We start from the raw sequence: 277974 nt of genomic DNA, 5'->3' as shown, positions 1-277974 counted from the left end.
GGTTTTTCTAGTATAAATAAGTGCCCTAAGCTCTCTCTAAGATATCCATCTATCCATCCATCATCCATCCACCCCTGCATCCCTCATATTACCACACTATACTATACCATTCACCATCTCCGCAATAAGTGAAGAAGAGCTTAGGGACATGCTTTGCCATGGACTCCGGGTTCTATCTTTCTTTTATTTTTATTTCTATGTGTAACTAAGTTATTTTCTAAGGTTTATGATGAAGCCATGACATGAATATTTGCGAAGTACTTTGTTAATTATTATCTGATTATATGCCATGTTATATTCCTAATCTTTGTGGGTATTTTATTCTAGGTTCGAGTTTCTAATGACTAATCACCTTTAGGAATTTTGCATTTAGATAGTTAGATATATCTATGAGGATGACCAATATCAATTAGGTTTATTGGAACTAAGATTAAGAAGAGTAGATAAATTAGTGAGGATGACCAATATCAAGCTAGTCCTACTTGGTTGACATGATTCTTCTACACTTAATGGGTTTTTATTTGTTTAATTGTATGCCGAACCAATAGAATATAATTATCATGTAGAGATACAAGAGTTGATGCCTGACCACGGATTAATTCATACCTTAGAAAGAACAACCTTTAACATTGGCATGGTAATTGGATAGTAGTTGGCTCTAGAAAAAGTAAATAGGATTGTTGTTAGTGGATTCATAACCTTAAATTTCCATTATTTCTCAATTTCTTCTTGTGTCGCGTGTTTATTTTAATTCATTGTCTTTTATTTTTCTTGTTAATTTTAATCTTTATCAATTATTCAATTCAATCTATTCTTTGTTTGTTTAATTAAGTCTAGCGTGATTAATCGGTTAAATTGGAGTTAAAGCAATCCCTATGGGATCGACCTCATATTTGCATATATTACTACAATTGATTCGTGCGCTTGCGAGTTTAATTTGGTTTAAATTAATCTATTATTTAGGTTAGTTTAAATTTACCTCACTTAGTATGTTCAACACTTCACTAGAAGATAGGTCCTCATTTTACCAAAAGAAAAGAAAACATGGTTCCTTTTGTGCTATACCTAAATAGTTTGCACTAGTAAGAGATGTTGGCGTGATGTTGCGAGATTGAAAATTGTATGAAATTTTGTGTATAGCATTACGTACATACAAAAATACTTGATTTGTATGTACATACTATTTTACGTGCAAAAGATTTGGTAGATAATCCTATTTACATACAAAAGAGAATGCTTGATGCATATGTATATAATATTTACATACAAAAGATTTACGAAATTGTCCTACTTAAATACAAAAGATGGTCGAAAGATACTATGATAAAGAAATCTAGTGAACTATTTGAGTTTTAAGCGAATGGGATAAAGAGATCATGTTTAATAGGTCGTGAATAATTGAAAAAGTATAGAACAATGAAAGGGTATACGTACTCTGTTTTGCAGCCATAAATATGGTTTCAGAAATGATTGGGGAATCTTATACATTTCTGGTTGGAGCCTTTGGAGTAAGAGTCGTGTCGCTAATAAAAAAAGTAAATAGAGGAAAATAAAAGTGTTATTAAATATTGAGTACTGTGCAATTTCGAACAATGAAAAACTATGAACTTGATATCAACGTTTGTGAGATGAATAAATTTGAGATGAAGATATTACATACTGTATTTTGGGACACAAAAAAATGATTCCGGAATTGCTTGGGGTTGCTTTGATTTTCGGAGAGATGATAGGGGCGCGGTCAAAAATTGAGTCAAAAGCTGATACCTTTTCTATGGAGCTTTTGTGTCATCACTGAGATGTAAAACGAAGCATAATTAAAGGCATTAGTGAACATTGAAAATATAGAGGTTAAAATTAAAGGTATTATATAAATGTAAAATACACTCGCATTTATACGTAAGTAATAATGCTAACATGACACTACAAATGTAAAATTAAAAAATAAAAATAAAAATCTTGTCAAAACCCACTTCATGTCAGGTCATAATTTTACAACCACCAAAAAATAACGGAAGGGCATGCCATGATCTCTAGAAAATGATAATCGCATTTTTTTCTGAAATTGCTCACCTTCCTTAATCTTTTCTAAAGAAGCAATGATTCGCATCCTGTAACCAAATCAGAAAATAACATATGATCACCCAAAACCCATGTCAGGTAAACTAATCGCAATAAAATTTAAAAATTCATGCATTCAAATTTGAAAGAGCAAACAAAATTAATAATAATAATATTATTAAGAAGTGAAAGCAGACAGACCTTGAGATTGAAGAGTTCTGTACCATTGATGGAGCTATTAAAGTTCTTCACTTTAACATTTTGATTAAATAACAAAATGGCCGTTGATGAAATCATAAGATATTTATGTGAATGATGTGATGACTTAATGAGGGCTATCTTATGTGTTAATATATTGAGAAAGAAGAAAGTTGAAAGTATAGTCAAATAGATTAAAACGTTTAACTTTTCGTTGCTGTAATTCTGTTTTTCAGTCATGTTGAATAACAGCTTCTTCTATATTTGGCTTCTCTGAACGTTTTAAGGTTGCAAGTTTCCCATTTGATGATCATAATTGCCCCCCAATCGAACTCATAGAATCTTTTTGTCGCTCATTCATGGTTACAGGAGGGCGTCGAAAATGTCGTGGTGGTTCATTGTAAAGCTGGTATCGCAAGAACAGGAGTAATGATTTGTAGCCTTCTCTTATTTCTTAAGGTAAGATCAATAATCAGCACCTTAAGACCTGGGGTTGTATGGTGGAAATGTTGGTGCTTCTTTTGGCTTTATATTTCTTGCACTTAAGACTATAACTTTTTCTTGTTTGTTTTTCCATGTATCTGCAGTTCCTCCCTACGGCTGAGGAGGCCATGAATTACTATAACCATATAAGGTGTATAGATGGAAAAACTCTGGTTCTCCCAAGTCAGATTGTGAGTCAGTTAAACTTCTGGATTTCCCGTTTAAGCTTGATGTTCCTTATCTATCTACATCATTGTGATTAACAATTTTTTATATGATTTTTCCAGAGATACGTCAAATACTTTGAGCATATCTTAAAACACTTCAATGGAGAAACTCCTCCAGATCGGAGGTACACGTCTGATACACTTCTCCAAAATGTATCAGTCTGACCTTTCATTTATATATATATGCATCCCAGTGCTACATTGGTGTTGTAATGAGGACCTATTTACTCCTTAAGTTAAAAGCATAAATAAAACTAAACAAAATCAACCCCCCCAAAAAAAAAAAAAAAAAAAACTTAATTCTACAACAAAACCCAAAAGCGAGCAACCAAAGTTTCTCACCTTAAGCATAAATGTCTTCCAAAGCTGCAGACAAAAGTTCCAAAAAAATAAAAACCTGAATCCCCTGAAATTCAAAAGAAAATCTGATTATACACCCACATGCAAAACCCGTCGTGAATAAATGCCTACACATGCTGAGGGAAAAGCCAAAACTCTCAATACCATCTGCATCAATTTATGAAAACGTTTTTTGTTTGTCCTAGTAAGCAAACCTCGAAGTAAAAAACTAAAATTATTTACCTTAGCACAAAGGGCTTCGAAAACTGCACACAAAAGCCCAGAGAAACGTAGAGCAACGTCTCCTGAAACAAAAAACAGAAGCAAATCATACACACTCGGACGACGAATTTAACGATATAAACAGAACACCCAAAATTACATAAACAAAATTCATCCGCAAATTTTCCGAAACAAAGAAGAAATTGTCACTGAATTCATAATAAGAAACATTAAAATTAAGTTTAAAAAACCCTCGAACTCCTTTGCTCTGCTTTCTTCCGTCTGTCTCTGCTTCCTTCCTTCAGACCTGTTGGCCTATTATTTTCTTTCAAGTTTTGAGTTCAGTGGCAAAATCAAATTGAGCTAGCACAACCGGTCCAAGATTCAGTTCATAACTTCTAATTCGTAATTCGGTTGAATCAAACTGATCAAACTTCTAGTACAAAACATGCTTGCAAGCGGTTATCGATATCGTCACTGATCAACTACTAGCACCAACTATTGGGTATGGAATTTTATACTAATGGTCTTGATGCAATTAATAGTGAAATCATTCATCATAAACCGTTATTCATTTCGATTAGGGTCCTAATGTTGGACTGTAGATTCTTCAAGATGTCATCTTTTTTTATTCTTCAAGATGTCATCTCTTTTGAGATCACTCTGTAGTGTACCTCATGTGTAGCTAATTCCACATTGGCAATAATATTTGATTTGATTTCGATCTAGTGAATTTGATTCAAGTTTTCAATTTGTGGTCCAAACTTGTGACCCAAGGGTTTTCAATTCGTAATCCCAATATAGATTTAATAGGCTAAGAGTTAACCCACTTTAATACCATGTCAAAGTCTCAAAGTCAGTGACCCACAACAACATTGTTTTTTATCCCCAACCAAACTACATGCACATATTAATGGGTGTAAAGTTTTTGTACAAAATGTCTTGATGTAATTAGTAATGAAACTAAACGGATCATCCCGACCTATGGTACAAAAACATGGAAAGTCTTACATGCACATACCGTAACTATCTTATAATATTATGTCAAAAATTCTAGTATGTTCATTATTATCTTATGATAATAGTTTCAATTATCTTATAATAATAGTTTCAAAAATTCTAGTATGGTTAGGAGATTTTCTACTTCAGAATTTTTAACAGTTACATCTGTATATCTTTATAAAGAAGGATTATCAGCAAGTCCATATATATCCGGTCAGAGAGTACCGCAAGTCTGCAACCCTACCCTCTACAAAACTAGAAACTAGAAAAGAAGCCCCCGGGGACCAAATTTAGCAATTAAATATAAAAAGTTTTAACGAAAAGTTTGTGATACTATTTACTTTAACGAAAAATTATATTTTTATATTAAAAAGTCAAACTTGATACTATTTATTTTACCTTTTATTTTATACTTATTATTAAAACTCAAAATTTTTATGATCTTTTCATTAGGTTTCTTTAAATATAAACACAGGAATTAAAGCTGACGAGAAGAAAACATTGTCCGTGGGACCTACATGATTGAACCTTGTCAAAATACCATAACAAAGAAATGACTACCTAGGCCGGCATGGCTTCGCTGCCTCACCATTTGTGGACGAGTCAAGGTGAATTGGTGGACCATATCTTCGAGGTTTGAGTTCTTTACACATGGAAATCTTTGGATATTACATGCCAAATATTGGTAATGGTGCATTATTCATGTTGGTTTGGGCTCCACTTAGTGAGAAGTTTCGGTGGAGATTTTTTTGACACGTGACTTATTGAATGACATAAAAGTTTGTCCCACATGAGACATTCTATGTAGTTTCATTTAAATTTGTTATTAAAATCATATGGTTTGATTTATGTTACATTTCTAACCAAAATTATATTATATATATTTTTAAATCTTCTACTTTCACTACCAAACACATATTTCAACAAAAAAGTTCAAACAAATTTGAGTTTTTACTACTAGATCAACAAAATTCATGACCAGTGGTTCACGATGATTAGAGAGAGAAAGTAACAAATGTCCCACCCAAAAATTGCATTAGCACCTCAGTGGACTTGCAAGATCAAGGATGCTGAGTTACTTGCTCAAAATAAGGGAATTGGATCTCATTTGGATTCACTTTGCGGGGATCTTAAGATTTTCACATCTTAATTATTGATCGTGTATTTTACAGTCAGAAATCATTTGACTTTTTTTATTTAAAATTATACATAAATAGTATCTGACGAAAACTGACTGCACGATATATGATAAACGGTAAGGATGTGGAGATCCTAAGATCTCCACAAAGTGGATACTTTTCCCATAATAAGGATCACCCAAAAATTTTAAAGGTCTCCCTTTTGGATGTTAAGTGACTGCTATAGATTTATCACCTTGTTAAATCGGAAACACCCCTTTATAACCACGATGCTGGGGTTTTTAGCAGCACACCAGCGTTCGAACTTGGACCAACAGGTGTCATGCAAGTCCACCTCACCATCAGGCTAGGAAGAGGTTGGTGCGGTTGGCCTTTTTAGATGTTGAGAGTATATGCTTATGCATATGGTGAAAAAATGGCTTATTTATATAAAATATAATAATTTATATTAAAAATGGTTCGGTCTGGTTTCTTAAATTCTTAGTATTTCTAAATTGGAACTATAACTGATTTGAGATGGTTTGGTTCGATTTTTGTCCTGATTTTGATTTTCTTGATCAACGCGATTTTTTATGGTTTTTTATCATAGTTCGATTTGGTTTTCTGATTCAGCAGTTTTTTTGCCCACCCTGACGTATTTTAGAGCAAACTCTTATGAAGGCCTAACATGTGGTTTTGTTCTTTGGAAACAAAGGCTTGGCATGTTTAAGTTGTGAAAATCCCAGGCTTGACCCAGTACAAAAAAATTTGGGTCGGTTTCATGTTATATAACCTAACCAGTTCGTCTCTTAAATGGGTTGGCGACAAATCTACAACGGAAAGTGACTAAAACTCTATTTGGTATTACTTTGTCTCGCTAAAAACTACTTCCCTTTAAAGTTGATTAATAAAAATTGTTTAGTAAACTAAATATCTTGCTTATTTTAAAAGCAATGGCCTCTAGAGTCCAGACATCAGTTTTTAAAAGTATTATGTAGGTTGCTTTTCAAACCTGCTTTTAAAAAAAAAAAAAGAGTTGAGCCTATAATGAATATATTCAATTTATGTAAGAGAATTTTTATTTGAACCCATGTAATCTCTTTCTACACTCAACTTACTCTCTTCATCCATATTATTTTTTATTAAAGAATTAATCTCTGTTTGAACCTAAATTTATTATTTAAACTACCCTCTCAAACCCAATTCAAAATGTTATCTTTACATCCATTCCCTTTATAAAACAACATCTGTAATTGAGATTTTTTTTTTTAAAGGCGTCCTTGCCCCACCCCTTTCTTCCCACTAACATTTCCATGACTACTTTTTTTTTTTCTTGTTGCTTCCAAACCCAACCATTTACCTTTTTTCTTTCTACTGATGTGTATAAGTAACAAATCAAACAATTCATACCCTTAAATTTATCAACAAGTAAGGAAGTTTATAATCTAAGAACATTGGTAAGAAGTTTCTCCTTGGAATCTTCCAATTACGAGACATATATATTTGACAACATGGAAAACACTAAGATTTAAAAAACCAAAAAGACCTTGCAATTAAAAGAAACCAATTATCAACTTTTCCAACAGTAAGTAGTTAAACTTGCTTGTCTTGATTCGAGAATTACAGGAAAATTGTTGTAGCTAGTTCCCTTTTTCATATTACAAATTTTTTCACCGAGAGTTCTAAACTTAAAACATGAAAGAAAATAAACTAAAAAAAATAAAAGAAATTTCAACATATCTATCAAAACATAAGCTCTAAGCTTGAATTATCTAATCACAGTGAGGATGGAGTTTTCATATATTTACTTGAAAAATATAAAATTTCATCAATAGAAGTAACATGTTGAAAGTATACAAGCTCTCAGCTAGAATTATTGTAAATTTTTCCTTCTTTTACTAGAAGAATATAATTTGTAGTAGGGATCTGATCTCACCACATGTTAGGTTTAAATTGATTAAAAATATGGTGTGTTAATGTGACACATCCCACGTGGCCTAGGGGAGTGGATCATGTAAGCCTTATATGTATATTCCCATCTTTACCTAGCACGAGGCCTTTTAAGAGCTCATTGGCTTCGGGTTCCGTAGGAACTTCGAAGTTAAATGAGTTCGCGCGAGAGCAATTCCAAGATGGGTGACCCACTGGGAAGTTCTCGTGTGAGTTCCCAGAAACAAAACTGTGAGGGCGTGGTCGGGCCCCAAAGCGGACAATATCGTGCTACGGTGGAGTCGAGCCAGGGATGTGGTGGGGGCTTGGGCCGGGATGTGACAGTTTGGTATCAGAGCATAAGTTGGGGCAATATTGCGTTCATCACACGCATGATGTAGGCATTCTTGGTTTTTGAACCTAACTTCCGAATTTTGCCACCTCGTCGAATGTGAAAAATGTGTTAGTTTTTCCTAAGTTTTTGGTAGTTTTGTCGACTTGTCGACGTTTTAGAAAAGCACTTTGGCGAATGCCCTTAGACTTAAAGTGAAGAAATTTCCTGCTAAGGAAAGATGTAGATTTGAGGCAAGTTGGTGGCCTAAAGTAGGGCTAATGTATCGGTAACTGTGTATCATTGGAGACTTTACTAACCAATTCCATCCTTATCTTCCAGCCATCAGTATTAAACCCTTTCGAGATTGGAAATTTGAAATAGTTTTGATTCCTTGGCAGTATCCGTTAGAATACCACCTATTAGAATTTTTGCGAAGTCTACTTTTGTTAAGACTTTAGAAATGTCTCATATGACGATGGTGCTAAAGTGGTAGCACTCGACAGAATATCATCTTGGGGAAAATCACTTTTGGCCATGATAGCTCTAATACTTATGTGATGTTACTTTTCAATCATTAAGTGACCTTGTTAGCTCATTCTTAAACTTTACCTTTCTACTTTTGGCCTCAGACAACCACAAAATTGTTTAGTCTTTCGGCATAATTCATCATTTTTCAAATTGTCTGACTCTTTGATATCTTAGTCCACATCAACTCTGTTTGTACCCTCTGTTTTACCTCCTGGTATTAAAGGTATTTTAGTTGATTTTGAGTCACTCATCTATTCCCCATATCATTTCTGATGTTGATAGACTGCCCAGGAGGATCACTTAGACGTTGAAACTTCCAGTTTAGACCATCAGTCCTTGAATCACCCAATCAACATTCCATCGAGCAAATCATCATCATCGGTGATTTATTATTCCTGGAGTTATCGTTGTAATAAACTGTTGTAAATTTTGAGTCAAGGAAAAATCTAAGTTTTTGTCTGTCAACCCTTCTTAAACTATTGTTTAAGTTGAGTTATCTACCACCCCTTTCGTTGCTAACACGTGAGTAAGTTAAATATTCACACATGTTCAGACATCGAAATTGTATATTCAATCTAGAAATCTTGTACTTTAGATTTCCTGGAATTGTTTTGACCCTCAAATTCTTTGAGCATTCTTTTGGTCTCCCCGACATGGTTTCTCGCTCAATCATTAAGGAATTCACGATAGGTCGACTCGACAAATGTGTGCGCCAATTTCATATCGATGCTAGCAGGAACCATTGGGGTATAATCTTCTTACGAGTTTATCAGATCTACAAAAAGAATTCCAAGCAGCTTTGAGGATTGAGTAGTAATTCAGTATGATATTGGTGAAGGTATATACATAGGTTATGAGCTTAGTGGTTGTGACGTTAATTTTCAAGTGTGGCTCGAGACTGCAACTGTCATTCAAAGTTTCCACCGTTTCACTCCAGGGTTACATTGTTGTGGGAATGTGAACGTCGAAACACTTCTAGCAACTGGCTTGGTGTGCTCTAGGATAATACAGTATCGCGATCGGGGCATGAATCGGACAATCTGGGCATATTCGCACATAAGGAGTAAAACAATATTTTGGCGTCCTCGGGAACTTCTCCCTAGCTTATTGAGACAACAATAGGTGATCGGCATTATAGGTTGTAAATTGTAATATCGATGACTTAATTGTTGGGTTCACTAAGCAAGTAGGCAAGACGGCTCATCTACGACAACACTTATTAGTTACCTATGGTTCGGACTCATTCTTGAAGTTCGTGACACGACAAATGTTTGGTGAGGTCTATTTTCATTTTGGGTTTTGATTTTTCTAGTACAAATATTTTCTCAATAAGTTATTCTATTTAGGTGGGTATTTCTACCATTACAAATTTTGGGTGAGTTATTTGTACTCTTGGTTTTTAAACTCAATACAAATGTTTCCTTATGTTATCACATAATAATTGGTATTTTCAACCTTATGGGTTATATGAGTATTATACTACTATGTTATTGAGGGAGGAAAAATGTATGAGTGTGGAGGCATGATAGAGGAATAATTGCAATCCGATTTCTTTTGTGCAACCACTCTACTTGATTTCTTATATTTATATCAAGATGTTCCTTACTGTTTTCGAGTATCATCAAGTTATTTTAAATTTCGAGGATGAAATTTTCTTAAGGGGTATATTATAACGACCCGTCCCCAATTATTACGATTTTTATAATATTTGAATTTATGAAAATGCCCTTCGAGGCAAAGTGTTGACTTTTGTTGACTACCGTGTTGTGTCACGTAAGGTTCAATTTCTTGGCGTATCCTCATAGTACTCGTCGTTACGGATGCATGGGCGTAAACAGAACACAATTTAGAGTTATAACGAATGAGTTATTAACGTTTAAAGTTGGGGGCATTTTAGTAAATTGGTTTATTTTCTGAAATACTCCAGATTTTTGGAGTAAAATCAATGGAGCCACGTGTGTGGCCCAGATTAAAAGAAAGAAAAATGGGCGGTGGTGATGAATTATAAAGGAAAGAAAGAAGGAAGGAACGAGACCAATCACAAAATGAGAGATGAGAGGGTGACCAATCAAAAAAAGAAAGGAATGAGGGGAAATGAGAGAAAGGGAAAGCGGGGGATCCTCGACCCGACCCTGCTCCCATTTGTGTTCTCTAGTGAATTTCGTCGATTTCTCCGGCGAACCAAGTCACTTAACCACGGGGAAAACATTCCCCATCATTCATTCTTCCTATTACACCCCAGAAATCATGGATTTTAGCATGGAATTCGGGAAACACCGCATCGGTGGGTGCGATGGTTCCCATTTTTGAAACGTTTTCTTCCAATTACCACCACCCATAGACTTCCCTTGAGGCCTAGAACAAAGCCCAACTAACCTTGGGGGTGGTGGAGTATCGGAAAAGTCGAATCAAAGCTCACCCTTTATGGGATTTCCTATGGATCAAAGGGAATTTAAGCTGTTTTCCGGCCAAATTGGCCTTAGTCACATGTATGAAAGTTGCTCCACTCACTGAAATCTTCATTTTTGTGAAATTTGGAAATTTTTAGAAATAGTTGAATTTTCCGGCGAGACGGGGTGGCCGACAGCCACCGGCGGTGGCGCGTGTGGCGGCGCGTGGCCAATGGGCCGCCAATACTATTTTACACTAAATTGATATCCTGATCTTAGATTGATATCCATATGATGTGATTTGAGTATTTGATTAAGGTAAATTACTTGGTTATTATAACAATCGATGATCCGACCGTTGGATCGTCACCAAACTTTGATTCGTTATAATACGTAATATTTGAGGATATTAGAAACTTATTGATTGGGAATCCGTCGTACGGATCTTCCCAATTAGGACATGTAAGTTATATGTTCTATTGATAAGAATTCTAAGACATGACTTGATAATTGTTCTAGGCGCTGATCGTTCGTGACACCTTGATGTTGTTCTAGGGAGTTGTAATGCGGGCTCCAAGTGAGTGGGCTTTTTGGTTTTCTATATATACGTATATATGTTTCCCATTTTTCCCAGAAATGGTTTTAAGTGGAATTTCGTTTAAAATGCCATGTCATGGTTGCTTTACATTTTAGCCTATGCATTAGTATAGCTTTGCATAATGTTGCATGATGTTGTGGAGCCCAGGTAAGCTACATGTGAGTACATTATGATGTTAGTGGTTGTGATGTATATGGTAATGCCTGGATGCATTTGGTACTCATTATCCTGCACTCTGGTGTTAGTGCTCCGCCCGAGGTTAGGGCTAGCCTTCACGTGATTGTTCATCTCCTGCACCGTACGCTCACCTTGGATCCAAGGTAGGTGCCAACCTGTCGTACAGACCATATGAGGTGGTTCTGACTCGTAGGTGACCTACGATTCATCGCACAACCTTCACGTTAGCACTTGAGCATACTTATTTACACCCAGCATGTCGTACAGACCACATTAGGTGGTTCCGACTCGTGTGTAGGTTTAGAGCCGTACAGGTCACGTTAGGTGACTCCAGTTGGCATATCATTTTACATTGATTTATTTTACTTGGCTTACTTATTTCATTGTTGAAATACTTGACATGGCATATACTTGGTTTTAACTACTCTCGAGCATGATTTCTATATATGTATGTATTATTATTTTCTGGGAAATTATACGGGTTTTACGACGAGGGGTTATAATATTTTCAAAAGGTTTTTATTAAAAAATTTATTTTTAGGCCTACTCACCCTTGTTTTTGCGTCCCTCTAAGTTTTAGCTGTTGGATGTTCGTATTGACGAGGATTTATGGCGAATCTCAGTATAGGTGGCTATCTCTGAAGGTACGATTCTTACCCACACTACTATACTTTACTTATGCTTTGACATTGCGTGTGAAATGGGCTCGTTCCCGCTCGCAGTGCACTCTGATCCTTAGGCATTTTTAGGTTTAAATTTATTCACATTTTCCACATCACTATATTTTATGGTTTCGTCACCTTACAGGTGTCGGCCAGCATAACTCGATTCGGAGTCCTAATGGACATTTCGGGCCGGGATGTGACAATTTGGTATCAGAGCCAATCCTTGGCCGGAAGTGTGTCAACGAGGACGTCGGAACCCTAAGGGGGGTGGATTGTAACATCCCACATCGCCCAAGGGAGTAGATCCTGTAAGCTTTATATGTATATTCCCATCTCTACCTAGTACGAGGCCTTTTGGGAGCTCACTGGCTTCGGGTTCCGTAGGAACTTCAAAGTTAAGCGAGTTCGCGTAAGAGCAATCCTAAGATGAGTGACCCATTGGGAAGTTCTCGTGTGAGTTCCTAGAAACAAAACTGTGATGGCGTGGTCAGGGCCCAAAGCAGACAATATCGTGCTACAGTAGAGTCGAGCTCGGGATGTGGTGGGGACCCGGGCCGGGATGTGACATAATGTGTTAAGGTCCTTGCAATTCTGCAAGTCTGCACTAAAAGACCTATTACTTGTAAATAAAGTGTTAGGTGACAATATAGGAAATAGTTACATTGATGTCAAATGGTGTTTTTGGGGTGCAAACAGACACCGGTAGATAAAAACAATAAAAGGGATGGTAGGATAAACAAGAATTGATGGTAGGATTCAATGGGTTTATTGATAAATTTGATTTTTATTTTTAATTTTATTGTACTTAATAGTAATTATGCAATAGAGTAAAATATATAATTAACAATTTAAATTTAAATTAGGTATAGAAAGAAGTTACATGGGTTCAAATAAAATTTCCTTTTATGTAATACCCTCAAAAGTTTTTACAATGACAATATTTATCCTTCTATACACATTTTTTATTTTTCCATTTGAGAGCAAAGTAACCGCCACTACCTACCACTACAACTACTAACCTTACACACCATCGTTGGCATCATCACCGCCACACAATCGTCATCACCATAACCACGACTGCGATCACTGTAACCATAACAACGTCCACCACCACCATCGCTAAAATTATCACCGCCTTCACTGCCACAACCACAAACGTTACCACTACAACCATAACCACTACCACAACCACAACCACAACCACAACCACAACCACTACCACTACCACAACCACAACCACTACCACAACCAAAACCACAACTGTCATTGTCGCCACCTTCTACCACCATTGTCACTTATGCACCCCAACCACCACACCCCACTATTGGCACCCACCATACCCCTACCATTTCTTCTGCCATCACAACTATCACCCCCACCACCACCGTCACATTCCTCGTCTCTACCACCTATAACTGCAACCACCAACCTTACACCATTACCGACATCACTACCACCAACGTTGCCACCGTTACCACCAACGATGCCTCAATCACCACCACCACAAAGGTAACCACTACCGCAACCACCACTATTGTTACCATCAGCCCCACTACCATGTCTAGTTTTGCTAATGTATACAATTATATCACTTATTTTAGAATTTATTTATACTAGTTTTTATACTCACAGTACTTTTAAAAATATAGTTATATCAAATGCTCAACTAATTTAATTTACAACTAATTATTCTTAAAACACCACAGAAGCAATTTTTTTTTAAAGAAACACAACAATCCCAACTAGCCCTAAACTAGACCGTTGGTTCAGTTTGGTCTAACTATTTTCTATCAAGCTTTGAATTTCAATGGCAAAATATAATTGAGCTAGCAAAACAAGTCCAAGATTTAGTTCATAACTTCTAATTCATGGTTTGGTTCAACCAAACCGATCAAACTTTTAGTACAAAACATACTTGTCTGAGTGGTTATCGATATTGTCATTGATTAACAACCAGCACCAACTACCAGGTATGGAGTTCTATACTAATGGTCTGGATGTAATTAATAGTGAAACCATTCATTATAAGTTGTATTCATTTCAATTAGGTTTCTAACGTGGGATTTTACATTCTTCAACATCTCATCACTTTTGTGACCACTCTTTGGTGTACCACATTTGTAGCCAATTCCATATTAGTAACCCTATTTGATTTGATTTGGTTTCGTGAATTTGATTCAGGTTTTTCAATTTGTGGTCCTAACTTGTGACTCCAGGGCTTTTAATTCGTGATTCCAATTTAGGTTCAATTGGTCGAGGGTTCGCCCACTCTGATGCCGTGTCAAAGTTTCAGAGTCAGTTCAGTGGCCCACAACGAAAATTTTTTTTTATCCCCAACTTAATCGCATGCACATATTAATAGGTGTAGAGCTTTTATATAAAATATCTTGCTGCAATTAAAAATAAAACTATTTTAACTATATATAAGTCATTCAGGTTTTCGATATAGAACTTTGCATTCTTCAATGTTATGGTGCGTCACCCCGACCTATGGTACAAAACATACAAAAGTCTTACATACACATACCATAACTATCTTACAAAATTATTTCACAAATTCTTGTATGTTTAGAATTATCTTATAATAATACTATTTCAAAGGTTCTAGTATGTTTAAGGATATTCTCCACTTCGGAGTTTTTAACCAACACAGGGGGCCCAAATTTGATGGGGTCCCAAAATTTTTGTCACCTAATATTTATATGTAATAATATTCAAGAATTGATTTGTTAGTACGTTAAAATCTCATCTTACACTCCTTATAAGAGTAATTTTTTTTCTTTCTAAATACAAAATTTAGAGTACAATAAGATATTTTGAGTGCCAATAATACACCATAAAAGATGGTATTTTTTCAATATTATTATATAATAATGTTACATATTCAAGTGAATCTTTAAAGTTAAAGTTTTTGAAGTTCGTTTTCTTCTTTGGTTGTTTAAGATTGAACTGCTTTTGATTATTTAGTGAATGTTATGTTTGTAGCTCTCTTTACTTATTATTAATGATATTTTTAAACTTGCAATCAGTGAGTGCTAAACTTTGTTTTGATTTAAGTGATGGTTTTCTAGCGTCAATACATTGTCCTACATTTTTTAAGACTTATTTTAAGGAGGAATGCTTTTATAAATTTCACACAGGATCTCTAAAATCTCAAAGACGGCCCTGTTAACAGATCTACATATCATTATATCTTTAACTAAAATTCTAACATCCAAAATTTTTCCAAATATAAGATAATTTGAAACATAGTATAAAATGTCCTATCACACAGGTGCAATAATATCAAACAATTATGCTTTTGTAGCTAGCACCATATCTTTTCTAAAGTGAACAGGGTTTTGTGTTATCCTGTTCGCACGGTCAAATTGCTTAATTGGTCAAAATATCCACCACCTTGTCGGTTAGATATCAGAACGTACTGCAACCCTACTTTCCACAAAACTAGAAACTTGAAAAGAAGCCCCCATAACCAAATGTAGCGATTAAATATGGAAAGAGGAATCAAAGATAATAAACAGAAAACAATGTCAGTGGGATTCATATGATTGAACCTTATAAAAAAATACCATAACAAAGAAAAGCAAACAATTGACTACCTAGGCAGGCCTAGCTTCGCTGCCTCACCAGTTGTGGACGAGACGAGGTGAATTTGGTGGACCTTATCTTCGAGCCATGAGTTCTTTACACATGGAAATCTTTGGTTGTTACAGGCCAAATCTTTGTAATGGTGCATTATTCATGTTGGTTTGGCTCTAATTGGTGAGATTCAATGGATATATTTTTGACACGTGACATGTTGAGCGACATAAAAATTCGATACATATGATATGTTTTAACAGGGTAATATATGTCATTCAACGTGTTATATGACGTATGTTGTTTTTTTTTTCTTTTTTTAAGTTTTTCGCAGAATTAGTCGAGAGATTTATAGGCATCAAGTGGCAGATTCATGATTTAACATCGAATGGTCCCAATATAACATTGGTACGAGAAATTATTTTGTAACACAATCCAGTACACCAAGTGTAACAATACAATTGGTTAAGAACTTGAAAAACAATCAATTGTATCGTTACACTTTGTGTACAAGGCCGTGTTACTGGCATACTAAAAAACTCTCTCCATCCAGCGGGGTAAGGAGTGGGGATAGCCAATTAGGAATTAGAATTTGGTAAAGTGAAATGGGATTGGGTTGGATGAAGTGAAATTGGGGATTGGTGACTTTACTCAAAAGTTGTTTGGGTTTTATGTATTTTTATTAATGGTTTGAACTTTGAACTTTATAATTGAATTAAAAGTTGCTGCTGAATGCTCTCTCATGGTGGTTGTGCATTTAATTTTATTAATGGCTTGGCTCAAAACGACGTCGTTTTGGCCAAGTTTATTTAATAAAATAAAAAAAACAGTCTTCTTCTTTCTCTTTCTGGGCAAAACCTACAATCTGTAGCAATTGCTGCTCTTCTCCTCCACCACAACCCAAACTTAGATGGTCTTTGGAGGTCCTCACAGGCATTTATCCGAGCTTCCGGGTGGTCCCCAAACCACCCCGGTTCCTTAGTAAATCTATCTTTGCATGCACCCCTATGCATCCATTAGTGTGTCCAAACCAATAATACAACATCAAATAGAAAAGTTAAAACACATAACATTCGGTTAATAACTCATATTGGCATCCTGAGAGAAGTATGCATATCCTTCCCCAATTAGTCGGCAAACACAAAACTTAAGAGAAAACCACATAAGAATATCTCAATTTATGTGGAGAGAACAAAAGGCTAGACCTAACTAATTTCTACTTGCATACATTTTGGAACAAGAAGTAATCACATATTACAAGAACATACATGCCAAAATGATAATATAGTATCATATGAGAATGCTGAAACACAAGACATTTATGCTGTTGAACCGAGATGCAACTGCAACACCCTAGAAATCTAAGAAACAATTACAAAATAAAGGTCTCTCAATTAAGGTGGAAAAGAACAAAAGTCTATACCTATTTAGTTAGTTGCAACTTGCATTGATCATAGTACGATGGATGAAAAATAGCCAATTGCACACCTCGTATCTACAACGGTTTATGATGCGTGCTTACGTCAGCTAAGGGCAGACTTTTGTCCATAAAATAATATGGGGGAAAACAAAAAGAGTAGGGGACTGTATTCACCTTAAAGCAAAAAAGTAGGGTGTACTATTATCTGCAGAACCAATGGAAAAGTTCAATTTTCTGGGCATGGAAACACAAATATATGGCTTGATCCCTCCGGCCCCTACCCGCAGGAGGTGGAGGAGGATGCAGCAACAACATATAGCCTTTCCCTTTTAGTGTTTTGTCGAACAATTGCTTTCAACCCTTGTATCGATGGCATGGCCAATAAACGAGATAGGATTGTACTACAAGCCATTTGATGGACCAAATATTGTACCATGCATAGTAACGGAGTTAGAGATTATTCTTAATGGGGCATGCTAACATGTGAATGGGGGCATTCGCCCCTAGTGAACTTATGGTAGCTGCGTTCCTGCATTCACACCAATAGCATGCGTATCATGATCTTATTAGTTTTTTGGGTGGTGTTATCCACACATTTATTTTTACCTCTCACGCATTCATCTTAATTTCCGGTTGTCAAATCAAATAAATTGAAGAAGATCATGAACAAAAATTAACAAAAGTGTATGAGAAGTAAAAAAAATGTGTGTATCGCACTACCCTCATTTTTTTCGGATCAAACATTTATCTTGTTTTTAACTGTAACTAGTTTATAATTACGTGATCACGTTTCCACATATACATGTGTATATATTTAGATCAAATATTGGTACGTTTAAATTAAAAAAGAGTACATTTTACTATGGTACATTATAAATTAAAAAAGTGAATAGATTTTACATAAAGAAGATGGGTATATTTCACAAACAAAAATTGATACAGTATACATATATATGACAAAGTGGTACATGATAAATAAAATAGGTATAAATAAAAGATTAAAAAAAATTGTGGGTACAAATAAAAGTTTAAAAATATGGGCACAAAAAAATTAAATTATATAGGTGGAAAGTAAAACCAAAAAGAAAATTGGGACTCATTACAAAATGGATACAAATTAAACTCAATTAAATTGAAATCACAAATTTGAAGCAGATCTTCACATGCAATAAGTATAGGACTCGTTTGAAATCAACTTCGAGGTCGGCCGTTACCATAATTGTTTGGAAACACGTTGAAAAACTCGAATCTGGGTTGAGCTCGTAGGTTTTAGGGATATGATGTTGATGTGGACTTCAACATGCAAAAGGTGAGAGAAAGAAAATTGAATTGGAACGATCTCAAACAAAGTTGCTCCTGAAATTTGGTGAAGGGGAGGAAATTGAATTGGGGCATAAACTTTTTTATTCGAATCAAAGTCGACCAGGAAAGAAGAGATGAGGGAGGAAATTGGCGAGTACTATCCATGCCAAAAGAGGTATCGTCAGTGGCAAAAATGAAATAAAAGAAACTTAACGAGGCATTCATAATATAATGAAATAATGGTGAGCCTAGTAGAGTGACAAACACGGCTCAAGGGTTTCTATACAAAGTCATTCTCTTCAAAATAGGAAGCACACTAGCTTATGTACAATGATTTATTCAGTTTTAAGTTTATATGGATTGAATTTTGTGGCTTCACGATTAGAATTGTCTTTTATTTTTGTTGTTTTCTTTTTCTTTTTTTCAAAAATGAAAAGTTAGATATTGTTCTTTTTAATAATTTGTCTATTGTTTAGGTCTCATTAATCACCCCTTCAAGAATTAAGTCAAATTAAAATTATATTCGTTTAGGTCAAGAATGTCTTTGGACTGTTTAAAGACATCTTATTTTCAACAAGATGAAGGCATATTAGTTATAGAGTAAAAATGTAAGTTAATCCTGAAAAACACTCATTTAAGTGTTTTTGGAATTCAAAAACATATGTTATAAACGCTTTCATCATTGTTTTTTTTACAAATAAAATCATCTACACTAAGACCATCTCTAACCCTTTGAATAAAACCTAAAATTTTTAGCCCAGAAATTTTAGGTTTTAATTCAGAAACAGTTTTTCTGCTCCAAACCTTTTAGCCTAAATTTTTTAGCCCAAAGTTATTAAAGAATAAATTTAGGCTAATTTTTTTTATGTAATATTTAGGCTAATTTTTTTTATGTAATTTAAAAAAAAAATTATATACACTATCCTAATTAGTTTTATGAACATTTTAACCTAAAAATATTTAGATTCCGATAAATATTGAAAAATCATTAAATTTGGGTGAATTTTAAGTTAAATAATTTTTTTAATTATTTAGCCATTAGATTTAAATTTAGGCTGTTAGATCTTTTTTTATACTGTTGGATTTGATCATATTAGACATCAACAGTTAGATTCAATGAAATTATAAATTTAAAACAAAATCATTAAAAATGTGGACCGTTGGATAACCAACGACCCTTTTGAATTTCAATCGTTGATCATCCAAAAAAGCCATTGATTCACTTTTCTTGGCTGACAATTGCTGGACACACCCACGTGGGTGGGGCTGCCATTTGCAGCAATGATAAATGCTAGAGTGTGTCACATCCCGGCCCGGGCCCCCACCACAACTCGGGCCCGATCCACCACCGTAACACGATATTGTCCGCTTTGGGCCCCTACCACGCCCTCACGGTTTTGTTTCTGGGAACTCACACGAGAACTTCCTGATGGGTCACCCATCCTGGGAATGCTCTCGCGCACTACTCGCTTAACTTCGGAGTTCCTATGGAACCCGAAGCCAGTGAGCTCCCAAAAGGCCTCGTGCTAGGTAAGGATGGGAATATACATATAAGGATCACTCCCCTGGGCGATGTGGGATGTCACAGAGTGCGTCCTTCATGTGGCGCGAGTGGTTTTGGGGGCTTGTCGCCCAACTCCCTCTCTTCCACTCGCACAAGTGGGCTCCTCTACTAACCCAGTCCTATTTTCTGGTCGGTATTTGGCCCAATTTTAGCTTCTAATTCAAAATTCCAAATTGGCCCAAGGGTTGGAAGGAAATGGGAGGGGAATAGATGGTAAATTTTAGGACTTACTTCAAGGGTTGGAGTTGGTCTAAGGAAAATGAGAGTAGGCTAAGTCTTGCAATAGATTAGTAATAATGTGGTTCAAATCGCATTTGACTAAGACCTCTCAAATTCGCCCTTTAGTCATTTACATCACTTTCCAAACGAATGGTATATATCTGACAAATAATGGTAAAAGCAACACTAGGGGAGGCCTATGCAATAGTGCTTTAGTAGCTCTGGGTATGGTTGGGTGTTTCTAAAGGCCCAAGTAATATATATAAGTTTCATTAGTTTTCAATTTCCATGAACCATATTCTTTCTCAGAAAATGAAGCTATTCGGGTTTGCGGTGAAGGATGACAGTGACCTAGTCGCCATGATCATCGAGAGCAAGAAGTTTGAGTGTCACTACTGTGGCCGGAAGTTTGAAAGCTCTCAAGCATTGGGAGGTCATCAAAATGCACACAAAAGAGAAAGAGAGCTTGAAAGGATGGCCATGTTAGAACATGTTCAACATCTTCGTCATCCTCCTCCTAATCGTGATCATCGTGATCAAAATCAACTGGTAGCAGCAAGTGTACCTATATTCGTTTGTTCTAGTGGGTCCACAAGCAATATCGATGGTGATCATGCTGGTGCTGCTCGGGTTCCGTCTGTTGTAGCTCCCAGAAACCCTCACGGCCCGTACTTTAAACAGATCGAACAGGTTCTTCCCAACACAGATGAAGGAAATTATGTTGATCTGCGTTTGAGACTTTGAGTCTTAAAATTCACTAAACTGGTTAATTAGAAAGCTCTTTCTGTCATTTCGTGTATGGTTGAAAACTTGCGTGCATGTTCAATTATATGGTTCCGATGCTATCTGAAGAACCCTAAAAAGTTGCATGTTCGAGCTCATACATGGGCAAGCATTGTTTTACAATGCATCAAACGATGCATAAGCTATGAAATAGATGTTTATGTCTTCATTATTAGAATCTTAATATTGTGTACCTTACTTAAGAAATCATAAAGTCTAGCTAGCCATGTGAAGTTTTATTTTCCTAATCAATGGGAAAGAGAGAATTCCAATTCGGAACATTTTTCAATATTAAGAAAAGATACTATTAGACTGAGAGTTAGTTCATAGCCATGTGAAGTTATATAGATGTATGAATTTTCTTTAGTTTTCATCTTGTTAATAGAGTTAATCATTCAATTTATAGTTTGATCGCTCAAAATCAGAGACTTAAAACTTAAAGTCTATTTTCGAGAGTATAAAAGAGTATTTATCAAATATAGTAAAAAATTAACTCTTAAGTTCAAAAATGTCACTTTTTATAAAAACTTTCAAATATATCCAAAATTTCACTTAAATAGACATAAATACTCTGAAATTTAACAATTAAATAAATTAAAGGCTTTTTAGCTACTGTCGCCTCAAGCTCCGGTCCAACTTCACATTTGCTTCTACACTCCACCACCACAACCCTATTCCCTTCGACCCCCCTCATCACCGACATTGAGCGCTGCCGCGGTTACCGCAAGTGGGAGTAATAGAATTTCAATCATGCCTTCAACGCCTTTTTTCTTACTAATATCATTTTTAGTTTTAAATATAAAAATAGTTTTTAATGTTAATCCACATGTCATTATATGATTATATTTGTGAGACCCACGTGGCGCTACATCATCACACTAACAAAGCAATTGACAGATCTTTCACGAAAAAACTAAAATGATCACAATGGACAAATTCAAAGAAAGACTAAAATGATTCATGATAGACAAATTCAAGAACACTAGTATTGATTATCATTAATTGTTAAGGACCAAATTAAAGAGTTATGTCAATGTCACGAATCATTTTGGCTAAAAAGCATTTAATTTATTTGATTGTTAAATTTGAGAGTATTTGTGTCTATTTAGGTGGAATTTTGGATATATTTGAAATATGACATTTTTGAAATTAAGGGTTCATTTCTAGCTACATTTGATAAATACTCAATATAAAACCTAGAATTTAAACTTTAAATGGTTATACTACAGTCTAAATAATCAACGATCTAAATTAAATGAGATTAGTAGAGCCGAAGACAAATTAGCAAAAATGAGATTTCCCAACGTTAGTTTCATTGTTTATAATTCGTTAATAACCCAATAATGTTTTTTTTTCCTTTTTTTTTTGTTGGGGGGTGGGGGGGGGGCGCCCCGGGGTAGGGGGGGTTGGTGGGGGGTTGTCTATGGGATGCGTGGTGGTGTTCAAATTGTGGTAATGATAATCTTTAAAGTTCCTTGAGGAGAAGTGGAAATTTATATAATATAAGGGACATTCAACGCCGATTTATGTGTCTGTCCTATATCCATTCGAAGTTACGAACGGGGGTTCTTACTTCTTCCAAGGTCAGCAAACCGAGCAGACTATGCTAACAGCCTGCTGCAAGCTCAGCTTGTCAAGGATGTGCATCTACACACACACACACACACACACACACTGTATAAGTTCGCATTCGTGTCTCCTCTTTCGTTAGCGTTAGTTTTCTCTGGGGACGGGCTACCATGCGTGTCAAATGGTGAAGGAAAGGATGAAGTTGTTCCTTGTGTGATTAGGTGGTGTTGCATGTAGTTCTAGGAGCCATTCTTCTCCTTACTTGTCCTGGAACCTTTATATATTCTTACAATCTTTTAGAAATCTTGTTTTTTAGTTTGCTTTTAGTATTAGGGTTTTACTGAAACACACACATCGCCCAGAAAAGAAATTATTTTTTCTCCAAATAATTACACATATATTAAACATGTTTTTAATTACCTGGGCATGCAAAACTCATATATAATTGATTTAATAGCTCAAGAAAAAGCTGGCTCTTCCATTTACATACCACAGTGCTTTGATAAGTCAACGGAGTTCCTATAGTATGAGAGATTTTCAGTGTGATCGGAACATGAGATGGTACACCACATATACTATACAAATTGTGGAATACATGTGCTAAAAAGATAATAACTTAAAAAATAAAATTTCTCACCACTTATATAAAAACACGTAATGTATCACCAATATTCTGATCACAGTGAAGAGTTTCTCCTATAATACCAAGTCTCCCCTAACAAATTGGAAGGTAACGTGAGTAGAGTATGATTCTCTCCCCTCCAAACCTTGTTCTCTTCCTTTTCCTTCCCTTTCACTTACTCTTTGTCTCTACCTCTATAAAGAAATCAACACTTGACGTGATTTAATCATCATCGTTCAAATAGGAAGGGACTGAAAGGGAGAGACGTTTGAGGGGAGAAAACCATACTCCTAAAATACCATTCAACAATTTACTCCCATTTTTTTTTTCCAGTTGTTTTTTGCTTTTCTCTTTCTCTTGGTCAAATTCTGCCTTTCGTTTGTACAGTTTTAACGCATCCATAAAATTTCGCATTTTTTCTGGAGCCCCAAATATTTATAGCAAATGCAAATGATGAGAGTTCTGTGTTAGACTGAGTCACAAAGTACATAAATCTAGAAGAGTATCTATGAAGGTTCCAAGTTAGTGAACAAATTAAAACTAGCCTAAGGCCACACATTGTGTCTGAAGCAGTTTTTTATTTTTTTTGGAAAATAATGGGAGAAAGAAGTTTGAAAGAAATGTGAAAGAGAAAGGGAATTATTTTTTCGGGCGCTCACCAATATCTATTTCTAGGTGCTCATTTTTTTCTTGGAGTAGATTTCTGGATGCTCATTAATTTGGCAAAGAAACCCTCTTTAGGTTTGAGCGGTTTCATAGACCCTCTCGTTCTTTATTTTTGTTGTTGTTGTATACTCGTCACGTCCCCACAAATTAAGACAATGGTTTCCCAACCCTTCTTATTTAATCAACATCGTCTGAGAGACAAATGACAGCAACGCAAGTCCCCCTATAAGAATTCCTTGCTCTCGCATCAAAACCAAGTTTTCGTAGTCCACCTCTCTCTCTCTTTGCTCGTCAACCTTGATTGGAAAGTGAGAAAGATGAGAGAGATGGACGAGATGCAATCACCTTATCGATCAGCGTATATGCCTGATGGTGACCGTGACCATGAAGGTTATCCATGGGAAAATCAAAGGTATTCACGTAAAGCATCTTCGATCTACAACTCTAGCCAATCAGAGCTCAAGAGACAACGTCGGGTGGCCAAGTACAAGTCCTACGACGTTGAATCCAAATTCAAGACTGCTTTAAAGAATGGGGTACGTTGGTTCAAGAACAAATATCATGCGCTTGTGTATGCGTAGTTTGAGAGAATGTCAAGGAATATATCTCAAATTTGAGACTTGCACGTAAACTCTAGCTGGCTAGATTTGCATGCATTTGGCGTTAGCCTCTCGAATTAAGGTTGTGTTTCATTCTTTCAATTTTTGTGCAATCGATCAGTCCATTCATATTTTTCTGCCTTTCGATTTGTTCAATTTGTGGTTAATAACGTGAAAATCTTGAAAGACATTTGTGATCTATTTCTATGCGATGAATGCCTTGTTCTTCTTGAAATTTTCGCCGAGTCTTCTTCTCTTTGGTAATTTTTCCGGATCTGAAATGTTTACCCTAACATTAGGCTTATAAATTCCAGCATAACAGGATATATGGGATTTTACATATAAACTAGGACTCAAGAAAATTGAGTTTAATAATTTTCACACATGATCATGAATTCCATGACGTTACCAATACATGATTGATGTACAGCTAGAAATATTCAATCTAAAAAACAGTTATTATCATTCATGAGATTTGAATTCAAAACTTTCTCTGATAACCTAACAAATGATTATGAGAGGATCTACTCTCCCAATAAAAGAGTCACCTTTGTATGTTCAACACTTCACTAGAAGATGGGTCCTTATTTACCAAAAGAAAAGAAAACATGGGTCTTTTTGTGCTATACCTAAATAGTTTGCATGTCTTGAGTCATAAAGATATTTGTTACATTACGAAAAAGCAAAGAACTTTTATGTCTTAATTTCTATGAATGAGTTGGAGTTCTCTCGGTTGAAACACCAATTTTTTTTTTCTTTTTAAACAACTATCGTACATGAAACTTGAGTTGAAAATTTCTTCTAACAAATGAAGATCGACTATTTTTGTTTTTAATGAAATAAATAAAAAGAAATCTTACTACTACACCATGACATGTTAAATTGACCAATTGACTTTTAGCATTTCTCTTCTTAATTTTTCAAAGAAATTTTACAATCGAACTGTCCTCCATTATAAAAAAACAATTTCAAAATAAAATTAGCAATACTATCTTTAGTATTAATATAATCAAGATATTAAGATTATCGAAGGTAAATGAATATACCGAGACGATCATAAATTTTCCATTGAGGCTCAAGGCCCAACGAAGGAAAACTAAAATATGACCCCCCGGGTCGTAGCCCAACATGCACAGCCTCATTTCGTCTTCTACCATTTGACTTTTAAAAAACCAGTACCCTCACCCAACTACGTACAACAAATCACATATACTCACCCCAGTGAACTGCCACGTATCCGTCACCCCACTTCCCACGTCACAAGCACTCGTCCTCCACATGCACTGCTAGGTAACTTTATCGCGCTGCCTCTCCAACGCCCCCATTTGGAATTTGAAAAGAAATTCCCACTCCAAAGAGACGTTGGAAAATTACAACCTTCTGTGCATTTTATTCCATTTTTTATTTTCCAAAGATAAATTTAATTATTTTATTTTTGTCCACAAACAGAAAAGTCCCACTTCTATCCCCATTTATTGCTTTGAACGACACGGGGGCCTCGCTAATGCTGTGGAGGGGAGAGTGAGTTTCTGGACGCAGATTCTGACCTCTCATAGAAAAAATAATGAAAGATTTTCCCATTTAACTGTGTTCCCTCTCATCTCTGCTAAATCTTTCATTGCTTCCTTCACTTCACTTCACTTCACTTCACTTGTTAGAGAGAGAGAGAGAGAGAGAGAGAGAGAGAGAGAGAGAGAAGCTCAGCTGATTCCTGCCCATTAGTTCTTGTAAGTTTTGATTCCTGCCCATTAGTTCTTGTAAGTTTTGATTCCTGCCCAGTAATACTTTGAATTTCAGTGTAAAGTTAGAATCTTTGTTGTTGGTTTTTAGATTTGTGAATTGGGTTGGATTTGTTTTGATGTTTTTTGTTTTGTATCTTGTGTTGGGGGAGTGATTGGTTGCTGAGAAAATGTGGGAAAAGGGTGGATTTAAGTAGATTGATATCTGTTTGCTGCATATTCTACATTTATGTAATTTACTTGAATTATTTTGTTCTTGAGAACTTTTTGCACTAAATGTTGACTTCCACTTATTTATTTGCAGAATGTATTTATTTTTTCATAGTTAGGTGCATAAAGAATCAAAGATGCAAAATTTCCTTCTCATTTGCCTTTTGAAGTTTTGCTTTTGTTTGACTTTATGCTTAGATTAGGGACATTTGGGATTTGGGTGTTTGATAATCTTCTGAATTGGGTTATGTAATTTGTTGATCCTATTTGGTTTGGAAAGCTAGGTATTTGAAGAGCATATGATGCAAGGGTAAATTCTAGTTGCATGTCTTAAGTTGAAGCAGAAAGGTCAGAGTTTGATTCATCTTGTTGAATTTCATAGGCTAGTTTCTCAGCATTGAATTTGCTGGTTGACGTTCACATTGTCTTGATTTCGAAAGCTAGAACGCTGGTTGAGTAGTATCCATTACCATAGAAGTAATCTTCCCTGAATGACATAGAGAGCATTTTAGATCATCTGATATAAGATTATCATTGTTTTGTATGGTTTGACTTACTAAGAAAAAGATGGTTTTCCTTAATCATGAAACAACATCAAAATTAAGTGGAGATTTGTTGTGAACCATGTAGTCTTTTCTATTGCTTAGGACTTCCGTGCTAATTACCATTTTTATGGGATATGTCCTACTTGTTACGTTTCAAAAAATTATTTTGTTCTGATAAAGTGGAATAGAAATTGTCTTCCTCCTTGATTCTTTTACTTAACTGTTAAGGTATTCTTAATTTTTGCATTAGAAAAATGGGAGTTGAGAGAGAAGGTTCGAAAAGCGGAGCAGGTCATGTGGGCGGTTTCTTTCAGCTGTTTGACTGGACTGCAAAATCTCGAAAAACATTATTCTCTGGCAAGTCAGATTCACCAGGTACAGTTTTATTGTATCAGCATATGTATCAATGTTTGTCACTTATGGTCTTGTATCATTCTCCTATTTCATGGGTGGTTGTTTTGAATTTTGATTTCTTCCTCTTTTTTATTTAGAACGCTCAAAAGGAGGAAAGAAAAGCCAGGGGAACTCGCCAGTGACGCAACAGCATCTGGTGGTCAGTGTTCTAGGACTGCTTATTTCTTTAGACCATTTTGATATGGGATTTGAATCTAATACTATCTTCAATCCTTGTTATATTTCTAGGTCGATGAGGATGAAACTGGGGTAGTTTCAAGTGTCAGAGGTAGCAGCGATTATAGTTGTGCTTCATCAGTTACAGATGAAGAAGGATTTGGAGCGAAAGCCCCTAGTGTAGTAGCCAGGCTTATGGGATTAGACTTCTTACCCACATCCAGTTTTTCTGAGCCCTACTCTACCCCATATTTTGACAGTCAATCTCTCCAAGATGCTCATCACCACAGGAGAAACATTGAGTGCTCTCACGACCTTCAGTTACAGTATTCTGGAAATCTCATAAAAAGTATGGAGCGCCCTACCAGGAATTCTTTGAAGTCAAATCCCCCAAAGATGCAAAACAGGCCAATTGAGAGGTTTCAGACTGAAACATTGCCGCCTAGATCAGCTAAGTCTATACCGATCACACACCATAAACTTTTGTCTCCCATTAAGAACCCTGGCTTTATTTCCACTAAGAATGCTGCTCACATAATGGAAGCTGCTGCAAAAATTATTGAGCCTGGACCTCCAGCTACCGCCAAGGCCAAAATGCCTTTAGTAGGGGCCTCTTCAGAGCCCTTGAAGGTTCAGGCTCTCAAAGAAAAGATGGAGGCATCCCGAAAAGTTCCACTGGTTGGGTCTTCTTCAGAAACCTTGAAAGATCGAGATTTAAAAGATAAAGTTGAAGCTGCTTACAAGAAAACGAGGCCTTTTGAAGTGTCCCGTAAGCCTGTTGAGTCAAATGCTGCTAAGTCTCTTAAGGGACAGTCTTTGAATAAGAGCTGGAATGGATCTCTTGACTTGTCATTCAGGTCTTCTTCAGAGACAGAAGAAAGTAGGGGGAAGTCCATTTCTCTTGCAATCCAAGCAAAGGTCAATGTTCAGAAAAGAGGTCAGAATATAAGTAGAAATAGAAGCTCGGTAGGTCAGAGAGAACAGAATGAGGTCATCTCAAACCAGCCTTTCCGGAGCCAAGCAAATGTTCAAAAGAATTTGAATTTGCATAAGAAACCTTCTACACATAATGCTTCAGGTGCTCTTAAGCAGAATAATCAGAAACAAAATGGCGTAGTTGATAAAGAGAAATTACCTTCAAAGCCTTTGGTTTCCAACTCACAGGGTAGAAAAGTGCTGTCTGGGGATTCTTCTTCTGGTCGTCACAAAAGCTCAGTTCGAAGTAGTGGAAATTCCAAAATTGGATCCAGGAAGTTGGGCTCAGAGGCAATGGATAGTGAAAAGGAAGTGTCCTACTCGAACAAAAGGAATTATCCTAGGAAGAAACGATCAATAGATGGAAACTTTCAATTTAATAAAGATAGTGCTGTTGATGATATGTTGAGTGACAAAAATCAGCAGTCAGTCCAGTCGAATCCAGTTATTGACAGGCACTATAGTTGGGCTGAAGATAGCAGAAAGAAAGGCATGGATGTTGTTTCTTTTACATTCACAGCCCCACTTACACGATCACTGACTGGGACTGACATCTCAGCTCTGGTTGGGCAGAAGAGCAACAGTCTTTGCACAGATCACCGAGGTAAACGGTTGTTGCTTGACACAGACAGTATGAAGCCATCTTTGGTGGGTTACAATGTGATAGCCAGTGATGCTTTGAGTGCACTTTTGGAACAAAAATTAAGGGAATTATCTTATGGGAGTAAATCTTCTAGTCATGAATCCGCAAAAGTATGCTCAGCTTCAACTGCTTCAAATTTGGATGTGAAACCCAATTTTAATTCAGTTAGCTCCGTGCAAAGGTTAAATGAGCGGAGCGATCAACATCTATTGGTTACAGAGAAACTGGGTGACCGATATGAAGCTGACACTCCTGCATTCACATTGAAACAGAAGTTTCAGGTAGGTCCGACTGTCAGTGTCACTATCACAAGCTAATTCTATTGATAAATTATAATGCTGGTCACTTTATATGGAATTGCCCCCCTTCTTTTTACCCTTTTCTCACAAAGTTACAAAATTACTAGTAGTATAACTTAGCAATGTTGATCTGACTATAGCTGACACAAATTCAACATTTTCAGGGAGTTGATAAGGCAGACGAATATAGCAGCAGTCCTATTGAAGCTGGACAGATGCAGAGTTTGCGGCATCCTAGTCCAGTCTCTGTTCTGGAACCTTCTTTTTCAACTGAAAGTTATGATTCTTCAATTAGCACTGATAGTAACAGTACAGAAGGTATATGACGCTTATATATTTTTTATATTTTCTTTCCACTCTTTTAAATTTTGAAATGTGTCTTATTTAGGTTGCCTGAGCACAATTTTTTCGTTTCTTCAGTAAGCAGGTTGTGTTCATCCATTCAAGCTCAAGAAGTTAATGTTTTCAGTTCTTCCAAGAAGTTTCATTCCGTTGAAGTTGACACCGAGTTATCGGATTCTGCTTCCTCAACATCTATAGGAACTGTGGCAAGAAACCATACAGCTACGGTTCACATAAAAGAATCTTTGAGATCAAATGAGTGGGAGTTGCAATATTTAAAGGAGACACTATGTAATGTGGAATTGATGTTTAAAGACTTCTCATTGGGCCGGGCTAGGGAGATCATAAACCCTCATCTCTTCAATCTGCTGGAGTGTCGAAGAGGACAGTTTGAAATTGATGGCGGCGAGTCCAGGCTAAGGCGAAAGGAACTGTTTGATTGTACAAATGAATGCTTGGATTTGAGATGTAGGCGTTATGTGGGCGGGGGATACAGTTCATGGATGAAAGGAGTAGCAATGGTGAGGCGAAAGGCATCTTTAGCCGAAGAAGTGTACAAGGAACTCTCAGGTTGGAGAGGCATGTGGGATTGCATGGTGGACGAGCTCGTGGACAAGGACATGAGCAGCCCCTATGGCAGATGGCTGGACTTCGAAACCGATGTATTTGCACTAGGAGTAGAGGTTGAGGGTCAAATATTTGATTCTTTGGTAGATGAAGTTGTTGCTGATATCTTGCAATTGTAATACCTGTGTTATTAGGTTCCTGCATATGACTGATCTCTTGCGATCTTGTTGTATTTGGATACTCGTTAGTATTCAGGTTTATTGGTTTATTTATATATTTGGCTATGTTTCTCTTGTTCATCAGAACTTGAACTTTCGAATTAGGTTCTGTGCCGAAATAATATAAATTGAACTTAAGATGGAGAGGTGTGATTATAAGTTTGATCAATATATATATATTTCTCTTAATAGATTAGTTGAAAGAGTGTGATTTAATATATTGACTATGTCATTCTCATCCAACGAAAATTTATCTGATGGTGAACAGTGTCATGTCAGATTGGCCAGAGGTTAGCCCCTAGTAACATAGCATAGTGAATGTTGTTGACTTAGTGAAGTTTCTACCTTTACCCTAAGGTAAAAAGGAAGGCAAATAAGAAAGATGGAAAATGGATATGTGGCAGAGGGGGATTTGCACTTACCCTCTTCCAACTTTTGGAAGATAAAGTACCACCGGACCAAAAGCTGTGGTATGTATACTAGAATCTAATACACTATGGGCATAATAAGACGAGTGAGTCTCTCATATGTGTGTAATATCCATCACACAACGATGATTGGTGAGTAGTGATCTCATATTTTCTTGTTAAAAGACTTTGCGATTCATGTTACTCCACGCTAACTGTATACTTCTGGAAATATGGAGTATTCCAAAAAGGACTTTGTGTAGTTGGCAGTTGCAGAAAGATCTGCAGATGTTATTTCTTTTCCTTGAATGAAACATGAAGTTGGTCGAGCAAAAGATAGTGACTTGTAATAAAAGTGATTAAATTGGTTGCTATAACAAGGAGAATATAGTCATATGAATAGTGAGGGTGGAACGATCACAATAATAAAAGAGCCATTAATCTTCCTCTCTCATGCATGATGGAGATGGCAGAGTTGGTAAAGTATTTAAGATGGACAAATAGCATAACATTGATTTGAAATTTCTTGAAAAGTGGGGGCTGGATGGTCTCTCCAAAATCCAAATATACGAGGACAAAGTGCTATTATATCTACAGTATTTTTACGTAAGTATGTCTTTATTTTAGACTCTCGGGTCAGTTTTGCAAAAGATAATCTAAATCTTGTTATCTGAAATATGTTAAAAAAAAAAAAAAAAACCATGGGTCACCAAATAAAGTTTAAATGAGATGCCAGTAAACGAATCGATTTATTTAAATTTTTGATATGGATAATCCTTGAAAGAGAATCTAAAAATTAAACGATTTTAATTATTGAACAACACTTTACCCGTATATATTTTTGTATATGTGTATATATATGCTCAATTCCTATTAAGGTAGTTATTAATATCTTGGTAACCTCTAGTTACTCTACAATATTTCTCATGATCAATTTATCAAACTAATTATTTTTTATAGGTTGTCATTAAAAGATCATCCTTGCACACAAAACAAAACATGATTAGTTTTAACCACGTACAACATGAATGTTTTGAACCAGCCAAAAGTTCAGCAAAGAATAAACTTCACAATGAACTGGAAAACACAAGATCACAAGTCTAGTACTTCTGCCTTTCCAGTTCCAACTCACCTTGAACAATTTAACAATGATTTATTCTTGTACAATCTTTCATTTCTTAATTGCACAAAACCATACCCAGCTACTTAATCCCTGTCACAGAATCAACCATCCCAGTAATTCTCTACTAAAATATAAATTAGAAAGTTTGTGGAAGAATAAGCAAAACTTGTACATTAAATTTTGGCGTGTCCACTTTTTTTGCATCAGCATCAACATTACCGTCCTTCACCAGTACTGCCATTTCCCCACAACCAAGCTATTGTCTCCCCTTCATCCCGCTATTCCAATTCACCATTGTGACATTGAAGGCCACCACCTGCCCAACCCCAATTAAGCCATTCATCATCAAAGCCTGAATTCATTGATGAAGCGAAGGAGTACAACTCTCCACCACCACCACCGCCACCACTCTCAGCAGCATTTGATGAGCTCCAAATACCTGTACTTCTTCTCTCTTCAATTTCAAAAATATTATTATTCTGGTCCATAGTGTCTACACATTCACAAGATGTCCCCAAAACCTCCGTTTCACAGTCATTATCTCCATATATTGCAGTTGAACTACTAGTAATATTGTTTTCTTTTTTCCCAAGGCATAATTGTGCACTTTTTTTCTGCTCACCGCAAGGATCCAAATTAATCATTTCTGCACCGTCCAAACAAGAACTTTGCATCCCCAACATTCCTATTACCTCACCATCTCTATTGTTTATTGGGTCCCAGGACTCCAAACCCCTTAAATTGCTGGCCTCATTACCCACTTGCCCTAGATTAATAATGGTGCCAGTTGGTAGGCTAGGGTTTCCAAGTTGAGGGTTTGCTTCTGATTTTCTTGAGTTAAATGTGGCCAAGTTCTTGTTCTTGCTCTTGTTGTTCATGGTAGATCTGCTCGCTCGAGCGCCCTTACAACGTTTATTGCATGAAGTTATCTTCTTCACATCATTGAGAATGGAGGGTAGATGTTCGTTTCCCAGCTTGATAAAGCTGTAGATTTTTCGACTCAAATGAGAGTTCCAGTAGTTTTTGATCCCATTGTCTGTTCTTCCTGGTAAATGAGCGGCAATCAAGGACCACCTGCAACAGTGCATTCACAATTTATATATATAATCAAACTGATTTATAATAGTATGTACAACTGCCTAAATTAGCAGTGGTTTAGATCTCTGGAGGGTGTTTTGAAGAGTATTAGGGATATCCCAAAAGGTTAAGTTAGCAAACCCCATAAGGTTAAGTTAGCAAACCCCACATTATGACACTAGAAAAATTGAATGGCAGTCAATAGTGTTATATTTGTGGAAGAACTATTATCCATAGCTTCTGGAGAAGCTTGTACTTGTATTCTAATATAAGGTTATTATGCTTAATTATGTGATCAACTGCATCGGTTTTAAGGTTTAGGATTAAGCACTTAGGTTTTAATTAAAGGATAATGTTTGTGTTCTCCCATGGGGAATGGACTTATTCCTCTTCTTTCAAATTTTTAATTTTCATTTGAAGATATCTCTACAAAAAATCATTCAAATCGGAAACCATTTAGTCATCCAAATGTATGGAATAAATCAACGATATGAATACCAAGTAACATATTCAAGATGAACCGTACACCCATTTATTTGATATATTTGAATGTCCAAATGATCTCCAAATTAAAATATTTTTAATTTATAAGGATGATCTTTAAATGAAGTTTAAGAAGATGAACGATTATATGAAGTTTGTACATTAAGATATGTTATTTGTAAAAAGGTAAAATATGTGCATTTCCCGGGGCCCAAAAGTTAATAATTAAACATTATTCAATCTTCTATTAAACATTATTGAGTTCGTAAGTTGATTTTTTTTTTTTTAAGTTGATTTTATTTCACTTGAGACATTATTTTAATTCTAATGCTTGAGGTTCGTCCCCTATCTGGAGCGATAATAATAATTAAGCTGCCCAAAATTTAATTTATCTGAGAGGAACCCTTGAAGAAACATATATCAGCTTTGGTATATCAAATACTAATATTAAGTAGATCGAATAAACATTAAGTAGTTCGAATTAATTTATCTGAGAGGAACCCTTGAAGAAACATATCAATTTCCACCTATAATAATCCAGACATTAAGAAGATCGAATTAACATTGTTCCCATCAAAATCCAGACATTAAGTAGATCGAATTAACATTGTTAGCAGAATTTTAATAAATATGAGTTGTTTTTTAATCAGATTTCCAATCAACACAAATGCTAGAGCTTGAATTAATCTTGCTGCAAGCATGACCAAGTTGAAAATGGGTCCAATTATTTATAAAATATTGCCCTAGAACTCTCAAACTTAAGAATCAATCAATGAATTATACACGCACGCACGCGCGCGCGCACGCACGCACGCACACACGCGCACGCACACACATATACAAATATATGTGTATCTATATTTATCCATGACTTCTATACTTGTAGGTATTATGTATAGTGAAATTCATAGTGGAAGCACTTAATTATATAAATTATGAAACCGAGGAACATAGACATACCTATTACCCAAAGCCCTGTGTAGCTTAACAATGGTTTCTTCCTCCTCAGCAGTGAAGTTCCCTCTCTTTAATTCAGCCCTCAGATAATTTATCCACCTCAGTCTGCAACTCTTCCCACACCTCAGCAATCCTTCAAAAACAAAAAACAAAAAAACAAACGAAAAACCAAATGTATACACATAAATTAAGGGTCTTATTGTCTTACCATATTTGAAGGTTAGCTAGCTACTGTATATATGTGTGTGCGCGCGCACATGTTTAATATAAACACGAACCCGCATTCTTTGGCAAAGATCTCCAAGAACCTTCTCCATGAGCGTGAATGTATTTGGTCAAGATTTCATCTTCTTCAGCTGTCCATTTTCCTCTTTTGAGACCAAGTTTCTCACAGCACGGTGCTCTTCCCATATATATGGAATCTTAATTGGACTACTACTCTTTGAGAAAAAAATGTTCATCGAAAGGGAGGCAAGGTAAGGTAGTTATAGTTGAGCGTATGACACTTCTCGTGTAGTAGTATTAATCTAGCAATAGCTAGGGTTGTACAGCGGTGGGTGATGATGTAGACGTGGTGACTAGGGGTCCGGCGTGTGTCCTTGACTATAAATTCATTAGTCGAGCTACAAATTGACAATAGTTCATTGACATCTCTTTAGGGTCCAATTTTGTGTCAGTGACAAAATAATTTTCGAAAAACTGTTTTGTAAAACAAAAATGACGAATACAATTTTTTATTTTTTATGATTTGAAAATGTGTTTGGTAATTTAGTCCGAGAATGATTTTAGATAATAAAACATTGAAAACGGTAGGGATGTTGTGGCTGAGAATAGAGTGATGTTGGTAGAAATTGTGGTTGGAGTACTAGTAATAATGGGGAGATATATGTGGTGGCAATAACAGGGTAGAGGCAATGGTGGAGGGAGTGATGGTGGTGGCGAGGACTACAATGATGGTAGAAGATGGTTGTGTTAACAATGGTTATGAGAGATGGTTGTGAAAATGGTGGTTGAGAAGTGCGAATGATGGTGACCGAGCCATAAGGATATTAATGGCAAGCAACCTCCCCACTAAACATCTCATTATTAGAGTATGATGGTGACGAAATACCACCAATCCAACGATGAAGCCATAAGGATATTAATGTGAACCAATTTGAACTAAACATCTCATTATTAATTACTAAAACTATCCAACAAGTCACTAGGGCTGGGTTCGGTTTGAAACAGTTCGGTTTTTTGCCAAAACCGAAACTAAACCAAAATTTTGGTTTGGTTCGGTTCAAAAAAATTTTGGTTTTTTTCAGTTCGGTTTCGGTCCGGTTCGGTTTTCCATAATTTTTTTAATCTTTTTTTTTTAACATCTAGAGCTTGAATCTTACATACTTCCCTGCCTTGAGCATCCTCATTCCTCAGTGAGAGATCAACATGTAACATGCCCTAATCAACATATTTGAACTTTAACCGAGAAGTCAACTTAACTCATGCTTTTCAATTTTCATCTCTGCATTACACAATATTATACAAAAGCTTAATACTTACCAAATTAAAATCAACCAAAATGAAAAAACATCAACTAAAACGAATTCAGAAACCAACAGTAGTAAACACGGTTGGAGCATTTGAGCTGAAACAAGAAAGACCCAACCGTAGCAAAACTAATTTAGAAACCAAAACCTAAAACAGAAAACTTAACCTAATTTACCAAATTAAAATCAATCAAAACGAAAAAAAATCAATCTTTTTTTAAATTAATAGTTAAACTAAGGAAGAAATCAAACTCCCTCTGCGTTAGAGCCAGTTGAAGTAATCGAACTCCCTTTGCCATCCTCCTCTGCTTCCGATTTGAAAGGGGCGAGGGAAAATTATGGTTTGGAAGAAGGAATCCGTGAGGAGGACAGGAGAAGACTCAAGACTGGAGAAAGAGTGACTTAGAGGAAGAGATGAAGGGGAGAGAGTGATTGAGGAAGCAGAGAGAAAGGAAGAAAGCTGCGAAGGGGAGCGAGAGTAAGAAAACATGAAAACTGAAATGGGAGGAGTGAGTGACGGCTAGGGTTTATAGACTTAAGAAAACTTATAAAGTATTAAATATTAGAAACCTATAAATATTTTACTAGTACAACCGTAACAACACAAGGCCTATAGTTAAGTGGGCTTGATGCAATTATACCAACCGGAGGGAAGGGGTTTAAACCCTTACGCCAACATGTTTTTAAGTATTTATATATATATATATATATATATATATATATTTTTTTTTTTTTTGTTCGGTTCGGTTTTCGGACCTCAAAAATCGAAACCAAACCAGCCAGATTCGGTTCGGTTTAGTTTATATATATATATATATTTTTTTTTGTTCGGTTCGGTTTTCGGACCTCAAAAATCAAAACCAAACCAGCCAGATTCGGTTCGGTTTGGTTTTCGGTTTTTTTCGGTTTTCAGTTTTTTGAACCCACCCCTACAAGTCACCACACAACTTCCCCACTTGGGGACACATTAGGGCTCAACCCAATTATTATCACATCAGTTTAATTAGAGCATAACTGTAGTGCATACAATAATTATTACAAAAGTATGTGTTGTACAAGCATAGTCGAAAGTTTAATCATGCATTATTGTAAAACTAGATAAATAACATAGCAGAAGGAGAATCACCCCACTCAGTAGGAAGATTGCACTACTACCACGCCAACTCGTTCTTAAATGTCGCATTGTGCTCACTAGGTTATGAAAAAGAGAAAAACAAACTGTGAGTGGATCATATTCATTTGTCTAGTCAAAATCATTTCAAACATACTAACCTCCATTTTGAAAAACTCATGCAGTTTAAAAACTACATACTAGTATCTACTACAATATATAGTTAAAGAAAATCACATTTATATCATCAATTAGAATCCGAGCATATTACTAGCATGTACTAGAAGAGTAAAACATTCAAGTGTACATGGACTATCTATCTATGCATAGCTAGCATCTACAAGAAAACCTAGCCTATACAAGAAATATTATATCACATGCAAATATCATATGGGTATACTTGATATATAAAACATCATGCGGTGAAAATAAATCACCAATATAAGTAAATCAATCATATGGTTATCTAACAAATTTCTATTCAAGTCTCATCAAAGACTATGTTAAAATAGTTAATTTCATCAACACAGTTTAATCGAAAAAAGTGTGAGTTGCAGGGCTATATTCATAGAAATTCTAAGTGTCACTCTTCAATAGGCGCATTGCATTTATTTAGGTTGCTCAAGCTTGCACTTGAAAAACATTGCTTTAGTAATTAACTAAGTAAATTTTAAGATTCTTTAACTCAAACGTGATAAACGACTCCAAATTTGCACAAACGGAGAGCACCATGTGATTCAGGACATCGAATAACTTTAGATTAGGTCTCAGGTCGATGTACGCCACTTCACACACCACCACATATCATCGCATCATTGCAGTGACGTCACATGTCGCCACGCCTTGGTTGGTCGTAGATTGACGCAGCGCCGCCATCGCCAGAAGACTCGCCACTATACTCACCACAGCGAATTGGCAAGTACACGTCACAGTCGTAGTCACCAATGGCCACGTGAAATGACTTCATGAGCCAGGAGGTCACACCTATGCCACGCCTTTAATATGTAGACGCCTTGATTTCGCTACTAACTCGTGGTGAACATGTGCTCAACAAGCACATGTTCCTGACAACACTAGCTCTTGACTCACGAGTCTGGCAACTGATGGGAAGGCAACACAACACCAAGGTACCACCCTTAAGCCCTGACCGGCCCATGTAACTTCTTGCCTAAGAAAGAACCCTTAGACAGAGAGTTGGATGACTTGTTAACAAAGGGTCCTTTCCAACCCCAACAAACCTAAAAGAACATAGGTCCAAGGGAAAGTCAAGGAGTAATGAGTATGGAAAGGTGAAGTCGAGCACTTCAGATGGTGCATGGTCTCCGAGTATCTTGTCAGCAACTACGCCGAGTGTTTCCCCATAAAGCGTCTTTCGAGCACCAAAGGGCAAGTTGGCCACTAACAGCTTTAAGGCACGACGCGCCAGGAATAGTAGGGGAGGTCTAGTCAAACGTTAACTCCAAGCCACATGCGGGAAACAAGGGAACATGGCCCTATGAATGGACATAAAGATTGACATGTAGGATGCTCGGGTACAAGTTCTCACCACCTCCAGGGCCGAGTAAGGTGCTCGACTACATCATCCCAAAGAAGAACACAAGTGAACCTGCTCTAGTGTCTTTTTGTACCACACGTCAGCCAAAGAACGGAGGGACAACTAGCAGGTCTAGCCAATGGATTCAGCCCACTAAATGCAAAGAAAGTGATGGACTCGAACTTAGAGGCTGGAGATTCAGATGAAGGCCTATATATGGAGGATGAGTACTCCTTAGAATGAGTTAGATGAATTAGATATAATTGTACTATTCTAGCCGAGCACTACTTGTAACCTAGTTCTCAGTTTATACAAGAAACTCAGTGGATGTAGCCTAGTTTTGAGGGGTGAAGCACTTAAATCTTGTGTTTATCTTATTTGTTGGCAAAGCTCAAGTCCATCAAGGATACCTACTTGATCAATTCAACCTTTGTTAGCATCACCAATTTTAAGCATTACCAAATAGGTCAATTTGATGATTTACAGAACTTAGGCTAAATATTGTTTTTTGAGTATATTTTAACAAAACAGTATGCCAAACGCATTTTTCACCTACTTTTGTATCTGGAAAACAAAAAATTGTTTTGCAAAAGGTTAATGACCATACCTTATCTGTTTATAATAGTTTCGGGAAAATTGATCAAAATCAAAGTCAAGAAAACCTATGACAAGGTACAAATTAAGGGGTAAATTAGTTAAAAACTACTTGATAAAAGGACGAAAAGAAACGTCTAGTAAACCTTTTGGAAAGTGTATATATCATAAAATTTTCATCATTCATCGTATTTTTTATTAGAAAGAAGGAAAATAAAATCTCTTATTGGATTGAAATGAATTTATAAATCCATGGATTTTGATGACATTCAATTGATTTCTAAAGATTCTATAAAAATTTTGAGTGAATCTCCTCAAACTCTCAGGGGGAGGTGAGATTTAAGAATACTTAAAATAGACTGCAAAATATCTCTAATTCCCTCTAATTTTCCAACTTTTTAAAATTTTTAAAAATCAATTTGTAATTAAATACACCTAGAATGTTATAAACTCTTTTAAAATCATGATTGAATAGGACTAGACTTTTAAAGATTCAATTAAAATCTTGATTGAGTACCCCTGAATGTATATAAATGATTAAAATCTCTCAAAATTTCAATTAGCTACACCCCTAAATTGATATATACATGTGAAAATGAAATCATATTAAGGTACTAAAATAAAATAAAATAAATTGGCCTTTTTTTAACAATATTTTCGTCTTAAGCCTCACATTAAATTCCGATTGATCCTATTTTTTGAAGGAAAGTACGATATTCTTTGATAAGAGGGGAATACGTACAAAGTGTGGATAGTGTGCTAACATGGGTCTTGATAAAAACTTTGCCGGAGTTTTCAACCCGTTTGAAAGAAAAAAGAGCATCCAGCACAAATAAACAAATGTTTACTATCCTCACATCACCCAGCAAATACAAACTAATTTGATGCATCTTCAAATAAAGCATTAAAAATTAAGTCCGGAGGTTCCGTCAGCCATATTAACACCTGAAAACTACCAACTCCAGCACGAGCAAGCTAGTGAGACACCTCATTTAACAATTTTCAGCATTTTCTTGGATTTGATTAAATAGGCTCATCAAAACTTGGACTTTCAGACGTGAAAAGAAAAAACCAATGCTGTGATCATTTTCCTCGCACAATAAAGACGTGCACCTAAAAACTGATTGAACATCACACAATTCATTCAGTTCTAGTTCTACTACTTGTGTAGTTGCTAATATGGAGTACACACGAAGGCAATATAGAAAAAGTTGTTCTCCATAAGTGACTAATTTATTTCACTATCAATTTTCAAATGTGTGATCATTTTGTCGATATGTCAAATTTGACAGTAACTTTAAATCTATTTTTAGCTATTAATATTTTCTTTTTATTCATACCTTTTGTTTTAAAATACTTATCTCTACTAATTAATAAAAAAACTCATTGTCAACCAAAATCCTATGAAATTATCAGTTTAACCATCTAATTAAAACAGAATATGAATAAGAAATATAGGGCAGAAAATATAATTCTACACAACCGAATTTTGTTGTTTTTTTTAAGTCTCACCTGCAAGTAATCCTAACATATCTCTAATTTAGAGAGAATGAAAAAAATAAAAATAAAAATAAATAAAAAAAACTTCTCACTCCCACATTCTTTATCACTCTCTTCCTCTCTCATTCTATTTCAAAAACAAAAATAAAAAAATTTCTCACACTTTGTGTGTGCCCATATGCTAGTTACAATTATGAAAGGTAAACAATGTAATAAATAATATCAATTGGAGAACAAAATTAAAAAAAAAAAAAAATCAAAGAACCACATAAGCCTTCAAATTTAAATTTTATGTTTAAAATTTGACATCTTCCTTGGAGATGGTTGTAGAGTATCTCTAAATGAGATGTCAAAAATCCTACATAGACTATTTTGACAATAAAAAAGTGGTTTTTTGGTTCCAAAGGAGAGGCCAATATCCTACATGGATTGAGATTCTCCATTTTGCTGCTAAATTTAAGGGCAACATCAAATTTTGTTGTTGTTTCATTTTAATGTTGGGCTCACATATTTCTTTATTTTTCTTTACTTATTGATTATTTTATTATTAAATTCCAACTCACTTGATCTTATAAATAATCAAAAAGCATTTTAATATGACATCTCGGTTGGAATAAAAGACTTTTCAAAATGTTATTTTGCCACATCCACTATAATAACGAAATTTGACATTCTAATTTGACATCTCCATAGAGTTGGTTGGTTCTATATTTTTCTTCAACATATATTTAATTTCTTTCCCTCAAAAAATACAATACAGCATGCATGCACGGTTAAGTGTCGTACTCTAACCCTCAATAGGGCTCATTTTGATGTGGTTTTGAAAGATCCAAAAGAGCTTCCAAATGAGTAAAAGCACTTTAGTTTAAAAAAAGCCGTTTGGCAAATATTTTAAAAATGCTTTTAGTTGGAAGTAAAAGTGCATAAAAAACTAGGGTAGCAGTTTGCTTCCTTTTAGTTGGCAAATATTTCAAAATTATCCTTATTTTTTAATTTGCAAAGTCTAAAATATGATTACACTTAAAAAAAAAAAAAAACCTCAAAACTATAATTATCTCCTTTTTTTTTTTTTTTTTTTAGGTTCTACGTTGTCATCTATGAAAAGTCAAAGGGTTTTTTCTTTTCAGATTATTTTGGAGACTGGAGCCGTCCTTTTGGTCTCCATCTTTCCCCAAATTTCTTGCATCTTTATTGTCGATGCAAATTTCCGTTGTCTTCAGTCTTGACGAAAATGCACCTGAAAAACAATCAACACATTTGATTAAAGACCTAAACCTCACACGACCACGAGGTGGGGGGGAGGGGGGTTAGTTTACCCTCTTCTTATTAGAGAACACATGCCATGTCTACAGGGTAGAGGGTGTCTTCTACTTGTCACAGGGGTGGTTGATGAATTAGTTTACCCTCTCACGCTGAAGAGCTTACCCGGATAGGTGTCGGGGAATTAGTTTACCCTCTTGCGCTGGAGAGCTTACCCAAATGGGTGTCAGGGAATTAGTTTACCCTATCGTGCTGAAGAGCTAACCTAAATGAGTGTCGGGGAATTAGTTTACCCTCTTACACTAGAAAGCATGGGTCGGCGCGGCAGGGAGCCAGGAGAAAAGTTTGACACGGCTGGGAGCCGCTATGCATAATAACGCAGAGCTGAGGTTGGCTAGGGCCGTGTCACATGGGGTAAGAGGCGGTACTCAACTGCCGGTTTTGTGCGCAGATGGAGGTGGTGCTCGACTGCTGGCGCTGGGCTGCTCTATATATGGAACCGTCTAGGTAATGAGGATTAAGCGTGCTTTGATCCCTGGTAGCTGGAGGAACTCTCTTGCAAGTTAGGCTGATGCGTCATTCTAGTGCTCATCTACCCCTAATGTGGCTTTGGGCTAAGTTGTCACGTTCATCAGAATGTCCATTAATGTCTGCATTTTTAACATAATGAGTATGGATTATGCGAAATATCGCGTCATGATGATGATTGCATATGTCTGAAGGTACGACTTGAGCTTCCGGGTTGCAATAACTAGCGCCAAAATCAAAGTTTTGATTTTCAAGTATTTGGCTTCCGCATTGAGGAGAGCTTTTAAACTATGGAATACAGATGGTCGGACCCCCAGCTCTTCTCGTATGAGGGTAGAACTTATTGTTGCTTCAGATACCATCATATAAATGTATAGATCCTCCATTGTTTCTGACTTGGATAGTAGGGGAGGTGATGTCAGGTATTTTTTTAAGTCCTATAAAGCTTTCTCGCACTTCATCGTTCCATTTGTCTCGCTTTGGGTCCTGATTGCCTTGAAAAAAGCTTGCATCGTTCAGTAGGTCGCGAAAGGAATTGGTTGAGTGCAGTTGCTCATCAAATCTTTTTTAGATATGTGTTTTGTGAGGTCTGACCACTACTTAGGGTCAATGGAAATGTGCTCGGTGTTGTCTTCGGGTTTCCATCCTGATTCATTTACTAGGGTATTATCAACCTTGATGCCATCTTATTAACATGTCTGTTGTGGTTTCTATTTGGTGGAGGTATAATCGTCTTTCTGCATTTCAACTGTTACTGCTGGGGTGAAAAATTTCTTCTTCAACTCGTTGAGAACTTGGTGTATGTATTGGGTGTCGTGCCTCATTTCGTCAGGGATTGATCCCTGCGTCTGTTTCGTGGCTTGTTTTCGTCATTGAGTGGTTTATCTTTCACCTTTTTCTGAGTAGGCTCTACGTCTTTGCACGGTTGCTCAGAGGGCTTCTGGGAGCGCTTAGCCTCATCCTAGAGGGAGTGTTTTTTTTCCAAAGCATAAGAGTCTGCCAGGGTTAAGTTCTTGCCCATGATTAATTCTCCAAAAAGTGAGTGGTCTGCTAAGAGCCCCTTTTGAAAGGCTGAGCATGCAATGTTGTCATCGCATCCAATGATCTTCATCTTATTCATCTTGAACCTCTTGACGTATGTATGGAGTGACTCATTCAGGTCCTTCTTCATGTTAAAGAGGTGGTCAGACTTCTTCTTGATCGAGCGGTAGAACGAATATTCCTTAATGAAAACCAAGGAAAATTCACTTGCGAATTGATCGTGGCAGTAGGGTGTGGAACCAATCTTGCTTCTTGCCTTGTAGTGTCATGGCAAAGATATTGCACATAAGTGCATCATTGTTGGCGGGTCATGACACTTCGGTAGTGCATCAAATGTCTGTCCAGATCTTCATTTCCTTTGAACAAGGTGAAATGTGGCGGGTTGAACTTCCACGGTGGCTCCGTCTGCTCGATCTCGTTTGTAAAAAGTGATATGCTCAGGTTGGCCACGTCTATTCGAAGGGAATTATCGGTAGTGTCAATGCGCTGAAATCCGCGTAGCTTCTTTGCTATTAGCCTTTGTACTTCCTTCCAGATTTGCGCCTAGTAGGGTAGCGAAGCCTTCAGCTACCCCTGATGCTAACTTGCTGGTCCAAGTTGCTATTCGGCATGTCCGGCCTATCTGTGTCGCGGTCGCGGTGCATGCGGTTCACTTTGTGCTGCTAGCCGTCATTCTCGGCGGGGGTTGCCAATAGAACTTGAGCTGGACTGCTCTGGTGCTCTTATCTAGGCGTCATGCGGCTGCCTACTCTATTGCCTCATAAAAAGATCTCTTTGTGGGCTAAGCCTCGTGTGGATGCTTCTCCTAGAATGTCCTGAGTACTTGTCGGAGTGTGAACCTAACCTTGAATGCATACTGACTTGTGAGCCGAGTCGAGAATAAACACTTCTCTGCGCATCTAGGCAGGAGAAGACATTCTCTCGAGGACCCAAGCAAGAATGCACACTACTCGAATGCACGATTTATAGCAGGTTGAGTGATTCTTTACCAGGACATCGCTGGAATAATTAACGTTCTTCCGCCCTTGTCCTGCTTTGGGACACCTCATCTGGGGCGTGCTGCATCTCGATACGCTCAAGGAGCTGGTTCACCAAAATAGTCTGCTGCGCAAGGGCACTTGTCAAGTTGGCTACCTGCTGGGGCAGGTGGTGCTCGCCATTTGGATTGGAAGAGTCTGGATAATGGGCGTTTCCATGTATGGTTGAAGTATAGTGGACTGCAGGTATAAAACTTAAGCCCAAAGAGGGCATTCCTGCATAAAAGTGAGGTGAAAATAACCTTGAATTGATCGAAGGACAAGTGGTCGGAATCTAGATTGTCGAATGTGGCCTTGGATTAGATTGGGTCGCGGGCTGGATTGCCGAAACAGGTCGCATGGCATGTTGGAACTGCTCCTGCTTGCCTTGGGGTTGTATGGTCATAGGCCCTCCTAGTCTTTGGGTTGCCACATCATAGCCTGCTGATTGGGCTCTTTGGGCTTGGGCCTGTTGTGCTGCCTGGCAAGCAGCAGTTGCTATGTTCTAGGCTCAAGTTTGTGCATGTTGCTGTAGTGGGCTGGGTTTCCTGCCCTGGACCTGCTGTGGCAGCTACCAAGTTTTAAGCCTCTTGCCCATGGGTTTAGAAGTGGACCTGGGCCTCCTGCTTAGGGTTTGGTAAGGTGTGGCACTGCAAGGTGATAGGAGCATATTTATGCGCCTTAGTTAGCTAGTTCTTATGCATTTTTGTTATGTTTTATTCGTTAAAGTAGTCTTTTAAGCTACTTTCATGTGTTTTCAGGTTTAAAGGACATATTACATGAAATGATGCAATTGGGAGCTTTTGGAGCAAAACTGAGCTGGAATGTGGTGTATGCAAATGGAGCACGAGGAATGAACGAGGTTGAAGGTCAAAGGAGCTTAAGAAATGAAGAAATGAAAGTGAAGAGCAAGGAAGTCGGAATTGGTAACCAAAGTTTCTAAAGTTGGAAGTTTCTATTCTTGGAGGTTTCCATTGTCGTGAGTTTCTATTCTTGGCTTTGGGCTTTTAGATGACCTAAACCCTAACTCTTTGTGGACCCTAACCTTAGCCCATTTTAGAGCCATTGCCGTGGGCTTTAGCCCAAGTCCTTTCCCTTGCCATGCAAGGGGGGGCATTTTAGGCCCAAATCCATGCATTAAGCCCTTCACCCTAATTGGCCCAAATCCATGCATTAAGCCCTTCACCCTAATTCTTCCTCCTAATTAGTGCATCCCACCATTCCTTCCATAATTTCCATTAGTGCATCCCACCATTCCATTCCATAATTTCCATTAGTGCATCCTACCATTCCATTCACACTTAAATGCCCATTATCCCATTTTTTTTAGCTTTTAATTCCACACCATCCCATTATCCTTTACATCCACTAAATCATGCATCCACATTCACCTAAATAAACCCTAAATTACATCCACACCTTTTCCCATCCACCAAATACCTTAAACAAACATCCATTAACAACCATTCTCTTCCTATAAATACCCATTCATTCCATTCACCAAAGCATCTCATTTTTCCATTGTAATGCACAAACACTTCCCCTTCTCCATCTTCTCCATTTCCACTCCATTCCACACTTCCATCCCCCCAACCAACCTATCCTTAAACCTTGTGCTACAACAACGAGGAAGAGAAGAGTGCCTAAACGTTCATACAATTCAAGTTTGAGTTGTTGGAATGTTTAGGTGTTTCTTTGATTTCAAAGTTTCATTTTAATTCTCTTTGTTTTGTACGTATAAGGAATGGAAGAGAACAGTGTTTAAACGTTCATACAATTCAAGTTTTGAGTTGTTGGAATGTTTAGGTGTTTCTTTGATTTCAAAGGTATGAGGAACTAATCCCCCTTTAGCTAGGGGGTGATTCGAAACTATGTTTATATTTGCAATATGAATTGATTAACTTTCGTTGGAATTTCATAAGTTGTGGATTCAATTTGTTTAACCGTTTGATTGATAACTTATTTATGAATGTTTATTAAGAATGCGCACTTAATTTTCATGCATAAATATGACGCTAGAATATAAGTGATTTTCACCTAATCGTTATGAACTTATATTCACAAGTAGTGGAGGTTGCTTATAAACAATCGCGTTAAATGAATTCTTGGCACGAGTTTCATGCTCATCATAGTAACGAATGCCTCGTCAACACTTATAGTTTTCATAATACTTAATGATCTTTGATTGTATCTTTATTGTGCTGTTCACGTAAAGGACTTTTGGAGAATGTTGTGAATTGCGTTGCGCAAACCCATCCAATTCATTAACTTAAGGAAAACTTGACGGTTAATTTAAGCGGACCTAATTAATCCGGAGTGTTGAGTTTCATAATTTATTGAAAGACCAACTAAGAATCAATCTTGTATGCAAGTATAACATGTGTGGAGAAGAACCCCTTAGCTAGCCTTCATTCCATTCATTCCATCACAAATTCATATTTACATTCCGCTTAGTTTATTAACTTGTTTTGTTATTTCAATTTTTGTCAAATCAAAACTTTCCCCCCCCCTTTACTTTCTTGTTCTTTAGTGCTTAGAATCTGTTTAGTTTATGTTTTAAAGTATTTTGAATCAAGCCATAATCTTAAATTCGTCCAAAATTAGTTTTGAGTCTTTTGGTTTGTCTTAATGTTTTAAATTTTAGTTTCACATTCTTTGAGTCTAGTTTAGTATTTTATATTGTTTTTACGTTTTTGAGTCAAAAATCCAAGTGATTAACAATCCCTCCTAATCCCCGGTCCAGAACGATCCCTCACTTATCCATTCTACTACAATTGTCAAACGAGGGTTTTAATTTGAGTGTCAAGTAATTATCGCATCAAATTTTGGCGCCGTTGCCGGGGATTAGCAACTTTGCTAATCCTTTGTCTTTATGTTTATTTTTTTTATTTATTTTTGTTTTTCGTGCATTCTTAGTTTGTTTGTTTTCTTGTTTTTCAGGTACTGTGTATGACTCGTAGCTCTCGACCTATTATAGAGAACATCTCCGCCTTTGACGGTGATTTTGAACGCACTTTGAGAAGAACGAGGAGTCAACAAGAGCCACCACAACCTCTACCACAACCTGGGCTTGAAGAAGACGAAGTAGGTGTAAAAGAAGAGCCCACGGATCAGATTTTTGAAGAAGAACAAGCCATGGCAGCAGATAATAGAACCATCAAGGAGTTTTCGGCCTCGGGTTTGGATAATGCATTGCCTCTTTGTATCCAATACCCCACGGCTGCAGAGGGGACAACTGCGGTGTTTGAACTCAAATCCAGTTTGTTACACCATATTCCGAAGTTCCATGGCTTGTCTATGGAAGACCCCAACAAACACTTGAAGGAGTTCGAGGTGGTTTGTTCAAGCATGACCCCCGTCACTGTGGATGGGAGTATATTGAAGATGAAGGCCTTTCCATTTTCACTTATGGACAAGGCCAAAGATTGGCTCTACGAACTAGCCCCGGGAACTGTGACTTCGTGGGAGAGTATGAAGCGTGCTTTCTTGGAGAAATTCTTCCCTACTTCGAGAGTGATTCTCCTACGGAAGAAAATTAGTGGTATTCAACAGAATCATGGTGAGACATTCCCGGCTTATCATGAGCGCTTCAAGGGCCTTGTAGCTTCATGTCCTCAACATCAAATGAAGGAGGAACTTCTCCTTCAATATTTCTATGAGGGCCTCCTTCCTATTGAACGTCAAATGCTTGATGCCTCAGCGGGAGGAGCATTGGTGGACAAAACACCAAGGGATGCCAAGATTCTCATAGCCAACCGAGCGCTCAACGCTCAACAATATGAAGGAGTGGGCCAAAGGGAAACGCCACGGCAACAAAGTGTAAATGAGGTGAGTGTTATTTCTGAAATTCAATCACAACTTGCTAATCTTACTTCTCTTGTTTCTCAGGTTGTGATTAGTCCAAAAGCACAAGAACACCAAGTTTGTGGCGTGTGCTCAATTCAAGGGCATCCATCCGACAAGTGCCCTCAACTAATCGAGAATGATGGGTGGGAATCTGCCAATGCAATTGGTTTCCAAGGACAAAATCAACACAACCCATACTCGAACACTTACAATGCCGGATGGAGGGACCATCCAAACTTCAAATGGAGGGAGCCACAACAAGCTGCCCAACAAGGAGGATTTAGGCCAAACCCCCCTGGTTTTTATTCCAAGCCGTATGCACCCCAACAATCCCAACAACCTTCGACATCATCTCATTCAGGTACGTCATTGGAAAGTAATCAAGCTATGCAATTACTAACCTCTATTTCGCAGGGGTTGCAAAATCAAAACAACCGGATAGAAAATAACGAGAAGGAGATGATGGATATGAAGAAACAAATAGGGCAGATTTCTGAGTTCCTTGGACAGATTAGAGATAAAGGAAAGCTTCCTAGCTCAACCACAGTCAATCCAAAGGGAGGATTCGAATCCGCCAAGGCCATCACCCTAAGGGGTGGAAAAGAAGTTGGGACCAAGCCAAACAATCCCAAATCTGCCCAGGAAGTAGATGAAGAGACGACACAACCTAAGGAAGTGTCTAGCTCACCCACGGAAAGAGTGAAAAACTCAATGCCGCAGGCCCCCAATCACCCTAACTCAGCCAAATCAGGTAATTTAAGTTCAAATTCATGTACTTCACGTCCTAATCTGGCCAATGTACCTTTTCCTCGCAGGTTCATGCAAGAAAAAAAGGAAGAAAGCGAGAAGGACATTCTTGAAACGTTCCGGAAGGTGCAAGTGAACATACCGCTTCTCGATGCAATCAAACAGGTTCCAAAGTATGCTAAATTCCTCAAGGACCTATGCAATACAAAGAGAAGAAGGGCAAACAAAGAGGTAGTGAAGGTAAGCGAGAATGTGTCCGCTGTTTTGCAACGTAAACTACCTACCAAGTGCAAAGACCCCGGTAGTTTCACGATTCCTTGTGTGATTGGACATAATCGTTTTGAACATGCCATGCTTGATTTAGGTGCATCCATAAATGTCATGCCTTATTCCATTTATGCATCAATGAACCTTGGTGAGTTAAAACAAGATGGCATTATAATTCAATTGGCCGATCGTTCTAACGCTTATCCCAAGGGAGTCCTTGAGGATGTTTTAGTGCAGGTCAATCACCTTATTTTCCCCGCAGATTTCTATGTTTTAGACATGGAGGATTCAAGCCATGCTCCGTCATTGCCAATCTTGCTAGGCCGTCCCTTCATGAAAACAGCAAGAACAAAGATTGATGTGTATACGGGAACATTGACCATGGAGTTTGATGGGGACATTATTCATTTTAATCTTTCTGAAACCATTAAACATCCAATTGAGGACCATTCTTGTTTTGCTATTGATATTGTTGATTCTTTGGCACAGGTGCATTTGGATCAAATGAACGAAGATGCACTTGAGGTAGCCTTAGTCCACGGCATAGGAACAAGAAATAAGTGTGAGGGAGTCTTGGCAATCCACGGCATGCAATCTGACCATATTGTCGTGCCCCCTTGTGATAAAGTACTTGAAATGGTCGCTGCCCTTGAGTCATTGCCCTTCCACTCTGGTAAGTCTCCAATCTCACTTTTAGATTCGGTTTTGACTAACAAGTTACTTCCATCAACTGTGCAGCCACCTACACTTGAGTTAAAGCCATTACCTAGTCACTTGAAGTATGTGTTCTTAGGCCAAGATCAAACGTTACCCGTCATCATTTCAAACTTAATCACGGCTCAAGAAGAAGACAAGTTGATAAGGGTGTTAAAAGAGCACAAATCTGCCATTGGATGGACTTTGGCGGATATCAAAGGCATTAGTCCCACCACGTGCATGCATCGCATCCTTTTGGAGGAGAAAGCCAAGCCATCTCGTGAAGCTCAACGTCGCCTTAATCCACCTATGATGGAAGTAGTGAAAAAGGAGGTTATAAAATTACTTGATTGTGGTGTTATATATCCTATTTCTGATAGTCGTTGGGTGTCACCTGTGCAGGTTGTTCCAAAGAAGTCTGGCGTCACAGTGGTGAAGAATGAAGAACAAGAGCTTGTCCCCACTCGTGTTGTGACTGGTTGGCGTGTTTGCATTGATTATAGGAAGTTAAATGCCATGACAAGGAAGGATCACTTTCCATTACCATTCCTCGACCAAATGTTGGAAAGGTTAGCCGGTTATGAATTTTATTGCTTTCTTGATGGATATTCCGGATATAACCAGATTGTGATCGCTCCGGAGGACCAAGAGAAGACAACATTTACGTGCCCCTTTGGCACTTTTGCATATAGACGCATGCCATTTGGCTTGTGCAATGCTCCGGCGACGTTTCAACGATGCATGGTGAGTATATTCTCTGATTATGTGGAGAAGATTATTGAGATATTCATGGATGATTTTAGCGTGTTTGGCAATTCATTTGATCATTGCTTGAATAATCTGACTTTAATCTTGAAACGTTGTGTTGAAACGAATCTTGTACTTAATTGGGAAAAATGCCACTTCATGGTTAAGCAAGGTATTGTTCTAGGCCATATCATTTCCGAAAAAGGCATTGAAGTAGATAAATCTAAGATAGACCTTATTCGCCACTTACCCTCTCCAACTTCGGTTAGAGAGGTACGTTCGTTTCTTGGCCATGCAGGGTTCTATAGGCGTTTTATCAAGGACTTCTCCAAGATGTCCAACCCTCTTTGCCGATTGCTTCAAAAAGATGTGCCATTCAAGTTTGATGAAGAGTGTAATTCGGCATTTAACCAACTTAAGGAGAAGCTAGTCTCGGCCCCCATTATTGTACCTCCAGATTGGAGCCTTCCGTTCGAGCTCATGTGCGATGCATCCGACTATGCATTAGGAGCTGTTTTAGGACAAAGAAGAGACAAGCGACCGCATGTCATATGCTATGCATCTCGGACTCTCAATGATGCCCAATTGAACTACTCCACGACTGAAAAAGAACTTCTAGCTGTGGTTTTTGCTTTAGATAAATTCCGTTCATATTTAATTGGTACTAAAGTAATCGTTTATTCTGATCATGCAGCTTTGAGGTACTTGCTCACGAAAAAGGAAGCAAAGCCGAGGCTTATCCGTTGGATTCTTCTTCTTCAAGAATTTGATATTGAAATCAGGGATAAGAAAGGAAGCGAGAATGTAGTGGCTGACCATTTAAGCCGAATGATCCACGAGGAGAATGAACATGCCGTACCTATCCCTGAAACTTTTCCCGATGAGCAGCTGCTATCCATTGAGGTAAGTGAACCATGGTATGCAGATTTAGTGAATTACTTGGTGGCTAAACAATTTCCAAATGAGCTCAATAGGCACCAACGTGACAAACTTAGGCATGATGCACGGTTTTATGTATGGGATGATCCGTACTTATGGAAATTTTGTCCCGATCAGATTATACGTCGTTGTGTGCATGATTCTGAATGTCATTCAATTTTGAGTTTTTGTCATACATATGCATGTGGAGGGCACTTTGGCACACAACGCACGGCCCTTAAAGTGTTACAATGTGGATTTTATTGGCCTAGTATTTTTAAGGATGCTAGAACGTTTTGCCTAACATGTGATAAATGCCAAAGAATGGGTGGTATTAGTGCAAGAGATCAAATGCCGCAGGTTTCTATCCTAAATGTTGAAATTTTTGATGTTTGGGGTATTGACTTTATGGGTCCCTTTCCATCATCTTATGGTTTCACTTATATCTTGCTAGCCGTTGATTATGTTTCTAAATGGGTGGAAGCAAAAGCCACCCGTACTAACGATTCTAAGGTGGTTGCAGATTTCGTGAAAACTAACATTTTTGCTAGGTTTGGAATGCCGAGAGTAATCATAAGTGATGGAGGGTCTCATTTTTGCAACCGGACCATTGAGGCATTATTGAGGAAATACAGTGTCATTCATAGGGTTTCTACACCTTACCATCCTCAAACAAATGGCCAAGCCGAGGTTTCCAACCGAGAGATCAAGCAAATCCTAGAAAAGACCGTTGGGCCAACAAGAAATGATTGGAGTTTACAGTTAGATGATGCACTTTGGGCGTATCGTACGGCATACAAAACCCCCATTGGGATGTCCCCTTTTCGACTTGTCTATGGCAAGGCGTGCCATCTTCCCGTGGAGTTGGAGCATAAAGCTTTTTGGGCCGTCAAGAAGTTTAACATGCACTTAGATGAAGCAGGAAGCCATAGGAAATTCCAATTGAATGAGCTTGATGAAATACGGCACGATGCGTACGAGAATGCAAGCATTTACAAGCAAAAGACCAAAGCTTTCCATGACAACATGATCCGTGGGAAATCCTTCTCCATTGGGCAGAAAGGGCTATTGTTCAATTCCCGTTTACGTTTGTTTCCCGGTAAGTTACGTTCTAAGTGGATTGGACCGTTTGTTATTACTAATGTTTTTGTTCATGGTGCAGTCCAAATCCAGAGCTTGAAAACGGGACAGGAATTTAAGGTGAACGGGCATCGTTTGAAGGCCTATTATGAGAACTTTGTGGAGCACACCGTGGATGACACCCCCTTGGGTACCGTGGGCTCCAATTTGGAGTAAATGGATTCTTCGTCCGGCTGCAAGACGTAAAAGAAAGCGCTACTTGGGAGGCAACCCAATACAATGAATAAAGCTTGTTTATTGATTTCCGAGTGTTAAAAAAAAAATAAAAAAAAAAAAAAAAAAAAAAAAAAAAACATGGCAGAAAGATGAAGCCTCACTGCAATCACCAAGGAGAAGATGGAATTTACACTCCATAACCAGATTTGCATCTCTAAAACTCTTCTCTTTGTTAGATACATTCTGCCATGTTTAGTATGTTTAGTTGCTGTTTTTTATGTTTGGTGTGTTTTAAGCTTAAAACATTGAGGACAATGTTTGATTTAAGTGTGGGGGGGTAACTAAGTATGTTGATGCAAATTTGTTGGATTTTATCACCCATAACTTCAAGTGTTGTTCCTTGCTGTTTTAAAATATTTTTAAACTGTTTTAGTGTGTTTTGACTTAAAAATTCGAAAATCCCATAAAAATTTGAAACATTGTTTTGAAAAACCCAAAAAGAGTTGTTTTAAAGTTGTTTTTGTGTGTTTGTGTCGTAGGCTACCTTCCAACGCAATGATGAGGATTTGGTTTTTAATTGCATGATGGTTAAAGAAAGTTACAAACATGGAAGGACGTTTGATATACTCTTTGGTTTATGCTTGGTTGTCGTTATAGTTTACGAATTCACATGTAATCACAAATGATAAAAATTAGTTTTTGTAACATGCTTGAAGGAATGAACTTAAACAAACGATACATCCCTGTGAGACTTGAGCCTAAACGTTATTTGGAGAGTAATAATCTGTGCGTCATTGTTTTCTAAAGTCGTTGCATGATCTCATTATTCTTTGCTTGGTTACTACTTAGAAGGCGTTTCATCACTTAGTTCCAAATGCTAGAACTCATGCCCATTTCATTCAAAGCATGTCATTGATTTGCATACCACATATTCAAGATGAAGTTGTGTAGTGACCACCATCAAAGCCAAACAGCTATGTGCCCTTCACTCATTTTGTGTTTAAGTTTAACCCCGTTGAGCCGTGTTAGCCCATGTTCTTTGTTAACCCACATTATCCTCACCTAGCCTAGATTAGGACCATCCTTACCCTTGTTCTCGAAGCATAGTAAGCAATGAATTCCTTTTGATTAATATGTTGCAGAAAATAAGTGTGGGGGAAGGATTATTGATGTGAGTTTATGTGCCATAGGCACGGCTAAAAAAGAGTCAAAAAAAAAAAAAAAAAAGTTGAAAAGTATTGGTTGTTGAAGGGCCCAAAACAATGAATTAGGCCCTAAGAGTTGTTTGAGTTTCCCCTATTTGTCTAAAAGTTGATTTTTGCATTCTAAGGGAATTCTAGGTCTTAATTTCATTGCTTTACTTGCTATTGCTTAAAGAACTTTTGTTTATCCCTACCTTTCCTTGTTAGCCAACACCCCAAGCTCCGTTACAACCCTCTACTTCTATCTTGAGTGTTGTGCATTTCAATTGTGGAGTTTGAATTTGGTATGAGCATATGGTGTCACTGGTTCTCGCATCTAAGTAGTAGCATTCTATTCATGAGATCATATCTAAACATGCTTCTTAACTCTAGAAATTGCATTCGTTGTGAAACATATATGTGAGCATTCGTTTTCATATCTACATCAATCTTCTCACATATGACTAGTTTAGGGTGTGGAATTAGAAAATCTGAATGAAAATAGAGTGTATATTTTGTAAGGAATTGAGGGAATTCTCTAAGGCATGTTACTACATTCAAAGCATTGTTTTAATTGATTACTTGTGAACAAGTGAGTAGTGGCTTTAATTAAGTATGTGCTTGTGTAAAGAGGACTCAAATCTGTAGGGATAACGATCTTTAACATGTCATGTGCATTGGAAATCCCTGAGGCGAACATTGGAAGGTTTAGTTTTTGGTTTTGGTTAGTTTGTTTCGTTTTGTTTTTCTTTCTTTTGTTTGTTTTGCTCGAGGACTAGCAAAAGCTAAGTGTGGGGGAATTTGATAGGAGCATATTTATGCGCCTTAGTTAGCTAGTTCTTATGCATTTTTGTTATGTTTTATTCGTTAAAGTAGTCTTTTAAGCTACTTTCATGTGTTTTCAGGTTTAAAGGACATATTACATGAAATGATGCAATTGGGAGCTTTTGGAGCAAAACTGAGCTGGAATGTGGTGTATGCAAATGGAGCACGAGGAATGAACGAGGTTGAAGGTCAAAGGAGCTTAAGAAATGAAGAAATGAAAGTGAAGAGCAAGGAAGTCGGAATTGGTAACCAAAGTTTCTAAAGTTGGAAGTTTCTATTCTTGGAGGTTTCCATTGTCGTGAGTTTCTATTCTTGGCTTTGGGCTTTTAGATGACCTAAACCCTAACTCTTTGTGGACCCTAACCTTAGCCCATTTTAGAGCCATTGCCGTGGGCTTTAGCCCAAGTCCTTTCCCTTGCCATGCAAGGGGGGGCATTTTAGGTCCAAATCCATGCATTAAGCCCTTCACCCTAATTGGCCCAAATCCATGCATTAAGCCCTTCACCCTAATTCTTCCTCCTAATTAGTGCATCCCACCATTCCTTCCATAATTTCCATTAGTGCATCCCACCATTCCATTCCATAATTTCCATTAGTGCATCCTACCATTCCATTCACACTTAAATGCCCATTATCCCATTTTTTTTAGCTTTTAATTCCACACCATCCCATTATCCTTTACATCCACTAAATCATGCATCCACATTCACCTAAATAAACCCTAAATTACATCCACACCTTTTCCCATCCACCAAATACCTTAAACAAACATCCATTAACAACCATTCTCTTCCTATAAATACCCATTCATTCCATTCACCAAAGCATCTCATTTTTCCATTGTAATGCACAAACACTTCCCCTTCTCCATCTTCTCCATTTCCACTCCATTCCACACTTCCATCCCCCCAACCAACCTATCCTTAAACCTTGTGCTACAACAACGAGGAAGAGAAGAGTGCCTAAATGTTCATACAATTCAAGTTTGAGTTGTTGGAATGTTTAGGTGTTTCTTTGATTTCAAAGTTTCATTTTAATTCTCTTTGTTTTGTACGTATAAGGAATGGAAGAGAAGAGTGCTTAAACGTTCATACAATTCAAGTTTTGAGTTGTTGGAATGTTTAGGTGTTTCTTTGATTTCAAAGGTATGAGGAACTAATCCCCCTTTAGCTAGGGGGTGATTCGAAACTATGTTTATATTTGCAATATGAATTGATTAACTTTCGTTGGAATTTCATAAGTTGTGGATTCAATTTGTTTAACCGTTTGATTGATAACTTATTTATGAATGTTTATTAAGAATGCGCACTTAATTTTCATGCATAAATATGACGCTAGAATATAAGTGATTTTCACCTAATCGTTATGAACTTATATTCACAAGTAGTGGAGGTTGCTTATAAACAATCGCGTTAAATGAATTCTTGGCACGAGTTTCATGCTCATCATAGTAACGAATGCCTCGTCAACACTTATAGTTTTCATAATACTTAATGATCTTTGATTGTATCTTTATTGTGCTGTTCACGTAAAGGACTTTTGGAGAATGTTGTGAATTGCGTTGCGCAAACCCATCCAATTCATTAACTTAAGGAAAACTTGACGGTTAATTTAAGCGGACCTAATTAATCCGGAGTGTTGAGTTTCATAATTTATTGAAAGACCAACTAAGAATCAATCTTGTATGCAAGTATAACATGTGTGGAGAAGAACCCCTTAGCTAGCCTTCATTCCATTCATTCCATCACAAATTCATATTTACATTCCGCTTAGTTTATTAACTTGTTTTGTTATTTCAATTTTTGTCAAATCAAAACTTTCCCCCCCCCCTTTACTTTCTTGTTCTTTAGTGCTTAGAATCTGTTTAGTTTATGTTTTAAAGTATTTTGAATCAAGCCATAATCTTAAATTCGTCCAAAATTAGTTTTGAGTCTTTTGGTTTGTCTTAATGTTTTAAATTTTAGTTTCACATTCTTTGAGTCTAGTTTAGTATTTTATATTGTTTTTACGTTTTTGAGTCAAAAATCCAAGTGATTAACAATCCCTCCTAATCCCCGGTCCAGAACGATCCCTCACTTATCCATTCTACTACAATTGTCAAACGAGGGTTTTAATTTGAGTGTCAAGTAATTATCGCATCACAAGGGCAGCGACGGTGAAAGTGGTGTCGTGGCCTAGTGGCTTTGCCGCGGCTGCTAGGTCACAACAATGGTGGTGGTGTGGCTTCGCAGCAGTGGGGCTCCTCCTGCCGTCGCGTTGAGCCTTGAGGATCGCCGTCATGGGGCTACGTCCTCATCTCCACTCTCCGGTCCAAATCCTTGTACATATGGTGTTCTGTTCATCATAGTTTCTGAATTTCCTACTATTGTATCCTTTCTCCAATGATTGATCAAGAAACTTTTCTAAGAAAAATTAATTGATACGACGTGTAAGAAATTCAATGTAAAAGAAAATTCAAGAAACAAATGCAAGAGGCTTCTTCGAGTGTTTGAATTAGCTCTCAATGAAAGCACCAATTTGTCGATGCAAATTTCCGCCGTCTTCAATCTTGACAAAAATGCACCTGCAAAACAATCAATACCTTTTATCAAAGACCTACGCCTCACGCACCCACGAGGTGTGTAGGGGGGCGGTTAGGCCAATGGATCTCCGATGCCTAAGTCAGTTTCTTTGAGAGAGTAAAGTGTTTAGGGCTTTTTTAGGGGTAGCAAAAGCTCTGAAAATTTGGTAGGATATGGAGTATTTATAGGGATAGGGCCAACCACAATGTTAAGGTAAACTTTTATACAAATTGCTGTGAATATGTCAAATGCTAAAAAAAAATGATATTTAATGTGATTTAATATTTGTCAAAGAGAATAATGTAGAAGCAATGATTGTAATTTTGTAAAATATGTGGGGGTAATACTACAGTTTGAAAATTTTATGCTTTTCAATGCTTTTCTACTGTCATTGACCAATAGTTAAAATAAAATAAAAAACAAACTTTTTTTTTGTTTTACCAAACACATTTTATGTTCTTGATTTTTTAATAAGCTTTTTTATTATTTTTTTATTTTTTATTTTTTAAAGCATCACAATCCCAAACCAACCCTTAGTTGGTTGTCTGCCAAACAACAAACTGCATCCTCACAATAGTACTACGAACGAAAAGCATTGGTAAGTAAAGACGCTTTACAAAGTAGCATATCCAACCAAGCCATATATTGATGCTTTAGGCCATAGAGTTTTCAAGGATGGCTATGGAGATTTATTTAAGGTAACTTTAACGAAAAGCTCCCGATACTGTTCATTTTAACGAAAAACCACATTTTTACATTAAAAAGTCAATCATGGTACTATTCACTTTATCCTTTATTTTGTTCTTATCCTTAAAACTCAAAATTTTCAAGCATTTTTTATTAATTTTCCTTTTATTTAATTGACCCCAAGCCTAATCTCATACCTTTGGTAAGCCATGAGGAGATGATGAGTAAATAAAAACCCCACCTTCCTATAAAAATAAAATAAAAACACTACATTTCAAGTGACATTGTTTTTCCATGCATGCAAGTAGGAATTAAAAAAAAAAAAATTAGTCATGCACAGGAAGCATAAGCTTTTTACTTTTCACAGATTTGGATTTAACTTTGACACCAAATTATTTGTGATAATTAAAGTTAGAGTAAATTACACTTTTATATCTCAGGTTTGAGGTCTATTTTAATTCCTTACAACATCTTCAAAACATTTCACTTTCATACCTTAAGTACTATTTTATTTCAAAATAATACCTCCATTACATTTTCCATCCATTGATCCGTTAAGTGCTAATGTGGCTGCCACATATATGCCATATGGCAAAAAAAAATGATTTTTTAGTTTCTTTTTAAAAAACTTGAATTTTCTCAAAAAAAAAATAATAATAAAATATATTTGAAACCCATCCCTAAACCTGCAAGAGGGAGAAAAAAAAAATTGAAACCCATCCCATCCCATCTCCCCACAACCACCCCCACATCCCTAAACCTGCAAGAAGAAGAAGAAGAAGAAGGAGGAGGAGAGAAAAAAAACAAAAAAAAAAAAGGCCAAACTCAGTTCGTCCCCCCACCCCTAAAAACCTACAACCTAGAAGAAGAAGAAGAAGAAGAGGGAAAAATAAAAAATAAAAAAAATAAAAAAAAACCCAAAAATAGTCTTCCCTGATCCACCCTTCTCCCATCCATCATCACCCACCCCAAAATCCCACCCGAGCCACCCCTTTCTTCCATCCCCAATCACCCCTCCCAAAAATCCCCCATCACCCACCCCAAAAAATCCCACCCGAGATTAGGTGGATCTACCACAAAACCAGTTCAACAATCATCTCAAACTCAAACTCCCCATCTCAAAGTATTTTCGAAACTTACTGACACTGAAAATCTCAAAAATATGGAGGTCATGGTCTGGGTGGGTTCACGTTGGGGGGGGGGGGATGGAAGGCAGGTGCGTCGCGCAGGGGTGGGGGGAGGGGGGAAGGTAGGTTCAAGCACTTTTTTTTTCCCTCCTCCTTCTTCTTCTTCTTCTTCTTGCAGGTTTAGGGATGGGTTTCAATTTTTTTTTTTTTTTTTGACAAAATTCAGGTTTTTTAAAAAAGAAACTAAAACTTATTCTTTTTTTGCCATGTGGCAGACATTTGGCAGCCACGTAGCATATATGTGGCAGCCACGTCAACACTAAATGGATCAATGAATGGAAATGAAATGTTTTGAAGATATTGTGAGGAATTGAAATAGACCGCAAACCTGAGGTATGAAAGTGTAATTTACCCTTAAAGTTATAATACTTTAGATTTAATCGTGTCGCCTAATTATTTGACAATTAAGATTATAGAACTTTTGATTTAACTGTGGCACCTAATTATTTGATAATTAAGGTTATAATACTAGATTTAACCATAACGCCTAATTGTTTGATAATTATTTGAATCCAGTACACATATATTAATAGATTTTAGAAGCCATCACCTTAGAACGTCAATGTCAATATCCATACCAAAAATTAAATTGAATCACATGCACTGTTCAGCTACGAAGAAGGGGAAGCCTGAGGTTTGTATTCATAGCATTTATTTTTTTCACCCCTTTTTTCTCTCTTTTCTTCTTCGATGTGAATGAATAGTTGGGAAAACTGAATTCAGAGTCGCGATTTAAGTGAGGGTGGAGAGAGAGGCCCACCAGTACAACCCTATAAATAGGAATAAGTAATCTGTTCAGGTTTAAAGGATGATATGGGCAACAAGTTAATAATTCTCTAATATTGTCGTGTATATGATTCTCTTTAAGCATAACTGCTCGCATTCTGGAGAACCACCTCAAAGGCAAAATACGAGGTGATAAACTTTGTAAGTACATGGTCCACCACCCATATCACCAGGGCCAGTCTTGAGAATTTGAGGTCTTAGGCCAACCTTTGAAGTGGAATCTTAAAGTTCTTTGATCTTCGGTTCTTTTGTATATTGATTTGTATAAAAAAGAATTCGATGAATACATAAAAAATTATATTTTCACATCAAATATCATTAAAAATTACTATAAAAAGAAGATAAATATACAAATATTACTTAAACATTACACGGCTCACTTTTTTATATGCAAATATACTAAATGTTTGCAGTCAAGAGTCTATAATTGAAAGTGAAGAACAATAAAACTTGATGATCAAGAGAGTAAAAAACAATAAAACTTGATTGACAAGTATAATAAATACAACAACGCCAATTGTTTCTCTTGTGTTTTTTTTTTTTCTAAAATCAATATCACACTAACTAATTGAATATGAAAATAATCCATTGAATAAGAAGTTATTGAAAAGCAAAATATAAATTCAAAGTTTCGATTACCTTAAAGTACAATATTTAAGACCATGTGATAGTTGGTTTAAACATTCAATAGGAATGGAGAGAATGAGAAGTTGGTTTAAACATTCGAAAGAAATGGAAAGAATGGGAAGTTGAAAGAAAAAAAGATTGCAAAGAGACTTGAGTTTTATAACTTTATATGCATTTGGACAGATAGATTGGCAATGAATTTGAAAAACAAGAAAAATCCAGTGACTGAAAGGCAGCTCCGTGTTTCAAACTCTACACCCCAAAGAAAAATGAAGCCAAACATTTCCACTGCACCAACAAATGAATTATAATATTTCTTACTTTTTTTTTTTTTTGTATTTATATGTTAATCACAGGATATAAAATTCTTTTGGATGCCTCTCCGAAGTGGGGGTCCTAGGCAGGCGCCTATTTGGGCTACCCTTAGGGCCGACCCTGCATATCACCCATATTGTTCAAATTTAACCATTTATTATTAGGTGTTGAGTTTATCACAAAAGGTTTTGGTGATATTAAGAGTTAAAACTTTCATATATTAATTGTATATTACTTTGTCATATGACTAATGTAAGATCATATTCTCCAACACAAAGAAAAGATCGTGTCATCTAATGATCTTTCAATCGTCGACAAAGAAACCTTATTATGAGTCTCCTCCAATAAATATCGAACTTTCTCCTCATACTCCTTTAACAAACCCACGAACCACCACAAAACATTAAAAAAAAAAAAATATTCCCAAATCACAAATCACAAATCCTTAACATAGCGAGATAGCGACACAATCACGAAAGCTCTCTTCAATAGAGTTACAGAGAAACCACAACCAATGGATGATGGTTAGAAGATGGAAGAAGCAGAGTGAGGAAGAGACCAAGAGGGGTTGGCCACCAATCTCAAGGACAAAGACATGGGTCGGCGACGAACGATTTTTTCTCTTTAGTGGCTAAGATTGCAACTCTAATACATGTTTACTTAAAACTAAGAAAGTCATGAACCTCAGAAGGGAAAGAATGAATGTGTATCTGAATGACTAGCCCCTTCTAGTATCAAATTCTTGCTTTTTAAGTGTTAGGTCCTTAGCATTCTCTAGTTAATTTCAAGGATTAGGTTACGGAATTTAACGTGAATCCACATTTTTTGCGTCTTGGTATTCAGCCTAACGTTGTAAAAATTTTTATATTAACACCAAGGCAATCAGAAATTCATGCCATTAAAAGTCAACGAAGAGAAAATTATGAAAAGTAGTGTTGATCGACCTTATTTGAGGATGAGACTTTTTTCAATTGAACTATGCAAAACATGAAATTATTTATTGAAAAACTGAACTTTTTTTATTTGTTCATTATGTTTAAAGACCTATATGCTCTAGTTAGAAAATGTGATAATGGGACGGATGCTCAAGGTAAAAAGGGTAAAGAAAGACCTATGAAGACTTTGAAAGAGACTTTAAGAAAAAATATGGAGTATTTAGAGCTAACGGAAAACTTGGCGCAAAACCAAGCATAATGACGTTCTAGGATTCACACCACCAACCTCACTTTATAGGATAACGTTTGGTGGTGGTGATGGTTGTTATTGTTGTTGTAATATGTTATAAAACACAAAGCAATGAAGAATATATAATATTCAAATACATATGTTTTATAAACGAAAAAACAAAATCATGAATCAGAACAATTCCAATACTTATTCAATGTAGCATGTCAAAATACTGTTCCAATATCCCAGAAAAACTTGTGATATTGTACGAGACATAATTTCTAGGGATGTGTTATCTATACACTCATTTTTATTTCTCACATCCTATGTTAATTTTTTTTTTATCTTCTTTAATTCAGTCGATCCAATAACCGAAAATTAAAAGGATGTGTACAAAAAATTCACCCATCCCAATTTTTAGGGCTGTACGGTGGGTTGTGAATGGAGGTATACCAAATGTTGGGTACTTGCCTAATGGGTCGGGCCGGGCCGGGATCCATACCTATTAGACAAAGATTAGCACCTTGGTCTATAGGCTATAGGCGTGGCTCTCCTCAAATATGGCAGCTCTCCTTTTTCCTGCAAGTGTAGGCGGTTTTCCATCGGGTAAGAGCGAAGTTGAATCTGGTAGATCTGAGCGCACAAACAGGGAAAAAGGAAGCAGGGATGCTTTTTTTTATGCCCCGTTTACATAACTGTAATCAAAACATGAAGAATTGAATTGAAGATGACTTGAACCGAACAAAATTGAGAATCGATTTCTTGTTAAAGTTGTTTACTTAAATGTTCTGGAATCGGAATATGAATAAAACCTAAATTCATATAAATTGTCTACAAGTGAATCGGAAAAGAAATCAATATGATTGCTAAAATGCCTTTATTCTTTTTAGAAGTTAAGATCGAGAGACAATACTTTTAACAAATATTTTTACATTTTTTAGCCTGTAGATGTCCATCTCCATTTGTATTTGTTTGCACCGCCATCGCTGTCGGAGCTCACCATGAGGTGAGAAAGATGAATTTACAAAATGAGTTGTGCTATATTTCCACTAAAATGAGTTGTGCTATATTTCCACTAAAATGAGTTGTGCCATATTTCCATCAAATTTCGTATTTAGAAACCACTTGAATTTACAATATAATTACTAATGAAGAGATAATTACTGTTCCGTTTACATATTTACCAAAGTTTATCTCAATTTTCATGTTTAAGAGGTAAAATGTCAAAATCTCACCGCAGATCGACAACATCAATCCTCAAATTGGAGTTTATAAACACATGAGAACAATGCTCATAAATCGGGGTTCCATCTGAGGACTCTTCATGAGGATGAAACCCACGCTGATCACAATTACGAATTGCTGATACACCACCTGGGTCAGATAGATGAAATATGCCGTGTGGACTGCGATAACATGGGAAACAACTTAGCATGCTGATTATATTATATAATAAAATGATATATTATCAATTTCGTCGACAGTTAAACAAACCCACCTGGATGTATCTGTTGGAGCCATGACGATTGCAATTGCTTCTGGTAACATAATCTGAAACAAAAACAACCATAGCGACCCTGTTATATGAAGTGCAATGAAACCTTGGAGAACACGGACAAATAACCAAAGTATATCTAATAATGTAACAAATCCTTCACGGTAGAGACTGTTTCGACAAAAAGAACTAAAGCCACGAGGAAATTTAAAAAGTACAGATTGAAGTCCAGAAAATAAATATTACCAAAGAGTGAGGACCGGTTTAGGGAAAGGGGACGCCTAGACTGTCGTGAGCCTATTATTCATAAAAAAAAAAAAAAAAAAAAAATACAGTAAAGGAAAGGTGATTGCTTTTTACCTGGTATGAGTAATGAGTGTGCAGATCAACCGATGACATGAAACAGGTCTGTGATGGGTGTGTCTGGTGCATCACATGGATACGAAAGTCAAAATAATGAGTACATGTACAAGAGCAATAACTAATGCACATTGAAGCCACTGAAGCTATTGACACTTACATGAATCCACCCAAGTTGAAAAAGAGATAATCTGTCTTGAACCTCAAATATTTCTTCCTCATTCAATGTTTGGCACTGAACATGAAACAAAGATAATGAATGCCGTTGATAGAAATAGACAAACGCACTATTAAGAAGACACATAAAATTGGGAGATCAGTCAAGATACTCAACACACTGAGTTTACATACAAATGCTTATTTGATTCTAAATGATAAGTTATCCATAAATGGGATGAGTATCTCGAGCAAAAGGTCATCTAATTTATTTGGTACATGGTTTGCAGCTCCACATGTAGAAAAAAAAAAAAAAAAAACATGACAATTTAACCATCTAATGATCTCAAGAAGAAAATTTTGGTATGACAACCAGAATATGGAAAGGCAAACCACAAGTTAACATGTGATGTATCCTACCGAATCAGAGGTCGACTCTTGCTTTGGGACTATTAGCGTGGTGATATGGAAAACCTTGTTCTTCTGCAGCCACAGAAGAAAAAATGAAACACTGAGAACCCAAAGGAATCAAATTATGTTAGTTTTCTCACAACGAAAACACCATTATATTCTTACCAATGCACCAGCAAGAATACCACATGTCTCCAAGTTTTTATCTGTATTCGCCCTAGCCAATCTCAAGAAATCGTCCATCAATTTTACTGGCTGCAAAACAAATTAAATGCCACCAGCATCACATTAAAAAATAATACGGAGCCTTCACCATTAGAAGCAAGAAAAATAATTTCTCAAGGATTGTAATTCGGCAAGAGAAAGATCAGGTGTTTCCATTTATAAGAAGGATCGGGAATAGGAAGCTTACAACGTGTAAATGTTGATATGAACTAGAACTTGGCATCCCATCCAGAGACGGTTTTGCAGGTCCTGGCCTTGGATCTGCCACTTTTGATGGAGGAATTGGAGTATATTCCTGCTGCACTCGAGCAAGTACAGGAGGAGGAGAAGGCTGATGGATGACCAACTCAAAAGGATCTTCCCTTGCTTCATTAATCAATGAAGGACTTGATTCCTGAGAAGGACGTGGCCATGCTCCATCATCCAAGGAGAGCACCGACTCCATTGTAGATTTAATTCCTCCTGGATCACCATCTTGTACCTGATTCAGGCTATAACCATGAATGACATGAAATTCACTATGTTAGAAGCAACTAAAATTAGTAGGAAATTTCTTCAAAGTCAATCAAGCAAGCTTTGATAATATACATACTGAAAAGGAAGCAAAACATGGAAATAAATGTGGAAAAGAATCACAGTTACAAGGTTTAGACAAGAAGTATTGCATGAAAAACTCACTCTGAAATATTATTAGCGATTAAGTCAGTACTGCTTGGATATTGAACCTGCATAGCAAATAAGTTAATCAAGTTCTGCTAGCTCAGGAATAAAAATACTTTGAAACTGCACTTAACAATTTACCTTAACCTTTGCACTAGGTCCTAGCCACTGGCCCTGAAGACCATTTGGACCCAAAAATGAGTGTCTAGACAAAGTTTCTTTATTCGGAAGAGGTAGATTAAAAGATCTGCAAATTCAAGAAATTGTTGTCATAGTTCAGATTATTGCCTATGGATATCAGTATGCTATACACAGCTAGAAGAAATACACTCACAGCTTCTGGAACTGCTTGTCAATTTGTGTAGTATTTGTTGAAATCTGTGAATAATTGTTTTTATACTTCCACGACGACTGAGATGTCAAGTTACCAGGCTGCACATGAAAATAGGGAAGTAATTTAGTATATTATCCATAGTCTTCCAACAAACTTCAGATAAACTAAAAATACTCCATGCAGGCACAACAAGGTTATGACAAATCTTATAAGTGCTTTACAACCCAATGAAGTCAATGACTAGATAATGAGAACCAACAGAACTAATCCCATAATATCGATGAAGCATTCAGTACCTGCTTAGTGCTTAGGCTCAATGATTTATTGTTCACGGGAGGCCATTCTAAAGAAGACGTTGCCAAACCATTTGAAGCGCCTTCTAGGCTTTCATGTTGAGGTAGTTGAGCAACTGCATGAGCCTCGTTAAATTTGCTCACTAGGCGCTGGGCTTCCGCCTTTAAAGATTCAAGTTCATCTAGTACATCTAAAAGTTTCTGCAATGATGAAACAACAGCCAAATCAGAACAGGCTGAAGCACATTGAACATGCAAGAAGTAGTAAATTAAAGACTATCTAAAAGAACTTGCATACTTTACCTTCCTATATAGAGTTTTCTCTCTTGGAGGATACGTCGGGTAGTCTCGATGACATGGTATAGTTTCAGACACCAAACTGTAAAATTTAACAATAAGGTTACAAATCTCAATTATTCTATAACTATCAATCCCACAAAATGGGATCATAATAACACTTTCTACGTACCTTGAGAATCGTAGAAGTATGACGTACAAATCTAGGATGTTTTTCTCCTCCCGGTAAATATTAGCCTGAGTATTTGAAGAGTACATTTAGAAAACAAAAACAAAAAAGCTGACAATTTTAAACACACTTTGCAGGATACTCATCAAAATACTAGATTAATACATAGCATTGCCATATTATGTCATAAATTCCTAATTAGTTAGGATTAAACAATTATTTTCTAAACACAAAACTTACTGTTTCCAAATTTCATACAGAACTCAGCTTCAATGTGAAAATTAGAATTCAAACTCAATTTTTAGGGTGATTGGGGAGCCTTAGCGCTGATAAAATAAAAAATAAAAATAAAAATAAAAAACCCTTAAACAGCTAATTTCAATCAGAAGTATAAAATTTGGCACCCAAGTGAAGTTCTAAGTAGGTAATTAGCATTTATCTATCAAATTTAAACCCTAATTACTCTAGAACTGAATACAATGAAATCAAAATAGAATCAAAGAGAGAGGAAAATCAAAAGGGAACCTGTTTGAGGAGATTATCGGCGATTCGGAAGTAAAATCGGAGAGGATAGCGATTATCGACCTCGACTCGCCGAGCCATCGAATTGATGCTGATCTTCATCTTCTCCGGCGACGAATGCCAGTTGGTCTCGCGGTATAGGGCGCAGTGCTTCAGGGAGAGAAAGGGAGGATCAATGTTCTCAACTTCTGAGCGTGTGAGCCCAGCCAAAACTCGGTCGTTTTGCGTGGAGAATGGTCTTTTAATTTTTTTTATGTCGACATGGTGAGGTTACAGAGGTACGGAATGGCTTTGGTTAGGTGCAGTGCTGGACCGACCTGTCTTCGGGGAGATATTTGTAACCTACGTAGAATTATACCCTCGTTTATGATAATTGTTGTGTTCGACAATTATATCAGGTAGATTGTTTGATCCACTCATAAAATAATGAGCATTTAGGTAGCACTTGATCTCATATTTGTATTATTGTACTTTTATACGTAAGCGGAAATAATTCTAATAAAAGTATTAAATATTAATGTTGTAGTAAAAAATGAAGATTCAAACAAATGAAGGAGGGCAAGATATTTTATTAAACAAACAGAGTTTACAAAAGAATGTTTAACTCTCACAATTCAAATCTCATAAATTACAAATCCTAAACCAAATGAGATCCAAAACAAACAGAGGAGATCTCCCAAATTATTCTCTAACTCTCAAACTCACAAATTAACTCTCACCAATGTCAAACAAATGAGCCATGAATATTTGACACACTCATCACTCCAAACGGTGACCTCCGCTCCAAAACCAAAAGAGAGAAAAATCCTTAAACCAATGGTGATGATACACAAAATAAACCAAACCCTAAGATCCTGTATATAATGCATAAAACTTAAGTTACAATAAGAATCCTAATCCTAATTGAAAGGAAATCCAAATCCTAATAGGCAAGGAAATCAAATTCTTTTTCTCATCAAATGAGTAAATTATCGAAACTTCTCCACCAAGCAAAGAATCAAACCAAGAGAACTAAAACCCAGCCCATATAGGTGGGCAAATATAACAAGATAAAAATGGCCAATTAGCTAGAATGATCAATTTTTAAGATTTGGTTAAAAAAATGATCAGTTTTTAAATGTCATCATTATATCATAATTGTATGGTCATTATGTCATCATTGTATCATCAATGTATGATCAAATATGACATGGTTACTAAAACTGATCATTCAAGTTAAGCGAAACTACTTTATATGCGGAACTATTGTCATGCTTGTACATTCAAGGGTGTGCACTGTGTCGTCTTTGTACTTGGTCATCGTTTTTCAAACTGGAGCCTTCAAATCAAAGTTTAATCTTATAGTCGTTCGCCCTTCTTTTGTCTTTGGCCAAACGAAAAAAGAACTAGGGATAGAAACAACATAATCTCTAATACATGAATAAACGCTTTTAATCACTTGAGCTATAAGTGTCTTGAAATCTTATATTCATTCTGAAAACACACTTTTACAACAGTTATTATATATTGATTATCTCCTGATTTTGTTTTACTACTACAGTCTGAATGACGCTAACCCCACTTAGTGGAAAAAGGCTTTGTTGTTGTTATTACTACAGTCTGAATGACACCACTATATATTATACGTTTGCATATACATGGCTATGGGAATTAATTTTATGGCATCATACATATTAGAATTTAGAACAGTAATCCATTCCCCACAATCATCAGCACAATCCCAATCAGAATCTGGTTTGCAGCCTTGTATGCATTGCTTCCTTCAGCTCTGATGATGTGTTCAGCCACGTCGAATTTACCTGGGAAAAATGCAATTTAATGACAGATTATACAAGTAACAACTGACATTTACTTAACCAAAACAAAATATATAATCTCTTCACACTACCATGACTTGGTACAAATTAAATCAAAGGGTTACCTCTTTCTTCGCCGTGGCCACATCCGGCATGAATCGTGTCTCGAATGTCTTGAATTGTGGCCTTGTTGTAAAACAGGAAATTGCTCATGATGTTATCAATACAATCGAGCACAAGCTGTGTCTCCGTCATGCAAGGACCATTGCAGTATTCATCAGTTTTTTCTGCAGGCACCTTCAGATCTCCACTCTCATTCAATCTGTAAGACTCTTCACAGCTGCTGTATACCTGAAATTTTCTCCAAACCATTACATATATTTCCATTACAATTGTGTTTACGTCTTCAAATGAATATTTTATTCCTAATGAACTTATTTTCCTAAAGTCTCACATGTACGTAAACATTCAGAAATGAATATTCTATTAAGTAACGGCGTGCATGAGTATTGTCAAAAGTGGATCTATAACGTGACTGTATATTTTGTGAGCAACAATGGTACCTAGCTAACACATTATGGATAGAATATTGACAGAACGTTAGCTCCATAGACGGACTAATCAAATTTGAATATAGTATGTGCTATCAACTGAATGATGGTGTGACTTACATATTTATCATTGAAACACAGCAAGGCTTTGGCAACAATTTGAGCTGGATCCTGGTGTTCAGTGCCAGTGCCCTTTTCTGGTTCATCACCTCTTTCAGGTGTATATTCATCTGCCATCCCTGCAAAAATTTATGCACCAAAAATAGTTCTGCTTAATAGTTTATTAGAAAATTAAGAATAAGAAGTAGGATCCAATATTAGGTTTCTATGTCACATATAGACCTGTTCTGCAGCAGAAAAGAGAGATGCAGATGAAAGCTGCAGCTAAAACTGAGAGTTGGGTCATCGTTAAAGCCATGACAGAAGCTTGCAAACTACAGCAACTATCTCGGGAGAGAAATATAGCTACAGTTGGAGCTAAATCGAAATGTATACCGATGGAGCGTTACCGACCCCTAGCAATATAATGGGAGGTTCTAAATACCCAAATTTAACACATGAACAATCTGGCGTACCAATCTACTTTTCTTGACTGAATTAAACATAAACCACATTTCAGTCTGTGATTTGACTAAATTCTCTCATATACATGCATTGATAGTCACCTTGAACAAACATAAGAAAGTAACTTCTGTCTGTGGATGGGAAAATTTGGTAAAAGTAGAAGTTGGTGGATTTTAATTGGGAAAGAGGAAAACCGATTGATGGGGTTAAAGTGGTAAAGAATTTGGAGGAATGCCGAGGACTAGAAGAAAGAGAGCAGCTGGAGTGCAAGTCACCAACTTCCACTTGCTGAGAAATTTTTCTAGAGAGTGAAAAATCAAACCTAAAAATTTGCATGAGCATTGTACAATTGTATACCTTGCAAGTAAAGATGGTGTACAATTAGAAAGAAAATTGAGAGTTTGAGTTTGGTTCATGGCCTAGGCAATACCACAAGATAGTGTGACATATGGCATGTTATTGGTGGCTACGGCACAGTTTTTTCTCTTTCAAATGTGGAAAATTGAATGTGTCTTTGTTTTTACTACATTTTCACTTTTCTTTTATCCTGAAGATATGAATTTCTTGTAACCAAAGAAAATTGCACTTTAGAAAGGTAAATTATACTTTGCATCCATTTGATTTAGGACACAATTTGGTCCATATGCAATAAAAATTTATATAAATTAACATTAAGTTACAAATTGTAACACCATGTCTCCTATGCGTCTATCACATAATTATATAGTTTGAAATAAAAAGCTATGGTGTAACAATAACTTAACGGTTATTTTATATTCTCATGTTTATAAGAGCTCATTTCACCTATTTTTTGTTTACATGGAAGCCGGATTTTATGTCTAAAAGCCATTTTTCATCCCCTTTTTTTGGCTATGTCTAGAAGGTTAAAGTTTTCTTTGAAGAAAGATCTTGTTTGTTGTCCATGTGGCGTATATCCGTATATTAATCTGCGTTCATCAATCCAGCATCTCTGTAAACAAAAGCGAACCTGAGTGTTACATCAAAATTAAAAATGGTTAACTTGACAGTTGATTGACAGAGAAGGCTAAAGGTGTCTGGATGTTTTGCAACTTCTTTGCCAATTTTTCAAGGACATGGATCAAACCGTTGTGTGCCCTAGCGGTTGAGGCAACTGTTGTCTAATATAATTATATAAGTCTTTCATATAAAGTCCCAGTTTTGGTTATGGATTCAACTCAAGCTGGAATCACAAAACGAACTGCGAAATAGAGAAGAGCAAACTTTAGAGAGAACTACTCTTATTAAAAAAAAGAAAAAAAGCTAACTGACAATTATTACATTCAGCCAATTTCGATGCTTAATTATATATATGGAGCTTTGTCATCAACATTAATCCTCTCAAACAACAAACTACTTTGAGCCCTCGACGACTCTATGCTCCCTGCAACATCATAAACCAAAGATAATAAAACATTAAAAGGAAATTAATTAGCATTATTCAATATAGTTAACATACTACGAATAATGATGAGTAATTGCATATATATATTATGAACTTACGAGGCTGTATATCATTCATGGCCAGATGTACAAGCAGGTCTCCTTGGGGGGAGCTGCTGGTGTGGAGTTCTCTGCATATTGTCACGTTAATTGGGTTTATTATTCCAAGCGAGTTAAATTTTTGAAACGAGAACAATTCTTAATTAAATATTGACATTTTGTCAGGAATTATATGTTGTTTTGCTGTTTTGCCCCCTGAACTATCAAGATAGGGTTTTCGTGATGTGGGACTTGTCGTCAGATTTCAAAAACTTCATCCAAATTGACGTTAAAAATTGTCGCATGCCTGAAAGTAATGCACTTATGTGCAGTTATAATTCTATACCTGAAGCTTTGGTTGTAAGGTCTCCACTGCTGCTGTTGATTTTGGATTCACCCCTGCACCTTGCTGTTACACATCCATGAATTAATGGAATTTTTTTATTTATTTACAAAATGAGTAAAAAGTAGAGGAGTTTTAACTTTCATTTTTTTAGTAGGGGTTAATAATACCTTGCAGAGTGCCCAATCTGCTGAATCAAAGAAGGCACGTTCATGATCCTGCATGCATACATGCACACACACAAATTAGGGTTTTGTTAGATGGGTTTAATGGAATATAACAGAAAAACAAAACTGACTGATGAACTCTTTGAAGTGGTAATCAATTTACCTTTGAAATCAAAGGCTTCTTCTTTGGCGCAAGTCCTCCATATTTGTTGGCAGCTGCTGACTGTAATTAAAACGGAAAAACAAACTGATAGTCAATGCACCGAGTATTGAACGCCTGTATTTGTATGGCTAAAACTTTGGCAGCCTCAATGTGGCTATTCAAGTCTAATCATTTCATACACCAGAGTATTGTAAGAAAACCATAAATTGGGAACGAAGATGAACACAATGATGATTTCATAAGCATGAAGTTCTGTGACTCAAGACTACTTAGTGAATTGCGGAAGAACTTTTTCTCAATCTTGAGGAGCCAAGAGAACTTCCTCTTCAACTCATTTAGTGGCCGATTCACAGAACTTTATGTTTATGATCGGAACAGCCACTCTGTAAAGAGCATCACTACAAAAATAAATTAAAACAAAGCTTGTTTAGTTAATCATTGTAGCAAATAGAGGAACACATTATAATTCATTTACTGGATCCACCCATTTGTTCAAAATCTGATACAATTTGATGATCAAATGGTCACATATTTATTTAATTTTGTACGTAGTTGATATTTACATATTAATTTATAATACGAGCAATTTCGACTATAATATCTAAACATGAAGTTTTATAAGGGGATTGTATTCAATTGAGAATTTAAGAGAATTTAATGAATTTTTATAGAATTTAACTGATTTGTAGAAATTTTATGTAAAATTTTGATTCAATTCCCTCAAAATCTCATGGAAAGATGTGAGATTTGTGGATACTTAAAATACATTACAAAATCTTTCCAATTCCCTTAATTCCTCAACTTTTCCAAATTCTTTAAAGTCAAATTCTAATTAAATACATCTGAAATGTTATAAATTTCTTTAAAATTCTAATTAAATACATCCGGATTCCTAAGAATTTAAATAACTATCTTAAAATCCTGATCAAATACCCATTAAATTTTCGAAAATCACTTAAATCCTGATTAAATACCCTAAATTCATTAAAAAAATTAAAATTCCTCAATATCTCAATTGAATATACCCCTAAATCAGTTAAATAGTGAGTTGGAGAGGAAATCCTCTTGTTTATGAGGGGATAGGATCGTCTCCGGAGCATACCCATCCGGATCCTTCTTCTTTACAGTCCAAGTTGGCATCCTTGCTTCCCCGAAGTCGGCGTGGTAGCTTCCCCGGCGCTGGTAACCAGCAACGTCATAGTCGTCTGGAACGACGAACTCCGCTCGTCATTCTGAAAAATAGAATGCGTAGAAGTTCCCCAGAAACAAGCAGAAAAAATGAAGAAGAAGAAGATTGAAGAACGAGAGGAAGCAGAAGCAAAACTGAAGAGATGAAAGAAGAAGAAGAAAGATCCGGAGGATCCGGAGAGGATCCTATCCCGTTTATGAGAGCCAAGTTAATACCTTTAAAAATCGGTGAAAAGTAATCAATACAAGACGTGTATGTTTTTTAACAAGGGAAAGTCAGCCGCAGCAACAGCAGCTGGGGATGAGGAATGTTGGTAGTCTACGTTAGTGCCCATAGTTGTAAGTTGCAACCACCGTACCTGCTGCCGACATTTCGCATAGGGAAGACATATTCTCCTATCGTGTCAAGATACTAGCCGTTACTTGATAATATCCTAAATGTCGGTCCCATTTCAATTTTTCACCATCCGAATTCACTTTGTGGGAATCTTAGAAATTCCTACATCTTAACCGTGTATCGTATATTATACAGTTAATTTTTTTCAAATATTATTTGTATTTAATTTTAAATAAAAAATCTAATGATTTCTAACCGCACGATACACGATGAATGGCTAAGATGTAGAGATCTTCTTACTCATGTTTAAAACCTCAACAACCACTTAGTTCTACGGTCTAGTTATATTCTTCTTCACTTGTAAGTGAGAGGCCTTAGGTTTGATTTTCCCCAAAGATAAATTTGAATTATATTGTTGCTGACTCAATGTGAGGCTTAGCTCACTCTTCTCCTCTTAGTATAGATAATATCGAATATTTAAAAAAAAATATATATATATATATGTTCAATGAAAAGAAGAAACTATATGTAAAGCAGAATGCTTAAAATTTCTTCGATAACGGTCAATATTTTCGTGGAAATATCAAAAAAATCAACAAAATATATGAAAAGGGGTGTGAAATTTAAACTTCATCCCATATTTGATATTTTTGACATATCGGTTAAATAGCAGTGAAATTCTTATATTTAGTATAAACCAATGTTTAACAATTCCTAAAGTTTCATTTTTAATTTTCATCATTTTCGTCGAAGACAACTGATATCAATTTTTAATATATCCATTGATATTTGTACAAATTTGTATATCAATATTTGCACCAATATCGATATTTTAAACACTGATAACGCATGTGTGAAATGGCTAGTAAATTAATGAATTAAAAAACTGCCACCAAAGGCCAAAAAAATAAAAAATAAAAAATAAATAAAATGCCACCAACTTTAATTGAAATAAAGAGGATGCGGAGCGTATGACCGTGACTCATGCGGTAAGGATTGCAGATACGGCCATCAAATTTCTTAATTAGACATTTGAACCGACACCATGAAAATAGTCTACGCCTCTACGGTGGTTAACTAATCACATCCTCTCTGAATTTCAAATTTTATTAGTTTTTGGGGCTTAATTAGTCTAAACTCAATAATTTAACAAATAATAAGTTGGAATTACGAATAAGAGAGAGAGATTAGGAGCAGATCTTACCTCATGGTCTTGGGCAGCGAAATAGTCTTGGCCTCTGTTGCAATCCTCCATCTCAGCTCTCCTGCAAGATCATTGATTCTAATCAATCTTGGGGACAAAATTAAGAACTAATCACCGATGAAAAGAAAAGGGGAGCAGAAATTTGACATAAAAATTGAGAATTAAGACATGAGAGAGAGAGAGAGAGAGATGGCTAACAAGAACAATGCAGCTGCAAATAGTAGCAGAAGTGTTGAAATGGGGTAGGAGTAGGTTAGTAATCTGTATATATATAATTACACACACACACACACACACACAAGGACCAAAAAGAGGAAAGAAACTAAAAGAGAGAAACGGGATCTTGGCATTACCTTGTGGAAGAGCAAAGTGAGAGATGCAACAGAAATGTTGAGAGGACAAGTTGCAAAAGGAAATAAAGGAGAGAGAGAGAGAGAGAGAGAGAGAGAGAGAGAGAGAGAGAGAGAGAGATGAGGAATGAAGGTTGAGTGAGAGGGTAAGATAAGAATATAACTGTATTTATGTATATGTGTTGTATTTTAGTATTTAATTTTGATTGGAGAAAGCATACTTATGATATACAATGTAGAAAGTCCAAATTAACGAGATATTTTTCCATGTATCGAGAATACAGTTTAGTACACTAAATATCATTATACTAGTTGTCGAATACTTGAAAAACAAAATTTCAATCATTTGAATAATGACGCTTGGTATGTCAACTGTAATACTAGCACACTGAAAAATCTCTCTAAACTAACAAGATAAACTTAGCTATAATCATATCTTTGTTTGACCAAAACAAATAATTGCATATCTCTTCTCTCTTTCTCTTTTTTATTACATGTTGTTGGGTAATTCTTATCATGTGTTATCAGACGACTATCGTAATGTAACAGTACATAGTGGATGGAAATCCAAGATAAATATTTGATATGGTAAGTAGATAAAATCTTCGTAATAAAGCGTATAAGATAGCGTAGTTGAGGCTGAGGTTCATGGAATGTGAGCAAATTCTCAAATGCTATTGGGTTAGGAGGGCTTTTAGGACACTCAGCAAATTCTCACCATTGGTTATTGGTCCAGTCTCATTTCTAAGACAAAGAGTACATGTTCACAGGGGCCATTTATCTACTTTACTTACCGACAACCGCTGCAGTTTTTGTTGTTTGTTTTCTTATGTGGATTTTGACATGCCATTGTTGCAGGGAATAAATAAGAAAGGGAGTAGCGACTGGCGGGAGAAAAACATGGGAGAGTTTTGTATGGTTTTGTCTTTTTAAATGGAAATATAGAAAGAAAACCAATAAATAATGAATAATACTTGCATTCCCGTTGGAAGAAAGCCACATATTTTACTCTTTGTGAGTGTACAAATTATATAATCAAACCGCTCAATTCCTTAATTTAAATTGGAGATCACTTAGTCATGCAAATGTATGAAACAAAATCGACAATATAAGTACCAATTAACATATTCATCATGAACCGTTCATTTATTTAATACAACTTAAAATAGTTTTTCGTTTTAGTTATCATTATGTGTGTGAATGTCTAAAAGATGCTAAGTGCTAGTCGGACGGTCGGCTAGAGCCTAGGCAAAAATAAGTAAATTTATTATATATGGTATAAATAAGTGTCTATTTATGCTTAAAAAAATCCATATTATATTGAAATACATAAATTACAATATAAAATGACATATAAATCAAAGTAACATATTGAAATATGGGGAACAAGTATGTAATGAGTGTTCATACAAGTAATCAGCAAGTCTCTTACAATTTATTGAACAAAAATAAAATCCAAACGAAAGCTATCGATTTTCTGTCTAAGTGTGAGTGGCAACCTAGGCGGGTTAGGCAGACGCCTAAGGAGGTTTACGTGTCTTTTCTTAATTTTCAAACGCTTAGGGATTAATTAGGATACACTCTTCTATATCCCTCATATCTCTCATGTATTTTCTCTATCTCTAATACAAAAATCAAATTTAAAAACAAAATTATTATTTTCACAACAAAAATATATCTATATATAAATGTATAGTTATCAAAGGACCCCTCAAAATTAGTGAAACAGATGTAGATACATCATAGCATGTTGAGGAGGTCAGGCCAGGCCTTAATGTGGCTCCACCATGTGTGCAAGGTTCTGAGTGAAACAAATGATAGTTTTGTGTGGTCAAAATTAGTGAAACAAATGATAGAAAGCAAGAGAAAATAAAACAAATCAAACTACTAACAAAACCAATATTACCAATGGTTAAGAGAAGGTGTGTCATTGACTATTGTCAGAGGTGGACTCAAATGCCCTTTGTATTTTCAGGTCTCATTAGGAATTAGGCTTATTTTTCAGAATGTAGGATACCTCAGACTTTGGATCCTCCAAGCATTTGAGGCTTAAGTCATGAGTAGTTTCTATCCAACTTTGGATCTAATTTAGGCCTCGCAATGATTCAATTTTCTTTGATGGGTCTTGCTTGGTAAGTTGTGTGTGACCTTTTGTTTTTGTTGGAAAATATTAGTATTTCTTTAGGTTTTTATTTATTTATTAATTTGGCTTTTTGTGGGTTTAGGATTTGGTATTCATTGCCTGTTATGGTTAGGGTTAGTTCTTCATAAATATGATGTTTTGTTATTCAATTTAAAAGTAAGTTAATCACAGTAGTCTCTTTGGTTGTAGACATCATGACATTCTTCCGTTTCAGTTTATTAAAATTATGTTCATTTGTAGTCAGTTTTTTCATATTGATACATAGTCTAATTTTTAACTCTTTTCGTATTATTGTTTTATTCCAGTCTTTCTTAATATAACTCCAAAAAACTGAACATGTGTTGTCATAGTCTCGTAAAAGGCAAGTATAGTCGTTGTGTGATTGATCTGAGAATTCACCATAATATTGAAGGTGAGCTGGATGAGTTTGTCGGGTAGAACATTGCAGCTGAGATGAAAATCAAATTTGTTTTCACCTCATGAATTTCAGCTTGTTTCTTTCACGGATTCTCTTCTTTTGGCAGGAAAATCCATTAGAAAAAGAAAAGATAATTAACCCAACAACTTCAATTTATTATAAGGAAGGAAAAAAAAAAACAGGATAATGTGTACCTACTTTTGATTATAACTACAAACCAACCTTGCATTGTTTGCATCTATCAAGCATTTATTTTCCTTCTTGAAGAAGTCTCTTCCGCTTTAGCCACTGTTAACAATATTTTGAATGCATTCGGACAAATACGTTACAGGTTAGCCTACTGATAAGAATGGATAAGATGATGATTAAAAGTATGCTTGATTCAAAGTTTGTACTCTTCGAGTTGCAAATTATAACATTTTGATTGTGTAGTATAGCAACACATGAGATTCAAAATTACTATTTTATTAAAACCTTACGGCTCATTAATCAATATTCTGTCTTTTGGATCGTCTTTCCTTTACTTGTACAGTAGAATTTTCCTTTTTCTTTCCTATTCTGTGACTTCGAAAAGGAAGACTAGAAGTAACTAATTAATAATTAAATGCTAATCCCGTAACATTTTGGGTGTGACTACCAATTTTTTGATAGCTCCTAATTAGTAATTAGAACTTAATCTCTCCTAAATTTGCTTCAACAGAAACATGATGCTTCAGGTCACCAATTTCCAGTTTGTGTTCGCCCAACGGGATTCTCCGAATCCCAAATTTGTCAACAACGCTCAGGTGCTTGCACACGTGGACGCCAACCCTAACCCGTCTCTCCGAACCAGCCACGATATGGACCTTGTGAAAGCCCACCAGTTGCTTGTTGGGGGCCCATTTTTCTGCCGGTGGGGTCGCGAACACCAAAAGAGTGTGGGTCCCGTCCATGGTTCCAGTGTTTTTGACGTCGACGTGGATGTCGAGTGAGAGTGAGTCACAGTTTGTGTGGCTAACTCGAACGCCGTTATTGTTCAGCATGGTTGTGTTTTTTGTGGCAATGAGGCTGGTGAGTGGTACCGAGACCAGTGTGGGTCCCTGTGCTAGTGTGTGGGAGAATCTGGTGTAGCTTAGGCCCAACCCAAATGGGAAGACAACTGGGCCCTTGTAGAATCTATAGGTCCTGCCAGGGTAGCCTCTTGCTGGGTTAGCCCTCATGGCCATGTCTGTCATTGGCAATTTGGCCACATAGTTTTGAGGGTACCATGTCATAGGGAGCTTTCCACCTATAAGAACAAAACATATATAATTAATCAATATCACGTGGCAACATGACGGTCATAAATATAAGTTTCTCATTTGTTTGAGTATTACTTGGGTTAGTAGTGCCAAACAAAACATCGGCAATGGCGGTTCCTCCAGCCTGACCAGGATACCCAACCCAAATAATGGCTCCAATGCGCGGGTCATTCTTTGCGAACGTAACATCAATAGGGCTACCAGACATTATGACCAATATGGTTGGTCCTCTGGAGGCCCTAGCCACCCTGGACACCAGCTCCTGTTGGTGTCCAGGCAAGAGGAGGTTGGTCCGATCTCTGAACTCTGCTTCGATTGATTGGTCAAGGCCTATTACTAAGATTGTTGCATCAACATGTCTTGCTGCAGCCTCAGCAGCACCAATTAGTTGGTTTCCATTGCAATGAACATTTAAGCACCCAGCTTGGTGTATGGTCCTTGTGTACCTTGCAATTCCTTGTAGTGGCGTAGTGTAACCACATGCAACTCCTACATACAATTACAAAAATATCCAATGGATCAAATTTTAAAGCTTTGCTAAGAAATTGGACTAGAGTAACAAAATGTGTGTGTGTATGTGTATATATATATATATATATATATATATATATGTACAGGTTTACATTTTTAGTAAACTTACCAGCATAATTTCCAATCATTGTTTCGGTAACATCAGAATTGGGCCCGATTACCGCCACGGTACGGTGGCGCGTGGTTGAGAGAGGCAACGAATTCCCACGGTTTTCAAGCAGAACAATGCCTTGCCTGGCAGCTTCAAGGGCTAGCTCATTGCTGGACATTTTGCACACATCTGCTGGGCCTAGGTTTCCATATCTCTGAGTTGACGGTTCGCCATCGAACATGCCCAATCTCATCTGGACCGTGATCGTATTAGCCAATGCATAGTTAATGTCGATCTCGTTTACCAGGCCTGTCTTCACGGCCGCCTCCGTGTGGATGGCGAGGAAAGGCCCACAATCCAAATCCAAACCTGCAGTTTACAAATTTGGGTTTAGATTCTCGTAACTTTATCTTTCATGCACATCAGACGCGCACGGTTAAACCGCTAATCACCTGCTTTAATTGCGTCTGCTGCTGCTTCTTCTGGTGTCTTAGTGTAATGTTGGTCGTCATAATAAACACCAACTGAGTCACAATCCGAGACAATATACCTATTTGGACACGTACACCAAAAGCTTAATCAGATATTAAAGGCTATAAATACAAATTAAGGGAATTATATAGCATTAGTTCAAATCAATGGGACTCACCCATTGAGTCTCCATTGGCTGCGAATTGTGCCCTTGAGAAGACTAGGGTCAGCACAAGTAGGCTTTCCATTGACCTGGTTGTAGGAGCACATAACACTAGCAACCTTCCCATCTACCACACAGGCTCTGAAGGGCACATCATATGTGTCTTCCAAGTCTTGCTTGCTAACCTGCACATGTCACACAAAACATTTTATACACACTCTACATATATATACGAAAACGTTGTTTCGTCTAACAGTCTAATATGTTAATTATGAGGTCAGACTGTCAATTTGAAATATTGATTACGTCTAGGTTGGTGCAATGACAACATAACATGTCATACATGTGAATATGCTTAAATATGAAATGACTAACTAGGTTAAGATTTTGTTACCCTAGCATTGAAGTGGAAGCGATCAACGCCGTTCCAATTATCAAGATCATAGGCGGTGTAATGTTTGCAACATGCAGCAACCTTAAGGCGATTGCCAGCACCGTCACCTTGGAGGCCCTTGACATACCTAGCACCATACTTGGCAGCCAAGACAGGGTCTTCCCCAGGAGTCTCTTGCCCTCTGCCCCATCTCGGGTCACGAAATATATTCACATTTGGGCTCCAAAATGTCAGTCCAGCCGCGCCCCCATTGTACATTGCTCTTGCTTCGTCAGACACAACCTATTCAATTACAAAAAATTATATGACTGCATAATTTAATTTCCCTTCAATTTTTTTTAAATAAAAGAAAATGAGTAGGTTTTCAATTAGGGAAATATTGATCGACAAAGGAACTTTATTAATTTATTTTCCGGTTTTGCCACAAGAAGAAAATGGTCCAATATTTCGTACATGTAATAAGGGGTGTATGTATATACCATATAATCCATGATAACAATTTTAGAAGCTAAGAATCTAAGATTGTTGGGCGGGGCGGGGGGGGGGGGGGGGGTGGTGTTTATTTAGACTAAATTTATGTAATCATAGATAGAGAGATTTAAATTTAGGTGTAGATGGAAGATCACGTTACTTTAATCAACTTAATTAACTAAACTCGGATTTGCATAATCGATGCCATTTTGATTTTGTGTTGGCTACTAATGAAATTTGTCATAACATGACTAATGAGACTCGTAACTAAGAATTATCTGTGAGATTATTATAAACTAATACTTAAATTGAAGCATGTTTTATTGGGCATGTTATATAGTTCAATTATATACGTCTGCGTGCATATTTAGTAAACAATTTCAATCATGTCTTGAAAAGAAAAATAAACAAGAGCAACAACCACAATAATTAGCTACTGAAAATATCGTTTGTGTTGTTTGTTTCATGGAATCATGGTTTTTAAGGCTTAATCTGGCTTTGCTAGTCAATATCCTTGGCCGCCAATATTGTCCAATTCATGAAGGGATGTTGAATTTAGGTAGTTCATCGAATTTCCAATGCACGTGCCATGTACCACTATGTTACATGTATCCATGCAAATTTCACCTCTATTTCCTTAAAATGTTAAATTATTTAGGGGGTTTTTGATATAGATGCCTAGGTTTTAAAATTTTGAGATTGAACATTTATGCTTTTTAGAGTTTTGATTAAACATTTTCCTACAATTTAGGTGCCACATGGATTAGAAGTAGACTTTTTTATAACTTAAATTACCCAACTTGCCCTTATATAAATATACCTTCTAATTCCTAGATAATACATCAAAACTCCTCAAATCTTGTAGATAAATATTATAGAATTTAATTCCAATAAAAAGTCTTTCAAAATACGCATGAATGCGACTTGCCATTATGTTTAATATACCTTTTAATTTTCTTAGATAATATCTCAAAACTCCTAAAATCTTGTAGATAAATATTGTAGTATTCAATTTTAATAAAAAGTCTTTCAAATTACACATGAAATGTAGATTTCTTCTTGGTACATATTTGATACGTTACTTAATATATCTTCTTGGTACATATTTGGTATGTTTGTTTTCTTTTTTGTATGTATTTGGTACGTTTATATTTATTTAAAAAAAAAACATATTTGGTACATATATTTCCTCTTGATTAAACATATATTTCTATTTGGTACATTACTTTATATATCTTCTTAGTACGTATTTGGTGCGTTCATATTTCTTTTTTGTATGTATTTGGTACATTTATATATTATTTTGGTATGTTTATATTTATTTTAAAAAAACATATTTGGTACGTTACTTTATATATCTTCTTGTTACGTATTCGATACATTTAAATATATTATCTGGACGTACTAGCCTCAAGCCTCCGAAAATAAAGAATACGTCTAATTATCTCACATGATATCAATATAAAATAGTGAAAACAACCACTAATTGAAATGGATAAGTCCATTGAAAATTCAAAAATGAGGATCACAGAATTCTAACGTGGGAGAAGAAACCATATGGTTCACACGTGGGAGAAGAAACTAGCTTCCTAAAAAAAAGGCCACGTACAAAAATATATCAACTTAAAAGGATATATATACATATATATGGAATTTAATAATTAACATTTTAAATTTTAAAAAAACACAATAATTACATGTAATCTAAATAAATATAAAAATGCTGACATAGCTATTGTTTAGGCGTCCTAATCAAATTTCAAAATAGAACCAATGTTTAATCTAAAGAGTATTAGAAAAATGCAAAGGATTCTAATTTTTCCAATTATTTAATATAAATCACAAAACCTTTCTCTCACCGAAAGTTTGTCGTACTATATTTGTCAGACAATTAATCAAATCGGATGGTAGCAAATCGCTTATCTTATTAAATAATGTATAATAGCATAATATGTCAGGTATATATGCTTTACATGGGTACTAGTCTACACTGATAATTTAGTATTAGGGTATAACAGATATGACAATTTTGATCACATGATCGGAGATAAAAGAGTTATAGCCTATAGGCTATGGGTCCAAAGTGATGGTTAATACATTAAAAAAAAAAAAAAAAAAAAAAAACCTTTGCCTTGTATTTTCTGTTCTAAAGTTTTATACCGCAGAGAAAAGTAAACAAAAGAAAAAGAAAGAATCCTCACCCGTCCGATTTCCTCCCAGAGCGACTCGTTGAAGGAAGCAGCGGTGGTGATGACTTGAGGGAAGCTAGTGGCCCCAAGAAAAGCCCCACCAAACTTGGTTCCAGGTCCCACATTGGACACACCATGAAGTGCCTCAGACCACCACTCGTAGCCCTGAATTCCAAGCCTAGGCACGTCAATGGCATTGTTCACCAACAGCCTGATCTTCTCTTGCAATGTCAGCCGTCCGATCAAGTCCTGAACCCTAACGTGGATTGACATCGTCACCCTGCAGAACTTCAACGTTCTGGTTATCGGGTTTCGAGGGTCGCAGGCGAAGGGCAGACGAGCATGCACAACTGCAATGTTGCAGAGGGAAGAAAATAAGAACAGAAGAGAAAAAAGTGAGAGAAGTTTGGCAATATTGTATGCCATATCTTTAAAAAATGGAATATTGAGTATACTTTTCCCTTTTTTTTCCTTGTGATATTTTGGGTATTGTGTTTCTTGTGAGTGAAAGGTTTGCTATGTGTGTATTTATAGAGAGAATTTTAAGAAGGTTGCGTTTGGAGGATGGTTTAGGGAGAGGAGAGGTTTTTCATGATTGAATTTACACGTAGACGATCAGATTATGAACTTTGAAGCTAACCAAAACAGAAAAAAAAGGAGAGAGAGAAAGATAGTGATCGACCAAAAAAAGAAGAGAGAGAGAGAGAGAGAGAGAGAGAGAGAGAGAGAGAGAGAGAGAGAGAGAGTGGAGGCAGGAGTCTGTCAGTACAACACGCAGTCGGCACTGGATGGTCACTTAGGGTAAGGAGGTATAAGCAGTAGAAAAGTATATGAGCCATAACCATGAAGCAAAACGGGGAAAATGAGACATAAAATAATAATATTTAAGAAATGTTGGGATCACGGACGAGAGAATCTACTTTATTTATGCAATATTCAACAGAATTGAATAAATTTCAGATTCTGTAGCCAAATGAAAGGACTCGTGGTCTTGATAATCTGGTTCAGTTACTTGACTCTATATAATTTTACAACAGAAACAAATATGAAAAATATATATGTATACATACCAGTGTGATTTTTCATAGTTTTGTTTTTGGGTTAAATAATTAGGAGAAATGGTTGTAAAGGACAAAGAATTTGCTCCTTGGAAGCTTTTCTGCCCTAACAATGCAGTGTTTAGTCCTTCCAAGTTATAATGATTCACAAAAAGGAATTGGAGGGAGCAGAAGTTTTTATTTGCTCTCGTGACTTTTGCTTGTGCAGACTACTTACTACACGAGACCTAAAAGGAAGTCAATCTCGTGACTAGCTACTACGATTTCAAGTCTCTACCAGCGATCGATGAAACAAAACCATTTGTCTTCTTTCCTTTATTTTGTTCTTGTGAGTTTGTACAGTCAATGGCTTAATATGCTTCGAACTTAACCCAACATCAACATTATATTATACGTACTAGCTTCTTGCTACACTCGGACGTGTGCTCTTTTTTTTTCTTTTTTTTCTTTTTAATTATTATGTGATATATATTATTTTTTGTGTTTTTTTTTTGTTTTTTTTTTTAACTTTAGTTATTATTATTTTTTATGAAAATATATTTTAGAAAATAATAAACTTAATTACTAACCGCCCACAATCACACTATGTGGGTGGTTTTGTTGTTTTTTCTTTTGAATTCACAATGGGAAAACGACAATTTTGAATTATATAAACTTCACTCCTTTTACCTTATACTAGCATTTGCCTATACACTTTGTGTGTATAAACACATTTTTTTAGAAAATGAGAAGGAGAAAGGGAGAGAGAGAATGTGGGGGGAGTGGGAGGTTTTTTTTTTTTTTATAATATTGGAGGTATTTTAACATCACCTGTAGGTTAGGCTTCAATAAAAAATAATAAAATTTGACCCTCTGAAATTACATTATTACCCTTTTTTGTGTGTGATAAAAGACTATTTGTCTTTTCATGCTATTGGTTGACAAAGAGGGTTTTATTATACTCGATCGATCTACATGAATATGGATACAAAATATGTACTGTAGATTATTAACCGGTCCAAACTACTTCTTTCTTTAAATATTTGCCTGTTTATGCTACACTGAAGACACAGATGCGTTCAAAGTGTCTAAATGTTCATGCATGTATGTAGAATTCAAAACGCATTTACAGTTCTGTGTAGACAAGCAGTAGCAATTTTTTGTTCGTTGCATGCTTTGTTAACCATATCCGATATTTATATAGATAGATAATAGTAGTGCTTAATTACTAATTAGGATTTGATACGTGACATATAAGCTGAAAATATACTGTGGCGTGGAGAACTATATAATTATATTATTCAGGGCCGATACATAAAATGGACAAGAAGGAAATTGAAAAAAAATAAAAAATTCCCAACCACTTGTATTATAAGTACGCTGAAAATCTTCTCCACGAATTGGTTTAAAGATTGAAATATGAGAATTATATATTTTTGTATTTCTCACATAGTAGTAAATGCAGATTAAATTAGAAATAAATGAGAATAAAGTACAGAGTAATGCTAGGGAGATTAAATTTGCAAACTAAATGATGTATCATCAATAGGAAATAAACACGTTTATCAACATTCAAGTAATAATTCAATCATTAACTTTTATGTCATTTAATTTACAAATTTAGTCTTCCTAGCATCACTCTAAAGTACAACAGTATTTAGAGTACGTAAACCTAGAAATGAGAGGAGTGTAAAAAATAATCCTATATTTATCACATATTTATACCACTAATTATTTTGGAGTGTAAACAAAGACTGAATACGAAAACCACTTCCTTTCCCTATCAAGACCAAACCATCAATGTCCATAAAATCTTTCTTCCGATAAGAACAAATATATACAACAAATTAATTGGATATAAGCATCGTGCATACGTATCTCTACTAATTTATAAAACATTCATTGTCAACCAAAATCCTATGAAATGACCAATTTAACCCTCTAATTAAAACAAAACATGAATAAGAAATAAAAAACTTCACACTCCCACATTCTCTATCACTCTCTTCGTCTCTCCTTCTATTTCAAAAACAAAAAAAAAAATTTCTCACACACTTTGTGTGTACCCATATACTAGTAAGAAATTAAGAAAAGTCAATGATTCAAATAAAAAAAAATATTTATGCAAGTATATACAACTTTCTAGTACATGATAATGTATAATCCCAATTAACTCAACTCTTTACCTAACCAAGGAAAAAAAAAGGTCCAGTGAAGAAAGTAACAAAATAAACTTTGAAAAAGAAGAAACGAATATTACAATTTTCTCAGATAAACTCAATGTCTATATTCTGTGGGACCCCTAATGTTTCAACAGAAACCAGTTATGAATTTGATGTCACCATGCTTTTCTGGTTTTACATTTCATCAGTACCATGTATTTGATTTTTTTGGGTTTAGGGGATCTCATCATCTTATACACCACGTGAAATGACGCAGTTTAGACTTTAGAGCCAATTGGCTGGCTAGTGACTTGCGAAGTGGTTCAACAAACAAACCTTTTCTACACTAACCATTTTTTATGGTTCATCTCTTGGGAAGAAAAATAACCCCTCTCACTAGCTATGCTCTACTTGCTATTCGTCCACTCAAACAATCAAACGGTATTCAGGATTCCTAGATAATTTGTTTTTACTATCAACTTCATCACATTTTTTGTTAGTTTTTCATATTTCAATATACGAAATTATATACACGAATGATAAATTTGGTTAAAAGTCAAATACATTGACACGTTTTTAAAAATTAAGGGTTCAAAAACAAATTAAAAGTTCAAAAGGGTACTAAGTTTAGAAGGCGTTTGTTAAAGTTTTTCATTCGCTCCTTAAAGAATCTGGTTATTTATAGCAGCTTGGGTGGACTATATGGGTAGCTAGGCTTATCTTCTTCCTTATTTAATCTTGCTAACTCTAACACTCTTTGTTTTCCTTATCTATTATTGGCTGGAAAATCGTATGATTGATTTCCATGCATTATGTATGATTAGCTGGTTCGCTTTGGCCATTGGAGTAGCCAATAAGGAATGCGACCATAAACGAAAATTTGAGAAAGAATAATCATCCGTTGGAGATCTGACCAGAATAAGAGGCCCTATAAAAAGACCTAACTTGATAACGAAGGATGCGTATGATAACGAAGGATGCGTATGGGGGCCGCCTTAGCCCTCCCTATCTTTGGGTTTTTGCCTAACAGAGACCCCCTAACAAAAAGAAATTATAATACTTCAGTAGGGCAAATGGGTGCTTCTTTGACACCACATCCTCTCACAAACGTTGGACTTTTATGGCGCGAATACACTGTTAATGTAATGTTTTTTTAGAAATAATATCATAATTAGATAAGTTTCTTTTCACATGACGTTGTATTATTGACACAAGACATCACAGTGACAATATACTTATGTTATGTAAGTTGTTTTCTCCATAAATACATACAAATTCTCTGTGCTTTTTTATTAATATGTTCCCACTTGTGTCAGCATGAGAACGTCTTATTAGCTTGTCCCACACGCCCAACCACGTGACACACTTCCATTGTCACCATGCATGGAGGAAACCATCATCTTTTGTGGATGCATGGATAACAAATTGAGCTGATTTAAACTACAAAAACAGGAGCATGGGTGCGGATAGTGATTGACCATTACATTCCTATCCTTGAGAACCTATCAATCAGTGCAAAAAGATAGCTTTTACAACGAGCCTCATATGAATGAATCTGAAATGCTTCTCCTCTCCGGCTCATCTTTTTTTGGTTGCTTAGTGGTTTGGAGAACTCTTAACGGTTTAGTCATTGTCAAATTTTTACAAACTTTCATAAATGCACGTCTACCTGTAAACCGTCATGCGCCGCAAGATCAAAAGCCTTAGTTGTTGGAAGTTGGTTTGCCTTTGTAAGTTACAACTTTTGTAAGTTGTAGTGAAAGGGATTTCTCCCATCATTCAGAAATGAATGCCTGTAGCTCATTCCCACATTATTCTGAGCATATCACAGAAAAACTTGGACTATTGGCTACAAAATTGGCGAAAGACTACCACAGTTACATCATGACGTTATATTATTAATAAGAAATATCAAACTGAAGATGTGATAAACTTTTCAGGTCCATGCACGGTTCACTATCAACACCATCAATTTTATCCTCACTTGACCCTTCACTAGGTGTGGGTTTTATTATAAAAGACCTCGGTGGTATTAGGAGTGGAATTTCCTATATGTTAATTGTGTATGTTTTTGTAATATGTCTGATATGAGATCCTATTATCCAACACGCTCCTTCACGAGTGGCCCCACACAGGGTCACAAGGAAAAACCAATTCTCATGTCAAAAACTGGTCAAGTCATTATACCGAAGCTAGCACCAATCAAATAGAAAGCCTGATCGGTCGATATTCAGTCACTAGAGCCAACACCAATCTTTTCGAAGGCCTAGTCAGTATTCAATCATTGGAGCCAACACTAATATTTGAGCCTAATCATTCAATCAATACCCTTAAGTTGGAGCTAGTGCAAATTTTTGAAAGCCGAACTTAAGGAAGCTTATTCGAGCCCAATAACTAGGGCCTAGGAAGTGTCGAGATAATAGCTTACTCTGATACCAACTTAGAATTTATGAATACTTCAATATTTATAAATATATATACTTGTACAACCCTAATCTAGGAATCCCATAAAGGGTAGGAATTCTAATACAATCGATATACAATAAAACATTCCTATTCTAAAAAGATGTACTCGTGTCATGGAACATGAATTGATTTTGGTCAAATTAAAACATATGTTTGAGTTGTGATTAGTGGTGAGAACGGTTTGGTGCTGTTGGTTATGGGATAAAACTAAAACCGAAATCGAAATTTATTGTGGTTCGGTACAGTTTGGTTTAACAATGGGAACAGCAGTGAAACCGAACCATTCGGTTTTGGCTCAGTTTCAAATGGTTTTGGCCAAACTTAGAGTCCTGTTAAAAAGTTTGGTTTATTTTATAGGCCTGTTTCGGTTTGGGGTAGTTTTTCAAGTTTGTTTTGGCTTCCAAATTGGAGAGAAAAACAACCTCCAGTAAGCAAAACCAAAATTGATAACCACCATGCCAAAATTCAAGGAAATCCCTTTTGAATTTTCTTCAAAATCAAAAGGGAAAAACAAATCCCGCAAACCAATAACCTATGCTAAAATTCAAGTATCTAAATCCAAATCCACCTATGTACTCCTCCAAATAACCAATTACATCACAACATCTAATTTGCTAATTAAATTAATTAATTATATATATGTATATATGTGGTTCGATTCCATATATTATAAACCCAAACCAAACCTTTTTTCAAATTTCAGTTTGCCACAAAAACCGAACCGTTCGATGCGTTCTGGTTTGGTCTATGTTTCATTTTCAGTCCCAAGTGCCCACCACTAGTTGTGCAAGTGAATGATTCCTAGTTGTTAATGAGATACGATTCCATATAGAGTAAAACATCTTTAAAGTAAAACTCTATAATTGAACAACCTCCTTAAAGTCATAAAAAATTTCTATTCCAACTTGGGACCAGTTATGCATTGGAATAAACTTCATAATACGTTTCATAAGAAAATACGCCTACACATAGTTATAATTGTTTATAAGTACCAAAATATGAAGAAATAAAATATTTACCGCCCAAGAAATCCTATTTAAAAAATCCAACATTGATTAAGGATAAATATGTCAATAAATAATATCTTTTATCTACACCTAAGTAATAATCGCGGAACATCCTTAAAGTTATAAAATTGGTTTTGTTCCAATTGTATAACTTTAGAGAGATTTAACAATTGAAAGTCACATACTTCCAAGTGACCAAAAACCCTTATAATTTCTCAATTGATGCAGAGGTGAATAAATAGATTTGGAGCGGGACCCCCAAATAGATGGACTTAGTTACATCCTCGAGATATTAACGTGACATCGGACCATAATACGATGTAACATGTTTAAAGTTTTCTATATGGTAGTAGTCTTGAACAGCTTAGCGTCTTCGTTTCATGCAAGTCTTCACATTATACACACTTTACTAGGGCTTGTACCCTTACCTCTAGATTTCTTTAATTTTCTTTTTATATATTTAAGCAATTATGTTTTTTTATTTATTTGCTAAAGGGCAGCGGAGAAGAAGTTAGATTCGAACTTGAATCTTGAAAACACAGTGATATAGCTAACTTGGTTGCTTTAATAAGCAATTGTCATTAGTATGTCTCAATGGCTGGGATCAAACCTAATAATGGACCTTAAAAGGAATTGACCTAACAATTATCACATCATTTAGTTCTGAGACCGGCACGTCTGAAATGCTTTGGGTTAACCTTTTTGTCTATCATATCCCCCGACAAAGAGGATAAAGTTACCAATACTAAACTGGATAATTTACCAAATCGTCACATATATCCTCCTGTTTACATTTGAAAAATGGTATTAACCTAAGACTAGGTCAATATAGGTGATTACCTCAGTTACGGCAACAACAAATCAAACACCCTGAGTAAAGCTTTGAGAGAATCTCAATATATTTTTCATAGTTCTGTAATCTATATAAGAGAACTTAGGTCACACATTAAATCCCGAGAAGGCGAATGAATGTTCGACCTGCGCTCTTCTCGTCACTTAATCTTACACCCGCTTTTTACCAAAAGAAAAATGACAGAAGAGCAAGATAACCTAGCTTGGCATTGCATATGACTCAAGCTGTTATTAGCCTTGTATACAATGGCGAATACGATGCAGTTATAACTTACTCAAAGAGACAGATCCCAGCTCTTTGGCCTTGGCCCTCAGCAAATGCTTCTGTATCTTCCCGGTAGCGGTCTTTGGCAACGGTCCAAATACCACGGATCTCGGAACAAAATATGCAGGCAGCTTGGACCGGCAGAACTTCATTATATCTTCTGCCAGATGCTTCTCATCAGAATTGTCGACACCCGGCTTCAATGTCACAAAAGCACAAGGAGTTTCACCCCACTTCTCATGTGGCCTTGCAACCACTGATACCTCGAATATGGCTGGGTGTTGATATAAAGTGTTCTCGACCTCCACACTACTGATGTTCTCACCACCAGAGATGATAATATCCTTTGATCTGTCTTTGATTTCGATATAGCCATCTGGATGCTTCACTGCAAGATCCCCAGAATGAAACCACCCATTGGCAAAAACTTCCTCATTCACCTTTGGGTTCTTTAAATACCCCTTCATTACAAGATTGCCCCGCATCATTATCTCTCCCATGGTAGCTCCATCTGCGGGAACAGGTTGCATAGTCTCAGGGTTGAAAACATCTACCCCCTCCAAGCCAATGTACCGAACACCTTGGCGTGCATTAAGTCGCGCTTGTTTTACAGGGGGGAGTGAGTCCCACTCAGGCTTCCAGGCACATACTGTGGCGGGGCCATAAGTTTCTGACAGGCCATAAGTGTGCGTGACTCGGAAGCCCTTTTGGGACATTGCAAAGAGAATAGAAGGTGGAGGAGCAGCACCAGCTGTCATCACCTGTACAACATGAGGGAGAGGAAGGATAATCTCCTCCGGGGAAGCATTGACCAAAGTGTTGAGTACCACGGGTGCAGCACAAAAGTGAGTCACGCCATGCTCAGCTATCGCTGAATAGACTGCCTTTGCTGTAACCTATGAAAATCAACAAAGGGCAGTGTGGGCATGGACATCTAAGCGAATCAACCAGGGAAAACTAAATGAAAAGATAACAAATATCTGAACTGTATACTAAAATAATTAACCTCCAAATAAATCCAACATCAACTTAAAGAGAAATTTTAGAATTTGAGAAAGAAAATGTGAGGCTCAGTTTGAAGCCTAAGAGGGGTGCAACCAAACATAAAATGTTGGCTGAACATTGTAGATCAACGGCGCATGTAAAAGTTGACACTACTTTAACTGCAGCTTGTTGCCAAACTGCAGAAAGTACATACGAGCTCCACAGAGCATGTTGTATTGGGGTCTTAATATTTACTTGGGGAATCAGGGTCACTATGGTACTTGGGGCCAACAAGTTCGTACTGTGCCATTCAGTGCACGAGGATTCAACAGTCTCATGCATATGATGGCCTTCTATATTCTAAAGATGCGGTAATGACTACATAGAATGCAATATAAGCTTTAACACTGAAAAATTCACGGGAGAATAACAAAACTAGTTAATATGCTGAACTAAATGTACAGCTTTTGTAACTACATATATAAGAAATTTACCTGTCGAAGGCATATGTTTGTCCCACAAAGAGCTGCAAGTGACCAAGCGAAACACCAACCATTGCAATGGAACATGGGTAGAGTCCACAAATATACAGCTCCTTCAGTCATCCCCCATATAAGAGGACCACTCAAAGCCATCAGATAAGCCCCACGGTGATGCAAAACCACCCCCTTAGGGCTGGCTGTTGTGCCAGAAGTATAACCCAGAGCAATGCTCTGCCACTCATCCTCTGGTTGTTTCCAAGCAAACTCAGGGTCACCAGTTTCCAAGAATGTCTCATATTCAATGGCACCTCTTCTCATGGCACTTTTTAGTGCCGTAGGATCACAGCTTTCATCACCTATGACAATTAAGAGTGGAGGCTTGTAATGGCCTTCGCTTTTCTCTGACCAGATCTTCAAAGCTTCCTCTGCCAAGGGAAAAAATTCTTGATCCACCATCACAACTACAGACGATGAATGACCAAGAAGGAAAGCAATAGTCGCCGCATTTAGACGAACATTGACAGTGTTTAATACAGCTCCTGCCATTGGAACTCCAAAGTGAGCTTCAAAGAGGGCTGGCACATTTGGTGCTATTATCGATACCTGTTTCAATATAAGAAAAATGATGTGTCAATCAACAAGCTCCAACACACCACAAGAAGCATATAATAGAAGCTGATGGTGAGATCCCATGCAAGAGTATAATACAATACGTACGGTACCTAAAAAATTGATCTGAGATTTTAAAGAGGTGTGATTTATGGTTTCAGAGATTACAATGAATTCCTTTAAGAAATCCAAGTAGTACGATACGATGAAAAACAAAAATTTGGTAACCAAAGAAACAAAAGAACCATGCTTCCATGCTAGTCAAAAGTGAATAAGTCCATGAAAAGGATACCATTATGAATTTTCAAGCACAAAATATCTCTTGATAGAATATCAACAACTAAAAAGGAACTTCAAGAAGCCCCAATAACTAGCACGGGGCAGAGACCATAATTATCAGCCACAGAAGTGGGGTGATAAAAAGGCAAGACAACATATCAAAAAGGTCGTTATCTCAACAAAATATGATCATAAAACAGGAAGGAAAAGATTAAAAAGAAGAAATGATGGAGAAAGCTATTACACATCTGCATTTTAGAGGAGAAAGGAGATGTTACCAAAGCAATTCATTGCAAATGACCAGGGTCATGATGCTGTATTTCATATTATAGTTCTTCGCATGCATCTGGAGTAGAAATAGGTATTTTTTTCTACAGGATCACAGGTAAGTTATTGGATCTTCGAATTGTCCAATTGAAGTTAAAGACGGACAATACTAGTTTTTCTTTGTTCTCGAACTGGATTCCATATCGACATGGGAGATTATTTTTTCCCCTTTCTTTCTAAGGAAAACCAATGTTGTTCGGAAGGATCGTTTTTGGGTTGATAAAGTTATTTGAAGTTAGTTTAAAAATGGGCAGTCCGAGAAATGGACTCTACCATGGGAAAGACATACGGAAACCATTGCCACAAGTGTAGTTTCTTCTCAGCAACATTGAAAATTCAAGTATAAAACAAAGTTAAACCAATTGAATTCCATTAAATAAATACAACGACAAAAGGCAGAACGGACGGTCGGTACAAAACCAAAAGCAAGGGGATTATATAAATATGAGGTACACAGGGATAAATCCAAAGCAACACACAAAGATATTGAGCTTTTGAATGTGAAACATAACCAAAACAAGAAAGCATTCGTCAAGAGCAGCACTTATTTCATCCGAATGTGGGTACATAAGTACATATGATGGTTTAAGTGTGAAGATAAAAAGGTAACAAGCTAAATTCCAAACAATCTACTCTTTCAAATTGCTTTTCGAAGGCCTCAAAGTTCTTTCTAACGACCAAAAAAACACTTGTGACTATTTTTGGCAGAAAAACTTAAAAGTGTTTCTGAGTCGTAGAAACACCTGCTTAAAGCATGGACTTTTAACAAAATTCCGTCATGTTTATAAGAAAAGGACTTTTAGCATAAGCGCCTTTGAGGAGATATGCTTCCTACAAAAGGAGTCCCAATGGAGCCCAACACAGTACCATTTTTGGATAAATAAACCAAACAGAGACCTTAAATGCCTCATCAAATACACAATTTCCGACTGCAATTTCATTTCCATAAATACCAATTAAACAGGAGAAAGATAACGCTTTTCCATTTCCCATTTCCATAAATTCGACAAGAAAATTATAAAAATATAAAATTTATATTACAAAAATAAAATCTAAAATTTAAAAATTAAACAAATTTAGCACTCAGGTCAAATGGATGACAGAACTAATAATTAAGGTTTAAGTTACCGTGGTGCCGAGGCCGATGGAGCGCTTGGCGAGAGCGGAGGCCAAACGGCGGCACCGCTGGTAAGTCTGCTGCCACGTGTAGCGAATCGATCCGTGGATCACGGATGTTCTGGTGGGGTGCACCAGAGCTGCTCTATCCAGAAACCACAGCGGCGTTAATGCCGTGTAGTTGGCGTCGTTCTTCGGCAGATCGTCGATGTCTCGCCCCACCACCATCTCTGTTGCACCAGAACACCCCTCCTTCTCCCTGTTTCTCTCTCTCTATTTCTCTCCGACTCAGAGACTCAGAAGTTAAGAATTATGACTAAGAATCTGCCAGCCTGACATTGTTGACCTCCACCACCAGTGAAGTGACTTATATAGCCAGATTTTCGAGCCGCCTTTTTATTATTGTTGTTGTTGTTGGTTTTTTGTTTTTTGTTTTTTGTTTTTTTTTTTTTTGGTGGAACACGTAGGGTTATACTTTACACTCTTTCCCCTTGGGCATGCTTGGTCGTGCGTATACTTCTTCAAGCGATGGTCGTAGCATACATTTCCTGGAATACATGAGAATGGTCGTGCATGATTTTTTTTTTTTAAAGCTATGGTCGTACATATTATTTTGTTTAATACAAACGATCTAAAATACACAAAAAGAAAGAAGATAATTCAAACCCAAAACACAGTAAATCATACGTTGTCAATTTTATTTAGTTTTTGAAAAGAATGTCATCTTGATTTTTGAAGTGGGTTAATTATTTGTTTATTATTGTAACTCTTACGCCAACTCTTTTACATAACGCAAAATTTGTAAAATTATAAAATTATGTAAGATTTAGTGTTGAAACTACTCTATATGCAAGAATTGGGAAAAAAATCTTGGAATGTGTAGTTGTTTGGGCCCAAAATATTGGTGTAGGCCGAGTTAGGAGTTGTTCTCAGCCCGGCATTATGATTCTAGAATCATCGCGAATTGTAGATATTATGGGCCGTTCGGTTAGGATCGGCCGAGTCTTAGTATGAGACAGATTGATGGGAAAGTTGAATCCTAGCATAACAAGGAGTCTCAATGGGATGAGGATGCTAAGATTTGAGAAGTGAATGTGGCCAGATAAAGAGTTTGGTTCAAAGTCCTAATGGAGGTAGGATTGGCCAAGACTTGGTTAGATTAGGATAAAGAATCCCAATCCGAGTATAGCTCTAGTTGGGTGGGCCATGACGAGATTGGCTGCTATAAATAAGAAGGGGGTGCATCATTCTAACCTTCTAAGTCAACACACAAACTGCCATGCGCAAACTCTCGCTCAACACAAAACCTCTCAACAACCTTGAGATTTTTATTTTCCTTTTTTCGCCGACACATCTTCAATTTGGATAAACAGCACTGTGAAGGCAACCAGTGACATCTTCAGTTTGGATAATAGCACAGAGCTGTAGAATCAGCAGATCAAGGAGCACCTTCAGTTTGGATAAACAGCATTGCTTCTCGGCCGACTAATTGCCTATCCAAGTCTCGGTCGAAAAAGATTTTCGAATCCTTATTGGCAAAGGTCATCTCATTAGCCTTCTCGGTGAAGTGAAGCGTTACAGGTTACTACATTCGGCACATTGAAAGCCGAATTGATATTGAGCTTCGCAAAACTAGCAGCCTTGTCTTCAACCTCTAGAACCCGAAGGCCGAGACGTGTTCCTTCCTCGACCGCAATCGCAAGATCAAGCATTCAGCAACACACCCAACACAACATCAACACATTGGCACACCCTGAACACAATTGAAGGACGTAGTTAGCTTATTAATTACTCGGTATGCGCGCCACGTAGGCTTGGTGGTTTTTAAGGTCAACAATAATAGTACTCATTGGTAAAAAAATTAACATAAAATCGTGGTTAAGGTTAATGTTACTGATTAATGTATAGGTAAATTTACTAAAGTATCGTACGTATACAAAAACTAATTAAAGACACTCTATTTCTCATTCAAATTTTGGTCATTATTATATGTGCAGAATTATATGTTTTCTTAACGTAACAAGAAGTGGAATTCTCTAAACATTGTTAGGAAGAAAATATCAGTATTCCGATACATAGCTAGTATAAATACAGCTAATAACTCTACTCACGTGCAACAACAAAATTAATATATAAAAATGTGTTGTAAATTTTTATTTTAAGTATGATTGTGTAAATTATAAATTAAATTTGATTTTAGTTATTGATTTCAATTAGAACTTGTATTCTTAAGAAGAGAATTAAAAATTGTCTTCCTCAAAGGACAATGATATCTTCACTCTGTTTCTGTCTCTCTCTCTATTTCTATCAGATACTCGGAAGTTCAGAATTACGACAAAGAAGCTGACAGCCTGATATTGTTGGCCTCCACACCACCAGTGAAGTGACTTGTATATCCAGATTTTCCAGCCACTTTTTTATTGTTTTATTATTATCAGTTTTTTTTTTTTTTTGGTGTGGAACACGTAGGGTTATAGTTTATACCTTTTCCATTTGGGCATGCTTGGTCGTGCCGTGCGTACACGTAGGGTTCAAGCGATGGTCGTATCGTGCATTTCCTGGAATACATGAGAATGTTCATGCTTTTTTTTTTTTTTTTTTTTTTTTTGAAGCTGTGGTCGTACATATTATTTTGTTTAATACAAACGATCTAAAGTACACAAAAAGAAAAAAAGATAATTCAAACTTAAAACGCAAAAGATTACACGTCATCAATTTTATTTAATTTTTGAAAAGAATGTCATCTTGATTTTTGAAGTGGTTTAATTATTTGTTTATTATTGTAACTGTTATGCCAACTCTTTTACAGAACGCAAAATTTCTGAAATTATAAAATTATGCAAAACTTTGTATTGAAGCTACTCTATATCCAAGAGTTGGGAAAAAAAATTCTTGGAATGTGTTGTAGTACTCATCAGTAAAAAAAATTAATATGAAATCGTTATTAAGGTTAATGTTACTGATTAATGTATAGATAAATTTACTAAAGTATCGTACATATGCAAAAACTAATTTGAGACACTCTATTTCTCGTTCAAACTTTGGACATTATCATATATGAAGAATTGTATGTTTTCTTAACGTAACAATAAGTGGAATGTTCTAAACATTGCTAAAGAGAAAAAAATCATTATTCCAATACGTATATAAATACAGCTAAGTAATTCTACTTACCTGCAACAACAATACTAATATTATTAGCTTTCATGCACACACTCACGCATGTGCAGGAGGTATTTTTTGAATCACGACGTGCTACACGCGACTTATACGTTTTAAATGTACTTATATGCCTAAATTGATAAAAAGAAAGACAAATATTTGAAGTAAATGAATAATCTTAGATAATGCTAGAAGAAACCCCTCATAAACCAATCAAAACAATTGAATTCACAAAATAAAATCGGTCTCTATTGAATTTACATTAAGAATAGAGAAAATAATATTTAATAAGCAATTGATTGAATCACATTATTGCTAGTCCATTATAAGGCTAAGCCCATTCCCTCCCCCTTAGTGTAGATAATATCATTTGTTTAAAAAAAAAAAATCATTTGACAACTAATTTAATCACATTATTATGCGGGTGCAAATGACTTTTTCTATAACCGGCATTACACGTCTCTTAAGATATTTTGAACATGTTTAAAAATAAAGAAAATAACATTTAATAAACAATTTATTGAATCACATTATTGCTAGCCTATTGTGAGGTACTACGCACCTCTTAAGATGTTTTAAACACAATGTTCATGATTTTTCTTATTTTTTTATTATATTTTTCTTTTCCCTTCACGTGGGCACCATCAACTTTCACTCATCCTTCCATTTTTTTTTATTCTTTTCTCTCTTCCTACTTATATTTATATTATATTTTATGATGACTAAATTACCAAATTACCTCTGCATTATTTGATATATTAGGCAGCTTTTGGATTTTTTTGGTTAAGGGGCAATTTTGTCCTAATATTTTTGTCAAAGTCATGACACCAAAACTGGCCTCCAGCTTTATATATAACTAGCCTTGATGCACGCGCTCACGTGTGTGTAAAAGACATTTTTTGAATCACGGCGTGCTACGCTTGACTTACACGTTTTAAATGTATTTATATGTGTAAATTGACAAAAGGAAAGTCAAATATTTGAAGTAAATGAATAATCTTAGATCACACTAGAAGAAACCCCTTATAAACTAATTAAAGCAGCTGAATTCATATAATACAATCAGTCTCTATAGAATTTACATTAAGAATAGAGAAATAATATTTAATAAACAATTGATTGAATCATGTTATTTGTAACGACCCGTCCCTAAAAATTATGTTTTTTTTATAATGTTTAAATGTGAATTTACGGATATGACCTTTGAGGCAAAGACGTTGACTTTTGTTGACTATCTTGTCACATCATGTAAGGTTCATTTTCTTGGTGTATCCTCGTAGTACTCGTCGCTACGGACACGTGGGCATAAACGGAACGCAATTTGGAATTATAATGAAGGAGATATTAACGTTTAAAGTCAGGGGTATTTTAGTAAATTAATTATTTCTAGAAAGCTTCAGATTTTTTTTAGTTTAATCTGGAAAGCCATATGTGTGGCCCAGATTTAAAGACAGAAATGATAGGCAGTGGAGATGGAGTATAAAGAAGAGAAAGGAAGGAAGAACTGGACTAATCAGAAAATGAGAGATGAGAGGGTGACCAATCAGAGAAGAAAGAAAGAAGGGGAAATGAGGGAGGTGGAGAGCACCCAACCAATTGGACCCATACAGCCATAACAACCCGGTTTCGAACCGGTGGAATTTTCCAGAAATACTCATCCAATTTTCAAGCAATTTTCACCCATTCACAACCATCAAACCTCATCACCACAACCCCAACATCCATTTCTAGCTAGAATCGACACAGATTGGTTAAGATTCACGAAGAAATACTCGTGGGTGCCGCGGAAGCCATTGCCTGAGATCCACCAATCTTGAAACGTTTTCCTTCAATTACCACCACCAAAATACTTCACAAGAGGTAAGGATCAAAGCCCAATCAGTGGTTGGAGCGTCGGAGTTGATTTGAGGATGAATCAAGAACACCCAAATTCTAGGGTTCCAACGAGTTTTAGAGAAATTGAGGCTTTTCCTAGCCAAATTGGCCTTAGTCACGGGTATGAAAGTTGCTCCACTCACTGAGATCTTCATTTTTGTGAACTTTGAGAATTTTTAGAAATAGTTGAATTTTTCGACAAGTCGATGCGGCCAACCACCACTAGTGGTGGTGCGTGCGGCGGCACGTGGCTAGATTAGATGCCTTGAGTTTAGTTCTGATAATTGTATAACATAGGTTGATCGTTAGAACCTAAATTCTGTATGATACGTTAATAGGTCATTATATGAATCGACAATCCAACCATTGGACCGTCACCCATCTTTAATACATTATAGTACGTAATATTAGAGGACCATAGGAACTTACGGATTGGGAATCCGAGGTAGGAATCTTCCCGAATTGGATTTGTAAGTTCGTAAAATAAAATGTTAACCGTCACTTGGTTTTAGCAATTAGCAAAGATCTAACCGTTGGATCGTAATGAAACTTTAGGATGTTGTTCTAGAAGCATAATGTGGACCTTTGGAAGTAATGGATCTGAAATCCGTGATGCGGACCTTCCGGATCGATTTACGAAGGGATGTGTTTTATGTAAATTATGTATTTTATCGATAAGAATTCTGAGATGTAGTTTGATCATTGTTCTAGGCGTCGATCGTTCGAGACATCTCAATATTCATGCTAGGGAATGTAGCGCGGACCTTCGGTGAGTGGGCTTTTGGTTTTCTATATATATATATATATATATATATATATATATATATATATAACTTTCACATAAACTGTTTTAAATGGAATTTCGTTTAAAATGCCATGTCATATTTGCTTTACGTTTTAGCATATGCATTAGTATAGCTTTGCATAATATTACATGATGCTACGAAGGCCCAAGTTCAGGTGAGTACATATTGATGGTATGGTTGCATGGTAGTTGGTTATGAGTTGATGCACGTAGAGCTCATTGTCCTACACCCCAATGTTAGTGCTCCATTCGAGGCCAGGGCCTAGCCTTCATGTGATCGTTCACCTTCCGCACCGCATGCTCACCTTGGATCCAAGGCAGATGTCAACCTGTTATACAGACCACATTAGGTCGTTCCGACTCGTAGGTGACCTATGATTTGTCGCACAGCCTTCGTGATCGTAGCACTTGAGCGTACTTATTTACACCCAGTCTGTCGTACAAACCACATTAGGTGGTTCCAACTCATGTGCAAGTTTAAAGCCGTACAGGTCACATTAGGTGACTTTGGCTGGATTGATGAGCAATAGGTTCAACCATACAGGTCACATTAGTTGACTCTGGCTGGCATATCATTTTTACATTGATTTATATCACCTGACTTACATATTTACCGCTAAGATACTTGACATACCATATACTTTGATTTACACTGTTTTTTTAACAAGATTTTTAAATATGTATGTATTGCTATTTTCTGGGAAAATTATACTGGTTTTACGGTGAGGGGTTAATATGTTTAGAAAGAGAAATGTGTTTTCAAAAGCTTTGTTTTTGCTCACTCACGTTTTCTGTTTTTGCGCCTCTCCAGGTTTTAGCTGCTAAAAGTTCGTATCGACGAGGATTCTTTACGAATCTCAGTATAGGTGGCTACCTCTGAGGGTATGATCTTTACCCAAACTACTGTACTTTACTTATGCTCTGACGTCGCGTGTGAAATGGGTTCATTCCCGCTCATAGTGCATTCTTGTCTTTAGATATTATTAGGTTTAAATTTATTCACATTTTCCACATCACTATACGTTATGACTTCGTCACCTTCCAGGTGTTGGCCAATACAGCTCGATTCGGAGTCCTAGTGGATATTCCAGGTTAGGGTGTGTCATTATTGCTAGCCCATTGTGAGGCTAAGCCCCCCATCTCCCCTTTAGTGTAGATAATATCATTTGTTAAAATAAAAAATAATCATTTGACAACTAATTTAATCACATTATTATCCGCGTGCGAAAGACCTTTTTTATAACAAGCATTACACGCCTCTTAAGATGTTTTGAACATGTTTAAAAATAGAGAAAAAATAGAGAAAATAATATTTAATAAACAACTGATTGAATCACATTATTGCTAACCCATTGTGAGGCTAAACCCTTATCTCCCTTAGTGTAAATAATATCGTTTGTTAAAAAATAAAAAAAATCATTTGACAACTAATTTAATCACATTACTAGAAAGACCTTTTTTATAACCGGCATTACACGTCTCTTAAGATGTTTTGAACGTGTTTTAAAATAGAAAAATTGAATCACATTATTGCTAGCCTATTATGAGGTACTAATTAAAAACCAAGAAAAAAAGCACAAAAAAACTAATTAAAATGACAAAGGCATTTTTTGAATCAATGCGTGCTGCGAGCGACTTATACGTTTTAGATGTATTTATATGCATAAATGAACAAAAGGAAAGTTAAATATTTGAAGTAAAAGAATAATCTTAGATCATGCTAGAAGAAACCACTCATAAACTAATTAAAGCAGCTGAATTCACATAATAAAATCCGTCACTATAGAATTTACATTAGGAATAGAGAAAATAATATTTAATAAACAATTGATTGAATCACATTATTGCTAGCCCATTATGAGGCTAAGCGGACCCCCTCCCTCCCTTAGTGTAGATAATATCATTTGTTTAAAAATAAAAAAAAACAATCATTTGACAACTAATTTAGTCACATTATTATCCGCGTGCGAAAGACCTTTTTTTATAACCGGCATTACATGACTCTTAAGATGTTTGGAACATGTTTAAAAATAAAGAAAATAATATTTAATAAACAATTGATTGAATCACATTATTGCTAGGAGGCTAAGCTTACTCTCCCCCCTTAGTGTTGATAATATCATTTGTTAAAAAAAAAAAATCATTTGACAAATAATTTAATGTAATTTAATCACATTATTATCCGAGTGCGAAAGACCTTTTTTATAATCGGCATTACATGCATCTTAAGATGTTTTGAACGTGTTTAAAAATAGAAAACATAATATTTAATAAACAACTGATTAAATCACATTATTGTTAACTCATTGTGAGGCTAAACCGACCTCCTCCCCCTTGGTGTAGATAATATCGTTTGTTAAAAAAAAAAAAAATCATTTGACAACTAATTTAATCATATGTATTATCCGCGTGCAAATGACATTTTTTATAACCGGCATTACACGCCTTTTAAGATGTTTTGAACGTGTTTAAAAATAGAAAAATTGAATCACATTATTACTAGACTATTGTGAGGTGCTAATTTAAAAAAAACAAAGAAAAACCAAACCACAAAAAAATTAATTATTAAAAAAATATAGTTAAATGACGAAAATGCCCTTGTCCTATTTGATGCATTATTTTGGAATGCCTTTGATTTTTTTTTGTCTTGGGGCATTTTTGTCCAACTATTTTTGTTGAAACTTGGTGACACCAAAATCATTATTCACCTTTTTCCATTGATTTTATATATAGATAGATAAGAATGCAAATTTTCAATAACTGGTTATTAGTCTAGTTGCACTTCTCTTCCAAATATTGAGATCATGCCATCCTGGCATCATTTTATTAGTCCAGGTGTCTTTAATGGTATTGGTTAGTCACTAAGTTGAGAATGAGTTTAAAAGTCAGAGTTTCGTTTATTTGTGTTAAGTGAAAAAAATTGATCCGTCTTCACTCACAAATATGGGCCCCATCTAATACCATGTTTTAAGAGAAAATGAAATCATTGACATATCACAGTGGTGGAAAGGTATTGAGTTCTGGCATGATAGCATAAGTTCAAACTTCATCGGTGGCTAATTTAACTAAATCTATCGTTTGACCAAAAAAAAAAAATCATTGACATATCCTAATTGTGAAGATAAATGTGAGATATGAGTGTCGGTGATATGTAATGCTTGCATATAAAAATCGAATTCAAGACCTTTAACTTGAAATTAAGTATGAATATCTATAAACCTAATCCGTAATGTTATGCATGTTCAATCTAGTAGGATGCCACTTAGTACTATGGTTTAGTGGTATTCTTATTCACTTATAAGTGAGAGGTCTTAAGTTCGATTCTCGTCAAAGGCGAATTTGAACCGCATTGTTATGACTAGCCTAGTGTAAGGCTTAGCCTACTCACCCACCCCTTAATGTAGATAATATCCTTTGTTCAAAAAAAAAAAAATTGTAAAACAATGCACCTAAACCTAAATGCCTATTTTGATCAATGTTTTGTTCATTTAAATTCCAATGTGCAATCACTTAGTACTAAGGTCTAGTGGTATTCTTCTTCACTTATAAGTGAGAGGTCTTAGGTTCGATTCTTGCCAAAGGAGAATTTGTGTAACATCCCACATCGCCCAGGGAAGTGGATCTTGTAAGCCTTATATGTATACTCTCATATCTACCTAGCACGAGGCCTTTTGAAAGCTCACTGGCTTCAGAGTTCATCGAAACTTCGAAATTAAGCGAATTTGCATGAAAGTAATTCCAGGATGGGTGACCCACTGGGAAGTTCTCGTGTGAGTTCCCAGAAACAAAACCGTGAAGGCGTGGTTGGGGTTAAAAACAGACAATATCGTGTTACAGTAGAGTCGAGCTCGGGATGTGGTGGGAGCCCGAGCAGGGATGTGACATTTTGGTGACCCGCTGAGAAGTTCTCGTATGAGTTTCCAGAAACAAAACCGTGAGGGTATGGCCAGGGCCCAAAGCGGACAATATCATGCTACGGTGGAGTCGAGCCCTGGATGTGACAATTTGGTATCAGAGCCAATCCCTAGTCGGAAGTGTGCCGACGAGGACATCGGACCCCTAAGGGGGGTGGATTGTAACATCCCACATCGCCTAGATGAATGGATCATGTAAGCCTTATATGTATATTCTCATCTCTACCTAGCACAAGGTCTTTTGGGAGCTCACTGGCTTCAGAATTCATCAAAACTCCGAAGTTAAGCGAGTTCGCGTGAAAGCAATATTAGGATGGGTAACCCACTGGGAAGTTCTCGTGTGAGTTCCCAAAAACAAAATCGTGAGGGCGTGGTTAGGGCCCAAAGCGGACAATATCGTGCTACAGTGGAGTCGAGCCTGAGATATGGTAGGGGCCCGGGCCAAGATGTGACAATTTGGACCATATTATTGCTAGCTCATTGTGAGGCCAAGTCCACCTCTTCCCCATAATGTAGAAAATACCGTTTGTTAAAAAAACATAGTGTAGATAATATCATTTGTCAAAAAATAAAAATCCAAGGTGCAGAACAATCTTGTACAATTGAAAAACCAAATTTGTGTGATGAGAACTATTAAGTGTTAATTATATATATATATACACACAGATATATATACATGTACAAGGCTCTAACCAAAAATGGGATTGAAGAGTTTCGAGTATATTACATTTTTTGACCCAAAAAACTACAAAGCCTACGTGGTGCGTAGGCCGAGTAATTAATAAGCTAACTACGTCGTTCGGTTGTGTGCGGGGCGTGCCAACTCGTCGGCTGAGCTCGGCTAGGGAGTAGAATGTATTGATGTCGTGTTGGGCACGCTGCTAACTTCTTGATCTTGCGACTGCGGCCGAGGAAGGAACACATCTCGGCCTTCGGGTTTTAGAGCCTGAAGACAAGGTTGCTGGTTCTGCGAAGTTCAATATCAAATTCAGCTTTCAATGTGCCGAATGTAGTAACCTGTAACACCTCATTTCGCCGAGAATGCTATTGAGATAACCTCTTCCAATAAAGATTCGAAAATCCTTCACGACAAAGACTTAGATAGATAACCAATCAGCCTCGACACAGTGCTGTTTATCCAAACTGAAGGTGCTATAAGGTTGGCTGATTCTACGGCAATAGTGATGTTTATCCAAACTGAAAATATTTGCCGGTTGCCTTCACAATGTTGTTTATCCAAACTGAAAATGTGTTGGCTGAAAAAGGAAAATAAAAATCTCAAGGTTGTTGAGAGGTTTCATGTAGAACGAGAATTTGCGCAGGGCAGTTTGTGTGTTGAATTGAAGAGGGCTTTCAATGTTGCATGCAACTATGTATTTATAGTGGCTATCTTTTGCTTGACACGGCCTGATAACTTTGTAGAGTCCAACTACAACTCTAACTCGCGTAACATTCAAATTGATATGTGCAAATGCCAAGGCATTTTCAAACAAAATAAAGCCTATCTAGGCTTTATCACATCAGAAACCTAGCCCACCTGGCTTCTTATCTCATCAAAAACCTCCATTAGAAACCTTTAAACCCATTTAATAACTTCCATAACCATGCAAAAAGGACTAGCCTACCTAGGTTTCTTATCTCATCATTATCCAAGACCATCAAATCCTAGGTTTATCACATCATCATAATTCCATCACCTTTAAACCATCCATGCATGCATCCTGATCAAATGAATTTCAAGTTCATTTTTAGCTTCCAAGTGGCGTCAAACATTCCAAATCAATTCGAACTGTACTGCTTACTTGGGATATAATTTGCATCATATTTATCTGGTTTAAGAAGATGCAGATAATTCATATTAAAAGATAATTATTATGATAAAAATCATAATATTATCCTTTAACAATAACAAAATTATCTTCAATTTTCCATCCAACGGTTGGGAGCTATGCTCACTTAATGGCCTTGATTGCAAGAGTCGATGGTGTAAATTTGGGTCCAAACAATATTATCCAACAATAACACAGTTTCATACAATTCAAATTGCAAAGATGCAGGTAATATTCAGAACTTGTAAACCACAAATCACAAAATTTGCACCAAATAATAAAAGGCAGGGCTTACTGCAACATCACACAAAGATAAACTTGAAAAATATTGTCTTCATTTTGCTTCGTCTTCAATCCGTATGTATTGAAACAAATCGAATAAAAACCTTAAGAAGACGAAGAAGATGATGAAGGTTGAAAAGCCTTCTGCTCAGCGCAGCTGAGCACATCATGAGTGCCAGCCTCTTCACGGCCGACACCGATTTTGTCAACGTAATACAGGTAATGGGAGATGATATTGTTCATGGAGTCAACGTCACCTTGGCCACAGACTTGGTCTCCGTAGAGCACATTCATGGTGGTGCCAAAGCCAGGAACCCTTTTGGACAAAGTGTCGTTCTTGGTTGGCTTCCATTTGCCTACGAAGACGTCGTGGGCTGAAGGGATTTTCTTCTTCACTGGTGTCATCCACCTCCAGATTGCAGCCTGGAAGGCTAGGGTTGCATTTTGTTCTATGTATTCTGGATGGTTTAGTAAGTCCACCTTTAAGGCATCACCCGTTTCTCCATAGTTGTAGTTCCTAAGTTCAAAATCACCCAAAAGTAAATGAAAACTAAAAGAAATATTGAAACAAAATCATAAAGTAGAAAGTGATGCTGAATTGTTAAAATATTTGTTCGACACCCTTCCATTCCAATTTTTCAGTAAGAGAGTCTGTGTGATGACTATTTTAGTATTTTAAAGTATCAATAACAGTTCTGAATTTTGAAAATTAGAAAGTCGAGAATTGTTATTAACAATATACTTGAATCCCTTCCTCTAGAAATAGCATTCCAAACCTCTTGTCAATGCAAGTTTCACAATTACATGTATAGTAATTTTTCTTTATGTTTTTTATGAATAATTTATGTATTCTCAAACTGTGATTTGCAAGAATGAGAATGAAGAATGAATGATTCTACGAAAGAAGCTAACTCATATTTTTGTTATAAACACTCCATAGTAGTTGTCATACATTCCTTATTCTTTTCATTAGAAAAGAATATATGATGACTATTTTTTAGTGCTAATAACAGCTCAAAATTCTGGATATGAAAAAATCTGGGAATTAGGTGGATTGTTTATACCAATAGAGTGGCAAGGCACCACGGCCATGGTATGAAGCTCCAGGAGAGCAGGGATAAGTGTATTTGTAGTAGTCATCACAGTATAACTGGCTAGGGCTCATTTCCTTGTTGTAACATAGACCCCAAGCCGTTGGTCCTCCTGTAGCAACCCCATAGCCACCTGACAGTTGAAACAAATTATCATCACTTCATCTTTGTTTCGTTATATATAAGACTGCATAAAATCCTTGTAAATCTAAGCTTCAAAAGCACTTCAAGGAAAAGCATTTTGGAGTCATAAACTCCAGCAACAACACTCAACATTCCTAGATTTGTATAGTTTTTATCCTGCGTTGTGAGAAAGCTACTTAGGAACAAATTAAGGTGTCAATTCCGTTGTATAGAACCCCAAATTCCAAATTATTCAACTCTTCCTAATTACGATTATGGGGATTTTAAACAAAAATAATTTTACATAACCCTAATCAAATCCATTTCAAAGCAAGTACTAGTTGAATACTTGAATGACGAGAAAAGATTGTTTGGCACTGCACACCAATCTACAATACCTGAGATTGTTGATATTTGGTCAATATATTAATGTTATCATCTTATATCAAGTATTATAAATAAGTACTCGATAATGTACAAAATACTGTAGATTAGTACTCGGTATTAAATACAGTAGATTGTTGACATTTGATATCAAGTATTATAAATTAGTACTCGATCCACATATAGTATATTGGAATTTGGTACCAGATCATGTAGATTGGTGCCTGATGCCCTCCTTTAGTGGTATAGAGAAAAAGAGATCCTAAAGAAATTCCAACCAAATCAACCCAAAAAAACCCTAGAAAGAAAAATTTTATAACTCACATGAAGTTTTACTGCCAACATGGCCAAGAAAAGCAGTAACTTCCTTCATCCCCTGGAGCTTGCCACCTGTGGTACCAAATCCATGAGGCTGGTACTCAGCGGCCGCTGTGATGAAAGAGTGGTAGTCCCAGAACCCCACGGCGTGCGCCACGGGCGAGTTACGCTTGGAAAAAAGGTCCTCAAATTGATAAGCTTGGAAGTAGTCAGAAATTGTCTGGTTACAACAATAAACAGACCATCCCTTACACTCCCACCCTTTGTCACACACCTTCTTGCCCTTCACTATCTTCACCAACGGCTTCACCGCTGACTCCTCTTGACCATTCGCAACGTCAACCGCTAGCAGCGTTGCAGCTGCCATTGAGAAAAGCAGAAGCCATTTTTTCTCCATTTTCTTGCTTTGATTAATTTTGTGTGGTGGGATGATGAAGGGGGAAATGGAATGAAATTTTATATATGGAATTCAGAATATTAATGGTTGGGGGGAGTGAAGAGGAAAGAAAATGAGTGTGTAACAAATAAGGTTAGGGGGAGACTGTCAATGTGTAACGCTCACCCACCACCTTCTGTTTTTGCTTCAAAATAATTTCTTCTTTTGAGTGCAAGGGAAGCAAAAAGCAGTGAGCATTCGATCAGCTTTTGCTTGCCTTTTATGACCAGATGGCCTTTTGCTGTGTTTTCAAGAGTATAAAGTTTTGGAACTTAGTTGGGCTTTTATTGAGTTGGTTGGCTCTTTTCTTGGCCTAGTCCACTTTGGACCTTAAAATCGGAAATTTGCTGGTTGGATCTTTGTGGCCCAAAATTTGAAAATAAAAATAAAAAGATAAATAAATTGGAAGTAGGTCAAATCACTTTAATAATTTGTTTAATCAATTAAGAGATGAGGTTATTATTAGTACTACAGTTTAATTGTAATTTTTTTATTTATAACTATAATTGAGTGTTTTAGATCTGACTCATATGAATGATACATTTGAATTTGATAGTTAATGTGACTAGTTCGTTGTGAAACTTAATTTAAATCTTCCTCCCTAAAATTGTTGTATAGAAAAAAGAGGTGGGATTTGTGTAGCGATCCCTTTGAACACTAGGAAGAAAAATACTACTAAATTAAGAGCTAGTTGTTAATGGACACTATTGTTTTTTTATCAACGAAAAAATATAATATGTAAAAAAACTTGTTAAAAGTGATTTACAGCGCAATATTAGTAATGGCTGGTTTACTAAAAGGAGAGCCCCTTTGGTGATCGCTGTTGATGTTTAATTAATAGGGTCTTGCAAGTGATTTGATAGGTCCATTGTATGATATCGAATGCTAGTGGTTAGCATTTCTCAAAGTATGATATATAATGCTAGTGGTTAGCATTTCTTAAAATATGATTTGATAGGTCCATTGTATGATATCAAATACGGGTCTGCTATCCCTAAATTGTGTCTCTTTCCATGTCTCTTTATTAAAATTTTGACACATGTCTTTATACTTGATAAATATTGACACTGTTAAAATACCATAACCTATATTAAGCATAATGAAACAAAGAGAATAATCCCGTAACATTCTCTCGCCTCCTAAAACCACCAAGCAATCTCCTCCTCCTTATCCTCCCAGTTCACCGCCGATGGTCCGCCACCTCCTCCTCCTCCGTACCACCAAAAAGAAACCTCTTAATTGTAATTGCTCAAAATTAAGAACTTGAGTTTATTGGGTCCTGCGAGTTTGGTTTTGTAGACATACTTCAAAGAAAATTAAAACATTTTTTAAGGAGATCAAAAAAGTGAAAAGACTGCCAATGGTTAATTAGATCATAACGGGACTCCAAACATTGAGAGAGAGCGAGAGAGAGAGAGCTGAGGAGAGTGGTCGGTTAAATTAATGGGTTAAACAAACATGACAATTGTAGGGAATTATTATTTTATTCATTAAGCTTTAAGATATGACTTAACATCGTTAGTTTTTTGTTAAATAGTAAAACATTGGAGATGGACCATACCATTTAACAAAGAAAACCCACATTTTTAAAATTAAAATCATAAAAATTTGAACAAAGAAAAGAGAACCCAAAAACCAAACCCGAAACAAATATGTCAGAGAAGCATTCATGCAAAGGAAATTTGATCACAAATTGAAAAAAAAAAAAAAGTGTGAGAGAGAGATGACGCTTCTTGCGGAGGCCAGGGGTTTGGGTCTTGAGAGAGAGCTGGAGAAATTCGTTCTGGCAGCAAATGGAAGAGCCCCAGCTTTTCCATCTTTCTTGCCTTCTACGATAAGCAACACGTGTATAGGAGGGGCAAATAAGTAAATCTACTGTTCAATAAACGTTAAAAAGCTCAGAATGAGTACCAAATAAGTAAATCTACTATTCATGAACAGTGAAAAACAGTACTAAGCAAACCGAGTTTTAGTATATGTATAATGTGCCCAAATTTTAACAAAAATATACGAAAGAGACAGCCACTTAGAGACAACAGATCTTTGGCCTTATCAATATATGCTAAATGATTCCATTATTACGGCGAGTGTTTTGGAAATACATAAATAAAATAAAAAAGAGCCACTCAGTCCATTTTACTACTTGATTAGACTTCTTGAAATTTTCTTGATTAATTTGGCAAACAAAAACAACCCAAGTATCGTTACCTTTGGGAGTTGTTGATTTTCTTAATTACTTTGTTTTGCCTACCAAGAAATAGTATTTTACCTAGTTGATCCAATAAGCTTTCTTGATTTGCAGCCATCATTCTCAATTTGGAGTGCATTGTTCTCATCACTCTTAGAGCAGTTCCATCGGGAGGTGGTTAGGACGGCACTCAGCCAAAAAACAAGACTGGCACTCAGCTAATCCACTCCATCCCGTTCCATTGCCTGGCACCCAGCTCAAGCTGGTCTCCAGGCCAGCCCAAAATTGACAGACCTTGAGACCGGTCCATCTGACGTCAGCGTGGCGTCGGAGGGCATATGATGTCCGCCTTTTTTTTTTGTTGCACCAGAGAGGGCGTTGTTGTGGAGATGCAGGAGGATGAAGCGACGGCGTTGAAGGACAGGAGGTGTAGAGGAGCTTGTTGTTGAGGTTGGCTTGGGATTTGAAGGACAGGAGGGCAACGGCGTCAGAGGAGGTTTGGAGGCGGTGGTGGGGATGGATTATCTGTGCTGGGTGGATGGCGTGCAGGAATGGAAGGGAAGGGAAGTGTGGAAGATGGGAAAATAAAAATATTTTAATAATAATAATAATTTTTTTTTATAAAGTCAGAAAATAAAAATAAAAATATTATTTTTTTATTATTTTATAATAAATAATAATATTTTAATAAATTAACTAGGCTATTTTTTTTAGGAGTGGAGATGCTTTAACCTATTACTATTCACTAGAGTATATTACTGTTCACTTGAGTGGATAAATGCGCTGGGTGCTGACGTAAAATCTTTAGGGGTGGAACTGCTCTTAAAGTAGGAGTGGTGGGTCTAGTATGCATGTCAATCGCAAATAAATGAAATTAAATAACTCGAATCAATGTTTAATATTCTACAGTGCGTGATTGAGACTAAATATGATTGAAATTGAGCTCGATTCAGTCATATAAAGTTTCACGGAACCTGCAAAACACATTTTATTATTATTATTATTATTGATTAATGCATATGTAGCTGAAGCCATTTGAACTGTGATACATATTTGACGATGACTCCATGAACCTAGTACGAACCCTACCATGGTTCATGCACATATATTAACGTCGGTAGGGAAGTGGGGACTTCGAAAATTGCATCACTTCAATCTCCACCTTTATAACGTTCGAAAATCGTGATGGAGTCGAAAGTTCATGAGAAAACACAATTCGTGTGTTTCACACTTCTGTCTACACAGCGGTCCCGTGAATTCAAATAGTTCAATTCTCATTAAGTTTTAGATGACGTGGTCCCGTGAATTCAAATTATTCAATTCACATTGAATTTTGGATAACGTATGATGGAGGTTGGACCACTAACAATGGGCAAAAGTACGGGGGTAAAAAGGGGAAGGTCAATAGTTAACCCCACCGACCAGCGGGATACACCGTACACGTGGTGGTGGTGATAACAAGTGTCTTTATCGGTGGCCTAAGATCTTCCTCATCGAACGGCCAGTTTCCGCCTCCGTAGAATCGTTATCCTGAAACGCGCATCGGAGAAAACGAATTTCTCGGGCATTGAAGAGCAGCTGACTTCACCTGTCCTGCTACAACAAATATATTTATTGATAGCCGAAAAATCTTCCAAGTCCGGACTTCTTGGATATATTGATTGCTAGTCAGCTCCTTTCATTTTATGCCTTCTCATTTTTTACGAAATAACCGACAATCAGAGAGAGAGAGAGAGAGAGAGAGAGAGAGAGAGGCTCTCACTGCTGGAAGCTCCCGGCATTTTCCTTTCACTCGGATTTTGATTAGGTACTTTTGGGTTCATTTTGTTTTGCTTTTGATCGTTTTCTGTTATTTTTGTGAAATTATTGATCAAGTTTTTGTATTGGGTTTTGGGTTTTGACGGGTTTAAGGCTTTGAGTGAGGGAAGTTTTGGGATTACTTGGAGGGTTTATTGATGATGGAGAATCAGCTCGTGGGTTCAGAGATTCATGGATTCCGTACAATGCAAGGTACGGATGTGTCTTCATTTTTTATTTGTGATCAAAATAAAAGAAAATAAAAAAATCTGTTATTTTGCTCTCTCTCTCTCTCTCTCTCTCTCTCTCTCTGTAATTTGGTATGTAATGGAAAGTGATTGGTTTTGATTATCGAAGCAAGTGAATTTTTCTTTGGATTATCGCCTCTCGGCAGCAATTTACATGTTCTGCGAAAGCAAGAGCATGGAATTCCTCACAGGAAGTGTTATCCAGTGAATCCAGAAGCACGAATAACTTGTGGTCAGGGAGGCTGAAATGTCTCTGTGAGGGGTGGGATAACTGTGACTTGCCACTCCTTGTCCCTGTTTAAAAAAAAATAAATAAATAAAAAGAAGCTATAAAGATAGTATTTTTATGTGCTAATTGGGAGAGAGAAAGAAATCCATGTAAGTGTCGAAAAGAACAGAGCCTTCTTTCTTGTCTTTATTGATCAATGATGACAGTTTGTGGGGAGTCGAGGAAACAAAGCTATTGAAAGGCTTCATCTTTATCGTTTCTGTGTTGTAGAGCGCGTTTGGGGAGCAACCAAGTTGCTGGCTGAGCTCTTACAATGAAAGCTCAGGATGATTAGTGCCCAAGTCCCCAGCCTAGAAATCCCAAATAACCATGTCAAACTAAATTTTTCTATTGCAATTTGCAAATTTGCGATGGTTTTAAGTAGGCAAGACTTACGGGGAATTGGGAACAAAGGAAAAGGCAAGGGAAGATAAAATGACATAGATTAGATATCAGGTTGATACTGTTCAAATGGTTGGATTGGACTTTTTTGTCTGTGTTGAATTCGTGTCCCTACGTGCCTCCCTCGTTCGTATTGCAGTTCCGATTCTGACTGCATTCTTGATCAGATTCCATAATTTCACATGTTACTACCAGGATGTAAGTTCCCTTGCTTATTTTTCTTGCTGTGGGTTCTTGTTTCATGCACAGATTTGGATGTTGCGACTACTATGGAGGAAGCCAAATCAAGATGGCTCCGCCCAAATGAAATTCACGCAATACTTTACAATTACAAGTATTTCACCGTCTATATCAAGCCAGTGAACATGCCCAAAAGTACGCATCTGTTACAGTTAATAGTGAGATGATTGTGTTGTGTCGTATAACTATTGTCCCTTCTCACACTCAATTCATTCTTTTCTGATTTCAACAAATATTGAAACTGCTATGTGTCCTATCTTGGTCATTTTTTGTACAGGTGGCACTATTGTATTGTTCGACCGGAAGTTGCTTAGAAACTTCAGGAAAGATGGTCATAACTGGAAGAAGAAAAATGATGGGAAGACAGTTAAAGAAGCTCATGAGCACTTGAAAGTAAGTTTCCATTTTTTATTTGCCTATTCTTTCTTTTTCTTCTAAGGTGTTAGTTGTGCGTACTGTTGAATATCAATCTTTTTCAACAACCCCGTAGAGTTGGGATTCGGATTGATTACTGAAAACGCTGCACTGACACTTGTATCATGGAAATTTCCTTCGTTCTCAGTTTTAAATATTGCAAGGTTTTTTTTTTAGCAACTGCATTCAAAACTTGCCTGAAAATCCTGTACAAGTGCCAGAGTTTGGTTTGCCAGGGAATGATTATTGACAGTTCCATAACAGTTTTTCATTTGTTTTAATGGTTCAGGTTGGTAATGAAGAAAGAGTGCATGTATATTATGCACATGGTGAGGACAGCCCAACCTTCGTCCGGAGGTGTTATTGGCTGCTTGATAAGTATGTAATTATTACAGTTTACATGGATCCATTAGTGTATCATATTTTTACTATTATCTCTTAGAGAGTAGTCTTACTGACAGTATTATTGTTTGTCTGGTTGCAGGAGGCTAGAACATATAGTTCTTGTTCATTACCGTGAAACACGAGAGGTGGTTTTTCTGTAGCTTTTTTTTTTTTTTTTTTTTTTCGATGTTCAAGATTAAGTACTTTCAGAATTTGTGCTCCTTCTCAGGGCATGAATAGTTAAGTCTGTTATTGCTATTTTTCAACAATTTCCATTTAGGGGTTTAGGGTAAAACCAAGTGAGAACTTGGTAATACCTTCACGAACATGCCAGTCTTTGGAACAAATTCTTTGTTGCATTCTTTTCAGAAACCAACCAGATATTCTGACATTATATTGGATTGTTTGCTTACTGCAGGGTTCTCCAGTCACGCCTGTGAATTCAAACTCTAGTTCCGTCTCTGACCCATCTGCTCCGTCATTTTTATCAGAAGAACATGATTCTGTGGCTAACAACGCATATTATGCTGGTGAAAATGAGCTTCAAGGTGACTATATATGAACTTTCTGCACGATGACTTATGTTATTCATTTTTTGTTTTGGAATAGGCTGTGTCATTTCAGGAAACCATAACAGAATTTGGAGTGCGGTGATGTTAGAAGAAATAAATTACTTTTCATGATAAGAATTGGTTTTTTCATTGTTTCTTGATATTTTAATGATTTTTCCTTGTTTAGTGAAGGTTTGTTACTTCTAGTTCCTATTGCTATTTTTCTTGAAAACGGATATTCAAGGTCCTTACTCTTGCGTTTTGATGGTCTACAGAGCTTGGAGACGGATTGACTGTTAATAATCATGAACAGAGGCTCCATGATATTAATACACTCGAATGGGATGAACTTCTGGTTAAAAATGATTCTAAAGGAGGTAAGTGACAAGATAACAGTTATTGCTAGAGCAGAACGCAGAATGATGAAAATATTAACCATTATTCTCTCTCTGTCTCTTCTTTTTGGTGGGGGATTTTGCGGTGCCAGACAACATCTCAGGCTATGACCAGCAGAATCAAGTCGTGGGAAATGGCTCCATAAGTGGCGTAAGTAGAATTACTGATAATTCTTATTATTTACTGCCTATTTATTGTAGTCCTTCCGCATTGGCAATTTGTTGTTTATTATACACAGTGGCATTCAATTATTTTGTATACCTTCCATGATAAATGGTTTCTTTTTGCAGGGAACCAGCAGTTTATCAGCTGAAATTTCTTCTTTTGGTAATTTAACCAATCCAACCGTGGGGAGTGAAAACATTCAGTTTAATCTTTCAGGCACTCCTTGTGTTGAGACGCTGCTGGGTGATATGAATTCAAATGTCCAGAGAAGGGATTATATTGCCAAGGCCACATGTGGTTCCGTGGACGTTTTGCATAATAATGGATTACACAGTCAGGACAGTTTTGGAAGGTGGATAAACCAGATCATGACAGAGTCTACAGCCTCAGTGGAAGACCCAGTACTTGATTGCTCATTTTCAGCTGCCCAAAATTCATTTGCTTCTCCCACTATGGATCATCTTCAATCTTCTGTTCCTCAGCAAATATTTAACATAACTGATATCTCGCCTACATGGGCTTTTTCAAACGAAAAAACAAAGGTTATCCTCTTTGCTTTAAACCCCATATTCTACTGCTTAGCATAAATTTCAGCCTCTAATTATGTCCTTTTGCAGATTCTAATCACTGGCTTCTTACATCAAGAGTTTTTTCAACTTGCAAAGTCCGATCTACTTTGTGTTTGTGGTGATGTATGCCTTCCTGCAGAAATTGTTCAAGCCGGGGTGTATCGCTGTTTTGTACCACCACATTCTCCAAGAGTAGTAAACCTTTTTATGAGTATTGATGGCCATAAACCCATCAGCCAAGAACTAAACTTCGAATATCGTGCTCCTGTTTTGAGTGATACATTAGTTTCTTCAGAAGGGAACAAACGGGAAGAATTCCAAGCACAGATGCGGCTTGCTTATTTGCTTTTCTCCTCATCTCATAGCCTCAATATTCTATCTAGTAAAGTGCCCCCGAATGCCCTGAAAGAAGCCAAGAAGTTTTCCCACAGAACCTCTCACATGTCTAATCACTGGCCATATTTGATGAAGGCAGTTGAAGACAACAAAACTCCGCTACCGCTGGCAAAGGATAGTCTGTTTGAACTAATTCTGAAGAACAGGCTAAAGGATTGGCTGCTGGAAAAGGTTGTTCAGGTCTCTAAAACCAAAGAGTATGATGCTCATGGTCAAGGAGTAATCCATTTATGTGCTATTCTAGAATATACATGGGCTGTTCGCTTGTTTTCATGGTCTGGCTTGTCGTTAGACTTTCGTGATAGACGTGGATGGACAGCCCTTCATTGGGCGGCATATTGCGGAAGGTATGCCATTTATTCAGTTATTTGTTTTAAGTTGTATTTGTCTGAAGCATATCTTGTACATCATTCGCTCCTTTGATGTTCTGTGTCTTCTTTAAGTTTTGGTACCCGTATGGTAGAACTTACCCATCTCTATCCTCTGCTCGCAATAGCTTGAGCTTTAAGTCAATAATTTTTATCTTCTGGATCATATTGATTTTGGGCATATTTGTTTTACTTGCATCTGACATTGTTGCATGCATTCTGTGATAAGATTGGAAGTATATCGTCTGAGGAGATTTTCTTAATGCTAAAACACTCCATGTGTAGGGAGAAAATGGTTGCAGTACTTTTATCTGCTGGGGCAAAGCCAAACTTGGTCACAGACCCCACGCCAGATAACCCTGGCGGATGCACTGCTGCTGATTTTGCATTCATGAAGGGCTATGATGGCTTATCAGCTTATCTTTCAGAGAAGGCCTTGGTAGAACAATTCAACGCTATGAGCGTAGCTGGAAATGTTAGTGGCTCTCTTGAAATTAGCTCAAGCTATGCAGCAAACTCTGAGAACCTCAGCGAGGAAGATCTATATCTGAAGGATACTTTGGCAGCTTACCGGACAACTGCTGATGCAGCAGCACGAATACAGGCTGCCTTCAGGGAGAACTCACTGAAACAAAAGACTAAAGCGGTTCAGTATTCCATTCCAGAGGCTGAAGCACGTGGTATAATTGCAGCATTGAAAATTCAACATGCCTTTCGCAACTATGAGACAAAAAAGAAGATCCAAGCTGCTGCTCGCATTCAATATAGGTTTCGTACTTGGAAGATGCGTCAAGATTTCCTTAGTTTGCGCCGTCAAACTATCAAAATTCAAGTAAACCCTCTTCCCTCTTCCTCTTTCTGGTATAGTTGGAAATTGAATATAGCTGGTATGAGCCACACAGGGATATACCAAATCCTTTTGGAAGATCAAATTTAAATAGGAAAGATTTAGTCAATCTACTTAGTGTCAGTCAGTCGCCACTGAAAAACATTTATGATTGGTCAAATTGCAAGATTGTTCTGCCTTCAGTAGCTTTAACTTGGATTGTTACATGTTAGACAATGACTAGAGCATGGAAGTTGCAGCTGGATTTGCATAACCAGTGTATGATTAACTCTTATAAGTCCAGGAAAACCCTGTTAATTGAATTGGCATCTTATGCAGGCTGCTTTTCGGGGCTTCCAAGTGCGGAGGCAGTACCGTAAAGTTCTCTGGTCAGTTGGAGTGCTTGAGAAAGCTGTTCTGAGATGGCGCTTCAGAAGAAGAGGGCTTCGTGGACTTAATGTGGCCCCGGCTGAAGTGAGTGTAGATCAGGATCAGGAAAGTGATACAGAAGAAGACTTCTACAGGGCCAGCCAGAAACAGGCTGAAGAACGCGTTGAAAGATCCGTTATACGTGTTCAGGCCATGTTCCGCTCAAAGAAAGCACAAGAAGAATATGCTAGGATGAAGATGGCTCACAATCAAGCAACGGTGAGTGATCTGATTAGGATCTTCTTTCATTGTTACGTTACAATTCTGCAGATACATTAACCAATCAAATCTTTTATCTTCTACAGCTGGAATTCGATGATTTTCTCGACCCCGATGCTATCATGGATAATTGAAGAAATTCCCGAGCTCCGGACAGGCAAATGACAACATTTGGGGATGGTGCTCTCTGCTTGTGTAGCCTGTACATCTTGTAAATGCCTATAACAGTTAGTTATGTGCTTTAGACCCTTTCAGACTGTTCCTAGGATTGTTGGGAGGCTCTTTCAGTGTTGTATGATCAGTAGTCGGTGATTCTCGATTTTTAATGTTATCGTGAACGCTTTGAGCGCTACATCTCCAAATAATTCAGTGTTTTTAAGCTGCTTCTGGCACTACGATTTTATATGATTCCGGAACTTCATGGGTCAGGCGCACACTCTTGTACTAGGATTTGCGTCCAAAAGTTAAATAATGACTTGATTTGCTCAAAATCTCATCTTCAACCGATGATTGAGCTATAACTTGATATAGCCCACCAGGCTATTATTTGGCCGAAAGAGGCATCAAACTGGCCAAATGTAATCCATTTAGTCATTTTTTGGCCGACAGCTCCTCATTTGCAATAATTGACTCAAATTCAACAACTAGATTTGAAAACATCCAACAGTAGCTTAATTAAATTAACCAATAAATTTAAAATATAAGTTTAAACCTAATAAATTATTGAGGGACTATGTTCAGCCTCTTCAATTGGAGATGATATAAGAGTATGACCTGCACTGTCCATTTAAAAATAGCTTTTTGCAAGACTGTAATTCCAGACGAGGGTATATTTAACCATTTTGATTAGAGATGACCTAAGCCTTCGTATCCGAAAGGTATTTTTCTTTGTTTGCATGTTTAGACATTAGTTCTTTTTACACGAGAAATCGAAAACAAGTTCTCAGCATGAGTAAATGCTCTCAACCACTTTAAATACAAACCTCTCGCAAACCACATCTGTATCCGTTATGAACCGTCAACGACCATTAGTACATCCAGCAATTTTTGTGATCTAGCTACTGGTTTGGTGCACAATTGATCTTCACGGGTAACGGACCAGTGCAACGCAGGGAGACAATACTTATTGAATGGAAAGTGGGCAAAAATACTACTTGCAGATGCCTAACTAAATGGCAGTGGAAAAAAAGAAAGCACAGAGGCAGAGTGGACATTCTGTAAATATTTATTACTTCTGCAATCTAGTTACCAATACAGATTAAGAAAGCTAACACATCTATCCAGAACATAATAAAATATAAAACGAAAAATAGTACTTTTACCGGAGAGCATCTGTTGCAGAAAACTAACACGGTAGGTTTCGAAGCAAAAAACTGGTACCTAAGATAACATGTCCACTTTACACGAGCACCTATGCTTAGAAATCGCCATCATCAAGTCAACCAGAGAGCATCTGTTGCAGGAAACTACCATCTGGACCGCCTGTGGCATGGTTGCTTGTTCATTCATCACCTATTTGATGTATTGGGACAGCCATTTGAAGCCTTCACCGTACCCCATCTTGCGGACAATACTGCACATGAACACTTCAAGGGGGCGGACATTGGAATCGGTCAGATTGACCTTCCCCTTACCTGTGGTGAAGTTAGTCAGGCCCAAATGGTAACGTAGCTCATCCTCTGATGCAGCATAAGGTATGTCAATTTTGTTTCCCAAGATCAGAAACGGGACAGTTGCCAATGACTCGTCGGAGAGAAGAGCATCGAGCTCCTTCTTTGACTCTGCAAATCTCTCCTTGTCGTAAGCATCAACCAGGTACACCACAGCATCCACCTAAACAATCAAAAGAGCGTAGAATATCTATGAATATATCGCACATCACGTTAAGAAAAATCTTGAACTAATCCCCAATTTGAAAAAATCGTCCTAGGTTGGGCACTAACAAGACACCCTTGACACCCGGAATCAATATAAACCAAAATAACAATCAATTGGCATTAAAATAAGCAGAAAAACCAAACTCTTGACTGCAACCCTGCACCTACAACTACAAGTTCAAGTGACTGGGAACAAAATAACACGAAATCCACTGAATTTTTCACCCCATGAATGCGATAACAAAACCCCGGCGTTGCTTAAATATTCATTCAGTCAAGGTTAAAAACCATCATCCTACATTCCAATGGCGGTTCAATCCATTGTATATATATGCCCACAAAAATACCATACACCCGCCGCATGTATATGCATTTTCATATTTTTCTGGTTTAGGGTTTTCATGTTTTTATCGAACACCTACACCATGCAACCACAATTTCAAAATATAAATCAGATCAAACACTAAATTAGCACATCAAAAATAGAGGAACTGAAATTTGAATAAATAATTGGTGTAAAATGTCAACCTTGGCGTAATAGTCCTTCCAGACTCTGCGAGCGACCTGATGCCCGCCCAAATCAAAGGCCTTGAACTTAATCATCCCAATACTCAGCTCCTCCGACGTCGGATGCTGCGTCGGTTGGTGCTGAACTAATCTCTGCAACCACCAAATCAAAAACCCTAATTTCTTCAATCCAAAATTCAAATTCAAATTAGCAATTAAAAGATTCAAATAAATCAATACCTCATCTTTGAGCATGTGAAGCAAGGTGGTCTTTCCGGCATTATCGAGCCCTAAGAACAAGATCTTGGCCTCCTTCTGCCATAGCCCTAGAGAAGCCAGAACTCCATAGAACCAATCCACCAGAAACATGGTTTCTTCTCTCCTCTTTCAGTCGGGGCAGAAATTCAAATCACGAAAGTTTGAATTTTCCAATGAAAAAAATTTAATCGAGATTTTCCCAAGAAAGTGACGGAAAATCCTAATTTTCTGTATTGGTTGGCATTTTGAAAGATTTTCCGGGAAAATATATTAATAGGGGACTGTCAGAGTGCGTAAGCTGGACTGGGGTGTGACTGCTTTGGTAGGTAAGCGGAGGGGTTCGGTGAGAGAAGGTGGTGACGTGGAGCCGGTGAATAAGTACGGTGACTGGGAAATGCCGGTTTTGGGAGTGCGGATCCTACGTGGAAATATGTTATTGGATGGTACGCGTCATAGGCTGTGTCCTCGTGTGCCAGCCGTCGATTTGGAAACTGGGAGTGGGAATGATGCCATTCTTTTCTTTGTCCTTGACATAAATGGATACGCGAAGTAATCCTAGGCAATCATCACTTTTTTTATTTCTTAATTTGAATTTCGTGGACACGAGTTTCATATCAATTTATTTGTTAGAGCATTTCTAACAAAAATGTAAATGCTTTGAAATGTATCATTATACAAGTGTAAAAACACTTGAAGAATAAAATTTTTCTCTACTTATATTATAACACGTGATATATCATCATGTATTTTAGGCATTCTAACAAATTTCTGCCATTGGAGATGTTCCTAGTAACTCAACATATTTGGTTGATAAAAACGGTATTTAGGAGGACTCAAACTACGATGTAAAAACGAATGCTCTTGACCAATTGAGTTACAAAGCTCTCTAGAATGCTTTTGTAAGATACACTTCTAGATTTTCACGTCAAACAGTAGATAGAGCGATTTTGGTTACCTAAAACGCACTTAGCCATTCCGCAGTCTTGAACAAGAAGAAATCCATGCTCATGAAAGACAATTGAATCCATCATAGAAGGGAAAAATGGATTAAACAACAAGGATTTCCAAAAGTAAGTGAATATGAAACTGCTCAGAACCAAAAACAATGCTTAACAAGAGTCATAATTCATCATAAAAGAATCACAATCTAGTTCAGGAAGCACAGATTTAAAATCGAGCATTGCGACAAATGATATACTATAAGTTGTTAATCCATCAATCCGATCAAACTCGAATAAGAAATTCCTCTTCCATTATAATTGTGGTCAGAAACTACAAATTCGCAGGAAAAATTACCACACATACCGAGCCGAAATGTTATCCGCCTACACTACTCTCTATTTGATATATTGGGAGACCCACTTGAAGCCATCCCCGTACCCCATCTTGCGCACGATACTGCACATGAAAACCTCGAGAGGGCGAACAGTGGAGTCTGTAAGATTCACCTTCCCCTTGCCAGTTGTGAAATTGGTCAGTCCTAGATGATATCGGAGTTCATCTTCTGAAGCAGCATAAGGGATGTCGATCTTGTTGCCCAGCACAAGAAATGGAACAGTTGCAAGGCTCTCATCTGAAAGGAGGGCATCCAGCTCCTTCTTTGATTCTGCAAAACGATCCTTGTCGTATGCATCAACCAGATAAACAACTGCATCAACCTGTTCACAGCAGAGAAAATGAAAAACTTGCAGCAATTAGGATGTAAATCAGCAAAATCCAAAATTAATTCAACACAACTTAAATTCACTAACAACAATCACGGCCAAGAATACGGACCATAAACACCATATGACAAACTAGAAACTTGAGAGAAAAAAGGAATTATAGAACTTAATATATTTGGTCAAGGAGAGGTTGGAGCAGGAACTCAGAATTTTATATGCAATCACGAAACGGTGAGACTTGGTGTATCAAGGGGAAATCAAAATGAATGCAAGAATGTAGCTACTAAGCATTTATTCTGATAAAGAAGTCATCAAGTCTGATCCAAAATAAAGTCACAATAGATCGGTTCGCTTGCAAAGAGAAGCAACCACAACTAAATCTTCCAATGTCTGGAATAGCGGAGTCATAAAGTTCACTTTCCATAATATAGTCGTCTTCTCTTTGTTCACTCTTCTCGATGAATGACTTCTCCATTAGGAAGCATGGAGAAGGTTTATGAAGTGATTTATTAAAACTAGACAGCATGGACGTGGATACGTGACTTTTGAAAAGATAGGACTCTTGCAAAATTAAGGTCCGGACTCCGAATCATAGAAAGTTGACTTGAAACAATTTCCCGTATGTTGGAAAGAAACAGGAAAATAAAAGCAGAAAAACACGGACAGAAAGAGACGGAGAATAAAGGTTAATTTGGTTTAGTGTGTTTAACCAGACTCTGATGTTTTTATCAAATGTAAATAATCATTGTCAAGTTAATTCACAAGGAAATGTTTTGTGACTTGTTCGTAATGGGAGAGTAAGTTTTCAACTCTAAGACCAAGCCACAATCATGAACCATGATGGCATTTTTTAGGACATCACGTCTGGAAAGATACTAGTAAAATAGCTCCTGGAAAAAAGAAAAGAGGTGCTCTCAGCAAAACCTCCACTGTAAATGTTTGCCTCCCATGAATCAGATGAACCCAAGGAAATTTCATCCCGGATTATGAAGGCAAAACATGCTAACCAGCGGTGCGAACAAATGCATTGCAACCCGATTGTTGGGTTAGAACATGTAAGCAGACAAGGAGCTACAATATAATCATAATGTATTGCGCAACAAAGACAAACATCGAAATATAGAAATAAATGAAGTTTGAAACACCCTGTCCCAAGTTGAAATCGATTGAAATCTCAAAAACTAAAGCATTGTTGACATTTTCGAATCGAAAAAACATAACTTCCACTCAATCAAAACAAGACAAGAGATCACGATTCACATACAAGTAGTGGCCGGAGTTATAGTGAAAGTATGAGCTTCATACACCAAAGCAATATGCAGATAAAAAATTCAGCTGAAAATTACCATCCAATCAAATTCCAACACTACCAATTCAACAAATCTAATACCTTAGCATAGTAATCCTTCCAGACTCGGCGAGCGATCGAGTGTCCGCCCAAATCGAAAGCCTTGAACTTAATCTTCCCAATGCTCAGCTCCTCCGAAGTCGGATGCTGGGTCGGCTGGTGCTGCACCAATCTCTGCAACAAAACCCACCACCGCATTCACACACATTCCTCAAAAACAACAAAAACCCAGCAAAGATTCAACCTCAAAAACGAGGACTCAGAGGAAGAGAATCAAACCTCGTCCTTCAACATGTGGAGGAGGGTTGTCTTGCCGGCATTGTCGAGACCCAGAAACAGAATCTTGGCCTCCTTCTGCCACAGCCCAAGGGAAGCGAGGACGCCGTAGAACCAGTCGAGCAGAAACATGGCAGCGGCGGCTGATTCTTCTCCGGGAGCAGATCGGCGGAGTTTTTAAGGAAGGACCAAAACACCCAGAACGAATCGGTGGAGAAGATATCGAATGGGAGGGGATTTAACAAATGGATTTGTGGGGATTTGTCGTTTTGGTGGTGACAACCGAATCCAGTTCAGCGGTACAACTGGAGGAGCCTGGACTCTGATGGGTTCTGCAGGTGGCGGTGGTGAGGAAATATGTGATGAATAATTAGGGAAATATATATATTTGTATTTTGTGGAAATTAATATTATATGCTTTACCTAATATATTTATGTAATTTTGGTTGGCTTTTGATTTGTTGTCATGTTACTGCACATACCTCTCTGTCGTTTTGACTTTTGACCATCACCACGTATGGGAAATTGTTTAGGTGTCCCACCTAAGAAATAATCATCTCCGGATCTCTTTCATCTTATTCTTCTTATCAAATAATTTGGATTCTTAAAATTTAATTCAACGGTTAAAGTCATTATAACTTTTAGAATGAGCCTGTATTTTTAGTTTTTGATCAAATTTCAAAAATCCTAATTGTTTGATGAGAAAGGGATCCTTTCCTCTTAGCTAAATAAGATGAAATGCCTCCCATTTTCACAATAAAATTGAAATAGATACCTCTATGTTCCAAATTGCAATGGTTCATTGGTTGATTGAAATTAAAAATCTTTTCCTTTTCAATTTTCCACTCAAACATTTTTTATTTTACAACAAAAATAAAATTTACGTTGAATTTTGGTGAGCCTATCGACCAACTCACCTGGTATAAGTTGGGTTGGGTTCTAACATTAACTTTATTTTGGCATGAAAATTTGACAACCTGGTCAGTAGGGGATTGAGTTAGGTTGATGTACTATTAATTAGATTAAGATTGACTCACCTGAATGATAATAATTTTTAAACATACATATATATATTAAATAGATTTATAAATAAAATTTAGTTACTTTTAAACACACTTGTTTATTAATGCTTGATTCCAATTTATGACATCATTATAAATAGTTCAGCAGAAATTTCTGATTTCGATGCCCGCTTATTACCCATTTCTACGTACACCAGTTCCTACTCATGCTTATTTCGATTCTTAGTTAGTAAACACAACATTATTTTTCCATGTGTTATAATTGACACGAAAATTAATGTTAAATAATAAAGTTACAGATACTGATAGTTTATAAAAAAACCTTACTTTAAGAGAATCTTCTTCACATTTGTTTATATCACAAATTCACAATGCCCATCACTAGAGTCGAGGAGAGGTAAGAGTAACTCCACCCCTAAAAAATGAGTTGGCCCAAAGTCCATTTAATCCACTCAAATGAATACTAATTGACTCAAATGAATAGTAATTGGTCAAGTACATATTCACCCCTAAAAAATGAGATGGGCAAAAGTCTAGTCAATTCGTATTAAAATATTATTAAATTTTTTTATAAAATAAAAATATATATTTTTAATTTCGAATATCATTTTTAACTAATCTTATCACGTCACATGTCATTTTTCGAAAGTACAATTTTTGTGAAAGATGGTTAGGTATTTATATATAAAAAATAATCTTTTTTTTTATGTATTTTTAAACAGTTTTTTTATAATTTTTTATTAAGTTAATTAATCTGAACCGTTGGATTTAAAAAAAAAAAGAAATCCAACAGCCTTAAAGTGGACACGTGGCCCAGGTAAGATCTGACCTTTTTTTTTTTTAATGCTGGAACGTGTGCCCAAGCACTAGCGGCAATAAAAAGGAAATTCATATGGCTGATGTCAGCTGGTGTCATGTAGGCCAATCTCTTGCTCAGTACATTATGTGCTGTGTTCAAAGCTAGCCTCCACTTTAAGCTAGCCTATTAGGTGGGATGGAGTGGGTTTTTGGGAGAGCTGACCTAAAAAATAAACTTTGAGCTAACACATTTGTTAGGGGTGGAAAGTGATGTAATGGAAGGCACATGGACTCAGGGGAGGGGAATAGCCGGGTGTATTTTCAGTTTCTTGTTTACTGTTTTTATTTTGAGTTTCTTTAAGTAAAATAGGTAAAAGAAAATAATATTGGGTCTGTGATGATAACAATAAAGCCTGTCCAGCCCAACCTAAGCCCAAATTCCCCGTTTGGTACCAAAAGGGTACTTTCGTCATTACGAAAATACAAGACCCGGCAGCTAGGGTTTTGGAGGAGCTCATATAAAGCTCAACTTCCCATTTTAGAGCGCCAAAGAGAACACCTAAAGCGTCGTCGCGGCTATTTCCATCGTTCTCCTTCGGTTCGTCTCCTCCTCTCTCTCTCTCTCTCTCTCTCTCTCTCTCATATTTCTCTCTCTAGCTGGATCACTATCTCCATTTTTGGTGCTGATTACCTGTATTGTGATTTGGGTTTTTTGGATTTGCAGAGATGGCCAAGTCGAAGAATCACACCGCCCACAACCAGTCGCGCAAGGCCCACAGGAACGGCATCAAGAAGCCTAAGAGGCACCGCCACACTTCCACCAAAGGGGTATCCATTTTACCTCTCTCTCTCTCATCAATTTTTGCATTACTTTAGTTTTGTTTTGTTAATAATTGCTTATGGGTTTAATTATTTGGATTCTGGGTTTTAATTTTCGGGTTTTGGGTTTCAGATGGACCCCAAGTTTCTGAGGAACCAGAGGTATGCCAGGAAGCACAACAACACCAAGAATGAATCTGCCTCCGGAGAAGAGTAGATTGAGACCTTCAAATCATGGCTCTGATTGGGGTTTTCTCGATTAGGGTTTGTTGATTTCGATGTCGATTTATGTTTAATTTGCTGTTAGTAACATAGTAGTTTGATGTTACTCTAGTGGGCTTTATTTCAACTTAATGTAAGAGCATCACTCTAGAGATTGCTACTTTGTTAAAGAGATTATGAGTTTTTGAGATAATTTTTTGTGGTTTTGCAATCATTTATTGATCGAAATCGATGAGTGCTCAGTCTTAAATCTTTTCAGTGCAAGTTATTGATTTACTACAGTGATTTGGAATTTCAGTTTTGTTTAGTTGTTTAGATTGTGGTTGATATTGGTATTGTGCCCGGTCAGGTATTTTCCTGCTAGGTGCTCTTATTTTTTATCAAGCATTTTTGGTTGGACACACATTATTTGTGAAGGATTTTAGCATCAGATATGCGTATGTATTAAGTTTGTTGTATCTTGGGTTTTCATGGTCTAGTCCATTTTCTGAGATACTCTAGAATTGCCAGCATCGACGCCCTTGCTGCCGAGGTCTCTGCAGATTAAAATTTGGATTCACAACTGTAGTTAGTATTTGAGTAGATCTGGTATCGTAAACTAATTTGAAATAGCCGTGTTGTTGCAAGTCTTCTTATGTTTCTTATTCTAATGTGATTCTCCTGGATTTAGTTGTTAGATTTTCCAGATTAGGGTTCTTTGGATTTTGTTTGGGTTTTATTCTTACTTTGGGTTAGAGTAGAGTGATATCTCCAAATCCTGGCTCTGATTGGGTTTTCCCGGTCAGAGTGTTTTGATTTTGACGTCGTTTTATGCTTTGTTATTAGTAAACGTAGTAGCTTCATGTGTGAGTACTCTTGTTGAAGAGATTTGAGTTTTTGATTTGGTTTTCATTGCTGCTGTTTTCTTGTTAAAATGCTGTAGTAATATCAATTTTCTTCATGTGTTTAGAATGCTTGTATATTTTGTTGTTCGTTGCGTTATTGGTTGAGTTTTAATTGTTGGAATTCTCCACCTCATTTTCTATCCCTAATTTTCAGACCTGTAGGTCTTAAAACTAGGGCTAGAAAGGATAATGTTGGTGAGACTGAATTCATAAGCTAAATTTGCAAACCAAATGATGTGTCACCGATATAAATCCACATGTAGGTCTTAAAACTAGGGCTAGAAAGGATAATGTTGGTGAGACCGAATTCAGAAGCCAAATTTGCAAACCAAATGATGTGTCACCGATATGAATCCACATAATTTGGTTTACAAATTTTGATTTATAAATTTGGTCTCTCTAGCATTATCCGGTTAGAAAATACCAAGAATTGAATAATTTAAATTTTTAAGAACAAAATTTGGTCAGAAACATGCTGATCCACCTAGAGGACGGATTCATTACATTCTCCAGAATTTGTTATTCACCGCTATTTTGCTAAAAGAAAGGTCAATTTTGATAGTAATTCGAATTAGCAAGTGTTGTTGACACTTTAAAAATCTTATTTGACATGAATATTAATAACAATTCCCTTTAAATTTTCGGTCAATTGTAAGGCTCTTCTGCATAAGTAGGGTCTAAAACTAGGAGAAAAAAAAAAAAAGAATTTTAACGAAAAACTTTCGATACTGTTTATTTTAACGAAAAATCATATTTTTACACTAAAAAACTAATTCTGATACTATTTATTTTACTCTTTATTTTATCTTTATCGTTAAGACTTAAAGTTTTCAAGCTTTTTTTTTCATTAGTTTTTCTAAAAAACAATGCTTCCGTGTAAAAACAATTATGAATACAAATGTTTCTTCAAGCCATTAACAAAACCAAGAATCCAAGATACAAAGGCGAAAAATATTTCGGGGCAAGTCGTCCTTGATTCCCTCAAGTTCCTTCGCTTCTCTGGGCTTTGATCTCTTCCGTCTTGTGATACAAAACTTGCCGAAACTCCCTATTACAAGCAAATACCTTCAAAATTTATACCCGAGTATTGAGGAAGCTTTATACTGCAACTGGTTCACTTACTGGGCTGGGAACATGAGCTACCTGCCCCCACAATAATGTAAAAAGACATATGGGTAAAAAACACATCAGGAAAAAGAACTAGCATCGATGAAGCTTGGATTGAGAAATTAACGTCGGCAGCTCACCTTTGCGGACTTGAATAGTTCGTCTAGGACTTCGGACAAAGTAGGATGTGCATGGACTGCAAACTTGATATCCTGCAAGATCAAATGGATGGTAATACAAGTAAACTGAATGTTAGGACTGGTAGATTATAGGGGGCACATCAGAAGTTGCAGTGCAGGGGCATGCCAACACAGTAGCTTTAAATAGGTAATTACTTGAATGCGTGTCCCCAATGCTATCGCATTTGATGCCTCGTGAATAAGGTCTGCGGCATGTAACCCAAAAATATGAACTCCAAGAATCTCTCCGTTATCTGGTCTGTATATCAACTGCATAAATACAAAGCAGTAAGGGGATCGAAAATATCCACAGTACATATCAGCCGTAAAGAACAATTCATTGACAACACCAGTACTCGGTACTAATTTTCTGCGTAGTCAAAAGATAAATTTGGAAAAAAGAAAGAACCTTAGCGAGTCCCTCTCCTTCATTTTCTGCCAAGGCCTTTGTGTTGGCCTTGAAACTGGTCTTGGCAATACTTACTTCAAATCCCTCCGTTTCAGCTTTCTCTCTTGCTTGAGGCTGAAAATGGTAATTGCTTAGTTAAATTTCCAATATTTATCAAAGCTAAAAGATCTCTAATTAACACAGTCAAAAGAAATAAAATGTAAAATAAAAATTGATAACTAAAAGCGTAACCTTTGTGAAAGATGTTGAAAACAAAAATATGGCAATTAGCAAATTACTCACCTCTGTCAGTCCAACCATACTGATTTCTGGATGTGTGAAACATGCTGCGGGAATGCTCAAATGATTGAGCACGTGGTCTCTTCCTGTGACTTGTTCAACCACTGAAAAAAGGTATTGAGGATAGTTAAGTTTTTGTGCGTGAGAGAGAGCGACAGGGAGATTCAAATGAAATTAGTTAGGTGCACTAACCTGAAATTCCTTGTGCACTGGCTGCATGAGCAAGCATCATCTTGCCATTAGCATCACCAATGCAAAATAGGTGAGGAACCTGATATTCAAAATTCACATCAGAAACAACTGATAATGTTGATGTTAGGGTTCATGATCACAAGAAAATTTGCAACATACCAATTTGCCATTTGCATCTATTACTCGCATGCGCTCATCAACAGGAATAAAGCCACGTTGTGTTGCTACATCGATCTGCAAAAGTAATGTCAGAAACTCTTGTTGCTGTTTTGCCGAATAACTTTATATATACTCCAAAATTAAATAAATGTTAACCGAGATGTCATACATTCTCCAATCCAAGACCTTGTGTAAATGGGGCTCTTCCAGTTGCTATTAGTGCTGCATCCACCTGGGAGAAGATTAAAGTACAATGGTCTATCACAAATGCCTTGAAAAACCTTTCATACATTTGAACTGTAACAGTTATGCCTATAGTAATTTTAAGGCAAGCACTCAAGCTACTAAGGCATCAAATTGGAAGTCTAGACATATGCCTGACTTCAAACACAGAATCACAGCAGGTTAATCTATAAATTAGCAACTTAACAATATACATATGGGAACAGGTTCCTTCACAAGGGTATTATTCAACTAAAAGAGGATGTGGTTGTGTCTATCAGATTCATATGACCAAATCCGTTAATGGCAGAAAATCATATCCTTTAGATATGTTATGTCGGTTTAAAAAGATCCAGTCAATTACCTCAAGAGTTTCTTTTGGTTCCTTGGTCTTTGCATCAATTAGTTCAATGGTGACTGGTTTCCCATCCTTTGCGGGCGTGATCTATAACAAACCAAAGACAGTGAAAAACTGAAGCAACAATCCTGAAAACACTAAACAGAACAATCAGATCCACTTACCCTGGATGCAAATACTCCAGTTTGATAATCAATCTTTCGTGGATTTATTAGAACCCTCTGGGCTAACTTCCCAATCTCAGGATCAAAACCAGGCATAAGCTGATCTAAAGCTTCAATGAAAGTAACCTACAAAATACTTTAAGATTAGTCTAGGCTCCCCTGTGAGATAAGAACTCCTAGGTCGTACCAAAGAAATCTTTTGAAAGATTAAAATATATGAAAAGGTGGCTCATTGAGCTGGTGTACACAAAGAGAAGTTACTAATTGACCCATAGAATTAGCTTCCTTTTATTTTTTACATCGAAATAATGCAAAAATTCAGAAGATGAAATGTAAATTGAAAGAAAGGAACTACCTCGCTCCCAAGTGCAGTATAAACATCGCTGAACTCAAGACCTATGTAACCACTTCCAACAATTGCAATCCACTCTGGAACAAACTCCAATTTGAGTGCATGGTCACTTGTAATCACAGTCTTCCCTGCAGGTCACTTATATAATTAGTCACAAAGATCCCATAGGCTAGTAACCAATGTTCCCAAATCAGTTAATTTTTACGCGTCTTCTAAAACCAAAAAATGATTTGATCAACCATTAGATAACAAGGAATTGAAGAAACAAATGATTTTTACCATCGACTTCAATGCCCTTAGGAACAAAAGGAACAGAACCAGTGGCAATGATTACATCTTTTGCCGTTACTACTTTGTCAGATGATCCAATTTGCACCTTTTGAGGGCCCTGATATTTTCATGAACAAGAGAACCAATGTCAGGATAACTATCAGGATGCCACCACTTATATTGTATGAGAGATTTCAAACTTAATCATAGCCATGCTCTAACAAGCTCAACATTGTACCAAAACAAGCTTCATTTAAAAACAAGAAAAAAGAAAACTGGACATGTGACGTTAGTTTGTGTTGCCACCAAATATATTAGAACTTACAACTTACCAGAATTGTACCAACACCTGTCAAAATGTCGACTCCAAGAGAATTCATTGAATTGGTCAAACTATTACGAATTTTTGTTGCAAGATTATTCGCATGATCAGCTACTCCCTGTCTGTCATATCCAGCAGCTGACACCTACAGTAAGTCACAAGAAAGCAGCACCATAAGAAACAAATGTTTTCACAACTAACCGTAACTGGAAGTAACCAATTTACAATGATAAATTCTTGTATCTACACGTGCATGCAGTTGATGACATAAAACTGTGATTTACCTGCAAACCTAAAGCCTTGAGGTGATGTTCGTTCTGAAGCTCACGCATCCGACCACTAACTGCCAGAAGAGCTTTAGACGGAACACATCCCCTGTTAACACAGGTTCCACCCACCACATCTCCCTCCACTATGGCAGTTTTCAAACCCTGCATTGTTTGAATTCAGGATAGCAAAATCAATAAATACCAACTTAAAGATCCATTTGTTAACACACGAAAAACATTCGATATACAAAAATATACTAAGTTAACACACGAAAAACATTCGATCCATTTGTATATACAGAAACTTATACAAAAATACGAACACATGAATATTCTAAGTCCAAGCATTGATTTTTCATGTACTAAACTAAAAAGCTGTAGGCTTTTCTTGCCATAACATCAAATAAACGCAGACACACTTGCCACAAGTACATTTTCGGTACCTTCGATCGAATAATTCAACTTCATGTAGAAGAAGCCAGAAAAAAAAAATCAAAACTTTCCACATAGTATACTCTATTAAGCAAAAAGCACAGACGATTGAAGCTTCTGGAATACTATTTAAGCTAAAATAGCAATCAATCACTGACAATTGAGCTGAATCCAAAGCTCAGAGCCGAAATTTCTCAGCAAAAATCATAAGGATTGTGTGGAGAGTGTGAGAGTGAGCATACCTTTTCAACGGCGTGGAGAGCGGCACCGTGGCCACCGACGCCGGCGCCGATGATGAGCAAGTCGTAGTCGAACGACTTGGGAGGGCTGCCATTGCCGGAGGACGAGGAGGCCGAGATTGTGGCAGAGCGGGAAGGAACAGAGAGGCGGACGCGGTGCGAGCCGGAGCGGCCGAGAGGCGAGAATCCCAAGGCCTCGCGGCGGAGGCCGCAGAATCGGAGATTGATAGGCTTGGATGGCGGGAGAGGGAGGGCGGATTGAACGACGTAGCTTGGCCTGGGGACGGCGGGCGAGAGGGCAGGGAGAGAGAGGGAGGCCTGCATTTTGGGAATGTGAGGACTGAGTGGGGGGGGGGGGAGAGAGAGAGAGAGAGAGAGATCTAGAGAGAGAAAGTGAATGGGAGAAAACGAGAGCGAGTGTGTTATTATGGGAAGGGAGGAGACCTCGAGTGGTCCGTTGAGGAGTAAAGAGGTAGAAGAAATGGACGGAGATATCAAAGTGCGGCGGATAAACTACTCTTTCTTTCTGCTTATTTTCTTGTATGTGTTAGTTGGCGCGTTTGCTAAAATGCGCACGGGGCCTACCGAGGCAGAATATGTGGCCTCTTTGCTCGTTCGGTCGTTTGTCTATCAAATTGAATCATAGGTTTTTTTTTTTTCTTCTGTTGAACTGGAATTTTCGTTACCAGGACAAAAGCCAGAAATACAATAAATGCCCGCAGAAAGGCAAGCAAGCAGCAAAATAATAAGAAACTAGAAGCAGAATATGGCATCTTTGCTCGTTTGCCTGTAACATTTGACTGAATCGAACTCTTAACCTATCATAAACGGCAGAAGTAGTGTTAGAATGGCTTGGGTTGCCTAGTGCAACTTTTTCAAGGAAAAAAATAATAATAAAAGAAATGACTTTCTCTCGATTTAGCATGAGTTAATCCACTACACACTAGCTTTTTATCAAGACAAAAGTCTTCAATCATCCACGCACTATAAATAATGAAAAGAAAAGAATACGCTTCTTAACTCTCGAAATTTCTTTGTTCCGCCTTTGCCTATTATAATCCTAACTCATTTCTTTCTCTTCCAAAATATGGGCTAATTCTGAGGGCTATGCATTTTAGTCATAATCTCAAGATTGGGGGAGCCAAAAGTTCAAATATTGACAACAATAGCAACAAAATTTCAAAAAATAATCATCTCCAACAATTAAATTTTCAAAAATAATCATTTCCAACAATTGAAGTACAAGTGTATTTTCATCGTTTGGTAAATTTTCTAGATAAGTTTGAATTGGGAATGTCTTTTGGGTGCTACTATATGCAAGCAATAAGTATGATGATAGGATATGGACAGGTTCCCCATGCAAGTATGAAACGTGACTTTTCTTGACCAATCCCTCCGTCCCACACTGGACTCAAAAGGCTAAACTAAAGTGACGTCGTTGGAGTCTCCCTCCTCCATCTCTTTTTCTCTGCACTTGTTTTCAGCTGAGTCGAACTGTTGAAGCATCCACAACTACAAGTCGTTTCTATGTCTGTGATTGCAACTAGTCTGTGAGAGAGAGGGAGGGAATGGCTACAGCATTGGCATCATCGTCATCTGCGGTGGTGACAGAGCGGAGAGGAATACCGGGAGCTCAGTTCGTGGAGGAAGTGCAGACATATCTCACTCAGGCAGGCCTCAACGTTAATCTGCCCTCCCCTTTCTCCAAGAAAAGTTCTGCCCATTTCGATTCGCTCCTTTTTCCATTAACCATTGTTCTAAGTAATTTTAACTTTTTGCTTCAAGGTATAGGTACTGTTAAAATGTATGCTTGTTTACTTGAGCAGTACAAATTGGTTGAACTGAAGCTCCAAGCTCAGCAGAGGGATCTTCGGTTCAGTTTTGCTCAGAAAATCCCTTTTCTTTAGATCATAGCGTTTTCTTCATTGTTCGGTTGACAACAGACTCAACACCGTTGTATCTGACATAGTTTTTAACCCATTTATATTTTTTCGCCGGCACTCATGAAGTTTGATGCTAGCTACTTGGCAATGGCATAGTAACATGTTGGAGTTTGCCGAGCGGAGCCTAATCTGTAGCTATAGGTTGTTGGACTTTGCCAGTTAAAGTATAACCAAGTTTTCGTAGTTAACTTGACCCCATTTCATCACCCTCTCTTGAGGCAAGTTGGTGGTGTGAGAGAAAACGATGGTAGTGATTCTGTCATATTGTTTTTGCCTATACATGGTACGGAATTGTTTCACTCGTGATGTTAGTTACTTGTAACTTAAGTATCTGACAAATCGGATTGACTCAACTACTGTATATTTCGTACAAATTTGTACTATTCTTCGACTTTTGGTAGCATATATGTTTGGTACCATAAAATCGGTGGGACGCATCTGCTCTTGGGACGAAATTTAATCCAATTTTTGGATCACTCTTCCTGAAACAAACTTGTTCCATCTCATGGAATACAAAATTACACATTTCTAGACAAAAATACCCCTTCTCCTTTTCAATAATTTCACTACCTAAATCACAAAAACAAACTCTAATCTGTTCTGTCTTCCTCGTAGCCTCTGTTGTCTGAACCACTTCACCGGCCGCCCAAAAACGCCTTCTCTTCGCCGTTTCCTCCTTCAAAGTAGGTTCATCAGCAAACTGCTCCACCTACCATCCCCAAACCAACGACATCCTCAGCACGAATAAAGAATCTCGCTCATTTGTATTTGGTACGTTCACTCATTTGCACTGTTTTGATTCTTACTCATGTTGATCGGTGAGTATATGTTGAAAATTTTACACATGCTAGTCGCTCGTCTCATAAATTCATAATTATGTGGCAATGACATGTCACACCTTTGTACTTCCAATATCAAAGTTAATTAGCCTCAATGATTTATGCACTCATACATATTTGTTTTGTTGCATATGAAGGAATGGATGAACTTGAGACTCATTTCTTTATTTTTATGAGTGTTTGGATTATACTAGCACAAGTGTATACTACGGATGCATAATTGTTATGGTATAGACAATCACAAAGGAGACAAAAGGAAAGAGGTGGTTTAAAGCAGAGGACAATTGTTAGACTTCATGCTAGGGGATAGGAGATAGATTGTATCACATTTCACATGAGTGAGTGAGACTAATTATTCGTGGGAGCTGTGAATGGATAATTTACAGTTTTATGTGATTTACTAAAAACTCATGGTGGATTGGTAAACGATGGTCATGCTATAATAGAGAAGCATATAGCTACTTTTATAAACATATTAGACTACCACAAAAAAAAAAAGGACAATTCTAGTTAGATTTGTTAAGTTTGGTGAAACTATTAGTTGATATGTTCACCAAGTATTGTATGTGTTACTCGGTTTGCAAGACATGTTTTTTGCAAAACCAACCCCTATCCCAAAGGAGTCCACGAAATTGTGATGGAGATGCTTTAAGGTAAGCATTGTAATAAAAACATTAAATATAACATAATTATTTATGTTTATGATTAAGTATAAGTTTTTTTTTTAGGTTGTTTACGAATGCTAGAGGTAATATACATAGGGGTTATTGTGACTGATGTCGATAGACCAAGGTATCGAATGAGGAAGGGTCATATAGTAACTAATGTGTTAGGGGTATGCACACTTGATTTGAAATTCGTATATGTGTTGCCCTGTTTGGAGGGATAAACTACTGATTTGAGAGTTCATGGTGACTTTGTGACTAGAGCTAATGGTCTCAAGGTTCCAACCGATAAGATAGACAAGTACCTAGTACTGTTGCTTACTTTTGTTGGCTGACATCTAAAATGTATTATTAACTAATATATGTGCATACTATTTGGTTGTTGCTGGATATACAGATGATGAAGATTTTCTGGCACCATGTAGAAGTACTAAATACCATTCACAAGAGTGGGGACATAATTTACGTCAGTAGCGGCGTCTGAGGTTTTGCCATGTGGGGTCAATTTTACATGTATAAGTTCTATTTTTTTTATACAACGATATTTTATTTTACACAATTAGGTGAGAGATTTGACTAAGTCACATAAGTATAGGCAAACCTAAATCCTCCTACTTTTAATGAAAAATGATAAGTGCTTAAAATTTGAACTTCATCAAAATAGAGAAAAAAAATACACATTCACAAATGATACATATCTTAAATACTAATATATAATCTCTAATTCATTCTAATTTTGCAGTATCTCTATTGTTTTTCTTTTCAGTGTTTTCACTATTTCTCATAACTGTTTAAAATAAATTCAATATGTCAATGTAGTAGACTGATAATTATCATTCCAAAAGTTATTATGTATAGACTATTCTTAACCTACTTTAACTAAAAGTTAAAGTGCAAGTGATCATTTACCACAATGGTGAAATGATGTTGAGTTCTTGCATAACGGCGTGGGTTTAAACTCTGTCAGTGGCTAATCTAACATCTAATCTAACAAAATCTATTGTAACTTTAAAAGTTAAAGCAAACATTAGTAAGGAATTCAATAATTACCAGGGGAGAATGGTCTAAACTAAACAAACTTAGCAAAATGTTAGAAGAACTAGACGATTGATCACCATCCCAATTAATCCCAGCGTTTGAAAATTAAGATAGACTATTTATACTTGTCTAGGTGCCCTCCTAAACCCACCTAGACACCCACCTAGGTCACAAGTCTCACTTAGACACAAAATATATAACTTTCATTTTGCATTTTATTTTTTCAATAAATTGTAAGAGACTTGTTGAATTTTGGATGAACACTCATTATTTACTTGTTTCCCATAACTTTAATATGTTCTAGTACTTTATTCTAATACTTTATAATCTCTATGTCATTTTGTTTTGCAATTTATGTATCTCAATACAATTATGTATTTTTGACACATCCCGACTCAGAATATCCATTAGAACCCCAAATCGAGGCGTGCTGGGCAACACCAACGAGGTGACGAAGCCATAAAGTGTGATAATGTATAAAGTGTGAATACATTAAAATCTTAAAATGCCTAAGTACACAAGTGCACGGTGAGTGGGTCTGGACCCATTTCACTCGTGATACAGAGCATAGGTATAGTAGAGTAAGGTAAGATAGTGATTATACCATCAAAAGAAGCCATCTCGTACTGGGAAGTGTCACAAATCTTCGTCGATACAGAAACTCTGCTGCTAGTACCTGGAGGGGTGCATAAATAGAAAATGTGAGTGAGTGATCGAAATAAGGATTTTCAAAATCATTTCCATTATCAAATGTAGTAACCCCTCGCCGAAAGGCCTGTATAGTTTCCAACAAATCATACTACGTAAAAGTATGAAATCAAAAGTATACTAATAGTAAACCCGGAAGTATACCACTATCCAGCATCTCATTGGCAATACAAAGAATCACGTGCTTAATAAACCATATTAGCATGCAAGTTAGAATTTCCTATGGTGACCTGTATAACTATGCACATATCACATCACATATCATCACATATCTCATCATGTATAGCTAGTATATAAGTCAGAGTCACCTATAGTGACATGTACGATTTATTCATATCGCATCACATATCTTATCATCATTGCTAGCACATATAAGTCAGAGTCACTTATAATGACCTGTACGACTTATTCATATCTCATCTAATCTCTCAACAATCATTGCTAACACATATAGCTCCTTAATCAATTTCTGCACATGAGTCGGAACCACCTAAAGTGGTCTGTACGACAGGCTGGGTGTAAATAAATACGCTCAAGTGCTATGATCATGTGAAGGTTGTGCGAAATATTGCAAGTCACCTACGAGTTGGAACCACCTAAAGTAGTTTGTACGATAGACTGTCACATACCTTGGATCCAAGGTGAGCATGTGGTGCAGGAGGTGAACGATCACGTGAAGACTGGCCACGAGTGGGAGCATTAACACCGAGGTGCAGGTTTATGAGCTCTAACATATCTCAATACAATCGTGCTCACTACCATCATTATCATTAAAGTGTACTTACCTGAATCTTACTTGAGCGTCTGTGGCGTCATTTAGCACTTCAAAGCATTCACAATAATTAGGTTCAGGTAATAAACATATGAGTATGCCATGATGTAAATCTGAAATTCAACCATATTATAAACATTTCCAGATATATAGACATATATACAAATAGCATGAAATGCATAACTGTAACACCCCACTCCCGAACTATTTACTTTCAAGAGTAATCATAAGTGTAAGTCCAATTAGACACTAATTAAATTAACTATCACTTCTTACCTTTCCTTACCTCAATTTCTTGGTTCTTCTATCTTAACTTATGTCCAACATTTAAATACCAAAACCTAAGGTTAAATCTCCCATTTTTCACCAATCTTCCTCACACTACTCAATTCCACAAGCAAGGCTATTATCTTAAATATTTCGTCATGTGTATTGTATGGCTGCATCTAACGTCTCGTTAGACTGCCTACGTACCCTAAACAAGGATCAAGCCCTTCGTAGTTCACACTAGTCCTCCAAAGCATTAACAAAAATTATATGAAATTCAATTTGTAAACGTTTGTGGAATTATCAATCATGTGTGTGTGTGTGTGTATATATATACACGATAAAAGGAAAAGACCCACTCATTGGTAAGTGGAAGGGTCGCAGCTCCCCAACCTCGAGTGACTGCGCTCGTCCTCGAGATAGGTCTCACCTGACGCTGTTAGAATATTCCGTTAACTTTGATGGAATATTCTTCTCCTTCTCCGGTGAGCCTCACCGGTCGTCGTCGTCCGCCGCCGTCAACGTCGCCATCTGCAACTCGAATTCTGGCCGGTTTCACTTTTGTGACCCAAAACCCCGAAAACTCACCGAATATTTCGATCACCTCTGCAAGTTGCCAACCCGAGCTTTCCGACGTCCAAAATCTTCCAAAATTATTCCCCGATCATCGTGAAGATGTTCTAAAGCTTCCTATAAGCTTAGAATCTTCCAAAAACTTCACAATTACGTGTACATGAACAATACCTCAAATCGGAGGTTATGGTTCTTGGGTTTTCCGACAGCTTCACATCCTAAAAATGGTATAGCTCAACTCCTGAGCTTGAAATGAGTCCAAAAATACCAACAATGACCACGATCCGTGGGTGGAGAGGTTAGTTTCGAAGTTGTCCGTACAAGTGTACGGAAATGGAGGAAAATCCGAGAAAGTGGAAAGAGAGGAGGGTCCAGGAATTTGTTTTGGTGTGTGTATGTCCTGATGGCAGCCAACCCAGAACAAAAGAAAACAAATCGCCCAAGACACCGACTAACGTCCAAGGGCAAAATCGTCATTCCACGTTATCTAAGATAACTTTCGGGATGGGCTGTCACAATTTTTTAAGTGTAGTTGGACATTCATTTATATGTTATATAATAAAATTTAATCAAAATTAAAAGAAATCGCTTAGGCCCCTGTTTAGACGCCTAGGGGTAGGCCCTTCCCACGGCCTGACTAGCGTCTTTTAAAACCTAGAAGCTGACCCTTCTAAGGGTTAATTGGCCCTACCCTTCATTCACATGCACCTAAGAATCAAGAAAATATTTTAATGTGAAATACTCACATGCTAAGAGCATCTCTAATGGAGACCCTAAATGGAATCTCTACAACCATATGGTCCCTAAATATAGGGAAAAATGACTTCTAATGAACCAGAATCGACCTCAAAGCATCTCAATACATAGGGACTTGCCGGATACCTTAAAAGAATTCTCAAATATGAGGACTACATATAGAGACTTGAATAGTGGACTCCATATTAATTTTGAGTGGGAATGGTGCTGCTCTTTTATGTTTTTTTTTTCTTTGTTTTTTGAACCCACCCAAGTGGGGCAACTTCTCATTTGCCTTTTTATTTATTTATTTATTTTTAATTCTTGAAAAATCAATGGTAGAGATAGTTTTTTATTTTCATCAATGGTTACAATATTTCAATTAAATGAATAATAACTTTTTAATATTTTAGTCTCTATATTAGGGATTATACTATAAAGAATTTCCATTGTAAACAATATTCTTTTAGCGACTCAAATATTCCTCTAAAGCTCATAAATGAGTCCTCAAAAGTGGTGGTGGGAGTCCCTAAAAGGACTCCCATTGTAGATGCTCTAAGAATGTCATTGACGGATATTTTGGCCCCCTTAAAAAATGTTGAGCTATCTTGCGGAGTCCTTCATTCTATCCAATCAGGATTTAGGGACAAATAATCATATTATGTAGTTTGCTTCATAATTTTATCAAAATGTATATAGACATTGACCTTGAGGAAAACACTATGCTTACAGTTGCTGACTTGCCTATAGTCGAAGATTTACCAGAAGTAATAGCCTAAAGTGAAACCGTTGAGTCAAGCGAGAGATAGACTCAATGGAGGGATGATCTTTCAAGAGCAATGTATGATGACTGGAGAGAAATGAGGGATTGAAAACTGGTTAAGATGATTGTTGTTGTAATTATTTTTTGTTGTTTTGATTTTTTTTATGTTTGTATTACTTAACTCATACAAGATATGTAAAGACAATTTGATTTGTTTCTTATGACAATTTTCTTTAAGTGATGTTATTGTTACCTATGTATTATTTGACTTCTTTGATAGATTATATGACTTCCTCACAAAATTGAACTAATCATGAGGAGATGTATTGCTTATCATCCCCTAGGAGATGATAACTGATGGAGCTAAGTGTGAGGCTAGCCGTTTTAGAGCTAGTATTTTCCTAACGATTGCCTTCAAGATGTGGGGAAAGATTCTCAACATTAGTCTAGAGGCGAAACATGTACAAAACAAAGTGAAGCGTTTGAAAGACAAGTATGAAAGTGCATATAACTAAATACTAGTGTGTTTGGCTAGGATGACAAGAAAAAAAAGTGTTGTTTGGTACCATTGGGTTTGCTTTCTACGGGTTCTTATTGTGGAAACATCTTCATGCAACTTACTAACTAAATAAGTCATTCTCGTTGCACCCACGCTTGTCCATGGTATTTGGGAAAGACCGAGCCACATAGCTGAATCAACATATGTAACGGAAAACATGGGGTTCGAAAATGAGGGATATGAGGCCTTCTCTTGGTGCATCTACTTTATCTAAACCTATTAGGAAGAAATGATGCAGGTTGTGATAGAGCAGTTACTGAAATGAAGAAGTTGGGTGAAAGTTTTACTTTCGGGGAAGGAAAAACGAGGTTACCTTATGAGCTTCAAGCCATGGTGTTTCTTATATGTCAGGTGTTATGAGTTGCAATGAAGTTAGTGAAAGATACTAATCTATCACTTATTTGGTGTATCTTGGATGATTCACACAAGCCATATTTCATTAAAATGTACCATTTTGGGGGTTTGTAAAGTAGGATAAACTATATGCGATGCTATAAGTAGGATGAATTGTGTTAACATGTGATGCTTTCATTATTGTTTTAGCAAGTCAATATTTTTTTTAAGTCAAGAAAAATGTTCGAGTTGGGATATTTCATTTTCTCTTTTTCTTTTTCCCAATTGCATCTTCCCTTGTTTGCACATTTATAAGTTCTAGAATGTCTTTTTATTAGGTTACAAGATCAATGTCACATTCTGACCCGAGTTTGATTTTGTCGTAACACGATATTGTTCGTTTTGGGTCCCGACCACACTCTCATGATTTTGTTTATGGGAACTCATACAAGAACTTCACAGTGGGTCACCCATCCTGAAATTGCTCTCGCGCGAACTCGCTTAACTTCGGAGTTCCGATGAACTCCGAAGCCAGTGAGCTCCCAAAAGGCTTCATGCTATATGGAGGTGTGCATGTACATATAAGGCATAGAGAATCCACTCATTTGAGTGATGTGGGATCTAACAATCAATCAATTTCAACCACGATTTGCTTTGTAATCAATATATCAAAATTCTTCGTTACCTATTGCATTTTTAAATACGTATTGATATTCGTAACTGTTACTCTAACAAATATATTATAAATAAGCATATATATATATATTGAAATATCAACAATAAAAAAAAAAGCGTCCCATTCCACCAAATTCCATAAACATTGTACCAAATAACAGACAGAACATAGTACATTGGTCATTTAAATTTTAATTTCATTCCGTTATGCACGTACCAAACATGGAACAGAATAACCCATTTTGACCTCCACATACTGAATGTAGCATAGAACCTCCGTTCCATCTGATTACATCACGTCCCATTTTGTTCTGTATACGTACCAAACCCTTCCATACATACTCAACGGTCAATGGCTCCCCCGTAATTTCACTCGAAATCCAGGGGTATAACGGGGACACCACAAAATCCCAATATGCGTAATAGTTTTCCCACTTTCCTTCTCTTATCGAAGGCGAAGGTCGGGGGCCGAGACACTTGCGCACAAAAGAATAAAAAGCGGAGAGAGAGAGAGTGAGCGCGCTAGAGAGAGAAAGTGCGAGAAAAATCGGAAGGTCACGCTGCTACGTTAATGGCGGTTAGGGTTTTCTACTGATCACCGGGAACCCTAATCACCCCCTCTATCCTCCCCAATCTCTCTTTTCCCCCGCCCTCAAAACCCTAATTTAACATTTTCTTAAATCCAATTCTCCTGTTCGATTCAGTCTCTTGCCCAATTATTCAATTTTTGCTCCGAATTCGAATCGCAGACTTTGGAGCTACGATGGGCGCGCCAGATAAAGCGCCGGTCAATTCGAATTCGATGCAGGTGAGTTTGCTTTTTCTTTCCCTGCAAAATTAGGAAGCTCGATACTTTGACCTAGAATGGCAGTGAGTAATGGTTTCTTTGTTATTTGCGGGTTTTGAGGTTTCAGCTTGATTTTATTCACTCCCAATTTTATGCTTTGTTTTGCTTTCTGCGTACTTTTGTTAGCTGTTCAATTCCCTTTTTTTTTTTTTTGGGGGGGGGGGGGGGGTGGTGGGAGTGGAAGGCTGATTATATTCGTTTGGGAATGTTAGCATTTTGAATGCTTTTCCGTTAGGGTTTCAGTGCAAAAATAAATATTGCCTGTGTTCTTCGAGCTCTCTAAGGTTTTAAAGTGTTGTACATATCAAATTAGCTGGTTGGAGCTCTAAGAGCTGTTGCACTGTGTGTGACACCGGTTAACAAGAGAGTTAGTAAACAGGCTAACTTTCTTAGCATTACTGGGTTTCTATTCTATTAATAGTAAGGAAAGTGTTCTTCACTGCAAAGGCGAATAACTACTGTTTGGGCGGTGTGGGTAAGTAGCATAAGTATCTTTTGATCATTTGAGGGGAAGCTATGTTTTTGAAGTGTGCAAAAAGGTACTGCTTTGGGTCGAGGGATGTGGTAGAATTTATCTTTATAATCAGGAGTTGTAGCTTGGAGTCTCCATGGTTGATACTGCTTTTTTATAAGTTGGAGGAGGATGAGTTTAGTTTATTTATCACAGGAAGCAGTTTAGTGGGACTTTCTGAGTGTTTTATTTGAAATCTTCTGTTGTACACAGCTTGTTTGAGCTCCATGCAAAAGTTCACATTCCTAAGCTAGTTAACTTTCTGGAACTTGAAAGGTGGGCTCCGAGTTTAATTTGGTGATGGTGTTTCTGATACTGATGTTGTCTCTATATTGACAATGGTGAAATTTGGAAGATTGTTGTCATTTTGTTTTTGCTGAAGTATTGGTCTTCCTTAGAAAATTTCCTTGTACGGCGATAGGTAGCTGACGTAGTGTGAAATAACAACCGTTCTAAGACATTTGTTGTTTTCTATTTTTTTTTTATGACATCTACAATACCTATTTCATTGGGCTAGATTCCTAGCTTTGGGACCTTTATGTTTCCCGTAATTGACCCCTTGTTTTCAGTTAAATGATGTCAAATGACGTGATTAATAATGTGGGCTCCCTAACAATTTCTTTTTCTAATCTTCAACAACTGCATTTAATAAGTGACAATATTTGTGACGGTATATTGAAATTTAATTCCTTAACCCTATTTATCATGTTTAGAAAAGTGGAAAGTTGGACTATCACCATATCCTTTAACTTTATTTGTTTCTGATTTATGCTCACTTTTTTTATATTTTGTATGTGTTTGCGAGTTTTTAGAGTCTCACATAGGCAGTAAACTCTTGACTTTGGTAATTATCTCTTTATGGCATTGTAAAATTAGACTTTTTCTTATTTATGTGCTAAGAACCAACACAAATATGGAAATGTTTTCTTGGAAAATCTTAAAAAATTTCTGAAATGACATGGCAGGCGTGATGCAAATAATTTATCTAAACTTAGATGCCCAGTATGCAAAACATCAGTTATAACTTCATAAAAACACTATGTCTAATAAAATTCAAATCTAACAATCAAAATATAGAAAAGGATCCTCCTGAAACAGAAATGAGTTCACTGTGCTAAATGCTCCTATATGCTCATCGTCTTCACTGTTATTCTGGAAAATCATCACAACTTACAATTCAGGTTAAGCCTTTTTGGTGAAGGGAGTGGTAGTGTTATGCAGGTGTGTCTGAGATGTAGTTCATTCTTTGGCTCCTGCATTGTACTGTTTCTGTCAGTGTTAATCTGATCATAAGAATGTCTTGATAATTGATTTGGTCTTAGAGGAGTGTTTCTTTATCTCTCCATTTCAGAGAGAGTTCATAATGCTTGCACTATATAAACTCGCTATTTCCATTAGAGAACTAGGATGTGCTGGGTTTAATATCAACGTTGAGCTATTATTTTTAGTTATTCGTTTCTAATGAAGAATAGTATTAAATGTGAGCAGAGAGATGCTGTGTTCAACTCAGTGTTATGGAGACTTAGGGTACATTGCATTGCTTGTGTGGCGTATTTGCACGATTTGCTGTGATAATGTCTGTGTAATAACATGAGGTAGCTGTAAGCAAGTAGTATGTACATTTACACTTTCAATTACAATAATTAATTTTGTGTTGATGAGTGTGTTAAATTTTTATGAGGATCTCTTATGTTGAATGTGAACATGTTACTTTATTCACATCTTTGTTCCGTATAATAGTCTGTTACCTGTGTTTACCTTTTCGTTTCCTCTTAAATTGCGTTTACGATTGTGAAAGCATGCCTTTTTTTCCTTCTAATATTGGAATCAAAGAAAGTTAATGTCCATAACTTTTTAAGATTCCAAAATTATGTATCTGCTCCATGGCCATCTTATAGTTTGAATTTGCATTAATGATGTTGGTATATAGCATGTAGTTGAAGTTGTTGGTCTAATTTTTCTTTTTCGTATCTCAGCGTGTTAAGGTTTACCGTCTGAGTGAGGATGGAAAATGGGATGATCAGGGAACTGGTCATGTCACGGTTGACTATATGGAGGTTTGTTTATCTCATTCATTTGTTAATCTGATAGACACAGTAAATTTGTGAGAATTAGTTGTTTTGAGTCACATTTCCTTGGAAATGATTTCTGAACTTACCCTGCATTTTGATTGAATGCAACTGTGGTAACACAGCGTTCAGAAGAGCTGGGTTTGTTTGTTATTGATGAAGAAGACAATGAGACATTACTTCTGCATCGAATCAGCTCGGATGACATTTACAGAAAGCAAGAAGGTATTTTTAAGTTTTAAGTGACACAATTTTGCTTTACTATTATATGGTATTCTCATGTGGTTAGGTTGATACTAAATTGTGAAGTTCGGGTTTTTTTCTTGTTAAGATACAATTATCTCATGGAGGGATCCAGAATATTCTACTGAATTAGCTCTCAGTTTTCAGGAGCCTACAGGCTGCTCTTACATATGGTAACTACCTAATTTTTGCCATTTGTTTTTCCTGATAACGTAGTTGTTACTAATTATTTTATGTGATCTATTCAGGGACCACATATGCAGCGTTCAAAGGAATATACATTTTAATTCTCTTAGCAGTAAGTGTTTGCAATATGATTCAAAATGTACTCCCTCTCTGTTCCTTGCATTTTAGATATGTGACTGCTGTAACCCTCTTCTTAGCGAACGCTTATTGTGTTTTCTCTCCATTTTTCAATTAAAAGTGCATGCAAATATTTTCCTTGATGAAAGATTTATCTGCCATGAAGCATTAATTTCAGAAAGCTTACTAGTGTAATAGGAATTGCGTATTTGTGGAAGTGGAACCCTATAAGGTTCATCCAATCTCTATATTATAAGACTACAAATCTGCTCCTTAAAACAAGATATTGAACACAGGAATGCATGATGAAACTTTTAAAGGTACCTAAATCCCTGAAGAAAGAATTTGTTCATCAACTTCTGGCCATTCTGGGTTAAGTCAAAGCTCATTGGTTGAATTAATATTTCCACTTTTCTGTGTGAAGGAAGGGTATGTTTCAATAATAGTATGGATTCTCTTATCTATGATTGTAGTGCTTATATCTGTTGTATGAGAAAGAGTGAAATTGTTTCAAATAATATGAATAAAAATAAATTTTCCTTAAATTTAAATAATGTCCATGTATACCTTCATTGTTTTCTGTATTCCAATTTGTGACATTTATTATTGGTTACATTGTGCTTGTGTGTTCTTAAATTTTATTTTTATTTGAAAATCAGTGACATGAATTGTCGATCTTTTCGATATCTGTAGATGAGACATTTCACAGTGCAAACAGTGAGTTGAGGGAGCTCCCTACGGTTGAGCTATCCACACTTCCCTTAATCGTTAAGGTGGTTTAGTTCTTTTGCATCTCATATGTTTGTTTATTCTTTTTTACTTTTCTCTTTTCATTTAATTTTTGAGATTGTCGTTTCATCATACTGGCAAAGTGATGACAATCATGTGGATTTTTTGTCTTGCAGACTGTGACTGAGAGTGGCATTGCTGAACAGATGCGACTTACAGAATTGATATTGACTGATGTAAGCTTTGTACAACTTTTGTGGATCTCTGAAGAAATGTGCAGTGAATTATTTAGCATGGTTCTTATTTTATAAAAAAAATCAATTGTTGAAGTACGTCCAAACATGTTATCCTTAATCATAAAATTTGTTTATTATTTTAACCTTCATCAACAGCTTGTTGATTCATGTATATACTATATTGCTTTTTCCTAACGAGTCTTTTAATCTTAACACAGCAAGAGTTTTTTCGAAAGCTCATGGGCCTATTTAGAATCTGTGAAGACTTAGAAAATGTTGATGGTCTTCACATGATATACAAAATAGTAAGGGGGATCAGTAAGTATTCCTTTTTGGTATTTCACTCTCAGAATCTGCTACATAAATGCATGTCTATCTTTTTATTGAGTGATATGTTGTTTTCTACCTGCAGTTCTGCTGAATAGTCCTCAGATCTTTGAGAAAATATTCGGTGATGATTTAATCATGGATATTATCGGTTCCCTTGAGAGTGAGTTTGTAATTGGTTTTTGTTCGCTTATATAACCTTCTGTTCTTGGATTGCGATTTAGTTGTAGCCTGGTAATTTGATTCTTAGTTCATTATGATTCAGTACTGTGTTGATATTGATGTTGAATTTTGGTTTGCAGATGACCCTGAATTATCTAATGTCCAACGTCATCGTAACTTTTTGAAAGAACATGTTGTTTTTAAGGAGGTAATAATTTTTGTGCTGTTGGGATTTGGGGCTAAGGACTAGGGATGTTGGATAGCATCTTAATTTATATTCGAGTTGGTTCTTTCTTTGCTGTGAATCTGGATTGACAATTTAATTTTGCACAGGCCATACCGATTAAAGATGCTATTGTGTTGTCAAAGATACACCAGACGTATAAAGTTGGATATTTAAAGGTTTGCCTGTTTTCTGTTTAACCTTTTTGTTTTTCCTACCACTTCAGTTGCAATTCTTACTTTCGACTACTTCTTTAGGATGTTGTTTTGGCTAGAGTTCTGGATGAGGCCACAGTTGCAAATCTCAATTCCATTATTCATGCAAACAACGCTGTCGTAAGATTTTACAACTCTTCTTTGAACATGTTGGGCTTTACGTTATATTAATTCTGATGTTCCTATTTTGTTTTAGGTTGTTTCTTTGCTAAAGGATGACAGTACCTTTATTCAAGAATTGTTTGCTAGATTACGGTCGCCATCCACCTCTGCGGAATCTAAAAAGAATTTGGTAATTTGATTTCCATAGGTGGTTTTTCATTGTATTTCTGACTTCTGCAGCATGATATTGATGCAATGCAGTTCTCAAAGGGAATCTTGAATATTTAACTAGATTTTTACATCTTGTAATTTCTCTTTTGATTTTCTTTTTCCTCCAATTTATTTAGAAATATTTATTAATGTCTCTAACGCTGATAAAAAGTCTTATGGTGGTTATTTTTATTTTCTTAATGTCAGCACCTGTAACTTTACCGCATTTTAATATGACCATAGTAATGATAGTGACCTTAGAATTTGTGGCTGCATTTCTCTGGTTAGTTTTCTTGACGTCACTCAGAATTGATTGTGCTTATCATTCCCTTTGCATTGTAGGTATATTTCTTGCACGAGTTTTGTAGTTTAAGCAAAAGCCTGCAGATGGTCCAGCAGCTTCGGCTATTTAGGTAAAAAAAATCCTGAAGTTACATTTCTTTACCTGCTATTATGTTTTGTAACTCTCCGTTGGTTTTTTAAATTTTGGTTACTTATGTTATGGTTGTTAGCTAAAAATATTTCTTTTAAGATGTCTTTGTTTTAAAGTGTGAAATGCTGAATGTCTGTAGGGATCTCATGAATGAAGGAATCTTTGACATTGTAACTGATGTGTTGCAGAGTGAAGACAAAAAGCTTGTATTAACTGGGTAATCAGATGTTTAGGAATCTGTATTTTGTATTTACTTTGCTGCGTCTCTCTCAGTTTTTTTCCCTTGTGTCATAATCCTAACAATTGGTGATTATAATGGATGCAGGACAGATATCCTGAGTCTTTTCATGAATCAGGATCCAAACCTTCTGCGTTCATATGTTGTTCGTCAGGAAGGAGCTCTACTTTTTGGACTCTTGGTATGCACTTTTCCAAATTATTTTTTGTCTATGAATGGACATGGACAATAACCTTCACCTGTCTTAGTTGATCTTCAAAGAAATCTTATAGTGAATTATTCAGTTTCAATGTCGTATCGATGACATGATTATGGCCTGTGAGGCGAAATTACAATCGACTACAATATGTGTGTTTATGTTTAATAACAGAAGGAGAAACCACCTAATTAGGCAAGCAACAGGTTATACTTGTGATTACATTGGGGATTGCCTATATTTGTATTAGATTTTTAGAACTGATATTAGGTGAATAGACATAGCAACCGTATCTAAAAGGAATCTAGTTGTTTTCCCCACACTCATAATATGTATAATCTGATGTCTGCATTTTTAGAACTGATATTAGGTGAAATGACATAGCAACTGTATCTAAAAGGAATCTAGTTGTTTTCCCCACACTCATAATATGTATAATCTGATGTCTGCATATAAGCATCCAGCATGGAAAAGACATTGACTGTCTTTGGCTACTTCCAGTTTAGTTGACCACACTGGTCCCAGTCATTTAAAATTTATAAATCCTGATGCAAGTGTTTTACTTATCTCTATCAATATTGATATTTAATTGTCTACTTACAGGTTAAAGGAATGATTACAGATTTCGGAGAGGACATGCACTGCCAGTTTCTTGAAATTCTTCGTAGTCTACTAGATTCATACACATTGTCAGGAGCTCAGGTATCTACTCTAGACATTTGTTTGCTAAATGTATTATGTCACTGTCGCTCTTCGTAGGACTCACCTATAGCCTCCTTAAATTTAATAGTTTTCTGTGGATATCATCTTTCTTCTTCTCTGTTGTCCTATAGTATGTATACTTTTTTTCATTCTTGAACTGCAACTACTCCCTCTTAATTATTTACCAATGGCGCTACACCAGTAGGTCCACTTAGGTTAGAGGGGCATAACAAATATGCACTTGTATAATTATGTATTTCTCTTTGTACTTGTGTGCATATATGTACATGTAATATTTACTTAAGAAGTTGGTGCACATGTTGACACCATTTGTGGTATGTTAATTGCTTTTTTTTTTAATTTTTTCCCCTCTTTTAGGAGCTTTTATTATGAGCTTTTTCGTTATATTCTCTAGCTCTTAAATAATCATATTCCCTTGCATATTATACGTATAATTTTAATACTTATCAATAATATCAGAAAATAACAAGAGGCTTTATGCCTTCTAGGGATATGGTCAATTGTAGATCTTGTTGATTTGATTACTTTATTGTTTTGTTTGCCGTTTTACTTGGGCCAGGTCATTGTTTTTTCCTTTTAACGATTTTCCGCCCTTGTTTACTGAAGTTACTTTCTGTGGCCAATTTTGTTCTAGTCCATCTCATAATTCTTTGGATTGTTCTTTCATTTAGAGTATGATGAATTTTTTTTATTATCACAAATTCAGAAGTTTCATATATGGAAGCTTTTCATGGAGTTTGCAATACGGTTTATTTCTGTGGGTGTAACAATTTGAATGTTGGTTTGTAGTTTATTATATCATGTCGGTAAAACTTGCATGTAAGAAAAAAAAAATTTCCAATGCCTCATTTTTATACTTGTACTGCATGGGTTGGTTATTGAGTTTCTTTTTTTTATCCCATTTGATTTTGCTACAGAGAGATGCAATTATCGAGATATTCTATGAGAAGCATCTGGGGCAGTTAATTGATGTTATAACAGCGTCATGTTCTTTGGAAGGCAATGGTCAATCATTTGATAAATCTTCTATCTCTGGTGGAAGAGGTGAAAGTCAGAGTGTTGCGAAGCCTGAAATATTATCAAATATATGCGAATTGCTTTGTTTTTGTGTCCTTCACCATCCATTCAGAATAAAGTAATATTTTGGCTCCTTGTACAATTTTCATAAATGGATTTCTGCTGCTGACCCTTGACATTGGAATGTTTGGGTTTTTGTCACTTGCAGGTGTAACTTTCTGCTTAGTAATGTGATGGATAAAGTTTTGTTGGTTACACAAAGAAGAGAAAAGTATTTAGTTGTTGCTGCAGTTCGATTTGTTCGCACTATTCTTTCACGTCACGTGAGTTTATGTTGATTAATAAAAGTTTTATTTATCCTTGAGCTCAGCTAAAATCCCAAAGAGATCGAAATGATCTGGAGGTGATCATTTTTGTTGTTTTGGACCAATTATCAATAGCAGAAACTGAAAAAAATTTGCATGAAAATTTAAAGTATATCATGTCGTGTGCTTCAACAAAAGTGAGGTTAAGATGAGCGATTTGCCATGCAAGACTAGAAGTCAATATGTCGTGACAGTATAGCTTGTTCAGATTTGAGAATGGTGGTTTCATAGTGAGAATTTCTCATCAGTATGATTGTAGTGGGAAATCTGGATAAAAAGAATGTTATATTTCAAAAAGGTTCTTGGTCTGCGCAACTTTTTCAGCTTCCATAGTACATATAAGAATGTTTATTATCATCTTTGTGCCCTGTTGTACGTATAGACTCTCTCTACCTGCTCTGATATGTTAAGTATGCAATCTTTCTTTTCTTTTTGGGCTAAGTTGTTCATGTAATAATTGGGCAATGCATGATTCTGCAGGATGAGCATCTGATAAATCATATTGTTAAGAACAACCTTCTGAAGCCAATTGTCAATGCATTTGTTGGTAATGGAAATCGATATAACCTGCTGAACTCGGCTGTTTTAGAACTTTTTGAGTTCATCCGGAAGGTGCTACTCTCTTTTAGACACAGTTTCTGGAGCTAAAGTATGTCTTGAAGGTATCATCTCATTTGTGTTTCTCTTTTTCCAGGAAAACTTGAAGTCGTTGGTTAAATACTTGGTTGATTCATTCTGGGATCAGTTGGTCAGATTTGAGAATTTTGCTTCGGTTCACTCCCTCAAAGTAAAATATGAGCAGGTACTATGCTCCGATATTTTCTCCACTCCTAAATTTGGAGCTTTTGTATTTGACACGTGCTTTTGCAGTGCCTAGAACATTTTGGAACCAAAGGCACGGCTAATGTGTCAGACCCTAGAAAACGAAATGATGAGCGTGCTTTGGAGAAAGAAGAAGAAGAGTATTTCAACGAGGACAGGTATGTCTTTGTGTTGAACGTTTATCGTGTATTGATAGTGCTCTTTCCCGCTACTTTGTTACCAATAGCCACTGAATATGATGGAACTTGGTAATCAGTGATGAAGAAGATACAGCATCTGCATCCATGCCAAATACCCAAAAAGTACAGGCCCAACCGCAACCTGTTTTATCCAATGGAGTTGCTGCAAGTTATCCACCATCCAGGTATTATACTCTTCTAGTGTAGATTTATCAGAGTGCACTTTCAGAATATTTTTGGCTATACGGCCCATATGTTCATATTGATTTTTGTAGTCCAAGGTCTGTTGGGCTGGTGGATTATGATGACGATGAGGACGACGAAGACTACAAGCCACCGCCCAAGAAACATCCTGAACCTTCTGATGAAGAGGAAGGAACAATGGAGTCCCTTAGGTTGAAGCGGAAATTGGCTTCTAAGGATAGGGAGACCGAGCTAGCAAAGAGGCAAAGGTTGGGTAAAAACTCCAAGCCAAAAGAAAGTGTGTTTGCTGCTTTGTGTACAACTCTAAGCCAGGCAGTGCTACCGAATAAGAAAATTGCAAGCAGTATGCATACAACTCGCATAGCTGAGGGGGTCAACAACTCAGGTGAAGGGAAAAATCAAGAGAATGATGAGCATGCTATTTCTAAGAGCTGTTCTGAGAACAACAGTTGCGATGATGCTGACAATAGGGAAAATGAGCCTACTACTTCTAGAGGCTGCTCGGATCACTTGCATGGCACACCGGATGATAGACAGTTGGGTGGAGAGGACTGCCCGTTGATACCACCAAAATCTTCACCGGAAATGGCTGTAAATGGGTCGTAAGTTATATTTAGCTAACGGGGTTACTGCTTTGTGTTGTTTATGCAACTCGTGAATGCGTGCTTGGTGCCAGAAAGCGGTGCCCGGCCGCGGATGAGCATTCATTTGGAAGAGAGGAAGTGAATCGACAGAGAAGAGAGGATGAATTTGGTCTATGGCTTCCATCGACGATGGTAGGAGTGCATACTGTATAGTGCCACTGCGACGCGGAAAGAAAAAGGAAGTCAATAGTCACAATGTGGGGGGCCAAGCCTATCATCAACTCTTCATTTGGCCTTATTGGGGTTTTTGAAGTATTTGGGTTTTTGTAAAACATTCATCAGCATTGGTTTCTCTATATCCAATTTTCTCTTTTTTTTTCTTTGCCTTTCATCTCAAGTTTTGTGTTTTGTTCGATTTGTTCCTTATATTTTTTGACATAGAACCGAGCGCAATGACGTTCTAGGATTCATATAGCCGATTCTACTTAGTGGGAATTTTTTTTTTTGGTTGTGATAGAAATTAGAAAGGGCACCAAATTATAAGAGCCCTGTGTTGGATGGGATTGTGCCCTCTAATGCCAAAAGTATTTTTATGGTGGGGGTGGGGGTTGGTTGTAACTTGTAAGAGAGAGAGTTGGGGTTTTTCAGTATTCGGTAGGGAGTGAAATTTTCATTTTTCACTCGCTGTAAATTGCTAGAGTTTTTAGAATTATCCAAGATAACTTATGGAATGATTTCTACCTTTAATAACATGCAACCCCAAAGAAAGTCTAGTAAATTTTGATTTGTTGGTATCCCACCTCCATTGCAAGAAAAAAATACCAACCTGTTGATCTTAAAAATGCTGGTTTTAAGAATGAGTGTTTGCCTTTTTTCCGACCTTTATTGCCCAACTTAAAAGGAGACGAATCGAATTCGTTTACGATTCCGGGGCCAAGTGAAAACGTCGAATTGTGATGTTTGGTTATCTGCTCCAGTCGAGTGACAAATTCTAAATTTCACTAACGAATACCAGAATCTAAAGTCAAGAATGTTATGTTGGAAGGTGATAGATGGAGTTTAGGGTAGTGATGAAAATTTGAGATGCATTTGATATTCTAACTCCAGTCTGTTGTTTGTCCAGCAGGATTTGGATCCCATCTGAATTCAAATTGTGAGGATTCTAGAGATCCTCATATTTTAGCAATTTATCGTGTATCGTGCAGTTAGAAATCATTTGATTTTTTTTAATTTAAAATTAAACACAAATAGTATCTGATAAAAATTGATTGCACAATTTAGATAAACAACTAAGATTTGAAGATCTTTAAGATCCTCACAAAATGAATCCTGAGAGGATCCTCTTCCTGTCCAGCAGATCAGTCCAGACTCATTGCCGTAGTGTTTGTTTGTGAGGCAGGTTAATAGGGGACAGATGGCAAACAGTTGGAACAAGTCGCCCCGAAGTTCGCAGGAGAAAGACACGTACGTAGCGTTGCATGAGCACGTGTCTTCCTCGTACCTTCTTGCCTCATTTTCTACTTGTTCCCCGCTTTATTCTCATCACTCATCACAGCAGTATAACCTCGAACTTTTACGATATCGAACAAGTAATACTGAAGCAGTGTTAAGATATGTTGAACACGACCAGCAGCACTAGTTTGGAAACAAAGCCGTCGTTGCTGCAGGAGCTGCGCAGCTTCGACAAGAGCGGCATCTTCGACCTCGGCCACCCTCTCCTCAACCGCATCGCCGAGAGCTTCGTCAAGGCTGCTGGGGTATCCTCTCCTCTCCTTACCCTTCCATTCTTCACGCGCACACACACGCACACACACACTCTCTCTCTCTCTCTCTGTATGTGTCCGTGTGCCTTGTGTTAACAACTGTACGTCCAAAATATATGAGCATTTCGTTAATAAGGTTGTGTTGCTGCAATGGACAGATCGGAGCTATTCAGGCTGTGTCGCGCGAGGCTTATTTCATAGCCACTGAAGGTAATAACTAAATAATCTCTCTGTTTCCTTCTACTTTGGAATTTCTTGGTTTTTACATACGTACGTATGTATATGTATGGATCTACAAGTATTCGTTTAAATTTTAATTATCTGAATAACTTGATGGGACAAATCATGTTTGGGATTTGAGCTATCTGCATATAATTAATGTTGTCTATCTAAAGAGACAGACAATTGTTGATGCGTACGTACTACGTATACATGTTCATTATAATGTGCAGGATTCGATTCAAGTACAAATGGTATTCCGCCCGAAATCTCAGTTCCAGGCAACAAAAGGCAACGCTTCCCTGACCTCAGAGGTATATATGCAGCTAGCCACTCCATAGTTATTTTTATAACTTTTATTGATGTAGTATGCCCGCCCGACTACAAAACCACGGATGTAGATTACGAGAGAACCCCTTGTAATATTACGTATGTGCTTGCTCAGTTGTTGGTATATTGAACAATTGGTTGTGTCTCAAGCGGCTGTTATGTGCTTTGCAGGTGAAAACAACAGAAAATCTCTTGAAGCTATGGTGAGTAGAAAACTAGCAATCAAGCATATAATTCCAATTACCAAGATTGCATTTCGTCGTTGCCCTCAAATTACCAATCAATTATATATTGAGGTGCTCTAATGTTATACCTCTTTAATGAACCACCACAAATTGATCCATAAATAATTGAATTCTCTTGCGGCTGTCTGGCCTTATCTGCATTGGAGCTTTCTGGCTTGTCTGCCATTTGATAATTTATGTACTTCTTCGGATTATTGAATGAGCTCTAGCAAAGTCGTGATGCAGTTAGTAGTCACTGATTGATCGTCACAATGTTTTCCAGGTGAAGAATACAGGAAAGGAATCATTACAATGGGGTAAGCACATCTTCTAAATCAAATTGCAAACATGAAATGCATCAGTTTGCAAGCTATAGGTTTCAGTTTTTCCTGCTTACAACTATGTATGCGCGGTTTGGAAACAGTGTCATGTACCACTGGGATTTGAAGGAAGTTGACTTATTTTATTTCTCAGGGCTGGCTGCGGGGGTGTATTCGGGTCTTACATATGGCCTGGCAGAGGCTCGTGGAGCTCACGATTGGGTAATGCTTGATTATCTTCTGTCATGGATTGAATGCTGCAGCATTACTAAGAGCTTGCTACTTGTATGGTGCTTAAAGCCGTTATTGCTTGGTTCCTTGGTGCAGAAAAACAGTGCACTTGCGGGAGCGATTACAGGCGTTGCCCTGGCACTCACATCGGAGGGTTCGTCCCATGAGCAGATAGTGCAAGGCGCCATCACCGGAGCTGCCATATCCACCGCTGCAAATCTTCTTTCTGGGATATTTTAGGCTGCTGGTTGGGGTCATATTCATATGTAGTCCCACAGAAAGCCTTCTTTTTGATAATGCAGGGATGTGACTTGCCCCATCTCTCTCTTGTTTTAAGGAACTTGTGGTTAGGGTTTTGCTTTCACCATCTATAATGTTGCCCTCTGTTCATTCTGGATGCGTAAACTTCACTGGTTTAGTATCGAGATTTCCAGATGTTTTAGATGGTTGGTTATTGAAGGTTCATTTTGGTTATCGGCAAGTTTTTAGACGTTGCGACTCCATTGTACTAATGTCATACAAGTCATTATTCGTCATTATTTGAATTTTAAGGGTTTTTCTTCTCATTACGTATTAGACATTATTCCACTTAAACCACAATGCAAACCATAGCTAAACCTTTATTTTCCTTTATGTTTATTATAGACAGACCAATCATAGGATTCAAATTTATGACATCCTCCAACACCTGTAAAAAAATATAGTCCAATGTATGGTAAACAAATTGATAAATTTTATTTCTTGCATTGCAATATTGGCAACCCACTCACGTAGCTTCTTTTGTTTTTTTTAATGCGACCAGCTGGTGGTCAAGTCGCGACAATTCACTTTGCTGGGAGCAAAGGCATTTTAGCCTCTCTATCGTGTCATCTCAAATCGGGCCGGCCATAGGGTCATAAAGCCCAGGATAATCTTTTTTTTGACAAAATCCATTTTCAATGAAGGTATGAGTGAAAAACCTTGGGACCCACCGGATCAAAATCCAGTCATATGATTAGCGAGCTGGACATCCTTAGCCAACCAGCCAACTTGTTCAGTTGGGCCCAGCTGCTTTTTAATTTTTTTTTCTTAGACGAAGTTTAAAAAAATAAATTAAAATTTCTAATTTTGTCCTATAAATACTTAAGACATTTCTACACTGTTTCTCACATCATTTTCACCCTTCTATATTATCTTACTTTATTTTATTTTAATTCTTCGTATTCTATTGATCTCAAACACTCTTTTCATACACACCCTTCTTTTATCTCTTCTAATAATCTTTCCTGTAATTTTTTAAATAATTTTCAAATGGCACTCAAAATATGTCGGAAACCTGATTTTAATATGTTAGCTTAATTCAATTAACTAATAAAATTAAAGAACAAACTTAAAATAATGAATTATTGAGGAGACTAAAAAATAGCTCTCTTCGAATAATTTGTAACAGAACAATAATCTAAATATGGGCTAAACATAATACGTTTGGTTGGAGATGAACTCACTTTCACATGATTTACAAGCATCATGAATCGATCGCAGAACTACCTCTCATAAGTTTAATGTCTCCAAACCAAACAAGAAAAGGGTAGCAAATCACATATCGGTTTATGACGTCAAAATCAAATTTTGCGCGTTAACATAAAGAAAAAAGGACCGCTTTTCTCTATGGAGCCGCAGCCGCCTAATAGTAAATCTAAATTAAAGGCCAAGAACCACCCCTTTCCCCCAAAAACCAGATTTGCCTCTCTGCCCTAATTCAAGTTCCCTCACCGATACCCGACCCGAAGAAGGTAAGCCTCCTCTCAAATTTCTGGGGTTTTTTTATTTTCTCTATGCTATTGTTTAAATAATTGCTCTAATCTCTGCCTCTGCAACTGATTTCTAGTAGATCGGTAGGGAAAGAATGCCTTTTTAATTGTTTTGGGTTCTTGGATGTGTGAATTTAGGTAAATTTTGGGTCTTTTGGTACAAGTATTGCTGTAATTTCGATGTTGCTTGAACTTATCGGCCTTAATAGTTTGAGGGGGGAAAAGGGTTTAGATTGCAGTTTTTCTGACTCAAAATTGTTTGAACAGCCTTACCCAAATGTAAAAGATATTAACAAAAACACTACTACAATCAAATATTCACTCACACTTTGCATCTGCACATATCTCAGCTTACATAGCTGGTTGCAGGCTAAAGATCTCCAACTCAGCAATTGAGACACCTGGGCTAACTAAGTGATGCCACTCGACATCCTAACAAAAACTAGGTTAGATTGATAGTCTTGTTGAAGAAAATGCTTAGTTGTAGGTTACATTGTGAATAAAACCGATGACGCTGAGGAACGAATAAGTAAGTTGAAGAAATTGAGCCAAGAAATTTTTTCATGTACTAGGTCTTGTTTTTGTTGTTGTTTTGTTTATACAAAGGTATTGATGCTCAAATATTTAATGTTCGAATATGTTTTTTTTTTCCAGTTAAATTTGTGATCTGATGATTCTTGTAGATTTATCAGCCCTTCTTTTTACAGGGAGGTCTTGTGTAACTTTTGTATGCTTATTGCTGATAGATTACCAGCTTGTAAGTTTTAGTTCTATTTTGGTAGATTTTATGTATGTGAGAGAAATCTTTCTTATGTTTCGTTTTGATTGATTGGGGAGTTTGAAACTTCTTCCAGCCATACAAAGTTGGTCATTTTGGTCGGTTTTAATACTTCAACCTGTACGTTTCACATGTTTTTTAAAGCTAGTTGATTTAAATGTTTTTGCTTTTGGCTTTTTTTCCCTTTTCGTTCTTGATTTTTACTGAAAAATGGGAGTTTTTTACTTTATTGACCGGAACATGGCGATATTCAATGAATGTGATTGACCTAATTACCATTTAAATGCAGGGTCTGAGAGCATTTGGAGATTGTGGCAGTGATTGCCTTGGAACTTCAGGCCTTTGGCATTCAATTGCTTGTATTCTGATTTGAACATTGTGATTTAGAACATGTCGAGTAAGAAAGAAGAGAAAGCTCAAGCTGCGGCTGAAAGGATCAAGGCAGCAGCCTTGAGTGCTGCAAAAGGTCTTAGTCGAGCTCAGGCTGAAAGGGCAGCTGCTGCAGCTGCTCGGAATGTTAATGCTTATGGGCAGAAGGAAGAAGGACCCAGCAGATGGCAGGAGAAAAGGGAAGCCAAGAGACAGATGTATTTGATGAGTACTGAAAAAGCTGTGAGATTGGGTGAACGGAAAGACCTAAAGTCAAATGTATCTACCGTTGGTGGTGCAGCTTCACAATGCCAGAAGTGTTACCAACCCGGGCATTGGACATATGAATGCAAGAATGAACGTGTTTACATCTCGAGACCGTCTAGGACCCAGCAACTCAAAAATCCTAAACTGAAGATGAAGGTTGAAATATCATATGATTTGGACAATCCAGAAATTAAGGAAGAGAAGGAAGAAAAGCAGTCACAGAAAAGCAAGAGAAAGCATCGCTCAGCCTCTGATTCTGGAAGTGATAGCGAGGCATCAGTTTTCGAGACTGATAGTGGTGCGTCATCAGTTACAGGATCTGAATATTCTTCGGAGGAGAGTAGCTCAGATTACAGCTCATCTACTGACTCAGAGGAGGAGAGGAGGCACCGAAGGAAGAAGAAGCAAAAGATGGCAAGGCGTAGAAGAAGGCACAGCTCATCATCTGAATCAACTGATTCTGAGTCAGCTTCCGAATCTGATTCTGATGATAGGAGGAGCCGGAAGAAGAGCACGAGGCACAGCAGAAAGCATTAAACGAGGTGGTCGAGCGTAGTGGAGAGCGGTCGTGTATTTGGTTCAACATGTGTAATGTTAAATTAGGTTGTGATTTTAAGGCTTCCTAGACGAAGGATTTCTTTGTTTTCGCTCTTGAATTGTTCTTCAAAAAAGTTGGTCATACAGTGGAAGCCAACTGATGCATATTTAGTATCTTTCCGAGAGTGAGTTGATTGTAACTGGCTATTGGCTTATGCCCAAATGAGTTTGTTTCATATCGGTTGATAATCCTTTCTGAGAGGACCATGATTCTTGATGGCTTTTCATCGAGCAAATTCTTAGCTGTTCACGGTTGTATAGCTGTTTGTGTTTATTTCTCGCATCACGTGGTGTGAGAGACACATAAAGAGATACAATTGGTTACTAACAGATTGGATTAACAGTTCTTTCCATTCTTGATTGATAAGCTTTGAAAGGCTTAGTTCTTGATGATTGGAATGCAGATCGAGAGGGAAATGATAGTTCAGAATTTTTTGTGATAAAACAAGCACTAACGTGATGTTTTAGAAAGAAAACGATAATTTGACACATCAAATTACTCTAATATTATACATGAGGATAGAAACTTGAACTTGGATTCTGTTTATGGGCACAGTGCTCTGGTTAATTTGCCGAATTACCTAGAGGTTTTAGAATCGAATCTCCTACTCGTGTAAATATATCATCTCTATCAACAAAATAAATAAATAAATAGATAAAAACAATAAAAATGTTGGGCCTTTGGGCCTTCATTTGCAGGTGCTAAAGGCCTTATTGCTTAGGCCTCTAAGTTTGCAGTTTACCGAAAATACCCTTAAACATTCTTGAGAATAAGGGTCAAGACCGAAGCAGAGGAGTTATAACATCTGGTATTAAGAAGAAGAAGAAGAAATAGCAGAAAACCCGCCTTTCGCCAAAAGCAAAAAATCAAACTCTCCGAACCCTAAACACTCAGAGCTTCTCCACAATGAGTACCATGAAATTTTGCCGCGAATGGTCTGCAAATCCCACCACACTGTATTTTAACTTTTCATTTTTTTTTTTTTTTGAATTTTTTCTTCTGAAATTTTCAATTGGGTTTTCAGTAACAACATTCTGTACCCGAAGGAGGATAAGGAGCAGAAGACGCTCCTCTACGCCTGCCGCAACTGCGATCACCAGGTCAGCTCACACTCTTCATCTCGCTTCCCCTTGATTTTATTTTCTTTAGCAATTATTTTGCATGATTTGTTTCATTTTAGTCCTGCGGTAAGTGGTTTGCCCTAATGCCTCGTAATCTCATTTGGTTAATTAGGTTTAAGATAATTAATTTCCATAACCCGAGGTTAATCTGGCCTTTACTGAAGCTTGGTACAAGGATGGAATTTTTTTCTTGGTTTCTTTTGAGTGAATTGCATCAAAATTTTCTGTCTTTTTACAAATGTAGACCATTCTGATACCCACATTTTGGAATTCAGTTAGGGTTCTCAATTTCTTTCCTTTTTGCTATTACTTTCTTCTTTAAAGGTTTTTGCTAGATCCCGAAATGTTCATGCCCGGAAAGTGAAACAAAAATCTGATAATTCATACTCAGTCTCTGTTTGTTCTTATGAACTTATTCTCTTAACTTATAAATTCCGTTACCACTTAATTCTCAGGGTTGATAGGGACTGTGTTATGTACTTAATAGATTTTATGTTATTCTTTGTTTGCAGGAGATTGCTGAGACCAACTGTGTCTACAGAAACGAGATACACCACGCTGTTGGTGAGCGCACTCAGATATTGCAGGATGTAGCTGCAGATCCTACTCTTCCAAGAACTAAAGCCGTGCGCTGTGCTGAGTGCAAGCATGGAGAAGCTGTTTTCTTTCAGGTTATATGCCCAATCCTCTATCTGTTGTGGTGAATTTTATTGGTAGTTGCCTTTCAAACTTTTGGTGTTCAAGAGCACAATGCTAATTATTTTAATGTCACATAAATATTCCAAGTCGTCACTTGTTTGGATGAAATTTCAACTGCTAATCTCTTTATCATTAGACAATTGGATTCATGTCGCTAGGGCCGGTTTTGCTATTAGTATAGTTTAAGATAACTCTAGAAAGGCATCAGGGTTAAAGATTTTTTCTGGTGTTTGTAAACTTCTAGCTCTTCATGTATCATTGCTTCTTGCTTTTCGCTTCAGATTTCAGTTGACTATTTAACCAAGTATCTATTAAAATTAGTGACCATGATTATGGATTCTCCTAGGAGACGCTTAACTTGTATTCAGCCCGAGTTCTTGTGTTATTTATTCTAGAGAGATTGGTAGGCCACTTTGTATTGAAACATCGTTCTGTTTTGAGCAAATATCCACCATTGTATTGTTGGGAAGTCGGATTCTTTTCGTCTCTGGGGGGTATATGTTCACTACCATGCATACAGTGATACCATGTTGAACAGTCAGATTGAAGTCATGTGCAATAAACTTGCACCTGATAGCTGTTTGTTTACTCTATATGATGGAGATTTGTAACTGCTGCTAATGCTTTAAGTTATATGTGCAGGCAACTGCTAGAGGAGAGGAGGGTATGACATTGTTCTTCGTCTGCTGCAACCCCAGCTGCGGCCATAGGTGGAGAGACTAAGATTCACGCCCACCTCTTTATCCGCTCAGTTTTCGTTCTACCGGAAACAGCTGTTGTTCCCAAAAAATGTGACTGTAGGATGGAGATTAGTTCGAAAGACTTGTGTTGAAAACACTGCCGCATTTGTTTAGACTATCCTTTGACATCCAATTTGGCGTGGATTCAAAAATTACTTTTGTTTCTGCCACAATACTTTGCTTCCATGCAATTTTGAATCACAATGGGTAACAGGCAAGGCCATTTTTTAGGAGAAATCCTGGGCCGGGAATGGTGAAACCCGCCGTGGATACAAGTATTGAAAGGGAAGTGATTTTCGCACTCCCATCTTTAAATAAATCAAAGTATATTGCAAGAAAACAAAGAGCGACCGAAAAAATAGGGTGTGAAAATCACAAGCTTTTTTTTTTTCCTTTCGTTATTAGTGATTAAATAAAAACGAATGTCTTTACAAGAATGTATCCAGTAAAAAAATTTACACAAGCAGATCTCAACTTCCCTCGTAAACAGAATACCCCAAAGGATTTCACCCATCTCCAAAATTGAAGCAATGGTACAATGGTAAAATCCTCGAGGATATAATGGTAAAATACCTAAAAAATAAAACTAAAACGCAGGAAGAAAGAATAGAAGGGGTTAAAAAACTGAAGTAAAAATCAAGATGGGCTGCGTCAACCTCATTAGTGACTCAACTTCTTTACAAATCAATGGGAGCTACAAGGATGATATTGTCTGTGTGAACCAGTCTGATAGGCATTTCAATTTCCCTAAAAGCTCTTTATCTGACGCGCGTTTGACCGCGTTGCTCTCGAGATAGGTTTCAGCATTTGCCAGCATGACCTTAAAGTCATGCTTCAGCGCTTCCAGGCTTCGATAGTAGTCGTTCTCTAACCTAGACTGGATCACATCAAGAGATATCGGAACCACACACCTGAGAGCATTCCGTAAGACAAGACTACATGTCAACACCCAGATAGCATTTGAGAAAAACAAGTTCCATCACAAATAGTTTGACGGACAGAGCATGCACGACATGGAAATCCAATGATACATTCGAGGAACGCTATAAGAATAATGAAGACATACCAGTTTGTAAACTTTGGCTTCTGTTGAAGTTGCACCAGTTTGTCAACCCCAAAAGGATCCTGAATTATGCACAACAATATTGAGAAAAATCCTTGTGAGTCTTCAAAGAGTTTGCTAGATGGGACCATTGGCCAAATTTTGTTTTTGAGTTATTAAAAGTAAAAGGTATTTTCTCCTTAATACCTGACGACTTCCAGCTGATCGCTCTAGTTTGGCAAAGGCCGAATGCAGCTTCGTTTTGCTTTTATCATCAATGCGAGGCGGCTCCCATTGAGTATTTTCATCAAAAAGCTCCCAAGGACTATGTAGTTGTGCATCACTAGGATCACTCTTGTACTGAACAGTGTACATCTCCCAAGGACTGTCTGGGAACTCTGATGATTTAAACTGTTTAGACTTAACCCTGCCATGCCACCACTTACCGTCATCCTCGCCCTCATTTTTCCACCAGACTTTGCAATGATCCCTACACGACCAATTTCTCTCCATGGAAGAGTCAAAGCGAGTTCTTTCAACAATGAAGTCTGGGAAACCAGTAACTTCCGGCAGAGTCATCTTAAAAGATTTACCATACACATCAGAAGAAGGATCTACAAATTGAATCGTCAATTTACAGCAGCTATCCCCAGACCCTGCACGTGAAGAATACTCTAGGTCTTGGACATTGCAAAATTCGACAGCCCTTATTCTCCCCTTTATAAACCTCCATGGTGGGTTTTCTCTCAATCCACCCAGATCGAAATACTCCTGATGCCCCTGGTAAGAAAGGAAAAAGAAAAGGAGGTTACCAAAGTAAATGATACTATCGACATTCATATTACAAAACCAAAACAAGAAAACCCTTATGGAAGAAATAAAAAAGGCAGCAGAAAGATATAGAGAAACCTGTCTCAGATAAACAACTTTGTCCCCTAACTGGGGGATATATCTTGAGCTCTCCTCATGTGCTGACAACATTAACCATGATACTTTCTTTCCTGACTGATGCGGCTTCCTTTTATCCATTGGACTCATGTCAAGATAACTGCTTCTCCTGTTTCTAGTAGACCTCAAACCAACTTTCGTCCTTGAACTTGATCCCCGTTCTTCATTCCCAAGTTGAAACTTATCCATGGAACTTATCCAGTTCAATGTATAACCTGGCTCATGTCCTTCCGCTAACTTAGGATCATGATCTGGACTACTTGGATCACATGCAGATGCCTTCAACCCCATGGACCGTGTCTTGCATCCTCCATCAGTTGTGTCATCCTGAATGTCTCCAGCAATGATATTGTGGTTGCTTGTATTTGAAGTATATGAACAGCCTTCTCCATTGACACCACTATCACCTTCTAAGTTACTTCTACCCCTATGTGGTTTCACCCTTCTATAAACAGCACTGAACATTTTGTTTTTTTGTAAACTGGATTCGACAGATTCATGTGTGCTAGCAATAACATTCTTATCAGATTGATTGTCTGATTCTCGTGAACCATCATATCTATGATCTGGAATAAATTTATGGGTTCCATCATCCTCTGGCACAACTGGACCCTGTTCCATCGTCCTACCATTTTCCATGTTCTCTACCACAGAGTCAATTTCCTGTTTGCAAGGACTAGGATCCCTTGAAATCCTCCTCGACCTTAATTTCGTTGAGACAGGTAAGAGCTTCTCATTTTGTTCAAAAGAGAAACCAGTCCCGTCCTTATCAAGGCAAAAGGAAGTGCTTGCATCCCAAGGAGCCATGTGAACAGATTTAGGCAATTGATCGTGATCCTTGCATTCACTAAAATCTGAATGCTCTTTAACATTGACTTCACCATTAAGGCCATCGGAGGTACTAGCCCTAGTGGTTTTCTCATTCCCTATAGCCACTGTGTCCATCTTATCCCTGAACCTTTGGCTTTCTGAATGAGGAGAATCATTTTCAGGTTTTGTGTAGTCTTTTTCATTGTGACCAACAACTGCACTGGCTCTGGCAAGTGCATCCAATGACATGAATTCTCCTGATCTCTGGCGCTTTGTTGTTCGTGCTCTGGACCCTCCCCAACTAATTCTCCCTTTGAAATTTAAATGATTTTTTACTCTCTGTGACTGCCCACTCACTGCTGTTTCAAATTTGCTGCATTTTTCGTCACCTGGGGAGGACATTGGATCCTGAGGACTAGTGTTATTCTCATTTGCTTCTTGAGGTACTCTATATGATTGGTCAACCAAATCACCCTCATTACTACGATTATTTACTGTGCTTTCTCTAGACACAAGCTTATTTGACTCCCGTCTTGGTAATTTAAGCACCAATCTCCTCCTGCTCCCAGTATTTACTGGAAACTCTTCAAAAGGTTTAACCATGTCTTCAGACTCATCGATTAAAACCTCTTTTCCTTTCGAATGCTTGCCTTGCTGATTTTGTTTATCAGATTCATCACTCTCAATGTTGGAATCTTGAAATGGGGATTCACTTCCTGACATATCATCTTCCGATCCATCTTCATCTTCTCCATCTGCAGATCTTCCAGTAATCTTAGAAAATAGACTAAGAGCATTACGTGCAGCAGCTCTTTGAGGTCTCAATGATGAGGAACATTTCTTTCTTGAAGCTTTTCGTCCATGTCTTGATTTCCTTGCTCTGTTACTTCTGGATGAATTGGCAGCACACTCATCCAAATTCCTTCTTTTGACACACCTACCAGAGGAAGTCACGACTTCGTTCTGAGGAAACAGAAAACAGAAAACAGAAACACTCAGGCAGGTCCTAACCAAATTCTGAAGTATAATTTGTTACTGAAAGAGAACTTACGTCAGCCTTTTGTTTTTTCCTTTTTGATCTTCGAAGTCCATCCATTTCAGCATCCTCATCCTCACTTTCTTCACTGCACTCTGGATCGATGGAGGGATTTGAACTTAAACTTCCTTGCTCCCCTCCAGTAGAATAATCTTCAGTAATATGGTACTCTGAATCTGTATCATCACTACGTATTTCATTTTCTGGTTCCCAATCCATTGCATCTAAAAATTCTGGTAGAGGCTCAGTCAAGATATCCAAGTCTGCCAAAGGCAACATTTGGTAATCCGGATCTAGACTGAAGTCAGGCCCAACAGCAAGTCTTAGAGAGGAAGGACGCCACTCGGCACCCAGAGCTCCTAACCGCCGCTTCTGGTATGCACTCTGGTAGGGTTCTTCATACGGTATCATGCCTATGGTTCCACCATAAACCAGTGCTTGAGAAAATAAATTTCCAGAAGACAATAATTCCATACAGGAAAAGGAGTAGAGTGAAACCTGAGTCACAAAGTAGATCTTGCATATTCCGCCGGTATGCTGGAAGCTGAGTTTCCTGAATCAAACGTGAATATTTCAATCTAAGTGGCCACATCATGTAACAATTATAATACACATCCAACATAAGAGCATTGAAAATATATTCAGAATTAAGTTATGGTAGGTCGATTACAAACAATAGTGCAAATGGCCAACTAACCTGGTCAAGAACATTTCCAAAACTATCGTGAATGAGTGGGCGATAATCACCAAGAAAAAACTGTCAAGTGTATGCACAATTAAGTACAACTTGAAAAAAGTGTAAAAATAAAATCCAACCAAACTAAAGGCATATATTTGGATTTTGCTAGAAAAATTGAAGGGAAAAAGCAAACCTGATCATATTGTGCATCATCTTGGGACTCCCCTTGGCCACTGTCCAATATATACAATTGGCCGACATCATCAGAGAGAATAATTGATGTCCCATCCCTATATTACAAAGAAAAAACCCTTTGTAACTGCCAGAAAGCAGTTCAGAAAGCAAAGTATATTTCACAAATAGTAGCCAAAAAGAAAAGAGAGAAATGGGGTGCGGGGATACCAACAGATAACATCTGCCACGCAAAAGAGAAGCAAAAATAACTAATCATGGAAAGCTAGGGTTAAAGCTACATAGAATCATGGAAAGCTGGGGCATAAAGTACCATATAAATAGCCAATTTCAACACCAATGGAACAGGGTTTCATACAGTTATAATTAGATAAAGAATAAAGAAAATTTAACGACAATACGACAGGTATAGCAAAAAAGCTTTCAAAATGGAGAGTTCCTATTAGTCACTTACGGTGAGAACTTTCCGTCTACCAATTTGTAGTGGGAAGTTTCAAACGTCCGGATAGGTATGCCTTCCCATATCTGAAATCACAAGTCAACAAAGCATTCAAAACCATAGAACATAAAAATAATTGGAAGAAAAATAAGGAAACTGGAAACTCACATCCCAGACAATTGTTTTTCCATCATAGCCAGCACTCATTGCTATCCTGGGGTTGAAAGGATGAACATCCAGCACATATGTCTATCAATAACAGAAGTGAATACTGTCAGAGATTTAAGTTTCACTTGTTCGTGAAAGGTTGCAATACCTAGACTTCTGAAGCAATACGATAGACAATAAATCAATAAAAGGAAATGGAACGTGATAGCTAGAAGACTAGACCACTAAATCAGGATATTGGGAAAACATAAACAGCAAAAGCAATTTGTAGGTAGACTAGCACATGATATATGACTGATCAAAAGGGCCCCATTTTCTGTACAGCACTAAGACATTGTAGATAAGGCAGCAATAGATAAAGAAGGACGACTATGGCAACCAATTGAAAAGATCAAGCATAGCAATGACCTAACCAACATCTGACTGTCTACACACCAAAGAAAGTTTCCACAACAATGCAGTGTCATGTTCTTCTAATATGGAGGCACACGCTACTTAACTCAGTCTCTTCACCATACTTCTCTTTGCAAGATCAAATGATAAAATTCTCGAAAGGAGAATTAAGGGGAAAAAAGGATAATCAATAACGAAAAGATTGAGCCACATACAGATTCAGTATGACCTGTCAGTGAATGCACCAAGCTACCATCAGAAGCATTCCACACACATATTCTGCAATCTGCATTAAAAGAAGAATTTTGAAATGTTAAATTACAGAATTTAAGGCCTTAGTCCATGAAAGGTTGCAAGACCTAGGTTTCTTTACTCTATGCAAAGGCATTGACAATTACTACGATGCATAGAAATGATATTCTAATACATAAACTGTACATGAGAAACAACCAACAAATTACCCATGATAGCAGCAAGGACAAATCGATTGTCAAGACTCCAGGTAATCATATTAACACCACGAGGAGTTGGAAGAATCCTCTGGCGAGGGCCTCCTCGTGGAGGCTGAGAAGGCATTGGCGGAGGTGGGACTTTCAAATGATATGCCCGTGTCCAACGACCAGCTTTTCCCTGGAGTATGAAATTAGCTATACATATTTTTTTTTTCCTATTTAAAGCGAAAAATTCAAAAGATGGTGGATACAACGGTTTCATTAGAAAAGCTTATTGAGAAAAAGGGCAGGCTAGAAGGGAAGTTATAAGTTATCTTTGCTAAAACTTACATGTGATCTTCGTGATCTGGGAATCCAGATAATTGCACTCCCATCACGAGAACAAGTGACTATATTGTCATAATTGAACCTGGAAAATAAAGTAGATCATGTACTACTGGTAGTGAACCTAATCCCAAATGGAAAAGTGTAGAATAGACAGATATAAGTGCACAGAGAGGAGAAAAATATGAACATATCAGAGAAAAATTAACATAACAATCATAAGGAGAGAAGAGAAACAAACCATGAATTTTTAAATTTGGGAGTGTTCTCTTCCTTTGAGGTGTCAGCTGCCATAAATCTAGATACTCCAGCGCAACCACTGCAGTGTATGAAGCAACATAAATCAGCATGCAAAGATTGATACATATGTTGCCAGCAAAATTTCAGCACAAACTAACCTAAATTGTACATAATTGACATCATTCTCATGGCCAGATAACACATCAATCTCATGATTTGGTTGGTCCGACTCATCCGAGCCTGGCTTAGAAGCAGTCCACACCTACAACCAGCAAGCTCTTAGTAGAAATATATAAATGAATTTTTTTTTCCCTCATTTGTATTTGAACTGAAAACTATTTAAGATACAATTCATGAGTTTATTCATTACTCATTAGGGGCAGAAAATTTTCATTTCACTGAAGCAAAAGTAAGTGAAGATAGTGTCAAAACCAAAGGCTGCAGAAATAATAACAAGGAACATGAAGGTTTTATATACCCTTGCAAGAGTGTCCGAGCTACCGGTGACAAAGACTGTTCCATTAGCATTGAATGCACAACAGAAGATATGATGGTCCTGTGTGACAATGCTTGAAGATGGACCACTGTTTCTCCCTGCAGTCAAACAATTATACGACCACACTAAGTTCTCTTTCACCAGTCAGTAAGTTCATTGAACTTAGCTGCACTAGAGAAACAACTGACCAACTACAGCATCTGAAGGTCTTGGAATGTATATCCTTGGACTCACTTGAGAACTCCTGGCATCCCATATCCTACAAGTTCCATCATCAGATGAACTGCAAATGACAAAAGAACAGCACAAGGTTAATTAATAAGGAGAACAACTTAAGAATATATAATAACAATGGTTCCCACCAAAAACAGAAGAGTAAACTACTTACAGCTAATTAGACACACCACATGAATTCATTTAAATAGAGTGAGAGAATTGGCCTTACGATAGAAGGTGGTACATAGAGCCTGGCCTGGGATTAAATGTAATGGCAGTAACAGCTGCAGTATGTCCTCGCAATACTGAAATTGGCAGTCCGTCTGGCAAGCGCCACTAGTAAACATGAAAAGTTAAAGCAAGTTAACATTGAGTTCCCAGCATAGGTCAAAGCTAAAATGTAAAATGCAAAAATAGACACATTATCCTTATATATTGGCAACAGATGAATCTTACTACTCGAATCATATGGTCATTTGAGGAGGATGCCACCAAAGCATTATTGGAACTCACAGCCAGATCCGTGATATCTCCCTTAATCATAAAATGAGTATAAATAGATAAAATGAGTATAAATTGAGGGACAACAATGGAAAACTATATCTTTGAGGGGCCAATAACAAATTACTTCATGTCCACGGCAGCTGGCTAAGCAAAATGCAGTTTCCATTAACCAGATCTTCACTAGGCGATCGTCTGAACCAGTAATAACATACCTGCCTGAGCAATCAAATGTTGCTGCATCATTCATGTCCAAATAAAACCACCATGAGAAATATACCACATTTTAAAGGTGTGAAACTGCAAACTTGGTAGAGTGAAACAGCAGACAAAAGCTTACAATAATTCTCTCTTTTTTTTAATATATTATTTCCGTCTCCTTTTCATATATCAATTCTCTTAATCCTAGATCAACTATGGCAGAAACTAGATACTAAAATTACATAAGCAGAAAAACAAGAGAGAGAAAGAAGTATAAAAACAATCCTACGCTTCCATGCGAACTGAAGTAACTCGGTTCTTTGCTAATAGTAGTAAGAATTTGTAAAATGAACTTCCACGTCTACCTAACAGTAGTAAACTCTGAGAATGAGAAAACATACCACAGTAGACAGAGTTTCGATGGCCCCTTATCCTCTTGGTAAATTGCATCTTCTCAAACATGGTTGAGGGCTTTGCAATGGCATAAGATGCAGCACGAATAGACGGTGCACGGTGATGTCGGGTGAAACCTCCCCCAATTTCTCTCAACCTTAGCCCTTGAACCTGATGAGCTTTCATGTGAGGCCAACGCATGTGAGCAGGAGGGGGCTTCATTTCATTGTGTACTTGATCCCTTTCATCTGAAAAAGGAGAAGGTATTCCTTTTTAGATGTACTGAAGAAACACATATTTTCGAACAGGAAAGGAAATTGAGGATGATCACCAGTAAAACAAATGTAAATGTTGCAGAAAGAACTTCCAAAAAGAGAGGGAAACGTTTTCAAACCCCCAACAGATGATTGAACATGATAACAGTATGAAAACTTGAAATGAAGTTTAAGATATACACAGACACACTCACACACCAAGTTATATATGTATGTGTGTATACAGTACGCACACACACACAAGAAACAAATTTGGAATAAGGAAAACATTGGTCAATAACGACAAAACCATAACTTCAAAAATTAAAGGTATCACAAGCATATGAATTAAGCATTTAAAGCTTAATAAATGTCACCTACAGGTCAGAAGCGAAAATGAACCACGTCCCAAGAGAGTAGGTACATCAGCTGCATTTGGAGCATTTCCACCACTCGTACCTCTTGATGGTGGGGCTGCACTTGAAATCAATTGCTTCAAAAGCTTTACCAAATGGTCATTTTCAATGTGAGGATACCTATACGATGAGGAAAGGGAATCAAAAGGATATTATAGAAAATAACAAATATAATACAATCATACTTATTTCCTTCAAGGACTACGCTTACTGGCGTGAAAAAGTTTGGAACAGAACTATCAGAAGAAGCAGCAGCATACACACTTGAGATGAATGAATAATGTAAGAGTCGCCCATACATGTATGCCCTACATGGGTTTTAGAAAGAGGATCCCCAGAAAGACTAAGATCTACAAAATGTCCATTTGAATTGAGATGAATGAATAATGTAAGAGTCGCCCATATATGTATGCCCTACATGGGTTTTAGAAAGAGGATCCCCAGAAAGACTAAGATCTACAAAATGTCCATTTGAATTGAGATGAATGAATAATGTCAGAGTCGCCCATATAGAAAACAGCATACATACTTGAACAGTGCCAACCAGAATCCAGATCATACCCACTGTTTATTCTCAGAAAAAGAAAAGACGAAGAAAAGCAATAAAGAATAAATGCTTCTATGTAATTAACTCAAAAACAAGTAGAAAACAACTCATGAAAGGAAACAAAATTGTTTTATGAGTTATATCTAAGTTACCATTTTTTTAGTTAGAACAGCATGATAAAAAAATAGCTATTGTTTTTCATTTTATGATCTAAGTCTGTCTAAGTAATTAATTAATGCCACACAATATTGAGTATCACAAGACGCAGCGAAATCTAATGAAGGTTACCTAATAACTGCCTGTTATAAAGGTCGACTTATTAAAAAAAAAAAAAAAAAAAAAAAAAAAAGCGCAAATTACATACCTGTGCACCAGCATATTGTAATTTAAAGGAAATGACTTCCCATCATCATTTTCATCCTCGCTGTGCATGCCCTTCCTTGAATACCTAGCATGATATCTTCTAGGTAAAAGTTGATGTTCAAGAAGTTCGTTCCACAACTGTCCACAAGTTCTATGGCATGGGCCAGCTGACAGAAAATGCATGATAAGAAAATATACTTCTCTGAGGTCAATATCCGCATCAGGCTCCTTAGCATGAGTTATATAAGTTGTCTCTAGATCCTCAGGTTGATTCTTGTCATGCACCTTACTGAGAAAGCTCAAAGGTTTCATACCAACAGAAGGTGCATCACGAGAAGGAAATTTTTGAAGATCCATAGCTCCCGTAAAACCTACAAGTAAAAGTAAGTGAAGGTAAGTGAAGATTAAGGCACAGCGGTAACTTGACAATGAAAATTAGAAAAACATGCTCTTTACAGAAACAGTGCCAGACACCACAAACATGGACTCCTCTGCATCCATAAGTTGGAAACCAGATTGGACGGTGGGAATCCAAAATAAACTAAGATTAGCTCATCAACAAACACAATCTAGGTAAGCAAACACTTGTTTAAGTCTCAAACTCCAAAACCCTAAACTAAACCATAGGGTAAAATGCAAACCGAGTCCCGACCTTTTTAACACTCACACCAACACCATATGAGCAACACTAAAAATCAGATAACATTCAAGATAATCGGAATACCTATTGGAAACTCCTAAATTGAACCTAATTGAAACAATCAACTCAAATTACCTCATTGGGAAAACAATACCACCAGTTCAATGAGTCATACAATTGATTTAACCAAATGGGCAATCCAAAGAAACCCAAAACACCATTACCACACTCATGAAAACCCTTCACATTCCACAATCAACAATGCACTCCTTTGTAACAACCATTAGAACCCTAAAAATTCAATTCCCTTGCACTACAATACAATTCAATACAAACACACAGACAAACAAAGCAAAACACAATTTGCACAAAACCCAATAACACAAAGCCCTTGTCTAAATTCCCCGAGCAAGAAAAAATATATACATCAAAGTGCAGAAAATAATTAAATTCCAAAAAGAAAGTATATTTGTGTGAGTACCTTCAAGACGGCATCTTTCAGTAGATTATAGTGGCCTTTGCTTCCAGAATTTAGAATCCAGAGGTGGAAAAACCAGAAATTTAGAACCGGAAATAATAAAAAAATCAATTCAATTTCTTCCTTTGAATTAAAAGGAAGAAAGGGGAAGATTGGGAATGTCAGAGAGTGTGTTACACGCGCCAAAAGAGGGGCTCTTTAAGATTCTTGGAGGGAGCTCTGGGGCTTTTACTTGCTTGGATTTTCTACTCTCTGTGAGAGAGGTGGAGGAAGCCGAAATAATAAGGAAGCTACAACAGGCTCCAAACGCAGCGTTTTGGACCTTCATGCCCACTCTACTTCTCCCGTACAGATACTTGTCAAGCTAAAAACAATTTTGCATGCGTAAATATGGTGCGATGTGTAACGGCGTCGTATGGTCTCTCTGTGTTTATCGTACTTTCACAGCTCAAATTTAATTCAAAAGTTTTGGTTAGGGCATCATCAGCGCTATTACAACGTCTAGTTTTCTGCGGTTGTCCATTGGGCTTTGTTTAGTGGAATAATTTTTTAGCATTGTTATTCACATTCTAATTTTTATTTTTCATACATTTCTTAATTTTTCGACATTTAGATCAAACGAATCGAAAAATATTAATGGTAAAAAATTAACAAGAATATATCAGAGGTAAAAATAAGTGTGAATAGTACCATCATTTTCTTAATATCTTTCACAAGTATGTTGTCTTTGTAAGAACTAACAAATCTATAAGGAAATCAAATCAACTTAGACTTTTTTCAATCGGTAATACTATTTTGAATGTGCAAACTTGGCACACTATCTATATCTAATATAATTGGACCATTATGCGACTCATTTGTATTGTGTCTATTTTTATTAACAAATGTATTGATTTTTTGTGTCTAAATAACACTATTATTTTTCATTATGCATTACAATGCTTGAGAGGTTTATTGAAAGCATAAAATTATTAGGAGGAAAATCTGTTTTGGAATTAAATTATAGAGACGGAGAGTAGAGTACCAAGAAATTTATACAGCATGGATGGCCTCAAAAGTTGTGAAAATTCTTCGATACGCATCAAGTTTGCACATCTAACTAGCATATTGAAACAAGGACCGTTAGATTATTGTTAAATCAACCGATATAACGGTTTTTCTTCAATTGTGTAACTTAAATATGCAATTTAATATGTATGTCTTTCAAAATTTGAGCTCAAAAAACGTAGAATATGCCAGAACGGTTGCTCAAGAGAGAAATTATTTCGTTTGGGCAAAAGATGGAAGTGAACCCGAGCCCATATCAAGCCTAAAGGACCAAACTTTGCTTCTGTGACCCCGAGCCCACCATTAAAGACCAATCACCAATCCCTATACCAAGTAGACAGTCTACATATACAAAGTCGCAATGAATTTTAGGCTAACTTGCCAAGGACTTTGAAAATATGATTAAATGAAATATTTTTTAAGGAAAAATAATGAAAATAATTTGAAAACTTTGAGTTTTAACAATAAAGATAAAATAAAGGATAAAATGAATAGTATCATGATTGACTTTTTAGTGTAAAAATATGATTTTTCATTAAAGTATAAAATACTGGGAACTTTTCGTTAAAATTCCTTATTTTTTAATGACACTTTGAAAGTTTTTTGTCTAGTTATTTTTCAGTGCAATTGTAGTGAATTTTAATATAATTTCGTTGATTGAGTGGGGATTTACATGTAAAGAAATGTACTTGGCACAGGCATTAGAGATAAAGCAAACAAAATACTAGACAAAGGCTCGATCATCGGCGTTATTCTTTCAAGCCACCTACTTTTACCCCGGTCAGAGCAAATTGAAGAGAATTAAGATTCGACATAGCTCAAATCCACCCAGTTATAAAAAGATAAAAACATTCATTGTTTGAGACCAAATACCTTTTTTTTTTCTTTTTTTTTTTTTCGGGAAGCTTGCAAAATAGTACTCCAGTTGAGTATAATGCATCACGTCCCCTTAAGAATGATATGCAATTAGCGAATCTCATGTTATTTCGCAAGCAAACAACCAACTGTTTCTTAAGTGAGACATCACGTGTTAATAAATAATTATCAATTCTCTCTCTCACCAAGATGGGGTGTGAGACTTACCTCTGCAAATGATGAATTTTATAGGATGCCCTCTATACGTAGATGAATGCAAAATGTTCTAACTTCAAAGTTGGGATTATAATTGCAAGATGGTTGATGGCTGAATGTCATTGATATTTTTGTTGACGTGGCTCAATCATAACTAAAATTAATATTTTGGCTAGAAATCAAGTTGTCAAATTTGTTCAACTAATACGAGAGGACGTGGTGCTTTCCAATGCATAACCCATAATCGAACTTTGGAGCTTGACTGCAAAGGTAAATGCTCTTAACTACATGAACACCTGAGTACAGGCCCATTGCAGAATCTATCATTATATAGAAGTACTGATTAGTAGATAAATAATAATTATTAAGCAATTGTTAACCTTTGTTAGGCAGTTACCATTGTTAAGGCTCTTCAAGGATGGTTTTAAAGCCAATGAATGTCAACACATTATTGTTTTGCCGTCATGATGTTATTAGATGGTATAAGATGTTATTAGGCTATAATTGCATTTATATATGTTACATTGTAACTACTAGGTTAGCAATCATACGCTTCATGTATAATAGGTTGTAATATCTCAATTCCAATTATTGAATACACGGTTTCTACAACCTTAAAAGGTCAATAGCCGTGATCAGAAAGTGTAGTACTAGTACATCATCTCTTAATTATTTATGAATGTAAGGAAGATCTTAGCCCATGATATATGAAACCATGCCCTTCTGGAACTGCGAATTACCACATGCACGTAGCGTGCATGCATGACTTATTAATATTTCCATAATTCATATTCAATCTTCTTCTTCTTCATCGTCCGTGCCGCCACGACCATGCGTGTTGCCAACGTTGAAAACTCCATTGTGGTCTCCTTTGTTTCCACTGACTCGGTTCCCAGAAACTTTGTAAGATGTACCACTAGAACCCCTTTTCCCATTTTTACCATTCTTGGCCTTGGGACGTCGAGCAGGCTGCATTGTTGAATACTCTTGGTTAGAGTATCCATAATTAGATGGAGGTTGAGGCTGAGGTTGAGGTTGAGGTTGAGGTTGAGGAGCGTAATAGTTAGTATAGTCATGCGACTGATACGAAGCACGAGCAGGTGGAGCAGACTGCGCTGATGGATGGTTATTACCGTAGTATCCATAACTATAATTTGGTACTGGAGGAGGAGGACCATAGTTATTGTAACCTGCAGGAGGAGCGCAAAAGCTGGGATTGTATGTAGGCTGAGGGGACATAGGGTCTGAACCATTGGCGAGCATGCTGCCACGGTACAAGAGGGTATGTGACATTGTGTTGGTTGGAGGCTCAAAATTACTTGATTTCTTGTTTGCTGTAGTCACCAATGCAGCTATCTCGTTTCTACATATAGGAGATGGAGTGGGAATATATACCAAGTTGCTTGCTTAATTTCCAAGCTATTTTTCGTGGTACGTATACATTTCTATCATGTATATAATCCACATGTGCTAGTGGAGTTGACCACCATATCTTATAATTTGGATAAATCCAACAAATAGGGTATAATAATCGAGTTAGCAATTTGTTAAATCACGTTCAAATGAGTATTGAGAGGATGACCAAATTTTAGTATAGAGGTGAAATCTACTAATACAAGTAAGTCACACTCTAAAAAAGATAGTACAAAAATGTGTTTTCCTGTTAAAAATAACAATAAAAAACTAGAATTCATGCAAAAAAAATTTACATATAAAATTAGAATAAATTGTAGCAACGGTCTTTCAACCTTAATAAAATTAGAGCAATGGTCCCTAAACTAAAAATCCATTACTATTGGTCCCCCAACTCATCAAATGTGTAGCTATGGTCATTTTCGTCAACTTCGTCAGAACCATTGCTACAATTGGGTTAAAGTTGAGGGACCATTGCTCTAATTGTGTTAAAGTTGAGGGACCATTTCTCCAGTTGAATTAAAGTTGAGAGACTAATGGTAAGGATTTTTAGTTAAGGGATCCTAGATGAACGTTTTGATGAGTTGAGGGATCAAACCGATGGTAATGGAGTTTTAGTTGAGGGACCATTGCTCCAGTTGAGTTAAAGTTAAGGGACCATGGCTACAATTTACTCATAAAAACTTTCTTCAGTAGAAGTGTACACTAGTCTTAATTCACTTTATGTCGACATAGATATGAAAAATTATTATGTGGTACTAGAACACATTATGTGGTATAACTAACCTACTTGTAGTTTAGTTACTAAATGTGGATTGATTATTAATATATTCTAAAATATAGTAGCTCGTTTGGAAGTGATGTTAAAATAACTGAAAGCGTTTTTAGTATCAATCTTTAGCAAAAATGCAAGTGAATTTTGGAAAGCACTTCAAGTGTTTTTAGAACCTAAAAAATATTTTCAGTCATTTTAAAAGCACTTCCAAACAAGCATTCCATCGAATATTTAGACATATGGAATAGTTCTAGCATGTCTTGTCTTGGTGCGCTACAGAACAATACAAATATTTTTTTTTCCCATAGATATGGCATAATTTATTTGTGACAGTTTACTATCAGTTAATTAGACTCTCAACTCAGCGAGAGATAATTGACACCATTAGGTGGTATAACAAGTTCACTCATGTTGAGAATGTAAATTTTACATCGAAAAATTATATGATTTTTCATGTGCTTATAAGAAGTTAAACTATTCTCTGTTTTATTATAGAACTTCAACTTCCTACATAATATTGGAATATGTTACTCACGTGTTGAGCCAAACAATCCACATGCTCTCACGTTACGTGTGTTTTTCATGTGTTAAGTTTAAATGACTTAGCCATGAAGGGCTTGTTAAGAGTCTAAATCCATATCAAAAACTAAGAAACCTTACATGTGCTTATAAAAAGTGAGATTACTCTCCTTATATATTGTCAATTAATTTTATAATAAAACATCAACTTACTTATTCCATACTATTATAACACGCGGATTCGTTTTTAATTATTATCACATTATAACATAAACTCGTCATCTATACATATTATGCAATGCATGTATCGAGTATACCAAGTAACAATGTTCTAACAGCATACAATATATATATATATATATATATATATAATTTTTCCAACCTAGCATGCAATTAATAATTTTACCAACACGATCAGCGTACCCCCACATGATATGGGCATATATACTAATTTCTTCTTTCCCTTTTGGACTTTAGTCAAATTTTTGGCGCACCATCAACACTTAAAAACAGATATATGAAAGAACTCTACCGACTAGCTCAACAATACTTTGAAAGTTATCATAATATAATCTTCTTATATTTCAATTTCATAAAATTTTTCTCATACGGTGGATGTTCTACAAAATTTCTTATACATATATTAATTAATTAAGGCACATAGAACAGCAGATTGTTTTATTGTGGTGTGGGAATCGCCAGAACATAATGTATATGCACCGAATTGCCCTAATATATTCACTCTTCTTGTTCTTCTTTCAAGTCACGACGACCGTATTGGATGCCAATTTCTCCTTTTCCTTCTTCGTCCTCCGCATGGCTTAAATCACGAAAACTGTATCTGATGGCAATGTTGTAAATCTTATGATTGTCCCCTGTGTTTTGGCTAACTCGATTACTGCAAACTTTATGCGATGTTTGCTTGACAGATTTTCTTTTCTTGGGCTTCTTGGGCTTGCCTTTTGGAGGAGGAGCAAGCTGGGATTGATTGTTGTCGCCCTGCCCATGTCCGGGATCTGGAGTAGTACTACTACTGTAATACTGAAGATGATGATCATATCCATACGGAGGAAGAAGTGGTGGTGGAGAATATTGAATTACCATACATTGATTAGGAGGCTGGGCAGGATAATAACCCGGATGAGGATATGATTGTCCAGGAGTAATGCTACTGTATAACATTGACTCTAGACTGTAGCGCTCGGACATGGGGTTTTCCTTGTATGATCGATTTAGTTGGAGGCTTGAAACAAGAATTGGTTTAATTTTACCTGGTCCTGTCTCATGAATGAACGCTATAACTTTATAGTTATATGGATTAAGAAGAGGAATCCAATATGTATAAAGCCTTACCTTAATTCCCAAGCTAAACTACCGTGCATATTTGGAAGGTAGTATATTGGACTGTTGTCCCTTCCAGTAGGAGTTCTTGTTAATCGTACAACATTAGTTCGTGGCTTCCAACTTAGTCATGTACTGTGAAATATTTTGGCTAACGTTAATTAGCTTTTTGTGAATCATGAGGATTTACTTTTGAATGATAATGTTGTAGAATATAGTAGCTAGCGTATATTGTAGCTATTGTAAGTATGTTGTAAAATATTGCGTTACATGTTATTATGCTACTCTTGAATTATGTATATTTCTTTCGTTGGCAAGAAATTTGGTTTGTATTTTTTTATTGACTCTCACTCTCATCCAATAATATTAATTTTGAAAATATCCTTAATAGAAAAGAAAATTGAACAATAATTTAGTCCACGTTTGAGCAAACACCAAACTGTGGATAGTACTATTTTCATTATCTTGCTTCTTAGTCTAATATTACACCCAACGCTTCACTAAGTCCATCTTAGTCTTGTCTAAGTCAGTCCACTTTATTTCCTGAAGTTAATCCAGTTTGAGATAGTCTGATGCAACAAATGCACCTAATAAGGCAAGCATAGGCCTAGGCCTACCCTCACTTTTTTCTTTTCAATTCTAACAGCACTCATCTTAAATCTAAATTTAATATCTTATTTGATAAACAAATCAATAACTCTTAAAATTAAAATCTAAAGTCTAGTTTAGTTTTTCAAAAAATATTATTTCACATTGTCCAACCGAAGATTAATAAACTTTCAGCTTTTCCTTCTCCCTTTCTTGAATTTATATATATTGTCCTCCAAATTCTCAACCCACAACAATATTAAGATTTGTAAATTTCTCTGTTCTCTTTAAATTTTCACTAGATTTTTAAAATTTCATATATCATATTCTCAAAATTTCTGATTCATTCTTCTCATTTTTTGGTCGAAAATTCACAATCCATTCTATTTTGACTTGGGTTGATGCTAGAAAGACCATCTATTTGAACCATATTTTGAGACACATGATTTGGCCGATAATGGTTTAACTACTTCTTTAAACCATTAAAGAAGGAATCTAATCATCAATCGCCACATCAGTTGGTCTTCAAAATATAGTAAAAAATATGATCTCTCTAGCATTTTAATTGACTTGATATTGGAAGGTTAATCTCAAAGTGAAAAAAAAAAAAGCAAGTAGCCACTCAAAAGTTTTTTTTTTTTAAATTAAAAAAAAATTAACAAATGATAGTATTTACTCTAATGAGGTGAGAGAGTGAGATATGCCTTATAATGAGTTTGCCATAATAATGTGGTTCAATTTCGTCTTTGGCGAGAATCGAACCTAAGACCTCTTATTTACAAATGAAGAAGAATATCATTATACCGTAGTACTAAATGGTTGCCACTCAAAAGTTTTAATTAGCTCACAACTCCAAACATGTATTGTACTCTCTTATAACTACTATCTATTTATTTTATATTTTAACATTTATGTGAGGCTTATCTACAAGTAAAATTTTGACTTCGCCACTGATTTCCTTTAATCTTATAGTATGAACTTATTCGAATATTGATATACTTGCAAAGTGATAGCTAAACCGAAATTCAAAAGTACCATGCATGCGGATGCAACATAACTCATGAATCATGACTTGAGTTGCATTGGGTGCTCGATGTACACTCTGGATTCTTTATGACCAAGGTCGTTTGTAAATGTGAGCACTTGGAGGCTTGCATAAATTAATATTCTGCATAAATTAAAAGGAATATTAAGTACTCTGACGTGCATGCTAGATAGATAGCCCAGATGTGCAATGTGACCTCTTGGAATAACTTTTAGTTTTATCAAAAAAGGGAAGATAATTACAACAAGAAACTTTCCTAAAGGAACCGACATGTAGTACTTTAGTTAATTGGCCGGTGTTTTTTGACAATGTTTCTGTCAGAATGCTTTAACATTTTGACATGGAAAAGATTCCAATGTCGATGATCCACAAGAAAAGATGTTGCGTGCACATTTTCTTTTCCAACGGCTTCGAGGCAACCTTGGCGCATCTACTTTGGTGCGGTAGTTGAAATAAGGTAGAGCTATTTAAATACTTATTTTTACTTCTCACGTATTTATTTTTAATTTTTTACTATATAGTTGGATATGAAAATTACCAAGGGTGTATAGGAGATAAAAATGGATGTATGATTAGCATTATCGTTGCCGCTCATGGTTCAATCTTGTTCATATCAATGGCTTCTCAAGGTTAATACTTTCAGCGAGCATATATTAGATTGTCGACTTACAAGAGCAGGCTCGCCATTTCTTTTGGTTTTGGAATTCTGATCTGGATTATTTTTGGGCAACAAGCAACAAAAAGTTCTCATTATGTTTCAGTTTGTAGATTGGGGGCTCAAAATTAGGATAATGGTTGCTTAATTATTTGCCTTGTTCGCTAGGTTTAACTCAATATAAAAGCCCTTGCATAGATGAGTGAACCAAGGGATTTTGGAGTATCCTTTGCTTGCTTGCCAGGCTGCTACATATGCCTGACAACAACCTGAAATTGGGGATGAAACTTTCTCACAAGCAAGGGTGCTATATGCTGCATTAATTTTAAACTTTATTCAAATTTTATAAAGCATACCAAATGATACCTCAATTTCTACAACTCTTTTCAACCAATCATAATGGCACTGTAACATTGAATTCCACAATTCATAGAATATTAATCCAAGTAACCTACCACGAGCAAGTCTTTATCAACTTTTGTCTAACTCGAGCCTGGCAATGTGCCTTGGTTCGGACTTATCAAATTTTATAGGGTAAAGTACAAAAAACTACCTCAACTATTACGGCCATGACAGTTTCATACCTCATCTTTTAAAATTGACAATGTCATACCGCATCTTACAAATTTGTGACAAGGTCATAGCTCCATCAATTTTTCTGTTAGTTTTTCTGTTAAGTTCTGACGTGGCTTGATTCGGGACATGTTTTCTATTAAAAAATTATTAAAAACTAAAAAATAATTATTTAATATTTTTTAAATATTAAAATAATAATAAAACCAGAGAAAAAAAAAACCATCAGTTTGTCCCTCCCCTCCCCCTGCCCCTCCTCTCTCTTCTCCCCATCTTCATTTTCTTCCCCTCACCTGCAAACCCAAAAAAATAAAAAATAAAAAAAAAATTTTGAAAACCCAACAACCCCCTTGGAGAAGAACAAGAAGGAGAAGGAGGAGGAGGAGGAGAAGGAGGAGGAGGAAGAAGAAGAAGAGGAAAAAAAAGGAGGAAGGGAAAAAAAAAAATATTCCCCCTATCGGCGCGGAAGAAGAAGAAGGGAGAAGGAGGAGGAGGAAGAAGAAGAAGAGGAAGAAAAAATATAAATAAAAAACAAATTTGAAAACCCATCAACACCCCCTCTGCGGAAGAAGAAGAAGGAGAAGGAGAAGGAGGAAGAAGAAGAAGAGGAGGAAAAAAAGGAGGAAGGAAATTTTTTTTTTTTTTTTTTAAAAAAAAAACCATTAACTCCCCCACGGAAGAAGAAGGAAAAAAAAAAATTATTTTTTTGAAAACCCATCAAACCCCAAATCCACCACTTTCATCCATTCTCCACATTCTCTTCTGCACTCATCCTCCACCTTTTTTGTGCACCCATCTTCCCATCGACGAGATCTGGGTTTTTTTTTTTTTCTAGGTTGCAGGAGGGAGAAGAGTGTGGGTGTGGGTATGGGTGTGGGTGTGGGGAAATTGAGTGCGAGTGTGGGGGGAAGACAAATTGGATTTTTTTTTTTTTTTGTTGGGATTTGCAGGTGGGGGATAAAGATGGGGAGAGGAGAGAGGAGGGAGGAAGGGGGAGGGGAGGGACAAAATGAGGGGGTTTTTTTTTTTGCCTTTTATTATTATTTTAATATTTAAAAAATATTAAATAATTATTTTTTAGTTTTTAATAATTTTTAATAGAAAGTAGGTTACGAATTAAGCCGCGTCAGCACTTAACAGAAAAATTGACGGAGGTATGACATTGTCACAAATTTGTAAGATGCGGTATGACATTGTCAATTTTAAAAGATGAGGTATGAAACTGTCGTGACCCCAATAGTTGAGGTAGTTTTTTGTACTTTACCCTTTTTTTTTTAATTTTACTTTTATTTATTATTTTAATATTTATAAAATATTAAATATTTTTTTTAGTTTTTAATAATATTTTATTAATTTTTTAATAGAAAGTGGTCCCCGTCTATTGCCACGTCAGCATTTAACAGAAAAACTAACAGAAAAATTGACGGAGGTATGACATTGTCACAAATTCGTAAGATGCGGTATGACATTGTCAATTTTAAAAGATGAGGTATGAAACTGTCATGATCGCAATAGTTGAGGTAGTTTTTTGTACTTTACCCAATTATATATATATGTAGTAAAAAATGTTGAAAATATTGGCAGTGTTAAAAATATTTGGCAGATTAATGAATGTCCACACATATTTTCAATACCCACATAGTAATATGGACTTTGGAAATAAAGGAGATTGTATTTTCAAAAGATGTGTGCTGGAGTTCCTCTATAAATAGAGCACTCTGTATACTATCAAAATAAAGGTTATCTCTATAACTTTTATCTATTTATAACACGTTATCAGCACAACTCTCTAATCATTTCTCATTTCTCTTCGCTGAAAGAAAAGAAAAATGTTTCCTCTAAGTATTTTATTGTTCATCTTCTTCCTCTACCTCAACTGCTAGATATACCCTCGTGAATAACTGTTTGCACCATGCTACTTCTAGTTCTCAACCTAACAATTACATATATCTTTGATTTCTTGTTTGGTGTAGATCTTGATTACTAACCCAGTGTTTATTTATGTTGATTTTACTGCAATCCAAGATAGTACGGTATAATCGCCCATCTTGAACTGCAAATTTAATCTTACTGCAATCCAAGATGGTGCGGTATCATCGCCTGTCTTGGACTGTAGATCTAATTTTATTGCAAATTTTAGGTGGAGCAGTATAATCGTCCACCCTACTCTGCGTATTTAAATTTGTCTGTTGTTTCATTTCATTGCAATTTTAGGTGGTGTGGTATAATTGCCCACCCTGCTCTGCGTATTTAAATTTTCCTATTACTTGAGTGGTGCAGAATAATCGCTCATCCTATGTTATGTTATTTCAATGAGAATGATATGGTACAATCGTCCTCCTCATTCATCTTGAAAATCTCGAACTTGAAGTTTCGAGTGCTTATCATTTTGGCCTAAAGATCAAAATGAAAAATTTGTAAGAATCATAAGTTCTAACACTACATACCTCCACAATTCATGATTCTACTATACTTTCATAAAAAGAAAATGTCATTGATGAGACACATATATTTGAAGAAACAGATGTACATGAAAAATTTGGCTTGAAGATATATTTGAGACACATATATCCTATGTTATGTTATTTCAATGAGAATGATGTGGTACAATCACCATCCTCATTCATCTTAAAAATCTCAAACTTGAAGTTTCGAGTGCTTATCATTTTGGCCTGAAGATCAAAATGAAAAATTTGTAAGAACCATAAGTTCTAACACTACATACCTCCACAATTCATGATTCTACTATACTTTCAGAAAAAAAAAATGTCATTGATGAGACACATATATCTGAAGAAACAGATGTACATGAAAGCAAAAAAATCTCTATAAATTATGCTTGTACTAATGAATTGTGGGATCATAATGAAATAATCATCAACGACATGTTCGTATTCGCAGTAACCACCAAAATCATATTAAGTAATGATATTGAGCCTCGCTCTATCGATGAATGCAAACAGAGGCACGATTGGCCTAAGTGGAAAGATACAATCCATGCAGAATTAAATTCCTTAAAAAGGCGAAATGTTTTTGAACTAGTAGTCTAAACCCGGCCTGATATAAACCCCGTGGGTTACAAATGGGTATTCATAAGAAAACGAAATGAGAAAAACGAGATTGCAAGATATAAAACACGACTCGTTGCACAAGGCTTTTCTCAAAGACCTGGAATTGATTATGAGGAAACATATTCTCCTGTAATGGACGCAATTACGTTCCGTTACTTAATAAGTTTAATGGTTTCAGAAAAACTTGACATGTGACTTTTGGATGTCATCACCGTGTATCTATATGGAGAATTAGATACTGACATATATATGAAAGTCCCAAAATGACTTAAGTTGCCTAAAACAACTAACAAACCACGAGGTATGCTCTCAATCAAATTAAAGCGATCATTATGGGCTGAAACAATCTGGACGAATATGGTATAATCGTCTCAGTGAGTATTTGATCAAAGAAGGGTATATCATTAATGTCATTTGCCCTTATGTGTTTATTAAGAAATCCAACTCTGAATTTGCTATAATGGCAGTATATGTCGACGATATAAACCTAGTTGGAACTCCTAAAAAGCTCAATAAAACTGCTGAATATCTGAAAAGCGAATTTGAAATGAAAGACTTTGGAAAAACAAAATATTGTCTCGGCCTGCGGATCGAGCATTGTGTTAATGGAATTTTGGTCCACCAATCAGCTTATCCACTCAACACGCCGATGGTCGTTCGTTCTCTAGACATTAAGAAAGATTCATTCCGTCCAAAAGAAGATGATGAAGTGGTCATTGGTCCAGAAGTACCATATCTGAGTGCAATAGGTGTTTTATTGTATTTAGCACAATATAATAGACCAGATATAGCTTTTTTCACTAAACTTGTTAGCAAGGTATAGCTCTGCTCCAACAATTCGTCATTGGAAGGGAATCAAAGATATATTGCGACACCTTCGTGGAACAACAAACATGGGTCTCTTCTACACAAAGAAATCCACAAATGACCAAGTCCTTGTTGGATATGCAGATGTTGGTTTTCTTTCTAATCTGCATAAATCTCACTCACAAACTGGATATGTGTTCAAGAATGGAGATACAACAATCTCATGGCTCTCAACGAAGCAAACATTAGTTGCTACATCTTCAAATCACTCAGAAATACTTGTTTTACATGAAGCAAATCGTGAGTGTTCTTGGTTAAGATCAACGATCCATCATATTTGGAATTCATGCGATCTAACTCCGAAGACAGATAATCCAACTATCATCCATAAAGATAATGTAGCCTATGTTACGCAAATGAATGAAGGATTCATCCAGGGCGATAAGACCAAACACATATCTCCAAAGTTTTCAGTATACATGAGTTTCAGAAGGCTAAAGTTATTGAAGTCAGACAAATCTGTTCCAATGAAAATCTGGCAGACCTATTAACCAAGTCTCTACCAAAGTACATGTTTTAGAAGTTAGTGCAAAGTATCGGATTACATCGACTTACCAATCAGATAAATTTGAAAAATGCAGAATTAGGAGAAGATACATATCAGGGGGAGCATCTATGATACATGTATGTTGTACTTTTTTTCCTTTTATTAGGATTTTTCCCACTGGGTTTTTCCTATCAAGGTTTTAACGATGCAACATAAGCATAATTAACACTATATCAACAATCCAGATAAAATTGTACTCTTTTTCCTCCGCTATGGTTTTTTCCCACTAGATTTTTTCCAAACAAGGTTTTAACGAGGCAACTGATGTTAATATGTGGGCATCTGAATGGGAGGTTGAAAACATTGGCAGTGTTGAAAATATTTGGCAAATTAATGAATGCCTACACAAATTTTCAATACCAACAATAATGTGGACTTTGGAAATGAAGGAGATCGTATTTTTAAAAGGTGTGTGATGGAGTTGCTCTATAAATAGAATGTTCCATGTACTATCAAAATACAGAGAAAAGGAAGGATAAATAACATCAGTATCTATCCGTCCTTCTTTTATTAGTCATCCCCTTGTGTTATAGTTATAGTGTGGTATTTTACACTTACTTCGCTCCTGTCACTATTAAAGGTTATCTCTCTAACTTTTACCTATTTATAACAAAAAAGTAACATTTGATTTAATTTCCATTGTGTCCTTTTAGACTCAAATCACTGTTCATTCTTCAGTGTTCTTCCAATTTGGTCCCTTCTTGATTTTGTTTATTTTGTTTCTGCCACTGACAAAATATCCCTTCCGTTTTTCTACCTTGCTTTTGGTATTGAATGGGTGAATTTACAAATATGCCCTTAGCTGCCTATTGGGTTTTGGTGCTGCCATGTCATAAGAGATATGATCGTGGCAATTTTTACGAGGTTGTTCCATTTACTTCTAGAATCTTTTCATTTCTCTCTGTCTCACAACCCTAGAACCAGAACATCCCCTCTCAAAATGCATGAACTGTGACATCCCACATCACCCAGGGGAGTGATCTTTATATGTATATTCTCATCCCTAACTAGCACGAGGCCTTTAAGGAGGTCACTGGCTTCGGGTTCCGTAGGAACTCCGAAGTTAAGCGAGTAGCGCGCGAGAGCATTCCCAGAATGGGTGACCCATCGGGAAGTTCTCGTGTGAGTCAAATTGTCACATCCCGATCCGGGGCGGATCATTTCCCGAGCCCGCTCCACCACTGTAGCACGATATTGTCCGCTTTGGGCTTACCATTCCCTCACGGTTTTGTTTTTGGGAACTCATGAGTAACTTCCCAGTGGGTCACCCATCATGGGAGTGCTTTAGCCCCCTTCTCGCTTAATTTCGGAGTTCCTACGGAACCCAAAGCCAGTGAGCTCCCTAAAGGCCTCGTGCTAGGTAGGGATGAGAATATACATATAAGGATCACTCTCCTGGGTGATGTGGGATGTCACAATCCACCCCCCTTAGGGGCCCGATGTCCTCGTCGGCACGCCATGGCCAGGGTTAGGCTCTGATACCAAATTGTCACATCCCGACCCGGGGCGGATCATTTCCCGGGCCCGCTCCACCACCGTAGCACGATATTGTCCGCTTAGGACTTACCATTCCCTCACGGTTTTGTTTTTGGAAACTCATGAGCTACTTCCCAGTGGGTCACCCATCATGGGAGTGCTCTAGCCCCCTTCTCGCTTAACTTTGGAGTTCCTACGGAACCCGAAGCCAGTGAGCTCCCTAAAGGCCTCGTGCTAGGTAGGGATGAGAATATACATATAAGGATCACTCCCCTGGGTTATGTGGGATGTCACATGAACCACAACACAATCTCTCTAAAAAACTGCGAACCATTAAATGAATTTGGTCTCAATTCGAGGAAAAATTTTATACCTAGAAGGTTGGTCGAAATCTTTCTTATGGAAAAAGTAGTGGTAATGGATCAGGTACGAGGTTTTTCATCCATCTTTAGATTCCTTAATTTGTTTTCGTTGTAGAGTATGATTCTTCGTCACCGGTAATTCAAGATAGCTCCTTTGCAAGTTCAAAGTTGGTGGCAGAATTCTTAAGGAGATTTTCCACGAGCAGTAAGCATAACGTTAAAGGATCATTCTTCTTACGTAATCTTTTATCAGAGCATTACATCTTTAATGCGTGTATACATTAAATGATCGTTCTTTTAATCTTCTCTTTTTCTTCACTGAAAAAAATCCCTAATTTGGTTTTTTTTTTTTAAAGAGTAACGGTGTCTAGGGATGATTTGGAGTCCGGAAAAAATCCCTAATTTTCTCTGCTTCTTGAGATTGACGTGGCTTCCTCAACTATCTTCACTGAGGTTTCTCAATTCAAATGGATTTTTTTTCCTGTGGGATTTATTCGAATATTTTGGGTTTGTTGGGTTTTGCTGCCCTGACCTTGCTGATGAATGGTCATGTAAGGTTTTTAAAACTTTTTAAATTTTTGGGTTTTGTAGTAATAAATTAAAGATTTGATAAGGACATTATTTATTTCGTGGAATTCCTTTTAAACATTAGAATTTGTTTTGTCTCACATTTGATGATTTAGGTGTTGAGCAGCAATGCATTGATGATAATCTCTTTATAAAAAGGAGCCCTTTTTGTATGATGAGAACAGAAGAGTTGCCACAATGCTCGAGGTCACCAACCCCAGGATTGGAGCTGCTTCAACCTGAAAAAAGATTAATTATTTTATAAAATAAGTTCCAATTTCTTAGTAGCTTGGCTTAACAGTAAATTCCAAGTGAATTTATGTTGTTTATAGAATGCATATGAGCTTTCATGTGTATCATTCCTTCAATACCTCTATATGGTTACAAATGATTGAAGATAATCTATACATTTCCGTTGAAGTTTACTTTTATTTTTGAATATTTTTATTTTTATTTTTAAAATTTTAGAAATCAATAAAAAAGAACATTTTGGTGATGGAATACAGGGAAAATGCAGTGGAAAATGAATGAAATGATTTTCACATCCCTTTCCAGTCTCAATCATCGCTACAACCAGTTCAAGCAGACCTCATCTCTCAGCTTTGTGATCTGTAGACTGCTATAGAAGCTTGATTTGTTCAATTTGGCAACAACTGCAGAGGTAAGCTGTTTGATAAATCTTCTAATTCACTCTTTATTTCTTTTTTCATCTGGGTAATTAACTAATTTCAGGCTAGGTCCGGACATCGCAGCCGCCTCGCGCTGTTTTCCAAAATCCTCTCTCACTTGGGTAGGCAATTAAGACTTTTGGTTCATTTTTTATTATGCCCAATTTTGTATTTGAACATTAAAAAAATTAAACTAATTTGGGGTTACTGAAATAGGCATGCTCGATGAGTGCTGCAACACTACCATCCCTGAATCAGAAGATACTCAGAAGGAAGAAGAAGAAGAAAGTTGTGGAATATCAAAAGTTTTTTGCTTTGTGAAGGTATGCTTTTCCCAACTCATCTCTTTCTTTTGTTGCACTGAATTGGTAGATTAGGTTCAAAAAAAAAAAAATATATATATGTGAATTTTCGCGTAACTGTTTCTTTACATAATTACCAATTGAAGGTGATTTGAGATCATGTAACATTTCCTTGCCGAAACCGAAGATCGACATCGCTCAGAGCTGCGTTTCATGAAATAACTTTATCTCTTGCCAATTTTGTGTACCCGCTTTTTATTAATGATGGTTGGTGCTTGCTTGCAACCCAATTTAGTGCTATAAAGTTTTTCGTTTTACAATCTGTTCATACTTAAACCTCTTTCAATTTTCCAATTATGTGTAAATCTTGCAGGTCAGGAAGGCACACCTATCTGGGCAATGTCAGGATGTCTAGGCTTGGGTGGAGACGTGGACTTATGGAAGAGGTGAAGTAGCTTAGCTCTATTTCATTAGCTCTTATCTGCTCTATTAATACTAAGATCAATAGTAAAAAGTTCTATTGGTTTTATAATCAAAGATACATATAGTGTATAAACAGAGGATATAGCATTAGTTTCTTTATGTAAACAATGATAATTTGAGGAGCCATTTAAATTATTTTCGTAATTAGCATACTTTAACTTAAATGTGATATATCCGTTTAGTATGTCTTTTGAAGTACATGAAAATATGTAAAAAAAAAACCCTAATAAATCTAATTATGGGGGTTTTGTTTTATATCAAAATATTGCAGCAGAAGTCATACTTTGAAGAGTTCCTCTTAATATATTTTCAATTTATAACCTAATTTTAATTTGTCTTAAATTTTTAAAGATATAAGAATTTCGATTTCAATTTTATTTTGAGAATTCATATACTTACCTTTCTTTTACATATTCTTGAAGCTCATGATAAGCCTTCCTCTTTAGATATAGATATATCTTCTTTTAATGCACTTAGATGCTTTAATTTTTTTTTGAACAATTTGTATGTGCAGAGTAATGAAGTCTATCATTGGCATCAATGACATTCAAACACATCTATCTAATGAATGGCTGAAAGCATGGATATAATATGCATTTTCTTTGTCATTTCAATGCAATGATAAGCTAGGTTTAAGCGTTGAATTGGGTTCCTTTAATTATGTCATCTACTGATCTCATAATATTCTCACCTACAATGAAGCAACGAAGAAATAACATGTACAAGTATTTTGTTTTAATTTTTTTACCAATATGAGTGTTTAGCAAAAGTTCCAGCCATCTTCACACGGTAAGTGTGTATCTGATCATTTATTTTTAAATACAATTGTCTTATCTTAAAGTGCCAATTGCTAAAATATAGAAATCCAATCCATTTTTAAAACAATTGAGAAGCATGCTATAAGACAATTTGGTTCTTCAGTTCATCTTCTAGGACATTGTATGACCTTAACGGATGCATCTTTGAATCAATGCTTCATAATTTTTCTACTGAATGGCCGAGTGGGTTTCTTTATCCTAAGAATTTTTTTCTGCAATTTCTTTTTGATTCTCTTTTTTTTTTTTTTTTTTTTTGTTCGATCATTTTCCTCTTAGTTAGGCTGACTATTTTCTTTTGGGTTCTCATTTGTTTACCCAATTCTACTTTTGGATTTGATTCTTGACTGACGGGATGTTGTAATGATGTGTAATAATGTTTAGTATTCTTTAATTTATTTTTATTTATTTATTTGAATTTGGGAAATCAAATTATCCAATGGAAATAAACTGTTACTTTACAGTATGGCATCAAGTTTAGAATGACAACTATGAATGCCCAAGTTATGATTAATCCCCCTATTAGTTCATTCGAATTTGATGTTATCTCATTTGGTCAAGAAGTATATACAACCGTCTTTATACTTAAGAGAAATTCAGTACATTGGACAACATCATTCGCCCTCTTTTTTTTTTTTTTTTTTAATTACTTTTTCTTAATCTATTTTCCCCCTCAATTTTTCTACCATGCCCTTTCATTTGGTTTTTTATTTTTCTACAGGTTTTCATTTGAAAGGAAAATATTGCATTCGAATGAATTCTACATCGCTGCTCAGGTCCATGATTTTTTACCCCTTGCTCAGGCATTATTTTCTTTTCACTGCATATTGGTTATAACTTTCTGTTTGGAAATGCCTTGTTTTTCTTTCACTTGTTGAAAATGTCTTTGCCAAATTTTTGAGGCATTTTCCTTGTTTCTTCTTATCTTCTTCTTTCTTTGTCCAATTATAAAGTAGTTCTTCGTTTTTGTTTATATAAAGACCTTTTCTTTGTCCAAGGATGCCTAACCCAACTCTTTCTAATTTAAATGCACTTATTTTATCGCACATTGTATCTGATAGAGTATATGAAAAACATATTATATATGCTCCTTCATTAGTATATAATAAAAAACTCCATCTTACCTTTGGTTGTGTGTCCCCCATTTGTTTACTTATATGTTCTACTGCTTCTTCGTCAAATTAATCACAGCAGATTGTGCTCAATGTGCATCGCTGTACGTTCTTCCGAACCAACTTGCTTGTGATTATTGCGAGGCCTTAGAAATAACGTGCCTGCTGTGTCCATTTTTCTTTCTTTGCTTACATCTTTGCGATGAACTTCTGTCCTTGTATAGTCGAAGTAAGGGAGAAAGAAATCTCAGTAAAGCTTCAAGAAGCGAATACGATTTGACTGATCACCGTCCTTCGTATATAAAGAATCGAATTCTGAATGCAGCGGATGATTAGCTTTCGGTTCTTGTTATCAGTCAATTCATGTTGTTTTCGCGCACTAAGAATGTTGACAGAATTTCGAGTCTTTCATGTTGAGGTGAATCCCACATTTATGAGAGGATAGACCTTGTATGAGTTTATAAACAAATTTAGTTACTCTTCATATTACCAATTAATTTAAAAAAAAAAAAACTAATGAAAATGGGTTGAAATTTTGAGTTTTAACGAAAATAATAAAATAAAGGGTAAAATGAATAGTACCATGATTAATTTTTTAATCCATTTTTCTTTTTGTTTTTCTCCTTTTGGCTTAAACCGAATTTGACTTTCCATAGTATTTGCAAATGTATTCGTTTCATTCCAAGGTATATATAGGATGCTTTACTATGAACGAAGGATGTTTTAGATACACTTATTGTTTAACGGGTGATTCGAATTGTGGGTCTCTTTCAACTTTAAAAAAATATAAATTCTACTATAAACTAATTAATTGCTTTAAAAAGAGTAATGCTAGGAAAATCAAATTTGCAAACTAATGATGTGTCATTAATAGGAATAAACACGTTTATCAACGTTTAAATAATAAACCAATCATTTCATGTCCTTTAGTTTTCAAAAATTTGCCTACAAATTTAGTCTTCTTAGCATTATCCCTTTGAAAATAGAGAAAGACTAAGAAAACTCTCTCAAAGTAGAACTCTCCATGGACTCTTTACTCTCTCAAAGTTTAGGGTAATGCTATGAAGACCAAATTTTTACCAAATTTTGTAAACCAAATAAGGTGGTTGTTGATGATTGAATTATTAGTTTTGATAACGTGTTTATTTTCAATTGGTGACACATCATTTGGTTTGCAAATTTGATTTGCTCCCGTTAACATTATCCCACAGTATAACGTTCATTTCCGTTCCAACATATTATAAAAAAATTAAGGAAAATTAATGAAAAGGTTTTCAAAACTTTACATTTTAACCAAAAACCATCTAATAACTTTATTTAATGATAAGGACAAAAAGAAAAAAAAACAATAAAAATATAAACATGTGTGCCCAACGTTCGTTAAGTTTCATAAACAGTGTAGTACCGTTAAGTTTCACAAATAATGTAGTACCTTTAAGTTTCATAAACAATATAGTAAGTTTTATAAACAATGTAGTACCATTAAGTTTTATAAACAGTGTAGTAAGTTTCATAAATAGTGTAGTAAATCTCATTAAACACTGTAGTACCGTTAAGTTTCATAAATAGTGTAGTAAATTTTATAAACAGTATCTATGACTACGCATGCGTCCTGCACGTCAAACTATTTTCGGTTCACTGATAAGGAAGATAGGGTTGGGGGTGGGGGGTCTACAATGTGATACTCAAGTATGACCCGGGTTTTTTTAATATTAAAATTATGTTTTTTTCATTAAATTTAAGTTTTTTTTTTTGTTATTTTTATTAAAGTTTAAGGATTTTTCATTAAATAAAATTATAGCACGGTTTTTTGTTAAAATAGACTTAGGCCAAGCCCTTTTCATGAAAGTTCCATATAAAATATTGTGAAAAAAAAACATAAGATGACAGAGAGTTCATGAAGAGTCACACTTTTGAGAAAATCTCCTTAGCATTTTTCTTGAATATATTATTGTACAAGTTATGAATAAGGGTTTTATAGACATAGATTATGAAGAATCATTTGTGATTTTTTTTTCTTCTTGGTTATGAGATGCTACTACTAATAAGTCTGTAAGCTACACTAAAATTAAAGAGGAAGACTACAGGGCAATTCACCACTTGCGATTTATAATCTTATAATACAATAATTTCATTAATACGCAAGGGTTTATTATTGCTTAATTCAAAGTTTTGAACTTTTGAAATCTTCGTATTTATTCAACATAATTAAAAGTAGAGAGGAAGTCACGATTATTGACGCGTGGGCAGCATTCCACTGTGCTAAGGACGAAAATGAACGGGGAATGGAGAGAAGAAAAGATGGAGAGTGAGGGATTTATCTAAGTTAAAATTTTCAAAATCACAAAAAAAATTCGAACTTTCGTGTATATGAATATATGGAGTAAATTGATCATGGCTGAAAATATAGCAGTGGTTGTGTTGCCTAACAGATGATATTGAAATACCTAAACAAATCAAGCTTCAGTCAACAAAAACATAAGTTTATAATATGATAATGTTTGGTGTATGGACTTGAGAAAAAACATAGGCCGGGAAGGTGCAAAGAAAGAGTAAGAGAGAGGAAAAGAGGAAAGAAACGAACATGAGAAAACAAAGATTATCGAATACATTATAAAACTATGACTTATTGGCAGTCATTACATCTCAGTCGTCAATAATGCATTATTTTATGTTGAAATGTGGAAGCATTTGAGAAGTAGCATGACAATAACCACATAATAAACAAAAGTGGACCCAAATGTGAAAAGATAATTAAAAACAATTATTCAAAATGGATGGTAACTGATTCAATTCAAAATTCATCACTAATGTAAATTAAAATGTACAGCACGTTTGAGACACTGACTTGTTGTCATCTTCTTTCATGTAGTCTCTCTTACTTAAGACACTTATTTACATTAGTCTAAACCAAGAGGAATTAACACATTAATGTGAACCAGAACCACTCAACGTTTAAAAATAACAAATAATGAGTGATTGCTAAGTGCTAAGCCAGCAATTTTCGAGTTATAAATGAAGATGCTTCAACCGTTCATTCAATCTCATCATTCAGAGCAGCCAACCAGCTCAATATCAATTCGATATCACTGCTTTTGTGATCGGATTTCTTGCAAGCTTTTACCAGCACACTCGCCACTAATGGTACAAATGCTCTCACAAATACTTGGACTCACCCACACAAGGCGGCGGCATGATACAATTACTATAAAACTCGTCATTCACGAAGTCAAAACTACCCCTTAAACGGCGCGGTAGCAAACGTTATTAACCTACTTTAGTTGGCGGCTTATTAACCAGCCAGCGTCTGAAGCCGGAAAGATCGACGGTGCCGTTGCGAATGCTGAGGATGAAAGTACAAGCACTAGCATTCAGGAATCAACAGAATCAACACGATTAGTGGTATAAACTCACATTCCGTTAATATAAGAAGCATTTTTCGTCATGGCGTTGCGCGTAGCGGGTGTCATTACAACAATAATTCTCTTAGCAACACCTATTAAAGCACTTTCCTTCAGCTAATTTGGCTCATGTCTTGAAGAGATTGTTCTATTCGATGGTCGGACTAGGACCAAGAAAGGAGGGTGGGACCAGAGAGTAAGATTTGGTAGGCCTGAAAATTATGACTTCATGTCACCTTGTTTGGAAAACAAATCTAATAAAACATATGTTTCCGTTATTATCGTTTCTACAAGGGCTATAGCTCTTACAAGAGATGTTTAAAGGTCTTAACATTGACTGCGTGGAACTTCCAAACAGAAAGTGAGAGAATTGGAGTTCCTTTCCATCCAACAACAAAGCACTTCCCATTAGTCCCCATTGTGCAGCTCCTCCCACAAGCAAACTGTTTGGCAATAAGGTCTGCTTGGTACAAGGAGGACAAGCTAAGCTCTGCTTCCACCATTCCACATTTTCCAAACAAACTCCTCCACCCATCGATTTTCATCCGCCGGTTTACCCTCTCTTCGCCTTCACTCGCAACAATGTTCTTGATCTCGTGACTCAAATATGTTTCCTCCAACTCCATCCGAAGCGTGCTGCCTCTGTCCATACAGGCATCGAGGCACTCAAAATATGCACTGTAGTAGAAGAGTGCTTCGTAGAAACGGTTTATGAAGATCGGAGAGTTGTGATTTGCCTCGACTTCATTGACCACCATGAGACGCGGATTGAGGCTTCTGAGGGCTTTCATCAGAGATTCCAAGCAATTGGGTTAGTTCATTGTACTGGATAGCAGTAGAGGACAGTAAACTGCAACTGCTTCACCAGTATCTAACTCAAAGATACCTTCTTTGATATCTTTGATATCTTTTACCATGGCTATCTTGAAGGTAAAAGGTAACTTCAATGCCTCAGCAAATTGAGCCAGCCTTCTGCCGGTGTCCTCAATTTTATTCCTTGATTTTACTCCAACAGCAGTAACTTTTAGCATCTCAATTGGGCATTCATATCTTGTTGCGAGCGCTTGCATCAACACGATGCAGTGCCCCCCGGTTCTGATGGCAAGGTCAACGAAATGAATCTTTTTGGATGATGCCACATTTTCCACTATCGCTTGGATGCCCGCAAACTCGGTAACTTGAAAGAAGGGAACTTCAAGGAAACATGCCATTAAAGCAGGACTCAAAGCCGCCATTGCTTCCTCAACATGCATAGCGGCAACATCTCTACTTTCCGATCCCTGTGATGTGTTTCTGCCAGTTTCTCTGTCGGTCTTCTGTTGGAGAGCTTTGGAAAAATAGTAAACAACTCTTTGAACAGAATTTCCACTACTGGAAGACAGGAAATCACATAGATTCTGCAGCTTTTTTGCGCAGCCGTATTGTTTCTTTGCAACCTTCTCAGCACAAGCTAAAAGAAGATGCGCAAGCCCAACATCTTTTGTTTCTTGGTCTGAGAGGCCGAAGGCAGTGCTGCCTAGAACATGGTCAGCCATGCAGTCATCTGCGTGTCTCCGGGAAGAGAACTGTATGAACCGTTCCCTTGCAACTCTCATCACTTCGACGGTTGACAATCCAGAGGCACAACTCATGGTTTCAAGAGAAGAATAAAGCTGAGCTTTTCTTGTTTTTCGGAGTGCGAAAAGTGTACGAATGTTCTTGTGGGTTTGTGTCTGCTTATAAGCTGACCTTCTACGCCATGACTTCTTTACATGGTTTGACAAAATTTGTAGGATATGCTATAGCTTGGCCTTCTGTGAAATTCCAAGGCCAGTCTGTCAACAGCTGTATGAAAACTGAAATTGTTAAGTAACTCGATCGGATTAGGACATATGTTTAGAAAACTAATTAGTACAGTGAAAAAATTATGGTTTCCCTCCAATGATTCATGTTGATCCCTAAAAGCCTAATACATCCAAACACTAGGTACGAAGCTTGTGCATGTAAAGCTAGGAGTATGTGAGCGCTCGACGACATGATCCAAGCAAGAAGCAAATTATTCGTTCTGCTGATATAGTTTTCACCACCAAGGATCTGATATATTCTATGAGTAAATTTGATTTGGACATCAGCCGGCACTTTATGACCAAAAGGATAAAGGAATAAGGATTAGGGATAAGACAAGCAAGAAAAAAAAAAGACCACAGAATATTAGAGTGAAGAAAGTACAAACTGGAAGCATGGCTTTCGTAAAGCATCGCAAAACAGAATGACCGAGTTCATGGAAGAAAAGAAGAAATACAAGAACTGTAAAATCACATGAAAAATCAAGAACATCCGATCTTTGAGTAATATACATTCGGCACTACGTGACACACTAGACTAGGCATTCATTTTACTAATTATACGATACAGATTGTATTACGTTTAAGGTATTTGAATTTAGATAGTTGTGGAATAAATTGATACATCCAGTGTCTTATGAACTTATGATCCATAGTTGTAGAGACGTGTTTGGATGCGCTTGTACATATTTATGGTGTTCATAAGCAGTTGCCTCTCTTAACAGCTCAGTTTTCTTCGCGGGGGCATCCTTTCAATGATAACTAGAGCAATGCGATCATCATCTCGATGGACAAAGAGGAAAATTTCAAAGAGTACTATAGTATTCGACTTAATGTTAACAAATTCGCTCATGAGAATTTATGAGACAAAAGTACAATTCTGGTGCTTTCTCCCATGTTTGTAGATTCTGTAATCCCTCATGGGAAACATATACATTGAAAGGACAATCATCATCGTCATCAAATGTGTTCGCCAACCATTTCGGTTGAACAAGCGCAAGGTTAACAAAGAAAATAACCTATGCAGTTCCTGACCATGATTATTATCCGAAACTAGAATTTGAAGCTCAACCAAGAAGATAATAAGATGTCAGAGATTTAAAACTACAGGCAACCTCCTTTTTATTTATTTCATCAAAGAAATTTCCAAAGAGAAAGAGAATGGAGAGGTGTGCCCTTCCATCCAAGAAGCAGGCATTTCCCATCCATATTGAGCGTGCAAGAATTTCCGTACGGAAAATTCTTAAGAATCAGGTCTGCTTGGTACAACGACGATGAACTCAATTCTATCTCCTCCATTCCATACCGCGCAAAAAATGCCCTCCAAACATCAATTTTCACATTTCGGATATTCCTTTCCTCTCCTTCATTTGCCACAATATTTCTAATTCCTGTCCCAAAGTACATTGATTCCAAAATACTTCTGTTTGGATCATCTCGTTGGATGCAAGTTTCCAAGCAGTCAAAGTACACAGCGAAGTAGAAAAGGGCGTCAATAAAGCGAGTTACAAAGACTGGCGAGTTGTGATTTGCCTCAACTTCAGTGACCACAGTTAAACATGGACGGATGTTTTTTATCACCTTCATTGCAGATTCGAGTCGATCTGGTTTTGGAACCATGCTCCTCAGCGCGAATTCAGAGTAGACCACAACTGTTTCTTCAGAATCTAGCTCGAACATGTCTTCTTTGAGATCTAGCATGTCTTCTACCATCACTATTTTAAAACAAAAGGGTAAGTTCATGGTTTGTGCAAAACTCCCCAACCTCTTACCTGTTTCCTCAACCGATTCTCTACAAGTAGTTCCAACAGCAGTTATCTTGAGAAGCTCAAGCAGACAATCACAACGTGATGCTAAGGCTTGCATCAGACCTGTCCACTGCACCCCATTCCGGATTTCCAGATCAATCACATGCACCTTCTTAGCCTCAGCCACATTTTCCACAATGGCTTGAATTCCAGCAAGTTGTACGACTTGCCCAAAGGGAAGCTTGATTTGACATGCCAGGTAGGTATCATTTGGAATCTTCATTGCCCTATCAACATCAAATGACTGCTTGGTCCTCAAAACTTGTGGTGCGACTCTTCCAGTTTCTCGATCAATCTTCTCCTGGAGAGCTTCAGAAAAAAAGTGAACCACTCGTTCAACTGGATTCCCGGTACTGGAAGAACGTGAATCACAACGTTTAAGCAAATTCCCAGCACGCTCATACTGCTGATAACCTACTTTCTCTGCAGAAGCAAGAAGGAACTCAACAAGCTCCACGTCTCTAGCTTCCTCATATGACAGGCCCGAAAAGGAGGATGCAAACGGATGGCTCAGCATGGAGGGAACATCAGACACTTGAGAATAAGTCTGAATGAACCTTGCTCCTGCCACCCTCATGATTTCTTCAGTTGAAAGCTTCCTGCCTGTAGCCACCTGATCTGTGCACGCGTTGTAGTTGCTTGACTCAAAATTTCTTTCTCCATTCAACCGCTTAAACCCACTGCCATAGCTGTTCAAGAGATCAAGCCCTGCCAACGAGGAGAAAGGGTCTCGCTTCTCTTTCTTTGGTTCAACATGTGGAACCAAATTTGGGATGTCTTCGAGCTTTGCAATCTTCCCTAAGCACGCTTGGAATGGCATCGAGAGAGGATCAAACTGCATGGCATCATACAGTCCATAGTATGAAATCAGTGGCTGCTGCTGTTCTTCTTGTTGATACTTGGGAAACAAGTTTCCTCCAGAGGAGTAGTCATTTCCATGGAATCCATGATCCGAATCAACGGAACCAAATTCCCCCAACTTCCCCCATTCCTCTGCTCCAAACAAATTCACTTGTTTCGCCATATTGTTCTCCGCTTCCATGCCATCAAAACCTTTCTCAGTTGAGCTGAATATATCATGAACTCCACCGAAATTGAAATCCCCGAAAGAAAACATAGCATTCGTCATCACGAAAACTCACGATTTAGGCTCTCAATTCTTGTTGGTAAAAGCACTTTTTAATTGCTAATTGCAAACATGAACACATTAAAGATCGTCTGAGTTTCTTATTCCTAGTTCCTTACTTATGAAAGCATCATTATAAAGTTAATACTACCCAGTTTTGACAGAGTCCTATATCTCATGGAAATCAAGGGCAGAACAACGACATTGATGTTTTTTATGGTATCAATATGGCCTGCATCCCAAAGTCCAAATATATGAATGCCATTTGTCCAACCAACAGATGTAAATTTAATATACATAATTCTCAATGATTCAAACAAGGCGTTGATGTATAAACCCTAATTTTTAAAGATCAACGCTAACGTCACCTCCTTGTCCAACATTTGTGATTATTGACAGGTTTTAAAACTTAAAAGTGAAAAAAAATTCATCCTCGTTCAATTTTTTAATCATCATTGAATATATGTTGAAAATGGATCCCATATTGATGAAATTAGGGACCTTGCATGAGCTTATAACTAAGTTAGGCTACTCCTCATATTGCTAATTAGTTTTATGGTGAAACCCTCAACTTTCTTCAATATCTCTTAAAAAAATATAAAAAAATCAAATTTTCAAGATTCATGATGTATAAACCCTAATATCCAAAGGTCAGTATTGCACCCACCCCTGTAGCACATCTCGTTCACCCACTTGTGATTAACGTAATTTAACCGCAAAAATTTCATAATTGATCATTCATTTTCTTAACCATCATTTATAAATCATATCTGTATCAAGTCTGAAATGTTAAGGATTCAAACAAACTTAAGCCTCGTTGATGTATAAACCCTAATAATTAAAACAAATTCTGAAGAAAGTTCCCCAACAATGCATATTAAGAAGTTCAGCCAAGAATGAGACAAACAAAAAATACGTAGAATATATAAGCAAACGCGCGAACAGATAAAGAGGTAATTAAGGTAGCGTGGGATTTGGGAGCTTACAATGCAGCTTGCACCAAATGCTGCTGTGTTTCTTGACGGAAATAGCTGAGGAGGCTCTGAGAGCGACATCCGACACAAGTTGGATGATTAGCGTTTGTATATTCATCTGTCGTTGGCTGGCAACAGTGCCTTGTCGGGTCCGAGATGAGAGCAACAGCGACGGATTTGCGCTGACGATTAGTCGCTGGTGCAACTGCTGACCATGGCCGGCAAGCAACTTAAAGACCTACGTTATAGTAAGCAATCAATAAAATTTTCCTTTATAATTTGGAGAAAATTTCAATTTTAGTTTACAAATTGTTGCTATTAAAAAACAATAGTTTAATTTTATCAAATTTTTTACAAAATTAAAACGTGTGTGACATATGAATAAGCCTCGCAATTGCTTCATAAAAAGTTGATCAAATAAAATCATCGTCCATAAATTTCAAAATCAATATATTATACGAATTAAATCGCGACAATTAAACATTACGAACCAATCGGCCTAAATGCAGAGCCCAGCCTGCTACATTGGCCTCTAAAGTATGAAACTTCAAAACTGCCCAAGTTTCTAATAAAACTATTGCTTTTCAGAAGATAAATGACCTAAACATGGATTAGGAGCTCAAATGAGAATAAGACTGGACCTATTCATAAGCAGGCTTTTGACATGGATTAAGGCCCAGTAAAGATTAAGGCCCAATATACCTAACAACCACGACCCCCAATCATATTCTGACACCTCAGAAATCGTGCAGCAGTCGACGTGGCATAGACCCAACAAATATCGTGTAAACACCGCCCGGTTCTCTCTTTCCTCTCCGCTTCGTATTTTGTATTCCGTATATAATTTGTTCATTTAATTCAACCGGGAGAGGTGGTGGTGGTGGCGGTGGAGGCGGTGGATCGGATCGGAGCGGTGCAGATCGAACCGGACGGCGATGGCGGAGGAGAAGTACAACCGGAAGAACCCGGCGGTGAAGCGGATTTTGCAGGAGGTTAAGGAGATGCAATCCAAACCCTCCGATGATTTCATGAGCCTCCCCCTCGAGGTTTCTTACTTTTCCCGATGATTTTGCAAATTCAGATTATTGATCTTGTAGTTTTTTCTGTTTAATTCACTTTGTTGGTGAGATTTGAATTTGATACCCGAATTTTGATTTTAATTGAATTTAAATATTGGGGGCTCGAGCTGAATTTTGATTTTTGTTTCCTTTTTTCTCTTTCTAAATTTCATTTGGTTTGCAATTTTAGGGATATTTTGAAATTGGGGATATTGTTAGGACTAGATGCTATTTAGCTGATTAGCGTTTGTTTGCAGGAGAACATATTTGACTGGCAATTTGCAATCAGAGGTCCTAGTGACACAGAATTCGAAGGTGGAATTTACCACGGGCGGATTCAGTTGCCGGCAGAGTACCCGTTCAAACCCCCTTCATTCATGTTGCTGACGGTAATGTGTTGTGCATTTTTGAGGTTAATGGGCTAGTTTGCTGGTTGGATTAGTATTTTCTGTCATGATGTGTTGACTTGTTTACTTCACTTGCAGCCAAATGGTCGCTTCGAAACCCAAACCAAGATTTGCTTGAGCATATCAAATCATCATCCCGAGCACTGGCAGCCATCATGGAGCGGTAAATTCCACTCTTTCTTAGATTGTGTGTGCTAGTGTATAGTTATGCAGAGAAAATGTCTCAAAGAGCTATAAAATGTTCCAATATGCTTTTTCTAAGCAGCATCCAATTGCTTAGACCAATTGCACACCCAAACTCGTAACATTGTATAGATACGCCACTAAATCATGGTTGGCTTGAAATGGAGTTAGAACTGGACTTGCTTAGTCCGATGACCATATCACTATGGGGTTCCGTGTTTTGGACTTTTCCCATTTGTATTCTTCATGTGTGTCTATTCAATTATTGACATTTTAACCGGTATTGAGAACAGTCTGTGTGCTGATGTGATGTGAAACACAACTGAAATTTGAGTTGATTCGTCGGTGATTGACATTTTATGCTCATCTTGCTAATGTACTGTGTCTGTTGGCAGTGCGGACTGCTTTAGTTGCACTTATTGCATTCATGCCTACCAATCCAAATGGTGCGTTAGGTTCACTGGAATATAAGAAGGAAGAAAGGCGTGCCCTGGCTATCAAATCTCGTGCAGCAGCCCCAAGATATGGCACTGATGAACGCCAGAAGTTAATGGACGAGGTAAAATATCTGCTGAAAGTTTCGTTGCAATTACACAATTGAAGATCTCATGACAGAAACTTGCTAATGGGTAATATTAATTTCACAGATTCATGAATATATGCTGAGCAAGGCACCCCCTGTTCCTCAACTGAGCCCCTCCCAGGCTTCGGAAGAGCATCCTTCAAACAAGGAAAGCAATGTTCAGGAGAGTTCCGCAAGCGCTGGATCCACACCCGCTGAGGAAACTGCTGGGGAAGGGCCTGCAAATCCAACAACAGGAGACAGGATTGTCGAAGAAGTTCAGGAAGCCCCTCTGAATGCTAACCCTGCCCCTGTAGCAGCGAGGGCGGTGAATGAAGCTCCTTCCACTGGATCAAGTCAGCTGCTACAAAGGCCAGAAGTTAAAGTACACAAACCAGCTGACGATCGCTTGTTCACATGGGCTGCTGTTGGACTTACCATCGCAATCATGGTTCTTCTATTTAAGAAGTTTATGAAATCCAGCGGACACGGTGCTGTTTTCATGGACGGATCATAGATTTAGTAACGATTGGTGCTGCCTTTGTAACAGAATATGCGTATATCTTACATGGTAGTTAAAAGACATCTGTTTAAAGTTTTACATATATTTGAAGGGTTTGTGATCCATTATGATCATCTAAAATGTACACAGTTGTAATTAAACGTAAAATGTTTTGCATTCGTGAGCTTTGTCATCCCAGAAACATTTTCCATGTCAACAAATCGTTATGTGCGTACATCAATGTGTCGGTTTGATTCTCAATTTGATAGCCAGAAATAAAGACCCCCTGTCGGTTTGATTCTCAATTTGATAGCCAGAATAAAGGCCCCCTGTTTTCCTCCTCTTATGCATTTTAGTTTATTCATATGCGTTGTTTTCGTTTGATATTCAATCAGATGGCTAGAAATAAAGATAACCTATTTTCCTCCTCTTATGCATTTTAGTTTATTCATATGCGTTGTTTTCGTTTGATATTCAATCAGATGGCCAAAAATAAAGATGCGAAGAAGAAAAAAATGGATGCTTGTCATTACTCTAATTTAAATTAATTATCCATGCACTAAGAATGGTCTCATTCAAACATGTTCCCCTCGCGCCAAAATTAGCATAAGCCGTAAGTTTTTCCATCTTGAATTCAACCTGCTCATTAGGCAGTGAAATATTTCATCCCAAGTCGACATCTTCTCCATGAACAGAAACTTTTCGATTGAGACGGGAAAACACGGGATCGAACAATGTGATCTCTCATCGTAGCACCGAAGCATCTGTTCTTTCATATAACTAACTATTCTACTTAGTTATACTTGCAGCATAATTTCCTATTCTAACAACATTAGTGATCAGAAAATAAATTGGAAAGTGACGATGCCACTACGCCATTCCATGACCGGTTTCAGGGTGCATGACTTCGAAATGATGAGTCATCCGTTGTCCAGCTTCTAGCAACCTATATCGAACATATTAGTTGGTTCAAGATGATGTGCAGGAGGAGATGGTATCAGCAAGTAATTAGAGGCTGCATCTTTTCGTGTATTGCCCTGTAACACTGGAGACTGCACAGGGGAAGCTTCGACTTGGAATCCCGATACTTGTATGCATTCGTGCAATTTGGACCCGCACATTTTTCGCGTGGGGGAGGATAGCTAAATAAAACAAACCATCTAAGTTATAAAATTTGTCAATCTCAAGAAGAAAACGCAAGATTAAAAACAGAGAACTGGGGCTGGTAAAGAAGAAAGCAAATGCTGTACCTGCAAGGCACTGGACTGAAAATACTAGGCAGACCAATATCATCAGAAAATGTAACGGTGGTTCCATTAGGACCGACGACCCATCGGACAGTGTTTGGTGCCAGTGTGACAGGACAGCCGGTCCTCCCCTGCATAATATTATAGTTAATACTGCATGAGAATAAATGCGAAGGGCCACGAGAAAAAGGAAGAAGACTGAAAAATGTTTAATAATCTCTCAAAGACCTTATTCAATTCGTCCCTTTGCTGCTTCAGTTTTTCTTCCTTCTTCTTCTTGGAATCTTGACCCAGTATTCTTCTGATTGCCCCAGCCTAAAAATTAGAGGTGAGACTGTTTCTACATTTGCCACCTGAGTTAATATTATAAAGCGTGATATAAAGGCCAAACCTCAGCTTCCCTAGCTGCATTCTCTAACTTCACTTTCCGTCTCTGTGCAGCCTCAGCTTTCTTTAATTGCCGTTCCACTTCAGACATTTTATCCTTCTTGCCTGTGGTCAACCAGCCAACAGAAAAACTGAAAACAAGTTCAGTACGGGTGTGCATATGAATATAATCAAAATTATGCAACAGACACGGAAAGAATAAGCGCACTTTTAGATGGGACAGAAAGCAAATCACTTGCAATGTCAAGAAAACCTGAACCAGGTAAAATATCTTTTCCAGGCTGGAAGGCCCGGTTACGTGTGGTGAGGGTTGATTCTTTCCGCCCTTCTAGAAGTAGACTAAGAGATCCTGTTTTCAGCTTCTTCCCATTTGGTTCAGGTTCATCATTAGATGTTAATTCTTCTTCATCGTCTTCTCCCAAATAGTCTTTATCCTCGTGCATTTTTTCTGATCTTGACCTATTTTTACTAGCTGCTCCTAGCCTTGCTGGTTTATACCCTCCGCTATCATCTCCATGAAAGCGAACGTCCATTTGAATTCTCTCTGAACGAGCAACCTTAGATGCACTTAGTCTTCCAAGGAATCGGATTTCTTCATCTTCATCGTCATCTTCATTAAATCCAGCATCCAAGGCGCTTCTCTTAGGAGCCCGCTTGCTTTTCCGAACTGGCTCATTGACCCCACCTCCACCTGCATCATCCTGCATCAATAATGTTATGATACACGGTATTGTTATAATGTAATCATGAACAAATCAAACAAATCTTTCCATAAAAATGGGGGTAACTTTTGAAACCAAATAGCAACCACTGAACTAGAAACTTTTCAAAGATTTCCTGGTCATTACAGTTGTGATTACACAGAATTAAAAGAATAATCATTGGAAAAATCATACAGGGTGACAAATAAATTCCACCGTACAGGTCGTACAAAATGAGACAACAATTGCAATAGTAACGAGAATCAGGGTGAGGTACCTGAGCAAGGGGATTCAGTTGGGGTGTGAAGGCATCTAAAGAGCTTGAAGATTTAGCAGTAGACGAGCCACCACCATTGCCAACATCTGCTATATACTTGCTGTTGAGTGTACGAGTAACACCTCCAAACTTAAGCTTTAACTTCTTCGGGTTGTTCTTACTTCCCAATCCATCAGGATGCACTATTTTCTTCTTATTATTCTGATTCCCATCAATGGTTCCTTTGCCAATAGGGATATTATAGCTGAGTGAAAATATCGGTGGATTTAACCGAGGTTTATGTGATACGATACTCCTCTTCTTCCTGACAATGCAACCTCCAGGCGAAAACCCAGCACCACCGAAGCTTTCCATCTATGCCGAAACAGTTGCAGTTCTTTTTATGATACCTAACATTCAGAAAACAAGGGGTGGAAGATCAACACAATTTCATTATTTTACAGACCCCACAGTGAACCTGAAGATTATAATACCAAGTCCCTCAGTAAGAACTAAATCACGATGAGCTTATGAATCTAATAGCGCCAGCAAGTTGTATGAAAGAAACCAAATCCCCTAGGGCATGTCTGGGACTGCTTCTTAGAGGACTAAAAGTGTTGGACTATGTTTGTCATAAAAACTTAAACGTGCTTCTAGGTCATTGAAGCGCTTTTTCCACGTGCTTAATCACGAGGCTCTCGATTTTTTTTATAAATTTAATGTATTTCTAATAAAATCACTTCTACCAAAAACGCTTATGAGCCCTACAGAAGCACTCCCAAACGGATGAATACACCAGTGATACTGATTAGTATACCAGAAATAGAAAAACAGCACCAAACGGTCCAAACTGAAGCTTAAAGATTTTCATTGCCTTGGTCTCCCTATGGATTTTTTAAGTTTTTGGAGACAACATTAACTGTAAGAACAAACCAGTTGGAGTACATTTTCCTCCTTTCATCTATTTCCTATTTTCTGAGCAACCAAACAGAAAATTAGGGCCCCACTAACGTCCAGTACTCTAATTCACCATAAAACTAACAAAAGAAAAAACAAGAAAGTGCCTCCCAACATTTTGGCTTCTTTTCTTGAATCCTGAGTTGGTATTTCAGATTTTCCGTGGAAACAAACAAAGAACAAGAAAATAAAAGAAAAGAAAAATGCGGAAACTGGACATTAAAAAAGCGAAGTCAAAAGCATATACTTACCTTGAAGAAGTCAGGGAGCAGGCGGAAGCACAGTGATGGAAGAGCCAGGAGAAACCCTAAACCTAACCCTAACCCTAACGGGGGGAAATGGAAACGAAAGGTTGGAGAAGTAAATGCAATGAGTGAGAGTGAGAGTGAAAGAGTAGTGGGATTATGGCATTTTGAGAATGGTCTTGATTTGGTAAAGCATGAAAGTGGATTATTTTTCTTTCCTTTTCCTTTTTTAGAAAAGCTAACAAAAATGGTTTGAAAGATTTAAATTTTAATGATAAGGATAAAACAAATTGTACCAAGATTAAAATTTTAGTATAAAAATATAATTTTTGTTAAAATAAACAATACTGAAAACTTTCCGTTAAATTTTTTTTTTTGAATTTTTTTCTTCTTCATTTACTAGCACAGCTTTTTATGCAGTTGTTTTTTATTAGATTTTTGTCCGCACCCTTTTTTTTTATATTTTATAGATTCTTTTAATTTTTAATCATCGTATTAAAATTAAAAAATCAAAACATAAAAATGTAATATTTTAAATTTTTAATTATCAGATCAAATAAAATAAACAAAATCAAAACATAAAAATTAACGGAACATGCGTAAGAAGGAACGAAAAAATATATGGGGTAGCGCCTTCTTTTAAATTTGTGTACGAAACCAGTCGTAGGCTTGGGAATATGGCTCAAGCGGTCAAGCTCAATACATGAGGTGGGGCATGAATTTTTTAAAAATTTTTATACGGCATATATATATATATACACACACACACACACAAAATGGGGTGGGGTATGAATTAGTGACAAACTCGTTATTTACAAAATTTAAACTTAAAATTATTTATTTTTTAGTAAAAAAAATATCATTAAACCATAATACTAAATGATAATTCTTCTTCAACGTTGATGTTGTGCAAGATATTGACCTTAACGGTTCAGAGCCGAAGCTTTGCTTACCTTGATTAGACACAGAAAAACGTACTAGTTTTTGTAAATTTCGACATATGTAAGTTAGTTAACTCATGCGTGTCTTGTGCGTTCAACTTAGAATCCAATTTTCCATAGTTAATACTAGTTTTGAATATTTCTCGAATCAAAGCTACAGACTAGCTGTTTCCATTTTTTTTTATATTATATTTAGCCTTGTTCATGAAGTTGTTTTCCCGTAAATAATTTTTTTTTTAAATTTTGTGTCTCAATTGTCTATTTTCAAAAGGACGATTTTTGTTCATGTTTATAACATTAATATTTCTTGTAAGGAGCTTATAACTCAAATGGTTAAATATTCTTATGTGAGCATCCCAAATCTTTCATACAATTCCTCCTCCCTTATTATCGAATATCAACAAAAAAAGAAGAAGACGTAGATACAAAGTAATCGGAATATAAAATGTTGACATGGCTTAACCATAATCACACAAACAGAAAGGCATGGACAGAGTATGGAAATGGGAGGGCACACAATCCACCTCCTTCTCGAAGTACAACTCTCCCTTTTTTCACTTGCTCTACGAACATCACTCCCTACTTTTCTAATAAGAGAGGTGTACAAACGTAATAGACCTTTTTAAGAGTGCTAAAAATAGTTTTCTTCAAAATTTATATCCTTAAATAATCAAATATATGTGGATTCAATGAACTAATTAATATTATTAAAATCTCATGAAACATCAACCACAAAATTTAAATACTCCAAATCCTTTGGTTTGAGATCCCCTATTCAAACACATTCTTTCGAGTTTCAAATCCCTACCCCCAAACGAATGTGATACAGATTAAAGTGAATTTGCATAATAGCATATATACAAGTAAATCCTATAGGCTAGGTGTAATGCTTCTCAAAAAATAAAGACAAATAATACATGCTACGGTACAAAAATGTAAGCTTTAATTTATATACTCCTACATCTCTACTCTTATCAATTTGCTAGCTATGTAATGTTTTTCTTGTACAACAAGAAACAGCACAAAACAAATTGGAAGGAACTGAAGAGATATATATATATATATATAGAGAGAGAGAGAGAGAGAGATCATGATCAATTGATCATCACTTAATCAAGGAAGCAATGGCAAGGCAATTGCTGGCCATTTTACGAAGTTTGTCATCGTAATCACCCAGCGGAGATTGCTCTCCTTCAAACCCATCCCCACACGTCACAGCATCGGTCACCACCCCGCTAAGCATGCTATTAATCGTGCCAATGTCGCGGCTCTGGATTGCATCAATGGCGCTCTGAAGGCCGTCCAAGGCATCAGAGTACAAGTCCTTGCAATCACTGAGCGCAGCAATCGTTCCACGTGCAGTGTTAGGCATCGTCACAAGTTTTGAGGCTGCGGCTAGAGACATCTGGGCGTGTGCGGTGCAAGCCTTGATTGTCATCCCAAGAGCGGATACGGGGTCAACCTTGGGTGGTTGGAAAGGTGTCAGGGATAAGATGCAAAGATCAGGGTAGTCGGTGTTTTTGCATAGTTCTTGGATCGCCGGGTTAGGTGGGGTTGATGATGAGGCCGTGTTGAGAACAAAAGGCTGCGCAAAGAGGTTTCCGCGTGGGCTGTCAGAAGAACGGCGAAGAAAGGATGAGGAGGAAGATGGAGAAATTGAATTGCCAGCAGGGGGTGATGCTTGTGGAGCCTGTGAAGGAGGGTTTGGGGAGGGAGTTGGGGCCGGAGTAGGACTACGGGTTGGTGGAGGGCCTGCTGGCCGCGACGAAGGGAAGACTTGACCCGGATGTGGCTTACTAGGAGGCACGGAAGCCTGCGAGTTAGGAGAACTTGGTGATGGAGAGGGAATAGTTAGGTACCTCAGTTTCAAATCCCGGGGCTTGCATACAGCGTGCGCGGAGTTAAAGCCGAAAATGAAGAAGAATAAGATGATGAGAGGCGTTTGAGTATAGCACCTTGGATCCATTTTTGTTTCTGAATTTGTTTGCAGGGTTGGTGGAAGGAACTAGAAGAGAAGAAAATGAAAGAATGGGAGGCTTTTGAAACAAGATAATAACCATTGTGTGTGTTTGGTGAATAATGCCTTAGTTTGCGGATTGTTTGGCTATCAATGGAATTTAACTTGACACATTTTTTGTATTCACAGTTTTGGCTTTCAAATTAGGGGACTAGAATTCAATCTCCCATAATAGGTGGATGCTCTCTCTCTCTCTCTCTCTCTCTCTCTCTCTACTCGGCTATTTTGTGCACTGCATACCTTATAAAAGAAGAGCTTAAGCTCGTTTTTGTTGTTACATTGAAGGGAATCGAACCTGACCGACCCTAACCCTAATATACTACCCCGAACCCTGGCCGATCCTAATCCTAACCCTAACCCTTTACTCTTCCTTGTTCTTCACCACCTGAGCTAAACACAAGGTCAACTAGCTTAAGCTCTTCAACTAAAATAAAAAGATATTCAGTTTGGTGTGCATAGATAAATATAAAAAAAATCACAAAAAAAAAAAAAAAAAAAAAAAAAGGTGTCAAAACCACTATCCTGTTAATTTTACTGGATGTAGATTGCTGAACCTGAGAAACTTTAGTTAATCAGACCTTGAATTCTGGGAAGAAAATCAACATCTTGGACTACAACTTGAATTCACATTATATACGGTAGCAAATGCATATAATGTACCGATATACGTACATCAAATTTGTCCAACTCCAACATACAGCAACAAACAGCTGAAACCATAAGTTAACTAGATCTTATTCAGATAAAAACTAAATCTTGTGCAAACTAAAAGGCTTGCAGCTGCAGGAAAGGAAGCAATAGATGCATTCTACTTATTTACCAAGCAGGCATTGAGGACAAAGGATTTAGTTGTCATGAGACTCATAGTGACTCTTGACGACGGTAACCGGGCACGAAGCATTATTTACGATATGGATGCTGACACTGCCCATTATAACCCTGCGAAAACAACAAGCACGTCGAAATCCAATCATAATCCTAAACATTGAATCCAAAGATACATAGAGTCAACTAAAGGGGATTCCTTAGTTGGTTTGGGGTTGCTCAAATTGTTTTAAAAGCATATTCTTAAAAAAGTTAGAATAATTTCCCATGGAAAAGAATGACATCCTCAACCAACTCCGCCACATGTGCACAAAAATCCCAAAACACAAACAGAAATTCTAAGTCTGTTTTTAGCCAGTTAACTTGTAAATTTAGGAGACGTATCATAAAAAAATTTCAAAAACCACCCCTAAACTTACAATTCCTCTGTCCATTTTAATACACAAAGCTATTTTACACCAAAGGGGTGGAAAATTTGAATTATGCCACACAATTGGCCAACATAATAAATTGGTATCAAACTCGATTGTTATTCAGGGAGTCTAACCTATAACCTCTCACTTACTAAACCGTAGTACTAGTGACACAGCTTCTCTGTTCATTAAACTATCAAGTTAACTGCAACTTTTGCACGGTGCAATTCATTTCAAATTAAAATCGAAAACATGCTATGAATTGCAATGTATATGAATATGTACCTCTGAATCTTGCCAAGGCCTCTGCTTCCAATAACAAGGAAGCTCAAGGGGGTCTTGTCAATAGCGTCAAGAATCTTCTCACGGGCATCGCCCCAGTAGATCTTCATCACCACGGTAACCTGCTCCAATCCAGCCCAATAATTATTAATTATCACATCACTTATTAGTTATCAATTTTTTTTTAATCATATCATCAAAACATAGCTTAATTAGTATGATTCTTCAAGATTAATAATAATTAAAAGAAATCAATTTCTATACTCTTTCTGCGTCGCACCGTTGGCGATGTCGATGGTTTCAGCGTCAGGGTTCACTCCATACTTCTTCATAACGTTGGGATCAGAAAACTCCTTCACAGGAATCAAAGCTGCAAACAAGTCCATCGATTTATCAACTAATCACCATGCATGCACTCATAATCTCAAACAAAACCCACAAATCGAATTTAAAAACTAAACGCAAATTTTCCAAACTTGAAACAAAAGGTCTTGATCAGAGACCACCATAGTTTTATGTATTTTTCAGTTTTTTTTTTTATCAGTGATGAAAATTGAGTCACACTCATTACAAACAAAACCCAAAAATAAAAAACAAATGACAAAAGCAAGAGAGAAAGTTTAAATCTTGATCTATAAATAAATTTATAGAGAGAGAAGGAGAGAGTGGGAGGCGTACGTGAACCGGTCACGCCCCAGAGCTGCATCTCGCCCTGCTCGTAGTACTCTTCAGGCCGGACCACCACCAGGATAAGGTGATCGCCTTTCCGGGCAACGTTCTCGACAGCCCATTTCAGGGCTGCCCTGCTGCCCGGCGAGAAATCCATTGCCACTCCTACTCTCCTGTCTTCCATCTCTCTCTCTCTCTCTCTCTCTCTCTCTCTCTCTGTCTCTCTGTGGAAAGCTGGTCAGAAACAACACCGAAAGTACGGAGTCCTGAGAAAGAAGAGCTCTCTATGCAATGACCACCTTGAGGGAACTCGGGTACGTGTAACGATGTGATGGCTCCACTTGTAGTTTATGCTAGCCGTTGGATGGTTTTATGTGTGGGGCTCCGAGAATTGGGAACAGGCATCGGACGGTGGATGTTTTGGGGAAGTGATATTGTTTGTCTTTGCTTCGAATTATGAGAATAAGACACGATTGATTAATGACAGTTGATAAGTTAAAATGGTTATGTGTCACTGTGTTGGGGATCGGGAGTGTTTCGCCCCAAAACGCGCGTAACTGAAACGACATGTCGTTTGCTTTAATGAGTTTCAAATGGAAGGCTTGATTCCGGCTTTTTTTTTTATAAGAAAAACTAATAAAAATAACTTGAAAATTTTGAGTTTTAACGATAAAGATAAAATAAATGGTAAAATGAATAGTACTATGATTGATTTTTTAGTGTAAAAATGTAATTTTTTGTTAAAGTGAACAGTACTATAAACTTTTCGTTAAAATTTTATTTTTTTACAAGGTTGAGATTCAAAGCAAAGACTGCAACCTGGAGATTTTCATAGTGTTCTAGAGCATTTAATATTCTAAATTTCCTTTGTTAATAAATAATAACCATTGTTTGTGAAACGAAGGAGGATTCTCTCTTTTTATAATATCTCTTATTCTTTTTCATCCTATTTGAACGATTATAGTTAAACCACGTCAATATTTTATATTGAATTTTTTATAAAGATAATAAGACAAAAGGCAAATTGTGAGAGAATGAGAGAAAAAGGGATGAGAATAGGAGGGAGAGAAACCTATTCCTAAATCCTCAATTGTTTAGATTTGTCATTTAATTCTCTTTTAAGTTATTCAATTTAATGTACGGAATTATAATTGAATGTATAAAGGGAGAAAATTGTTCAGAAAAATCACTTCTCAAATCATAATAGGCAATATTGCTTGCATCTTGTTCATTTAATTCGTGTGAGAAACATAAACGATCCATATTATGATTAATAAATAATGTCTAATTATTTGCATCTCGTTCTTTTACTTTATGTGAAAGATGTGATCTGCAAATCTAATAAATGTAAAAAAATCTTATGACGCATTATTCATTATTTATCGTGTACATACAATCAATTCATATCATTATTAATTAATCATGACGTGTTGTGGTTTTATCTAAGCGTGTAAATATGAACGCATCAACATGGTTTCTTGCTATTTGTTAATTTGTTTTTGGTTTTTCAAGCTACTTACTACAAGAATATGAGAAAAGCAAGAGCAGTAAGGAACCTTATGGCCGTGTGCTTCAAGTTTCATGTGTTTAAGTCTGAACCGTTGATTTAAAAGTACTTCTAAAATAATTAAAAGTATTTTTTATGAAAATATTTTTGTAACTAATTCTTAATAAAAATGCAAGTGATTTTGAAAAAGCATCTAAAACATGTGTTATGAGAGAGAGACTTTGATTTGTGATAATAGTCATAATTATGGTCTATGAATATGGATAACACTTGATTTTAATGACATGAGGTTTATTCTTTGAAATAACCAAGATCCAACCGCTACAAAATAGTATTACAAAATTTAGTACCTCACGCGCTGTACCAAATAAACACGTGGTTTAGAGGATCCACACACGAACATTTCTCCCTCACTCCAGTCCTTCTGTACCAACCACAAGTTGGTGGCCTAGTGGTAAAGGAATGATTGCGAAGCTTTTTTCAAACTAAAAACTGAAGGTTTTGTGTTCGAAACTCACTGCTGGTTTGGAAGCCAAACTTGTGGTCATGTGTGAGTGAGTTTTTTCAGTCTCCAAATAAGTAGATAACTGTGGCTTGTCACTAATAGTTCCCATTTAAAAAAAAAAAAAAAAATGTCCTTCCCCTTGAAAGCTTGAACTCAGAAGCTAGCCTGACCCGATCAAATCACAGATGTCATCGTAGCCGTCCATCTCAAAATATCCCGACGAAGAAAGTGGAAGAAGAGCCCCAGTAAACAAGTAAGCTCGATCCATTTCCAAAGCCAACTCCTCCCAGAGAATCTCTCTCCGTCGCTTTTTCGGTTTTTCCTGTTTTCGTTTTGTTTTCTTCGTAGCCAGAAAACGCAACTGCAAGTTTTTGTTTCAGCCCTCTCGTCTCCTGCGTAAGGGCGTTTGATTTGTGTCCTGCTTCGAAACGATGGCGTTTTGGTGGGCTCTGTTCGTCCTCGGATTCGCTTACGCCGTTTGTAGGTTCCTCTTGATGCTCATTCCCCACAACGTGCCTTCTATCGATGTCGATGCTTCTGACGGTACGCTGCTACCTCCCTCTCTCCCTTTCTTTCTCTCTCCAGATTGTGTGATTGATTGATTAATTGGGCGTGGTTTGATCAATGGCAGTGTTGGATGACGGGAATCAGACGCAGGAGAACAGTTTCATATACGTGAGTTTATCAAAGATTTTTCGCCTTTTGATTGTATTTGTTATTAGAATTTGTAAAATTTTGTAAGCATTTGTCTCCAGTTCTTTGATTGTAGTTAATTTCTTCGCATTTATCGGTTAATCTGATCTAGTTATAGTTTTGGAAGTAATTAAATTGCTTGTAATTGCATTCAAATTTGTTTCCCTTTGCACTTATTCTTGTCGTTTGAGTTGTATTGAATGTGATTGTGTGAAGCATTCATTTGGTTAGCCTCACATTGTGGTTTTACCGTGCAGGTACCTCCGAGGGGAAGGACACCACAAGCGGAGACCAAGGTTCAGTGCTATGAGCCTGCAACCATGAAATACTTGGGATATTTCCCTGCACTGACACCCGTTGAGGTTAGACATGTTATGCATGCTTGGATGTGGGGATTGGTCAATTGAATGTGTAGGGTGTTCTAATATTGTACTCCTCTTTCTTGAATTCTAAATGGGCAGATTATTGTTCCATTCGGTATTAAGTGATGAGCTTGATTTTGTGCCTGCATAGTGCATAATTTTGCATTTACAAACAAGTTCAAATGATAAAAGAGGTGGAGATCACCCAGATCAGAATATCACAAAATTGGTAAATTCCGCTTTGTAAATGTCAGGTCAAGAAGCGTGTAGATCAAGCAAGAATGGCACAAAAAGCGTGGGCAAAGAGTAGCTTCAAGCAAAGACGCCAGTTTCTCCGGATTCTGCTGAAGTATATTATCGAACACCAAGAGCTTATATGTGAGTAAGTACTCTATTCAAATCTCCCTCTCTCTCTCTCTCTCTCTCTCTCTCTCTCTCTCTCTCTCTCATCTCATACATGGGTTCCACATGTACTGTGTTTTTATAAGAGATTAGTTTGTGTACTTACACACATAAATTTTGATTAGAATATCTTCACGTGATACGGGAAAGACTATGGTAGATGCGTCTCTAGGTGAAATAATGACAACATGTGAGAAGATCACTTGGCTTCTTTCAGAGGGTGAGCGTTGGCTAAAGCCTGAATACCGGTATTTTTTCTTCTGCTTTGTTTACATTTTCTATATATTATCTGATCTCCGTTAATTTGAGTAAGATAACAGTCTGCTGTGATAAATACCTTGTTGGCCATCTCCATCATGGTTTATTTAATTGCAGTATCAGTGATATACATTTCGCAATGTTTGCTGTCTTGAATGATATCAGTACAATCTAATTTTTTATGTTAATGTTGATTTCTTATACTGTACTCTTTTTTGAGCATTCACCTTATCACTAAATCAATTTTACCATTTCTATCCATTTTTTTGCTTTTTAACCCATATAAGGAGCTTCTATCTTTATTTTTTTAATGGTTTTTAGGCAACATAGATTCACTTCCACCAATGGACATATAAATGTACTGTATTGTGATTATTGCTCATGAAAAAAATTTCAGATGTTGCGGAAGGTCAATGCTTCACAAGAGATCCAAAGTGGAATTCCATCCCCTTGGAGTTGTTGGTGCCATTGTGTCATGGAATTATCCTTTTCATAATATTTTTAATCCAATGTTGGCAGCAGTTTTTTCTGGAAACGGCATTGTGATTAAGGTAGTTATTTTTAGAATGGCCACTGTTATTTTATTTAATCACTAGCTGCACTTTTGTACTTTTTGTTAGAAAGACAATTCACTTGTCTCTATATCCCTAACACCTTATTCCATTCGACTTGATGGTTGTGTAAACACCCCATATCTGTGTTAGCTATTATTCGTTGCTGGGGATTTAGGCTATATATCATTAAAACCTGGTTCAGAAAAAAAGTATATATACATGATTTATCTTCTAATGAATTGCTCTGAAGATTATTTGTTAATTTGACAGTTATATGCTTGTAATTGCAGGCTTCAGAACACGCAACCTGGTCTGGTTGTTTCTACCTCCGAATAATCCAATCAGCCCTTGCTGCTGTAGGAGCACCTGAAAATTTAGTTGACGTTGTAACAGGGTATTGATTTTTTTTTAGTTGGGAGTGGGGTTGTTAACTTCTCTAGTCTTGTTTAACTGTCTCCTTATGATCAAACTTTTTCTATCTCACTAGGTTTGCTGAAACTGGAGAAGCACTGGTGTCTTCTGTTGACAAGATAATATTTGTTGGATCGCCTGGTGTGGGTAAGATGGTATGTTCTTCTTTTGCCTGATCGGATGGATTTCCTGTTCTTGTTTAATTCCTAGAACAGGCTTCTCACTTTCAACTTTCACTTCTGCTATTTCTGCAGATAATGAGAAGGGCTGCTGAGAATCTTACACCAGTTACACTTGAACTTGGTGGAAAAGATGCATTCATTGTTTGTGAAGACGTGGATGTGGAACATGTATGGTTTTTTTCCTACCTCTGCATGTATTTCATCAGATATGAACATTTAATTGCCGATATTTTGGATTATAGTTTTTTGTATTCCTGAACACTGTTTAACCTAACTACTCAATTTAGGTTTCCCAAATTGCTGTGAGGGCAGTTCTACAGTCAAGTGGACAGAACTGTGCTGGGGCTGAGAGATTCTATGTTCATGAGAAGATTTATTCTTCATTTGTCAGTCAAGTTTCCAAGATTGTAAAATCTGTTTCTGCTGTAAGTATGTCCCTTTCAGCATGTTTGGTATGAAAAAATGAATCTTTAGGTTGTTTTGCAACTGTTTTTTCTTTTTCGCGATTTCATTGAAGTTGATTTCACAGTTAGCAGTTGCATCCACTACATATCCTTTTAATTACAATGTCAGCCAGACGCAGACCCATCTTCCCAGGTTCTTAGTGATTACATAGGCTGGAATGGTCGGGAAAAAAATACTGAAAAATTAACCAGCTAGTTCTGTTGAGACAGTTATACAACGTATACTTATAGATGGGCCCAATAAGAGCTGTGCATTCTATAATCTTGAATAACGTAAAGCATTCTGTTGAGATCAAGTAGCAGTTTTAAGAACTTAATGTTTAAAACTTGTGATTCTATTATTTGGTCTTATTTGTAGGGCCCACCACTTACTGGAAAGTATGATATGGGAGCTATATGTTTGCAAGAGCACTCTGAAAGGCTTCAAAACCTTGTAAATGATGCCTTAGACAAAGGAGCAAAGTTTGTTGTTCGGGGAAGTGTTGGCCATATAGATGAAGGCGCAGTTGATCAGTTTTTCCCACCTACTGTCATTGAAAATGTAAACCACACGATGAAGTTGATGCAAGAGGAGGTATCTAAATTCGCATGTTTGGTGGCATTTTCTGGTGCACCTTTCATCTCCAATTAGTTACATGGAGAAATGCCTTCTACATTTTTGCAGGCATTTGGACCAATCATGCCAATAATGAAATTTAGCACTGATGAAGAGGCTGTCAAGCTTGCTAATGACTCAAAATATGGTCTTGGCTGCGCTGTTTTTTCTGGCAGCCAGCGTCGTGCAAAAGAGATAGCTTCCCAAATACACTGTGGAGTTGCTGCAATCAATGATTTTGCATCAACGTACATGTGTCAGGTAAATATTTTATCAGCTAGCAATTGATATTGTTTCAGTTTTCGTCCTTGTTATTTTCATTTTTGGTTGAAGGTGAAAGGTTTTCGTTGTCATAAATCAGAGATCTCTTTGGTTGAAGTGTAAAAGTATCCTTGTTGCAACATAACTCGTTATGATTTTGTTCAACATGATGACATTGTTAATCCAATGAACTAAAGATGTCTCGTACTCTCGCAAATTTTCAGTCCCTGCCATTTGGTGGTGTGAAAGACAGTGGATTTGGAAGGTTTGCTGGTGTAGAAGGATTGCGAGCTTGTTGTCTTGTAAAATCAGTTGTCGAGGATAGATGGTGGCCATACATTAAGACCAAGATACCAAAGCCTATTCAGGTCAGATAACAAAAGTGAACTGTAATGTCATCTCTCTCGCACATTAAAACTACAAATCTGACTGATTTTGTTACTTGGCCAACAACAGTATCCCGTTGCGGAGAATGGCTTTGAATTCCAGGAATCACTTGTTGAAGCGCTCTACGGCATGAACATTTGGGACCGCTTGCGAGCATTGGTTAATGTTCTAAAGATCCTTACAGAGCAAAATTCTCCTGCTAACAATAAGAGAAGAGATGACTGAGCCTGGCACACGAGGATTGGAACATTTTCATGGGTTAACAGAGTTAAGAGATATCTCGGGTTTTGGTTTCCCGTTGAAATACATAATCACGGAGCATCAACCTAATCGCTTCCCCTTTTGTTTTGTTGGTTCTAATTTAGTCGCAGCGTGCATCTCTCCTAAGAATGTCTTGTTAAATCCATCTAAAGGTATTCTGAATCGAATGCAGAAAAGGAACAATGAGTTTTGATTTTAATGCAGACTAAGGGTGTACTCTCGACAAACGTATTTTGTAGGATTTCGTACTCTCTTTTTCTCCTTCCGCAATCCGCACTCTGCCCTTGTTTTTGGTCATAAGAATTTAAGAATGGATAAATTAAATGAGAATCAAGAGACAAAAACAAGAGAAGTGAAGAAGGAAAACTGGAAGTGCGAAAATCATTACAACCCGAAAAACCTAAGGATATTGGCTCTCTTCAGTGTTTAATGCCATTCCAACTAACTAAAACAGAAGATGAATACAACAACAAAGTTGGTGTGCTGAACAGCTGGGGATGTTTTTGGAACGTTGGCACTCAGAGCCTAGTAATCAACCCTAGAACTCTCTAGGATCGACAAACACATTCCCAAGTGATCCCTGTACTAGCAGTTCATCTTTGTCATCAGCGTGGTTGATCAAACTCTTGCCGTACCAGACATCTTCGATACATGACATATCGGAATCCTTAGGGACATGCTTTATAAGAGGATCACATAACCCCAGCTCGGTTAAAATCAGCTTGCTGTCCTTCACAGTTTGTCCCAACCTAGAGGCGAAGTTCCAGACGGATTTCATAAGCTCCCCGACTTTCTCTCCCTCTCCATGAAGCCCGTACAGAAGGAGAAACCCGAAGGAGCTTTGCATGGAGACACTGACTGGCAGATTTAGGCAGGAGAAAAATTTCTCCGTTGCATGGCTTAGGGTAGCAATAGCATGCAAAGATCTCAGTGGATGAGACTTGTAAGCCTCACAGGTATTCCATATGCTAAAGATGATCCAAGAGCTTTGAGTTTCGCCGGCGGTGTCCTTACTACTTTCCTCACTGTTTAAGTTGATCCAGCCTTGTTCTTCAAAATAGAACACCCAAGTGCCGAGGCTGAGCTTTTCCTTCAAGATCACGTCAATATCTGTTGGATATATGTCTTTGCTCCTTAGCCTGCTTTTGTACAAGAAAATTGCCTCGTCGACATGTAGCTTCTCTATTTTTATATCTCGAGGCATCGGATCCTCTACAGCAGAACAAACTGGCTGAACAAATATGATCAGCGAGCTGAGCTTCCTGTAATTGCATTTGTAAGTGAAGAGATTGGTGGACGCGGTGTTGCTCTCTTCAGTTGCCAAGAATGTGTACTGTGCTCCCTTCCTCAGCAACCACTCCTCCACCGACTTCATGAGTTTCAACCCGATTCCCATCCGCCTAAACGGAAAAACATACAAAGTTATAAGTTGTCTAGTTACGGATGATTTGTAAAACAGTTTTTTTGTTATGCTATCCGAAAAACAAAGCGGAGAATACCGGTGTATAGGAGAGACGCGAAGGCCTAGTATGCAACCTATCACGTATCTTGCCCCGGAACCAGTCCCTACATGCTTTATGCATCCTCGAACCACGCCAACAAGTTCCCCGTTTTCAAGCAGCTCTGCTACCTGTTGGCAATTTTCAAACATATTAACGGTGTAGCAATGCTACGGGTCATTTGCATTAACAACCCCCTTGGAGGGGTGGGGGACAGAGGGACTATTGTATAAAAAGTAGCTAGCTCCAAGAAATATATAAATCATGCAAATGCTTATTGGAAGAGAGATAGAAAAGCATTAATGATTGTGATATATGAAAATTGAAAAGGTTTTCATACTGTTTGGGCAAAATATAAGAGGGAAAATAGTAAACCCTAATTAACCTACCAGCATAACATGAAGGGGGTAGAACCTAATCCTACAAAAGGGATCACCCATCATGCTCGTGAAAATGGAGACCCCCTTTTTAGACTCTATCTCACAGTCCCTCTCTAGTTTCCCCACCACTTCAATATCTGTGTCTTCACTGAATTCCCTTATAAGAACCTTGGTGTGATCTGCAATTTCAACCATGTTTTTTCTTGCTTTGAAAGTAGTAAGTTGGTTATTAGATGTGAAGTGGAAATCAATCTTCAGTAGATGAATCTTTCATGAAGTGCCTCTTGTTGCATTCTTATATATATACTTTTATGCTACCCTAGCTACCAATTGTATGATTTGTTTTCTTTTTTGTCTTTTCTCCTTTTGTCCTCATGGTTTGTGTGAAGAGGTTGAGAGCTGTCCAATGTTGATGACTTAAAGGAACCTTGTATAAGCTTATAATAGTTTTGGAGGGGAGCCTCAACCATCGTTTTTGTGTCAAAACAGGTTGACCCGTGCATAAAGCTTGATGAGCACATATGCTCGACATCACTCAATATAATGTGTTGTCCACGTTCTTTGCTTCAGTTTTGCTCAATGTATTGAAAGGCGAAGGCTTAGGCAAGAAGTTTCATGGATAGTCCTGCCTAGGTGAAGGCGTGAGGCCTAAATTTTTTAATATATAATATATACAATTATATATAACATATAAAATAAATATAATACTTTATAAAATAAATATTCATTGTTATTCAAAAGTGCACAAGTCACAAACAACATCACAAACAAGTTTAACCAAGTAATCAAATTAATCAACAATCAAACAAATAGAGTAGAATCAGACATCTAGAATATTAAGTAAGTGTATATATATATATATGAGAGGTTTTGGTAATATTTGGATAGTCTTAAAAATAGAAATAAGAATAATAATGTTTCCTTTAAGAAAATAATAAAACTTTAAAAAAATAAAAACAAAAGATGTTTATCTTTTTTCCTTCTGGCAAAATATTCAGGAAAAAAAAAATGCTTCTTTGTACAAAAAATAAAAAAAATTAAAACAAAAATTAAAGATGCTTATCTATCTTACATAGGAGAAACAATAACATAAAAAATAAAACTTAACATAAAAGAAGATAGTGCGTAATAAATGTTAGAAAAATAGGATCATTTTAAACTTTAAAGAGAAAGAATATCAAAAAGGAAAAAAAAAGCCCTACGACTCATCTTTGTCTTTGGGAAGGCAGACTCAAAATGGAAAACAAGGATGCTCAATGAATGCCTTAGGCATGCCTCGGATGCCTAGGTGCACCCCGTCAAAGCTAGGTGAGTTTTTCGTCCACTCCCAAAAAACAGAAGCGATTTTCCTCCCACTCTGCCTTCAAAGCCGACTAGGTGTGCCTTGGGGCGAGGTTTTTAAAACACTGGTTTTGCTATACGTGTGAGAACGTGTAAGATGTGAAAGGTTGTTCCACGTCAGAAAGTTAATAAAGAACCTTACATGGGCTTTAAAGGAGTTAGACTACTCCTTCCATTACGAATCATCAATTCAGGTGGAACCTCAACCAATTCCTTCATGATATAAAAGCAAGTTGACATGAGTGTGAAGCTCAACGACTACAAATATTTAATGTCATCTGGTTCACATGTTTGGCTTGAATGTCACTACATGAGGGGGCATGTGAGAAGGTGCATGCATGGAGTAAACAATGAGCATTTTAATTGTGTATTCCCTTGCTTAACTCGCTCGATTAGCATGTGAATTGTTCAGTTTGTTGCTTTTGGCATTATTCTAATGCTTTTACTGATGCTATTGTTTTATTCTGTTAAAAAATTTTATTCTTCGTCCATCATATACCAACTTCTTTAATTGATGTACCAAAAAAGCAAGTCTGTAGAAGAAGAGATCATGTGAAAAGGAATACCTCAATCACATTGAGCTATACATGTCTGTGCAGATCTACCAGTTTCAGATAACATCATAGCTGTTCTTTGAAATTAGTCTTCACGTTTATAATAGTGCTTTCTCTGTCCTTTTAACCCTAGTTCCAGTAACTTAACTGCAGAATGCAGTGCCTGTCTACGTGTTACTGCTTCCATAACACGCGAGCACACACACATACATAGCTCATACAGGATTCAACATGGGATTGCACTGGTAACTAGGGTTCCAGTTTGACAGTAAGAAGATGAAATTTATCTCAAAATTAACTGTCTCACAGACCTGGCTAGGGTTTTGTAGCCTCGTACAGTCAGAGAGGTCGTCGTGTTGCGCAATGTGTACAGAATCTTGTGTAATTATTTTTGAACTATCTAGGGCTATAAAACTGCACCTGCAAAGAATTATTACATGAGCAATTTCAACGTGGTAATGAGTGGAGGGGGTCGCATTACCTTTTGCTGTGTGCCGACGTTATCAGAAACGAGGAAATTGACATATCTATCAGTGCCAGAAAAAATTCCAGAAAGATATGTCGAAGGTGTGAATGAGGTTGTTTGAGTACAATGTGGTACATGAGTTAGTCTCCCACAATTCGACACGTACGTTTTGGAGGGTTCCCGACAGCAATATTCTCACATATCCCACCTTTTACTCCACTACAAATTAATGTTATAAGAGATAGACTTCAACCAACTCATAGCTAGCTATCACTCTTTTTCAAAGCTTACTCATCATTTATAAGAGTCGAATTTAAGACCCCTTACAAAGAATATGTATTAAACCGTAGGACTACAAGTAAATAATAGGCTTATATTAAAAGCAAAGAATAGTATAATTGTTTTCATGCTCATACCAGAGAGGGGTTTTGAAGTTTTATAGCCCCTTGATCTTATTTCAACTATTAATCCTATCCTGACTTCATGAGTAAGGATTATGGCGAGCCATTACCCAAATGGTGATGCTATTCACGCACTTCTTTCAATTTATCATTGTCGGATCGAATAAATTAAAAAAAATTTAAGAACAAAAATTAACAGAGGATGTGTGAGAGGTGAAAAGAGATGTGTAGGTGGCTCAAGACAATAATAACTTAAACATGGATATTTTCTGGAGTTGTTATCAACACTTCACAAAATTATATGCACTCCAAATTTATAAAAACACAAGATAAGGTTTGCATAGGCTCAAAATCGTATTGTCTTACTCATCTCAGTCCATTTCTCAAAGCCTCGTTTGATGCTATCCAGACCAACCCCCCAAACGAGGCTTAGTATGACGTTCTAATTTGTATTCTAGATAAACTTATTTGCGGAGGAAGTTGAGGTTTATAAAATCAATTGGGAAATGAGTTTCACCCTTAAAACTGAAAAATCGTGAACCGAATAAAATAATCAGGTACGTTCCCATTGGTTCTATTCGTTTAGGGCTTAAACTCATTTGATCTTTTTTTTTGTTGGGTTCAAATACCCACCAACGAACTCAAATCAAATAAAAACTAGAAAAATCGGGTGAAGACTGCATTGCATTGGAGTGTGGATGGAAGTTGCAAGACTGTGCAGGAGGAGAAATTTTTCATTATGCGCAGACTACGAATGGTATACTATGTGTCATCATATAAGTGGAGAAAATGGATATACCACTCCATGATCTTGGAACACTGAAGAATCTCTCGAATGAGAGAATGGAGATGAGGAAGGGTGAGGCAATGGGGGAGATAGGGGGAGGCTAATTGAGAGATATTAAGGGTTCACATATCAATATGGGTAGTGCTATTATTTCTCACATGCCTTTTAATTTTTGGTCTTCAAATCGAATGAATTAAAGAGATCAATGGTAAAAAGTTTTCAAAGATATGTAGTAAAAATAAGCATATGAATAAATTATCCTATCAATATAAGAAAAACTAGTTACATAGATAAGATTGATATCATATAATTGGTCACATTTGCTTTTTAAGGTTTTTATATTTTTAAAAATGATATTATTTATATTAAAGGATGGAGAAGTGGACTAAGCCTCATAATAAGTTAAGCATGATGTGGTTCAAATTTACCTTTGATGCGAATTGATCATAAGACATTTTACTTATAAGTAAAGAAATATTACTGTAGTACCAAGTGACATCAAGAATCGAACTTGTTCAAGCCAAAAAGGATTTTTTTTATTATTGTCGTTTCAATAGAGCTTCATTCATTAGTTTATCGGTAAAATAAGATAAATTTGGACCAGAAAAAATCCGGGATTTTTGTCGGTACGAATAGATTAAAGTTAAAAACCCTCATTTGTTTGTCAATCTAATTATCTACTCCTAGTGGAAATTTCACTCTAACAAACTTTTTAGCACCTACAAATTAGTGTTGGGCTTGTAATTCCTTGCAAATTTTCATGGGCTTTACTAAAATTGGACCGGCTTTCCTGGCATTGCAGAGCCTCGAGCCACCCCTAAACCCATTTCTAAATTCCAAGGCTCAAAACCAAGTCTTGCCCTCCATGAGGAATTCAAGTTCTATATTCGTATTTCAACAAAGAGAAGAAAAGAAATTCCATAGTAGTAATATTTCATTTTCTTTCGGACTTACGCTCCGTTGTCAACCAACAAAAAATAAAATAAAATAAAATAAAATAAAGAACTAATGAAGCTATGTTTTGAAATCGTAAGTAAAGTTATGAATATGCACGTAAGCATATTAGTATTATTACATTCAAATACGTATCCAAAGTGGTTGATATAGTTGCACTAAACACAACTTAAAATTTTCATGTTTTGATGCATTGGAAGGAATTGAAATATGTGTGGTGGTGAAGTCAGGATTTGATAAAATAAGAGAGGTGATTTCCACACACCATTTTTAACTCCTCACACTCACCTCTTTATTTTTAATCGTTGGATTGAATAGATCAAACGAAAACGACATAAGTGATTAAACAGACGTATGTAAGAGCCTAAAAAAAACTCAAATGTTCTCTAAGACAAATATGGCTTGACTCATATGTTATTTTGAATGTATTTTACATATCATCTATTAGTCTCAGTGCAACATTACATTATTTAAATTCCTTCAGGGGTGCAAAACTAAAAATTAGGTGAAATTTCTTGACTTGGTTGGCATCATGTGAACCCGATATCCCCATCATCTTTTCGTTGCTGTTTCTAAACCTATCATAATCCTAACTCACTACTCTGCCTCCCTCGTCACTTGAGTCAACTTCAAGATTGAACTAACTTTCTAACTACAAACTCCCACTTGGAATGTCAGCTTCTATGCAACACAATCTTGGAACACACAATGCTCAAAACAACGCATAATTGAGTTTAACCTAAACAACAAAACAAATCCACTCAAACCATGCCAACCTAGAACACTATATTTAACGCGTCTTCTTCCTCAACCATCCCAATGTCTTTCCCCCATTTTCTACATTTAGGTGGGCCGAACGCGGCCCAAACACAGAAATCGCAAAAATAGCAAGTTGCTTAAACTCCAACGGTAATGCAAATTCACATTTCTCCCATAATTTTTCATTTCTCTGTATAAATAAATCCCCTTTCTTTTTCCAATCCCACCAACCAAATTCCAACCCCATTATTTTTTCATCACAAACTCCCAGCGTCTCTCTCTCTCTCTCGCTCTCTCCCGTCGCAATCGCCGCTCCGGTCGACAACGGCTGGCTTTCAGATGACGATCCGTCGCAAAATAGCATCTGGGTAAGATTCTGAAACGCCAATCTCGCACTGGTTTGTGAAAAAATCGAAGAGAGGCAGAGGGGGGAGAGAGTGAGTTTATGATAGAGAGGACGACGACAATGGAGGTTGAGAGGATGAGGCAGCTGTTACTTCTCTGGTGTAAAAACTCCTTCGTGGCTCTCGTGGGTGCTAATCACACCGCGGCCAGGTTCTGCGCCCGCTAAATCCCATCATGTTCTTCGCTATTGTTTTTTTGCCTTCTATTCCTTCGTGAAAAACGTTGCAAACTTGCAATCTTTCAAACTTTTCCGCATCTGGGTACTCCCCAAACCGGCTTTTCGAACTGTTCTTCGATCGGATCCCGCGCTTTCACTGAGCTTTTCGCGGGATTTTCGGACCAAAAGTGTTGAAAATTAACAGAGCAATGGAATTGGCTGACGGGTTTGCAGCCAAGGATCAAAACAAGGTGAAGCACCTTCATGGTGGACAGATGGGATTGGATTCCGGGACTTACTTGGTGATCAATCTTCCCGATTCCAAGGCATTGCGGATTATTCCGTGCGCCGTTTTTCTGGGTTTAGTTATTCTTACACTGCCCTGCATTGGAACAATTCTGAGGGGATTAAAAGTTTCCCGATTGGATTTGAATTTCGAATCCGAAAATTTCAATTTCAAGCAGTTGGGTCTGCTTTTTCGTGATTTGGCCGGCGAAGGCCTCCGCAGAAAGGGTGATACATCTCTCATTGTGGCTCCTGGCAATGCCGGTACGCTTCAAAATCTTCACCCTTTTGATTTCAATGGATTTGATTTCGTTGTGGATTCGGAGTCGGTGCCGAAAAGCTCGTTCTTGGACGAGTCTATGGATTTCGTTTTCGCATTCAACTTGGCCGATGCTAAATTTGCTGATCGCATTCTGAAGATTGGCGGCATTGTTGTCGTTCCAATAAGCAACGACCCTTCGAACGCCTTTAGGCCAAAACCCAATTACAAAATCGTGTATCTCTGCCGATACGCTGCCACTTTTGTGGTAATGAGGAAGATAAGTCCGGCTTATGACTTGCCCGTGACGTCCCGGCGGCTTTGTCAGTTGGAAACCGAGGAAAAGAAGACGGTGTTAGAGGGTCTGGAAGACGTGCTGCTGGAACCGCCGAGGCTCGTTTTGGCCAAATCGAATGAATACTTGAAGAAAATCAAGTTCCTCCCCGAGTTGTTAGGTGTTTCCCTTGACAGTTACAACCGCCGAGTGTTTGTCAATGTAGACCTAAACGAGGAAAACCACGGCATGATCGAATGGTTTGATCAAAACTACCCGAAAATGAACAATGAATTCGAGGTCTACAACCTCGAGGTAGAGCCCGAAAAGGCTTCAAGCACCCCTGAAAACGACGTATCGGATTGGTTGAAAGACAATGTGAGGGAAGAGGACTACGTTGTGATGAAAGCTGAAGCGGAAGTGGTGGTGGACATGGTGAGGAAGAGGACAATCTGTCTGGTGGACGAGTTGTTCTTGGAGTGCAGCAACGGATGGTGGCAGAGTGGGAGGAGGAATGGTGGGAGCAAGAGAGCTTATTGGGAATGCATTGCTTTGTATGGGAGGCTGAGGGATCTTGGAGTTGCTGTGCACCAGTGGTTCATGTGATTAAATTGAAGAAAATTTGATGTCTTTTGGTGTCAAGAATTTTGCTGCTTTAATTCTTGTGTATGTGAATTGTTTGGGTTGGTTAATTTAAATTATGGTGTAGCTTAAATGGTTTGTTTATGAAACCTTATGAACATGGCTTTTGTTTCCCATCACTTTTATTTGAAGTGTTAAGTGGAAGGGTGTAATATCTATTTATTTACAAAATAAAATAAATGATATTATTAGTCTACTATGTTATTTAAATATTGAGGTCTTTGAAAATTGAGGTATAAGGATCACACATATATATAGTCAATGCATGAAGAAAGTATTCCCTTTTTCTTTGTTTGTATCTATTTTATTTTATGACACCATTTCTATATATTGATTCATTCAAATTGTTTCATGTTTGTATACGTGTACTGTTCTAAAAATCTCTGCCTACCGCCGCCTAGGCGCTAGGCGGCTAGCCATCGCCCACATTAATTTTTAGGATTTGAAAATTAAGAAATGACACCTAGACTTGTCTAGACGCCCGTCTAGGTTGCGACTCTCACTTAGACAAAAAATAAATAATTGTCATTCTGCGTTTTATTTTTCACTAAATTGTAAGAGAGCTTTTAAAAAAAAAAAAAAAAAAAAAAACAAATGATATTATTTACACTAAGGAGGTGGGGAGAGTGAGCTAAGCCTCACAATAGACTAGCAAGAGGGTGGTCCCCGTTTCTCGCGTAAAAGCGATTAGAATTCGAACACGTTGCGTTTTACTGAGAAAGATCAATGTTCTAATACTTTATAATCTATATGTCATTCTATTTTTGCAATTTATGTATCCTAATACAATTATATATATTTTTAAGTATAAATAGACATTATTTATATAAAATGTTATATAATAAATTTAATAGAAAAAAAAATTAAAAAAAACTGTTAATAGACGCCTAAGCGTTAGATCTTTGTCCGCTAGCCGACTAGTACCTAATATCTTTTAAAACCTCCATTTAGCCCAAATATCTCCTCTTATATCAGGTCTCATAATAAAAATCTTGATTTGCTTATTTCGATTTATTAATTTTAATACAAACAATATTAAGCATAGATAAAAAATGAGTGTGAATATCATCACGCTTTGTCTTCCTCTTGCAAAGTACTGAGCATTAGTGTCACATTCCCGTCAAGGACGGATCACTTCCCAGACCCGCTCCACCAACTTAACACGATATTGTCCGTTTTGGGCTTATCAGTCCCTTACAGTTTTGTTTTTGGGAACTCATGAGCAACTTCCCAGTGGGTCACCCATCGTGGGATTGCTCTAACCCCCTTATTGCTTAACTTCAGAGTTCCTACGGAATTCGAAGCCAGTGAGCTCCCAAAAGGCCTCGTGCTAGGTAAGGATGAGAATATACATATAAGTATCACTCCCCTAGGCGATGTGGGATGTCACAATCCACCCCCCCTTAGGGGCCCGACGTCCTCGTCGGCACACTACGGCCAAGGTTAGGCTCTGATACCAAATTGTCACATCCCGCGCCCTGGCGGATCACTTCCCTGGCCCGCTCCACCACCTTAGCACGATATTGTCCGCTTTGGGCTTACCATTCCCTCACGGTTTTGTTTTTGGGAACTCACGAGCAACTTCTCAGTGGGTCACCCATCATGGGATTGCTCTAACCCCCTTCTCGCTTAACTTCAGAGTTCTTACGGAACCCGAAACCAATGAGTTCTCAAAATGCCTCGTGCTAGGTAGGGATGAGAATATACATATAAGGATCACTCCTCTGGACGATATGAGATGTCACAATTAAAGAGACTGTAATTTGCAATTTTTGTCAAAATATAGTTAATTTGATAATTTGACGAATGGATAGGCCAATGACATTGTTTGTTGGACTAATTCTATTTTCGGGTGCTCCAAAAATAATTTCCTAACTTAATTGAGAAGCATAACACCATCTTCTTGGCAACATTAAATAATGAGAGGATACATGAAAGAAAACATTTCGGCGCAGAATCATGTCATGCCCTTTTTTACGGAACGAGGATAAAGATGATCCTTTAATCATATTCGTTTAGTGTGAATCATACAGTCAGTTTTGTTAAATACTATTTGTATTTAATTTTAAATAAATTTTTTAAAATGATTTGTAACCGTACTATTTATGATGAATGAACACGATTAAAAGATTCCTAAAATCTTCACAAAAAAAATCCGAAGAAAATCCTCATTTCTCTTTTCATATGTAGTTGTTTTGGCCTTGCCATGTATAAGCATACGAGTCTTGGTTAGCTTTCCTATCAAGTCTCGTGATTACCCATACAAAATAGAAAAACATGTTTCATTGTACCTAAACTTTCCCAAATGTAGGATGCCTTTTAGTGAATTCCTTTCCAGAATCAACGTACTGAAATTCGAGCCATTTAAGAGAGGGAGAGAGCCACTTAGTACTACGGTTTAGTTGTATTATTCTTCACTTGTAAATGAGATGTTTTAGGTTCGATTCTCGTTGAAGACGAATTTGAATCATATTATTGCTAGCCCATTGTGAGGTGAAGCCTACCTCTCATCTTTATATGGATAATATCATTTGGTTAAAAAAAAAAAAGGAGAAAGAGTCTGGTTCGATTATATGAAGAATGCCAGTGTGATAAACTAACCGGAACCATAAGATTTAAAATGAACGATCCGAATTTCTCAATCTGTAAACTCTGGAATGCAAGATCCGGAAAGGATCTCAATTCCAAATCGGTAAGGATTATTTTTTCCAGTTTTTAAAAAATATGAATCAAATTATTATTCATCTAAGTTGAATTTGGGTCATCTTACTTACAAATAAAATTATAAACCGGTTCATTTAGCAAAGGCGGGTACGAGCAAACCCCGCGTCTGGCTGCCACAAAACCAAACGCCAAACAACCGAAATCAACACGCTATTTCAATCACGACCGTCCATTCCTTAATTTTTCAAGAGATTTGTTCTCTTTTTTCCGGCGAATAATCTCACGTGGGCTCCATTTCCATCCACCAATTTTGAAATCACAAAATTAAAATTCAACGAGAAACATCGAAAAATTCGAACCAGATCGGTTACTTAAAACTGAAATCGCCCACCAAACTCTACTCTGGCTCTCTCTCTATCCGATTCGAACATTTGAACCTCACTGTGACCCAATCCACACCAACCCCCAAAAGGTACTCTCTCACCAATTTCAAATTCCACTTCATTTCTACGTTTCGATTCCAATCGATTTGGGGATCAAGATTCATCAACCAATTTTTTAGTTTTAATTAATTTTTTTTGCTTCAGATTTCGTGATTAGAGTTAAAGTTCGAACCTCATGGCGCGGATAAAGCCGCAGGCGCTGTTACTTCAGAGCAAGAAGAAGAAGGGGCCGACTCGAATCAGTATCGCCACCATAGTTATGTGCAATTTAATCATCGCCTTGGTCGCCTTGTCGTTAGTCGCCACTTATCGCTACTGGCTCCGAAGGTACCATTTCAACTGATGTTTTCAAAATTTTGATGATTTTATTTGTTTGGAAAGTTGGATTATTATGGATATTTTCAGCTACTTATTTTGTTGTGCGCGCTAATTTGCCCTCGTAGGTCGCTGGACCAATCTGGGTCGGAGTTATCTAATCGAGAGGTATTAATTTGGAATGGGTATTTTCCATTTGTGTAATTAATTAAGAATTAGTTAATCTTCTTGTTTGGATAATAATTATGCGTAAATGCGTAGTTGGTTAAATTAGATGGGTTTTTGTTTGTTTGTTTGTTTAGGATTTTGATGGGTTTGGCAAGAAGGGTGATCTTCCCGGTTATGCTGTAAGTCTCTTAATACTGCCATCTTTCTATTTGGTGTCACATTGCATAAACCTGCAATTTTCGACCTCTAGAATTAACGTAGCGGGGTGGTTGTGGACCTTGTGGTGTTGGTGCGGCCATTAAATTTGTTATGCAGCAAAGTTTATCAATAAACTTCTTTTCTCGGAAGGTATCTGGGTTGGGAAAATTTAACAATTAGGATTGCTGCACCGGTTTCCTTCGGTGTTATTTCATTCCTGGTCTCTCTGCTGATGTTTTATTTTTAGAGTGTAAGTCACCTATCTGCTTTTCCACAATTGTAGTTTCACTTTCTTTCTTCTCCCCCTTCCCTGTGTATTTTGTAGATTCTAAATACACCAAAAGGTCCTATCACAGTGGAACTTTTCAAGGATGGTTCTCCAGAGGTTGTGGATAGATTTATTGACTTATGGTGAGTATTCGACATCACATGTATCTTGCATATATACTTGCTGTAGTAATATTAAATCATGTCTATTTGAAGCTATTTCTCTACAGGGTAAGAGAATAAAGTTAAAATTATGGGACGGGGTGACTTTGTACATAGCTGTTAGTAAAATTGCTCGCATCCAAGGGGTGTATTATTTAATATTTTTATCATCTTATAAGCCAAGGGGTATATTTTGTTGTAACTCCTTTGTAAATTATCAAATACACAACAACAGGTTAAAGGTTCATATAGCCTTGGTGATATGGATGCCTAGTTGACTTATATCGAGGCTAGATGTAAATAAAATTAGAACTTCGATGATTAGAAATCATTTCAATATTCTGAGTAGCAGTAGCATCCAGAAGTAGACTTGCTTGGTTTTGGTTGGTTGTAAGGGGAATAGTGTGTTATGCCCTCATGGCACTTCTAAGGCATTAGTTTTGCAGTCAAAAGGGACACTTCAAGGGGATGTCGTTCAGTCACGTGATCAAGCACTATATAATCAAAGGGGGTGGTTCCCAAGGACTTGGAGCAGCTGAAGATTGGATATCAAAAGGGAAGCTTCGTAGTCAACTTGTTACGAGGTTTGTTTCATAGATAAAACTTTTATATTGGTTGTGTGGCCTGTTGGTCCTGTGTTGCAAAGCTGATAGCTTATTCTTGCCTGTGTGAACCTGTAGTCCGAAGCATGAAGCTTTTATGCTTGGAACTACGAAGGCTAGACCAGACAACAAAGAATTTGAGCTTGTTATCACAACTGCACCAATACCAGATTTAAATGATAAGCTAACTGTATTCGGACGGGTCATCAAAGGAGAGGAAGTGGTACAGGTATAAAATTCTGTGCAGTTTGGGTAACTTATTATCATGCCTAGACTTGGATAATACCTGATGTATAATGCTTTGCATACGTTCTTCCATTCAGGAAATTGAAGAGGTCGATACAGATGAACATTATCGGCCTAAATCATCTGTAGGGATCACCGGCGTGATTCTGAAACATGAGATCTAAGGGCGACTCAATTCTAATGTGAAGTATACCTGTACAGCATCGTTGCTGGTTTGAGCTTCGTCTTGCTGGACTGCTCCTGCATTGTTTGTGACAGTACATCATTTAGGTTTCTGATGATCCCATCCAATTTTTCCTCCTTTCTCGATTTGGGTTGTAATTTGCAGTGGGGAGGAGGGGAGTTTTGATACTTTTTTCTAGGTACAGATTCCATATGTGGGGTGGACAAAATACGACAATGCAGCTAATCTGATATGCGAGTTTGTTGTGGTAATCATTGTGTTATCATTATTTGATATTTCAAATTACGCTTAATTATTGTTAATTTGTTATGCCCTCTAAATTGTGACTCATATGTCACTTTGCCCGCTGAACCTCATTTTGTCCGACTTCACCCGCTGAACATTCTCTGTATCACTCTTTCAAAGGTTCATGGGTCAAGTAAGACAAAATTGTTTTGAGGGGCAAAGTGAAAGTTGAGACACTTTCTGTTTTTTTATTTTATTTTTATTTTTAAGAAACCTTGGCGTAACAAGGGACATTTTATTGATTGACAAAGAAAGAAGTTACACTTAGTTAGGAAATATGAATTTTACCTTTTGCAATACCAAAAAAAAAAAGGAAAAAAGGAAAACAAATACATGAAAAAGAATGGACATAAACTTTACCCCTTTAGAAATGAAAATAAGAAAGATATAAGGAAAGGGGGGACATGAAATTTAACTCATTTAAAACAAAACCTAAAGTAATAATCTGCAAAACAAGTTGCAAAACCAAAAGAAAAGACGATCAGGCAAAAAACAAAAATCATCAAAAAGAGGAGACAAACTTGTAGGTTGGTTGGGATGTCTAAAAATTGTGTCCAGAAAAGGAATACCAAACAAGGGAAGATGAAAGCAACCCTAAATTTGCCAATTTATCAACGATGGCATTCCCTTCTCAAAAATATGAGAACAACGGTAAACCACGATCTGCAAAAGGGAAAGGCAATATTTCCAATGAATTTGAAGCTGCCAAGGAGGATAAAAAGAGGCAGAAGCAAAGCAGCAGATCACATTGAAAAAGTCACTTTTGAGCCACAGATTTTGTCAACCCCGTGAATACCATTATATCACAATTTTGAGGGCATAACAATAATTAAGCTTTTAATTTTAAGGAAAACTAACGAAAAATCCTTAAAAAAAACCTTTAATTTTAATCAAAATGACAAAATAAAAGTGTAAGTGCATAATATCAGGAGTGACTTTTTAAGGTAAAAATATTTTTTTTGTTAAAAGTGAACAGCATAAGAAGTGTTTCGTTAAAATACCTTTTATTTTATGCCTAAGAGAACAGGATAGAGTTGTCAAGCTACCAGGACAGGGCTTCAACAGGAGCTATGAACTTTTCTATCGGAATTTCTTGGCGGCCTCCAATGATGAAAAGGGGTGGGGAGTGACTAATCCTGATGGAATTAGTGCGTGCGAGGCCCATACTAATCCTATGGACTGCGGCCCAGTCCACTACCGATCCCATAATTTTCAAAACCCGCGCCAAAAACCGGTACGATTTCTCTTCCCTCCCATTTAAAACCAAAAAAAAGTGTATTACTATTTAATACAATATTTACTCAGAGCAGATTAGCAGGGCGAGTTGTAAACTCAGCCAAAATGAACTCAATCAACTCGGCCATGGACATCGATGAGCAGAAAGACCACGAAGATCCGCTTCTCAAATTCATCGATTACGCCAGGTCCGTCCTCTCGCCCGAAACGGACGAAAATCTGGATCCGAATCAAAACGGAGCGGAGACCAGTACTCGACCCAGCTGGAACTGGACCGCCTCTCGGATCCTCAAGACTTGCAGCGCCTACTCCAGCGGCGTCACCACCGCGATTCTGCTCTCAGACCTCGCCCAGGTACTGCCCTTAATCGAATTCCTCTCTCTCTTTCTGTCTGTTTGGTTGCCGAGAAATGTGGGGAAATGAAAGAAAGGAATAATATGAGAGTTTGTGTTTGGTTTTTGATAGGCGTGGAGCGAGCAGCGTAGGGACAGGCCTCCGAAGAAGATGCCAGAATGCGTGAAGCAGTTGAGGAAGAAGCATAAGAGGAGGAAGCTTCCGAACACCGTGACGATTGACTCCATTTATGAGAAGAATTTCTTGTCATTGAGTAGTGTTTTGGAGGCCGTTGTTGTGGAGGCTTTTGTTCTTCCGGGTAGTCTCTCGTGTCGAAAATTTCAGTGTGCAACGTGATTTTTGTTTGCATTTGTTGTTGAAATTAGTATTTTTTTATTTTCTCAGGTACCAACATCCATATGCTTTCCTTGGGGGATTACTGGAGCTCCAATACCATTGACATTTATCTCCACCGCCGGTAATTACCCGAAATCTTGGAGTCTACTGCTTTTATATGTGTATTTGCAAATTACAATTACATTGGAAGTTTAATCCGAAACCAAAATCTTGAATTTTTGTGCCTGCAGGTACTGTGACTTAGTAGATCCCCGTAATGGGATTCTGAAGAAGGGGAGGGAGATCTTCCTCACTGGGTGCTATCTTCGTCCTGCCACCGGAGGAGGATCTAGCTATCCACGGTTGTTGCCAACGGAATATCTAGTGATATTGCTAGATGAGGTAACTTTTACTGCTGGACTTCTTCAGTGCCTTGCGGTTGGGAAAAGGTTTGGGGATGATTTTATAAATTTTTTTCTCTTACATTTCCTTTTTGTCTTCACTAATGTAGGATGACGATGGTGATTCATTGTTCATAGGAGCTAAGTTTTATTCGGATTCATTCTCTTCAATTTCTGCAGCTAATAAAGATGTCCCTTATTCATTGTATGCAAGGTTAGATAAATTTTCTTTATATTTTAATAAATCGAGATGTTCTATGAGGTATAGAGGTGTTTCGTGGTGTTAAATTGTGCGTGGTGGTGAACCACTTACCTTGCTTTTCCTATTTATGCGTAGAATTGAATCTATTGGGCCACTGGAAGTTCATGGGAAGTTTGGAACTTTACAGAGAAAACAAATTACTCTTGTTAACGATGATGACGTCAAGCTACAATTTCTGCTGTGGGGTGATCAGGTTGTCCTGGCCAATCTTTTGAGGTAAACTCTTGCACTAGAATTCATATTTTTTTTAATACTTGTTCCTTATTATGTCCATAATTCAATTTCTTCAGTGTGGGAAGTATGCTTGCACTGGATAAACCATATGTCTCTAAAGCTATAGATAGTGGTATCGAAACAAGTGGTGAAGTTTGCCTTGAATTTGGTAGTGCAACACAATTGTTTTTGGTGCCTTTCATTCAACATGAGGAGCAAGTAAGTCATTTATCTTCGTTTTAGTAATTGGGTTATCACTTGAAGTGCTGCAGACTAATTTCTGTATTAATCAGGTATGTGTGGCACTGACACCAAATCGGTATCAAGGGTCAAGACTTCTGAGCACAATAGATCCCAGTCAGGGTCCACAAGTTTCTCAAGTTTCTCAAGTTTCCTTGCCCTGTGATTCACATGGGTCTATTGACTTCAGTAGCTATCCTTTCCGAGTGAGTTTACTTCTATTATACTTCCTCATTTTATTGACTGCTATTTAGCTGTGCCTCTAATTTAATTTCTGTTAGAAGCTACGAGTACTGTGCTTCTAAAGGAGTGCATTAGATATAACTTTTGCACTGGTCCCTAGTGTATCTAAGCCATACTATGATTCTTCAGGAATTATCTTTAATGTCCTGATCCATTCATGTAAACCTATCATGCTCTTATCTACTAGCTAATGGATCACCCAAGTTCATGTGAAATCAACTGCCTGTCCTGACGCTCTTGTTACCATTTGTTTTTAATTTTTATTAACATCTCTTGCTTGTGAAGTTTTGCAGTCATTTGTTTCTGGCCTTCGTGACAAGATGACTGGTGTCAGTCTTTATGGTGTTGTTACCAATATTGTCAAAGAAAAACATACGACAGAAGCAGTCTTCTCCTTGAGAATTGAAGATACCACCGGACCAATTTGGGCAAAGTTGCATTTTGTGAAGAATTGGTATGGAGAATTAGTTAATTGAATACAGATGGTTTTACTGTCCCTTCCCTGATTATAATGTTTACATATATAATGCTGATTTTGCTTCTATGTATTTATTTCCTAGGTCGCTTGGAAGGTTAAGCCTTGGTCACACAGTGTACATATCAGGCCTGACATGCTCTATGACAAAGCGGAAGTGGTGAGCTTATTCAAGAATTACAACTAGTCACCTCTGATGTCAGTATGTAGGCTGGTTAACGTTTTTTCTAATGTTGGCAATAAGTCAGCTTGTATTTTTTGTTTAGACACTTTCTGATTTGTTTCTAGATATGTGGTTTAGTTTGGTTTCCATTTAAACATATTTGCTTGTCAGCTTGGAAGCATCATGGTTCGAGAACAGTGCTGGAGCTTCTTTCTTCAACCTCAGTTGCTTGCCAGCATTACTAAATTCATCTTGTCTTTGTAAGTTGTCAAGGCTCGCTGATCTATCCAGCCAGGGTAGCTGCACGCAGGTACGGGATTTGCATGAACTTAATGTTTGGTTAGTAGCCATGGTAGAACATTTGACTTAAGTTTCTGTATGTATTCGCTTGTCTATACTCCTGAATTTTCTGCTGTTAATCTACTATGTTCACTGGCCTTTATATTCAGCTTCTCTTTGTGTTTGGGCCTATCAATAGCAAACGTTGGCCAGTTTATCACAACTTTGTTTCCAAAATATAGTTTGGAATCGAGGAACGATGGTAGATTGGTAGGCCTGACTCCTGAGTGTGCTCCTGCATTGGTTTTGTAATTATTATCAGTACACCAACACCCAACCGCTCATACAAAACTAGTAGAAAAACTACACCTAAAATATAAAGGATTAATAGTTCTGTAACTTTAAGACAAAATTACCTTGCATCCCTTCTTTGAATCAGTTCTCTTGGTACATTGGATGTTTAGTTATCGGTTATCATGTGGACAGATAGTTCAGGTTTGGGCAGTTTGGCTGGGGGCTCAGTCCAATGTCAGTACAAGATTTTCACATACCACATGTGGCCATTTCGTTATTGAGCACCCCAATGGGGTTATGGAGTGTAGCTTCTGTAATGACAACAACTGTGGCGCTGAAGTTATCCGCACTTTCCACCTGAAAGTCACTCTTGCAGACGAGAGTGGGAAGGTTTTTGCGTGGTGTACTGGTCATGCTGCTGCAGAGTTGCTGCAAATATCTCCTGACGAATTCCATGAACTGCCTGAGGTAATCCTATGTCGCTTTTACAATCTGAGTCACAAGGATCTCCTCTTGGGTCCTTAATTTTTTGATCTGTATTGATGTTTCGTCGAGAAAACGCTTCTAGTTTTTGGTGTATGCGAAGTTCTTATTGATCTAAAATTTTGCTCTGTATCCCAGGATGAACAAGATATGTATCTGGCTTCCTTAGCGAAAGAGCGATTCACGGTCGCGATTGTTAACTGCAAGCGGGGGGGTTGTGAAGGCAGTGATGCTCTTATGCAAGAAATTGAAGGCGTCTCATGGGAGATCACTCGGGCATTGAACAATGAATAATTCGTTGGCTTGAAGATGTAATATTTTTAATCGTCGAGTAGGTAGTTCAATTTTGTATGAGCAAAATATAATAAGAAATTGATATATTTTTGGTGCAAATGAAGTGGAAAAGATTTCAGAAAAACGGACCAACGGTTCAGAAACTATCCTTAACTTGCACAAATAGTGGAAAATGAACCATTGAGATTTTTTAGGTTTGAAGTTTGTGGATGATGAGTTTCTATTAAACATTATTATGATGGCTCTGTTTTGTGACTTAATCGAAAACTTTCATCTATTAGCGTAAATTATCGTTGTATATAAAAATGAAAAATTAGAGTTAAAATTTGGTTAGTTACTCTTGTGTGAGAACATAATGAAAATCAAATCCATCATAAAATTCAAGATATATTTAGTGATATATTTGACCATGTTATAATGGAAACAAAAGGCGTAATGGGCACTTTTGTAATGGTATATTTGACCGTGTTATAATGAAAGCAGAAGACATGATAGTTACCTTTATAATTTCTAAAAGAGTCGTACACGACACGTTACTGTACGAAAACAGCGTGTTCAGATTAAAGTTTATAGAGTCGTATTGAAAATGAATAAATCCATTCCTTTTACAAGAGCGAATAGATCTTTACATATATTGTCGTGTCAACATTAGACTTTGTTTGCATCTTCCTTGCCATCTTGATTGTGAGTAGTATTGTTGACTTGAGCACCATACAAACATGTATTAGCAATTTGCTTAGGTGATGAGGCTTGTTATTTTAGGCGGGCCAAAATTTGTAAAAGCCCGTTAAAGGAAAATAACTATAAATAATAATTGGCCGTACTAGGGTTTTAGGGATTCAGGGTTTAAGGGGGTTTTAGTCACAGCAAGCACTTCAAGCTCCAGTCTTTTGTTCATCAAAGCATCCAAGCTAATCATTTCGTCCCCAACGGCGGTTTTCCATCACCGTCAGGCAAAACCCTAGCACAGTTTTCCCTCTTCAATTCCGGGGTTTGTAAATTATGGAGGATTTCGACGATGATTTCGGGGATTTGTATGCAGGCGTTGAAGCGCAGGCCAATTTGGCCATCAATGGCGTAGCAGACTTCGCTCTCTTTTACACAGAAGATGTAAGTGATGATAATGGAAAGGCGAAAAACGCTAGTCCTGGCTCCGATTCGAAGAAACCCGATTCTGTCTGCGAGGAGTTGGGTGAGAAAGTTTCGGCTTTGGAGGAGGATGAGGACTTCAATGAAAGTGATAGCGAGGATGACCTGAAAATAGTGCTGAATGATGAGGACTGTGAGGGCAAAGTGTTTCCAAATGGCGGCCGAGGGCGAGTGAAGAATGATGAGCATGAGGATGAGGGTGATGATGGTTTTCCGCCTACGAAAGAGTATAAGGTAGTATCTTATTTTTGTCTAAATTAACTTGAAACGAGTAATTTTCAATCTTTGGTTACAGAGAGTTCAAGTATTCGGAATCTTTATGTATAATCGATATCTTTCTGCTTACAGAACTAGATGTTCATAGATGATGATTACTATTTTTCATATTCATAGATGCTTGGTGCTTTGTGCTTTCTGCTTTGTGCAGTACCATGATAATAGTATGTGCTATCAACACAAGGGGTCGAGCTCTCAGATTAGTTGTATTCGTGATCCCCCTAATCAAATGGTGGCTCAAAATAGATATGGTTTCAGACTTCCTTGGTATAGGTTAGTAAGTCACAAACAAAATTTTAAATATTGCACAAACCCAATTTTGTATAATCGGGAATTTTGGCTACAGTTTGAACCTTCTTAAAAATGACGGTTTTAGAGTAATACTGAACTCGACTATGACACATTAGCGTCCTTGTTTTCTTTTTTCCAGGACAATACTTGATGTAAACATTGAATCATTTGAGGAGAAGCCATGGAAGTATCCTGGAGTTGATGTAACAGATTATTTCAATTTTGGTTTGAACGAGGACTGTTGGAAACAGTACTGCATCTCCCTGGTAACTGAAATAATGCCATGCTTATCGTCCCAAAGAAATTTATGGTGTAAAAATAATGTCCGTTCTAGTCTTCTAGATCCCATTTAGATGTTCTGGCAAGTTGAAAAAGTTTTTTCCCAAAACTTTCTATGCTGTGTAACTTGTGGCTGTGTTGTTAATGGTCTTGTGATATGGCCAACCGGTTCTCAATTGTTTTCTTTTAACACAGGTCTGAGTAAATAAAATCCTAATACTTAAAATGCATTGCAGGAACAACTATGGTTAACATCTATGCAGTTTGGGATCCCTGTCTCAAAAGCGTCAAAATTTTATCAGGTTATTTGTTCGAATTTTTTGAGGATCTTATTATATCACCATAACACTTGTTCAAATTTTACGTGTTGACATGTCCACTAATATCTTCCTTACATAAAATAGGCAAAAGAAGCTGGATCTGCGTATGAGAAATTCTCCCAGGAAACTATTTATAAAGAAACGAACAATGCTGGACCAACGAAGTTTGCTCCGCCTCTATCTAGAGATTCTGATTCCAGTTTCAGAGAGTTGGAACTAGTATGTCACAGTTTATTACTATTCTCTGATTCTTGTATTCAGAAACTTGGTTGAGATGGTTATGACTTGGCTTTTGATTTCTTCAGCCAAAAGGAAGAGCAATTCAGGTTGAAGATAGTATGGTTGAACGCCAACCATCTTTTCATAGTAGGCATCCACGTAGTTTGGATTCTGATGTTGTGATACAGGTTGGCTGTCACTTTGAATTGTCAGATGGATTTGTTGCATCTACCTTACATTAAGTTATCCCTAATTGATTGATTGGGCAGATTGCGGTGCAGGATGGCACTGAGGAAACCTCAAACTCTGGTGAGGAACAGGGCCATACAAATCTTACTGCACATGAGGCATCTGATAATGGAGAATTAAATGCAAATGGCAACCGAATTATTCCTGCCGAAGAAGATGATTTATTGGTAGGAACTCCAGAAGGGAACACAAGAAGATCAGACAGGTTTGTATTCTGTTATATGTGGAGCCCTAAATAATTCAATTATTAGGTTCCATATATAAATTTAATTACAATTTCTGAAGGCATAATTCATATAGTTTTCCCTGATATCGTCAGGTGTTCCCCGAGGATCAGTGCCACTTGTCCAATGACAATAGATTCTGATCAAAGAAATAACCAGGTCGTTGATCTGGATGGGTATGACCAAATTCAGGGGAATGCTGTCTCATTGGAGACTACTGAAATTGCAAATAAAACAAAGGACAGTGTTGGCAAGGATTCTTTGTATGCCGATCAATACCTGATGGAAGCACAATTATCATTTGGTGATGACGATCAACTTAGCCCCACTTCATCCTGTTTTGGAAGTGATTCTGAAGCATCAAAGAATGGTGTTCGTTTTGATCCAGAAGATATTCATACTCCTGTCACATCATCTTTTGGGAACTCGAAAAGCAATGGCATCAAGAGAACAATAGTTGATATAAAAAAATATTCCATACGTAAAAGTCATGCTCGAAAGGAGAATAAGCATCAGAAAAGGAGGCTTCACAGTGTTGTTGAACCAAAGATTCACATTAAAGATGATGATGATGATGCGTCCCTCACCTCGGAAATGGAGGATCTTTATGACAGGGATAGCTCATTGAATTATAGCAGACAGAAGAAAATTCTGCGAGATTTTGGCTATAGTGATAGAGAAGATATTTCAGATTATAAAGAATCTAGGAGATATGCCGACAACCATGTTCATACCGCTAAAACAAATTATGTGGGTAGAAAAGGTAATCACAAGATCCAAGACAAGCTAGATCCATATTTCAGAAAAAACTGGAATGAAACAGAGTATTTTTGTGAAGATAGGGATAGAGATTGGCATCGTTTTGGAAGAACACGATTCACTAAGGAGAGGAGTCCTCTCTCTAGCAGGGAGTCCAGGGGGTGGCATTCCAGTTATTCCCCACACACTGTTGAAGAAAGGGATGCTCAATTTAGAAGGAATGCCAAGAAACTGCAGTTTCAGAAAATACCCATCCATGGTGGTGGCTGTTTCGGTTATAAACGTGAAGATGACTTTGTGGGAGAAAAATTTAGGAAATGTGCTTCATTCACTGATCGAAGAATGAATAATTTGGATGAATTTGATGAAGGGCAGTTTCCTCGGCTCAGGAGAGAATTACAACACTCCGGGGGAAGGGGTGGATATGTTGACAGTCCCAAATGTAATTGGGATGATTCATGTTCTGAGAAAATTGAAGATGAATATTGCAGACATGGAGAGAATCAGTATTTGTTCGATCAGTCTTACAAAGAATCATACGCAGGTGATGAAGGAAGGTGGATTGATTCCCTATCACCAAGAATTGATGTTTCTCGCACAAAAGCAACTGATGAAAGATATTGGAGAAATGCTAGAGAAACATACTCTGCTGAATTCAAAGAGAGTAATTGGTTTGATAATCGTTATAATGCTGATGAAATTGATGACATCATTTATCCGAGTGATCAATTTAAGTGGAGAAGATCTAACTGGCGATCTGAAGTCCTACACTGGACTGAGGATCAGTTAACTGTCAGGTGCCGTGGTGATAAATTGTATTCTGAGAAGTCATCCCTTTCATATCAGAAATATGTAAGACATGACAAATTTCATGCTAAATATGGTTCCTACAATGATGCAATGCATGTTATGCTACCAGAGCAGGATAGATTAGAATTGAGGAGAAAAGGAAGTAGTGCTAACTGTATTAATAGTAGTTCTAAGATGTATATCGGTAAGCATGAGCGGACGGCCCTGAGGTGCAGAGGTTCAATTGACTTGGTTGTTGGGGAAGGAAAGGTACGGTTGGGGGAACCCAAGGTGAAACCTTGTATCATTGAACTTGTATATATGAGTGCTCGACAAGAGTTGAGCAATCCTTTCTTATTCTTTTTAATGCTATCTCATTGCATTTTTGCTCTTTTCTTTTCTCTATTTTTTTGTTTCCTTTCCTCTTATATCGTATTTTTACTTTCCTCTCTGTTAAGTAATGTGTTGCCTATATGTTCTTAAGTGTTGGTTCCCATTAGGAAGGCCTTCTAGGTCCAGTGTCTCAAGCATGTAAGTTGGGGGAATAAGGTTCCCAGTCCATCATCAAGGCATTATTGTAGAATCTTCTATACTTTCCAATTCCTCGTTATCTGTCACGAATTTCAGGGTAAAGTAGCCTTGTCATGCTTGTTGATTTCATGGAGGTTGACAAGTAAAAGAGACTGCTTTACACCTTGCAAATCAAAACATGGTGGTAAAATATTTGAATAAAATAGGTGTTTTATATTGGATGATATATGATAACAATGGGTGTTACTTGAGATATTGTTCAAGTCAGCAGAATCTTTAGTATTTAAGGTTGCAAATTTGCATGAATCCAACATGCATTTTTATTTTATTCTTTTGTTTCTTTTCAAATTTGGTTGTTTTTCCACACTACCTATCATCACATGCTACTGTTATAGTTGTGGGTGGTTTTCATATATATCTCACATTTATAGAATGTATTTTGTACAAATTCATGTTCTTATTTCCATGTTTGTTTGTGTTTTGATTTTTAGGGTTCAATTGATCTGAAAACTTTGGTCTTCTTTGTAACACCATTGGGTTAATGTGATTTCAATATTAGTCTGCAATTATTTTAATTCTTCTCATCAGTAGTTGTGGGACTCCTTTTGGGCACATACCCAGTTGAAGAAGAAAACGGGAGGGATTCTCCCTTATTTAGCTTTTGTCTTTCATTCTTTATTTATTGAGATTCTTTCTTTCTTGCTGTCAAAAAGTTGCAACCTTTGTCTCTTTGCTATTTCCATGCTCTGTTAATTTGTACTTCAAACTATGGCTAATGTCCTATTGGCAGTCATGCTCTTTACTTTTTCTATTATCCGAGTATTCCTGCAATGCACCGACAATTTAGAGCTCTTAATCCTTGTTGGGCAGTTTCCTACCAAGTAGCAACTGAATATTCAATGTGAAAATCAAATATTCGTGTTTCTTACATCAAATCTCAGTATCAAAAGGAAAAACGAAAGTTCCCGTCTCCTGGATTTGATTCATTAGATGTCCTTTGAACACATGTGATACTTATTGAATAGTCCTCTCATTTTATTTACCTTAGTTTGAAGTCTTTTACATCTGCCACCTATTTGAAGACATTTTAACGGATGTTGCAGGGCCTGTGTGATATTTCCTTAGTTTGAAGTCTTTTACATCATACTTGGAACTAGCTGGAATTTTGTTGATGGTTCATTCTGCTGCATGTTTCCAATCGTCTGTTTTACTGTTTAGTTGACTAATATTTTACATAAGTGTAACATTTCCTTGCTTTACGCTGCAGTCCTCTGTAAGAAGCCACAAACGTGGAACTTTGATTCGCAATGGTATGCTGGAAAATATGGATGGTGGTGAGCAGACAACCTTAGCGGATTGTAGTCAATATGAGAAGGTAAGGGCAGTCCAATTTAACACCCGAAAAGTTGGACGCAACCAAAGAAATACAAAAGGGCTCGATAAGTTTCCAGTTATAGCTGAAAATGGTGAGTTGGATGCTGAAGCGGGCCAGACTCTAACAGAAGACCTCAAGACAGCTCATCCCTTACAGAGAAAACATGCTTCTGAGTATTCATCAGCAGCTCAGAATGTGAATAGGCGAAGAGTCTGTGGAGAAATTGGTTCCAGTGGGGACAAGGTTGCAGAAGGATACGACAACCAAAGGATTCTTGCGACAAAGGAAAAAATGGAGAAACGTGGGGAGCGCTTTAAGGAGCCAATCACCCTGAAAAAAGAGCCAGACAAGTTGTCCAAGCCTGAGATTGATCTTCTAGTTGAAACAGCTGAAGCACGGTTGCATAGGCCAAGCCGAAAGAGGCGGTGGGGCGGTTAGAGGCCGTTTAGGAGACTTGTGGTTGAAGTCTTCGACAGGATGACTTGTGCTATTTGAAGCAGGTCAATAAAATATAAAACACAACTCAGCAATCAAGATGAAGAATCAGGTTAGAAATTTAATTTGCCTTCCTCTTTCATTGAAATTGGAGGAAAGATTTGATATCTAAATGTACTGACATTTTCCCTACCTGTAAAAAGGTTCATTGGTATAATAATAATAATCTCCCATGGTGATTCATTTTTGAGGATTTGTACAATTTCGTAGGGAGTCGCTGCTTTCGGTTACTTAGTTTCTCATACAATCTTATTTCTTTGAAAAAGTGATGGTGATGATCAATTGCAGATGGCCAAACATCATGTTCATGAATTTTTTGCTCGAATTCGTTACGTTGTTTTTTGTTCAGAATGCAGACTGATGCCATTCACTCTAATATCGTTCTTGCCTGTACGCAAGCTTTGTAGCTGATTGTTTATTTTGTTATGGCATACAAGCTCAAGCTAACTTTTATTTCATATTTGACATTTTGTTCTTGCGAAAATCTTCTAAATGGTTGTGTGAGCCACCGTCCCGCTATATACAGGTTACTCCTTACAGTTTGATTTTATGACCGATCTTGCTTTAAATAGAAGAAAATGAGACCTAGAAAAAGCGATCATACATTTTATGTAATGTAAGCGATACTAATATATAATATATGTCTGATTACGTTGAAAAACTTAATCCGACTACATTAAAAAACTTGGGTAAGACACTCTCCCAATGTCATCTTGTAAAACGCCCTTTACAAAAAAACAAGACGAATTATATTTTGATCTCATTGGATTACACTGAGCTTTCCTTATACGTGGCCATGTAGAAAAGGAACCGCAAAGAGTTCTACCTAGTGACCCACGCTCGCATGTTCAGATTTTGGATTGTTTTTGTCGGATGCACAATCTGATCTTTAAAAAACTGACCAATGAGGGGGCTCCACGTAGCATAACAAATCTGTCCTCATCAGAACCACAGGAAAAAGAGTGGAAACGTGGCAAAGTGTAGACCAGTCTACTCAACTCAAGTATATGTAGTCTCACTTGGAGGAAGCTGGTACCCGGTGACCGCTAGTTTTGAGATCGCTCTTCTGGAAATTCCAATTGACTAAAATATCCCTTCGAATATGAAATCTCAAGAAACTATAACAAAATGATATAATCTAGTAACTTCATATAAACTTTACTGAAAATCGCAACACTCATTTGCTAAAAAAACACTAGCTTGTAATGCAAGAATCGTTAATCTCATTCAAATCTCCCCAGCCACAAAAAATGAAAAAAATAAAAATATTATCATTCATATCCCAAGTAAGAAAGGTGCTTAAATTGTCATTGAACTTTTATTCGAAATCCAACTTTTTAAATTAACTAACATTAAATACTGTGCTAGTTGAATTTTATCTAAAACTTCAAAATTTATCTAGCATGAAACAAAGCTTAATATGCACCAAATTTTTCAGTAAATAGATCATTTGTTGTTTGTTCACTTGATTCATGCTATGAGCCGATTTGTCATTCTAAATTTTTTATAACTCCATTCAAAATCTATTAAACTCTCATGTGCTAAGCACAAATAAAATGAGAAGAAATACCTTTTTTAGTTTGGTTTTTGTTATTTTTTTAATACAAGAGAAATTTGTAGGGTCCAAAAGTGCGCACGTCCACGGCTATAAGGATATAATAGTAATTATACAGACAGCATTCTTCCTCTACCCGCCTCACATTCGCGGTTTCAATGTGGATCATACAATACGGTTTAATCCGTTAAAACACACACAGACACACTCACAGAAATGCACCTTCTCTCTTCTCCCTCCTCCTCCAACCCCCCCAACTTCTCTCTCTTCTCCGCCTCCCAAAACCCTAACCCCCTCTCCAAATTCACCCTCCGGATCCCCACTTTGCCCCTCCACTCCTCCCCCTATTCCCTCCCTGCCCCTCCGCCTCCCCGCTGCTCTTCCCGGGACTCCTCCACCCCTGTCCTCGACCCGCTCCCCGCAAACGCCACCGTTTCGACCGAGAGCCAGAGTAATGACGTCCCGCCGGAGACAGAGTCCGCGAAACGTGAGCTCGTGGTTCGCCGGCCGGCGATGGACGTCTCCGGCGAGGGAGATGGTGGCGGTGCGGCAACTACTGTCCTCGACGCAGGGCTTGCCGAGCTGGCGAAGAAGATGCCGATATTCGAGCCGGAGACTGCGGAGTCGGGCGTGAAGGAGAAGCCGTTGGCGGTGAACTTGGACTTGGCGTTGTACAGAGCTAAGATCTTGACCAGGAACTTCCGGTACGCGGAAGCGGAGCAGATACTTGAGAAGGTATGTATGGATATGGAGTTTGGGAAAGTGTTTTTGAAAATGCAAGTTTGAATATTTTTGGAGTGCTTGATTGGTAATGCTCTGTTTGATTTGTTTTTTGGTTTGCGAAAGTGTATATATTATTGGCCGGAAGATGGGAGAGCTTATGTGGCATTGGGGAAGGCGTTGAGCAAACAATCGAAGACTGCGGAAGCTCGAGCTGTGTATGAGAAAGGGTGCCAAGCCACTCAAGGAGAAAATCCATACATCTGGCAGGTGGGTTTTCTTTGTTTTTCCGGAGTGAACTCTCTGCAATTTGTTATTCATCTCGGAAAAATGGAAACATACAAGTCTGGAACTTCATTGATTATGACCAATGGCTATTGATGCATGTTAGTTTTTGGGTTTTGTTAAGATGAGCCGCTTACATTCACTAAGAAAGATGGAGTTACTGCCTTAATTAGTGAATGATTTAGTTGTTGATTCTTTATGGATATGAACAAATCAGGCACTCCGTTGTTTCTTGTAAGCGTCCGAAAGAATCTTCTTGGGAACTAGTTGTGGGAATAGATCTTGCTAGGATTGATTGATTGATCTCATTAATTGAGGTTGTTTTTTACAGTGCTGGGCTGTTTTGGAAACTAAGATGGGAAACGTAAGAAGGGCTAGAGAATTATTTGATGCAGCCACGGTTGCTGATAAGAAACACATTGCTGCCTGGCATGGGTGGGGAGTTCTAGAGCTAAAGCAGGGAAATATCAAAAAGGCAAGACATCTGCTTGCTAAAGGTCTAAAATTTTGTGGTGGGAATGAGTACGTATATCAGACACTTGCATTGCTGGAAGCTAAAGCAAATCGCTATGAGCAGGCTCGGTATTTGTTCAGCCAGGCTACTAGGTGCAATCCCAAAAGCTGTGCCAGTTGGCTTGTAAGTCAGCATTTTCTTGCACACAGGCTTCTCGGTTACAAAGTAAAACTTTTCATTTCTATTCTGGTCTGTTGAAATGTTTTCTTGTAGTAATTTGTCCAATTCTTACGATACAGGCATGGGCTCAGTTGGAAATGCAACAAGAAAACAATCGTGCTGCCAGGCAACTCTTCGAGGTGATTTTTTATTAGTAAATTGTCAAAAAGGTCATGCATGTCGATCAGGTCCTTTTCATCGTGGATTAGGACTTTGCAGCAGTATTTTTTTTCTCAGAAATTTAGAATGATTTAGTTACTAAATTGGCTGTGTTAGTTTTTTCGTTTTATGTTCTGTGTTTCCAGTGTTGATTTTAATGTTTTCCACCTCTATCTGTAGAAATCGATACAGTCAAGCCCCAAGAATAGGTTTGCATGGCACGTTTGGGGAATGTTTGAAATTAATATAGGTAATGTTGACAAGGCAAGAAAGCTTTTAAAGATTGGTCATGCACTCAATCCAAGGGATCCAGTTCTCCTTCAGTCCCTTGCTTTATTGGAATATAAAAACTCAACCGCGAATCTTGCTCGGCAGTTGTTCAGGAGAGCATCTGAGTTGGATCCAAGGCATCAACCAGTGTGGACGGTATGACTCTCTTATCAGTACAGAGATCTGAGTTTGATCGTAAATCATAAACCTGATGCAATTTTATTTGTTTGATATGACCGGCCTGATAAATTATGTCTGTGAATGATACAATTGGAATCTGTGACTTGTATACCGCTAATTTATTGGGCGTTTTGTTGCCTGCATAAAGTGACTTACATCTTCTTGTTGCTTACCATGACATTCCTTTTTATCTTTCTTTCATACAACATCATAATTTCTTTGTACAAAAGAAAAGTGATTTCCCTCTCTTATGCATTGACTACTTGCTGATAAAACCTGATAGAAGTATCTTTAGGATTACAGGGCTTGTTTGTGCATACATGCATCATTGAATTTAGCACAAAACTAATTCATTGATTGCAAAATCTTCGGATGTTTAGGCTTGGGGGTGGATGGAATGGAAAGAAGGAAACATAGAGACAGCAAGGAAATTGTATCAAAAGGCATTGTCTATTAACTCAACTAGTGAAACTGCTGCTCGTTGCCTACAGGTAATGACCGTAATTAGGTTTCTGGTATCTTATATATACTATATAGAATGTTCAGCTAAGTTTTTAATGAAACTTCCTTTGCGTCCTTTCTATCATGATTGTTAGCAAAAGGATTAGCAACGACACATAAGAAGCAATATTCTTAAAGATGAAACATAGATCAATGTCATTGCAACGTTATCCACATGTATGATTATGAAGGCTTTAGGCAATGACCATCTGTTTGTGTGGCAGGCTTGGGGAGTTCTAGAACAGAGAGTTGGTAACCTATCAGCCGCTAGGAGATTATTTAGGTCCTCCCTTAATATAAATTCTCAGAGTTATGTCACATGGATGACATGGGCATCATTAGAGGAAAATCAAGGAAATGCTGTACGGGCAGAGGAAATTCGCGACCTCTATTTCCAACAGGTTAGTGCTCACTAATTAGCTAGGTTACTGCATCTTACACGTGAAAAGGCTATTTGTTTGGGATGCAAGTCTTGGAAGGCTTCAGGCCCTCAACATTGAACACTCTTTTTTGGTTTCTTGCAACAGCGTACTGAAGTTGTAGATGATGCTTCATGGGTTATGGGATTCTTAGACATCATAGATCCGGCCCTTGAACGTATAAAGAATATCTTGAGGTTGGACCAGAGTTCAAAAGAAATGCAACAGGACGCTCTGCGAACAATAGTTGGAGCAAATGAAAGTAACATCGATGAAGAGCCAATCAGCCCTTCCTCTAATAGCAATGACATGGAAAGCGAGAGTGGATTCGATGTGGATGCATTTGTTAAGGAAAAGTTATCTCTAGACCCATCAAAGCTAGAAGTTCAGATGGTGACCTCGCGGCCTTTTCCGGTAAACAGAAGTAGAGTGTGAGCATTGTGGTGAGATTTGCCAATGGGGAACCTGTTACATAAGATGGAGAGGATCTCCAGAGGGATCTTCTAGTACAGAAATGGTAGATCATTTGAATCGTATAAAGGATTCATGTGACCCTGCAATCTCCCACTGAAATCCGGTTGGAGTATATATACTGGGGATAAATTAAGAGGCCTCCTTCCTATGGCCTCTGTGATTAATTTGTAGCATGAAATTTGAGGGTTCGCTTTGTATATTTCATATCTCTCGACTCAAAGCTTGAATTGGGATTTTATTCTGTCGGGGCCCTTGTAATTTACTGGACAACATCAATAGCAATACCATTTTAAATTGGGGTTTACACAAAAAAGTTACGTCGTCACAGTTGGATTGGTCACACCCAGTTATCGAATTATTTATGTATAATATACTGCCCATGCATATACGTGAATCGAATTTATAATCTTCTCCAATCAATTAATAAAAGAGGACTACCATTAGATTATAGCTAATTGATCAATTTCTTTTGGTCATTTTGTTGTCAATGAGCACACATGATTCCAATGAGTGATTCTAATTAGTAAACCATGCATTGTTGGTGGAGTGTACCACACTGATGAGATGATAACAAGTATAACCATGCAAGTAAATCAACACACACACACATATGTATGTGTACATACACACACACACACACACACACACACACACACACATATGTATGTGTACATACACACACACACACACACACACACACACACACGATTAATTAATGATTGAATATTTTGATGGTACCACACACACACACACACACGATTAATTAATGATTGAATCTTTTGATGGTACCACATAAACGGTTAGATGCGTTCTTGTTTCTCATTACGTTTAAACTATGATGAGTGACCCTAATAATTATTTTTCATATTAGGTCTAAATCCACTAAGAAAAATGCTAAGAAAACTCTCTCAACGTGAGACTCTTTATAGACTCTCTACCCACATTAATTCTCGCCCCAGCATTATAAAATATTATATAAAAAATGAAGTGGTAGAGAGTCTTACTTTTAAAAAAATCTTCTTAGCATTTCTCATTTAACAACATTATAAATTGCGAGTTTAAAAATATATTATTGTAGATGACTCAAATTTTACTTATTTCAATTCAACTCACTCATCATTTAAAAAATAATAAAAATTCAAGTTTCCCTTTACAGTAATTTCTACATTTTTTACTCACTATTCAAGTTCGACCCATCTGTCTTAACGAAAAAAAAGAAAACAGTAATGGAAGGAAACCGCTGAAAAATTAAGGAATTTTAACGAAAATCTTCCGGTACTGTTCATTTTAACAAAAAAACACATTTTTACACTAAAAAGTCAATCATGGTACTATTCACTTTACCCTTTATTTTGTCCTTATCGTTAAAACTCAAAATTTTCAAGCCATTTTCATTAGTTTTTCTTAAAAATTACATAGGAAAGTATCCACGTGTCTTGGAGTCCAAGTAAGGAAGAAAATCTCAGAGTTGGAGCAAGAATCACGATTCAGATCAGGAAGATAGCGGACAGCCGGATTCAATCCCAAGAATTAATCACAGAAGACCAAACCAGGAATGTTTTGAAGGCAGTGAATTATGTGCCAAGTAATGTTCCATAATTCCTGGCATATATATAAACCAAGGTTTAACAGAATATGACCCAAATTATTTTGCTATCCTCTCCTACCTATCATTCTCCGGTAAATTTCTTTATGTGGTTTATCTTTTCTACCCATTTTACTTCCAGATTTCTTGTAAGTTTATAATTTTTGAAGTGTTAGCACTTTTGTTAAGTAGCTTTTTTTTTTAAATTAAAGTTTCTCAAACACTAAATATTATTGTTGTTCCTGTAGTTTCTTTCTTTTTGCTACTCTATATTCTTTATTTTGTCGGAACTCTCGATCAATTCGATCCATGTGCTTAGTTTTCATGACCTTTAAATCTTTCTTGCACTAATTAGTCGCTTCTCATGTATGCACTTCGATTTTCTATTGTTTAAAACAGCGGTTATCCTAAAAAAACTAAAACCATATGAAGAAGAAAAAATAAAACCCTAAACCATTATATGCCAAGAAAATTTTCTTTGCTCATGTCTGGAGATTTAGATGAGGGAAATAAACTTGGAATTTAAGTAAAAGTCATAATTTATAAATCGACATGCACCAATTCAGCAATTCCCTTGTTTTAGTACTTCGTTCAATTCTTGTACTGCTTCGTTGGGCATCTGTATATATAAATTTTTTTTTATTGTTGATTGGATTGTATCAAGCACTTTTGAAAAAAGCCACTTCGAACAATTTATCAGCTAGAGGAGGTGACAAATAATATTTGCAACTGTTCCAAGTTTATTACAATTGGGAGTTCGAGACTAGAGTCTAGGACATAATTTGATTTTGAAGATTGGAACAATTTATTTCCCCCATTCTTTTCCTTCAGGTACAGAAACCAAAACAAGATCTAACGGAGGGTTCAACCTAATAAAGTGTGCTGGAATATAATTTACAAGGCATGCATCGTATCCCCCAAAAAACTTCTGTGATAGTTTCAATCCTCTATTCTCATATCTATCACGGTGAAAAACTGAATTGAAGAGGCATAATATATAATATTAGAACACAGCCTACAAAACAAAATTCCTAGACAAAATAAAACATAGAAAAAAAGTGGTGAACTGATATGCATAGTCTGTCTCATCTTCCTCTTGGATTCACTATTTGTGAAAAAACTGCACTTGTGTTTAAGTCATCGACCGTAGCCTCACTTGAAACGGTCTCTTCCTCAATTGTCAGTGTGGCATTGTGCATAGCATAAGCATCATTTGCTTTATCTTGAGCAGCAACTGCTTCTCCATCAGGGTTTTCATGCAGTTGAAGAGCAAACTCAAGGTTCCAAAGCACGTCCCCCATCGAAGGGCGTTCGAGTCCATGATCAGCTAAGCATTTCTCAGCTGTCTCTGCAAACTTTTTCAAGCACTCAGGATTAATAGGTGGCCCTGACTTGAGATGTGGATCAATAATTTCGAAGAGAATTCCCTTTTTTAGACAATGTATTGCCCAATCTGCAAGACTAACTTGCTCCTTAGGCAATGAAGCATTGAGGGCCGGCCTTGCACACAAGACCTCAAACAAGACTACCCCAAATGAGTAAACATCAGATTTTTCCGTCAATTGTTGCCTCCGAAAATATTCGGGGTCCAAGTACCCAAAGCTGCCCTTCACCATTGTACTCACATGGGTTTGGTGAAGATTAGGACCTGTTTTTGATAGCCCAAAGTCAGAGACTTTAGCTACCCAATTCTCATCCAACAATATGTTTGTGGTTTTTACATCTCTGTGGATGATGGTGTATCTTGCACCAGTGTGAAGATAATGCAGTCCCCTAGCAGCTCCTATGCAAATTTCCAACCTTTGCTTCCATGACAAGGAAGGATTTTTGCTCTTGTACAAATGCTCCCTTAGAGTCCCATTAGCCATGTAATCATAAACCAGAATCATCTCGCCGTCCTCTTCGCAAAAACCAATCAAAGAGACTAAATGCCTGTGCCTGAGCTTTGAAAGCATCTCGATTTCTGTTTGGAACTCATGAACACCTTGCTCTGAAGATGGATTTGATCTTTTAATAGCCACTTTGGTGCCTCCATCAATAATGCCTTTGTAAACCTTCCCAAATCCTCCAACCCCAATAACTTGAGATTCGTCAAAATTCTTGGTGCCATGTTTGATCTCAGGCAATGAGAAATGCCTGCAAAGACCTGCAGCCAGGCTCGAAAGATGGCTGCTACCTGTGTTACTCTTGCCCGAAATAGTTGATGTGTTAGAGTTACCATAAAGAGGCAACCAATTGCCCATCCCGGGATCCATTCCACTCTTTCTCTTCTTCTTTATGTACACAGCAATGCACAATGCCGCAACCACAGCCGCGCCGCCAGCAGCCCCGCCAGCTATTCCAATTACTTCACCCTTGCTCTTGGACCCTGCTGGGGGAGAAAAATTACTTGCTGCAGCAGCCTCAGCGTCTTGAAGCATCTTAGATGGCACAGGATTGGGACCGGCTAAATTCCCACGCGTATCATTGAGCTTAAAGATCTCCAAACCATTAAGAATCGAATCATAGTACTCTGGTTTCTCCGACACAGATGGATGCAATGCCACCCATATTTCTTCGTCACCATCTCTGTCATTAACAAAAGTTGCATAATCCTTGTAAACCGGCACTCCTATGGACCCTGACAAAGCAATAACGTCCGCAGTCTGCTGCGCTGTTTGGTTGTTGAGAAAAATATCAAACACCCTCTGATTAATCCTGGTGAGTTGAAGCTCACAGAAATGCAACCTAACAACATATGTGAAATTTGCATCAACGGTGAAAACCCATGTGAGATTGTAATTCTGATTGAGTTTCGAATTCGGTCCCATCGATCGCGCAGTGCCGTAGACGTTGGGAGGAGCAATGTACTCCGGCAAATTACTAGGATATTTTATGCTAACATTTTTCTCAGCCTGAAATGTGACTCCAAATGCTGCACCGAACAAGTACGGCGAATCGTCGTACCATGTTCTTGTCAGCCCCGAATCATTTCTTGTCGGAATAAACTGTCCACCGACATTGAGCCTAAACATTGTCTGAAGGGAAGAGCTTTGTACATCGATGGTTTGGTCCTGAAACCCGATCATGTTCGCTGGCTGAAACATCTCGGCCGGCATCGAAATTACCTCAATGCCATTGACAAAAGCATAGGACTTATCATGTTGCGACGAGGGTACGAATGTAATGTTGAGATTGCCGGATTGGGCGGGAACGAGTGAGAATTCTCTCATGATGTAGGCCTGCGTGAGAGCTTGGGTTGTAATGGCGGCGCTGAAATTGCGAAGGAGAGAAAACCCGTTTGCGATCACGTCGAAATACGAGTTCGAAGCGTCGAGGCCGTCATAGGAAGACGGATAAAAATGGAGCCGAACCAGAAGGCGCTGCCGTGGGGAAACAAAGAACTTGTAGGATGCTGCAGAGTTGAAAATTCTTGCAGACATGTACGGGATTTGGGAAGGCAGAGAAGGATCTTGGTATTGCGCCGTCGCAGTCTTTGAATTCTCCGAGGATGAAAGAAACCGGGAATCTGGTACCCATCTGCGGCCGTCGGAGTCGGTGCCGCCGCTCGAAGAGCCGCAAGCAATGATGTAAGATTCAGAGCCAGTGTCTTTGCTGAGAACATGAATGGCGTTTAAGGAGAAGGATAATATGAAGGATAATATGATCAGAGAAAGTAAAATGTGGGTTTTGGAGATCATAGCTGGAAAGAGAAACCCTTTTGATGGGAGATTCAGGAACTGAAAGGTGAGGGAGGAAGATGATCGATGTAGGACGCAGGAAAAAAAATAGTACAGGAGAACAAGAACAGTAAGAGAAAATGTTTTCCTGTACAAAATGGACTTCTCTAGGGCTCAATTCAATTACAATAGTTTGACTGAATCTAGATCTGCTTTGTTTTGCTTCATTGAAAGGTACAGATTGAAAATTTACCTGGGATTTTCAGGAGGAAGCAAGAATTATAAAACCAAACTGTGTTTTGCTTTCATTTTTTCTGCATTTTTCTTTCGTTTTTTTTTGTTCCTTTTTTTGTGAGGGAGGTTTTTTGGCCAGGGTCTAACGGGAACGTTAGGATAGGAGGGGTTGTTACTGGTTAGAGAGTAACGAGGCAAGAGAGAGAAACGGTAAATGCTCTTTGGTATTGACTGCCTTGGCGTTTCTTTAGGTTAGGTTTGGGTGGTGATGCATTTAGATTGTTGGGATATAAATGGGTAAATAATTACTGCACATCTTTTTTTCCTTTCGCACATTCATACTTATTTATGTTCATTGGTACTCGTCCTTTATTCGATATTTATTTTTTAGTACATTGATATTTTTATATTAAAGGGAAGAAGAGTTCAGCTCACTTTTAAGTGAAGAGTAATACCACTAAATAATAGTACTGAATGGCTCGTGCTTTATTTGATTTAGATACTAGAATAAATATCATTGTGCATGAGAAGAAAAATTGTGCGTAGAAAACATTTTTCTACAAATGTGCTGTTCCATATATAAAGGAGGTGAGCCAGCTTACTATGATGACTACATGAACATGTATACAATATTTAAGCACAAAACACATTATCAAATAAGGAGAAAAATAGTCGAGAAAAGTCCCATTGAAATACCTACCTATTAAAAAAAACAAGAGCTGTTTCTTAATCCTTTCTTAAATATTTTCTCACGTTAGCAATTTTGATAAATGCCTTCAACGTGAGTACAACTATATAATATATCTCGTAGTAGTCGAGCAACTTTTATAGTCTGTTTTTAAGAGAGAACCGAACGCCACGGCCACCATCACTACCAGTACCACCACCGGAACCAATAACTATTATGAATTCTGTAGGACTTCCATACGGAACCGTGACAAATGTGTTTAACGAATTAACACTTTTCTGTAACCAAAGTGCCATTTCCACTAGGTCCACCACTACACTCGATATTGTAAGTTTCCTTGTAAATGGCCAACGTAGCAGGTTCCCATATACCAAAAAATCGAGTGGACAAAATTAACTTAAAGGATGCATGGGAGTCTTCTCTATCTGGCTTGTCATTTCAAAATCACAACGCGCAGTTGGTACTTGTTGCACTGCAACGGGATGCCGCAGATGAAACCTCTCCCTTTGGGCACGTAGTGAATGATGCTCACCATGTTATGCATTCAATTCCCCACTCGAAGATCACTTTTAGTCGAAGAGAGAAGAACAAGGTGGCACATCTATTGGCAAGACTGAGTTTGGCTTTAGATAATCAACTAATTTGGTTTGAGGAACCCTAATGTAATTTTGGATCTTCTCTTTGAAGATAGTACAACTTTGTAATTTGTTAGTGCGGAACGCTCTTTTTCTTTTCGTCCGGTTTGAAATCTCCGACAAAGTTTCTATCGAGACTCATTTATTGCACCCTATACTCAATTATGTTACGTATTCCTTTGCCTATCAATGAATATCGTACTTGCTCTAAAATAATCACAAGTGATTTTCTAACATTAACTTGCATTTTTACTAAAAATTAATTCCAAAAACATTTTCTCTTAAAAAATTTCTCAAACAAGTTCCAGATTTTGTTACCATTAGTCTTCCTTATTATAGCTAGATTGCGTGTGAAAAATTAAATAATGCTTTTTTTCAGAAACTAATACACAAGTTAAAGGAAAAAACAATTACATACACTCAAATTTTGTGATTATCTCAAAGTTACAATATTAGTGTTAGTAAAAAGCTTACATGTCTCAAGACTTTTCAAACGCGACAAGGATATTTACACTAATTGTTAGCTTATATTTAGGTGAAATTAACCCTGAGTCAAATTGATTCAGACCATAGTCGACCATCTCAAATTAAAGTTACAAAAAAGAATTAAAATTGTCAAATTTAAAATTAAAACGAGTGAATCAAACTTATTGTTGGAGAATAATTACAGGGTATCCATTCCAGAAAATAACTTCAAAACCCTAGGCAGTGTTTGCCAGTATACCCCTGGCTACGGCGTCTGCCTTGAGAAGCATTTTTGAGGGAACAGGATTTGAACCCGCCAAGTTCCCGTGCTTGTCACTAACCTTAAAAATCTCCAGTCCATTGAGTATGGCATCATAGTACTGGGGATGCGTCTTCACATGCGGATGCAAAGCCACCCAAAGAAGATCATCACCGTCTCTGTCGTTCACATGAATGGCATAATCCTTGTAAACCGGGATTCCGATTCCCCCGGCCCACTGGATCACATCCGCCGACTCCTCCGCCGTTTTATTGTTGAGATATATATCGAACGCTCTCTGGTTCATCAGTGTGTTTTGAAAGTCGCAGAAATGGAACCGAACGACGTAGGTGAAATTTGCGTCCACCTGAAAAACCCAAGTGAGGTTGTATTTCTCGTTGAAGTGAGGGTTCGGTCCCATCGATCTCGCAGTTTTGTACACCGTTAGAGGAGCAATATATTCGGGGACGTCCTTCGTGTGTCCGATGGTGACATTTTCGGGAGCTTTGATCGAAACCCCGAGAAATGCCCCGTCGAAATACGAGGCCCCGTAAGCTGAATTTAGTAGGTATGGCGAGTCGTCCCACCATGTTCGTGCGAGTCCCGAATCCTTGTTTGCGGGAATGTACTCCCCTCCGACGCTTAGCCTGTACACTGTCTGGAGGGAGGAGTTTTGGACGTCGATAGTTTGGCCTCGGAAGCCGATCAAGTCGGTCGGCTTGAAGATTTCCTCCATTGGGATCACCTCCACCGAGTTCACGAAAGCGAACGTATTTTCGCGCTTCGGGGACGGCGTGAACGTGATATTGAGAGTGCCAGACTCGGCGGGGACAATTGAGTACTCTCTTACGATGTAGTACTGCGTGAGGGCCAACGCTGTGATGAAAGGACTGAAGTTTTTAAGCAGGGTGAGGCTGTTTGCGGTGACTTCGAAAACCCCGTTCAAGGAATCGGCGGAGTCGTACGTGGACGGGTAGAATTGGAACCTGACCAACAGGCGTTTGCTTGATGGAACAGAGAACTTGTATGATGTTGCAGAGTTCATGATTCGTGCTGTCGTGAATGGGACTTCGGACGGCAGGGCAGGGTCTTGATACTCGGCTTTCGCAGTCTTCGTATTGATGGAGGCGACGAGGTATTTGGAATCCGTTGTCCATTTCCGGCCATCAGAATCCGTTTCCCCGTCGGAAGACGAGCCGCAGGAAAGTATATAGGACTCTAAGCCGGAGCCTTCGCTTCGAACACGAACGGTGTTTGATGAAAACAAGGATAACAAAGCCAGAGGAAACAAAATGTGGGATTTGTAGATCATTGCTGGAAAGGGAGGAAAAAGGTCTATTGTGTTAGAGTACAGAAAAACTTGGAAACTTGGAAGAAAACAAATTGATTTTGTGTGTGTTTTTGTCCCAAGGGTGTAGGGGACGTTGGGATAGGAGGTCGTTATCGGTTGAACAGCGGTTCGACAGATAAACCGCTAAATGGTCATTCGCATTGACCGAGTCCCAGACGATTTGCATATATAAGCCTTTATCCAAAGGGATCCCCATTTTCAATGGCCACATATTTTTCCTTTGTCACCTAAAGTCACGTAATAAATATGAACCTTACAAATTTTTTAAGTGCATTCATTTTTGTTGTTGTTTATTAAGAAAACGAAGGATTCGAGCTAGAAACCTCTTTTCTACAACTGAGAGAAAAATATTGCTAATTAAACTAAGTGTGTTAGGTTGTAACAATGCATAAACAAATCATATTTTATGAATATGATATAGTTTTTTTTTTGTATAAAGGTAAACAAGAGTGATATCCACGGATGGAGAAAATGGAGGAAGTTGTCTGGCAATTCAAGGAGCTAACCATTATTCAATGGAAGGAAGAAAGTTTGGAATTGTTTCTGGGACTGGGAATTTTACATTCGTTAAGGGGTATGGGATTATGGATACAGAGAATCATAGATTTATTCTTAAGTTCAATGTCAAACTAAAGCACTATTAGTGAAAGTAAACGGCATTTGGTTTCTGTTTGTTTTTGCAAACTGTTGTTATTGACACTGCAAAAAGTTAGTCTTACTCATACAACCATACTTATAATAGCAACAACACTGCAAAAAAATCGGACTCACTCATACTTATAATAGCAAGTGCTTGGAAATTGTCCCAACTTTACAACTTAGGTGTTGAGTTTGTAAGAAAAGACTTAGTCATACTTATAATAGCAAGTGCTTGGATATTGTCCCAACTTTACTACTTAGGTGTTGAGTTTGTAAGAAAAGACTTTAGACGTATATGAGTTGTTATAAATATGAATGTCTATTATTTGATTTGAGTGAATTACTTTGTATGTACAAGCAATGTATATGAGTTGTTATAAATATGGATAGCAAACTTTAGAAGTATATGAGTTGTTATAAATATAGATGTCCATTATTTGAATTGAGTGAATTACTTTATGTCTGTACAAACAATGACATCATGCATGTATAAGCAATGTCATTACATAAACATGATATCATCCCCTCAAACCAAATAATAAACATCCATATTTACAATTTTAGTATGTTGTATTGTATTTTATACTTATCTTGTTTCTCCCACGTTTTTTGTGCAGCGGATGTGGGATATGAAACGTATACAAACAGCAAAGTGTACACGGTATCGCCAAAAGCTAATTGGAACTTCAATTTCAGAAATAAAAGGGGATAATATATATACAAGTGACAAACTAAAATGGCTGTTTTGACGTTTTTGAAACCTTGTGTGAAAATTAAAAAATGAAGCCCCAAGGCAAATTGAGGGAAAAGAATCTCAAAAGCACAAACAAGCTGGCATGAGGAGAGGTCTAAAATTAAAATGGACAACTAAAGCACTGTTACAACATCGGCTTCCAAGAGGGACTGATTGGTATTGCTTAATATAGGTTGGGCCATGAAAATTTAAAACTAGGATTTGGTGGGTTGTGCCAGGCCCAAGCAGTAGTGCAATGCTTGGACGACACACAAGAGCTCCAGTAGCAAGCTACTGTATTGAGCTCTCACCCCAAAAAAATTAATTTAATATCGTGTGAACCATTGGTCCACGTATCAGATATTAAACTGATAAGAACAGATACTACACTTGATCTTAGCCAAAAGGCCGAGAAAGGTATGCCTATATCAATATTGGGCATTCGTTTTTATATGCATCTTCGTTCTTCTATTTTCTTCCGTGGTCGATGTGGGATTCTAATGCACTATTTCGAAGTACTCTTTCTGTCCTCGTACTTCAACCCAAGTTCACCTAAAGCCTTTCCGCAGCTCCCTCAAAGCATACACAGAAAAGCAAATGCATTAAGCTAATAAGATAAAAAAATACAAAAAAAAATTAGTGAAAGTACATAACTGAAATGACAGCTCTTGGGAAATATTTGTTAATGGATGTTTGAGATGATGGCTTTGAGCTTCTTTTGCAATGCTTCAATTTCTCCTCACGACCAACACCAAGGTCTCTCCTCTCTCTCTCTCTCTCTCTCTCTCTCTCTCTCTCTCGCTCCCTCCCTCTCTCTCTAACGGTTAGGTTTTGTGCTAAAATTTCAGCCAAATTGAAGGTTACAAGCAGCAAAGGCCTTGAAGAAGTGAAGAATCTCATAAGAACTGTTGGGATTCCATAAAAAACCTCCTCTCCAGCAAAATCTCTTGAAAATGGCAAATGGGTCAAGCTCATCTCCTACGCAAGCTTCGAGGATGTGGTTGATATCAGGAACCGTTCTCTGGTTTACACTCTTGCAGGAGGTAATTAACTAAAATTTAACTGATTTTATGCTGACTAAGTGAGATTAGATAGTGGATTAAATTGATGTTAATTGCCTCACAACCGATTGGTTGCGATTGGTTGCAGTTGATTGCAGACTGCGCAGCAGATGGGTCAGTGGTGAGTGCAGTGAACGAGGGGATTGATGCAGCAGTTGGATTTTCAGTGGAATCACAACACGGCGTCGCTTGTATCAAGGATTATCCAGAGCATCTCCTTCAGGCACTTAAGAGGCCGTTTCTTCGGTTGGGAACTGTCAAGTTTTCCAATAAATACTTGGGTGATAGGCTACGTTTGGCATCTAGGTTGGGCTGTAAAAGACTAAACTAGGATTTGGTGGGTTGTGCCCGGCCCAAGCAGTAGTGCAACACTTGGACGACACACGAGAGCTCCAGTAGCAAGCTACCGTAATGAACCCTCACCCTAAAAAAATTAATTTAATATCGTGTGAACCATTGGTCCACGTATCAGATATTAAACTGATAAGAACAGATACTACACTTGATCTTAGCCAAAAGGCCGAGAAAGGTATGCTTATGTCAATATTGGGCATTTATTTTTATATGCATCTTCGTTCTTCTACTTTCTTCCGTGGTCGATGTGGGATTTTAACGCACTATTTCAAAGTACTCTTTCTGTCCTCGTACTTCAACCCAAGTTCACCTAAAGTCTCTCCGCAGCTCCCTCAAAGTATACACAAAAATGCAAATGCATTAAAGCTAATAAGATAAAAAAAATAGAAAAAAAATTAGTGAAAGTACTCTTGGGAAATATCCGTTAATGGATGTTTGAGATGATGGCTTTGAGCTTCTTCTGCAATGCTTCAACGCTTCAATTTCTCCTCACGACCAACACCAAGGTCTCTCCTCTCTCTCTCTCTCTCTCTCTCTCTCTCTCTCTCTCTCTAACGGTTAAGTTTTGTGCTAAAATTTCAGCCAAATTGAAGGTTACAAGCAGCAAAGGCCTTGAAGAAGTGAAGAATCTCATAAGAACTGTTGGGATTCCATAAAAAACCTCCTCTCCAGCAAAATCTCTCGAAAATGGCAAATGGGTCAAGCTCATCCGCGGCGCAAGCTTCGAGGATGTGGTTGATATCAGGAACCGTTCTCTGGTTTACACTCTTGCAGGAGGTAATTAACTAAAATTTAACTGATTTTATGCTGACTAAGTGAGATTAGATAGTGGATTAAATTGATGTTAATTGCTTCACAACCGATTGGTTGCGATTGGTTGCAGTTGATTGCATAGACTGTGCAGCAGATGTGTCAGTGGTGAGTGCAGTGAACGAGGGGATTGATGCAGCAGTTGGGATTTTCAGTGGAATCACAACACGGCGTCGCTTGTATCAAGGATTATCCAGAGCACCTCCTTCAGGCACTTAAGAGAGGCCGCTTCTTTGGTTGCGAACTGTCAAATTTTCCAATAAATACTTGGGTAATAGGCTACGTTCGGCTTCTAGGTTGGGCTGTAAGAGACTAAACTATGATTTGGTGGGTTGTGCCAGGCCCGAGCAGTAGTGCAACGCTTAGCAAGCTATTGTAACGAGCCCTTATTCTAAAAAAATTAATTTAATATCATAGAGATCACTGCCTTACGTATCAGATATTAAATTAATAAGAACAGATACTACACTTGATCTTAGCCAAAAGCACAAGAAAGGTACGATTATTTCACTGTTGGGCTTCCATTTTTCTACAAATTAACTCTCCTAATTTAATAAGCTAGCTGATGTGGGACTGTTATACTTTTTTGCAGTGTTGTTTCTAACAATTACATCTTATCACTCTCAGGCCTACAATACCAAATCTTATCACCAAAATCCAGAGATTAAAATAAAACTTAACACTACTAGGAAACTAAGCTATACACTAGGATCTCTACTCTTTAGGATGACTCAAGCTAAGAATACTGAACAAAGAGGGTTAAACAAACAAACTGTCTTTAACGATACTTCAATATCTTACAATGCTTGGTGAACCAAGCATGAATGCTCAACCGAGTATATAGGTAAGGGAGGAAGTCTACAGAACCTTATCTAGGATTAAGAGACATTATATTCTTTTGTCTCTTTCCTACAATAATGAAAGGGAATCTCTCTTTACAACTCATTATACTTTACTTTATTCACACTCCAGGAGGATCCCCGTCGGAATCGTGAGGATTCTGGAAATCCTCCAATCACATTCGTTTATCGTATATCGTGCGATCAGAAATTATTGTAAATTTTTTATTTAAAATTGAATATAAATAGTACCTAACAAAAATTAACCGCACAATGTACGATGATCGGATGTTATGCCATGAGTTGTCATCATATTCCACCACGCTTCCACATGCATTAGTCCCATCCATCATTGGGCCAGTACTCGTCATCCAGCTCTTCCGAATCATCATCATACCCATGCCATTGGTCTTGTTCTTCCCAGTGCAAGAGTTGTAGTTGAGATCAACTCGTCCTCTTTCTGGCCGCATCTTGGAGATCGGTACTTCTTCTCCATGGCTCGATTCGAACGACAGAGCTCGAAACAAGAAGCTAGATGGGTAAGTGGAATCTGAAAAGTAACGAATTGATGCTTCTAACTCACTGGAGAGATTGCAGAATGCTATGGTTGAAACATGCCGCATGATATCATACCATTCCAATCTGATGCAATCTAACATCTTTAGGGGATCATTTGGTAGTAAAGTTAACAACAGGAGAGTAAAATTTGTATCCCATTCCACGTTTGGTGACATTAATATATTTTTCGTTTTCATGATTGAGTAATTACTCGAGCCAAATTATTGGGATAACTTCTCCCATGTGAGAAATCGACACCAACGTTCGCGAAAGAACCATATGCCTCGTCTCGCTCTCTACATCCCAAGTCCCGACGCCGTATGTGACCTTGTCTCGCAACGTTAATTACCATGACTTCGTTTTGCGACATGGTCCCTGACCTCGTCTCTTAGGACTGCCAAGGTATTTTGTTTTGCGTTTTGCTTTAAAACGCAAAGGCACAACACAAATAAATTAAATCAACTCGTGTGTTGCTCAAAAAATACTAAAAAAACAAAAACAAAATAGAAACGAAGGAAGGTATTTTGTAGTCATCTATTCTCCAAAGTTAATTTTGGTTGTGCTCAATCAACTTATTTGTTGAATTTTTGTAGAGAGATCACATTGTGTTATTTCTCTAATTGGAATAATGCTCTTGAATCGCTGAAACGATCTGGAGTGAATTGCACTATAGAATAATATTATGTAGTCCACAGAGAGGTGTCAAGTACCGCTCTTGCTCGCGCAACCACAGAGGAGGCAAGTCAAATCATCGATCACCCACGTGTCTCCTAGTGAGGTTTGCTCTGATTGGGAGGATGTCATTACAAATTCTCCATGCGCAAACCGTAACTTCGGGAAGAACACGAAAGCTTGCATATTCCTGAATCCGAAACTCCGTCATCCGTTCTGTTCCAACACACAGCATTTAACGGGGTTTGCAGCAGCAAGCGAATAATGGTTGGGCTGGGCCGTCAAAATTTAAACTTCGGTTTGGTGGGGTGTGCCAGGCCTAAGCAATAGTGCAACACTTAAGCAACACGTAAGAGTTCCAATAGCAAGCTATTGCGGTGAACCCTTTCCCTTAAAAAATTAATTTAATATCGTGTGAATCATTGATTCACGTATCAGATATTAAACTGATAAGAACAGATACTACACTTGATCTTAGCCAAAAGGCCGAGAAAGGTATGCTTATTTTACTGTTGGGCTTTCGTTTTTATCCCACATCTTAACTCTCCTACTTCTTTAGATAGCCGATGTGGGACTCCCCCATAGTGTCTTGCAGCGCTGTTTCTAACTTTGCAGTCTAACACAATTACTTTTACCACTCTCAGGCCTACAAAACTACATCTTGTCATCAGCAACCAGGAATATAACATCACATGGGATGGGATTGATCGATGAGATCAACCAGTCCTCTTTCTGGCTGCACCATCTTTGAGTCTCCTCCGTGGCTCGGTTTGAACGATAGAGCTGGAAACAAGAAACCAAATGAGGAAGCCGGATCTGCAAAAGCTTTCTGTTCCTTGAAAAATTTATTCTTCTAACACGTTGAAGAGATTGCTGAAACATGCCGGAGCCGTTTCAATCTGCTGTAGTTTAATTTGTTTAAGAAAGTTGATGTTTTGCTAAGAGCAAATTGCTCTAGCTAGAAAATGCTAAGGCACAGACACATTAAGGCAATCAACTATGTTCTTTTCCCTGAATAAAACAACTGAAATAATAAAAGCTGAAATAGAAAAACCTCTAATCCAACCTTTTCCATGTTGGTCAAAGGAAGGGATACTGTGAATCCACACGTGGGAAGAAGAACGTCGTTACAAGAGCGTCGGTAATCAAAATTGTTTCTCAAAAAATATGTTTGATGCTGATACTAAGAATCCATGGTGAATTATAATATCTCAAATAACTGTATAAATATGTCAAAATATAGAGCATGTCACTAATAGAACCGATAATGATTTTCAAATTTGTTTACTGTTATGTGTAAAGAGCTTGTAACAATCCATCTCTGAAAGTCATACCTTGAGAAGGGAGAAATCTAAAAAAGCAAGGGGAGAGAAGCCAGCACAAGAGGAACCCCATCACCATGTTGCTTAGCAAACACATAAAATTAAAAAGAAAATAGGAAAAATAGTCCCCACCATATATAGCTACTTGTTCTTGTGCTGACTTTGAGGATCGATGAAACCATTCATTTGCCTTCCTCGGTTACCCGTATTGCAAATAGTTTATGCTTATTTCACACACCAAAAACAACTATGTGGTGTAAGATATTACGCATTGATTGATAAGACTTCCAAATTTGACTTATAAGGTTTGACTTGGACCAAAATTTGAAATAAGTTTTTCTTGTCATAAGGAATAAAGTTTTATCCCAAATATGAAAATTATTGAACTGAAAATCAGTACTAGTAATCACATATACTAAGAAATTTGTTTATCTAAAAACATGGGCCCAAGAAATAAAGTTAAAGGAAGTCACCAACCACTTAATACTCTAATTAGGAAGGAAGTTAAGATGAAGAAATTTATGAGAAAAGGATGGATTTAGGTGAAACGGAAAAGAAATACCCCCATGCCATGCCTTGCCCAGCTATTGGGAGGGCAGTACCCCCATGACTTTCCTCTTTGTTCTATGCATTGGCATCCCAAGGCTTCATGGATGAAGAGTACAATCTATGAATTATGTTTTGAGAACAAAAAGATCGACCCCAACTATGCTGAAATAAACAACATATATTTATGGGATTGGCTAATTGTGCAATATGCGAACATTAAAAATATATAGCACGCCATGGTTGTTTACCATGTATGGATTTTAAAGGCTACCCTTCTCAATAAATCCTTATTGAATGCTTTGCACGACTGGTAGAATCAGTCCAAAACCTCACAGAAATGCATTGGTCAATGATGATGGGCTGCAATATCATACACAATATGTATTTTATATCATATACTATATGCTTTAAGTATAGAAACGAGGGGTAGTAGTGTAGAAAAACTTACATTAAACGAATTCATAGTTATTATGGTGTTCTGTTCTAATTAAACAATAACATGTACAACTTTTTGAACACATACTATATATTATTGAAATCAGAACGTTACATGACAGTAAATTCGCTTTATGTAAATTGCTCTTGCAATAATGGATGTGAAGTGTGAACTATTTGATTTATATATTCATGCTTAGCGTAGAGGAATGGATATAACGATGATTTCACTTGAGACAAGTGAGGGAACGACAATTGGGAAGTCAACTCAAGAAAATAATGAGTACAAGAATATGTATATGTGCAAGTGGGAGGAGGATTCTTTACCCTCTTATTCACATCATCTTCCATCTCCTTATCTCACACATTACTTTTTGTCTTATTATCTCTATAAAAAAATCAATATAAGATGTTGATGTGGCTTAATCGTGACCGTTCAAATAGGAGGGCTTAGAAGAGTAAAGAGATTAGGAGGGTAAAGAATCCTCCTCCGTGCAAATGACCCCTCTACTACAATAGTAGAGATGAATGTTGCTCTTGTACTACAACATGTGTTTAAATCCTGTTAACTTCCTATCTAATATCTAATCTAATAAATCTATCGTTTGAGAAAAAAGAAGAAAAAAAAAAGAATATGTACGTGTATATCAATCACACACGGTCGACTCAAAACTCAAATTGTTTCTCATATTTGTGTAGCTGAGCAATCATTGGGAAACACTGTAAGGCATAGAGCTAGGGGATTGGAAAGAGATCCTCTCCAGATCTCTCATTCTAAAGTCGAAGAATTAAGTGATTCGAGCTTTTGAAATTTGATCAAATGGTTAAAAACAGAGAAGTTAGTAAAAAATTTTAAAAGCTATAATAAATTTTAGCTATTTGATCAAATTTCAAAAGCCCGGATCACTTGATCCTTGGATTTTGAAGGGAGAGATCTGGAGATGATCTCTTTCCTAGGGGATTAGGATTCATTCATTTACAGTGTTTACTAATTTATAACCACAATAAAAAATAATAATTGGATCCAAATTATGATGTATTTTTCGACAAAAAAAATTTACAATGTATTTACTAATGAGTAAATCAAAACATAGATAGAGCCCGCACCTAAGAAGGAATTCAACTCCTCATTTTGGAGGAATTAGATTGTTTGTAAGGAGATGTTATTCTTATTCGAGAGAACAAAGAATAAGGGATGAAATATTTTTACGTAACCTCGCCTAATTCAAAATGTTCAAGTTAACTTATAAAATAGTAGAATAAAGCTTACATTTATTCCCATTCTGACCCAATTTTTTAATTGAAGAGAAAACACTTTGAACGAGTGTTGCAAACACAAATGAATATAAATAGTTCGAAGACAGATTGTTTCTATTGATGCACAAATCAGATTAATCCTGGACCACAATATATCGTTGTGTTCTTGTGTGTGTAATTTACTATCAGATCTAAATTGGTCCAAAATCAATCCGATTTTGTGCAACAACAGTTTCCATTTCTTACTACAACTAACTATAGTTTTTGTTGAAAAAGGGCATTTTAGGATAATAAACAACGTATTAGACAATAGAGTGAGAAAGAGAGAGAGTTAGGTAGAAACCGTGGAATGCTTTTCTGGACATTGGTATAGATGTGGTAGGCCGAAATACCCTTCATTTTAAGGGAAATGAATCAACCATGTTGGATATATTGGTTGTTTTCTTGTCGCTTTTATAATTGAGTGTTATAATGGACTAATCTAAATTAATGAAAATACCAAATGTTTAAAAGTCAAATGAATGAACGTCGTCAAGGGTCCACTAATAAGTAATTATACGATTTTTTAATATATAAAATAAATAAATACGATTGATACATGGATTTTAGTTCCAAATACATATTTTTTGGTAAGTTTTTGTTTGATTTCTTAAAATAAACTATTATTAGCACTGTAAAAATTTCATTTGACACTTTTTATAAGTGTATTTTTTCTTCTTCTAATTATAGAAAGTTTGAAGTGCAAAATAAGATTTTTGGAGTGCTAATAGTCCAAAGACCACCCGGAGTCTAAGAAATATACATATAAAGGTCTTTCAATGATCCTTTGAAGTTTGATACGGGTCTTGTTGTGCTATTAAGTATTTGACGAAATGTTTTTCGCAGGCTGTGTTGACAACACTCAACAAATTCTAGCAATATCACTCATTAGATTTGCTTCGGCATATGTCAATATCATTTGACATGTGCGGAATTTAGTTTGGCTAACGACAACAAATCCACCAAGTATTCAATGAAATGTCTCAGTGAATACATTGAATTTTTTTTTTTTTTGCGCGCTTTGTTTCTATTTAAAAAACTTGAACCTTTAACACTAGGATCCCCCAAAATTCGAATTCTGGATTCGCCACTGTATTTGCATTGATGTCAATTCGGCTTAGTTTACGAACCTGCAATGATATAATCAAATCTTGATGTTGAAATCTGACTACAATGACTACGATTTGTTATGTTAAAAAAAAAAAAAAAATTAAAAACATATGTTGTGTGTATATATGTTTATCTATGTGTATGTGATTGATATTTGTTTTAAATGCTGAAGTAACAATAACATTTCACATGAAAGCAACATGATCACTCCTTAGCTTCTCGGCGAACTATATTTTGACAATTTTTAAAAAATTTGAGCTAAATATTTGAGAGATTTTTGCATACAACCGTATATATATTCACAAAGCTCGATAACCAAATATTTTAGCAAAATACTCGTGTTGTTCAACTGAAAATGAATTTACAAACTCATATATGAAGTATATAAAATTGCAAATAAATAACAAGTTATCAGTGAGGACTTACCTAATATATTGTGTGGTTTGGGGAATTTAAATTTACCCTAAAAGAAAGCATGAGATATCAAAGTCCATGTTGAGGAAAAAGATGGCAACTCCAAAAAAATAAAATAGACATATATTTAGCTAAGTTTATTAGAGTAGTATGCTCGATCTTTTGTGCTCAATTTTGAATCTTTTTTTTTCTTTTTAATTTAAATAAATTTAATGTAACATTCTTTATTTTGCTTAAACAACTAAATAAAATTAAAATAGAAGAAGAGGGGGGAAACGGCAGTTGACTATTGTTGACCAATTGGAATCGGCCACTTTCTTTGAACATGTGCAAAGCTACCAAAATAAAAATTGTAATACCCTTCAAGGAGTAGACTTTTGGAGTATCCAAATATAGCAAGACAAAGATTTGTTCAAACATGACACAATCCTTGCTTCTCTTACATTTACCTCATCAACAAGCAATGAAGCTAACAATAAAAAAATAAAATTACTTGAGCGTTATCCTCATTTTGAAGGTGTTTTTAACAATAAGATAATTATAAACAATGTCATTTTTTAAAGGAAATTTTTTGTTCCGGTCCTTGATTGAGTAATGTCTTAGACTGAAACTTTATTAATTTCAATACTTTGATTGAAGGACACAATGCTGGATGTCAAGTATAATCTTAATTTAAGTGTCTTTTAAATTCATTTTTATGTCAAAATGCACTCAATAATATTAACTAATATATTGCTAGTTTTGTAACATTCCACGTGTTGGAAATATGCCCTGAAAGTCAATCTTTGGAAGAAACCTTTCAGGACAATGAATTGATGTATATATGACTCTTATACATCGGAAGGCAAAGATACTAATTGGGACTATCTCAATGAACGAAATATGTCCTAAATAGTGAATCCATGGACAATGGATCGATGGAAGAAGTAACCTAATGATGTTAGGTTACAGAGACCTTCTTCTCATAACCATTATGTCCAAAAAGGTTCCTGGTCATAAGGATTGTCGGAGGGATACTGACAATCCATAGACTGGTACATACTATGTCCGCTTCAATTGGAAGGATGGAAAGTCTCATCCCATTCGTGTAGCGACACTAAGACAAGCATGTAGGTGCTCATTAAGGGAATGAGTTCACTGAACACAATCGAACGAGAGTACTTGCATGGAGGTCTACTCACATGTCAAGCAAGTAACTCTAATGGTTGGAATAATGTAAGTAATCCTTTGACCTGAGGCATCTCGTTGTCTTGTGGTTAAGTACTTAATCTTTGATTATGTTAAAGTCATTCCATTCGAGAGTGTCCAAGGCATCGTTGGGGTTAAGCCACTTAGCCATGAAGGCAAGTGAATGCGCAACAAGGAATCTCTAATCTTCGATAAGAGAGGATGAATACTCTAAGATATGATTCGGGAATCTTCGGCCGAAGTATCGAGCGTAATAAAGGAAAGCGTTCCTATACGTCTCAAATGAATCATATAAGAAGGAATAATCACATTAGGGGTTTGACATTATAAATCCATACCCTAGTAATGTGATTGAGAGTATTGTTTTAGAGAAGGATCGAATTACATTGTAATTCCAACTGAATAGGTTCTCCGAATAACTTCTACATTAGCTTGGGTAGCCATGATATATGATTAGATGTCACTCATGGCTTGTGAGTTCTTCTAGATGATTAAATGTAGTCATTAAAAGGAAGGTGAATTAAAAGTAAGTTTTAAATCACTAAGTGATTGGATAATCAATTGGATTGGTGCCAATCACCTCACTGCCTTGCTAATTAGAACCTAAAAGATTGTTCACCGATACACTCTTGTAGTGAGTAACTAATGGATGAAGGAAATAATTAATTGGATTAATTAAGTGTTTTGATTAATTTAGAAAGTCTAAAGAAATCATAAAAGCGATAAAGATCGTTTTGGGCTTAAAGAAACGTTCGGGTTTAATCGGGCCCATTGGGCCAAAACCCATTGGGCTTTTATTCAAGCATTGGATGACTTGAAATAATTAAAAGCCCAAAGCCCAAATTAAACACAATAGGCCGGCCAAATGAGAAGGGAGAGAGAGAGAGTGAGTCAATTGTTGACTTGTTTCTTTAAGAAATAAAAGGAACAAAACAAGACATAGTGTGTTAGGTGATTGAGAATACACAAAAGAAAACATATTCATTCTCTCTAAACTTCTTCAAAGGCCGGCCACCAAAGGGATTATTAGCTAATCATCTTATCACTCTTTGGTTAATTCCTTCATCTTTCTCATTACAAAGTGGGTGAGGATCTTTAGAGGTTTTCATATCTTTGGAAACTTGAAGAGGACCTAGGAGCACTCATTCTCAACAAAGTGGAGGAGGCAAGGAGGGAGGCTAGGCTCAAGGAGTTCAAGGAGCAAAGAGCTTGGAGGTGGTCAATCATTGGTCTTAGATCTAGATCAAGAGGTACAAAACTACTCCTAAACTTTGTTCTTCAATAAATTGTTTTTGATGCATCTTATATAAACCTATGCATCTTGAAGGGGATTTGCATGACTATAGCTTTGATAAAATGTATGACATGCTTCCGTTGCTTTCGTATATAAATTTTGAATTGTATATGCATGCTAGTCACTAGAAATCCCACATAAATCTCATATTTTCCCTTCAAGTGGTATCAAGAGCCAAAGGTTTATGTATGATGTGTCCTTTTAGATTTTATGCATATGGGTTTTAATTTTATGTATGTCATATTATTGCTTCATTCAAAATATGTTTATCTTTTGTTTTTTCAAAGTGTTGAAAAATTGTAAATCAAAAGTTGAAAAAGGATATGCAAGAAAAGTGTTTTTGATGCATGAATGAAGTTTGAGTTTAAATTGTTTTTCATTCAAAATATGTTTATCTTTTGTCTTTTTTCAAATGTTGAAAAGGTGTATCAATAGTTGAGAAAGATATGTATGCAAAAATGTTTTGGATGCATGAATGAAAAGAGGGTTTAGAAACAAAAATTTTGGGGTTTTGTTCTTCAAAGGGGGTTCGGCTAAATGGGGATTTTTTTTGTTAGTGTTTGTGTTTTGTTTTGAACCTCACACACACACTTTGAAGCTAGAAAGTAGTGATCTTGTCACTTTTGTTTTTTTGGGTTTGAAAAATCACCAAGAACATACAAATCTTGAAAATATGTTCATGGTTTTGTTCTTGGTGTTCATGGTTTGTTTTTGGTGAAAATGGTTTTACATGCATTGTTTTGTGGTTATGGATGATGTACATACCATCCATAGCCTACACCAAAATTTAAATTAATACCTAGAATTGTCTAGATATATATTTCAATCATTCTTTTTCTTAAAGTCCTTAAAACAAAATTAAGTGGCAAACAAGATATATTTTTCTTCTTTATGTTGAAATAATGCAAGATAGGTGAGACCTACCCACTTCCCCTTAATTTGGCCGGCCATCCCTAGTGGATTTCCCACTTGTGGGGTTTTTGTAATTTATAGAAAAGTTTGGTATTACTTTTAGTATTTATGGTTTGACCCCT

At 37.0% G+C, this 277974-nt stretch overlaps 35 protein-coding genes, 1 long non-coding RNA gene, 4 other non-coding genes and 1 pseudogene across 53 annotated transcripts; 16 read left to right on the top strand and 25 right to left on the bottom strand.

Moving 5' to 3' along the window:
* Positions 1-20664: 20664 nt before the first annotated feature.
* Positions 20665-21096, top strand: LOC103939422. Its single transcript, XM_009349506.1, has one exon. It carries the CDS (start codon positions 20665-20667, stop codon positions 21094-21096), a length of 432 nt encoding a protein of 143 aa, XP_009347781.1.
* Positions 21097-26032: 4936 nt separating this feature from the next.
* On the top strand, positions 26033-30843 carry LOC103959379. Of its 2 annotated transcripts, none has more exons than XM_048571424.1 (6): positions 26033-26348; positions 27336-27460; positions 27577-27638; positions 27728-29554; positions 29737-29890; positions 29993-30843. In XM_048571424.1, exons 2-6 carry the CDS (start codon positions 27340-27342, stop codon positions 30658-30660), a joined length of 2832 nt encoding a protein of 943 aa, XP_048427381.1. In that variant the 5' UTR covers positions 26033-26348; positions 27336-27339; the 3' UTR covers positions 30661-30843. The 2 variants fall into 2 exon arrangements, with proteins under 2 accessions (XP_048427381.1, XP_048427380.1); XM_048571423.1 differs by having other exon boundaries at positions 26034-26318.
* A 1244-nt stretch (positions 30844-32087) lies between these two features.
* On the bottom strand, positions 32088-37028 carry LOC103959332 (transcription factor MYB111-like). Its single transcript, XM_009371686.3, has 3 exons — positions 35025-37028; positions 34750-34879; positions 32088-33303 (listed from the first exon to the last, which is right to left on the bottom strand). Exons 1-3 carry the CDS (start codon positions 35155-35157, stop codon positions 32508-32510), a joined length of 1059 nt encoding a protein of 352 aa, XP_009369961.3. The 5' UTR covers positions 35158-37028; the 3' UTR covers positions 32088-32507.
* Positions 37029-63837: 26809 nt separating this feature from the next.
* On the bottom strand, positions 63838-67955 carry LOC103959331 (AMSH-like ubiquitin thioesterase 3). The gene is made up of 14 exons (XM_009371685.3): positions 67638-67955; positions 67116-67180; positions 66950-67025; positions 66650-66847; positions 66354-66451; positions 66161-66266; positions 66038-66084; positions 65547-65850; positions 65300-65389; positions 65144-65206; positions 64728-64802; positions 64568-64630; positions 64211-64263; positions 63838-64118 (listed from the first exon to the last, which is right to left on the bottom strand). The coding sequence occupies exons 1-14, from the start codon at positions 67734-67736 to the stop codon at positions 63944-63946; spliced, it is 1512 nt and encodes a 503-aa protein (XP_009369960.1). The 5' UTR covers positions 67737-67955; the 3' UTR covers positions 63838-63943.
* A 1117-nt stretch (positions 67956-69072) lies between these two features.
* Positions 69073-70621, bottom strand: LOC103959330. The gene is made up of 4 exons (XM_009371684.3): positions 70324-70621; positions 70102-70220; positions 69556-69781; positions 69073-69433 (listed from the first exon to the last, which is right to left on the bottom strand). Exons 1-4 carry the CDS (start codon positions 70397-70399, stop codon positions 69315-69317), a joined length of 540 nt encoding a protein of 179 aa, XP_009369959.2. The 5' UTR covers positions 70400-70621; the 3' UTR covers positions 69073-69314.
* Positions 70622-71787: 1166 nt separating this feature from the next.
* Positions 71788-75956, bottom strand: LOC103959329. Of its 2 annotated transcripts, XM_048571488.1 has the most exons (7): positions 75801-75956; positions 75448-75508; positions 72719-72778; positions 72559-72606; positions 72392-72454; positions 72067-72137; positions 71788-71947 (listed from the first exon to the last, which is right to left on the bottom strand). In XM_048571488.1, the coding sequence occupies exons 2-6, from the start codon at positions 75496-75498 to the stop codon at positions 72078-72080; spliced, it is 282 nt and encodes a 93-aa protein (XP_048427445.1). In that variant the 5' UTR covers positions 75499-75508; positions 75801-75956; the 3' UTR covers positions 71788-71947; positions 72067-72077. The 2 variants fall into 2 exon arrangements, with proteins under 2 accessions (XP_048427445.1, XP_048427444.1); XM_048571487.1 differs by lacking the exons at positions 75448-75508; positions 75801-75956 and adding an exon at positions 73744-74393.
* A 2851-nt stretch (positions 75957-78807) lies between these two features.
* LOC103940503 (putative beta-D-xylosidase) lies at positions 78808-84592 on the bottom strand. Its single transcript, XM_048571574.1, has 7 exons — positions 83961-84592; positions 81289-81570; positions 80910-81079; positions 80713-80810; positions 80279-80629; positions 79714-80127; positions 78808-79625 (listed from the first exon to the last, which is right to left on the bottom strand). The coding sequence occupies exons 1-7, from the start codon at positions 84372-84374 to the stop codon at positions 79024-79026; spliced, it is 2331 nt and encodes a 776-aa protein (XP_048427531.1). The 5' UTR covers positions 84375-84592; the 3' UTR covers positions 78808-79023.
* A 6903-nt stretch (positions 84593-91495) lies between these two features.
* Positions 91496-95878, bottom strand: LOC103940498 (acetate--CoA ligase CCL3-like). Its single transcript, XM_009350611.3, has 3 exons — positions 95547-95878; positions 93216-93806; positions 91496-92633 (listed from the first exon to the last, which is right to left on the bottom strand). Exons 1-3 carry the CDS (start codon positions 95760-95762, stop codon positions 91737-91739), a joined length of 1704 nt encoding a protein of 567 aa, XP_009348886.1. The 5' UTR covers positions 95763-95878; the 3' UTR covers positions 91496-91736.
* Positions 95879-107272: 11394 nt separating this feature from the next.
* LOC103959326 (chitinase-like protein 2) lies at positions 107273-109771 on the bottom strand. Its single transcript, XM_009371678.3, has 3 exons — positions 109324-109771; positions 108466-108625; positions 107273-107918 (listed from the first exon to the last, which is right to left on the bottom strand). The coding sequence occupies exons 1-3, from the start codon at positions 109712-109714 to the stop codon at positions 107507-107509; spliced, it is 963 nt and encodes a 320-aa protein (XP_009369953.2). The 5' UTR covers positions 109715-109771; the 3' UTR covers positions 107273-107506.
* Positions 109772-113435: 3664 nt separating this feature from the next.
* Positions 113436-120018, top strand: LOC103959324 (calmodulin-binding transcription activator 5). Its single transcript, XM_048571472.1, has 14 exons — positions 113436-113748; positions 113853-113951; positions 114906-115031; positions 115174-115289; positions 115600-115688; positions 115795-115840; positions 116113-116242; positions 116521-116622; positions 116733-116791; positions 116932-117348; positions 117424-118118; positions 118425-118971; positions 119305-119613; positions 119700-120018. Exons 2-14 carry the CDS (start codon positions 113897-113899, stop codon positions 119745-119747), a joined length of 2739 nt encoding a protein of 912 aa, XP_048427429.1. The 5' UTR covers positions 113436-113748; positions 113853-113896; the 3' UTR covers positions 119748-120018.
* Positions 120019-120820: 802 nt separating this feature from the next.
* LOC103959323 (GTP-binding protein SAR1A) lies at positions 120821-122399 on the bottom strand. The gene is made up of 3 exons (XM_048571473.1): positions 122238-122399; positions 122019-122150; positions 120821-121446 (listed from the first exon to the last, which is right to left on the bottom strand). Exons 1-3 carry the CDS (start codon positions 122364-122366, stop codon positions 121126-121128), a joined length of 582 nt encoding a protein of 193 aa, XP_048427430.1. The 5' UTR covers positions 122367-122399; the 3' UTR covers positions 120821-121125.
* Positions 122400-123361: 962 nt separating this feature from the next.
* LOC103940494 (GTP-binding protein SAR1A) lies at positions 123362-125774 on the bottom strand. Its single transcript, XM_009350606.3, has 3 exons — positions 125547-125774; positions 125310-125441; positions 123362-123913 (listed from the first exon to the last, which is right to left on the bottom strand). Exons 1-3 carry the CDS (start codon positions 125673-125675, stop codon positions 123593-123595), a joined length of 582 nt encoding a protein of 193 aa, XP_009348881.1. The 5' UTR covers positions 125676-125774; the 3' UTR covers positions 123362-123592.
* On the bottom strand, positions 124778-124904 carry LOC125471708. The gene has a single exon (XR_007253793.1). It is a non-coding gene; the product is annotated as a small nucleolar RNA snoR83 (small nucleolar RNA).
* Positions 125775-127836: 2062 nt separating the features above from the next.
* On the top strand, positions 127837-128618 carry LOC103940493 (60S ribosomal protein L29-1-like). The gene is made up of 3 exons (XM_009350604.3): positions 127837-127961; positions 128088-128191; positions 128316-128618. Exons 2-3 carry the CDS (start codon positions 128090-128092, stop codon positions 128397-128399), a joined length of 186 nt encoding a protein of 61 aa, XP_009348879.1. The 5' UTR covers positions 127837-127961; positions 128088-128089; the 3' UTR covers positions 128400-128618.
* Positions 128619-130177: 1559 nt separating this feature from the next.
* On the bottom strand, positions 130178-134609 carry LOC103940492 (dihydrolipoyl dehydrogenase 2, chloroplastic). Its single transcript, XM_009350603.2, has 15 exons — positions 134245-134609; positions 133586-133732; positions 133312-133446; positions 132989-133097; positions 132713-132837; positions 132358-132483; positions 132200-132280; positions 131783-131845; positions 131614-131688; positions 131455-131533; positions 131266-131366; positions 130984-131097; positions 130731-130844; positions 130536-130607; positions 130178-130431 (listed from the first exon to the last, which is right to left on the bottom strand). The coding sequence occupies exons 1-15, from the start codon at positions 134563-134565 to the stop codon at positions 130387-130389; spliced, it is 1707 nt and encodes a 568-aa protein (XP_009348878.1). The 5' UTR covers positions 134566-134609; the 3' UTR covers positions 130178-130386.
* Positions 134610-144572: 9963 nt separating this feature from the next.
* Positions 144573-155181, top strand: LOC103940504 (serine/threonine-protein phosphatase 4 regulatory subunit 3). Its single transcript, XM_018645806.2, has 24 exons — positions 144573-144919; positions 147446-147526; positions 147664-147763; positions 147870-147954; positions 148030-148079; positions 148778-148857; positions 148990-149049; positions 149268-149367; positions 149462-149539; positions 149679-149746; positions 149872-149940; positions 150019-150096; positions 150173-150268; positions 150631-150701; positions 150861-150938; positions 151047-151140; positions 151759-151857; positions 152796-153013; positions 153104-153218; positions 153741-153872; positions 153955-154062; positions 154131-154240; positions 154339-154446; positions 154537-155181. The coding sequence occupies exons 1-24, from the start codon at positions 144875-144877 to the stop codon at positions 155069-155071; spliced, it is 2658 nt and encodes an 885-aa protein (XP_018501322.2). The 5' UTR covers positions 144573-144874; the 3' UTR covers positions 155072-155181.
* A 1481-nt stretch (positions 155182-156662) lies between these two features.
* LOC103959319 (outer envelope pore protein 16-2, chloroplastic) lies at positions 156663-158506 on the top strand. Its single transcript, XM_009371671.3, has 7 exons — positions 156663-156806; positions 156971-157022; positions 157265-157345; positions 157533-157564; positions 157869-157902; positions 158060-158127; positions 158233-158506. Exons 1-7 carry the CDS (start codon positions 156663-156665, stop codon positions 158374-158376), a joined length of 555 nt encoding a protein of 184 aa, XP_009369946.2. The 3' UTR covers positions 158377-158506.
* A 1245-nt stretch (positions 158507-159751) lies between these two features.
* LOC103959318 (zinc finger CCHC domain-containing protein 10) lies at positions 159752-162138 on the top strand. 3 transcript variants are annotated; one of them, XM_048572315.1, is made up of 3 exons: positions 159782-159908; positions 160277-160372; positions 160994-162138. In XM_048572315.1, exon 3 carries the CDS (start codon positions 161095-161097, stop codon positions 161875-161877), a length of 783 nt encoding a protein of 260 aa, XP_048428272.1. In that variant the 5' UTR covers positions 159782-159908; positions 160277-160372; positions 160994-161094; the 3' UTR covers positions 161878-162138. The 3 variants fall into 3 exon arrangements, with proteins under 3 accessions (XP_009369944.2, XP_048428272.1, XP_048428274.1); XM_009371669.3 differs by lacking the exon at positions 160277-160372 and having other exon boundaries at positions 159752-159908; XM_048572317.1 differs by lacking the exons at positions 159782-159908; positions 160277-160372 and adding an exon at positions 160400-160683.
* Positions 162139-162725: 587 nt separating this feature from the next.
* On the top strand, positions 162726-164671 carry LOC103959317 (DNA-directed RNA polymerases II, IV and V subunit 9A). The gene is made up of 4 exons (XM_009371668.3): positions 162726-162873; positions 162963-163038; positions 163572-163730; positions 164401-164671. Exons 1-4 carry the CDS (start codon positions 162845-162847, stop codon positions 164479-164481), a joined length of 345 nt encoding a protein of 114 aa, XP_009369943.1. The 5' UTR covers positions 162726-162844; the 3' UTR covers positions 164482-164671.
* LOC103959316 (bromodomain and WD repeat-containing protein 1) lies at positions 164398-175996 on the bottom strand. The gene is made up of 24 exons (XM_048571494.1): positions 175730-175996; positions 174610-174979; positions 173664-173818; positions 173037-173276; positions 172562-172671; positions 172390-172467; positions 172163-172269; positions 171906-172000; positions 171700-171815; positions 171380-171483; positions 171223-171300; positions 170988-171066; positions 170667-170835; positions 170421-170491; positions 169813-169893; positions 169660-169730; positions 169207-169303; positions 169032-169091; positions 168833-168887; positions 168350-168747; positions 166450-168261; positions 165748-166320; positions 165565-165623; positions 164398-165409 (listed from the first exon to the last, which is right to left on the bottom strand). The coding sequence occupies exons 2-24, from the start codon at positions 174963-174965 to the stop codon at positions 165193-165195; spliced, it is 5181 nt and encodes a 1726-aa protein (XP_048427451.1). The 5' UTR covers positions 174966-174979; positions 175730-175996; the 3' UTR covers positions 164398-165192.
* A 2640-nt stretch (positions 175997-178636) lies between these two features.
* LOC125471482 (circumsporozoite protein-like) lies at positions 178637-179137 on the bottom strand. Its single transcript, XM_048571918.1, has one exon. It carries the CDS (start codon positions 179135-179137, stop codon positions 178637-178639), a length of 501 nt encoding a protein of 166 aa, XP_048427875.1.
* An 11876-nt stretch (positions 179138-191013) lies between these two features.
* LOC103959314 lies at positions 191014-195347 on the top strand. Of its 3 annotated transcripts, none has more exons than XR_007253730.1 (5): positions 191014-192304; positions 192376-192433; positions 192528-192634; positions 192987-193059; positions 194633-195347. It is a non-coding gene; the product is annotated as an uncharacterized LOC103959314 (long non-coding RNA). The 3 variants fall into 3 exon arrangements; XR_007253729.1 differs by having other exon boundaries at positions 193611-195347; XR_007253728.1 differs by having other exon boundaries at positions 192987-195347.
* Positions 195348-199236: 3889 nt separating this feature from the next.
* Positions 199237-200055, bottom strand: LOC103959378 (protein NODULATION SIGNALING PATHWAY 2-like). Its single transcript, XM_009371730.2, has one exon. It carries the CDS (start codon positions 200053-200055, stop codon positions 199237-199239), a length of 819 nt encoding a protein of 272 aa, XP_009370005.2.
* Positions 200056-201381: 1326 nt separating this feature from the next.
* LOC103959377 (DELLA protein RGL3-like) lies at positions 201382-203184 on the bottom strand. The gene has a single exon (XM_009371729.2). The coding sequence runs from the start codon at positions 203182-203184 to the stop codon at positions 201382-201384; it is 1803 nt and encodes a 600-aa protein (XP_009370004.2).
* Positions 203185-205020: 1836 nt separating this feature from the next.
* LOC125471657 (ubiquitin-conjugating enzyme E2 32-like) lies at positions 205021-207128 on the top strand. The gene is made up of 5 exons (XM_048572343.1): positions 205021-205201; positions 205471-205602; positions 205699-205783; positions 206199-206362; positions 206451-207128. Exons 1-5 carry the CDS (start codon positions 205091-205093, stop codon positions 206880-206882), a joined length of 924 nt encoding a protein of 307 aa, XP_048428300.1. The 5' UTR covers positions 205021-205090; the 3' UTR covers positions 206883-207128.
* A 245-nt stretch (positions 207129-207373) lies between these two features.
* Positions 207374-210831, bottom strand: LOC103959312. Of its 2 annotated transcripts, none has more exons than XM_009371665.3 (7): positions 210667-210831; positions 209480-209868; positions 208755-209202; positions 208506-208606; positions 208343-208429; positions 208118-208245; positions 207374-208009 (listed from the first exon to the last, which is right to left on the bottom strand). In XM_009371665.3, exons 2-7 carry the CDS (start codon positions 209831-209833, stop codon positions 207865-207867), a joined length of 1263 nt encoding a protein of 420 aa, XP_009369940.2. In that variant the 5' UTR covers positions 209834-209868; positions 210667-210831; the 3' UTR covers positions 207374-207864. The 2 variants fall into 2 exon arrangements, with proteins under 2 accessions (XP_009369940.2, XP_009369939.2); XM_009371664.3 differs by having other exon boundaries at positions 208710-209202; positions 210667-210828.
* A 1535-nt stretch (positions 210832-212366) lies between these two features.
* LOC125471308 (pectinesterase inhibitor 10-like) lies at positions 212367-213766 on the bottom strand. Its single transcript, XM_048571585.1, has one exon. The coding sequence runs from the start codon at positions 213565-213567 to the stop codon at positions 212707-212709; it is 861 nt and encodes a 286-aa protein (XP_048427542.1). The 5' UTR covers positions 213568-213766; the 3' UTR covers positions 212367-212706.
* Positions 213767-214202: 436 nt separating this feature from the next.
* On the bottom strand, positions 214203-216047 carry LOC103959310 (universal stress protein PHOS32). Of its 2 annotated transcripts, XM_048572314.1 has the most exons (5): positions 215817-216047; positions 215404-215508; positions 215142-215262; positions 214439-214557; positions 214203-214328 (listed from the first exon to the last, which is right to left on the bottom strand). In XM_048572314.1, exons 1-4 carry the CDS (start codon positions 215989-215991, stop codon positions 214464-214466), a joined length of 495 nt encoding a protein of 164 aa, XP_048428271.1. In that variant the 5' UTR covers positions 215992-216047; the 3' UTR covers positions 214203-214328; positions 214439-214463. The 2 variants fall into 2 exon arrangements, with proteins under 2 accessions (XP_048428271.1, XP_048428270.1); XM_048572313.1 differs by having other exon boundaries at positions 214203-214557.
* Positions 216048-217927: 1880 nt separating this feature from the next.
* LOC125471547 (aldehyde dehydrogenase 22A1-like) lies at positions 217928-222848 on the top strand. 2 transcript variants are annotated; one of them, XM_048572081.1, is made up of 15 exons: positions 217928-218072; positions 218200-218362; positions 218451-218494; positions 218770-218874; positions 219129-219256; positions 219402-219524; positions 219932-220085; positions 220379-220482; positions 220576-220654; positions 220754-220849; positions 220969-221106; positions 221504-221719; positions 221810-222001; positions 222226-222369; positions 222458-222848. In XM_048572081.1, exons 2-15 carry the CDS (start codon positions 218251-218253, stop codon positions 222611-222613), a joined length of 1791 nt encoding a protein of 596 aa, XP_048428038.1. In that variant the 5' UTR covers positions 217928-218072; positions 218200-218250; the 3' UTR covers positions 222614-222848. The 2 variants fall into 2 exon arrangements, with proteins under 2 accessions (XP_048428038.1, XP_048428037.1); XM_048572080.1 differs by lacking the exon at positions 217928-218072 and having other exon boundaries at positions 218079-218362.
* Positions 222849-223002: 154 nt separating this feature from the next.
* Positions 223003-224826, bottom strand: LOC103959309 (probable N-acetyltransferase HLS1). The gene is made up of 3 exons (XM_009371661.3): positions 224538-224826; positions 224149-224279; positions 223003-224049 (listed from the first exon to the last, which is right to left on the bottom strand). Exons 1-3 carry the CDS (start codon positions 224721-224723, stop codon positions 223188-223190), a joined length of 1179 nt encoding a protein of 392 aa, XP_009369936.2. The 5' UTR covers positions 224724-224826; the 3' UTR covers positions 223003-223187.
* Positions 224827-230561: 5735 nt separating this feature from the next.
* LOC125471481 lies at positions 230562-231776 on the top strand. The gene has a single exon (XM_048571917.1). The coding sequence runs from the start codon at positions 230562-230564 to the stop codon at positions 231774-231776; it is 1215 nt and encodes a 404-aa protein (XP_048427874.1).
* A 2984-nt stretch (positions 231777-234760) lies between these two features.
* LOC125471254 (peptidyl-prolyl cis-trans isomerase CYP21-4-like) lies at positions 234761-237312 on the top strand. Its single transcript, XM_048571481.1, has 8 exons — positions 234761-234948; positions 235064-235246; positions 235363-235402; positions 235537-235581; positions 235926-236011; positions 236476-236613; positions 236710-236860; positions 236955-237312. The coding sequence occupies exons 2-8, from the start codon at positions 235095-235097 to the stop codon at positions 237039-237041; spliced, it is 699 nt and encodes a 232-aa protein (XP_048427438.1). The 5' UTR covers positions 234761-234948; positions 235064-235094; the 3' UTR covers positions 237042-237312.
* A 1321-nt stretch (positions 237313-238633) lies between these two features.
* LOC125471591 lies at positions 238634-242722 on the top strand. The gene is made up of 13 exons (XM_048572203.1): positions 238634-238936; positions 239048-239234; positions 239321-239393; positions 239503-239653; positions 239763-239866; positions 239990-240130; positions 240205-240346; positions 240421-240573; positions 240904-241064; positions 241171-241245; positions 241420-241558; positions 242014-242289; positions 242443-242722. Exons 1-13 carry the CDS (start codon positions 238688-238690, stop codon positions 242596-242598), a joined length of 2007 nt encoding a protein of 668 aa, XP_048428160.1. The 5' UTR covers positions 238634-238687; the 3' UTR covers positions 242599-242722.
* Positions 242723-243447: 725 nt separating this feature from the next.
* LOC125471609 lies at positions 243448-249737 on the top strand. 4 transcript variants are annotated; one of them, XM_048572245.1, is made up of 9 exons: positions 243448-243981; positions 244175-244296; positions 244454-244580; positions 244830-244895; positions 244998-245132; positions 245219-245320; positions 245414-245586; positions 245701-247444; positions 248952-249737. In XM_048572245.1, the coding sequence occupies exons 1-9, from the start codon at positions 243601-243603 to the stop codon at positions 249495-249497; spliced, it is 3396 nt and encodes a 1131-aa protein (XP_048428202.1). In that variant the 5' UTR covers positions 243448-243600; the 3' UTR covers positions 249498-249737. The 4 variants fall into 4 exon arrangements, with proteins under 4 accessions (XP_048428202.1, XP_048428204.1, XP_048428201.1 ...); XM_048572247.1 differs by having other exon boundaries at positions 245402-245586; positions 245701-247423; XM_048572244.1 differs by having other exon boundaries at positions 245402-245586.
* A 1573-nt stretch (positions 249738-251310) lies between these two features.
* LOC125471654 (protein high chlorophyll fluorescent 107) lies at positions 251311-255028 on the top strand. Of its 2 annotated transcripts, none has more exons than XM_048572339.1 (8): positions 251311-251844; positions 251956-252099; positions 252446-252751; positions 252868-252927; positions 253127-253372; positions 253777-253887; positions 254122-254298; positions 254425-255028. In XM_048572339.1, exons 1-8 carry the CDS (start codon positions 251326-251328, stop codon positions 254749-254751), a joined length of 1890 nt encoding a protein of 629 aa, XP_048428296.1. In that variant the 5' UTR covers positions 251311-251325; the 3' UTR covers positions 254752-255028. The 2 variants fall into 2 exon arrangements, with proteins under 2 accessions (XP_048428296.1, XP_048428297.1); XM_048572340.1 differs by having other exon boundaries at positions 251599-251844; positions 252446-252759; positions 252804-252927.
* Positions 255029-257286: 2258 nt separating this feature from the next.
* On the bottom strand, positions 257287-260711 carry LOC103961319 (receptor-like protein kinase ANXUR1). The gene has a single exon (XM_048572048.1). The coding sequence runs from the start codon at positions 260053-260055 to the stop codon at positions 257461-257463; it is 2595 nt and encodes an 864-aa protein (XP_048428005.1). The 5' UTR covers positions 260056-260711; the 3' UTR covers positions 257287-257460.
* Positions 260712-262178: 1467 nt separating this feature from the next.
* LOC103961318 (receptor-like protein kinase ANXUR2) lies at positions 262179-263642 on the bottom strand. The gene has a single exon (XM_009373861.2). The coding sequence runs from the start codon at positions 263625-263627 to the stop codon at positions 262293-262295; it is 1335 nt and encodes a 444-aa protein (XP_009372136.2). The 5' UTR covers positions 263628-263642; the 3' UTR covers positions 262179-262292.
* Positions 263643-265263: 1621 nt separating this feature from the next.
* Positions 265264-265459, bottom strand: LOC125471691. Its single transcript, XR_007253782.1, has one exon. It is a non-coding gene; the product is annotated as a U2 spliceosomal RNA (small nuclear RNA).
* Positions 265460-266436: 977 nt separating this feature from the next.
* On the bottom strand, positions 266437-266632 carry LOC125471692. Its single transcript, XR_007253783.1, has one exon. It is a non-coding gene; the product is annotated as a U2 spliceosomal RNA (small nuclear RNA).
* Positions 266633-267591: 959 nt separating this feature from the next.
* On the bottom strand, positions 267592-267763 carry LOC125471698 (annotated as a pseudogene).
* A 1872-nt stretch (positions 267764-269635) lies between these two features.
* LOC125471694 lies at positions 269636-269831 on the bottom strand. Its single transcript, XR_007253785.1, has one exon. It is a non-coding gene; the product is annotated as a U2 spliceosomal RNA (small nuclear RNA).
* Positions 269832-277974: the final 8143 nt, after the last annotated feature.

Source organism: the organism of the source record quoted next, unplaced genomic scaffold (genome assembly GCF_019419815.1).
Source record: "Pyrus x bretschneideri cultivar Hongxiangsu unplaced genomic scaffold, Pyrus_bretschneideri_v1 Contig6, whole genome shotgun sequence".
NCBI classification, from domain to species: domain Eukaryota; kingdom Viridiplantae; phylum Streptophyta; class Magnoliopsida; order Rosales; family Rosaceae; genus Pyrus; species Pyrus x bretschneideri.
This window is presented reverse-complemented; position numbering and strand designations above follow the sequence as displayed.

What these genes read in the sequence shown, in the direction of transcription:
- LOC125471657 (XM_048572343.1), top strand. Translation starts at nt 205,091, where the DNA reads ATGGCGGAGGAGAAGTACAACCGGAAGAACCCGGCGGTGAAGCGGATT. An exon ending in TCATGAGCCTCCCCCTCGAG is followed by an intron (nt 205,202 to 205,470) that starts GTTTCTTACTTT and finishes GTTTGTTTGCAG; the next exon opens with GAGAACATATTTGACTGGCA. An exon ending in CTTCATTCATGTTGCTGACG is followed by an intron (nt 205,603 to 205,698) that starts GTAATGTGTTGT and finishes CTTCACTTGCAG; the next exon opens with CCAAATGGTCGCTTCGAAAC.
- LOC103959312 (XM_009371664.3), bottom strand. Translation starts at nt 209,833, where the DNA reads ATGGAAAGCTTCGGTGGTGCTGGGTTTTCGCCTGGAGGTTGCATTGTC. An exon ending in GCTTTCTGTCCCATCTAAAA is followed by an intron (nt 208,607 to 208,709) that starts GTGCGCTTATTC and finishes GGTTGACCACAG; the next exon opens with GCAAGAAGGATAAAATGTCT. An exon ending in AAAGGGACGAATTGAATAAG is followed by an intron (nt 208,246 to 208,342) that starts GTCTTTGAGAGA and finishes AATATTATGCAG; the next exon opens with GGGAGGACCGGCTGTCCTGT.
- LOC103959326 (XM_009371678.3), bottom strand. Translation starts at nt 109,714, where the DNA reads ATGGAGAAAAAATGGCTTCTGCTTTTCTCAATGGCAGCTGCAACGCTG. An exon ending in TGTTGGCAGTAAAACTTCAT is followed by an intron (nt 108,626 to 109,323) that starts GTGAGTTATAAA and finishes TTCAACTGTCAG; the next exon opens with GTGGCTATGGGGTTGCTACA. An exon ending in GGTGCCTTGCCACTCTATTG is followed by an intron (nt 107,919 to 108,465) that starts GTATAAACAATC and finishes TTTTGAACTTAG; the next exon opens with GAACTACAACTATGGAGAAA.
- LOC103940504 (XM_018645806.2), top strand. Translation starts at nt 144,875, where the DNA reads ATGGGCGCGCCAGATAAAGCGCCGGTCAATTCGAATTCGATGCAG. An exon ending in TATTATCGGTTCCCTTGAGA is followed by an intron (nt 149,540 to 149,678) that starts GTGAGTTTGTAA and finishes TTTGGTTTGCAG; the next exon opens with ATGACCCTGAATTATCTAAT. An exon ending in AACATGTTGTTTTTAAGGAG is followed by an intron (nt 149,747 to 149,871) that starts GTAATAATTTTT and finishes AATTTTGCACAG; the next exon opens with GCCATACCGATTAAAGATGC.
- LOC103959329 (XM_048571487.1), bottom strand. Translation starts at nt 73,824, where the DNA reads ATGGGTATGCTCCGGAGACGATCCTATCCCCTCATAAACAAGAGGATT. An exon ending in CAGATTGGGCACTCTGCAAG is followed by an intron (nt 72,455 to 72,558) that starts GTATTATTAACC and finishes GATGTGTAACAG; the next exon opens with CAAGGTGCAGGGGTGAATCC. An exon ending in CCTTACAACCAAAGCTTCAG is followed by an intron (nt 72,138 to 72,391) that starts GTATAGAATTAT and finishes GACAATATGCAG; the next exon opens with AGAACTCCACACCAGCAGCT.
- LOC103961318 (XM_009373861.2), bottom strand. Translation starts at nt 263,627, where the DNA reads ATGATCTACAAATCCCACATTTTGTTTCCTCTGGCTTTGTTATCCTTG.
- LOC103959324 (XM_048571472.1), top strand. Translation starts at nt 113,897, where the DNA reads ATGATGGAGAATCAGCTCGTGGGTTCAGAGATTCATGGATTCCGTACA. An exon ending in TGGATTCCGTACAATGCAAG is followed by an intron (nt 113,952 to 114,905) that starts GTACGGATGTGT and finishes TTTCATGCACAG; the next exon opens with ATTTGGATGTTGCGACTACT. An exon ending in TGGCTCACAATCAAGCAACG is followed by an intron (nt 119,614 to 119,699) that starts GTGAGTGATCTG and finishes TATCTTCTACAG; the next exon opens with CTGGAATTCGATGATTTTCT.
- LOC103959378 (XM_009371730.2), bottom strand. Translation starts at nt 200,055, where the DNA reads ATGAGTTGTGCCTCTGGATTGTCAACCGTCGAAGTGATGAGAGTTGCA.
- LOC103959316 (XM_048571494.1), bottom strand. Translation starts at nt 174,965, where the DNA reads ATGGATCTTCAAAAATTTCCTTCTCGTGATGCACCTTCTGTTGGTATG. An exon ending in GAAAAACAATTGTCTGGGAT is followed by an intron (nt 169,731 to 169,812) that starts GTGAGTTTCCAG and finishes TTGTGATTTCAG; the next exon opens with ATATGGGAAGGCATACCTAT. An exon ending in TTGGAAATGTTCTTGACCAG is followed by an intron (nt 168,888 to 169,031) that starts GTTAGTTGGCCA and finishes CGTTTGATTCAG; the next exon opens with GAAACTCAGCTTCCAGCATA.
- LOC103939422 (XM_009349506.1), top strand. Translation starts at nt 20,665, where the DNA reads ATGAAGCTATTCGGGTTTGCGGTGAAGGATGACAGTGACCTAGTCGCC.
- LOC103959379 (XM_048571424.1), top strand. Translation starts at nt 27,340, where the DNA reads ATGGGAGTTGAGAGAGAAGGTTCGAAAAGCGGAGCAGGTCATGTGGGC. An exon ending in TGACGCAACAGCATCTGGTG is followed by an intron (nt 27,639 to 27,727) that starts GTCAGTGTTCTA and finishes TTATATTTCTAG; the next exon opens with GTCGATGAGGATGAAACTGG. An exon ending in TGATAGTAACAGTACAGAAG is followed by an intron (nt 29,891 to 29,992) that starts GTATATGACGCT and finishes TCGTTTCTTCAG; the next exon opens with TAAGCAGGTTGTGTTCATCC.
- LOC103959332 (XM_009371686.3), bottom strand. Translation starts at nt 35,157, where the DNA reads ATGGGAAGAGCACCGTGCTGTGAGAAACTTGGTCTCAAAAGAGGAAAA. An exon ending in ATCTTTGCCAAAGAATGCGG is followed by an intron (nt 34,880 to 35,024) that starts GTTCGTGTTTAT and finishes TTGTTTTTGAAG; the next exon opens with GATTGCTGAGGTGTGGGAAG. An exon ending in CACAGGGCTTTGGGTAATAG is followed by an intron (nt 33,304 to 34,749) that starts GTATGTCTATGT and finishes GCACTGTTGCAG; the next exon opens with GTGGTCCTTGATTGCCGCTC.
- LOC103959309 (XM_009371661.3), bottom strand. Translation starts at nt 224,723, where the DNA reads ATGGTTGAAATTGCAGATCACACCAAGGTTCTTATAAGGGAATTCAGT. An exon ending in ACCCCCTTCATGTTATGCTG is followed by an intron (nt 224,280 to 224,537) that starts GTAGGTTAATTA and finishes AATTGCCAACAG; the next exon opens with GTAGCAGAGCTGCTTGAAAA. An exon ending in CGCGTCTCTCCTATACACCG is followed by an intron (nt 224,050 to 224,148) that starts GTATTCTCCGCT and finishes TTTTCCGTTTAG; the next exon opens with GCGGATGGGAATCGGGTTGA.
- LOC103959330 (XM_009371684.3), bottom strand. Translation starts at nt 70,399, where the DNA reads ATGGCTTTAACGATGACCCAACTCTCAGTTTTAGCTGCAGCTTTCATC. An exon ending in TCTTTTCTGCTGCAGAACAG is followed by an intron (nt 70,221 to 70,323) that starts GTCTATATGTGA and finishes AAATTTTTGCAG; the next exon opens with GGATGGCAGATGAATATACA. An exon ending in TGTGTTTCAATGATAAATAT is followed by an intron (nt 69,782 to 70,101) that starts GTAAGTCACACC and finishes AGAAAATTTCAG; the next exon opens with GTATACAGCAGCTGTGAAGA.
- LOC103959331 (XM_009371685.3), bottom strand. Translation starts at nt 67,736, where the DNA reads ATGAAGATCAGCATCAATTCGATGGCTCGGCGAGTCGAGGTCGATAAT. An exon ending in GTATTCTTGCTGGTGCATTG is followed by an intron (nt 65,207 to 65,299) that starts GTAAGAATATAA and finishes CTGTGGCTGCAG; the next exon opens with AAGAACAAGGTTTTCCATAT. An exon ending in ACACTCATTACTCATACCAG is followed by an intron (nt 64,264 to 64,567) that starts GTAAAAAGCAAT and finishes TTTTTGTTTCAG; the next exon opens with ATTATGTTACCAGAAGCAAT.
- LOC125471482 (XM_048571918.1), bottom strand. Translation starts at nt 179,137, where the DNA reads ATGTCACATACCCTCTTGTACCGTGGCAGCATGCTCGCCAATGGTTCA.
- LOC103959310 (XM_048572313.1), bottom strand. Translation starts at nt 215,991, where the DNA reads ATGGAAGACAGGAGAGTAGGAGTGGCAATGGATTTCTCGCCGGGCAGC. An exon ending in CTGGGGCGTGACCGGTTCAC is followed by an intron (nt 215,509 to 215,816) that starts GTACGCCTCCCA and finishes ACTTGTTTGCAG; the next exon opens with CTTTGATTCCTGTGAAGGAG. An exon ending in GGCCTTGGCAAGATTCAGAG is followed by an intron (nt 214,558 to 215,141) that starts GTACATATTCAT and finishes TTGTTTTCGCAG; the next exon opens with GGTTATAATGGGCAGTGTCA.
- LOC103959323 (XM_048571473.1), bottom strand. Translation starts at nt 122,366, where the DNA reads ATGTTTCTGGTGGATTGGTTCTATGGAGTTCTGGCTTCTCTAGGGCTA. An exon ending in TTCACATGCTCAAAGATGAG is followed by an intron (nt 122,151 to 122,237) that starts GTATTGATTTAT and finishes TGGTGGTTGCAG; the next exon opens with AGATTAGTTCAGCACCAACC. An exon ending in GGAAGGACTATTACGCCAAG is followed by an intron (nt 121,447 to 122,018) that starts GTTGACATTTTA and finishes TTGATTGTTTAG; the next exon opens with GTGGATGCTGTGGTGTACCT.
- LOC103961319 (XM_048572048.1), bottom strand. Translation starts at nt 260,055, where the DNA reads ATGATCTCCAAAACCCACATTTTACTTTCTCTGATCATATTATCCTTC.
- LOC103959317 (XM_009371668.3), top strand. Translation starts at nt 162,845, where the DNA reads ATGAGTACCATGAAATTTTGCCGCGAATG. An exon ending in GCCGCAACTGCGATCACCAG is followed by an intron (nt 163,039 to 163,571) that starts GTCAGCTCACAC and finishes CTTTGTTTGCAG; the next exon opens with GAGATTGCTGAGACCAACTG. An exon ending in GAGAAGCTGTTTTCTTTCAG is followed by an intron (nt 163,731 to 164,400) that starts GTTATATGCCCA and finishes TTATATGTGCAG; the next exon opens with GCAACTGCTAGAGGAGAGGA.
- LOC125471654 (XM_048572339.1), top strand. Translation starts at nt 251,326, where the DNA reads ATGCACCTTCTCTCTTCTCCCTCCTCCTCCAACCCCCCCAACTTCTCT. An exon ending in AAAATCCATACATCTGGCAG is followed by an intron (nt 252,100 to 252,445) that starts GTGGGTTTTCTT and finishes TGTTTTTTACAG; the next exon opens with TGCTGGGCTGTTTTGGAAAC. An exon ending in CTGCTGCTCGTTGCCTACAG is followed by an intron (nt 253,888 to 254,121) that starts GTAATGACCGTA and finishes TTTGTGTGGCAG; the next exon opens with GCTTGGGGAGTTCTAGAACA.
- LOC125471308 (XM_048571585.1), bottom strand. Translation starts at nt 213,567, where the DNA reads ATGGATCCAAGGTGCTATACTCAAACGCCTCTCATCATCTTATTCTTC.
- LOC125471254 (XM_048571481.1), top strand. Translation starts at nt 235,095, where the DNA reads ATGGCGCGGATAAAGCCGCAGGCGCTGTTACTTCAGAGCAAGAAGAAG. An exon ending in TATCGCTACTGGCTCCGAAG is followed by an intron (nt 235,247 to 235,362) that starts GTACCATTTCAA and finishes TTGCCCTCGTAG; the next exon opens with GTCGCTGGACCAATCTGGGT. An exon ending in AAGGAGAGGAAGTGGTACAG is followed by an intron (nt 236,861 to 236,954) that starts GTATAAAATTCT and finishes TCTTCCATTCAG; the next exon opens with GAAATTGAAGAGGTCGATAC.
- LOC103940493 (XM_009350604.3), top strand. Translation starts at nt 128,090, where the DNA reads ATGGCCAAGTCGAAGAATCACACCGCCCACAACCAGTCGCGCAAGGCC. An exon ending in GCCACACTTCCACCAAAGGG is followed by an intron (nt 128,192 to 128,315) that starts GTATCCATTTTA and finishes TTTGGGTTTCAG; the next exon opens with ATGGACCCCAAGTTTCTGAG.
- LOC125471591 (XM_048572203.1), top strand. Translation starts at nt 238,688, where the DNA reads ATGAACTCAATCAACTCGGCCATGGACATCGATGAGCAGAAAGACCAC. An exon ending in GTCCTGGCCAATCTTTTGAG is followed by an intron (nt 240,131 to 240,204) that starts GTAAACTCTTGC and finishes CAATTTCTTCAG; the next exon opens with TGTGGGAAGTATGCTTGCAC. An exon ending in AATTCCATGAACTGCCTGAG is followed by an intron (nt 242,290 to 242,442) that starts GTAATCCTATGT and finishes TCTGTATCCCAG; the next exon opens with GATGAACAAGATATGTATCT.
- LOC125471481 (XM_048571917.1), top strand. Translation starts at nt 230,562, where the DNA reads ATGGAATTGGCTGACGGGTTTGCAGCCAAGGATCAAAACAAGGTGAAG.
- LOC125471547 (XM_048572081.1), top strand. Translation starts at nt 218,251, where the DNA reads ATGGCGTTTTGGTGGGCTCTGTTCGTCCTCGGATTCGCTTACGCCGTT. An exon ending in CACCAAGAGCTTATATGTGA is followed by an intron (nt 219,257 to 219,401) that starts GTAAGTACTCTA and finishes AATTTTGATTAG; the next exon opens with AATATCTTCACGTGATACGG. An exon ending in TTGTAAAATCTGTTTCTGCT is followed by an intron (nt 221,107 to 221,503) that starts GTAAGTATGTCC and finishes TCTTATTTGTAG; the next exon opens with GGCCCACCACTTACTGGAAA.
- LOC103940503 (XM_048571574.1), bottom strand. Translation starts at nt 84,374, where the DNA reads ATGGCATACAATATTGCCAAACTTCTCTCACTTTTTTCTCTTCTGTTC. An exon ending in AGCCAATGGAGACTCAATGG is followed by an intron (nt 80,811 to 80,909) that starts GTGAGTCCCATT and finishes GTGTCCAAATAG; the next exon opens with GTATATTGTCTCGGATTGTG. An exon ending in GTTTGGCACTACTAACCCAA is followed by an intron (nt 79,626 to 79,713) that starts GTAATACTCAAA and finishes TTGTTCTTATAG; the next exon opens with GTGGAAAGCTCCCTATGACA.
- LOC103959377 (XM_009371729.2), bottom strand. Translation starts at nt 203,184, where the DNA reads ATGACGAATGCTATGTTTTCTTTCGGGGATTTCAATTTCGGTGGAGTT.
- LOC125471609 (XM_048572244.1), top strand. Translation starts at nt 243,601, where the DNA reads ATGGAGGATTTCGACGATGATTTCGGGGATTTGTATGCAGGCGTTGAA. An exon ending in TTCAGACTTCCTTGGTATAG is followed by an intron (nt 244,297 to 244,453) that starts GTTAGTAAGTCA and finishes TCTTTTTTCCAG; the next exon opens with GACAATACTTGATGTAAACA. An exon ending in ATTCTGATGTTGTGATACAG is followed by an intron (nt 245,321 to 245,401) that starts GTTGGCTGTCAC and finishes TTGATTGGGCAG; the next exon opens with ATTGCGGTGCAGGATGGCAC.
- LOC103959318 (XM_009371669.3), top strand. Translation starts at nt 161,095, where the DNA reads ATGTCGAGTAAGAAAGAAGAGAAAGCTCAAGCTGCGGCTGAAAGGATC.
- LOC103940498 (XM_009350611.3), bottom strand. Translation starts at nt 95,762, where the DNA reads ATGGTGGTGGGGCGAGACATCGACGATCTGCCGAAGAACGACGCCAAC. An exon ending in CCATCGGCCTCGGCACCACG is followed by an intron (nt 93,807 to 95,546) that starts GTAACTTAAACC and finishes ATATTGAAACAG; the next exon opens with GTATCGATAATAGCACCAAA. An exon ending in CAAACATATGCCTTCGACAG is followed by an intron (nt 92,634 to 93,215) that starts GTAAATTTCTTA and finishes TGATTTTCATAG; the next exon opens with GTTACAGCAAAGGCAGTCTA.
- LOC103940492 (XM_009350603.2), bottom strand. Translation starts at nt 134,565, where the DNA reads ATGCAGGCCTCCCTCTCTCTCCCTGCCCTCTCGCCCGCCGTCCCCAGG. An exon ending in CTGGAGTATTTGCATCCAGG is followed by an intron (nt 132,281 to 132,357) that starts GTAAGTGGATCT and finishes GGTTTGTTATAG; the next exon opens with ATCACGCCCGCAAAGGATGG. An exon ending in TAGATGCAAATGGCAAATTG is followed by an intron (nt 131,534 to 131,613) that starts GTATGTTGCAAA and finishes TTTGAATATCAG; the next exon opens with GTTCCTCACCTATTTTGCAT.
- LOC103959319 (XM_009371671.3), top strand. Translation starts at nt 156,663, where the DNA reads ATGTTGAACACGACCAGCAGCACTAGTTTGGAAACAAAGCCGTCGTTG. An exon ending in GCTTCGTCAAGGCTGCTGGG is followed by an intron (nt 156,807 to 156,970) that starts GTATCCTCTCCT and finishes TGCAATGGACAG; the next exon opens with ATCGGAGCTATTCAGGCTGT. An exon ending in GAAAATCTCTTGAAGCTATG is followed by an intron (nt 157,565 to 157,868) that starts GTGAGTAGAAAA and finishes AATGTTTTCCAG; the next exon opens with GTGAAGAATACAGGAAAGGA.
- LOC103940494 (XM_009350606.3), bottom strand. Translation starts at nt 125,675, where the DNA reads ATGTTTCTGCTCGACTGGTTCTACGGCGTCCTCGCTTCCCTTGGGCTG. An exon ending in TCCACATGTTGAAGGACGAG is followed by an intron (nt 125,442 to 125,546) that starts GTTTGATTCTCT and finishes GTTTTGTTGCAG; the next exon opens with AGATTGGTGCAGCACCAGCC. An exon ending in GGAAGGATTACTATGCTAAG is followed by an intron (nt 123,914 to 125,309) that starts GTATTAGATTTG and finishes TGCTGTGAACAG; the next exon opens with GTTGATGCAGTTGTTTATCT.